This window comes from Tiliqua scincoides, chromosome 1 (genome assembly GCF_035046505.1).
Source record: "Tiliqua scincoides isolate rTilSci1 chromosome 1, rTilSci1.hap2, whole genome shotgun sequence".
Classification (NCBI taxonomy): domain Eukaryota; kingdom Metazoa; phylum Chordata; class Lepidosauria; order Squamata; family Scincidae; genus Tiliqua; species Tiliqua scincoides.
In genome coordinates, this window is record NC_089821.1 from 123,409,708 (window position 1) to 123,698,065 (window position 288,358).

At 42.6% G+C, this 288,358-nt stretch overlaps 2 protein-coding genes and 1 pseudogene across 5 annotated transcripts; 1 reads left to right on the forward strand and 2 right to left on the reverse strand.

The window, feature by feature from the left end:
* Positions 1–12,272: 12,272 nt before the first annotated feature.
* ABI2 (abl interactor 2) lies at positions 12,273–122,064 on the forward strand. 4 transcript variants are annotated; one of them, XM_066622754.1, is made up of 11 exons: positions 12,273–12,389; positions 45,530–45,697; positions 48,614–48,790; positions 66,130–66,227; positions 67,040–67,186; positions 67,944–68,068; positions 71,105–71,284; positions 74,160–74,318; positions 78,010–78,096; positions 79,025–79,198; positions 81,376–83,019. In XM_066622754.1, the coding sequence occupies exons 1-11, from the start codon at positions 12,273–12,275 to the stop codon at positions 81,549–81,551; spliced, it is 1,608 nt and encodes a 535-aa protein (XP_066478851.1). In that variant the 3' UTR covers positions 81,552–83,019. The 4 variants fall into 4 exon arrangements, with proteins under 4 accessions (XP_066478851.1, XP_066478844.1, XP_066478832.1 ...); XM_066622747.1 differs by lacking the exons at positions 71,105–71,284; positions 81,376–83,019 and adding an exon at positions 121,987–122,064; XM_066622735.1 differs by lacking the exon at positions 71,105–71,284.
* On the reverse strand, positions 90,754–189,321 carry RAPH1 (Ras association (RalGDS/AF-6) and pleckstrin homology domains 1). The gene is made up of 14 exons (XM_066622730.1): positions 189,073–189,321; positions 143,133–143,252; positions 139,334–139,439; positions 137,269–137,795; positions 112,673–112,750; positions 111,657–111,816; positions 110,169–110,290; positions 108,813–108,878; positions 107,656–107,799; positions 105,832–105,942; positions 105,244–105,342; positions 101,398–101,518; positions 100,448–100,593; positions 90,754–99,280 (listed from the first exon to the last, which is right to left on the reverse strand). The coding sequence occupies exons 2-14, from the start codon at positions 143,250–143,252 to the stop codon at positions 97,310–97,312; spliced, it is 3,771 nt and encodes a 1,256-aa protein (XP_066478827.1). The 5' UTR covers positions 189,073–189,321; the 3' UTR covers positions 90,754–97,309.
* Positions 130,457–130,576, reverse strand: LOC136637296 (5S ribosomal RNA; annotated as a pseudogene).
* Positions 189,322–288,358: the final 99,037 nt, after the last annotated feature.

Sequence of the window (288,358 nt, forward strand, 5' to 3'; positions counted from 1 at the left end):
TCTTTAGATGATAAAAGCTTGCTCTTTATCTCCCTAGGAGGCATACTCATTGTCAGTGGTGGAACAAGCTTTCCATGACTAACTGATGACTCATCTGGAAACCTAAGGAGGCCACCTCCAGAATCCATTCAGTGAGTAGACTCTTTGTGGAAGGCACTAATACAAAGGAAAAGGTGACAGAGTTTAGGTAATAAAGAAAAATATGTTTCATGCTGAAGAGCACACCAGTAAATTGGATCATGGGAAAAGATCAAAAGGAACCCATTAATCCACAACATTCTCTCTTTGCATGCATATATAGCTACAAAAAGAGAGAGAAAAATAAATCCATATATGGAACATATATGGGCCGAAAAACTCATGTTTTTATCATGAGCTGCCGACAGAGACCTTGTTTTCTAATAAGACCTACTAGGATCATCTTTAGATGATATGTTCAGTCCTTCTGATCTTGCATTTCTGTTAGGAAGAACATGTCCTAATAATAGATAAAAACTCAGCAAGAAGAAAAAAAGAAAAAAAGGTGTTTATTATTATAATAAAGGCTGAGATAATACAATTTTATCCACTTTAGCATATCATTGAATTTGACAGATGGAGACTAATTTGTTGGAATTAGTGAAATTAAATGGAATTCAATTATAGCCTTCTGGATTCAAGCGCTATATTTCATCATTGTGAGTAGTCAGGGAGTTGATTATAGAGGGGACCACTGCCATGACATGTGCGATTTGCAGATTTAAATTCACATCAGGACATCAAGCCTATCCTGCAGAGGAAGAGGCAGCCCTGATGAAGTGCTTGAATCAGCAAGAAAGGATTCTAGTCCCTCACCTGACACACACCTACCTTCATCATATTGAGAAAGCAAGTGAATGGTGGGTCCAGCTTTTGGTTGGCCCTGGGACAAAAACTATCTGAGGGCCCTGACAACAGTTTTCTCCCCCAATTTTGGAAAGTGTAGACATGTTCCAGCAACTCCCCTTCCCCATGAAGCAGACTAATGCAAGTCCTCCAGGCTGCCACCAACAGTGATGGCAGTGATGGAAGAGTCTCAATTACCAGCTGCCTTGTTCCTGTTAGCTTTCCTAGCTGGACACCATCATAGATACCCCGCTGGGAAAGCTAACCAGGCAGTGTACAGACAACAGTTCTCTTTCACTGCCACCTCCATAGTCACATGTGACAATGCAAAGGAGAACTTTCCATGGCTGCTGCCTGTTTCACTGCCTCTTCCTAAGTCTTCCTATTGGGCCCTGGCTGGCCTATCAGCCCTATTGGGTATGAGGTACCACAGCAGTTGGAAAACATCCTCATGGGTCCTGGTTAACTGGGCAGTGGCAGAGAGCAATGGCAACAGCAGACTGTTGCCTCAGAGGTTGGTCAAGCATGTGTGGGCCCTTGTGTGCACATGCCCCACCAGGCTTAACCTATGGAGGCCCCCCTGAAACAAATGAGTCATTTGTCATTTAGGGCACAATCCTAGACAGACTTTCACCAGCACAGTGTGCACTGCACCTGTGCTAGCTGCCACAAAAGTACTGTGAATTGTTCCACCGCTGATCCTACCCCTCTCCCAGACCTGATCCACCCTCCTACCCACCCATTCTGCCCAACCCCTCCCTGTCCACACCTTGCCCCATTTTACGCCCTTCCCGTCTTTCTCCAACTTTCTGCATGAGCCTACCTGCTCCAGCGGGTGTCCATTGGCTCACCAGTGCATGGGAGGCCACTGTAGCCTCCCCCAAGCGGGCCTGCCATAAAGCTGCCTCTGCTAGAGCAATGATAGTTTCACTGGTGCATGAGGGGGATCGGATTGGGCCAATAGTGAGCCCGTATATTGCTGCTCAATCTCTCTCTAGAGTCACTCAAAGGTCCAGCAATACTGTGGTGGCAACAAGGAGACAAACTTCTAATTGGTGGTGAAGAAGAGTACTTGTGTGCAACTCTGTACAAAGAGTGCATACAAAATGTTTAACAAGGACAATTTGCTCTTACCTGGAAGACCACAGGCGCAACAGAAAGTGACACCTCTAAACTTTCATACATAAAGTGCCTTCTTCCCTTGGTGTAACACATGATTAGTGCTATCGTCTCCCACAGTTTTGATCACATCCTGCAGGGATAGGCAGGAAGAGGGTCTTTCAGTCGAGACTCTTTTCCTACCCCTTCCAAAAGTGTTAGATCTGTCAGTACTGACCATCTGTTTATTAGTGCAAGTGGTCCAGGAAACCATTCATACAATTCCTGCTGTTAGATGCAAGGGATACCTTCTTGTCCCTCCCTTCTTTTGTACCAGCTTGTGGAAATCTGTTTCTCTGTGTTTATCCTCCTCTTCCCATAGTATTATCCATTCTGAGCAAACATGTGAACCTAAATGCTATAAAATAGTGTTTCTTAAATTGTGGGTCGGGACACACTAGGTGGGTCACAAACCAATTTCAGGTGGGTCCCCATTCATTTCAATATTTTTAATAAATCAGACTTGATGCTACTGTGGTATGTGACTGCATTTGGGGAAATGTTAGACCTGTACTTTTGACAATGTATATTCTTTAACAATGATAGTAAATGGGACTTACTCCTGGGTAAGTGTGGGTAGGATTGCAGCCTAGGATTGTTAAAAATGTTCTTACCTGATGATGTCACTTCCAGTCTCAACATCACTTTCGGTGGGTCCTGACAGATTCTCTTTCTAAAAAGTGGGTCCCGGTGCTAAATGTGAGAACAACTGCTATAAAAGGTAATGATTCTATAATTGTGTCAAATGAGACCTGAAGTTATGATCTAACTTTTTTCAGTTGTTGGTTTTATTGTATTCATTGTTGATTCTAGATAAGTAGTTTATTGAGGGGTATAAACTTGAGGCTGTACTGATCATTTATCCTGATTCAGAGCCCCATATGAGCTCTTAGGCGTACCCTTTGCTCGTATGTGTGTGGCTGCTCCATCCTTTTGGATCCCTTTAAATAAGTACAACTGCACCCTCCACTAAAGCAAATGGGACAGTTTCTGGCAATGAATTTGCTCCATGTGTTCATTGCATCCTCCCTGAAAATGCAAGAAATTATTGGATCAGGGTGAATATCTGCATTCCTGTTAATGGCAGGGTTAACTGAGTAGCTGTTTCACTCCCATATATTTTTTGTACAAGTTTTTATGCATCACACTAGGGCTTCTTTTCCCTGGAGGTTTGGAGACACTTAAGAATTCGTACAGTTTCCACAATAAAAAGAAATCAACTTTAATACTTTTTTTTAGGGCAAGAAGGGAAACCATAATGGTCCTCTAAAGCAGTGTCATCACAATGACGACCAGTCCTCTGAGGATGCTGTACTGTATCATAAACTCAGCAGTAAAAGTCAAAGAAGGTGCCTCAGATGATGTTTCAGTCACAGATGAATAATGTAAGAGCTACAGCGCTGCTCTTTTGCTCTTTTCACACCTACTCTGCCAGAGTTTCAAAGGCTTGTTCCTCTTAAAGAGTCTATTGTACCTAAAAACTCCTTGATATCCTGAGGACTGGTCTGGAGAGGAAAGTTGTATAATTGTTACTGCAATATGAACAAAATAATCTATGTTCCTAAATATAGGTAAAGTCAGAGAAGAACAGGGAACTGTCTTCTCCACTCATGTCTATGGGCTGACATCAAGACTTTTGAGTCACTTCAAATATTACTCATTTCTGACATGGAAAGTTCTTCCTAAAAAGTATGTAGGTGTTTTGGTTGTTTTTTTAAATGTAGGAAATCCCTGTATTGTCAAAAGATGTGTTTGCACCACACAGTTTGTTACTGGGAGAAGGAAGAAGTTATCTTTCCTTGAACTTCCTCATTCTTCTTCTGCTGTTTAATTGTTCTGCAGTTCAGGCAACCAGAGTTTTCTGACCATTACACATTTTTCTGGGAATAAGTCCCAGAGTACACAACAGAATATACTTCTTAGTTAAAATGAGGGTTGTGCTGAAAGGTATCTAAATAAGGAACCTGGTGGCTGGCCTCCTATGTGAAGTTACGTTGGTTGGAGGACAACTTTGAGCCAACCTGTGGCTTGAAAAGGGCAACCTCTGCTACCTAGCAAATCTGTTGCACCTCTTCATGGGGACCAGATGTAATGTTTCTCATGTCCGTTCAGACATCTGGTTCAGTGTCTCAGTCTGTAAATGAGATGCTACTCAGTGACTCCATCTGGGACGTAGTGCAAAATCTACTGGTTTTTCTGCACTTATTTCTGGATAAAGCTGGTGCAAACACACCTAAATGCCCCTGAGGCTGCAATCTTTAGCACACTTACTTGAGAGTAATCTTCACTGAGCTCAGTGGGGCTTACTTCCAAGAAAATATACTTAGATTGCACTGCATAAGCAGAGGAAAGCTCAAGACAGACAGCTGGAAAGGGTGAGAGTTAAGCACTGATTCCTTTGATTCTTAAAGCTAAGATCATGTGAAGCATTTTGGATAACATTTTAACTAAATGTAAATCTATGTATTCCCAGTAGAATATGCATTATTTAATTGTTTGTAGCTTTGAAGAACAGAGTCGCTTATAAAATATAAATAAGGATTATGGAGTCTTAACAATGAAAAAAAGATAAAAAGTGTTAGTATATAGTTAGCCTGTAGATGCATCCTGTATTATCTTAACATTTTTGATAGTAAAACATTGTCTAAGCATGGAGACCCTTAAGTGCTAAAACATATGGAGAAGAGGAAAAGAAAAAGACTCTTCCAGGAGTTGTCTGCAAACACTTGCTTCTTATTTTTTGTTGAATTTGAAATAGATCGAGGTTAATCTAGTGTCTGGAGGTGCAACCCACAAACTGCTCATTCTTTAAGACTGACATAATTCAAGGATCTCCATAGGAGGCCAAGCATGTCAATGCAGCAGCCCTTCTGTTTTGTGCTGTCACCATGGTTACTTTTAAACATCTTGAAATTGGTCCTGGATTGTCTCAAAACAAGGGATGCTCCAAGCTTTGTTAATGACATGGAAAAGTGGTAAACACACAAGGCAAGATGGTGAGTGAGTCACTGCAATGTTGAGAACATAAGAATTGCTTTGCTGGATAAGATTAAGGCCCTTTTAGTCCAGCATTCTGTTTCCAAGAGGAGGCAGCCAGATGCTTCTGGAAACTCACAAGTAAGGAATGATCTTCTGTTTCTCCCCAGCATCAGCTACTCAGAGTTAAAGTGCTTCGAAATGTGAAAATCCCATTTAGTTATCATGCTTAATTTATAGACCTATCCTTTATGAATTTATCAAGAAATCTATTTGCCTTAAATCAATGAAAGTACTTAAAAAGTGCAAGCAAATGGACTGAGACCTTGCTGCCCTACCTATCATGGCAGGTTGTGTCATTATAGCAGTGATTACCATGGATCTTCTTGTTGCAATGAAAATGTAGTGAATGAAAATTTTTAATGCTTCTGCCCTATTCATTCCTGACCAAAAGAATTAGATGGAATCATTTGAAATTATATACTTCTCTTGCTGTAGGCAAATTGGAAATAATCTTCTGTAAACTCTGACTTAATGAGTCAGAGATATTTAATTAATTAGTTTAGAGGTACTGATGGCTCGCCTGAGATTGCACAGGAAGCTGGTGTCAAGGATCTGGTTCTCAACAAGGTAGTAAAAGTGTTTTGAGCCACATGACCGAATGCTCCTCTGTTAAAAAAAACAAAAAAAGAATGAATTAACAAAAAAACTTCCCTGAAAACCAACTCTTCACATAGAAAGGTTAAAAGAAGAAAAATGCTTCTCTTGACTTTTAGATTTCTTGTGGAACATTTTTTTGTCTAAGAAGTTACAATCAATCTTTTGAGCCCCCGTGTGTTGCTGGAAGTGGTATCATCCGTGCATATTAGCAGGGTCTTCCTCTGTGGGGTGCCAAGCTTCCAAGATTTACCTGGAGTCTCCCAGGAATCAACATCAATCTCCTGGTGACTCCTGAAAGTGACTACAGAAGTGGCACTGCATCTGGCAACATCAGTTAATCCAGTTCAAGGGGGATGGATTTGCAGGTCTGGACATTGAAAGTAATAAATCCCAATTACTGCAACTTCAGTCTCACTTAAACTGGTCACAGTGGTTAGCAGATCCAATATGCTACAGAAAGCCAGCATGCTTCCCTCCAAATGGCTAACCTGGCTACTCTTCTGGAAGTTGAATGCGGTGAATTATATGATAATAGGCTCAATTCTATCCCCCACTAGCCCAGACCATGTAGTGCCACTGATGGAGCATATGGTGCATGCTGTGGGTGAGGGGGAACCAGACAGCCCAGGAGAGGTAAAAAAAAAAAATCTCATTTCACTTACCTCTCCATAGGCTGCCTAGCCTTCAGTGGGTATCCTCAGACCTTTGCCAGGTCTTTAGCTGGTATGTGAAGAAATTCCTGAGGATGGGTCTGAGCTGGAAAGGGGAGGATAGAATTTTGGTGTGCATGGCTGCTGCCAAGACTTGGCCCACTTCCTGCTCCTGCTCCTCCCTTACTTCTGATTTACTGGCAATGATGGGAGAGAGGAGGTTCTCCAGGCTGCTATCCTGTGTGCAGCCTCTGGCCATATGCAGTAGTATTGGGGGGGGGGGGAGGAAATGATAATAACTGCAGGTGCTGCAACATGCCATGTAAGTGCCCCCCACCCACTTGGAGTTGGAACCATTCTGAGCTGTGATGGCAATGCACAGGAGATGCTGTTTGGTTTGGTGAGCGCCTGTGCATTGCTGTCACTGCCTGGAACGGCTCCAAAAGTGGAAGTAGTGAGTGGGAGGGGCTGTTTACACAGTGTTTTTCGGTGTGTTTTGCCCCCTCTAACTATGCTACTGACCATATGCCTTGGCAACCACAGACTGTTAAATGGCAGAGCAGCTGACCCGCCATTGGTCCAGGCCTGATACTGATGGATCATGAGAACTCTTAGCTTAAACTCTGGGTAGATCAGGCTGTTAGTCACTTAATTAAGCAGCCCTTTGATTTACAAAGCAACTTTACGAAGCAACTTCTCTATTTGAGTCAGGTCTCTCAATTGTTTCTTACAAATTTTTTTTATGACAATGATCTTCAACCTTTCTCATGCCACACAGAAATAAAGAAAAAAAGATATATATTGGGGACCACGATTGGACTGGATCCAAGATGTCTCTTGCAAGTTTTGAAAGGTTGCCATGACCCCCCCAATGAGGCTTTGCAACCCCATTGGGGTTGTGATCCATAGGTCGAAGAACACTGTTTTATGTAATTGTGGTTCTACTCTTAGACCTTAAACCAATCGTTGTTCTTGGTATGCTTCTTGAATTTCCAAGCAGTTTTTCAAATATAAATATAGCATATGTATATGTGTGTGTGTGTGTGTGTGTGTGTGTGTGTGTGTGTGTGTGTATATATAGCAAATTTAGCAGTTGCTAAATATGACAGTACCACCACATAAAAGGTACTTCTGCCCAATGAGCAAGGAAAGATAATATATTTGTGCCCAGTTCAACCTGACTCAAAAACTACTTTGCAGTATGCATAGTTTAGTCCTAGATAGCGTTTCTCAAAATGAGCTCCTAGGAGTCCTGGTGCTCCTTGAGACCAGGGACTCCATGAACATAATGTAAGCAGCCACCATCTGCTCAGCACTGCACTACTCTGCACATGCGCCAGCACTCTGGGGCTTCCTGAGACTCTCTCTGCACATGCACTGGCAGGGTTCTCCAGGACTCCATTTAGAAGTATAAAGGGCTCCAGAGACTGAAATGTCTGAGAACCTCTGTGTTACCAAAAAGGGCTGTTATGTTTTAAGGGGAATTATTATATTACCCTTTTGGAAACTTCAGGATCACAGGCTAGATAACAAGACAGCATAATGCGAAGAAATTCCCTTTTAGCTTGAAAAGAGACTGAGAGAAAGATAACTTTCAATAGGATTATATTTTTATTGCAAAAACACACAGGTATACATAATGCACATGGAAGATGGTAAGTATATGTTTCTTGGTTTCTAGTACTTGGATCCTGTGTACCTAGCTTTATGGTGGTTGCATGTGCCGTGTATTTGGTGCATCCGAAGAAATTAGGAAAAAGGAAATTTGTAGGGAAGGATTTTAGGGGTCCCTAATCTGCCTAACCCAGTTGCTAACTAAAATGGGGAGAGAAGGGGAGAAAAAAAAGGGGGGAAGAAGGGAAAAGATTCCAGACGAAAGATATAGTTACCTATCCTGAGGAGCAGTTGGATAGGAGGGAGGAAGAGTCCTATGGAGGACCTCTGCCTTGGAGGGCAGCCAGAGAGAGAGCTAGCATGTGCCAGCCTTCTGTTAAAAGGGTTTTTGCTGACTTGAATGACCCGGATGTGGCCTCCTGGATGTGCATGCTCACTACACACAGTGGGACACATGGAGCATGCAAGAAAAGGATGATCGGAAGTCAGCTATCAGCCATGCTGGCTTCCTATGTGGGGGAACTCGGCCAACCCCTGGAGGCAGTTTGCATAGGGTACTTAAGAGTGATTGAATTACAACAATAGAACAATAGACTTCTTCCTCTGGAGGTGCATGCCGACTTGTTTTGCATACATGGTGAATGGATCAGGAGACACTTTTGCATATAGCTCTTAAAACAATTCAATGCATACATTGACCTACAGGGAAGTGGGGGTTGTGCACTCCATGTGCTTGTGGCTTGACTTGATTGTGGCCTGTATGTTGAGGTTTGGCCTACGTGATATTTTAGTAACCAGATATAAAATCATAACTTAAAAGGAAAAAGGGGATTTTCACGAGCGTCTACGTTTTTTGATAACAGCCACCAGGAAATCTGCTACCAAGTCTGTAGTTACTTTGGAGCTGTCCTCAAGGAGGAAGCCCACACAGCCTTCAGAGGGGCCAACAAAGCTAGATAAAATTGGCTCTAATAGGCATTCACGAAGGTAATCATGAGCGGAGCAGTGGCACAAAATATGGGCGACAGTATCAGGTTCCAGGTGGCAAAATTCTACACCCATGTGGGATATTTTGAAACCTTCCAGAGAGGACAGAGGAAGGGAAAATATTAAATCTTGCAAGCATAAAGACTCGCCTCTTGCTGGGATTCAATCACTTTCTGAAATAGTTAAAGCCATGACCAAAAGAAGGAGTCAGGCCAAAATAACACGGGGAACAGGTGGGATTAAGATTGCGAATAAATATCTTTCTTCCTCCCATAATTTAGTCCTTAAGATCAAATACCCTCGATTAAGGTCAGTCTGCTAGAGATTCCAAGGAAAGGCCCCTATTTTGAATAACTTCAAAAAGTCTATGCCAGGTGGAAATATAAGTGTCCTTTAGAAGGTCAATAGGCAAGTTAGGAGTATTGACTGCATGCACTGTTTGATTTGGATAAATGGAAGTATGATTTGCAAATGGATCCATTAAATGCACATTTTGACAATTTTTGTGTATCAGCTGAGTTTAGAAGAACATTTCTCTCTCTTGTCAAGTACATTTATTTTCAGATATTTGATATCTTGTGTTTGTATAGAAATATCTGGCATTTCAAGAAAGATGAAAACTAATTAGAGGATATGCACATGCTTAGTTTTACACTTGGAATTCAATTTTTAAAATATCTCCAGAGAAAAAGTATTTCTTCTGTAAACACTTGAATGTGCATGTGTAAAAGTGAATGTGATGATTTTAAATACAGTATGTCTCAAAATGTTTGAAAATTATAATACAAAACGGCTAGTGCAATTTGAAATGAGTTCTTTAGAGATCTTTACACACATTTTTAGGGACAGATACCAGTGTCCAAAATGCCAATTTATCTTAGTGACTGCAATAGTAATTTCACAAATTTTCATTTTACCTCTACATAAAGCAGTATTTATTTCAACTCTGGTCCATTTATAATTCATTTTTAAGTCTTTTAAGTCAGTTTAACAAGATTTTTAAACTGGGCAAGATCCAGACAAAGCTAAGCCCTTTAAAGTTATTTTTATTCAATGGTTAGGAGGTAGACTTAACTTTCCCCATCAAAATCACAATATAGGGAAGCATGTGCAGTTTCTTGCTCTGGAGGAACTGTGGAGACTACCCAAAGAGGCCTAAAGGGCACAATCCTAACCAACTTTCAGCACTGAGGTAAGGGCAACACAGCTGAGGTAAGAAAACAAACATTGCCTCACCTTGAGGAGGCCTCCTGACTGCCACCCAACTGCAGGATGCAGCACTGCAAACCCATTGGCACAACTGTGTCAGTGCTGGAAAGTTGGTTAGGATTTGGGCCAAAATTGCCTAACTTTGGCTTGATCATGCTGACTATGAAAGCCAAAAGAATACTATCCAAAAGCAGAAATGAGGTCAAAAGTTTGTACAAGTATCCTTGGGGGAGGGAAATAGTGGGAAACCCTGTTTTTACATAGCTTCAACCCCCATGAAGGCTTCAGTGGGGCTTACTCTCAAGTAGGTGTGCATACAATTGTGGCTTTTAAAATAACTTTTTTTACACATACAGCAGGTGTTGAACGACTTCAGTCTTGTCAGCTTTTATTGTGACCTGCTGCCATGCTTTATCTTTACAAAGCATAAGTGCATATTCAATTAAAGCACAACTAATCTGTGTGCACAACTAATGCACTCTTGCTAAGAACATAAGTGCCTCATGAGATCAGACCAACGTTCACAGAGTCCAACATTCTTTTGCAAGAATCCCAGCAATTTGCAGGCAATAGGTTGTCCTCCACAAATTGGCCCCAAGGTCCCGAGCCTATTGTACAGCCTCTGGCACTCTACTGATCTTTAGACAAATGTTAAGGATAGTAAATGAAACAAGATACTGCAAGAGCCCACAACTACCAAGACAATGGCATCAAGTAATGGCATTCAGAGATCTATTGTAGCATAAGGGTTTGTGGGCTTGAGCCCACTTCCTCAGATGACTCAACTTCAGAGGAAGTGTGGTCTCCAGGTCAAGAAAGCGGATGGCACACAAGCCCACAACACATCTGAGAGTCTTTGCGGTGTGACCAAACCCTTCTGGTTGAAGATGCTGCCAGATTGGTGGTGAGACTTACAGCCCAATCCAAGGCATTGAAGTAAGTCCCATCATAATCAATGGGGCTTACTCCCAGGAAACTGTGGATGGGATTAGGCTGTTGGATAACATGTACAGTTACGCTCACAATGAGAACAGTCTGGCAGCTGACTAAGTGCCCAATCCTATCCAATTTTCCAGTGCTGGTGCAGCCATGCCAGTGAGGTGTGCACTGCTTCCTGTGGTGGGGAGGGAGTCACAGAGGCCTGCTCAAGGTAGGGGAACATTTATTCCCTTACCTAGGGACTGCATTGTGATTGCTCCAGTGCTGGAAAATTGGATAGGATTGAGCCCTAAGGCTACAATCCTATCCACACTTTCCTGGGAGTAAGCCCCCTTGACTCCAATAGGACTGAGTAGACATGCATAGGATTGGGCTCTAAGGCTGCAATCCTATCCACACTTTCCTGGGAGAAAGCCCCATTGACTCTAATGGGACTTTCTTCTGAGTAGGCATGCATAGAATTGGGCTCTGGCAGCCCAATCCTGTGCATGTCTACTTAGAAGCAAGTCCCATTGTGTTCAATGAGACTCAGTCCCAGGAAAGTATGCATAGGATTGTAGTCAGTGGGGCTTCCTCCCAGTAAAGTGTGGACAGGCTTGCAGACTCAGAGCCCCATCCTCTGCATGTCTACTCAGAAGTAAGTCCCATTAGAGTCAATGGGGCTTGCTCCCAGGAAAGTGTGGACAGGCTTGCAGCCTCAGAGCCCCATCCTATGCATGTTTACTCAGAAGTAAGCCCCGTTAGAGCCAATGGGGCTTCCTCCCAGGAAAGTGTGGACAGGGCTGCAGCCGTTGAGTCAGCACGCGGGCTTCTCCTTGGAGCGCTGAGGATGAGGCGACGGGGGGGGGCTTCAGCACTCCTGCGCCGCGTGCAGGCATCGGAAGTGGGAACGGCGCGCGGCAGTGTGAGAAGACCGGGAGAGGAGTCGCAGAAGGTGCTGGCGCCTGCGTAGTGGCGGCAGCTTCTCTTGGTCAGTTGCCGCCGCCGCCGCCGCCGCGCGCGCGCACCCCCTCCCCGAGAGACCGTTGGTTCTCTCTGTAGACCGTTGGAACCGAGCGACCAACGGCCCCGGGGGGAGGAGGAGGAGAAGGAGGAGCGGGGAGGGGGTGGTGGAGGGAGGAGGGGGTGGCGGCTGGCGGCGCAAGGGGGGCCGAGCAGGGAGAGGGGCGGGGCCGAGCGGAGCGGAGCCGAGCGTGCGCGCGCGAGGATGTGAAGATGGCGGAGCTGCAGATGCTGCTGGAGGAGGAGATCCCGGGAGGGCGCCGGGCCCTGTTCGACAGCTACACCAACCTCGAGCGGGTCGCCGAGTACTGCGAGACCAACTACATACAGGTACGGGGGCGGGAGGCGCCTTGGCCGTCCTCTCCGCCTTGGCCAAGGGAAGGCTCCGGGGCGTGGGTGGGTGGTTGGGTGCGTGCCCGTCCTCGCGTGTGCGTGCATGTGCATGCGGGCAGTATCCTCAGGGGCTTCTGATGTGCCCCTCACCGCTTTTCCTCTCTCCCCGGCAGGTCCCAGTGAAGCTGGCATGGGGGGAGGAAGCGCTCTTTTAATGGTGCTGCAAGATGGTCTGCGGGCTCGGAACTGGGAGGGCTCGAGAGATGCTCCAGGTTGCAGGCTCTCCTGCACAACCCCCATGTGTGGGGTGAAATAACACCCCTTCCCCCTCCCCACAAAAAGTGTGGGCACGTGGTCCTTTGATCGCCCAGCCATCACTCGCACTTGCAAGGTCTGAGGCCCCAGAGATGGTGATGGGGAGGCGTAGGAGCTGCTTTGCATTCTGGCTGTGCTTGGGGTGTGTGTGCTTGATTTAAGCTTGCATGGGGGTGGGGGCTACAGTCCTATCCACTCTTACTGGGGAGTAAGCTCCATTGACTATAATGGGACTTACTTCTGAGTAGACACGCAGAGGACTGGGCTCTTAAGTGTGTGTGGGAAGGTGATTCCTATATTTCTAGCCGTATGGTTGCCAGATGTGCCTTAATTGTAAAGAACTGCCACCCCCACCCACTAAGGATATTGCAGTTTGCTGCCAATACAGGGGATATTAGTTTATCCTGTAATTCAGGCGCTAAGCCAATAGACCCCGGGGCATGGGGGGGGGGAGAAGTGGTGGTAAGAAGTTGGACGTATTGTTGAAATCTTGATCCAGCAACTGTTGTTTGGAAGTGATATCAAGCCACGCTTGGCTTCAGAGTGCCTGTTGTGATATGCTGCTGTTGGAGATGACTGTGAATGGGTGGGTGGTTACTGCTCTGATATTTCTGCTACGCCTTGGAATAAAAAAGGAATAAATACTGTAGGTGTTGGGCTGAAATTATACTTCAGTACTAGTATTTGAAGTGAGACAGTGAAGTGCTTTTATGCTAGAGCCTATATTATTTGCAATCTAAGGTTTGCAATGTCCTCACCCCAGCTTTTCTCATAGAAGAATGGTGATGTGGTTAATCTGATGCATTATTCCTTGGTGTACAGTCTTATTCATCTATCACATGGTGCTACATTACCATAGCTTTCTGTATGCTCACTGTTAATTTTATCCTTAACAGATTTCTTTCAATGAAACTGATGTGGGCATTTAGTTACTTGGCTATTGAATACTGAGGCAGTGTTTGAGACCAGACAGTGAGAATTTATGGCAGTTTAAAGATTTGAAGATGGTGGTTATGGTGCCAAAAGAACAAGCAAAGGCTAATGGCATATTGAAAGGATGTGCTATGTTCTGTGTGCAGTAGTAAGTGGCCAATCCTGTGAAACAGATACTGAATCTTGAGTTCAGAGAGGTTTTGTAGTTGGTTTGCCTTGGTGTAGCCATGCTATCTGAGTGCCTTTATACAGGATAACTTTATAGCCAAAAGCTTTATAGGTTAAATTAAGTGGAAGGTTTCCATTGTAGTACAGTAGGGTGAAATCTCTTATGACAGCAGTTTTCAAACTGCTGTAAGTCCTTGTTGGGGTGGGGGAAGGCAGCAGCGCGGTCCCCAGGATCGTGCCGCTCAGGGGGTTGCAGGGGGCTTGGGTGCACTTACCAGAGCCTCCTGCAGCCTCTCCAGGGCTCCCTGATGCGTCAAAAGTGAAAGTGGAGTGATCGCGCTCCACTTCCGGTTTAGCGGAAGCGGAGCACGATCACTCCACTTCCAGTTGTGAAGCTTTTGGGAGCCCTGTGGACGGCCGCGCAGGGCTCCCTGCACTCCCAGAAGGCTGCAGGAGGTTCTAGTAAGTGCACCCAAGTCCCTGCAGCCCCCTGAGTGGCATGATCCTGGAGATTGCACCTCTGCCTCCTCCCTGCCTTCTTGCTGCCCCTGCCCCTTAAGGGGTCAGAGGACAGGGCCCACAGGCTGAGGCGTTGCGACGCCCCAGTTTGAAAAGCCCTGTCTTATGATGTTGCTGTACTTCTTGAGAGCTTGTAGGTTTGAGGGTTTTTTGCTATTAGTCATAAAGATTGAAAATGCATTCTAGTATTTTGACCTGAAGACGATCAAATTTCTGATCAGGCTGTGCTGTAGTAGTGTTGTGAAGTGGCAAGAGAGCTGTTATTGCCAATCGCTGATAATGTAACCTTGGAAAATTTTACTGAGTATTGCAGAAAGTTAAGGACATACTGTTTCTGGATAAACAATGAGGTAAAATACAGACTTCAGCTAGCTATGTAGATTAAGGCCTTTCCTTCACAATTTTTGTGTGTGTATGTTTTTTGGGGAGGGTTTTTTTGCCATACCCTCTGTAACTTGCTGTTATACTGTACTACAAGTTTTAAATTAATAGCTAAGGGGGGGCAGAATAGAAAAGACTAAGATATTGCAAAATGGACAAATGACTGAGAACATGCCAGATTATCTGAATAAAGTGCTAGAAGTCACTTTCTTGGGGAAAACGAACTGGGGACAAGATACTGGTAATTATTAGTTTTTCTCAGTGTTTACTGGAAAATGAGTATTCCTATACTAATTAAAAGTACCAAGACATACATTTTAGTTTTATTACTAGCAACATGGTCCTTTTAAGTTCAAATTGACCTGTATTGTGTTGCTTTGCTTACCTTAAATTGTTGGCAGTACAAGTTAACCAAGCAAACCTGCATTCTCCAGATGCAGAAATTTAAATTTAAATTTAAATTTTTGCTTTAAATTGAGCAAACTCACTCTGCATTGCAGGCTTTCCTGCATTTTGGTCTGGCTGGGGAAAATGTAACTTTAGCCGTGGAATGTGTAGCCCAGTCTTAAGCATGTGGACTTGGATAAATCTCTCATTGTTCAATGTAACTTGCTCCCAAGTAATAATGCATAGGATTGCAGCCTTAGTAAGCACTGAGAATGCAAAAAAGATCTTTATCATGAGCAAAAGTGAAAACACTTTTTCCAGTTAGTGGTCTCCCCCCCTCAGTTATTATCTCTTGGTAAAGTGAATCTGAGTGCTGTTTCTGCATGACTTTTGTGTTCTGGTGTTCCTATTTCTCTAGTAAAATACGCATGCATTGTTTTTCTATTGCAGCGTATGCAAGTGTGAACAGTCTCTTTCTGCTTACCATACATTGCACATTTTCAAGGAAAAGCTGGTGACTTTTACGTGTGGAATTCATATCTGATGTGATGCGACATGTAATTTTACAAAATGTCTCAAAAGCAGCAGTTAGTACAGAATGGTGAAGGAGTAAGTGGGAAGGCAGACTGTATGAGGGAATGTTTGCCAAATGCAGAAGCATGAAGAGATCAGAACTACTGATGACTCTTGCTTATCATATAAATATAAGAATCAGATTCTGAAGGCAACATCATAGATGACCCTGCTCCAAGTACTATTATCATTAGTGATACAGTGGGTGGGTATAAGATATTGTGTGTGTTTTGCTCTCATGATAAATATTTGGAATAGCCTTGTAGAATAAAGGCTTAAGCAGCCCTTACTGCTAAGACTTTTGGTGGGCAGCAAAATACTAGTAGGCTTATTTGGATGTTGCTCCTATTGAAACCTGTTGCTGTTCTTAATTTATTTGCTCCAGTGTTGTATTTAATTTCATTTTAAGCCCATGCTATGGATTTTGTGGTATATATTTTGCTTTGTGATTTGTCATATTTTGTTCTCTACTCACTGAAGGTGCCTGTATGCAGATTCTGGGGGCTTCCATCTCTTACTACAGTCTTCCATGCAGTGTTCCACACTGATCCTGATAGTCCTCCAACTCTCCGGTGGGGCTTTTGGAGAGTGGAGGCTCAGAACTGCAGTAGGGAGTGAGGGAAGATCCCATACATGACTGTAGGTGCACTCATGCTACTGATATTTATGTAAAAGATTTCTGTACTGCTTTTCCTGTACTCAAAGTGGTATACAATATAAGAATTAAGATAATACAATTGATAAAAATATTTAAATAAAACAATTAAAAACAATACATATGCAGATTAAAAGATATGAGAACAGCAGCAACAAAAGCAATGACGTAAAGCCCCCACAGACAATAAAAGGGGTCTCTATAAGAGGCTCCTCCCTCCTCAAATACCAAGAGAAAGAAGTTTTTAAACCCTACTGGAAGCCATATAAAGAGGGGGCTGTCTTCAGATATTATGGTGGTTCCAGAGACATGATGCCACAAGAAAAAAGGCCCTGCATCTTGCCTCCATGCTCTTGGCTTCAGATTGGAGCAGTATCCTAAGCAGGGCCCTATCTGATTATTGTAGGGGGTGTGCAGGATTATACAGGGAAAGGCAGTGCTTGAGGTATCCCGGTCCTTTTCTATATAGGTCTTTAAAGGTCATCTTCAACACCAAGAATTGGGCAGCCAATATAGTTGCCAAAGTAATGGCATAGCTCAACCTGCTGAGCTCTGGTAACCAACCAGGTCACTGCATTATGCACTATTAGTTAGGATACAACCCACTTTTTTTTAGTATAAGTTCTCCCTGAGTGAAACAACTGCATTTATAAACAGACTTCCAATCACAATCTGGTATATGAGCACCAATCCACATGTGCAAACAAGAATGCATACTTGATGATGATCCACAGTGTCCAGTGATGCTAACAAGCTGCTGCTGGCTCTGAGAGTTGTGGATTCAATTTGGCTAGAGACTGGAGTGCAAAGGTGGGGAGGGGGAAGAGAGCAAAAGGTTTGTTGCCTGGAGAAGGACCATATGGAAATCTCCCAAGTAAAAATAGGATGCGAAAATGGGATGAGTTGGAAGGAGCCCCCACTGTAAGTGGGAGCCAGGATTGTGGACAAGCTGCTTCCTTTTCAGCTTGGAAGCTTCACAGTCTCACCTACACAGCTATTCCTTTCTGCCTGTTTGGCAATTACCTGCACTTCTTGTATTTGTCTAGAAAGGCTAGCAACTGGTAATTTAACAAAAGGAAAGATGAGGTTAGCAGGATTACCGTGTAATCTCTGAAAGACTAAGATTGCATTTTTGAAAAGGCATACTCCTAAGCATGTATCACTGAAATCACTGGGTCTGTTTCCTAAGGATTAGCTTGCAGAAAATGTGAGCTGAGAACTTTTAGGCTGTAGCCTGATGCTATTTCAAAGGTAGACTTTGTGCAAGCCTCGTCTCCACCTGTACTTTCTTCTGCCATTCTGTCACCAAAATAAGTATTAGTTGAGTATCTGAGTTGTTGTTATTAGGTGTTAGCTGTGGAGCCTGTCTCAAGCATCTGAGTCTTATTTTTCACTGAACTTGGGATGTAATTAGACAATCTACTATAGATATGACTAATCAGTTTAAACGTATAAACTTTGTTTGCTTTATCAGCAGCTAAAGCTAGGCATGTTGCTTCTTTTTAGTTGCAGTTTGGCCAGAGTTGCCTTAATAAAAACACAGTTTGGGTTACAATTGACTATGACAAAGCCTGTTCCAAAACCTCAGTTCTCTTTTATGCAACACAATATATACTATATTGTATGTGCTTCAGTGGCATTTGCTTCACAAATACACTGGGATTTCTTAGACTTTGAAACTTTGTTTTTGAAAATTCTGTTTGAGAATCTTAATGGGTATAGATTGGAGCTGTGGTTTTAAAAAAATCCTGTGTTGACTGACCATATGCAGATAAGAGTCCTCCTGATAAATTTTGGCCAAGAACAATATTTTAATCCAAGGTTTGACAAATTTAAATCTAGGAGCCAACCCAGAATTTGGGGAACTAGACAAAATGGCTTTCAGGTTTTTATGTTTTAACACCAACTCAAAAATATCATGCGCCAGTAAATGATATAAAGTCGATGTTAAGTATAAACAAGCATTAAAAAACACATATTCAACCCCTTTGCTGGTAGGAAAACTTGGCAAATGTCAACAACAGCAAAAAGGTATAAAGGCTGTGATCCAAAAATAACAAAGTTGCATTGAAGGGTCCTAGGTCTAAAGACATTTTTTAAAGTTAAAATGTATAATACTATGGCTGCAATCCAATACATAGTTATCTAGGAGTGAGATCCATGGAACTTGGCGAACAATTCTCAGCAGACCTGTAAAAGAAACTCTCTCCTTTTACAGCACATGAAACATACCTAGAGGCCCAGTTGGAGGGGAGGTTGTCCAACTGTGAGACTCTTTTCCTTTTGGCCTACAGCTTCTCCTGTGCCTTGCCCAAACTGGCAACTACAGGCGTGCCTCTGTATCCATGGGGGTTCTGTTCTGGACGACCCCCCCCGGTTAAGTGGAACTGCAGATATGGGCGAACGCCTACTCCCCTAGCCTTCAGAGCCTTCCGGATTGTCCTCTGAGCTCAGTCTGTCTGCAGCATTCCGGGCTCAGACTGAGCATAAGAACATAAGAACATAAGAACATAAGAACAGCCCCACTGGATCAGGCCATAGGCCCATCTAGTCCAGCTTCCTGTATCTCACAGCGGCCCACCAAATGCCCCAGGGAGCACACCAGATAACAAGAGACCTCATCCTGGTGCTCTCCCCTACATCTGGCATTCTGACTTAACCCATTCCTAAAATCAGGAGGTTGCGCATACACATCATGGCTTGTACCCCATAATGGATTTTTCCTCCAGAAACTCGCCTAATCCCCTTTTAAAGGCGTCTAGGCTAGACGCCAGCACCACATCCTGTGGCAAGGAGTTCCACAGAACGACCACGCGCTGAGTAAAGAAATATTTTCTTTTGTCTGTCCTAACCCGCCCAACACTCAATTTTAGTGGATGTCCCCTGGTTCTGGTATTATGTGAGAGTGTAAAGAGCATCTCCCTATCCACTCTGTCCATCCCCTGCATAATTTTGTATGTCTCAATCATGTCCCCCCTCAAGCGTCTCTTTTCTAGGCTGAAGAGGCCCAAACGCCGTAGCCTTTCCTCATAAGGAAGGTGCCCCAGCCCCGTAATCATCTTAGTCGCTCTCTTTTGCACCTTTTCCATTTCCACTATGTCTTTTTTGAGATGCGGCGACCAGAACTGGACACAATACTCCAGGTATGGCCTTACCATCGATTTGTACAACGGCATTATAATACTAACCGTTTTGTTCTCAATACCCTTCCTAATGATCCCAAGCATAGAATTGGCCTTCTTCACTGCCGCCGCACATTGGGTCGACACTTTCATCGACCTGTCCACCACCACCCCAAGATCTCTCTCCTGATCTGTCACAGACAGCTCAGAACCCATCAGCCTATATCTAAAGTTTTGATTTTTTGCCCCAATGTGCATGACTTTACACTTACTGACATTGAAGTGCATCTGCCATTTTGCTGCCCATTCTGCCAGTCTGGAGAGATCCTTCTGGAGCTCCTCACAATCACTTTTGGTCTTTACCACTCGGAAAAGTTTGGTGTCATCTGCAAACTTAGCCACTTCACTGCTCAACCCTGTCTCCAGGTCATTTATGAAGAGGTTGAAAAGCACCGGTCCCAGGACAGACCCTTGGGGCACACCGCTTTTCACCTCTCTCCATTGTGAAAATTGCCCATTGACACCCACTCTCTGCTTCCTGGCCTCCAACCAGTTCTCAATCCAGGAGAGGACCTGTCCTCTAATTCCCTGACTGTGGAGTTTTTTCAGTAGCCTTTGGTGAGGGACCGTGTCAAACGCCTTCTGAAAGTCCAGATATATAATGTCCTTATAATGAGCCTTTCTGTTTAAAAAAAAAATTCAACTTATGGTTTCTCTGTGAAACTGGAAGTGACATTTTTAATACCTTATAAGATATTGGGAGTTCCGGGGAAACTCCGGAGGGGGCATGCATGGGGGACATGCATGGGGAGGCCCTGTGGACCTGATCGTTGGATAAGGGGATCCATGAATACAGCCCCCCCATTACTGCTGCTGCCCCTACCTACCCCTCCTGCTTCAGGCCACCCAATACTGATGAGGAACTCCCACAGCTCCCATAACTGAGGCAGTACGTTACAGCAACAGCTATCTTTCAGCCTTGCAACTGCTCCCTATATATTGTGAGGCAATTTTTGGTCACCATGGCAATCTGGCACCCCTGATTTGACAAGCCTTGTCTTAATCAAATCTGGGTCTTTCTGGTGGTGAATATCAAATCTAGCCTGAATGGTGCCAGACAGAGAAAAGTCATCAGTTGACAATACAGGATAAATCCTAGCTGTCCATGAATAGGCTTTGTTGTCTGAATTCCCTAACTGAAAGTTCCAGTTCTAAAATGTTAAGCAAAAATGAGCTGCTGCATGTATGTTAAGGGTAAGAAAGGGAAAAGCCTTCTTTTGCACTGCAAAGGGGAGCCAACACACTGTGATAGATGGAGTATTGCTCTTCATTTCTCAATAGGCCATAGTTTTCACCGTATCTGTTGGCCCTGCCTCTCTTGTGTAGCCACCATATAAAATAAGTGCCTGAATATATACACTGAATACCTGGAGAACCAACATCACTATAAGGTCTCTGTTTTCATTCTAACAAAATTGCCTGAGATGCATGGTGATAGCTTTGTTTGAATCTTGCAAATCTTCCTTGACAAATGCAACTTGGAATGAAATGATTCCAAGTTTTGAAACCTGCCTGGTTGAATTCCCTCCAGTGACCAAGGACACTTAGCAGGACATCATCTAAAGACCTTTGCTAGCTGTTAGATTTTACTGCTAGATTTTGCTAGCTGTAAATTTTACAGTTTTCTAGCAGAAGTATAAGCACTGTATATTGTAAACAAGACATGTCAGTTCATTACTTTAGGAGTAGAACATCAAGGGGCACTTCCAGTTGTCTACTGTACTGTTTATATAACATTTAAATAAAGATGCCAGTTAAATGTTATTCTTATTAACCATACCAGAAAGTCGCCTCCATAATACAATAAAGCTCTAATAATAGGAATATTCCTTTAGTTGATGCATATTTTGATTTCCTGTGGGCTCCTTTTGGTAGCTGTCCCAATCATTTAAGGCAGCAGGTGCCAAACCCTAGCCCATGGGCCATATCCAGTGCTAGAAAGAACCTTTCCTGTTATATGTGGTGCTTAGCTGAAGCTGTTCTGAGGCCCATGGAGGGCATTCGCAGAAAGGCCCCTGAAAGCCTCAGAGGCCACGTCTTTGGAGTCAAGTGCTCCAGTTGCCTCTGGAGGCTCTTCTGAGACCTGTAGAGGTCATGTGCAGCCTCCACGGACCTGAGAAAGGTCTCTGGAGGTCCTAGAAAGGCACTTCCAGTTTTTGAAAGAGCTCCAGTTGCCTCTGGAGGACTCAGGTGGGGCCAAGTCTGGCTCCTCAGGTCCTGGAGAACCATGTTGAGGCAGATTCGTGAATAGAAATTTTGTGAATAAATAGGCTCCCACCTGTATACTGCTTTCCAATAAAGTTCACAAAGTGGTTTACAGCGAAAATAAAACAACTAAATGGTCCCCTGTCTCACAAGATAAAAAGGTGAGAAGAACACCAGCAGCAGCCACTACAAAAGATGCCATGCTGGGTGAAACAGTTACAGTTTTCCTGCTAAATATAAGAGAAGCACCACCACTTGAAAAAGTGTCTTTGTCCAGTCAGCAGGCAAAAGGCTGTGCCATTTGGTTCATGCAGAAGTCTTTGTACAATTATTAGCCATGTTCTTGTGCATTTTCTTCTTGAAGGGCAATACTTTCAGGAGGTGATGCTAGAAATGTTGCATACAACCAGGTTATTTCATGGTGGCTGTAGTATGTGATTTTTTTTAAGCTGACACATGGCCTCCTTTTAGTATACTTAAGTACAATCTCCACTTAAGTACAATCTTTGTATGAACAGAGGAATTGGCCTGACAAGGGGCAGAAAAATTTTTTAGAATAATTTTTGCTATCAAGGCTAGGGTACACTTTGTCAGTGTGCTCTTTCTATAACTCCAGCAAGGTTTTTTAAACCAGTAACATGGTAATTTTGGTCCACCTTCTGAAGAACTTGAATTGTTTTCACTGATCTATTACCATGGAAAAATTATAGGCCAATGTAGGCCTATGTAACTAATAGTTTCTGTGGATGAATAAAACAAATCCAAGGTAGAATATTTGGTCACATTTTGGTTGATTTTAGTAGTTAACTATTATTTGTGATTGCCACCGAAAATGCTTCTTACTAGGTCCACTCTTGTAGATGTAACAAGGTTAAATCTAAAATACTTTAGATTAAAATACTATCCTTGTTTCCACAAGATTACAGTTGCTCTAAATATTCAGTTAAGCAATAAGATGTTTCTTCACTTTTAAGGAAATTTACACTTATCCAAACTACCTTAAAAGCTGCTACTTAGATTGTATAGCATAATACATCAGTTCTAATATTTGCTGTTTTGTGTCTTCTACAGTTTATAGTATTATATCTTACAGTTCATAGTATTCCAGTTTGTCAGTGAAATATTCAACCCACTGCCTCAGCCTTCACTGGCATTTCAGTTTGGCTGTCAAATTTTTGACATTTATTTATTTATTGGTCAGTAATTAGTTAGAGGGAAATGGTTTGTATTATTGGAGGTTTGCATATTGAATGTGGATTTTAATTGTTTTTTATATTGTAGTTGTGAGCTGCCTTGGGATGCCTATGGCAAGGAAGATTGAATATGAATTTAAAAATATAATTTAAGACCCAGTGTTACTGTATGCATGATTTTTTTTCTTTCTACTGCTTTCTCAAGTGGGGGGTGGGTAATATAGTATTAGTGGTGCTGTTTTGGAATAGTGGAATAGTGTTTTGGAATCTCATTCTTTAGATCAGAATGAGACTACTTCCTGTTAAAAACCAACGGTTTAGGAAACTGGAGATCCATCAGTTGGCCTATCTTTATTATAAACAAATTTCAGTTAGCTCCCTAATTGTGAAACTATTTGTAAAAAAACTTTGCAATATCTGAAGGAAAGAGTTTGTTTTCCATTGTACCTGGAATCTTTCCAGATCAAATTTCTAAGTTTATTTGTTTAAAACATTTTATACTACAGATGGTTGAGATTTATTTATTTATTTGATTAAAATATTTTTCAGTCGCTATCTGTTAGCCTCACCTACATCGCAGGGTTGTTGTAAGTACAAAAGGAAGGAAGAAACTGTGTACACCATCCTGAGCTCCTTGGAGAAAGGGTGGTATAAAAACGTGAAAAACAATTTTTATGCTACTTTCCTATAGCTCAAAACAGCTTACAACATTAAACATAGTGTATCTAAGATAAAATACAAAGCAATTTTTAAAAACAATAATATACTTTAAAACCAACTGAAAACAATATTATATGAGCAGATTATTGACAGAATAAGACAGAGTTATGGGGTTTCATCTAAAAATTCATCAAAAAATGAACTGTACTTGGATAGAAGCACCACTCTTAGTTTCCAATAGCTTATTCCTCTCTCCCAGGCAGCATACAAAACAATCTGAACTGAATTTAGCTGCTTGTAGTTTTGGAAGAGGATAGCATTATCCTGAAATAAACAATGTGACTTGCTTCCTGCCATGTGTTATAAATTAACTGTTGGGTAAGTGAAGGCAATTCTCAACACTTTCCACAGCACCATTTTTTCATTTGTTTTGTCTCTTGCAGCGAACCCAAAACATTTGGAAAGGTTACTTTTTCACCAAGTTATAAGTAGTGGATAGGTGGGTAGTTTACTCTTGGAGTGCAATTGCACTCCATTTGGTCTTCAGGAATAGCCCTTACAAAGCAGTGGCTTAGGAAGGCCTATTGGATGAATTAAAAAAAAAATGCTTCTGTTCATTCCATTGTGTGAGATCACGAAATTTCATGTTATCTCTCCATTGGGAGATTATTTAATCTTGGCAGTTTCTTCCAAAAAAGAATGTTTCTGGAATAAAGATTCTTCCCCACAGTGGCAACAGTTTTTTCATCAGCGCTTGCAATGCCGGCCATCTACAGCGATAGCTTTGTCCCACCATTGTGAAAGGAGGATGGTACTAGTGCTGTGGTGTGGCTTGGCTTGGCTGCTTATCTCTGGACCAAATAGTCCCTCCCCCCAAATGCTCTGTGGTGTTTTGTATAGTTTTAATGATTTAACTTATTGTTTGTACATTGTAAATTATATTGTGAACTCTGAAAGCTGCCTTTGCTTCAGCGTGGGAAAGGTGGGATACAATTTTTTTCTAGTAATAATAACGATAATAACCTTTCCAAGGAAGAGTAATCTTGCTGGATAGGACAACCATCTTCTTCTTCTTTAAAGTTTGTATTCAGGTTAAAAAAATCAACTTTAGTTGTCTGTTTCACTACTTGTTAACAATGATCATTTTTGCAGTGATGATGCTTGCTGAGGTGATGAGCTTATAATGATAGTGTCTATATATGTCCAAAGTGAGATGCAATAACTGTAGTGATGAACAGATGGGCAGAACACTTGAGGATATGTCTTTTTAAACTGAAATGTCCTAGGTAGGAAATACTTTTGTGTGTAGGAAATTGCTTGATTCCTACTTTATCATATATAATAAATTTGTAAATACAGGGCATTCCCATTATTTGTTTTCCTGCATTTAAGTCCTCAGCGTTTTGAAGAACTAGATGTAAAACTCCCAGCACTTATGTCTTTACCACCATTCAGTTGCCCTATGTGCTCTTCTTTTTCTCCCACCTCTTAAAGATATCCAGATAGTTAGATTTTGCCAAACCTACACACTTGTCTTCAACTCCCACCCTCTGAGCTTATTATTTATGCAGGGGTCATTAAAATCATTACTGATTTAAAATAGATATATTGGATTGTTTACAGGAAGCCAAAGGTGGTCTGTGCCAAACACTGCCCAAATTCCTCAGTATTGTGGCCCTTTCCTTTCATTACTGTCGCATGAGCCCCTCCCCAACATTTTGCTTTGGTGGGGTCCACTTACTCACCTGTGTCTCCTTGACATCCAGTGCTACTACTCCTTCTAATGTTTGTGGATTGATTGCTGGAGATGGCAGGTCTGGATACTGGGGGAGAGAGGTAAGCCCTGGACCCTTACCTACTTCTCTTAATGACAGTAGACAAGGGGTGGGGAACCTGCGGCCTTGAGGCTGCATGCAGCCTTCTAGGCCAGGGGTGTCCAAACATTTTGGCAGGAGGGCCACATCATCTCTCTGACACTGAGTCGGGGGCCAGGAAAAAAATGAATTAATTTACATTTCAAATTTGAATAAATTTACATAAATGAATTTATTAGAGATGGAACTTATATGAATGAATGAAGGTCTTGCAGTAGCTCAAGGCCTATAAAAGACCTTGCACAAAGCAAGGCTGGCCTTTCCTTCGCTGCCTCTGCTGCATCACAGACATGAAACAGCAAGCAGTGGAGGGAGCCCTTGTCCCACAGCTCAGGTGAGAGGTTGAACAGTCATAATAAAGCTGAGAAAAGTTGCATTGGGCCAGCATGGGCTCCAGCAAGTCTCCGGAGGGCCAGAGGCTCATTGGAAACTGGGAGCTCCCCAAGGGCCGGATTGGGAGCCCCCAAGGGCCGCAAGTGGCCCCCGGGCCGAGGTTTGGGCACCCCTGTTCTAGGCCATTAAATGTGACCTTTTGAGTGAATCCAAATTTTGCAGAACAAATCCTTTTATTTATTATTAGGGTTTTGTTCATCTTTTATTATTTTTATTTTAATCTTAGAATGACTATTTAAAATCGCCTATAAGGTGATCTCACAGATAAGACGAGAGCAGGTTTTCAGTCAAAAATCATGGAAAGTTCCATGACCTTGGGAGAATTTCGGTGGGGGGTAAAACTTAGGGAATAATGCTTGTGAGGAAGAGTTGCAGATTGCCCTGGGGCCTGATTGACAGCGGGGAAAAATCTGCTGCACCACTGTTTTTGAAGACATTAGCAAGTCTGCAGAATGTGTGCCATTCTCCCTCTTCTGTGTGGAATATCCCAGAGAGAAGGGAGGGAGGAGAGAGGAAGTGAGGGGAATTTTTTTCCCATCAGTAGTAGTAGTAGTAGTAGTAGTAGTAGTAGTAGTAGTAGTAGTAGTAGTAGTAGTAGTAGTTTATTTAACAGTCTCAGACCAGCATAAAAGTCGCAATACAGCTTTGCGAACATAACAGTCATAATAACAGTCATAATCATAAACAGTAACATAACAGTCATAATCAATCTCAAAGGCAGTTTAAAAGGAAAAAAATTGATTAGGTATTTCATCGCAATAATACTTTAAAAATAGTTGTACTGTGTTTGTAAATGTCAGGCTTTAAGACCCAGTGGTTGCCTGCCTGCCTGAGTGATATGCTGGCTAGTTGTGAAGCCTGGGAGAGATAGAGAAGAAAGGTCTGGTCAGCCAGAGAAAATGGGTTTTTAAAGTACAGAATTCAAGCAGCCTTGAGTTTCTTCTGGCTGCTGCAAAACCCATGAACTACCCTGACCCTCAGATAGGACAAGGAAATGATCCAGCCTTGATTTTCTGGTAAAAATTTATTGCCTTATAGGTGAATATCTATGGCACATTAACGTCCCTGCCTGACTGGTGCCACTATTGTCCAAGGCTGGTTGGCAAGGGTGGGGGGAAGTTGGGGAGAGTCCATGGGGGGGCTCCAGTCTACTGAGAAGCAGTCACAACAAAGTCATTAAAAGGTTAGTTAACTTTAGAATTAACATTTTTTTTCATTTCTTGAAATTGGTTAGTACATAGTAGGTTGATTTTTATAAAATAATTTACACTTTGAAGTGCAGTGGTGCCTCGCATAATGAATGCCTCGCGCACCGAAAAACTCGCAAAACGAAAGCGTTTTGCGATTTTTGGTGACTCGCAAAACGAATTTTTATGACCCGTGCTTCGCAAGATGAATTTTTTTTTAATGCTTCATGCCAGTTTATGCTCACATTCATCCTAAGGAAGGCGGGGGATCTTCATGCCAGTTTATGCTCACATTCACCCTAAGGAAGGCGGGGGATCTTCATGCCAGTTTATGCTCACATTCACCCTAAGGAAGGTGGGGGATCTTCATGCCAGTTTATGATCACATTCACCCTAAGGAAGGTGGGGGATCTTCATGCTAGTTTATGATCACATTCACCCTAAGGAAGGGGGAGGAAGACAGCGAAGAATGTAATGTCAGTGATTGTGAGCAAATGAGCTTCATAAATTCTGACTCTAGCGATGATGAGTTCTTGGGGTTTCCAGAAAACTAGAGTACTCAATCCTTTAAGTTAATGACCATTTGCAAATGACAGTTCTAATGGTTCTTAATGCCACTGTTGACTGCTGTTCACTTTACAAGGAGCGAAAAATACAGTATGCCTTTAAAGAGCACTTAATAAACACTTTGTAAACCAAATTTGACTTTGTTCTGACTTTTTTTGCCCATAGGAACGCATTAATTAAATTTCAATGCATTCCTATGGGAAAATGCGCTTCGCAAAACGAAAAACTCGCAAGACAAAAGGACTCGCGGAACAAATTAATTTCGTTATGCGTATATCTAATTCAAGTTTCTTAAATGTATCCTTATTAGATTATAACTAATTTAATTCAACCTTCCAACATGAAAAGTTTCCCCACTTCTACGCTAGACTCTTAAGAGAAAATTGTTGCCAGTGTCTCCTGTAATGGCTATGGATGGAATGCCGGTTTCCTAGCAGTTCCTCTGCCAGCCTTGAAAGGAGGAGGCTGCACTGCTGCTGGACGCCAAGGAAGAGAAGCAAGCTGTTCTCATTTTTTTTTTTTTTGGCACCCTACTGTACAAGAAAAAGATGGAAGTGGCAGACTAGAAGAGGTGATGCGTGGGCCTAATTTACTACCTTCCCCAAATTGCTGCCTGATGCAAAATTTTCAACTTGCATGATGGGCAGGCTGCCCTTGCAGAGGGGTTTATTGGTTTATATGTGTTCTCAACTGCATGCCGCTTTCTATAGTTACTATCTCTTTATTATTCCTTATGGGAGAAAATTCCCATCCTTTAAGTCCAGTGTAGGGCATGGGTGTATGTACGGTCCCTTTTAAACCCTATTTACATTATTTCTTACCGGAGGGGGAGGTAAATTCCCTGTTAAGTCATTTCACTATAAATCCAAGCTTTCCTGTCCCTAACACTATCTTATAAAGGGGACCCCATGCATGTTCAATGCATGAAAGCGTTATGGGAAGCTGTGGTTTTTTCCTAACGTTTGGTAAAATATGTAATTATCTCAAATTATTATTTTAAAAATCTATTGCATTTTGTTAAATATAAAAAGAAATTCCCCTTATGCAGAAGTTAGCTCTGTATATCCAGAAGTTATCCACAAGTTAGCTCTGTATAATTATGTGAGTCCTATATGTAATTGACTATATCTCACATGTTAGGTTTGGCATTCACACATTTATACAGAAATGAGTTCCAGGAAACGTAGTGTTGTGCAATTAAACAGTTCCTTGGGCAAAAGGCGCTATCATTAAAGGGATTTAAGGATGCAGAGAAAAATCAGATTGGAATGGGTTTAAGACATGTAAACACTTTAAACATATAATGTTTTAAGTATATACTGGACAGATTTAAAGGTATTAGTAGTTTAAGCAGGATACTTTTAAACTACTGTTTCTGACTTTAAAAAACACACTAATGCTAAAGGGTTGTGTGCAAATAATTAAAATAGTTGTACGCACTGAGTTTAAGGTTATTTGAATTGAAAGTGTGTTTGTCTAAAATGTTCCATTGTGTACAAGTTGGTTGAGACAGAATCCTTTGATTTAGATCAAAGGGCTATCATATACTTTGTTGTGGATCAAACTAATAATACTGTATATATGCAGAGAAGCTTAATCACAACCTTTGTGTTTTGTGACACGAGCTTTTCCTGATTTGGAGTACGTGGTGGACTAGCTTTCATGTTATATGTGGAACTTTTGATTTGTGAACATGTGTGATAAACAAGTCAGGAAAAAATAATTAGTAAATACAGCGAACCCTCAATTTGACAGACTAATGGGGGGAAGGAGTATCAGTTCATGCCGAAAGTCTCTTAAATCTAAATACATGTAAGTCAATTGAGATGTGTATGTGCAAAATGTACATGACTGGTTTTTAATGGAGCAGGAAATGTCCATTGTTTCTGGAGTCTGTTAAATCAAGGGCTCACTTTACCTTGACTTGTTATATGTAACCCATGTTGACCAAAACATCTTTAAATAAACCACAGTTCAGAAGTTCTGTCTTCTGTCTCTTCTACAAGTCCTGATTAATCATATCGGTAAGAATTACCAGGGAATTAAGAGCGAATCTTCTCCCAGCCTTTTGGCGAGGTCTCAAAAAATTCTTGTTTTTTATGGCAGTTGAGTGATGCATTGTCAGCTGATTTCTTATGTCTCTATAATGCTTTGGTCTAAATCAGTGGTTCTCACACATTTAGCACTGGGACCCACTTTTTAGATTGAGAAGCAGGAAAATTTTTTAACAATCCTTGGCTGCAATTCTACCCACACTTATCCAGGAGTAATATACATAGTAGCCTGTTAAAATTACAAGTCTTTAACATTTCCCTGAATGCAGTCGCATACCATGTTGGCATCAAGTCTAATCTATTAAAAATAAAATATGAAATGAATGGGGACCCACCTGAAATTGGCTCCCAACCCACAGTTTGAGAAACACCGTTCTAAATACGTTGGTCGCCCAGAAAGTAATGCACCACATTTTTTTTTCTTAGCCTACAGTAATGGTATGAATGCGAAACTTTAGATATACATTATTTGAATTTTCAGGAGTGCGCACTCAAATTTTTGGTTTCTTCAGACAGATAGCGTAGCTACAGCAGTGTTTTGAAATGGCGTCTGTAAGTGATGTACGTTACAAGCAGCGTGTCGTCATTGAATTTCTCACTGCAGAGAAAGAAACTGTTGGGAACATTCACAAACGTTTGTGTACAGTTTATGGAGAATCTGCAGTCGACAGAAGTATGGTTAGTCGCTGGGCACAGAGGGTGAGGCCTTTAGAAGGCGGTTCGGCAGAGCTCCAAGATTTGCAGCATTCGGGGCGGCCATCCACGGCTGTCACACCTGACAAGACGCAGCTTGCTGATGTGCTCATTCGCGAGGACCGATGCATAACGACTAGGCAGTTGGCGCTGAAGCTGTCAATCAGCAAAGGAAGTGTGGATGCAATCATCCGTGCTCTTGATTACTCAAAAGTGTGTGCACGATGGTTTCCGCGCTGTCTTACGGTGGACCACAAATCTCTCAGAAAAAACATTTCTTCTGAGTTGCTGAAATGTTTTGAAGATGAGGGGGAAGCGTTCTTGTCCAGGATTGTGACAGGTGATGAAACCTGGGTTCACCATTTTGAGCCCGAAACAAAACGACAGTCGATGGAATGGCGTCATCCTCAATCTCCACAGAAGAAAAAATTCAAAGCAACTGCTTCTGCCGGTAAGGTCATGATCACTGTGTTTTGGGACTGTGAGGGCATCATACTCATTGATGTGATGCCAAGAGGCAGCACCATTAATTCTGAAGCTTATGTGAAGACATTAACCAAACTCAAGAAGCGCTTCCAGCGACTTCGGCGCCATAACAACCCAGGTGAATGTTTGATTCAACATGATAACGCTCGGCCTCACACAAGTTTGAGGACTTTGGAACACATCACTAAACAGGGTTGGACTGTGTTACCCCATCCACCCTACAGCCCTGACCTAGCTCCCTCAGACTTCCACTTGTTTGGGCCATTAAAGGATGCCATTCGCGGAAGACATTTTGAGGATGACGAAGAGGTGATTCGCACAGTGCAGAAATGGCTTCGTGACCAGAACAAGGAGTGGTACCGACAGGGCATACATGCCCTTGTGTCTCGCTGGAGGAAGGCCATAGAACTGGACGGAGATTACATGGAAAAATAGGGAGTGTAGAAGAAACATCATTTTTTCTTGTGTGTAAGTTTCATTGTGTTCAATAAATAATTGTTGAAGAAAAAAAATGTGGTGCATTACTTTCTGGGCGACCCTCGTAGTTGCCACCCAATGGTTTTATTGTTCTTATTATGACTTTATTTATTCTTTTACATATTGGACATTTTAGTATGGTGTTTGTAAGCTGCCTTGGGCATTTGCTTCGGCATGGGAAAGGCGAGAGAGAAATCTTCTAAATAAATGAATAATGATGGAAATTCAGTGTTTTTTTTTTTTTTTTAAATGTCCCAGTTTTGCAACCAGTAATCTTAACATTACTGATTACTGGTAATCATGGCAACATGGAGAGGGGGGATTTGCTGCATGGGTAACAGCCTATCTTCCATACCTTCTTTACCCAGGCTCCGCACACTGGAGAGCACACTCCAACTTCACCATATGGCGTCGGCACAACACGGGAAGCAGCAGTTTACCGGTTATAAGTCTTCGCTCGATTGGCATAGAGCGTGACGCCAGGAGTTGCTTCCGACGTTGGGAGAGATCATTGCATGAGACAGACCAGGGACAGACTGCACTTGCTCCCAGTGTGGAACGGATTGTCACTCCCAAATCGGCCTTTTCAGCCACACTAGATGCTGTGCCAGAACTACCATTCAGAGTGCAATACCATAGTCTTTCGAGACTGAAGGTTGCCAACTAATAATCTTATCATTGCTACATGGGTTAAGAAGAGGGCAACCCCATTTCACATCGGTTGGGGAGAGCAGCCATGTGAAATGAGTGCACACATTTCGCTTTAGCAAAGGTCTTAGCACTTGTGGGAGAGTTCACTACCTGAAAGGAACCCTTTGGCCAGGGGAGGACTCTCAAGCGGAGTGTCAGTGGCCCCCAGACAAAGCAGCATGCTGATAGCCTACTGCCCAGAGATGTGGGCTGACAAACAAGACAAGATGGGTTTGAACACAGCCAAGGGGCTTGCCTTAATGAGCATTGAAACATCCATGGCAGGGGCATAAGAAGATGTGGAGGCAGGTCTAGAACCTACACTGACCAGAGTTGCTTGCTTACCACCAAGCCATAGCAGAGGATACTTCATAAAACATCTAGCTTTCCACAGCACAAGAAACAAGCACACTTGGCTGAGAGGCTTTAGCACATAGACCAATCATTAGGCTTGCATGTGACAGAGAGCCCATTGCAGCAGCCTATCTGTTTAACCACACCCATGTACACCCCATGTCCTTAGCATCATTGCTGGCACTAACTGCACAGTGGCCCTGATGTAGCTCCCCTACCCAATTGGATCCCAGGGAGTTAGAGAGTGAAGTAGCAGTTCCAGTTGGGTTTTTGTGTGGAAACTTTTTAGGGCAGAACCCCTGCAGTAAGAGTTCTGAAAAGGCAAATGTTAAAGTGTCTTGCTGTATATGTGAAGGGGCAGCAAGCTGCTTGTGAAAAGCGCTTCCTTTGTGTACCAAGTGCATTGAAAAATGAAATGAGTAGGTAAACATCAGTTTTTGTTGGTCTTTATGTTGCCTTTTAATATAAATGTAGGGATCTCTGAATATTGTCATTGCTGCTTGAAATGAATCATGTCCATTCTCCAGTGGTTCCTTAGTAGCTAAGTCTTTGCATGTGGGAAATGGCTCCTCCTGGTAGCAGGCAGGATCACATGATCCAAAGATCACCAACAGGAAGGATTCCACCTTGTTTTACCCAGACTGACCTTGCCTGAGTAGCAAGCAACAGAGTTTTGCTAGGCTCTTGCTGAGCTGTGCAGTAGGTTATCTTAATTTAATTTAGCTGGCTTTCCTCCCTTTCCCTTTCTTGGTATAAAGAAGTAGTCTTTCATGCCACAATCTCAAAATAAAACCGTATGAGACTGGTGACCAGAACTGAAAGTAAACTGGTATTAAAAAAAATTTGAGAAAGAAAACAAGCACAATTTCTGACACGCGGAACATCAAATACAGTGGGCCTACTGTATCAGTGGGAACCATATTTGTGAATTCAAGCAACTGCAAATAGAAAATGTATTTGGGAAAAAATATGTATACCCTGCAAAAAATTCAACATCTTCTCCAGAGATGGCACAGATCAGTCCCACCATTTCACAGATTTCTCTCCAGCACTTGTGTCTCATTCACCTTGTGCCCACCATTTCACAGATATTTCTTCAGTACTGTCCAATACTACCCAATTTTCTCAATTTAATGCAGTTTTACAGCATTTTATAAGCAGAATGGAGCTGTGACCCCCCCCAAACATTGCACCCTTGGGGGCTCACAACCCATGGGTTGAACAACACTGGTAAAGACACATGAGAGAGGAGCTTTTTCTAGCTTTGTGCATTTCCCCCAAAGCAGTTCTAAGTTGCTCCAGCACCTTTCTCTGTACAGGTCCTGGGAAAGAGCAAAGAGGAGGCATGCAGGGTTTCAGCCCTTCTTTATCTGGTCCTCCTTTCCATCTTAAGCGGGGAAGCTATTGAAGCCATGTGGTATAGCTGAGACTTGAAGGCCTTAAGCTGTTTCACTGCACTTAATTCTTTGGATTGTAAATATTTCTAAATTACATTCCTTTGTGCTTTTAGGATCATTAATCTCTAACTTGTTGCTTTTGGTTTTAAGGCAGGAAATGGCACACCACTATGGTGAATGTTTAGAAACCAACTGCATCTAGAGCTAGGCAATATGCAAATGTTTTTGAACAAGTGTAGGTCATTGTAAGAACCAGGAAACCCAAGGTAAATTAAAAATGTATCTCAACTAATACATGGTAATCGCAATATGTCCACACTGACAGTTCAATTCAAAAGATAACAATATGGTTTAGTGCAGGGGTGACTGAACTTTTGGCAGGAGGGCCACATCATCTCTGACACTGTGTTGGGGTCTGGGGAAATAAAGAATTAATTTACATTTCAAATTTGAATAAATTTACATAATTGAATGTATTAGAGATGGAACTTATATGAATGAATGAAGGTCTTGCAATAGCTCAAGGCCTATAAAAGACCTTGCTCAAAGCAAGGCTGGCCTTTCCTTCGCTGCCACTGCTGCATCACAGACATTAAACAGCAAGCAGTGGAGGGAGCCCTCGTCCCACAGCTCACGCAAGAGGTTGAGAGGTTGCCCTCACATTGCATCGGGCCAGCAAAGGCTCCAGCAAGTCTCTGGAGGACCAGAAGCTCATCGGAGATTTAGGCCTCCCTGGGGGCCGGATTGGGAGTCCTTGAGGGCTGCAAGTGGCCCCGTTCCTGGGTTTGGGCACCCCTGGTTTAGTGGTTAGAAGGTTCATTTAAAACAGGACAGTCCTGGGTTCAAATCCTTACTTACCCATGAAACATAGTGAGTGAACTTGAGCCAACCACTGATTCTCAGCTTAACCTACCTCACAGGATAATGAGGATGAAGTGGGGGAGGGAGAATCTTGTATGCTGCCCTGAGCATCTCAGGAAAGGATAGGATAAGCGTGTAATATGCTTGCCACAGTTTTTTTCATCTCTGCTTGATAAAATTGTAGACAATAAGAGAGTAATTTATCTCTTCATTTGCAGAGAGGGGATAATAAAATTTATGCTGTATACAAGCTGTCAAACAAATGTCCAATGTCTAGGTTGTAACATGAGTCATACGAGTGCTATTACTATCAGTTTAGGGACCAGTCCTCTGCAGGGATGGCTGAATGGGTCCCAACATAATTGTTCCTTCAAGGCACCAAGTTCTCTTTCCAGCCCTGGTGAATGAACTAGTAATTAAATGTAAACTGAATTATGAATGTTAGTTTTCCCTTTGTACATTTGCAAAGAGAGCTTAAAAAACATGTGTTCTCTCCCCCCCCCCCCCAATGTCAGTTCATAATACAGGTTGTTGAGTTGGGTGGTGATTTGTTGGGATGTTGGATAGTGTGTTTGTATGTACCTGTGCAGGTAATTTCATTCATAACCCTAAATGTGAATTCCTTGTTAACACTATTTTCAGTGGAAATATACAGGTGTACTCCTTTATCTGCGGGGTTCCATTCTGGAATCCCCTGTGGTTAGCTGAAACCACAGATATGGGCGAACACTTGTCTCTGCAGTTCCGCGGAGGACCGCCCCTCCGGGCCTCCTAATGCCTTATAAGTTGAGGCAGTCTAAAACTGTTTATTTTTTTGGGGATGTCAGTGTTATCTAAAAATAAAAATTGGTGAAAGCGGTCATATATTTTTATTCCAAATTAACATTTTAATAAATTTTAAAGCATTTTTTCATGTGTAATCACTGTCATGCAGGTGGCATATGTTTTTTTATTTAGTCTTCACCATTTTAGACTGCCTCTACTTTATAAGGCGTTAAAAACGTCACTTCCAGTTTTTCCAGAAACTGGACTGAGTCTCTGAGCTCAGCAAAGGCTGGGGATGGATGTCCGCGGCCTCTGCAGAACTCAGAGGCCCCTCTGGAGTTGACGGGAGCAGAGCTTCCCTCATGTCTGGACGGGGTGTGCACACCAGAGGGACCTGGACCCGACCTGTTGAGAAGTGAATCCGTGGATACAGGATCCACAGTTTTGGGGTCTCCCCTGTATTGCTTATGATGAAGTTATAAACTGACCTGTCCAATCCATGAGTAAATTCTTTCTGCTGAAATGAAGTGGCAACCATATTGACATATCAGGATATGTAGTAAGGGTTGGTTGCTTTAGGTTTTTGTGAGTTTGAGTTTAAAAAAAAATTATTTTTAAAGTTGTACTTCAGTGTTTTGATAGAACATAGCTATGAATCATGTTGCCCCATTATACACTGTGTTGCTCTGGGGTTAGCCTTGTCATGGATGAAGCTCTAAAGGGCAGTTGGTCTTTGAGTAGTGCTACCTGCCAGAATTGATTCCAGACTGGTGCAGAATAAAAATATTCCTGCCATAGTTTGTACAAAAGTGAAAACAGTAAGTACTTTGAATTGTTGAAGGTGTTCTGGACTTCATTATTAAAGAGAATTTTCTAAAAGGACCATAAAGTATTTGTATTGGGTTCTATTTAGTTCATTTCTGTCATAGCTTAATACTGTATTCACTTTTCCCTAATACCGTAGATACCTATAGTACATGAAATTTTTGCCAAGTAATGAAGCTCCAATTCTCACTTCGCCTTATCTCTGGGTCAATCAGAAGGCAGGTCAATCAGAGGGCAGAGCCTTTCAACTCTGAAAAGTTTCCTTTCTCAAGCAGCAGACAGGCGCCATGTTTCTCAAGCAGCAAGCAGGCACAGCTCCTTAGAAGCAATTTGTTAACCTTTTATTCTCCTTCTTTCTGCTGCAGCCTGGTTCTGCTTTGCAAATGCTTGCAAAGCAGGTCTGTTTTTTGAAACACCAGGATGGGAATCCTCCTTTTCGTCTGAAGCAGACTACAATTCAATGCACCCTTACTTAAGAATAACACTCATGGAAAGCAGTGGGTCTACTTCTGAGTAAAAAGGGTTGCAAATATTTGCAGCTGCATCCCTCTGCTGTGAATTGAATTGCACACTCCCAGTTATGTGTTATGGGTTGTATGTTGTACGTAGAGCTTCTGGCTTAACACACCAGACACCTAAAAGGTGGATTTGATTCATGGTTCTCCTGCAGTGGTTCCCAACTTGCATAACCTTTGGCAGCCCATTTCCATGAATTGTACCCTTCATATTAGCAAAGTGTGTGTAATTAATAATACAAGCCCTCATCTCCTCTGTATGAAAGCCCAGAATTCATATATTTATCACAGTGTTTTCTCTTTTTATCTTTTTGAAGAACAGAAGACTCTGCCTTTGCACTGTTTTGCACCAGAAGTGTGCTGAGAAATTCTGGGTGATTGATCACTTTCCATATTATGTTTCAACTTTTTTACTGTGCTGGTTTTCAATCACTGGTTCATAGATGAATTGATGACCAAAAACTAGCTATTGTTGGGGCTTTCACAGCCAACTAGCTACCTCCCTTCCTGCCTTGCTGGTCCTTGCAAGGCATTACTGTCTTGCAAGGCATTCTGGAGCATGATCTGCCTTTTTCTACTGTTATTCCATTCTTTTTCAAGTATCCCTGGGAGTACATGAATACCAGGTTGGGAACCACTGTTTTATTGGTATGTTGTTACAGTGCACTTACTCTGATAGTGCTTACAAAAAGGTGATGAAGACCAGAATTTAAAAAGAATAAAAATGTATCTTATGATCTTTTACTATGTTTTTAATAAATTAGAGACTACAGTTCTTAGGTGACAATTAGTGGTGGGCTAATGGTGGGCTAATGGTTCAGGATGTGGACTCACCTCCCTGCATTACAATCTCTGTGCATGAACTGGAGGTTGTCCATGACTTTGTGTACCTTGTCTCAACGATCTCTGACACTCTTTCTCTCGATACCGAGCTAAACAAATGCATTGGCAAAGCAGCTACCACGTTTTCCAGACTCACAAAGGGAGTCTGGTCCAACAAGAAGCTGAAGGAACATACCAAGGTCCAGGTTTACAGAGCTTGCATCCTGAGTACACTTCTGTACTGCAGCGAGTTGTGGACTCTTTGCTCACAACAGGAGAGGAAACTGAACACTTTCCACATGCGCTGCCTCCGACGCATCCTTGGCATCACCTGGCAGGAAAAAGTTCCAAACAACACAGTCCTGGAACGAGCTGGAATCCCTAGCAAATATGCACTGCTGAAACAGAGACGCCTGCGTTGACTTGGTCATGTTGTGAGAATGGATGATGGTCGGATCCCAAAGGATCTCCTCTATGGAGAACTTTTGCAGGGAAAGCGCCGTACCGGTAGACCACAGCTGCAATACAAGGACATCTGCAAGAGGGATCTGAAGGCCTTAGGAATGGACCTCAACACATGGGAAACCCTGGCCTCTGAGCGGCCCGCTTGGAGGCAGGCTGTGCAGCATGGCATCTTTCAGTTTGAAGAGACACTTAGCCAACAGACTGAGGCAAAGAGGCAAAGAAGGAAGGCCCATAGTCATAGACAGACCAGGGAGAGACTGCACTTTCTCCCAGTGTGGAAGGGATTGTCACTCCTGAATCGGCCTTTTCAGCCGCACTAGATGCTGTTCCAGAACCACCATTCAGAGCGCGATACCATAGTCTTTCGAGACTGAAGTTTGCCAACTGAGTGGTGGGCTATGTTTCAGGATCTGGCCTTGAGTAAAATCAGACAAAACTATTGTCAGACATCCCCCTAAGTTTAACCCCTGACTTCTCTGAGGGTCATAGAAAATTCCATGATTGTTGGCTCAAAACCTGCCCTCGACTTATCTGTGGGATTGACTTATAGTCGAGTGCCTCTGGTATGTTGTGATTAAGACTTGAGCTTACGTAAAAAATCCAACAGAGTATTTCTATTACTTTTGCTATAATATGTATGCAAATAAAGTGATGGGGAAGAATTATTTAGCATTGCTACAATATCAGGCAACAGTGTAAAAATTGAGTTTGCAGATCAGATTTATGGTAGATTGTTAATTTAGCTCCTGGAAACCTCTGAATGTTGATCAGCTGCTACTGAACTGACAGTGAGTGAAGGAATGTAGGCTGAAATTCAAAATCTGCTTAGTTGAGAAAATGAGGTAAAGAGGCTGATCAAGGCTCAGACTAGAGCTATAAAATTTCCGGAAAATTTGAAGCTTGGAAAAAAACCCCGTTTTTTCCGTTTTTTAGGAAAAAAAAACAGAAATTTTTGGAAAAATGGAAAAAATGCTACTGTGTTTCCTGGAAAATAAGGCACTGTCTTATATTTTTTTGGCTCAAAAAATACACGCTAGGTCTTATTTTTGGGGTAGGTCTTATTTTTTTTTAAATGTACAACATTCCACAGTCATTCATGTACAAAATTATACCTTACAAAAATATCCCCAGGCAGGAAGATGCCTGCCTGCCTGCCTACTCAGAAGTCAGTCCCTTTATAGTTAATGGGACTAACTCCCTGGAAGGTGTGGAGAGCCTCAGAGCCCGGTAGGCAGAGTTGTCTCGCTTGCTGCTTCCCACCTCAGCTCCTCCTTAGCATCCTCTGCCCAAGGCAGAACAGCTGGAGCTTCTAGGTGACACGCGGGAGTGCATTGTTTCCAGTCACGTTGTCCACCCGCCCTGCCCGAGGACCCCTCCCGCCTCCCCCTGGTCCTGATCACAACTAGGTCTTATTTTTGGGTTAGGTCTTATATTTTAGCAATTCTCAAAAAACACACTAGGTCTTATTTTTGGAGTACGTCTTATTTTCGGGGAAACATGGTACATTAGCACTTTTTTTTCCTTTTCCAGATTGAAAGTCATTTTAGGAACATTAAATATGACTATGGAAAATTTGATTTGGCATAAAATTATCACAACTAGCATATTAAAAATATAGTGTATCCAAACAATTACTACAAACAGAATTTACTTTTTAAATAATATTGATTTGTAATTGTAACAAATGGAGCAACATTCTCCTGAACTGTTTACTAGTTTATGTGGAACAGACAAGAAAACCTCCACAAAACAATTTTTAAAAATCCAGAAGTAACAATTAGTCATATTTCCTCTTCACAGTATTAAATAAAAAAAAAACCCATTCTCATAAAAAGAATTGAAGAGGTGGGAAGTGTATAGAAGGGGGTGGGACTAAGTTTTAATGAATGGACATGAAATTTAATCAGAATCATTTTCTGAGCTGTAATTACCAGTTTCGGTCTCTGCTTCTGCAGCTCCTCTGCTGTGTTTGTCATTATCACAGTTACTATGGACTTCTAAAAACTGAAGGTTTGCCCAAATTGAAACAAGCTTCTCTACCCTTTCACATGTCAGTTTATTTCTTGATTTAGTGTGAGTGTTTCCAAACTTAGACCAGATTCTTTCACATGCAGCAGAAGATGGAGGAATCTGAAGAAGGTGAGAAGCAAGAAGAGTCAGAGGCTGTGTTGTGCAAAGACCTTGCCACCATGTTGCAGGAGGAATATGTTTGGCAGAATCCCAACTTGCATTCCTGGACCAAATCCCTGAAGATGTTCTAAATTCTGCAACATTTGAAAGTACCTACCCAACCTCAAGTCCTAAGTGTGATGCTTGTTTTGTAATCCAGTCAAATGCAGTAACAGTGCTGTCATCATTTATATTTCTACCTTTGAATCTTGGATCCAGCAGATTTGCAGCAGCATGAATTGGATAGCAACAAAATTCTTCCCTTTTTTAAAATAAAATCTTTCACTTTCTTCTATAGTTGTAAGTGGAGATATACTGAGATTGTCAAGAACAGTTGTTTTTATCTTGGTCATTAAATAAGGAATTTCTGATTCAGATGCAGTGATTGCTGCAGCAATTGGTTTTAGAATCTACAGGGAATTTTGCAACTGAACCCAGAAGGCATCCTGATCAAGAACAGTGTTTCTCACACTCCTGGGTATTTTAAGATCTTCAACTATTACTGTTTCTTGAAGAACTTCTTTGTTTTTTAGTAGACTTTCAAAGGAGATCACCACTCCAGCGCACCGAGTTTGACTACAGAGCTTCAGTTTCACTACTTTATTCTTTGCATTTTTTCTACTTGCTTCTTCTTGAAAACTGCAGCTACAATATGAGTATCTTTTATATGTTTTATAACTTCTTTTGCTCGTCTATAGATCATTTGAAGGGTGTCCAGTTTCATAATATCATTAAGAAGCAAGTTGAGCCCTTGAGATGCACATCCTGTTGCAGTAATATGTTGATACCTCTGCATTATGATCTCCCATGCTGCTTTCATATTGCTGGCATTGTCAGTCAGCAAAGCAAATACTTTACCACTCCCAATTTTCTGTACGACTTCACATATTTTACAGCTGATATACTTTTCAGTATGTCTGTTCTCTCCTGTTTCAGTGCTTTTGTAAAAAACAGGTTGAGGTGTTATAACAAAATTTATAATTCCTTTTCCTCTCGCATTTGTCCATCCATCTGTAAGTAGTGCAAGACACAGTGCTTCATTAATTTTTCCTTGCACAGGTTCCATGACATTCATATTCCAACTCCAAAAGAGGCTTGCTCAAAGAATGCCTGCTGGGCAAATGGTGTGATGGTGTTAGCAATTTCAAAGCTTCCTGCCAATACGTATTTTCAATCTTGAATCAATTTTTTCCTGATCTTCAGGTGTCACCTTGTCTACAAATGAAGTTATTGAATAATTTTTGGATGCAGCTGTCTTCAGTATCAGTTTACTTGAAGATGCCGCTGATGGGACAACACTTTGTGTTGCTGCTGATGTTACAGTTGGAGTAAAAAGAGAACTTCTTGAAAGAGAATGTTGAGAAAAACTGTGTATTTTCATCATTGTGGTCCTCTTCACTTAGATCCATGAAGGATTTTTTAGTATCTACAGGACACTTGTTACATACAAGAATGTGTTTTGTCATCCTGGTAGCATTTGGAAATGAGTATTTCACCTGACAATATTTGCAAATCACATTTTTCTTCTCAGAAGAACTTATAATGTGAAAATACCTCCATATGCTAGATGTTGGTCTCTCCACTTTCTTGAGGAGAGTAGGGAAGAAAAACAATTTAATGGCTAGTTTGCAAGAAGACACTAATCTATGGTTGTGGGTGGGGGAAGTAAAGAACCAGATTAGGGGTAATTAAATCATTATTTACACAAAGGTTATAAAGATAAACTAATGTAGCTAAATGATTCAATTTTCTGGAATCAGATCAATGTAAACTCTTACCTTTTAAATTAAGTATATACTTTCCTTTTTGTTGCTTGTATTTTCTTCCAATGCTTTGAGGCCTTGTGAAGAGGAAAGAACAGAACCAAACATACCCACCCACATGCAAAAACAAAACTGAAAAGCACTCCTAGCCACTGCTACCACCTGGTTCTCCAGGTGTGCCATTTACATTTTTTTGCTGTATGGTTTTCAAGATAGATGTAACTGCCTGAGTGCCAGGCAGGTAAGAGCCATGCCTGGGTAGTATGTATATTCCAAACTCTTTTGGAAAGGGTTTTGTTGTATAAAATAAATTTATCTAAAGTAACTATTTAAAATGTTGGTCCTACCATCTGTATGAGGTACTGCCATCCATCTCAAATGTTGTGGGTTCACATATTCAAAAACTTGCAGGGATTGTACAGCAGTACCTCATAGTGCTGGAGATACTGTCTCAGAATATCAAGTGCTCTGTGAAACACCACTATTGGAAACACTGTTGATCTAATAGGCAGGAAGCAGGCACTGATTGCCTGTCACTTAAAGGACACTGCATTATCAGAGGTGTGACTTTAGTTAGTTATCTTTGTCACAGATGTCTGGCTAAGGGACATAAAGGAAGATGAGCCGTATCACAGTTTCAAAAGATGTTTGAAGGTGATGCCAGAATACTGTTTTGGTTGCATCTGATGAAGTCAGTTCTGTAGGCATAGATGACCAGATGGTCTGCTTTTCCGGTTTTATTAAAGTGGTCTCCGGCTGTTACATATTGAAACAAAAAGTTACTCTTTTGCCAAATCCGATTTCACTGGGTTTTTTTTTTTTTAAAAAGCACATTACAGTACTAGTTTACAATTGAAAGACAACTTTAAAAATGGTGATGCTAAATATGTCAGAGGGATAGTTTATTGCCTGCCTTTGCTTGGCGTTGGCTACAGTAGGATATGTGGATAGGAAGGATGTAACTTTTGTCGTTTTTGAAGATTATATCTTTCTAAGCTGCTACTTCCTCAAATTCAGTTGTGAACAGTTGACCCCTTCATTTCCTTTGTGCTTTTTTTCTGCTACTTGAACCAGAACAAAGCTGGAAATCTGTCATTGGTTAACATGGTTTAAAATGTTGTGGCTTACAGCACAGGTTTGAATTCATTTAAATACTTTTGCTTACTTGCTTGTTTTCTCTAGTTGGCTTGACAGCACTCTGGGTAGCCAAGCAGAATAAATAATATTTCTATTGAAAAGGTATTCCACCGAGTTTAACACCACCAACTATCCTGTGAAGAGGAGGAGGCTGGAATACCAGTAAGGCATTGGTTGATTTTAATAGTGCCATAGAGATAGGGCAGAATCCTATCCTGCGCTGGAACAGGCAAGCCAAGAGGCTTGTGCTGTGTGCAGCGCAGGATTGTGGCCATAAGCGGCTCAGCCAGAGGCAGGGGGAAACTTTTCCCCTTGCCGCTGGTCCCTATGGGTCTCCTTAGACTTGTGCCACCTCTTGAGGTGGCACAAGTCTGAGGAGAGCAGAGTGCCTTGGAGCTGCTCCATTCTTCCTGGGCATGGGGCTTGGGATCTGTCCACCGCCCGACCCCCCTGCCCAGCAACGCCTCCTCCCCACCTCCTCCCCGTCCCCCCCAACTACCTTTTGTCCTTGCGTTGGCCCAGTGTGGCCAACACAAGAGTCAAAGAGGAAGCTGTCATGGAGGCTTTTGTCAGCCTTTGCAGGCCAGCGCTTCTTGGAGCTCCAGCCTGGCTTCCTCTTGAGTGGTGCCTCTGGATTGTGCCCAAAGTAATATTCCCATTACTACTGCATAACTGGTAGGAGAACATCCTCTCTGTGTAAGGTGCAGAGGGATGGCAGTCTTTCTAAAAATGGCAAGGACAGTGGTGCTTGAGGAGTGGCATTCTCCTGTTTTTAAGGTGTTCAGGTTTATGGCTGGTGTAGTGCTTTTTGGGTTTTGTCTTCCATCAAAAGAAAGATAAAGGCTACTACCTTCATGTATGACACTCCAGAGCAGGGGTGTCCAAAGTTTTTGGCAGAAGGGCCACATCGTCTCTGTGATACTGTGTTGGGGGCTGGGGGGGGGGAGAATTAATTTACATTTAAAATTTGAATAAATTTACATAAGTTTACATAAATGAATATATTAAAGATGAACTTATATGAATGAATGAAGGTCTTGCAATAGCTTAAGACCTATAAAATGCCTTGCACAAAGCAAGGCCTGCCTTTCCTTTGCTGCTGCTTCTGCATCACAGATGTGAAACAGCAAGCAGTGGAGGGAGCCCTCATCCCACAGCTCATGCAAGAGGTCAAACAGTCGCCCTCACGCTGAGAGCAGTTGCATCGGGCCAGTGTGGGTTCCAACAAATCTTCGGAGGGCCAGAGTCTCATTGGAGACTGGGGGCTCCCTGAGGGCTGTATTGAGAGGTCTCGAGGGCCACAAGGGGTTTGGGCACCCCTGCTCCAGAGTATGCTAAGGAAGGGACATGTTCTTGTTTTGATTATAACATGTAATCATGCACTAAAATTAATGTCTTCTGGTTGATGACATTTGTCTTGGGGAAACCAGACTTCTCCACAGATCTTTGTGTCTGGGGAATAATTCCTAATGTGTTCTTGTAGATTTGTTGGGTAATAGCAGATTTAATTTCATTTGTGCCCATACTTTCAAAGTTATTTAGGATCAAATACGCTGTGAATTATTGGCTATTCATCCTATGAAAATAAAGTCCAAAATGGAATTGCTGCAGGCGCACTCCAGCCAACATGGACGTTGTCTAGTAGTGTCCTTGAGCACTTATGATAGCACGCCTTCTGTCAAGGATGCATTCACCATGTCTATAACCCAAACAGCCAGGTGCCCCCAGCTGCCAGGGTGAGTAAGGGTCCAGTGGGCATTTGGTAACCTGTCCACATCCTCAACTGAATAAATTGGAGTGTATTTATCAAAATAGGGTAAAGAAGATGCCTTGGAAGCACCAAAGATGATTCCCAGTTGCAGAGAACAATAGAAAGAATTTTCAAATTGTGGAGGAGAGGGCAGAATGAGGCAGCAGTATTGTGAGTGATGAATCTCTCTCATGCTGCATGCCTTCTCCCACCCACCCACTTCTCAACCTCTCCAGTTGCTTATGGGGAGGCAGGTAGGAAAGTCAGTGGCATTAGAGAGTCTCATGGCACCACTACCTCCATGCAGCACTCACCTACTTGAGGGGTGATGGTGGGAGTACTAGTGGTATCTGCTCTGTGGATTTTGAGGGCAGTCCTCCTTAAGGTAGCTTGCAGTAGATTACCACAGCTTTGTACTGAATTATGTAGAGGGCAGCTCAACGAGATGCTGGAATAATATAATTATTATTCTCTCTCACTGAGAGATTAAAGTCTCTCACTGGTGTTGCTGCCCACCACCATAGCTGATGGGCCATCTCCAGATGGAAATGTTGTGAGGATGGAGCTTTTCATGTAGTCCAGATGGAATGCAGCTTCTGCTTTTGGTGGTGGGACAGCTAAGAAATGATGGATGTACAGATTAGTCACTTCCCAGCTCTGTAGTATCTATGCTTCAAAGTAGTTTATGTGTATACATTCTGATTTTTTAAATTTTTTTTCAGTCAACAGATAAACGTCGGGCCCTAGAAGAAACCAAAGCATACACAACTCAGTCTTTAGCGAGTGTAGCCTATTTGATCAACACCTTGGCCAACAATGTTCTACAAATGCTGGATATCCAGGCATCCCAGCTTAGGCGCATGGAATCTTCAATCAACCATATTTCACAAGTGAGAGAGATTTACTTTTGTTCAGTGTGTATCGCACAGCCAGTGTGGTACAGTGGACAGTATTGGATTATCTGGATTCAATTCCCCACTCAGACATGAAGCTCACTGGGTATCCTTTTCATCAATTTGTCCAATCTGCCTAATAGAATGGTTGTGAGGAATAAAATGGAATGGTCTCCATCTATTCGGCTTGAACTTGCTTGGAAAGCGTTGGGCATTTGTTTGATAATTAGCATTTTAAAAATATTTGACTAATCTTTTATAGATCCTGTTGATATTTCTCAAAGATGCAATTAATTTTATGTAATTGGGAATTGTCAGTTTTACCTTTAAAACTAGCTTGTATAATTGACGTGTGTGTGTGTGTGTGTTTTAATACGCTAGAACAGTGATTCGTAAACTGTGAGCCTTGGCTTCCTGGGGAGCCACAGAAAACAGCCAGGAGAGCTGTGAAATCCTCTTTTAAAAAGAAAACCCACCACCCTATAAGATGTGTAGGATTGTACCCCTAATAGGTAGCTGCAGCCAGTGGCTCAGTAGGTCAAAGGAGCTGCCAGTTGAAAAAAAGTTGGGAACCACTGGGCTAGAATTGAGAAATAAACCATTTGCCTAGAGATTTGAAATAATTTGGCTTGATTTGTCTCCTAATCCCCATAGTTCAGAGGATCCCAAACTGGGCCACCATGATGCCCCATTCAGGGAAACCCTGTCTCTGGCCACTTAAGGGGCGGGGTGATGATGAAGGCAATAATGCAGTTGCCAAGATCATGCCATTATCACTGAAAAAAGGGATATTTTTTACTGACATGTGGCAGCGCCGGCCCCCAACAGAGTCCTATGCAGAACTCCCCGCATCTCCAAACTGCTGTAAATAATAGTGTAAAAGGCCACTTCCGGTTTCATGAAGAAAATGGGAAGTGGTCTTTTTCACACTTTGCAGCAATTTAGTGGTGCAGGGAGCCCTGCAGAGGGGTCCGTCAGCTCCCAAGACCTTCTGGAGGGCTGGCACTGCCGCAGGTCAGTAAAAGAAAACCACGCCTCCCTCACAGCAGCTTGATCATGGTCGCTACATTTGCTCCTCCCCTGCAAGCACTTACAGTGGTTCCCAAAGTTTGGGAACCGCTGCCGTAGATTCTCACCACTTTGTTTTTCTCTGAATGCTTATTTTTAAAAGCTTGCTCTTCTGTCTGAAATATGCCATTAGTAATTATTGATTAGTATTGTTAATTCACGTGTAATGTGTGCATTTTGAATCCTTAGCAGGAGAGCAAAGTCTTTGTATCAATAAAACAATTTCTTTTTAAAATATGGCAAGCTCTCTTAAAGTTTTGGTACATTTTAAAATTAATTGTACCATGAACTCTCGTGATCAGTCTATTGACTCCATTCTGAATAGAAGTGGTGTTAGATGGTAATATTCTACTGTTGTACAATACAAAGTCCATAGTTGGAACGGGCTTTGCTGTGACTAGCATTTTACAAGGTCTGTGGTGGAGAAATATGACTTGTATCTTGGACATATTAGGGTTTCCAGTCTGATCCTGTAAGATTCATATAATTTGCATTTAATTTTCCCTTCTAAAGATGTACAAATAAAAATGTATAGAGAGGGTCATACAGTCCATTATTCTACTTCATACGCCATTTGTGAAATTCCTCCTCAAAGGTGTTGAAGACCATTAATGACTGTAGCTTACCCTACCTATGAGGCCGCGTTGAGTCATATCCTAATGTTAAAGATAAACCAAGAGATGGAGAGACAAATACGATAGTGTCCAGGCTTCGAATGTTGTTCAAAACTGCTGTTTCCCTACATTTCTCAACAGATTTATACCAGATTTGGCGGTTGGTGAAGACTGATCTAGTTACTGTGTCAAATATTAGAACAGTTCAATGGAAAGTTTAGATCTTAAGATCGATTAACATATTCAGACCTTATAATGGTAGAATCCTGTTCATTGACATCTCCTCAATAATACTGGCATTCCTGTGCTCATACAATGTACTGCTCTCCATTATAGTGTTTTTATGACCTCCAAAGAAGGTGCTAATAGTGTGGTCAATAGCACAGAATGAGATTCAAAATACGCATTTTCATGAAACATTTTTAGTGTTAAATTAAAAAAAATGAAGCTTAAAAATTTGTTCAAGTGGATGAGCATGCAAATTGGAGTTGGGACCTTCTCAGAGAGTGCATAAGGGTGTAGTACAGGGGTTGGCAACATGGCCCATGGACTGGATGACTTTGGGTGGCAGGCTAGATAGGGACTGCATGCGGGACTCCTCAAGGCTGCGCAGGCAGCTCTGCCACTCCCTGCCTACCTCACAGCAAACCGGGCAGGAGGTCTTCCAAACTGAGCTCCACATAGTTGCATCTGAGAGCTCAGCAACCCAGACGTTTGGCAGTGATGTGATAACATCATCGTCAAACAACCGGCCACCTTTTCCAAAAAAGTTTCCAATTCCTGGTGTAATATATTGAAAGTATCAATTTTGTATTAATATTACTTTTATATTTGGTAACTGTAGCGTTGTCTAGTCTGAGACTACATTTTCTTCACTTTCATAGCAACCTGCTGTTTAAAGTGTTGTAGTATAATTTATCAAGTTCCAAATTTGTACAAAACCAAACCAGTGAGAACCAGTAGCTGGAATGTGTTACAAGATAAATCAGGTTAACTGCAATGTGTATTAGTGTATGTTATTCAAATCACTTGAATCTCTCCAAATCTATTTTATCAATAAAAACACATTTGTTACCTTCAGACATTTCGTATATTTCTCAGATTCACATCATTTAGATAACATGGTAATACTGTGTAAGTGGAATGTTTTGTAGATCAAAGAGAATAAACAGTTGTATTTCCTTCATACTTGCATAATGTAGTAATAATAATAATGTCTATGTTTTTGCAGACAGTTGACATACACAAAGAGAAAGTGGCTAGAAGAGAAATTGGCATCTTGACTACAAACAAAAACACCTCAAGAACTCACAAAATAATTGCACCAGCTAACCTGGAGCGACCAGTTCGCTACATTAGAAAACCAATTGATTATACAATTCTAGATGATATTGGGCATGGGGTGAAGGTAAGTGGTGATTTAGGATAGGTGTGATTTCTTTGTAGTTTTTCAGAATGCAGAGATCTGTATTGGACCTCCTTCTCTTTTTTTTTTCCCCAAATACCAGCATGGCCTTGCTTATTGGATAGTTCTAGCTGATCCCATACTGTCTTATCACCTTTTTTCCCCCTGTTAGTGATACCTGCATTTTGAGAAATTGATTCGAAGGATTTCAGCATGGAAAGCATTTGATACCATTCCTTTACTTTGATTCCTTAAGGTAACATCTCTGGGATGTCGAGCTATATACTTGCTCTCTTCTCCAGTGGTTCCAGGGTGGCTCATTCTTGAGCATCTGGAGAAGCTTCTCCCCTCTTATGCAGACAGAGTGAGATGATCCAAGTTGTTCCAAGGGGAAGGGGCTGTCCCATGTTTCCCAGACTGATCCTATCTTATGTACTGAGAAACCAATCTAACCAGTACCAGGCCACATTGATATGAACTTTCCATATCCTGTGCTGCCTTACTGAACTGGCAGAGTGAAGAACATTTGACATGTGCCAGGAGTGGACTGTAGCAACTCAGTGTCTTCCTCAGGTTCCAAGACAGCTTCCTCAGAAGCTCTGTTGATGCCCAGAGATGCAAGAGCATCTCTAAGCAGCCATTTTCCTCCACCTGCAACTTGGTGGGGACAGTATCCTTTTCTGCTGCTCTGTGCCTTCATGGTCTCAGAGGCACAGGCCAGCTCACAGAAGAATGGGAGGTTTGCAGAGTTATTAACAGTAATAGTTGCTTTCCGACCAAAGCACTGATAGTGTTATGCTGCCCTAGAGTCCATTGGCCTACACAACTCAATTCTACTTTGTAACTCAGGGCCAAAGCAGACCAACTGCTTAAACAAGGACTGGCAAGTGTCCCCCTTTGATTAGGCTTCCCTCTCCTCTCCAGGGGAACTAAAAAGAGAGAGAAATGTAATTCTTCACCTAATGGGATTCAGAAGCAGGGGGTGAGGTACAAGGCCATGGCATCATCGACTTTGGATGTGAGCAACCAGGAGGAACATCGCACCTTGCTTCTAGAACCCCAGGATTTCCCAAATATCCCTGTCACCCAACTGCCCTAGTGGACAGCAGGGGATCAGGGCTCTTACCTGCCTGTGGATGGCTTTCCAGCATGGCTGCAATGTCTAATTGCTAGGGAGGCATATGTTCCCCAGCCTCAGGCATGTCACCATTCATGAGCCCCGATGACCCCGTACCTCACAAGAGCCACAAACCTAGGGGAAGAAACAAGAGTGATTACATTATCTCCAACTAGGCTGCTAATGGATGGTATGTTGATGGGCATGGGAAAAGGCACAAGAGCTTACCCAATACTACCTCTTCTCCCTGTCACCATAGGCCCTCCTGCACAACACACCTTGAGTGCTTTTAGGTTGCAGTAGACTCTGGTGATCAATCCTTCATGGAAGAAGGGAGCTGTCAGAGGAGGAACAACAACAGCAAGGCTTCCACTTGTTCCCTCCAGAATACTTCTGGAAACTCCTGCCCAAAATACTGGAGCTCCCCCAAGGGATAGAGGAGGAAGATACTGCCACCAGCCCAGAAACCAAGGGCTCCAAGATGGCTTTACCACAGGGGCCAGAGTGTCCTGCTGCAATCCCCTCTCCACATTTCTTTGAGAGATTCATGGGCAGGAAATGGGCCTCCCATTCACAGGCCAGCATCTAAGATCTATGTGCTTCCATCAGTTTCCATCTGCCACAACTCGACACAGTAGCTTTGTGACAATCTACTGTACTTGTGGATCTGAGATTGAGGATCCCCACAGATCCAGATTTTCTCTGGCACTAGCCTTGGGGGGGGGGGGGAGAGAACGGGACACACCTGAAGAATGTTGGCAGTCCAGCCATGTGGTTGACAAGACATCCAGGAGCATCAATTTCCTTGAACTCTGGGCCATCTTCCTAGCACTACTGTCCTTCCATCCACAGGTCAATCACCAAGATGCCCTGGTGTACGCAGACAACATTTTATGTCAAGCCCTTCGTAAACAGACAGAGGGCCAGATCACAGTCCCTCCTTTAAAAAGGCTTGTAGTCTCTTCCTCTGGGCAGAGAAACACTTGTTTGTTAGAGCCTAACACAGGGGTCTCCAAACCCTGGCCTGGAGGCCAGATGCAGCCCACAGCAAGCCTCTATCTAGCCCACAGCCAGCTTTGGTCCCCTGAGAGCCTCTGTTCCACTTGACTGAATATGACACAGCTGGTCTCCGGTCACATCTGGAGGGTGTTCTGAGGGCCAGGGAGACTGTGCACAGCTTCCCCTGTCCTCAGAATGCCTTCTGAAAGCCTAAAAACATCACTTCCTCGTTTTCCTTAAAAACCAGAAGTAACTTTTTGTGCCCTCTGAAGACTTTAGAAGGCTTTCTGAGGGTCAGGGAGCCCTCCTCTGCCTTCAGAACACACTCCTGTTGTTCCCTGTGATGTGCTGGTTCTGAAGTATTTACTCCTGTACATTTAAGTAAGCTACTTGTGAGGTGAATGAATGGGAGTTCATCTAAGTGTGTTCTTATTTCTGTGGTGTTTGTTGGTGCTTGGAGAAATCCTGGAAATTTGAGCCCATTCAAGTTACATCTCCAATGTATTCATTTACGTTTTAAAATTAAATTTTTTTTAACCGGCCCTCAACATTGTACCAGCTATTTGATGTGGCCCTCTGGTCAAAGAGTTTAGAGACCCCTGGCACAACACATTATACATAATGACCTGATAAGCCATTTACCAATTGTAATGAACCATGAGGTGTTTTGAGAACTTGGCCAACATTTTGGCCTGCTGGAGACGGAACTGTTTCCATCAGCCTCCAACTAACAAAAGTTGGAGAGGTTCCTCTCCAAGGGTAGGGCACTCACGTTGATGGGCTTAAACATCATTCCCACCCTTCCCACTTATCACCTCCAAAACAAATGGGAGGAGAAGGCAGAGCTGATCTTCACAGTGACCCACTGGCCCAAGTGACAATGGTTCATGGACCTGATGGAGCTGTCATCACAACCAACATGGTGCCTGTGTTAAAGGAAATATCTCCTTGCACAGATACTTGTTCTTCATCTCCAACCAACTCACTGCCTGGAAGTTGAGAGGCACAGTCAGTTTGCCCTAGGCTATTCCAACTAAGTCATGTCCACCCTCCTCTTGAGTGGGAGGTCTTCCACGAGTCTACCACTCGATGAACAGAAACCAAACATAAGGAGTTTGAAGTGTCAGGTCTGAAACTTGCCTCTTTCCTGGGACAGCTGTGGGGAAGAGAGTTATCACACACCCCTGCCCCACATACACAAATTCTTGTGTGGGGAGGTTCTGCTGAACACCTCCTCCATTCTACTGTGTTTCCTTCTGGAACCTTAGTCTAATCCTAAAGACCCTTAAACCCTTTTCGAGCCCATGACCACTTGCCGTCTGAAGGAGCCGATGCTGAAAATGATCTTCCTTGTGGGAATGACATCAGCTGAGGGTATCAGAGTTCAGTGCCCTGCCAGTGAATAAAGAACCCTTCATCTTTCATGAAGATACGGTAGTACTCAGAACCGACCCCATCCTTGCCCTAAAGGTTGTCCCATCCAATTATTCCAACTCCCTTCTTATGCCCACTTTTTGGCTAATTAACACCCCCTCTAGAAACAACAGCTGTGGTGTACAAAGGAATTAACACAGAACACCTTATCTATAGCAGTTAACCAGAATTTATTGCTACAAACACTTATTCCTTGCAAGTTCTCATGTCCAGAGGCTTTCCCTCCCCAAAACTCCACTTAACTCAGTGGGTAAAGGTTCAAAGCCTCCAGTCTAAGTCCAATCCAGTCTCCAAAGCACAGTCTAGTCCAGTCTTCTGCAGTCTAATCCTTCCTGTAGCAGTCCACTGCAGCAGAGTCCCTTCCTCTGTGTCAGAGTCCTCCAGCAGGGACCTGGCAGTCCCCTTCTCCCAGTGTGTTCGTCCTGTAGGTCTGGGGTGTCCTGTAGCTCTGGGTGCCTTCTGAAGCTGCCTTTTATCCTTGGATGTCCCATTATCCAGAATGCAGCTCAGCTGTGAGCTACCTTGTTAGCCCCTTGTTAAGTCCAGATTAGGCTCAGGTGAGCCATCCCTTCAGTCCATGTCCATTCAAAGTCCCATCAAGGTCAAATGAAGCTCAGGTGTCCATCAGAGTCTCTATTGGCCTTGATTGATTACAGCTGTGGAGCCAGCCCTGCCCTTCCCAGAGCTGTCAAGCAGCTATCAAAACATGGGAATTGCTGTCAACACCACATCATTCACCTGATGATCTTCTGATCTTCCATTACAAAGGTCAACTCCACTTTCCATGTATCGGAAGACACTATCTTCCTTTTCTTGTGCTCCAGTGCCACGGAGCGGATGTGCCCTGGACATTTAGTTTCTGCTTTTCTCAAACCAAAGACTTAAAAAAAGCAGAGGGAATATTTGTGTCATTCAAGCAGTCCAGTTTGGGATCCAGGGTTTCTCTCTCTATTGTATCAGGGAATGCATAGTAATGGTCTATAAGGCCTGGGGTAAAGTGGCCCCAGTGGGCATTATGACCCACTCTCTGAGGGGAGCGGCAGCTTCAGCAACCTACAGGCCATATGCAGGGCAGGAACCTAGAGTTCAGTTTGTACCTGTACTAAATACTGCAGAGTTGATGCCTACACTTCGGCTGACACTGCCTCTGGTAGGCAGGTGCTGCAGAAGGTGGCACAGCTGTTACTCCCAACCATCAGATGTCACTGTGTGAATATATCCTTGGTGCTGAAGACTGAGCCACACTGGAACCACTGGAGATAGGGAAAATTTGGGCTTCCTGTGAATTCCTCTTCTCGGTGGTTCCATAGTGGCTCAGTCTACCCATCCTAACTGAGCTAAACTGCCCACACTCAGGGCAAAGGAGAATATGCAGACCCAGCTGGAAACAGGGCAAGAGGGAATATGGCAGGTGTCTTCACATAGTACATAAGTTCTTGTTAACAGCTGGTTGCTGTTCCTCTTACTATTCCTACTGTGCTGCAGTGGGGCTTAGGATGCTTGTTCCTGCCTGGGGAACATGGGAGAGCTCTCCCCCTTGGATCAACTTAGATAATCTAACCCTGCCTTTACAAGTGGGAGGGGGGGGGGAGCTTCCCTAGATGCTGAAAACTGAGCCACCCTGAAACCATTGAGAAGGGTTTCCCCTTTCTGTTTTTTCTGTTCCAAATCTTATTAGGGTGCAATCCTAACCCCTCATGTCAGTGCTTTCCAGCACTGGCATAGTGATGCCAGTGTTACGTGTGTTGCATCCTGCAGTTGGGTGTCACTCACGGAGGCCTCCTCAAAGTAAGGGAATGTTTGTTCCCTGACCTCATAGCTACATTGCCCTTATGTCAGTGCTAGAAAGCACTGACATAACAGGTTAGGATTGCACCCTTAGTGGCCTAGGTGTAATGCCTCTATCAGGATAGTGTTTTGGTTTTTTTGTGTTTGCATCAAACAGCACTAGTCTCCCCAAGACCAAGCTCACGAGTTCCTGACTTGCCTGAGAAACAAAACTAAGGCATGAACCTCTTCTGATAATTTTTAAAAAGGAGAATTAGGGAAAATAGAAAAATGTCCAGGCACCACTATGCATGTAGATCTGTCACTGCTTATAATACAGTCTGATTGCTGAATTACAAATTGAGCTACATATAGAACTTGTCTGCTTGTTTTGTGCAATTACAGGGGGTCCTTGTTATCAGAAAGTAATGGGAACTGAAAAATTGACTTAGGAAGTGATCTGTGGTTAGCAGGGAATTCTTTCCAATAAGACATAATGGAATGGGCTGTAATTGGGACTGGAAAATTTGAAGCACCCCCTTAGAGCTTATTTTGAACACTTAAAAAATATAAATGACTAAGAATTGTAACCACACTTTTAATTCTAAAATGTTTAAGAAATATGTTTTAGTAGACTATGCACTCTCTAGGATACGTTAAACTTCTTCACTAATGGAGATGACATTTAAGCAGAGATAATGTTTCCAAAGGTACACTGGGGGGCACTCTCAACAGGGCTTACCTCGGTCTTGGGTCACAGTGAGGGCAAGCAGGGAAGTGACCCTGAGTGTTCACACAATCTCGCCACCTTCTACACAGGATGCTTCTCTAGCCTAACCAGCTTTCCTTATTGCCCGAGAGAACTGGTTGAAACCCTCAATCTCTTGTCCACCAGCAGCAGCAGTGGTTGGGGTTTTAAAACCCCAGCTGCAATTCATTCAGTTCCTTTAGCTAGTTCCCTTCTTCCCCAACATGAATCATAAGGATATAAGAAAGGCCCTACTGGATTAGGCCAAGGGCCCATCTAGTCCAGCTTCCTGTATCTCACAGATGCCTCTGGGAGTGCACAAGGCAACAAGAAACTTGTGTCCTGTTGTCACTCCCTTGCATCTAGCATTCAGAGGCTACCTCTAAAACCCAGAGGTTGCATATTGTCGTCATGGCTTGTAACCTGTGATGGACTTTTTCTCCATCAAACTGTCCAGTCTCCTTGTAAAGACATCTCAGTCAGTTGCCATCACAACATCCTGTGGCAAGGAGTTCCAAGATTAATTACACACTGGGTAAATATTTCCTTTTGTCTGTCCTAACTCTCCCACTAGTCAGTTTTAATGGATGTCTCCTAGTTCTGGTCTAAAATCTAAAATTTTAATGGATGTCTCCTATGAGAAAGAGAAGAGAATTTCCCTATATCCATTCCATGCATAGTATTGTGTGTCTCAATCATGCCCCTTCTCAGACACCTACTTTTTAGGAAAAAAGAATTCACCGCCTCCATTGCCTTAGCAACAGTGTTGGTGATACAATATTTTATTTTTAACACAGAGCCATTTGGCTTACCCAGGCATCTTCCATTACTGCTGTTTGCCTCAGCAGTGGTGTTGGAGAGCCTGTCCTTCCTGATCTTTGTGATCTTGTGATCTTTCTTCAATAAATTACACTGTTAACTGCAGGAAACAATTAACAGTCATGGATAACAAGGACTCTCTGTACACATTTGCTGTGTGTACAAATTTGTCACATTCTTACATGTCTTTTTCCTAAAGCATTCATGAAACAGGTACATTTTTATTAGGCTAAGATATTGTTGAAATAGGAAAGGTAATGGATGATGTCAATAGGAATGATTTACAAGGCCTTAGCCAGCAAAGTTGTAGTAAGTTAGTGGCACAGTAACAAGCTGTTGTATCTCTATCTGCAGTAATTTGTCAAGCTGGCAGAAAGTTCATTCAGTTAGTCATGTAGCTCTTCCTGAACTACAGCTATTCCATGCCACTTCACAATTTAAAAAAATACTGAATTAATGCACATTTGAACTCTTTGTATAACCTGCTTATCTTATTCTTCACTGGAAACGTTTGCTACTTCAGTTAATACACGGAAGTATACTGAACACACAACAGTTTTTGTGGAAAATAATGTAAAAAAGTTAGTGAAATTTTAGTGCTTACAAAATGCACCATGTACACACAGAGGAGCAATAATCACTTCTCCCTCCATAACCCTGGAGTTTTCTATGTTCCTCATCGAATACTGTTCTGGAGAGTCCCATGACCCTCCAGTGGTTTTTTGGGAGGCACAGAATTCTGTTGGGCTGAGGAGAGGATGAAGAAGTTTGCATACACACCTGCCGTTCTGCATGTGCTCCTTAGATGCTGATAGCATCTGTCAAAGATAGATCATGTAGTACAATTCAAATATCGGCATTTATATGATATTAGGCAGAAGTTACTGTGCCAGTTATTCTCATGCTTGACATTCTAATGTTACAATAGCACGTCTTTGAATTAGAGCAGAGGTCTGCAAACCCCGGTCCGGGGCCCAGATGCCACCCGCAGCAAGCCTCTCTCTGGCCCGCGGCCAATAATTAGTAATAATAATAACTAGGTATTTATATACCGCCTTTCTGGTCATCGAATTACTCCTCTGACTTTATTCAAGGCAGTTTACATAGGCAGGCATTTCTAAATCCCTCAAGGGGATTTTTACAATCATAGAGGTTCTCTCTTTCAAGAACCACACAACCTTTCAGATGGATCTTCCTGGTTTGGTCTCACTTCTGGCCTCCAGTTCTCCTACGCAGGCTGATAAGCAGCTCCATCTCTCACATGGAGGGCAGCCAACATGCTCACAGCAAGAGCAGGTGGATTCACTCAACTGGGCTTGTCAGCTGCTTCAAGGTCTTGCCATTCTCAGCCGTTCAGGGAGCTGCCAATGTCCATGAATTGGCAACCTTCTGGTTATCTTCGGGCTAACGGAGGCTCTACCCTCTAGACCAGACCTCCTGCCAACCTCTTGTCCCCTGAAAGCCTCTGGCCCACTCAACTGAATATGACCAGAAACGTGCTCTGATTGTGTCTATGGGGTGTTCTGAGGGCCAGAGAGGTTGAATGAATGAACTCATTCATTCATTTATTCACTCATCTAAGTTCCATCTCTTATTTATTCATTTAAATTTTATTTTTAAATTTTTTTTTTTGGCCCTCAACACCACGCCAGGTATTTGATGCGGCCCTCTGGCCAAAAAGTTTGGAGACCCCTGTATTAGAGGATTGAATTCTTCAATCTGTGTTCTGCAATATGACCATCAAAGAGACTTATGTTGCAGTCCTATACGTATTGTGGGAGTAAGTTCCATTGAATTTCTTTCTTCTGGGTGTGGAGGCATAGAATTGCACAGTAACAAAGAATAACATGCATGTTCTCTTCACATTTAAAACTGTTTGGAAGAACAGGTAGTGTCAGATTAAGGCTGCAGTCCCATACGCACTTTCCTGGGAGCTTGTCTCATTGAAAACAATGAGACAGGCTTCTAAGTAGACATGTATAGATTGTGGTGACTGTCATATTTTTGACTTTTTTTTTCCAGAGATGGTATAAATTAGTAGTGAATGTCTTAATGTGACCAAGTAAAAACTAACACTCCAAGTGGTATGCATTTGTGTGTACAGAAATCTTTAATTTGTTTAAAAACAAAACTGTGAGGAAAAGCCTTCACAGACTGATTAAGATCTCTTTACGTAGTTCTATTTTGAAAGAATTTTCATACACTTCTAGTTCAGGAAGATGAAACCTAAAACATTGTGTACAGGGAGTCTTACAGAGGTTGTTTTCATTAGATGTACTTTGTAAGCTGGTCCTGTGACTGTTTTGCTTATGAAGTACGTAGGTTGCAAAGTTAATAATATGCTACATTGTAATGTAAGAGATGATGTTTTCAGTCATTGTGTATAGTTGATCAAATGCAGTGTATGCAAGTCCAGGAAAACTTAACAGTAATAGACTAAGCAGTGAAAGACTTGAGAACTAATTTATACTGGGTCAAATTCTGTCATGTTCAGTGTTTTTAGTATTGCATGAGAGTTGTGAAATATACTACATCTGTAGAAACAAAGAGAACCGCCTAGAATTAAAAGGATATAATTTTAGCCACGAATGAAAAACTAATATGAATGTCTTTTGTGTATCAAGCAGTAAGATTTGCTGAAACCTTACCTAAATTTTTTAACTTGGAAACCCGGTGCTTTGATGGTTGCCAGAAGTTAACTTGTTGAAGCATTCCTGGTGGTACTCTGTCTCTCATGAATAGTTCTGGAAACACTGAGTGGTAGCCTGTAATAATTAATGGTATCTTAAATAGTTCAATTAGCCAATAATTTTATTAAGGTTTCATCTTGAAAATCCTTTGTTCATGACCCATTCTGCTTCAATCACTTTTTCTATGATCTACTGATACATTATTTTGTTGATGCTAAATGCTTAACTTTTTTCTGTTTTCCTTCTCTCTTCATATCCTGAAGTTTCAACTAACCTTTCAATGCTTTTCTTCCTTACCTCTTTTATTTGCTTCATTTATGCATTAAGTGGTTGCTTAGATTTAAGGTAAGAAATGGCAGGGCTGGATTTCAGTCTTATTCATAAGAATATTACATATGGGGAGAGGTACCAATTCTGCAGGGGAGGTTGGGTAGGAATAGATATATTCTTATATGCTTTCTTTAAAATATTTCTAAAAGCCTTCTGGTGAAATAGTGACTCGAAGGATCTGTAAATCAGTGGTCTGTGTGAGAAAAATAAGAGGTATATTTAGATTGCTGATTACCTCCTCCTATGTAATAATCTTTTAATCCTGTATATGGTGTGATTTGACTATCTTTATAAACAGTGCTTGAATTTGCAAGCTTATTCTGTTTTGCAAAATCAAAAGTAATGTGAGGCATGTGTTTTTGTTTTTTTTTGTTTTTGAAGTGATATCAGTTAGCAATTTATACCCAGCCTTTAGATCAGCGATTTTCAACCCTTTTCAGCTCACAGCACACTGACAAGACGTTAAAATTGTCAAGGCACACAATCAGTGTTTGGACAATTGACAAGGCACATCGCACTGACAGCAGGGGCACTCATCCCCCAGCGGCCCTACTAACAAATGATCCTCCCTCAAACTCCTGCAGCACACCTGCAGACCATCCACAGCACACCAGTGTGCCACAGCACAGTGGTTGAAAATGGCTGCTTTAGACTGTTGTACCAACTAACAAATGTTTATAGTTATGTTAAGCTGGTGTTATAAGTTAATACACTGGAATAGCTATGCTTGTCAAATTATGACAGATAAAGCATTTAAGATTGTCTTGTATGCATTTATCTGAAAGCACCCCTGTGTGTACAGATAAATAGGACTTAACACTGATTTATTGTATTTTTACTTGTCACGCTTGAACATGTTCATTCATGTTGAGATGTTTGTAGTCAAAAGATACAATATAGTAAAAAGGTGTGTGTACCTAAATCCTACTTAAAAATCCAATCTGACTTAAATACTTAACAGTATTAAATTAGGTGTGTCTGATTATTGGAATTGCATCCAAAGATAGTCATAATTGACAGAGTTGTTTTAAATGTACCCAAAGGCTTGCAGCATCCAGTAGGGCTTCTAACGTTTTTGTTTTGGAACAGCCCTTCCATGCAACCCCTTGACTCTGAGAAGTAGTTAGTCATGCAACGTGAGTGCCTGTCTGCCTGGGAAAGGCGCTTCCTGGATCCCCCTGAGTGCATGGAGCTAATAGCATGGTTCTCAGGATTGTTGTCCATTCTGAAACAAATGGGGAACATATGGAGCATCTAATTCATTGAGCACTATGTTTAATTTATACTGTTAATTGAAATGTGGTTTATCATGATGTTAGTTCATGGAAGTTTGGAAATGTGGGGCAAGTTTTTCATGGTGTTGTATGAGAAACCACAGTGACAAAGAACTAAAGCAAAGCTTGGCTGAGGAAGTCAAATTACTACTTAATTAAGTCTGTAGAGTTTCACTAATTTTAATGGTTTTACATCTTTACTTAGATGAGAGATTCTCTGAGGATGAGAGTAGTTTTTTATATAAAAATTAATCAGCACTCTATACTTGTTCCATCCAAATGTATATTTTAAAAGATTTTTTAATATTTACTGCCTTGCACCATCAGTTGTAGGGTCTGATCTATAGCCTAGTAGTGAGTTGTTAATAACCGCTTTTCAACAACAAAAGTTCACAAAGCTTTTTTTAGAAAAAAAATAACTAAATTGGATGCTCTGCCTCATTTTTATCTGTTGTTGGTTGCTGTAAAAAGTAATTATGGAAACCATTTTTAGAGTAGGCTTCCCTTTTATTTTGCAGAAAGAGAACCCTAATGTGAAATCGGAGGCAAAATCAAATTAAAAGCACACATCTTAAACACCCATGCATTTTAATTTACCAACCCATATCTGGCCAGTTTATGCTCTGCTGTTATTTGTGGGCTTTCAACGTTTTGAAGTAATTTTTTTAAAATTCAACATTGTAACAACCATTAATCCTACTTCTCCTTCCCAGTCTCCGAGATGGTTGCTGGAATAAGTGTTAGTTAAATGTCTTTTCAGGCTTTGGTGACACCCTAAAGGAACTTTGGCGATTTTCAGCTCTGTAAGCCCTCAGAAGGAGACTGAAGCTGTGCTCTAGTTCCCTCTCCCCCAGAAGGGTTTCTGAAGTCCACAGAGGCAGCGTGAATCCATCTGCTGCCTCTGTGAACTTCAGAACGGCTGTTTTGGCCAAAAAACGCCACTTCTGGTTTCCCAAGGAAAACCAGAAGTGACGCTTTTATGCCATTCTAAGTCCTGAGAAAGCTTCCCCTGAGGACCTGGCTTCCCTGGGCCTCAGAATGCATTATATGGCATAAAAACGTCACTTCTAGTTTCCAAAGGGAAACCAGAAACAGCTTTTTATTGGCTAAAACTACAATTTTGAAGCTTGCAGAGGCAGCAGGCGGACTTGCACTGCCATTGTGGGCTTCAGAAAGCCCACCAGAGGTGACTGGAGACAAGCTCTAGTTGCCTCTGGAGGGCTGAGGTAGGGCCAAGTCTGGCTGCATGTGAGTCCATGGGACTCGCGTTGAGCCAGATCCACGAATACAGAATTTGCAGATACAGAGGCTCCACCTGTAATTGAAAATACCTATGGATATTTATGATGTAGCTGTTATTAGGAAGTTAAGCTACAGAGCATCTTGTTGCAGCCCATGAAGCCAGTATGCGAACACACCTTAGATTTTTCAGACTTCTTTGAACTAAAAGTGGTACTGTAGTCTCTGGTGTAACTGCTCTCATAGTGTCGGGTGACTATGCTCTTTATTAGTTAAATGTCGACAACATTGAGTACTGTATGAAAAGGCATTCTCCAGTGGTTCTGGGGTAGTGAAGTCTTTGCATGCGGGAAGCTCCTACTCTTTGTAGCCATGTAGGTCACATGTGTTGAGGATGACCAAAGGGAGAGGCTCCCCAAACTCTGGACTGACCTTGCATGGCTAGCAGGCAGGGTCTTGGTTTGCTTCCTGCTGAGTTTCAGTCTCCAGCAGCAAATCCATTTTTTCTTTCCTTCTTTGTGTTTTGTCCGAAAGGACAGAGAAGGAGGAGTGTTAGATGGCATCCAAAGGACCTGCCAACTGCTAGTGATCAAGAAATGGAACAGGACAGGATTAAAAAAAGTTGTAACTTAATCCGGGCAAGACAAAGGCACTGTTGATCTGTAGGAAAGTGGGTTTGGGGTTGTGTATTTCAGCCTGTGCTGAGTAGAGTTGTAGTCCCCCGGACAATGAGACCTACAGCTTGGGCGTGCTTCTGAGTCTGGAAGTCCAGGTTGCTACTGTGACCAGATAGGGGCTGTCCAAGCTCTTTTGCCATTTGAAACTACAGCTGCCTTGTCCCTCACTCTCACATTTTGCCACCTCCCTGCTTGTGTGTGCACATATATGTGCTCACAAGAGCACCCCATTGTCAGGCACTGCATGCATGTTCAACCCCCTCCAAAATTTGCATCACTAACTTAACTACTGTCTCTTTACTCATAGCTGGGGGAGAGGCTGTGGAAAAATTCATTCAGCATATATTAGTTTCCTTACCAGACCTTTCCTTATGTTTTTGTTAGTGTCAGGGTATTGTAAGTATAAAATACAGTGGGCCCTCCTTATCCACAGGCTTGGCACCTGCGGATTCGACTCTATGCAGGTGCCGAACCCCTGGCTGCAGGGTCTCAAAGACCTCCTGAATGCGACTGGAAGTGCCTTCTAGTCATGCCCGGGAGTCCTTGAGACATGGGAAAGCTGCACGTGACTGTGCCTCAGAAGGTCTCTCGGATGCTTCTGAAAGGCACTTGGTTTTTCAGGCACCCCGCCCCTGCACGGATTCCGTTATCAGTGGAATTTGGATCCCGTGAGGATACCAAGGGCCCACTGTATAATGGAAGAATCATACTTCAGAATATACTTGAAAGAAAAATAAATGAAGGCATGTATGGTTGCATTTATATAGTTATCTTGAAGTTGTGAGTTGAGCGTTTCTGTAGTCATCATGGAGTTGTGACGAGTTGAGCAAGCCATGCTGTGTGGCTTTGGACACTGGTATTGAAAAACCATGTCTGTTTGAAACCATGTTCAAATCTTAAGCCCATTGGAATGTTGTTTAGATTTTGTGGACCCAAGGATCTTCTATGGTCAGTGTGTCTTTTGCATCCTAATACCATGCAGTGCCAATATTGTCATGTGCAGTGCCTCATTGAATAATAATGTCTTTGTGTGTTGTGCAACAGTGCTCTTGATTCAGGGCTATCCTATAAAACTTCTGGATGGTGTGAATTGTTATTGCTACTTTTATGGGAGAGGAAGTAGGCTTAAATAGTTTTCATGAGGTCACACCAGTAAGTTCACCAGTGGCTTACTTGGTTCACCCAATAAGCTTTTTTGTCATGTGGAAGCAAACTATCAGAATTTTCTCACATTTGTGATTTATGTGGAAATAAACCATGATATTTATTTCTTAGCTCAATCCACAGTGATGCTGATGAGCATTTCAATTATTCATAACTTGCATTTATAGCATCTTAAATATAATCTGTCATCAGCACCTCATCTATAAAATGGCTCCCAGCTCCTAAAGACTGGGTGATCTGTGACAGAAATAAGAGGTGGTAATGGTGACGCTGTCATTTATTTATGTATGACATGTCTCCTTAGCTGTGCCTGAACTTTCCTGAATCACTGAACTTTCCTGTGGTTGTTGTAATTATATAAGGTGGTTGAGGTGGTTGTAATTATATAAGCCAATATGCAGTTGATTTCCAAAAGATTTTAATCAGGTTGGAAAGCATTACAATATTTCTGTGTGTGGTATTGGCATGCTAGTTGAATGTGCAAAGCTTGTATATGGGCCCCTTGACAATGTGTTTGCAGCAGCTTTTAAGGGAGCATTGACTATATGGAGGTATGGTTGGGCTGACTGAGTGGTGCAACTCAGCTTTGTTCTTTCAACTGTAGCAGCACAAACCATGGCTTGTATAACTGTAGCGACTCTGAAACCAGAACATGATAAGTGGGACAAGATGGGACAAGGCCCATCTACCCAGCATGCCAGGCAACAACCAATCCCCCCCGCCACCCTTCTACAGGAAATGGCTGATACGCATTTGTGTTGGCCAATTTGGTGCCTGTGAATCTTGTAGAGAGGCAGGAGCAGGAATGATTTCTTACCAATACAACTTAACTACCCTTCCATGACAAGGACCAGGGAAACAATCAGTGCAGTTGCACTGGTACATCTGCTCTATCATCAAGTTCTCTTGCCTTAAAGAGAACCTACTTTCCCTCAGTAGAAGATATTCATTGAAACTTGGTCAATGCATCTTTCCTGAGTTAGGAAGGTACAAGATTCTGATTCTGATACAGTGAATCAGCTTTTCTTACTCTTTGTTTCCTGTTTGTACATGGTGTACAAGAACCCATTCTCTGTTCTAGGCACATCATGTGAAATTCTGCCAAAAGGTTAAGTCAACAAGAACAAAGTGTTTTCTGAAAGATGTATGACTGCTTTAAGTGGTGCTTCATGAATTATCATGTGGCAGATTTGGTACCATGTATGTGTAGCAGGAAGTCGCAGCCAAACCTCCTAGACATATGTTAGCATCCTTCAGTCTTGGAAGACTATGGTATCGCACTCTGAATAGTGGTTCTGGAACAGAGTGTCCTCTCCAGTGCGCGAAACCTGGGTAAAGTAGATATGGAGGATAGACTGTTTCCCATGCAGCAAATCCCCCCTCTCCACGTCGCTGAAATGGTCTAATGGAAAGGCAGAAGTCAATACGGTTGGTTCCAGCAGCATCGCAGGAGTTGCAAGAACGTAATTGTGTTCAGCCATGAACTGCCTCAGGGACTCCAGCTCCGGATTTTGCCTCAAGGTTGACTCCTGAGCCTTTTCCATAACTGAATGTAGCCACAAGGCAGTGGAGGTTTGAGTTCAGAGTTTTCCTTCTCTCAGATGAGCTGCCTTCCCAGGCTGAGGAGTCCCATCTACCCGGTGGCTGTTTAGTCGCCTCTTACGACAGGTACAGCCAAACTGAGGGCCTATTCTTATCCCCCAGCCCCCAGGGATGGCATATGTAGTTATTGGGTAAAGACACCAAGTTGAAGAACCCTCATGCTGTGACGTCCAAGATGACCCCTTAAGGGCCGTGTAATCCTTTTATTGCCTTTAGGGTAATCAAGTGGCCATAAACCCATATAACCACCTAACACCCCTCAGGTCTTTTCCAGTTTCAGTTACCAATTGCTCTTCCTGTAGAGCTTCCAATCCTGGTAGCCAGGCCAAATTTGGGGAACCTTCCCCTGAGCCGTGCTCCAGCCTGAGCCTCCTTGGACTCAGCTTGAACCCAGAAGCAGGCTGCTAGTACTGGGTCTCCAGGTTCTACCCACTCACACTGGATTAACTCCCACAACCAGTCCCCGTTGGTCCACCAGTCCCAATAATCCAGTCAGTTTTGATAGGATTTATTGAATATAGATTTAAAGAATAGTTATACAGACAGCACTGCATCAGTCAAAGATTTCAGAATTTGGGGTAGAGCATATCAATACAATACAATACTCAGCACTAATAAAATAATAAAGAGATTACTCCTAACTAACTATCACTCACTAAAGTCTTAGTTTTCCAAAGTCCAGTCTAACCCATCCTTACTGCAGTCAAGGTGGGTCCCTCTTGTCAAAATGGTCAAAGCTCAGGCCTTCTTAGCCAGAGGCAAAGCTAGAACAATGGAAAGCTCTTTTCCCTTACCTTTATAGGTCTCCTGACCCACCCACCAATCTGAACTGGGTTCCAGCTGAACATTCTAGGGGTGAATGTGCCTCAAGCCTTCTTACTCATGGTGGAATTCCCCCTCCCAACCTGAGAAGTTCACAGCTGTACCTTGTTGTTAATCAAGTTGGCCTTGGAGCCAACTTGGTAGTTTGATATGGTATTTGAGGGCCTTGTGAAGTGGCCTCCTCCACAGTTCTCTCAGACCTGGTATGCACTAATTAGAAGTTGGTTACAAGCTGGGGTCTTGTACTCCGGCCTAGCAGCATGGCTACAAGCAGGAACTTTCCTTGTTCAGATGTTACCTGATCATCAATATTCAGTTTTCTGTCACACATGCCTCTTATGCAGATGTTGCATTTCTTTATTGAGTATGTATAAAATGTAACATTTGAGAAGTGGCTCTTATGTTGAAATGAGTACATACAATATTCTTTGAGGAAAGTGCTCAGGCAAATGCATCTGGAAGAATCGCAAGTCCTTTGAGTGCATCTAATGACTAAGCAGAATAGAAATTCCATATGAAATGCCACTTAGGGCTTTAAAAAAATACAGACTTTCCAGCACCTCTAAAGTTGCAACTTAGTTTTGCAAAGCTGTCTTGTTTTCATTGTATACCTGAAGAGTTTAGCAAAAATTGTTTTTCTTCCCATTGCATCTTATGCAGGTTAGTACACAGAATATGAAAATGGGTGGTCTGCCTCGTACAACACCACCCACCCAGAAACCACCCAGTCCACCAATGTCAGGGAAAGGAACCATTGGGTGAGTACAACTTTGTGTGTTTCAAAAGATGGGGAGTTGGGTTGGGGTGGGGCGGGGCTGGGTGGGGAGGGTGCAAAGGGAAGACACAAAATCTTGGCTCATAAGTGCCTAAAAGTGATCTTGTGGGGTTTGGAAGCATCTTGTCTCTGTGCTTTGCAGGCAGATGTCACACTGTATAGTGAGGAGGTGGTGCAAACCCATTGGCGTTTTCCTTCTTGAGGAGCAGTTTGGGCATTAAGTTTTGTTTAGAGTAGCTCAGTGCTGAGTGATCAGCCTGAATGGCTGTTCTACATGAATAGAGAGAGTTCCTGGGCATAATGGGGCCTGCGACAGGTGCAGTGCCCGCATGTGGAGGATTCCTGTAGGCTCAGTCGAGTCCTGCTCTCTTCCCCCCCCATACATAGGTGTGTTGTAGACAGCACAACAGGCTGTTAACAAGGGGGAGTGAAAGGGCTGTGTACCCTTTGGTATCCCCATCCGGTTCTGCCCTCTACTCAGTGCAAAGCGGATTGTGTTCCCAGAGCACAAGGAACTTTTTTCAAGGTGAAGGGGAATTCTGAAAAGGGGTATGGGAATTGCATGCAGACCTCCCTTTGTATTGCCTGCATTATACCAGCCTTGGGAGTGGGAAATCAGGACTCTGTTGAGCCTGTGAGAATCCTTTGTGGGTGTTGCTCCAACTGTGCACTGGTTCCTGCCCTCTATATTTTCAGATTGAACAGTGAGCAGGAGCTCTACTCAACCTTGCCCAAAGCTCTTTGGTGTATTTCATTGTCTGAAATTGCTTCCATACGTATGTTTTTCTTGTGTAGGCGTCACTCTCCCTATCGCACACTGGAGCCAGTGCGTCCTCCAGTGGTACCAAATGACTATGTACCTAGCCCAACCCGTAATATGGCTCCCTCGCAACAGAGCCCTGTTAGAACAGCTTCTGTGAATCAGAGGAATCGCACTTACAGGTATTCAGTCTGCTCCTGCACAAAATATTAACAGTCATTAAGACAGAGCTTAAAGTGATTTGCTTTTAAATCCCTCTCCCACCCCCCCCACCCCCGTTAACTTAGAACATCATAAATTCATGTGATTTCCTGGGAAATCCATTGGGAGTTAGAGGGAAGCCATGCTGCTTGTATAACACGTTGCACCTTGTGCAATTGTTTGTCTATGAAAAATTTATTCAGCAGCACATGATTTCCTCATTGAATTGTGTTAACAGATCAGATGAGGTCTCTGAACGCTACCATGTCTAACCCATTTATTTATTTTACTGATAACGTTTATTAATTGCCTTTCCACCACAAAGCATCCAAGGCAGTACACAGCTCCTAAACATTTGGTTCCTGCTAACAAGAACATTGGTTCTGAGGTTTTTAGTGGCTTCCCAGTGAGTTTTGGAATTTGAAGTTTTTTGCTGAACCATGCTGAGCCTTTGCCTGTGTAAAATGTTGGTACCTTTGATGAACAGATATATAATATATGGTTTAGTTAACAACAGGAAACCTGGTTGATTTCAATAGTTGTTGTTGGCTTCCAGAAGGTGTATTATAGCTTGAATATTGCCTTTATGGTGCATCCTAATTTAAGCTTAGATGGTGGCAATTTTTTGTTTCTTCCTTTGTCCTCCAAAATGTGAATTTGGCAAGCTTCTGCTGTATGTCTGTTGTGTGTCCAGCATGGAATGAAATTTGGATACGTTGGTTGTTTTGTTGTCTTTAGCAGCAGCGGGAGCAGTGGAGGGAGCCACCCCAGCAGTAGGAGCAGCAGTCGAGAGAACAGTGGAAGTGGAAGTGTGGGGGTCCCTATTGCTGTCCCCACTCCGTCCCCTCCCAATGTGTATCCAGGTAAACAGAATCTTGGTTCTTCCTCATTTCTTTGGTCTCTCCCATTTTGAGTTCTGGGAAGTTCACTTGATTTATAATAGCAATTAAGATTTTTAAAAAAATATATAAATGTGAATTAGTTATCGTCATTTTTCAGCACTGTGTATAGTTGGCACTGTGTTACTTCTGCGTTACTTCTAGAACAGCATTTCTCAGTGTTTGTCCCCTGCCATACCCCTCTGCATGGTTCACCTATTGGAAGTACCACCTGAAGTAACTGGCATTTATGTCATCACCAGTTACTTACAGATTGGGTGGCCAGATATAATGTGAGAAACAATGATAAGAGGCTCAGAGTGGACAGTAGGACTTTTTTGAGCACTCAAAAAGTGCATACTGGAGCTGTGCCTACCAACTGGTCTTGCTTCCAGGTGGCAGGGGTCTGGAGGTCCTGCACATACCACCAGACACAATCTCAAGTACCACTGGTGGTACAAATACCACTGGTTGAGAAGCTCTGTTTTAGAATATTTGTAGTATGAGTAGTATGTCTTCTTTTCGCCATTCTTAGTCAAAATGCATCTTCAGGTGATAGCTGAGATAGACTTTTTAAGCTGGAAGAGACAGAAGCACAATGCCAAGATGCTACCACGGAATCTCTTTTTTTAGTGGGAACTATGGATCTTTATCCACAGATCCTAGGTCACAGGGTGAGACATGGGGCTGTGTGTTAGAGTTTTTGAGCGTTCACCTATTCACTATGCCAACCACCAGTTAAATGATTTTGAACCTTGTGTAATGAGAGTCATGTGTACATGCTAGTTGTTCAGGCTGTGGATTTTACTCTGCACATTAGATTTTAATGTTTACCAGTTGTGTGCAGTTTTTGGATAGGACTGCTGATCTTTTGTTCAACTAGAGAGCATGGAAATAATTTTGAAGATTAATTATTTAACTCTGTAATGGTTAGGAGCAGGGAAGAAATAGCTGTATTAATGAGATAATAAGGGTGGAGTGGGATGCAGAAAACCCCTGTGTACATTGCAAAAGACAGTGTGCTGGCCTTAAACTAAGTGGTTTTAATGTACATTTGTAATATATCACAATAAAGAACAATGAACTGTGAAGGAAGTAGAGTCTTATTTCCCCCAGTAGAAAGAAACGTGGTTTAATTAAAAGGAGAGAAACTGGGCAGTAATTATTTAATGCCCTAGAATCTTTCCATGATAAGTAGGCTTCCTAGTCAGCAAGTTTCAATTTCATTGCTAAATTGAGAATGTGAAGAATATAATTACTGCATAACTGCCTATTGATTTACACATCTGTAAATGCAAAGCTTACTGCAGATAACTGGGGGGGGGGGAGTACCAAAAGCTTTTTCACAATATCTGAAGTCCTGCAAATGCAGTGCTGAAAAACTTTATTTTAGAATATGAGTTATTGAAAACCCCAGATTTGGAAATTGAATAATCCTCCGCAACTGGTATCACTTACAGGAAAGACTATTCAAGGATTGTTTGTATAGTTGGAGAGTATGAAAAATATATATTTATTTGAGTCGTTTAAGCCTCTGTTCATTGATTATACAATGCTTGAGAAAAGCTGATGCTGAGAAAAAATAACAGGATGATCAAACAGGTAAAGAATTAATCTTACTCTTGTTGGGAATTAATGATGAATGCACCCAAGCAGGTTTGCCTCTTCTGTATAGTTTCTACTTTGAGAAACCACCAGATTCTTTGAAGGGTTAAGTCAAAGAAAATTGATTTGACCTGTGTTTTCACGCACTTAAAGGTGATTATTTTGCAACTATAGTACTCATGTTTGCAGAATATCACAATGGCCTTTTTCTGCTAGTTGTTAACTAAAATTTGTATCTCACCCTTCTATTTCTGCAGGTCTTTAGGGTGACCTAAAACATTATATAGTCATATAATAAACAGCAGTAATAAGGATAGAACAAGAAATAGGAAAAAATAAACTACAAGCAAAGAGCAACCAAAAACAAAGCCAAAACTATCAACAGAGACCCAACCAAAATAAGAATGTGTTGACCACTTCAAAAGCTCTAGTGATGAAGCAAGCCAGGCCTCTGTAAGCAGATTGCTGCTGCAAAGACTCTGTCTCTTGTTCCTGCAAACTGTCTCTGGGTGTCAGCACAGAGAGCAGGTCTTCTGATGAAGATGACAGTGTGCAGACAGGCAGTGGAAGTAGGCAATTGTTTAAATATTCAGATTCCCAGTGGTGTAGGGCTTTAAAGGTCTTGAATTGAACATTCAGGCAGTCAACTGGAAATGGTAAAAAAATGGTAAAAAATTGGTGTAATGTAATCAGGGCAGCAGGCCTGTACCAGGAGCTGGGTTGTCACCTTTTTTGTACCAACTAAAGTTTCCAGGACATCTCCAAGTAGAGTGCATTACTGTAGGCAATTAAAGCATGGATCACTGTGGCCAGATCTGCCTTCAGGAAAGGGTACAGCTGGTGCTCCAGCTGAAGCTGGACACATGTGCTTCCCACATTGCTGCCTCCTTATACTCCAAGGTGAAAAGAGGATCCAGGAGCTTTCCTCAACTACAGATTTGTTTCAGAAATATGGCATGCCTCTTAGGTTTCCCAACAGAGAGAGAGTTATGTCTGTCTAATGGCAGAAACAAGACGTAAAAAGCACTTTCCTCCTCTGTGGTAAATCTAATTTTGTTCAATGGATTAAAATGGACCAATGAAAGGGAGATTAGGTAAAAAAGTTTTTTCTTTTGGATTACATGATATAATTATACAGTGATGTTTATTTTGTAAGTGATGTTTTCCTTTGTCAGGTAAAGTGTAGGATACACTCTTGCTCCTGGTTTCCTTTTTTGGCTGCATCCATTAGGGGCAGCTCCTTTCCTAACATAAGCATCATTCCATCCTTCTCATCATTTTTTTGCTAGAATTTTAAACATCTATGGAAAAACTAACATCAAATACTCAAAAAACAAAACAAAACCCAAAACTTTTCTAATCCTTGCTAACCTGAGCTCCTTATTAACTCCTCCTTTTCCTCCTCTTTTCACCTAGCCCCTGCTGGCTCTGCTGGCACTTCTCCCCTTCCTGCTACTTCTGCCCCTGCTCCCATTCCTCTTACTCCTGCTACTGTCCCATCCTCCGCTGCCCCAGATGCTGCTGCTGGGGCTCAGCCCCTTGCTGATGGTTTCACTTCTCCAACTCCCCCTGCTGCCTCTTCCACTCCTTCTGCAGGTGAGTTTCCACTATTCTTTGCGGGCAGCTGAGGCCAGATGTGTTTGCTGTGTAGCTCTCGTTGGATTTTGTTCAGTTCTTTAGATTAATGGAATTTTCCTGGTTTACTTAAAAGCAGAGTGTGAGTGAGTGTGATAGTTTCCCAGCAAGACTGGCTGTATTAAATAGCCAGCACACCATGTCTTCTACCGTCTGGTGGTATGGGTTCTTTGGTTGCAGATTATTGATTGTATACTTGTCAGACACAGAATCTTACCATTTCAAAATCAACACAATGTGTCTTGGACTAGTAGTTTTTGTGTTCTACAAGTTGTTGAAAGAATGAGAGCATTTGTGTTAGATTTGGTACCTAAGCAAATAGAAGGTTAAATAAGCCAATTTTGCAAGTAGCATTTTGCCAAATGAACCTTGTTAAATAGGAAAACAGATTATGTGCTCTAGCCTTAATTTTTATGGTTTACAATCTGCAGTTTTCTTTCTCACATGCTGACAATACAGCTTGTTATATTGTATGGTTTGGGTTGTTGTATTTATGTGTGTGAAGTGTAAAGATCTGTTTAAAAAATGCTCTCTTCCCTTTATGTGCATTAGTGTGTTCCAGTTCTTGTGAGTTATATCAAGGATTTTTATAGCAGCTGTTCATTAATGTTGGGGGTTTATTTGCAACTCACTTCCAAAAAGTCTCAATGTTTTGTAGGTGTGTTACATTTTGTTCTAGTGCATTAATAATTCATGCTGCAGTTTAGAGAGGCTTTGAAGCATGAACTGAATCTTAAGTGACGATAACATCTAAACACTTTAAATATTTAGAGAAAGGAACTGATTAGCCAGTAGCAAAATCATTATTACAGGTTTATTTCATAGACTTTTGGGGTGCTCAAAAAGCTCTAGGCTTTTTTTGGTGGCAGTGCTCTTGGGTGTGTGTGTGGGGTGTGTGTGATGATGGAAAATAAGAAATAAGTAAGCAGAGGAGGTACAGGGTGGTCAGTAACAATATGCAAATAATGCAGCAGTGATTTGATTTGTGAAATGAATTCAACTAGGAGGAACTCAGGGTTGGTTCACACTTGCATATACATCATTTGATTACTTGGCATTTCATGACTGACTGCTGAATTGTGAACTATTTCCACTAAAAATGGTTGGTTTGGATCTAGACTTGCCCGGGTGATCTTTCCCCCTTCTCTTTCCTACTGAAGACTCATGAAACGCCTACCCTGAGGGTCAGGAGTAAGGATGGGATTGGGGGGGGGGACTGCTGAAAAATGAGCAAAGGCATATTCTGTGGGAAGAGCTCTCCTCACAAATTGAGTCTGCACCTGATTTTCACCAGTTCAATCCTTCCTTCCCATCTGGTTTCCAAACATCTCCCAACTCTCAGAAGTTTTGTGTTGGAGACAGAGATGAGGCAGGGAGACAGGGATGGGGAAATCCAGTGAGGCTTGACTTGAACCAAGTCTCCACCCCCCACGACTCAAAAAAGTCATAATGGGGTCACTTTCCAAGCCATCCTTACTTGATTCTAAAGGACTCGAGTCACCCTGTCCCCGTTAAAAAGCCAGCCATGGAAAAAAACGGGCTGTTGCCGGAGAGGGTGTGTGTGTTGGAGTTCTCCTTTAACACTCCCATGCTGTCCCTGCCCATCTGTAAACAGGGCAGGAGGATGGGAGGGACTGCCAGAGAACAAGAACAGAAGTGGCTAGAGGGAAGAGGGTTACAAGCAGCAGCTGCAAGGCTTACCTGGACAATCTGATCGTTTGCAACCCTACTTAGAAGTAGTTCCACTGCAACTGGTCATTCAACAAGGCTCCCTCCCCCCCACTAGCCATGTAATGCAAAGCGTGATCGCTATGAACTCCCTCCTCCCCCTCCCTGGGCTTATCAAGCAAATTGTAAGGCATAAACCTCCCCTTGGCTCCTCCTCCTGCTCCCTCTCAGCCAATGAAAATATCAGAATGCCCATCCAGTTATTGTCCAGTGATTGTACAATGATCATCCATTCCTTCCTTCCTATCAGAGACAGGAAAAGAGAGCCCAGTCCTGCCCCCCCCCATTCATTGCAAACATTAACGCTTGCCTGTCTCATGGGTGGAACCTCTTCTGTTCGCCTGGTTGGAATGCTGCCCCCATCAGATTTTTGTTGCTGTGAAACTATGAAGCAAGCACACCCAGACATAGGCAGACTCAAGTTAGCGCACGTGGAGACGAGTGCCAAGTCAGGGTCTTTTCAGAGTTTTCCACACGCTTGACTCATGAGTTGTTGAGTCAGTGAAACATGCACATTTTCACAACCCAAGTCCAAGTCGCTGACTCGAATTCCCATCCCTGGTTGGAGACAACGTAAAAGTTTGATCTGAGGCTCTTTCTGATCTTCAAATGATGTAAATGTATGTGGAAGCTATTCCTTAGTGTGCTTGTATTCTGGAAAACCAAACACAGTTGGTTAAGTATCTGCTCCATTGATTAGATGCTTTTAGAATATGCTGAATTGGTGTGTTCCCCTCCTCCTTTTCTGTGTGCTGTATCACATACTTAAGGGTCTATAGAACTGCAGCTTCCATTTAAGTACATAGTTCAGTTTCTTAACTCAAGGTCATCCATTCTGACATCTTACACCATGGTTCTTTTTGAATGTTGTCGTTTAAATTTTCCTTTTCTGTCTAGCATGCATACTGTGTCTATTGAGCTCATTTTAACATGCAGAAATGTAAAATTTTTGTATTAATGCTCAACAACTGAATCATCTAAACTGCCTTAAATGCAAATAACGTTAGACATTCTCTTGCACTGAATTGTAAATAATACATGTGATAATTCAGACTTCAGTTATAATTGTATTTTCTCACATTTTGTATATTTTTTCTTCTTCCAAAAGGTCATCCTGTTCAGTTCTACAGTATGAACAGACCTGCAGCTCGGCACACCCCTCCAACAATAGGAGGGTCTTTGCCATATAGGCGTCCTCCCTCCATCACTTCACAGAATAGCCTTCAAAACCAGGTGAATGGAGGGCCATTTTATAGCCAGAACCCAGGTAAGTTGGGTTACTTGATGCAAGTTCTCATTGTGCTCCATCTACAAAGATGCCAATACTGTGATACCTGTACGTGGTATGCAACTGCTGCTGGCCCACATGCCCCAATTCTGTCCTATCTGTGCATAAGAGGAATCAATATGAGGAAGGCAGTATCCTCCTACCAATAGCGAAAGTGCTTAAAAGCTTCTAATGTCCCTTAGTCACATCAATCCAACTGCTGAATCTTGCATAAATAGTTGACTTCAAATTATAGATATTTTACAGTGTTTTGACCCCCTCTGGAGCCTAGTTCTCACAAATGAATGAAGAGGCTGTGTCTAAAGACTCACACAGTTGAATGGTGCTTCACAAAAACTTCATTTAGTGTAGAAAGCTGGATCTCAAGGATACAGGCTTTGGCTCCACCATCTTTCTGACATGCTAGCTTTCTGTAAATGTGAATGTTTAATGGTAGAGTGCTCCATCGTGTGGGTCCTTGGTTGCTGCCTGAAGTGGGACAGTGCAGTTCAGATTTGGGTTTAACACCAGAGTTCTGTTCTGAGGGCTAAACCTTAGAGGATCATTTGAAAGAATGGCTAAAGCATCGTTCAGTGCTCTAAATTGGTACGTTACACTGAGATAGCAACTTGGCAGAGGCCACTAACTGAGCTTCATGGCTAAGCTGGGGTTTGAGTTTGGATTTCTCATACTTGGCATTCATACCTTGTTCACCAGGCCTAAATGTCACATTGCAGAGGCAAATGTGTTTACACCATGGCTATTCAGTTCACCATCAGAAATATGCACATATTTGAGCATACTTGTTGCACATTTATTTTTGCATGCACTGTCCAAAGTGCAGTGTGGGAAGCAAACGCTTCTGCTTCTGAGTGCAATACATTGCTGGTAATGTGGCTTTTTGCAAAATAGCCGTGAAAAACTATAATCAAAAGGAAAAAGCCATAAGGAAGACAGACCACCTGAAATTTCTCCTAAGATCTTTCTTGATATCCAGCCTATGTGTCAAAATCCCTTGTTGTGGTGTGTGGGTCATAGATGGAAAACTGTTTTGTATTTTGGCACAGAAGATGCCAAATTGCCTGTAAATAAGTTATATAATCCTCATTAATTTTTTTGTATCAAAGAAGAGAATGATTTAACATGGTTACTTGCACAAATTATGAATTGCAAAGAAAATAACTTCCCCTTCTGGCAAAGCAGTAAAGGGGATGTTTGTATGTGTAGAATTTAGTTGCTAGAAAGGATGTCAGATTAAAGTAAGGTCCATGAATTTGGACCTTTTCCAGAACAGAAACAAGAGGACTCCATTGTGAGGAGAGGGCTCATGGGGACAACCAGTTTTGTTTTGGGGTAAGAGAAAAAAAAATTGGCAGTAGAGCAGAGTGCGAAATACCTTTTGAGAAACTGCTTATTAATTTTACAGAGAGAGATCAGATGAAACTTTTCTGAGGATATGAGAGTCAGAAAAAGGTAGGGATGTGAGATCTGATAATGGGAGAACTGAGGGCTGATCAATGGCGTCACTGGGGGGGATGCCACCCGCACCAGGTGAGGCACCTGGGGTGGTGTGTGACACCACCAGTAACCAAAATCGCTAAAATCATGATTTGTAGTAATAATGCCATCATGCTATATACCACTTGATGTGTAATTTACAGCAGAATGCAATGAAAAAAACCAGAGTGAAATATCTCCATTCTGTCAAAAGTTATGGCTGAAAAACCAGAAAACAAAAATGCAACTGTCTTATGTAAATAAAAAGTTCAAAGAGTCAATGAGATGATGTTACGACATAGCGTGTAACCAATAAGGTGTTAGTAAGGCGATACCTGGAATGGTGGTGGTGGTGACATCACTAGTAACCAAAATGGCAGTTTGTAGGAATAATACCATCATGTTCTATACCATTTGATGTGTAATTTACAGCAAAATGCAATGAAACAAACCACTTTGAAATATCTCTAGTCTATCAAAAGTCTATCTCTAGTCTATCAAAAGACTATCTAGATAGTCTATCTAGACTATCTCTAGTCTATAACCAAAAAACTAGTGGGGGGGATGATGGTACATCACCATGCCCATCCCCTAGGTTACTGCCCTGCCCACTACTTGGGAGGAGATCCATTGTGGGGGTGATGCACTGGCCTCTTGCACTGGGTGACACAAACCCTAGTAGGGCCTGAAATTTTATTTCCAAAATGGTATACAAATAACAAAAACAAAACAAGGAACTTCAAAATATAAAACACAGCAAGGTGAAAACCATTAATTTCTAATGGAAGAGTGACTGCCAGTATATTTGCTGCTAGCTTTCCAGCAGGTGAACTGATATCCACCTTTGTCATGTTACCATAGACCTGCTTTCTTCCAAACATTTGTCCCATGCCTTTAGCCAACAAGTCTCCCAATGCCACTTAAAGAGAACCAATTAATGGGAACATCCATTACTGGGATGGGGTAGGTTTATACCTGTCTGGCTTCTCCTCACACTCACAGGCCAGCTTGTGGTTCTATTGCTTCTGGGAGGAAGCAGGATCATGCTCAACTTAAACTGTATGTGTGTGGGGGAGAGGGAGAGTGAGATAATGAAAAGCAACATGAGAATCTGCACACATTAATATTGAATTTTTTTTTCTTTGTGCGAGCAACAGTAGCTCATGGCTGGAGGACAATACTTAGGTGGCTTAATTTTTTTGACAGGTTCACATGCTGAAGGTTCCCATGTAGAAAAGGGTGGCATTCTTATACTCCTAAGCGAGAAAGGGAACGAAACTGGCGTCTGTGACGTCGCTGAGATGTGACAAATTTATAGCATGCTCCTGGCCCTCCAGTCATTAGTTACAGTCTGGGACTGGGATCTTGGCTGTACTGTATCTTTAAGGGCAGCTGCTTGTTTTCCATAGGACATCAATGAAAGGTCTCCATTGACCTCTCTGTAAGAGAAAGTAACTTATCATTTCTGTAACAAAAGCTTTGAATTGTTTCAGACTCCATGGCTCTCAGGGCCCTCATTATAGGCTTAATTATGCAAACACTTCTCTAAAACCATATTTAATCATGAGATCATACAGTGCATTAAAGCCTTTGTGTTCATAGCTTTCTACTTAATCCGAGACCTTGAGTAAAGTTGTTCAAACTCCAGCCCTAAACTTTCTCTAATCAAGCTAAGAAAGAGGAGCTGTGCAACTTTTCTCTGTGCTTTCAACTATTAAATTTTGTGAATGAAGATGAAGCTGTAAATATTTGCCCTCAGCTGCACAAATATTGATGATGAAATGAAGCACTGAAAAGTTGACATGGATTTAGACACATTTCCAAAATTCTGATCAAGATACCTTCTTGGTATCTGCAATTTGTATGCAGTAGTTTCAAGAATGCTTTTCTGTGCCCCTTAAACAAATGTGTCACTTAAATGTAAGTTATTTGCAAGTTAAAACATTTCTTTCTCAGTGCTGAAGCAAGTTGAGTATTGACTTCCAAAGAATGGTTTGCAGGATTAATGCTAGTTAAAGCAAGTTTTAGGGCTGCCCTCAGCAGCTAGTTTTGAATAGATCAGCTAGCAGTTTCTCCTCCTCTTAGAGGCATCTTCTCTTGCATTTGGCTGTAAATTATGGTGCTTGGAATGATCTTTCATGTTTCGGTTTGGTATGTTTCTAATCACAGGCTTTTTATTACTTCTCTGCTGCAGTGTCTCTTGCCCCACCTCCTCCCTCCATCCTACAGGTAACTCCTCAGTTACCACTAATGGGATTTGTGGCCAGAGTTCAGGAAAATAGTAAGTGTGCCCTTGTCTTGTCTGTTGATTTAAGTAGAGATAACTTTTCCTTGGAGTGATTTCCTCGTGTTTATGTTGCCACCCTATGCTGATATTGTGTCTGTGTTCCAATGAATATGTCATTGGGAAGATAGCCTTAAACAGGACCCCTACCCTTATAGCTATGCACCTGCATATTTTGCTCAGGCATTCACTGATTCCACAGGAATTTAGGGGCTGAGCTTCCCCCTCCTCCTGCATGCATTCATTGCCTGCATGGTTGATGACGACTTACAGGGTTTCTGCTCACACTTAAGTGGTCGAGGTTTCATGTTGAGTTTTCTTTAGTAAATGCTGCCTAAGTTTCAACTTGTAGTCCAGTCAAGTGGTGGACTTTGCAATGTGTTCTCCTACTAGAACTCAGTCTAGAACTACTAGACTGAGGGGCAAGAAGCATTTTTCATGTGGAGGCAGGTCAAGGCATTGCTCCCTTTTCTCTTACGGTTGTACCACCTGTGGAGGGTACAGGTGATTTTAAATTCTGCTTTAAAAGAGACTTCTAAGAGTCTCTCATAGTTCCTATGCATGCATGTACTAATACGGTAAAAGGTGATCAGTTGACCAGGAATTGTCATTCAGAAATGACCATTTGGGATTACAGGTGGAAGGGCTGAAAACAGGTTCCATGGGGCATAAATTTTCAAAATTGCTGTTAAGGAAGCACTTGGTGTCTTCCCCATTTAGATCCTCTGTGGTGGCAGTAAGATTTGGGCCTTGGAAATTTGGGGGACCAAGAGATAATTGTCACTTCAACCTATGAAATAGAAGTCAGTCATTTTTCTCACAGAATGGAATGGGTGTGTGTGTGAATAAAGCACTTCATGTGCTGTGCACATTATGTAGATGTTTGATTTTAGGAACTCTAATGGAGACTTTTCTGCCTCTTCAGTTTCAGATACTCCTCCTCCCCCACCCCCTGTCGATGAGCCTGTCTTTGATGAGTCCCCACCTCCGCCCCCTCCTCCAGAAGACTATGAAGAGGAGGAAGCAGCAGTGGTGGAATACAGTGACCCCTATGCTGAGGAGGATCCACCATGGGCACCAAGAACTTATTTGGAGAAAGGTAAGCTTGCTGGAAACGACAACATGGAATTGAAAGGAAAGTCAAGGTCTGTTCCATTGAATTCAGCCTACAGGTCCAACCTTGTTATACACAGATTTTTTATACACAAATTTGACTCAACACAAATGGCCAGTGCAGGTGAGAAGGAACGTGCTGATCCCTGGAGAAGGGGAAAAAAATCCATCTCTTTGAAATCATAGTTTAAAAAAACTGCTTTTCCTACTGTTGTAGAGAGATAGTCATGCAATCAATCATTCCATTCTTCAGCTGAGCCAGGCAAAGGCAGGGGGTCCTTTGCACTTCTAATTGCTGACTGCCTCTCTACAGCAGTAAAAAAAAGCTGTTCTTAAACCACAATTTTAAAGAGATGCACTTCTTAATTTTTTAAAACTGCTTTTATTTAGCCCATTTTATGGTATCAGCAGGGAGTCCCAGAATCAAACCCTTGAGGATGTTGAGGCAAGACCTTACTCCTTTAGAAGCAATGGAGGGGCAAGAAACCTAGAAGTGGGTCTTCAAATCTATTTTTCCACTGATTTTTTAAAAACAACAACAACAACAACAACAACTACTAGGTATTTATATACCGCCTTTCTGGTCATTGGATTACTCCTCTGACTTTATTCAAGGCGGTTTACATAGGCAGGCGTTTCTAAATCCCTCAAGGGGATTTTTACAATCATAAACGGTTCTCTCTTTCAAGAACCACACAACATTTCAGATGGATCTTCTGGGTCTGATCCTGCTTCTGGCCTCCAGTACCTCTCACGCAGGCTGACAAGCAGCTCCTTCATCTCTCACACGGAGGGCAGCCAAGACGCTTCTTGCTCACACCAAGAGCAGGTGGAATCACTCAGCTCGGCTTGTCAGCTGCTTCAAGGTCTTGCCATTCTCAGCCGTTCAGGGAGCTGCCGGTGTCCTCGAACCGGCGACCTTCTGATGTTATCTTTGGGCTAATGGAGGCTCTACCCTCTAGACCAGACCTCCTGCCCAGACCTCCTGCCCACAGAGAATGGAACCCTAGTGAATAATGAGGGACAACCTGTAATTTATTAGTGACCACTTATCCCTGAGGTCCTTCTGGTGTTGCAACAATTTGACTCGTGATGGCACGACAGAAAAGAAATCCCACTGCCACTGTATAGCATTCTGAAGCATGGAATCCTTCAGAATGAGGCAAGGAGAAAGTATGGTAGTTGGTCCGTGTGAAGCTGGTGCTACTCAGCATGTACGAGGTCCTGACTGAAAACGTCCTGTGCCCTTCCCCAGATTTCCAAATCACATGAAAGTGGGCTGAAATAGATATGTGGCAATTGTACCATTAATTATGCATGCTTGCATAGTCTGCCTGCTGGTAAGAAGACCCTTACCACATATATCAGGAACAAGTGTATGGTGAAACCTGTTTTCTGTATCTTCCCATTAGCAGCAGCTGCTGCTCTGCATCCTCTAAGAATTGCAGTAAGGTACAGGAACCACATCTTTGAATGCAGTTGCTGGAGAAATACCTATTCTTTGCTGCATTAGATGGGTGCCAGCATGCAAAAGCACAGGGAGTAGCAAGCATTTTCATGGATTTTATTTCTCTCCATGATCATACACAAGCCAATTGTGCTTCAGATTCTGAATCAAAGAGAGACAGAGAAAAACAAAAGAAATTGTGGTTCTAAACCCATGGTTGGGCCTCTGTAGACCTCTGAACCTGCAGTTGGGTCCAGAGGCCTTTAGAGGGCTGAAAACCACAGCTTGCGGGTATTCAAATCTGCAGTACCAAACCTGTGGATACAGAGGGCAGCCTATATATATTGATTGTCTTGTGCCCTGTTTCCTAGAAGCAGCAATCAGTTGATTTTTTTTTTTAAGTTTTGTGGTATATTGCCCCTCTCATGTATCAGTACCTGGAAATCTTAAGTTCTAGCTTTATATTTAGAATTTCAGTACTGTGTTTGAGAGTAAGATGTGTTTAATTAAGGCATAAATATGACCAGTTTTGTGCCTGCCTGTTTATGCAGGTAGGGAAAAATATGCCTTTTAATTTAGCAACTGCTAAAGAGAAATTGTCCCTCTTTTTGGAAGAGAAAAGCTGCCTGATTGAAAGCAATGCCATGTTGAAATTGTCTGAGGAAACTGCTGCTCTCCTGGGATCTCTTCATTCTGTTTTTTCTCTTTGCTCCTAGTTGTGGCGATCTATGACTACACTAAAGACAAGGAGGATGAACTCTCCTTTCAGGAAGGTGCCATCATCTATGTCATAAAGAAAAATGATGATGGGTGGTATGAGGGTGTCATGAATGGAGTAACGGGACTCTTTCCAGGGAACTATGTGGAGTCCATCATGCACTACTCTGAATGAAGACCATCTTGGTGAGGAGCAGAACTGCACCTCGTTCGCCAGTGGATTGTTGGGGCTCCCCAGATCTCCACCAGCACCTGGGGGACCTGGGCAAGTGAACTAAATGAAGGAAGGATCATTGTAACAAACCACTCTCCCCCCTCCCCTGTTTTTGCTTCCTCCCCCTCCATTTTATAAAATAGTAGTTTGAGTTCTTTGAACAAGTGGCTCTTCCATTTACCAGCAGTGGCTGAGTTAGCTGAACAGCATACGTTAATAAGCTGATTGATTCAGGTGTAGGTACAGGAGATGTAATGAACTTTCTAATTGACTGATCCATTGCTCCAATTGTGACCCATTCAATCAGGATGTGTGATTTTTCTCAGGAATACTGTATGTCCTGGTATGGGGATATCCTGGATGCCAGTGCTGGAGGGATTGGCTTTGACAGGTCATTCATCTCCCCTCCCCTCAACTCCCCTATTCTACACCCTCTTATTATTGAAGAGTATTTATTGTTCTGGCCAACATTCTGGGTTCACATACTAATTGGATCTCAGGTTGGTTCCTTGCATCTCTAAACGTTTTTGCAGCTACTCAGCACATGTGGCCTGAACTGGGCACACGTGAAGCTGGTTTCTAAGCACCTGCCTTTTATTTCCCATAACTTTGGAGGATGTAGTATCTGAGATGGCCTCCTGTTCTATAGAGCCATGTAAATCACAAGTAGGCCCTCCCCATGGTTAAATTGTTCAAGAGCCAAAAAGAAACGGCCACGGAGGAGCATAAATCTTAAACCTTAAGGTTGGGTCCATGTTCTGGTCACGTTTGACACAAGCTAAGTGCAGCTAACTGGGGGCAGCTTTTCCTGCCCCTTCCCCCATTCACAGAGTATCCAGGGCAATGGCTTACACCTGGTCTCTTGGTGTGCTGTGTATTGACAAGATTGCTTTTAGGGTGTGTGTGAACCACATTTAGTGGATCTGCACATCAGACTTCAGCCCTGGCTGCTCTTGCCCAGGCTGCCTGTGGTCTTCTGAAATTACCTCATGTTTTTAATAGTTTTTAGGGGATTGGAATGGGGGTGGAAAGTCTCTAGAGAAGGGGAGAATTTACTTGCATGTTTCAGCTAAAAGAGAAGTGTTCATCCAAAATATTATCATGTATACCGGCCAGATGGTATGAATTGGCTCTCAGTTCAGTTTCCATATTTTAGTACATATCACGAAGGGTCTGTCTAGGCAGGCAAACAGGAGTAAGGTTGTGCAGGTTTGTTGGCTGATCTTATTAGGATTTCAAAGGGCTGTCATATGTCTAGTTTTCTGGGAAGGCTAACCAGGAACTGATGAGAGCTTTAGCTGCCTTGTCTCCCATTAATAAAACGATGATTGACTTTTCTATATATGAATGGAAGCCTCCTTGTAACAGTTTCATATGTTTTATTTAGGTTATATCAACTTGTTGAGCTCACAAAGTGTTTTGAAAAGTGTCATGCCTGAGGCAGCAGGCTGTGCTTGTCAGGCTTTTTCTTCTTTTGCATTCTGTAGCTAAAAGTTACAGTTCATGAACTTAGCTAAACTGAGTGTAACGGAAGACAGTGTTCCAGATCAAGCAGACAGTATTGGTTTTAGATTTCATAACCAGGGCTGGGGGCAGTGATGGCTTCCTGTGTTTTTGTTTGGGCAGTTTACAAACTTCAGGTGGTAGCAAGAGTCATCCTAGCACATAGGAAGTTGCTTATGGGTGTGATCAAAGTGTGCCCACAAACACTACAAATCCAAAGCTTAATTTAGGCTGTGCATCTTGACTATATTATACAGAATGAGATCACGCTCAGGTCTGGTCTGTTTTTACGATTGCACATTGAGTTGTAGGCAGGACCCTCCAAGGACTAGTTTGCATGGAGGATCAACGGGCAATGGGGTGCCGAAGTCCCTGGATCAAGCACACTCCACCCCTACAGTATAGAATGTCTCACTTTGTACTTTTGTCTGCCATGAAAAAGTATGAACTTCCAGGTTTGGCCATGACATAAATAAGCATTGGATGTATACATGTAGGCATTAGTTTGCATAATGTTCCATTTTATGTGGGAGTATGTGTGACCTGGGACACACTCCACCTAGTAAAGAACGTACATGGTAGAGCAAGTTTCTACCGACAAGTGCCCCTGGTCCTCAGGCCCCCTGCTGAGTGCAACATACATCCTCTGATTCTGGAGTGTCGGGGAGATGTGCCTCCTATTGCACTAGTTTCCCTGCTCCAAACCACAGTGTAAAAACAAACTCTTCCTGTCTTGTGCTGTCAAGCACTAAGTTATGGAAGGAGGAGGATCAATGGTCACAACAAACGACGACTGAAATTATGGCCAAGACACAATTTGTGGGCTTCCTGTGCTGCTGGCACTTGGAAGAACTGGTTCAAACCTTATTTAAAAATTGGGAAGACAACAGTAAAAGTTGTCGTCTTCTTTTTTTATACCAATAATTGCTATGTTGAAAGAGATTTTATAGTCATGCATAATCTGAGAAAGGGAAACAATGCAAAATGGCAATGCAGCACAAGAAGGCTACTGTTAGAGCATTCTTCCATGTTAACTGCTGCTTTGGGGGAGGCGAGCTCCTTCTTTCTCCTTTTCAGAAACCCAATTTCCTGTCCTTCCCATTATTTATGCACTTTATGTCTGGTACTGGGTCCTGCATCCTATGATAGTTTTTTTTTTTTCAATTGAACCCCCTCTGCACCCCCCACCCAAAACCCCTCACCCAGAGTTGCCTTAGGTTTGAATTCTTCAAATCTGAAGTGAGTTTGGTCTCTTCTGTGCCCTTCTGGGAACAGTCACAGTATCATTCATCCTGGATCATCTGATTGGTGTTCTAGGCTCCAAACATTAATGTCGGTAGTAGTCATAATGTGAGCCCTTGGCCTCTTGCTTTGCAAGGTCTCATCCTTCAAGGGTAGGCAAGAGCAAACAGCAGATCAAGGGTGTCATGATTCCATGGTGCAGTGTAAACTGAATCTAAACAACTTCCTCGCACATGAATATGGAGAGTGGTCTGAGCAGTCAGTAGTTGGAAAAAAAAAGAAAATTCTTTTTCACCAGAGGGTTGGTTTATAAAGAGTTTCTCTGCACTACTTAAAATGGAAATGTTCTCTTGACTTTTGTGGGCGGTGGTGAGAGGGGTCTCTCAAAATTCTGCACACTAGGTGGAGGACACTGCCCTAGAAAGCTTACAGCACTCTGATTCTGCGCTTCCTGCACACAAAACTGACTGGTCATTTTTCATTGTAGCTGCTGCTGAAGATGTGTCCAGATTGCCTGCCTCCTGCTGGTTTTATTATGCTTTCTATTCTGCAGTACTAACGTTGTAAAGAAATTCCTTGGGTTCCATGCACATTTTTTTTATTTTGTATAATTTTGAATTTTGTAGAATGTCTTGGGACGATGCTATTAAGGCCCAAATTAATCAGACTTTGTCTGTTTGTAATGTTACATAGACTGCATGCTATTTCAAGTCAGTGAGGGTGGTATTCCAACTATTGGCTGTTAATTTCTCCGCCCCCAAGTCTCCCTATTAATTTAATGTTTCCTTTTTAAAAACAAAAACTGGGAATGGGGAGGGGACAGGTGGGAGTATTGGAAAGGATTTTTCCTTCTCAGAGTCCTGCTCTTAAAACTGAAACGAACATGTTGATTGTCCCATTATGCTCCCTTATTTCACTATCTTGTGGGGAAAGTGGACAATACCCAGGACCCAATTTATGTCCCATTGTGAAACTCCTTCACACAAGTTCTTCATAAAATGGTGTTAATTCCCTTAGTAATTATTTCCACCAGTGCAATAATCAGCACATAGACTGAAACTGCAGGCCCAGTGCCCCCAGTCTTCCTGGAGAAGAGCTAAATCCAAACTTTTTTTTTTTGTGCTCAAAAAGAGCTGTTAGTCTAAATTAGGAAGGAGAAGCTCTGGTGGCTGCCTTACTTCAGACCTAAGGGTGGTTTGTGATTTCCAGGGAGCATATTTGCTTTTTCTTTCTTAGTTTTTCTTCATGTGTTGGCTTACACATGGAATATTGAAGAGGAGAAGCAGACGAACCATGTATTCCAGCCTGAGCAGAGGCTTAGTTTCAATGTGACATGACATGAAGAGAAAAGATTCTTGATTACTGGTGTGATTGTCTGTTTTTGATTATGTTAGCAGCTTTTGAGGGGAGGGTGGAGAGTGTCATAGGGAAAGAGGTTCACAGAAGGTTAGTATCAGTTTGGGTGCTTCCAAGACTTCATTTTGAAGTGTGCTGATGGTTGCACACCTGCTAATTTGGTTCTGTGATTGTCTGCTCTCTCCCTCTTTGGATCATGTCTTAATCAGGATACTCCATTGTCTCCTTTCTACCTTCCTTATTCTTGCATGCAAATCTTAGGCCTGTGTTTTGTCTGTCAGTCTTGAAGGTGAGCCCTCATTATTGCTTGAAGGCTTTGAGGGGGAAAAAATCTGTCAGCTGCTAGTTTGGGATATAAGCCACATTTCTGTGTTTGAGGATTTTTTTTGCAGGGGAATGGGGAAGAAAATAATCCCCATCTCATTGTGGGGCCCCTGTATTTTTCTTCTAATGTTTCCCAAGCCTTGTGGCTGCTGCTGGATCATAAATCCAAATTAACGTTTCAGTGTTAGCCCACTATGAGCCAAAAGCAAAAATCTAGCTTTTTCCTCATAGGAAAGAGTTAAAAGATAAATGAGTTTCGGGACTTCAAGCATACTCTGCTAGGAAAAAAGCTTCCACTGAGAGGCATGGTTGGGTATTTGTTGCTGTCCCAGTGATCAGAATACATATGAGGGAATGTGGAAGGTCCTAAGTCAGTGACAGTAGCATGTCTTCCAATTGGTAGTTGCAAGGGCAAGACTATCCATAGCAGTGTTTGAAAATCATAAGCTTGAGAAATGATAGCTATGACCCACCTCCTCAGTAAATGTTTCATTAGCCTTTGGAGGTAGCTAACCAAATGCTTAGGTATTGGGAAACAAGGACTTAAACCTGTGTACAGATGAGGAGGAGGATGGTAAGTGGGAAAAGCCTTTAAACAATGGCTTCTTCCAAACAAAAGATTTTTGTCTAACATTGCAGTATTAAACACTGTCACTGGATGATATATCAGGTTGCAGCATTTATGTGCGAGGTGAATGTAGCTGATGTCTAATCTAGCATCTTGTTCTGTTCAAAGAAAAGTTGGATCTTGTCTGATAGATCTGTGGAGGGCTTTAAAGTACTCAACCGGAATTCCTATGATGAGTATTGGATACGCCTTCTGTTGCAGCCAATGATGCTCTGTGCAGTGTCTTTTTCCCCACTGCTGTTTCCCTAAAGGCAGAAATGCTGCACACCTTGATACCAGAGAATTTTACAAGCAGCCAGGGGAATGGAATGGGAATTCATGTGGGTACAGTAGTCACTCTATTGACAGTGCCATCATGTTCTCCCAATACTGACAAATGAGTAAGAGCACTGAATGATTTCGATGAAAACCTTGCTGCAGTGTCTGGGTTTTTTTTTGGGTTTTTTTTTTTTTAAAGAACAGGTGTTTATTTTCATACATAAAACTGTAGCTCATCACTTATAGTGATGGGTTTTGTGAATTGTCTCTGCACCCTCCTCTGTCATGTACTGTTGTTTTAAAGGAACCAGTCACTCTAATCTGGTTTCTGATGAGTAACTCTGCCACAATTGGCATTGTGCACTTGGAGCCCTTGCCATGACCCACTAGATAGTGAGAATTGTGCAGGATTCTGGGGAAGGCTGTGGTTTTGTTTTGTGTGTGCCATTAAACCACCTTCCAATGGGGAGCATAAATTTTTAAAAGTTTTTAAATTGTATTTGAAATTGTTGCTGTGTATTAAACCCTCTTGTTACAAGTCCTAAATAAAAAACAAAGAAAGCACACTCTAACCTCTTTGAAGTGTCTTGAATGTGTTCTGTAGGAGTCTTGCAACTAAAACTAAAGACAGTGGAAACTGCCATGAGTAAATGTTTTTAATTGAATGGTGGCAACAGTTTTGAGAGAAAAGGTACTGTAGACACTTGCCTATAAGTCAAGGGTAAATCATCTCCTTGCCTTATCTGCAAGTCACTTCAAGGGGTCAGGGTTGTTCAGGTAGCCAGGAGAAGCCCAGAAGAGAGCAAGGGGACAATGCAGAGATAATTAAGGGCTGTTAGTCTCCAGGGCAGCCACAGCATTAGTCTCTGCAAGCTGCAGCTAGAGTGAACTCTTTCACTTCCTTCCTCCTGAGAAAAAAGGCAGCTGGTGCTTAACACTTCCATTTAAATTAAGCAAATCTCATTCTCTTTGGCAGGATCACACCCAACCCTTCTGCAGCCTCTTTCCATTTTGCAAATGTTTAGTTTTTAGCAAATGATCTGGTTTTTAAAATACCAGGATGCAATCCTCATCTTCAGCTGAAAGAAAGTTCAAGGCTACAGTTCAGTGCACCATTACTTACGAGAAACACCCATGGAAAGCACTGAGTCTACTTCTGAGTAAATCAGGTTGCAACTGTCTAGCTGTGCTTGCTCATGCTTGTTGCTTGTCTCTCAGCTGTGAATTGAATTGCACACTCCCAGTTATATGTTGTGCCTCTGGCTTAACATGCCAGGCACCTTAAAGGAGAATTTGATTAATGGTTCTACTGGCATGTTGTTTACGATGCACTTACTCTGATATAATGTTTACAAAAAGGCTGTGAAGACCAGAATTAAAAAAGTTACATTTTTATTTCTTATCTTTTACTAAATAATAAATTAGAGACTGCACAGTTTGTAGGTAACAGTTACTGGTAGGTTATTTTTTGGATCTGGCTTCAGGTAAAATCAGACAAAATTAGTCAGATACCCCACCTAAGTTTAAGGATCCTGCAGTATTCTGTACTGAGGAACTTCTCTTGGAGGTAGAGTTCTTTCAAAGCTCTGTATTGTCATTTATTGTTTCTGCTTTTGGATGGGAGTATATACATTTATGATCCAGTCAAACCTCACCCCTTTTTGAATCGCAAATTTTACTAATGGGTTAAACCCTTTCATGAACCTTTATGAAATTTATACCTCTGCCCTGGTGTCCCCATAGGCCTGCTAGGATGGCTTGCCTTATACTAGTATTAGCACATCTTTAAAAACAGAGGCTAAAACAACTAAAACAGCAGTTAAGAACATTACAAAATCAACACCATTATAGGTCAGAAAATCAGCCAAAGTAAGTGGTCTTTACCAGATGCTTAAAAGATCTCATGCTTCATTCAGCTCTGGCTGGGAAACTCTAACTTGAATGCTGCTATCAGAAAATTCTGGCCCTTGTTCACAGTTTGCAGCTCAGATGAGGACAGCTCTCCGGAAGAGGTGGTCTCTTCCAGCACCCAGCACCTAAGCCACATAGGGCTATAAAAGGTTGGAACAGGCGAGGCTGTTGGGCCCATTTCCAACATATGCCCCAGTGTTTTTACTGTTTGTCTCTTAAGAGGGAGAAAGGAGACTAGGAATGGCCCTTTCCATGTTTTGTGCCTGAACCACTGCTGAGGTGCCAATTGCTCAGGAGAGAAGGGAAGGAGTGAAGTTGCTCTGTTGCCCCAGCATGCCTGCTGTGCCTCAAGGGAAGCAAGAGTCATGACATTGCTAGCAACAGTGCTGAGGTAAAAAAAAGGTGGGAAAACAGGACAGGCCTCATGAAAACCCTTCCAAGGTACTTACACTACTTTTTGGAGACACGTGGATGCCAAGGAGCCAGGACAGGAGTGCTGTCCCCACATTGTGCTTGAAGCAATCGTCATCCTGAGGCCTCCTCAGCAACATTCCACATGGTCTGCGGTTTTCAAACTCTCCAGGAGTTTGAAACCTGCAGTAAGTCTTAGCGGGGCTGGGGAGATCGCGTCGCTCGGGGCTGCAGGGACTGGAGTGCACCCTCCAGTCCCTGCAGCAGCTGTCCCTATGTGTGGGGAGCCCTGCGCGAGCGCCTGCAGGGCACCCCAGGTCGGAAAGGGAGAGTGGAGCGATATGCTCTGCCTCCACGAAAGCGGAAGGAGGGTGCACCTCAGTCCCTGCAGCCCCGTCAGAAGGGAAAGCAGCGCGATCGTGCTCTGCTTCCGGTTTTGCGGAGTGGGGCACGATTGCTCCACTTTCACTTTTCCTGAGCTGGGGAGCTCTGCCGAAGGTCGTGTAGAGCTCCCTGCCCCCACGGAAGCTGCAGGAGGTTTGGGCAAGTGCACCCAAGCCCTTGCAGCCCCTGTGAGCTGCCTTCCCCTGCCCCTTAAGGGGGCAGAGGCCAGGACCCACAGGCTGGGACATCGCAACGCCCATTTGAATACCACTGCACATGGTGCATAGTTGAAGGGGTGGGGGAGGAGAGGGAAGAGGCAACAAAAATAACAGAACACATGAAGCCAAGCCAGGGGAGTAGAAGCCCATGCATGTGCATGCATTCTGGAAAAGAAACTGATGTAAAATTTAAAAAGGGATTGCACCAGTTCTGGAACAAGTTGTATCAGACTTCTGTTTGTTTGGCAACTAGGCAGAGTTGGGATGGTTCTTGACTTGGAAAATAAGAAGTAAAGACTACTCCAGCTGGAAACCACTGGAGAAAAAAATATCTTCTTCATTCACTATGGTTCCAACTGGGTCAGATGAGCCACAGGCTGTAAGCTGAGTCAATGGCATTTATTTGTTTCTCTCGTACCTGTGGGTCACAGGACTTGCCCTATTCACAGTTCATTTGGCTTACTTTGAGATGGGTGAAGCTCTCACATTACCCACTTAGCTAGCACAGCACACAAAGGATTTTACCAGAGCAATTTTTTCTTAAGTCTATTTTGTTTTTTTAACTTTCTATGCTTCTTTGTATACCTGGGCTCCTGGACATATCACAGTTGTGTAGAAGAGGGAATTTCAGCAGGTGCAGCTTGTCATCTCACAAATGGCAAGCTGCACCAGCTGAAACTTCCTCTCCTACACAATTGTGATATGTGCAGGAGCTCTAAAGTTGAAAGGTTGGCTACCTCTGATGTTTACTAATTGTACAAAGGAATGCTAGATGAATTTAACAGCTACGTCACAAAAAGGAAAACGGATCTCATTTTTTGTTTGGAAATCTCTCTAAATGGAACAAAACTTAAGGAGTCAGGTGGAGTTTTTCCCCAGTAATTCCAACTGCAATGCAAGTCATATGAATCTAGTTGAGAACAACAGACAAATTTAACTACATCTTTATTGACTTGTGCATATTCCACTGTATAATGATTTCTTTTGGGTACTTAGTCATGAATGCATTTTGTATTTCTTCTCCCATGCTTAAAAAAGTATATTTATACATATTTATAGAATATTTATATAGAACAAAGTCCTTCTCAACCATAAATTATCACTTGTCAAGAGCTTTGCTTTCTGTCGTAAAAGGGAGGGAGGAGGCAGTCCCACTCAAAGAAAAATGCAATGTGCAATTTTTTATGTTAAAGCAGTAAACATATGAATGTATTTACAGCACTTAGCACAAACTGTTGCACAGAAAAACTCATTGGTGTTTTACATGTGCATATTGTTACAAAGGACATCATTGATTGCTACCAATGGCTGCAAAACAAAGCCAATGTTCTTTCCCACAATTTACAATTACAAATTATGTAAAACAGGAAAAAGTAGACAAGTAACCCCATCCCTTTTCTCAGATGGTCGCATACATACTTTAGGCTGCAGCATTATACTACCCAGTAAGAGGCTTGTAGGAGTCAATAAGAGGCTTGCCTTTTTTTTTTTTTTTTTTTGGTGAAATGACACATACCCCACACTAAAACCAAGACAAAACACATTCTGGTCAGAGAGAGTGCTAGATGTTGTATGTTATTTTTGTGTCTATGGCCTGGATCTGCACAGCTGAAGCTGACGGAGGCATTGTGAGAGAACTACAACAAAGTCTCTTGTATTTCTTTGGTAGACAGCAGAGAATCCCAAAAATTTGGGATTTTTTTCTGGTTGCTGAAGGCATGTCTAGCAAAGAGGTTGTCTTAGTGCTCCCAAAAGCCAAGCCCAAAGGGATCAGTTGTGAACTCAATGCAGCAGTCACCAGCTTTTGCTCTATGGTGTTGCCATGTTTACACAAGATCCATACATTCAGTATTTCCCCACAAAGAGGGAAACTATTATCACAGCTGTGTGATGGAAAGTAATGCAAATGACAGATGCTCCAGGTCAAGAAGAAAAATCTATTGTGTGGGGTGGGCAGCTGAGCTCCATGTGGATTGCTTAGCTCACATTTTCCCCTATGCAACTGCACTGCCAGAGTTGCTCTGTATACAGTACTGCAAGTGTATGAGATAGGGCTCATCTACCCTATAGTTTGGGAGAGGAAGGAGCATAGCATCAGGCAACTGAAGAGGAGAATTTCTGTTTGAGATCTAGGTCGCAAATGAACCCTTTGTGAGTATACCTTGTTAGAGTGCATTATATACATTATAGTAAACCCTCAAATTCAGACATCCTTCTATTAGACCTTAAACTCCTACCTCAGAAATCTCCCTCAGTGCTGCTCCACTCTTCACAAAGTGCTCTAGGAATGAGTGCTCTAGAGCAGGGGTGTCAAAGGCCTGTGGGCCGCATCCTGCCTGCAGAACCATTTCAAGCAGCCCCCAGGCTTTGGGGGAGTTCTGGGGCTGCCCCACCCCTGCATGGACCAACCGTGACCAGAGCTCTGCTCCAGTCATGCCTGGAGGTGAATTCTGAGGGCTGGGAATGCCGTGTGCGGCTTCTCCAACCCTTAGAATGACGTTCTGAAGCCCCATAAAACCTCGAAAGGTCACTTCCAGGTTTTTGGAAAAGCCAGAAATGACCATTCAAAGACTTATGAGGCCTCAGAACATCACTCTAAAGGCCGGAGGAGCTACACGCGGCTTCCCTGGCTTCCGGTCCTTCCCCGGGCACAGGCACAGCTTGCCAGAGAAGGCGATTGAGGGCTGGAGAACATGGCTTCCCCAGCCTTCAGAACTCCCTCTAGTTGCATGTAGGTGGGGGCTGGGGGAGCGACCAGTGACGTGGCTGGCGGGTGGGCAGCTGAGCAGGCAGGGGGGAGCTGCGGGTAAGGGGCAGGAGAGCCGACAGAGGCTTCTCGGGGGTGGGTTAGGAGGATGGGGTCAGGGTGGCTGAGGCAGAAAATAGAGGCTGCTTTGGGGGTGTTAAGAGGATGGGGTCTGGGGTGGGGTGAAGGGGAAGACTGAGGGGGAAGCCTCAGCTTTTCAAAAAAACAGGAAGTGATATCACAAGTGATATCACTTCCTGTTTTGAGGTCACTTCTGGGTGCCACACCCCTGTTCTAGACTGTCCTGATGATGAGAGGAGCAGCAATGCCAATGGAGCTCTCTAACTTATTTAACGTAAGTGTTGGGAGGGGACTCAGCAGCAAGCTTACCTACCTCCCAGTACACCTTCAGCACTAGCACTGCCCTTTCCACCCTCTAAACAAGGCACTCAAGGAATGGAGAAGTCCTTACAAACTCACTTCCTGAGGAACTCTCCATTTTTAGAGCACAGGTGTTCAAGGATTAAAAGGAAAGCAACAGTAACACCACTGCCAAGGGGGAGTCCTTGAAAGTAGATCAGCCTGTCCCCAGCACCTTCTGACATTTAACTACCCACAGTACTGACTGTTGAAGGAACTCTGTAAGGTAGGCTTTAGCAGATCTCTGCAGACACTGGACATTGTCCATTATTTCTGAAGTCAATTGAATCAAGGGTACACCTAGTTAGATTGCAGATGACTTAGGACACAATCCTAACCAGGTCTACTCAGAAGTAAATCCTATTTTGTTCAATGGGGCTTACTCTCAGGAAAGTGTGGTTAGGATTGTAGCCTTAGTGCTTTAAAAATACCCAGTTTTCAGCTCAGGTTTGGAGGGGGCCAATTCAGCTTCTTCAAAGTTACAAACCTTTTCAACCTGAGTAGCTATCTACTCTTCAAGCTAAGTGAAGTATTAAGAGGAATGCAGGACATTGCATTCTTCCATGCATGGGGCAAAACAAGTAGCTTTTAGATAAAGTTGGGTAACAGTAATATATAAAAATTACTGGAACAGACTAGTGTTTTAGTGCCTAAACCTAGTAGTGTGGTTTATAACTGTTTTCAAAAATAAACTTGCCGTATAACAAATATAGTGTTTAAGGCCAAATAGTTGGTTCTAACACAAGTGACTTTGGAAAACACTGCTCAGATAACAGATCAGAATATAGGCCAAAGAACTGTAAATAATAAAAATGAAAAAAGTTAGCATTTGCTAAGTGAATTTCAACTAAGTGAAGTTGATGACGCCAGCCAAAGGACCAAAGGACAAAGAAATATACCTGTATTGAGCTCCTGTGACCATAAAATATTTTAACCTCCTGACTATCTCACACCAATCATCTCCTAATAGGCTTTGTCTCTTGAGTCTCAGCCTACAAAGGGAGATTGTAGAGATAATTTTTCCCCAGAGGTAACATGGCATTTAATCTTTAAAAAAAACGTCAAAACTCAATTGAGTAGCAATAATCATAATCCAAGTTGGAGGAGGCTTTATAGGCCATTGTAGTCTAATCCCCCCCCCCAATCCATTGCAAGAAATCAGAACTACAGCCCCTGCTTGAAAACCTTCCTAGTTCTTCGGTAATGGATTCTAAGACAGTAGACAACTCCTTTCACCGGAGACTTTCAAGCATTTACTCCTCAGCTTAATATTTTATGAACTACCTGAAAAGAAATGACAGTTAACAGAAATAAATTTAGATATTGGACTTGCATCTTTGGGGCAAAGGGTAATGGGAGCTGTAACTCACCCATCATGTTCAAGTTTTTATTTTTATTTTTTTAAAGGCAATTATGATTAATCTTTGCTACCCTGTTGTATCTCAGTGCTCCTCAAATGCATTACAGGCGGTTTTTAGCCCTTGATTTAGCTAACGGACAGGAGAGACACTGACAAAAATGGTAAAGCATCACACACTAACAGGGTTAGCCAAAATCAAAATGGGCAGAGAAAGAACTGGAGAAGTATAAATGTGCATGCGTATTTTACACACACATTTTATCAAGGTGTGACTTTACCTGTAAAATGTGGGAAGTGAAGAAAAATCTGAGCAATACCAATACAACAACTTTTCTCCAAAGATACCAATGTTCAGCTAGAAGAATACCTGTTTCCTCCTGCTTACTGGGGCAAATTCAGTAGCTCTGTATCAGAGATTGCTCAGTAACATCTATTGGTGCACAGTTTCATAATCTGTACAAGTTACTAACATACATGTACTTTTGTTGAAAGTTAGGGGAAAAATACAGTTCTCAAAAGACTTCTGTTCCACATTAGCAACAGTATGTAAGGGAAATGAGTGCATTTTATCGGCTTTGGCTAACCAAAAGCAGTCTCACACATTTCTCTCACCCAGCCTGCATACCTTGCTATGAGATTGCTATCAGACATGGAACAAATGAGTCACACTCCTCATGCTACCTGAATGATATGTTCATTCTTAGGGCCAGCAAGTGGTCCAGGCAGCAGCAGGAAGTTAGAGCACCAATGCAGTATAGATAGAATGTAACAATTTTCTTGTTATAAGACATTAGCCAGCTATACGAAGCATGCCAAAATGTAGAAATCCAAATGGTTTTAAGGACACTTTATAAGCACAAAAATAGAAGAAACCAAACTCCAAACACTTTGAAAGATACAAAAAGTGCCTTCCAACAGCAGTGCTTTTAAAATGCACACAATGGTATTTTCTTATTGCTCAAGTAAATTATTCTAAAATAGGAAAACTATATCCAGGACACATTTGGAAAAAGGGAAACTTAGGCAGTTTCAACCATCAGTTGACAGCACCACTCCTCTTATGTTTTGGGCCCTTTTTATCCAAATTGTAAACAGGCAATATGTCTTCACCTCTTTCAAGGGCAAGAACGTTTATAAATAAACGTTTATTATAAAATAATTTTTCTTTAACGGTTAAACATCAGAAGTCAATTTCAGATACCTAATACTAGTTTAAAAGGGACAAGGCTGTGCTCCTTTCTGGCATTTTATAGAAAAGTCAACACCTCTGTTTTGAGAGAACCCCTTCAAACAAATAAGTACATTTCAATCCAGAGCAAATATTGCTGCCCCCCATCACACACACTCCACCCATGATATACAATTTATGATAGCTACAATTGTTACAATAGCCACTATTGAGAAGATTTTACAACTGTGTTGCATACACAATACTTATTTCAGAACTAGGAATTCTTCATCCAATGAAGTTTCTGGTAAAAAATGTGCTGCTGAAGACATTTCAACCAACAAGGCAACCAATCCCGGATGACAGAAACCACCACTGTCAAAAAAGTATACTCTCTCTTAAAGTACTCCTTTTCCAACTGCCCAGAAGTTTTCTTCATTAATTAACACACCATTTCTTTCATACAGGTCACCTGCCATGCCCTCTCGGTGTGAAGAATTTCAGCTAGCTACTAATGAATATTTATGCAATGGATTCCCCTGAAGGATTTGTAGAAATGAGAGAGATATTTCTAAATGCAAATGTACACTTAGGTTAAGTTTTTCACTGCATGTGCCCTTGCCACAAGTTAGCTGGCACATCTGATGGTTTTGGCTGGCACCACCACCACCAAACAAACAACAATTTGGGGGGTCAAACATGACTGTAGCATATCCAGAACATTTCTGATTGGAGCTGGCATTTCTTACTTAAATGCAAAACAGCTCTATAAGTAAAAATGAGTAGTGTATATTGGAACCGTGTATATTTCTTAGTACAGCATGATCTCCCAAGTATGCTCCACTAATTCATAACAAACTTCCTAGTCTGTGCAACTAGGATTGCAGCCTTATAGCCAGATCCTATACATGCTTACTAAAAAGTAAGTCAATGGGGTTTACTTCCAGGTAAGTACGCACAGGACTGAAGCTTTTAGTGTAACGAAGGGCAAGTAATTCTTGATCATTTTGATTCCATAAATCCTTCCCTTCACAGCTCTAGAAGGGAATGCTTTTATCTTGAAGTCAAAATATATGTCATGCCAGCCCCATTGTATAGCAACATTTTCCTTTGCCTATGTATGAGTTTAAATCTCAGTAGTATTATGACCAGAATGTTTTGGTAGGTTATGTCTGTATTTTTGATCAATCGACTATGTACAGATACTGCTGGAATCTGTCAGCACTGTATACCCGTCATCAACTGTCAAAAGAGGTTTTTCTGATTTAAAGTGCCCCCTAATAATCTTCATTTTTAAAAGGTAAAAGACTTTACTGGTTAAGATGCACAATCCAATTTCTGGTAATATATACTTCAGTTGACTGAAACAATAAATACAGATGTACAAAAACATTCTGGTTAGCCTCTAAAATGCAACAAAATATTTCACAATATATTATATACCTACATTTATAATACATGCACCAACATGTCTCACGTTGACAGACAATAGCTGTTTTCCCAGACTGCAGGAAAAAAAGCATTAAAGGTTTTGGTCCAATCCATATGAAGGATTTTAAAATTCAAAATTTTACCCACCCCACCCCTTGCCCCAAGAGACCAAACCGAAACAGCAAACCTTTTGGGACTGATTCTGACAGGGAATGTAGTTATCATCCATAGGTACCATTGAAGCACGTATCTCCCCCCACCCCATCACAGCTATTAGATAAGGAGTCCTAACACAAGTGTATTGGATACATCATTTATAGAGCTTACTGGTAGCCACTGCAAGCAGAGTTCTCTAACCATCACCAGTCTCTAGACAGCTTGGTATTTTGATCCCTTTTTGGAGGTGCTGGTGGTGGGCCCCTCCGTAATGTTGCGTAGCCCGATATATGACTGCCTCCAAAGTTGCTCGCCTTTTGTTTGTCTGTGAGCAGTTCTGGCGGGGGTGGGGGCAAAGCCATATCGTCCATGGTAGCAGTTGGCTCTGCTCTGGACATCCGGGCAGAGGAGAGCGAGCCATGTCGAGTGATGGACTTGCGCTGCAGAGTCCTGTTCAGGTCAGCCAGGAACCCAGGCTGAACACTAAGGCCAGACTTGGGAGAGGTGGGCACTTGCGGATTGACAACAACCTGTGATTCCGCAATTTCTGCCTGTGTAAGTCGAGTGCTGTCATTGCGTTTGGGGCGTGTTGGAGGAGGAGCTTTCTTTCCAGAGGATTTAGACCATGGTTGAGGCTGGGGATTGACAACAGCCACTTTGGGAGAGGTACTGCCTGAAAACACAGCAGGAATCTCTACTGGTGGTAGAGGAAGATCAATTTCAGGTGGAGGCGGGGGGAAGTCTGAATCTGATGGAGGAGAAGGAAATTCTTCTACAGCACCCTGTCCTGATGTTCCAGCAGCAGCTACTTTTGTTGACATTCCTGCTTGCTGAAGTACTATTGGCAGACTGAGCTTTCCAGGCTTTGGGGGAGCAGCAGGGGGAGCTGGAGACTCCTTGGCAGGAGATCCCAAAGGCTCTGGTGGATGTGCAAATTTGCTGACCAGGCTGTCCACCGAAGGTCTCTTAGATTCATGATATTCTGCTGAGCTGTTGGATTTTATGCTGGAGTTGCGCTGAGGGGTAGGGGGTGGTTTTTTCCCTCCAGGACTGGATGTCTTACTACCTTTTTTGACAGGAGAGCCACCTGCCTTCTCTAGGGTAGGTGACACTGCTGAGGGAGCTGGGGAAGGTGGAGGAGGAAATGCTAGGCTACTCTCAGGTGGAGGAGGAGGAAAATCAGGAGAAGGGGCAGAGGTCGGTTGCCATTTTGGTTTGGCTTTCACTGCTGGAGGAGATGGAGGTGGGACACTCAGAGGGGCAGGTTTTAAAGGCAGAGGCTCAGAAACTGGCAGGGGAGGTGGAGGAAACTGACTGGCTATTTGCTTCACACCCAAGGGCACGGGAGATTGTGGAGAAGGAGGAAGTTTGCTCGAGTAGTTCTGTTGTTTGGGTAAAGTGGGTGGAGGAGTAGTGCCTAGTGGAACAGGAGACAGTGGTATTTGTGGAGCAGTAAAACTTGGCTGCTTCTTCATTGCAGAAGGAACAGGAGCAGGTGGTGCAGGTGGTGCAGGTGGTGTGGGATGTGCTACTACAGGCGAGGCAGCCTTTGTGCTGTTTTGGGTAGGCAGAGTCATGGCAGGTTTAGGAGGAGCTTGTGGGGGTGGGGGTGCGGGCATAGTAGGGGGTGGAGGTGGTGCAGAAGCAACATATGGTGGAAGGTTCTGATGAACCTGGTGGATTTTGAGAGGTGGAGGAGGAGGGGATGGGGGTGTGAACTGTGGTACTGATGGGTTGGAGGGCACTGGCTTCATAAGCTGTGCCATGGCTGATCCTGGTGTAGGGGGAGGTGGTGGCGGCGGCGGTGGTGGTACCACACCATTAGGGGGCAGCACAGGGTTCTGAGGCTTTCCCGGGGGTAGAAGTGGTGGTGGTTGCTGTGTCGTAAGTGGAGGTTTGAAGAGAAGCCCACCATGCTGAGAGGCATTCTGCAGTCTTGTTATAGTGCTGTACTTTACAAACATTGTTGCTGAGCTACCTCCAGATGGTACAGATTGGCTAGGTAGAGGGGGAGGAGGGGGTGGTGGTGGAGGGGGTGGCGGTGGGGGAGGTGGGGGAGGGGGTGGAAGGGGAGGCGAAGGCTGTGATGCTGTAAATGGGGCAGCTGTTTTAGTCTGCGGAGACAAAGGTGGTGCAAGGGAAGTAAATGGCCTATTCGTTGGGTCCATTCTCGCCTGAAAGAAAGACGATGAAGGGAAAAAGAAAAGAGTTCAAATTCAGCTATGTACATACGGCAAAAACTCATCATCTTAGAAAGTCTTCTAGAACATAGCTGGAGTGAATTGTGAAAGAATGAACACAAGTTGCAAACAACTGAAAGCTAAAGAGTAACCTGCCAACGGGCTGATGAACATGTGCAGGACCTCCAAAATCTATACACTCCCAATTCCAGAGGAAAAAAAATACATAACTACAAATATCGTAGGGTATCACTGAAAGAACATCAGTGAACAAGCACTGATGATTAATACAACAGGGTACTGATGGGAGGGAATTTTTAAAAGTGCGATCTATCAAGACTTCCAGGTCATTGTGTAGGAAAGGCAGTCAAGGCATGCACTGAATATTATGTGGGGAAACATGCAAGTAGCTGAACAGAAGTACCAATAAGTTCTGGTCAAGATATTACAGTGATTTGTTTCACTCATAGAAGATCAGAGAACATGAATAATTCTAGGTTTTCTGAATGCCCTGCCTTTTTCACTATGCATCATGAAATAGTGGAATCCTGTGCTTTGATAACTGATACCATTCAAAATGGTAAGCACTGTTTTAAATTCTTCATTCTGGAAGCAGAAACCCATGCTAAACCAGAACTATGTCAGATAATTAACACAATGTGGAGGTGGCATGCCACTGTCAAATTAGGGCACTAAAGGACTCAAGCACTGGTGGGCTAATCAATGTGTTTAAAGATTAGAGCTCTTGGGAAAAGTTAGTCTATGATTCTGGTTGCATCATTCACCCAAGTTAATAGTTCAAGCAAGGCCCCTGCTCTTAACTCTACCCCTGCTTAAGTCATCACTGTAGTGGAGCTCTGAGCTGTTCCAGGTTTTGTGTTTGCAACACGAGACTGTGAGGCGACAGGAAAAACAAAACAGCATAAAACACGGGGACCAAGTGGAAAAAGTAGCCAAGGGGGAGACCATGTTGCAAGGCATATGCTCACCAAACACCTGATAATATGCTGTTTCCTATTTAAGCACATAATGGTGTTTTTCATAATAGATCTTATCTGCATAAGAATCATGATTTACAAGCTAAGTTGTTCGACTACAACACAAATATCCTAGCAGTACAACCTAATATTGCCCGTTTGTATATGCCAATACTATACTCACACTAATCTTAACGGACTCTTCCAGCTGAGTGCCTCGTTTCCAGGCCTCCGAGAAGATAGAGCTGACTATACTTTGAGAACGCACATGTCCTGTCTGAGTATCCGAAACTCCGCTATCAGATTGATTGGAATGATTGGACTGAGATTCTATTGAAACAAATATACAAATATTTTTGGAAGGAGGAGATTATTTTTCTTTAGAAGCAAAACATGCTGATATTGGCAGTTTCTTCCTACGCCTTACATGCAGGGCCCATGTGCAGTAAAATCAAGTTAACAGTATTTTAAGACAACACGGTATTTTTAAGACTACAATTTAACACAGTATTTTAAAACTCACTATTTGTGGGGATTTCCAGAACACCTGAGGACACCAAAATCCGTGGATTCTGCAGATTAGGGCCAACCAAACCCTCCGAACACGTTTGGAGGGTGTTCTGAGGGCTGGGAAGGCCAACCGTTGGAAAGTCTGTTTTGGGCAAAAAAAACAACAACAACACTCAACTTCCAGTTTCTCAGGGGAAACCAGAAGTTGTACAGCTCTGGTTGCATTCAGAGGGTTCAGGTGCCCCCCTATGAGTTCAGAACCTGCAGATGATGAAATCTGTGGGTACTGAACCCAAAGGTAATGCAGGCCCAGCTGTATATTTTAGTAACCTGGAACAAATAAGGTGTGCAGAACTGAACAGAAACTTGCCTTGTCTGGATTATTTGTCAATTGGTGGATACAAACTGGCTATACAAACACATTCTCAGTGCAATTTATCCACTTTTGTTCAGTTTCAAAAGCAGTTTATTTGTTTTTGAATTAAACTATATGTACACTGTTCATGCTGTCAAAGAAATATAAAGATGGACATGCACATATTTTCACCCATCACTGAAGCAAATCCTTTTAAACTTTTTATGGTGACAGAACAATATGCATTGTTGAGGCTTGTTAGGACTCACCAGGCAGACTAGACGAGCTGGATCCTGACTTAATACTTGAGCTGGACAGAGAAGTCCAGTCATATGCCGATTCTGTTCTTTTCAGAGCTTCTTGATAGTTCACATACAGTTGTTTCCCATACTAAACAAATGAGATAGGGGAAAAGTTAACACCCCATGGCAGCTGCATGAGTCAAATCCCTAATTTATTTAGTCCAATCCCCACACTCCCAATGTCCTCCATGATATATTTTTTGCTGACAAAGCTTGGCCTGTAGGGCCTTATGGTAAGTTGTTAGTTATAAACCATTTTTTTTAAAGACACTGAATGACAGTTTCCTCCTACATCCACTTCTCATTTTTTAATTGAAAATAAGTCAGAACAATTAAGTAGTAACATCAGACCTCTGAAGTAGGCAGGTAGTAAAATGAGAAAGCCCACCCAAGATCGTTCAGGCATGCAATCTCAGAAATACGGATATGGCTACTGGTCAGCTGACTGACATCACAAACACAATTACAAATTATGAATTTGTACACACTTCAACATGAGAATAAGAAAATGCAAGAGAATGACTTTTCAACCAATTGTATATTAATTTGGACATACCTTGAACAATGTTTTGTACTAGATTAAGAATAAATGCTGTAATGATCAGTATAGGGTGAATAAATGAATGATTTATACAGTTAAAATAAACAGTTGCCAGATTTCACTTTTTTTGTGGTCTTCCTGCCTTTAAAATGAAATTTAAACTATCTCAATGTAATAAAACAATTATATTGTTAAATTATTAAAACTGAATCTACAGTTCTCTAAGATGATTCAAGTCTGTTTTTCTACATAAGAGAACAAAGTAGGAACAAAAATAGTTTACCTGAAGTCAGGCATTATAAATATGACAATAAGTCATGGAATATTATTGTGCAAATGATGAACATTTAGGTTATGTTAACCTATTTTTGTCTGGCACATAGGCGTACACATTTGGTCCCTGTTGCATATATGCAATCCTGGGCAGAACCAGACAGCGTTTTCATATCATCCCCATAACATGGTGAAACAGTGTTCTGCCTAGTAATTATTTGTAGAAAGTTCCACATTCAAGCACATGTTCTTGCTAGTTTCCATAAAAATGCAGACAAAGCCAAAAAGAAAACCTGAATTTCCCAATTGCTTCCTTAAAAACTCTATTCCCATAAGACAAAATACATGAGGTATCTGAACAGATCCTTTAGATGATACACCTGCATAGTATTAAAAGTTATAATTAGTTGCAGACAAGTATTTTTTGTCATAGCAACCTATCATTCTTGTTCATTCAGCAAATAGCTGAATTAGAAGAGTTGGAAATTTGATTAAAAAGAGCAATTTAAATCAGTACTACTTGCACTAATCTTGAACTAGTGCTTTAAGATCAGTGCAAGTAGTACTGATACTATAGTATAGAAACACTCTCATATATTATATTGCCCAATATTATTATTATTATTATTATTAACAGTACTTATATACCGCTTTTCAATTAAAGTTCACAAAGCCTTGAATAAAGACCAAGAAAGGCGGTATATAAATACCTGTTGTTGTTGTTGTTGTTATTGTTGTTGTTATTATTATTATTATTATTATTATTATTAAAGCACTTTACAGAGAAAAAATCAAATAACTAAATGGCTCCCTGTCCCAAAAGGGCTCACAATCTAAAAAGATGCAAATGAATACCAGCAGACAGCCACTAGAACAGACAGTGCTGGGGTGAGGTGGGCCAGTTACTCTCCCCCTGCTAAAAAAAGGAACACCCACTTGAAAAAGTGGCTCTTACCCAATATATCACAATCTTCGTATAAGGGTGCAATCCTAAACCCTTATGTCAGTGCTTTCCAGCACTGGCATAGTGGTGTCAATGGTGTCAGCGGTGTCAATGCAACATGTGTTGCATCCTGCACTTGGGTATCACTCACGGAGGCCTCATCAAAGGAAGGGAATGTTTGTTTCCTTGCCTCAGAGGTGCATTGCCCTTATGTCAGTGCTGGAAAGCACTAACATAAGGGGTTAGGATTGCACCCTAAATTACTCATTGCCAATCTTGGCCGCTCTCTGAGGCCAGAATGACCAGAATAAATCGTGTACATACTTAGTGGAGTAAATGAAGAGCTTACTGGGGTGGTGGCCAAATATAAAAATATGATAATTGAGAGACGTATTTCTATGATGGTCACAAATGGTTGATACGTGTCAGCAAGGCCTGATTGGTCATGGTTGGAGGTGAACTGTTTGATTCATGTATCCCTCCATTCAATCTTTTGTTTTATACTGCTTGGATTTTAAACATGCCAGTAAAGGTTTCTTGTCTCTTGTATCTTGGTGCTTTAAATGAAAGATTTAAATCAAACTCTATCTTGGACTGGATTTTAAAAATCATAAGTCATAATCACACCTGTGCATTAGGTGAAGGGCAAAGTGAGCTACCAAGCATCTCATTCAGCCATACTTAGCCCCCTTCTATGAGGAAATTACTTGTTTTTAAAGAAAATTAGGAATAACCATTATGAACACCAATATGGGTTTAAGGCACTGAAAACAATGTTGTCATGCTTATACAAACCTGTTTCAGCTGATATTTATTATATTTATTTAGCTAAAATATTTCTACCTCACTTTTTCATCAAGGTGCTAAAGGTGGCTTATAATAAATTTGAAACATAAGACCTGTTTAAGCAAATTTATACCCTTCATCCACCCAAGCAATGAAACAGCCACGATTCACCGCTACTTAAGTTCACACCAGTTGACTTTAAACCTGCAGAAAGTTGTCTCCCTGTTCAAGAAAAATCTTGATGTGACTCCTTGGGTGTTTTCTGTCTCAGTTGTTCACATTTTAGAGATTTTGTCACTGCTACTTGATTGCATTAATCAATAACCCTCTCCCAAGTCTCTGATGGGGTAGAATAAAAATGTAATTAAAAGTTGGTTTCAACCAACTGGGCACTTGCTTGTTCATTGTTGCTTATGTTTGCACATATACAGAAAACATAAGAAAGAGCAACTGAATGTACACACCCAGATGTAGCAGCCACAGTGCTCCCAAACACAATAGAGTACTGGAGCTTGCCTTCTCCTAATCTTGGATGAGGGCAGGCATGTTAATATTTTAAAGAATATTAGAATGAACTGCAGTATAAAAACTGAGAATTCTGGGACCAAGAGATTGAAGAGCCCAAGGTCACAGCTAAACAGTACTTTTTTACTGCATTAAAAGATTTTTCCAAAATGTGAATGTAGTTGGTGGATGCAAAGATAAATCGGTTTTAGGCGACTGTTTCTTAATTCTTATTTGTAAGGCTGTCTACCGACAAACATCACCAGAATGGATCCATTCACAGGACTGCTTTAAAACCATGGTTTGTCCACTCATGAACAATTAGAATTGAAGCAACTTCTAACTTTCCCAACCTTACATGCTATCTTGTAACTTGTCCAAACCTGGAACTGTTGTGTATCTGCCATTTATAAAGATGTTTGAACTAGGATGTGAAAGATTTAATTCTAGTTTCACATCCTGCTTTAACTATGTTTTGCCAACCACAGTTCAATAATAGCTCACAATTCAGGTGAGCTGTGGTTTAACAAACCACATTGTGAGTGCTTTATGCTGGAACTCAGGAAGTAGAGGGGGATGGACAGACAAGGAAGTGTAAGGACATGGAAACTTTTAAGATCAAATTCAGCCCATGGTTTGTGCAGTCATCTGAACTAAAGCTCTGTTTATACCCAACAGCTTTTATAGTGAATATTAATACCAGTTGATCTGGTACAGAAGGAAGGCTAAATCATGAAGTCTTGTCAACAGAACAGAGAAGATGTACCTTAGCGATACGGATGCCATTTACCCACTGATGCAGAGTTCTAACATCATCACAGCACAGATACTTAATATACTGAGATTTCTTCTGAATCTGGGGGTGCTGTAAGAGAAATATTTGATGAATGAGCTTAAATAAAGTAAGTGAGCTAAATAAAAACTATTCCTAGAATAATCTTGCTCAAAATTATATTTCACAACTGTACTATGTTTGTAGATTCAAAGCAGTCAACAAGGAAAAAAAGCCACAAAAAGCTCTTCAACTTCATATATCTAAATTAATGCTATTAACAGAAACGCCCTCCCCCAAAGATTAAGAAAAATCTTGACTTTTGCCCCTTATGAGCAAATAAGAAATAGAATCTATATGCTGCCTGATTTTAAGGTGGTGCTAAAAGTTGCTAATCATCAACATTGGATGATACATTCCTCAGGTGTGTATCACTACAAAAAGGTTAAAGGCAGACATGAGCAAAACAAGGCATGTGAAAATCCAGCAGCAAGGCATGTGAAAAGTCACCACCTATTCAATCTGTAACCACTTTTCCTTGACCTTTTAATGCACTTTCCATAAGTACCATTCAGCCATTACCTTTAACACCAGACAATAGTCTGTAGGGGCTTTATACTTGTTCCGATAGTCTTGCCCATAGTAAACATTTACATGATCCAGTTGAAGAAAGCATACAAGATCTCGTGAGACCTGTGAACACGAAACATATTTAGTCATTAAAAAATTCAAGAATCATTTTAACCTTGTAATTATTCCATACCTACCTGCTCTATGCTTTTCAAATTTATGTACAAACAAGTAAGCCACTTTGCTGAAAATTAATGCACTTTGAACCCTAAAGAAGCTTCAAAAGGCAACAAGAACAAAATAAGGCAATATCCATATGCCTAAAACTTAGTGACATCTAAATTAAAAATTATTGCTTTTCAACGCTAGGTGCTTCAAGACAATATTCCCAAAACTTAGATGTTAAACAATCCCCATAGGTTCATGAATGGAACCAAACCATCAACTCAGGAGTGGGGGCTAGGGAAAAGAAGAAAATGACATGACTAATGATTAGGATCTCAGCTTTTGCTGGTGGAAGGTGTGTCTGCCCAGTTTCCAAGGATTTCCCCTCTGCTAGCAACTCCCTGTGGTGTATCCTTATGGGGGGGACGGAAAAGCTGAGGCCAAAAAGTAACAGTGGGGAAGGTCCCTTTGCTGCTGTTCCACTCATTCAGGTTAGTGTCCAACCCATTCTTCCAGATACAGCAGTTGTCACTCATGCCCTCATGGGAAGAATGTTTCTACTGAATTAAATGGGGGAAAAACAGCCCATGCGCATTTATAACAGGGCTGAATAAAAGTGCTTTGGATCCAAATGCCAGCCTAAAAATTTTCAGCATTAGAAAGCACATGCGTTAGTGGTGGTACAAAAACTCAGCCAATGTCAATGTGACAGCAAAGAGATCAAATGTTTTTCAGATAAAAATAATGCATCAAGAATGTTTTTTCCAAGTTAAAATTCATGATTAAGACATTCATGACACACTTAAGTGAGAGCACATCTCACTGAACTCAATTGATTTCCTTCTGAATAGGAATGCTGTAATACAAGTCCCTCCTCTCCTTCTCAATATGGGGAGAGGGGACACAAACACATGCGACTAAAGGATCTATTGGAAGAAGGAAGGGGAGGATGCATGCTCCATGCACACACATCTTAGCCAGAGTGTGAGAAAGAAACTGCATCCAAAACTAAGTCTTCTCTCCCTCTTCCATTTGGTGATCAGCCCCATAGCACTTGCTGCAACTACAGCTGCTTTTTCAATGACAAAATCCAACTATCCCAGAGGCTGAGCAGAGATGCAATGGTTGCCCCTCAACTGGGCCTTGCAGCCACTACCCAGGAACAAATTCTGAGTTGCCATGGCAATCTGAACATCTCAAGCCCTGCTCTATAAAATCTTGGACAAATTGATCAAATGTCTAAATATCAGACCATTAAGATCTTCTATGCCTCTTTTTGTTCTGACCCATCTTTTAAAAATAGACAATGTCTGCAGTGTTTTAAAAAAAATCATTCTTAAAGCAACCAGAGTTGCAATCCTATATACCCCTACGTGAGAATAAGCCACAATGAACAATTTACTTCCAAGTAAACACATACAGGACTGCACGGTAAGTGCAGAGAGTTATACCCAGAAGTGGTTTTTCAATTAATGGAAGAGCCTCTGTTTGCATAAGGGAGCTGGGAAATTTTTTTATTAATCTACCCCTTCTCTCTGCAGGCCCCCCAAATCTGATCCTGAGAGTCTTCCAAGAGATCACACATTAGGATACAATCTCAGACAGTCTCACCCTTTGAAAACACAACAGTGACAAAAAAAGATGCTGCATCTTAAGAAAGAGAAATTTCACCTTTGCTTTTCCTTTTGGAACATAGTAGATTCCAGAAGCTCGCAGAAGAAAGTAGCGCTTCTTCCAAGACTTTTTGCCATCATCCTTTAGCCACAGCACTCCCTCAATTTCTGGAACTGTCACTGAGCTCCCACAAAAACATTCCTGGCATGACAAACATACAGACAGCATTATGTATCTACAGAAAAATTTCTTTAAAACATACCATGTTAGTTAACTTTGACATCAGGCGCCATTAGCATAAACTACTAACAGTCACTTAAGTCCACCACTATTGCAAGAATATTTCACTGGGTGCCGTTATATGTTCTCATTAACACTCCCAAATCATTTTCTCCTAACTTCTTGGTTTGTTCAATTCTATGCTCCTGTTTCATTGAGGTTGTCTACAAAAAGTCTAGAACTGATCATGGCAGAGATACATTGCAATTTGCTTCATGGAAATAAACATGCACATACTGGCTACTCTATTTGTGATTTTACCAAAACTTCTCTCATAGGCATTCTTTCTTCTTTACAGATAGTTTTACTTCCATACAGGAAATAAGAAAACCAAGCAGTCTTGAGCTCATAATCCTTTCATGTCTGTCACTTTGGAAGGGAAAAGCTGAAAGTAACCTCTCTCAGGAAATAATGCAGAAACAGTCCATGTCTGAATCCTTTCCTAATTTGCCCTCCCCCAATGGTTAAGGAGTGGGTTGGAAGGCCTGTACTCCCCTCCCTCCCTTTAGAAGGAGTTGTGGAGGACCTAGGCTGAGTGCTGCAAGTAGCTCAAGGGCAGGGAAGGGAGGTGCACGTTGGTGGGCAGGCTCTAGATCAGGGGTGCCCAAACCCTGGCCTGGGGGCCATTTTCAGCCTTTGGAGACCCCCATCTGGTCTGCAGGGAGCTGCCAGTCTCCAATGAACCTCTGGCCCTCCAATAGTTCCATCGCTAATACAGAAATTTATGTAAATTTATTCAAATTTTTAAATGTATATGAATTCCTTTTTTCCTGGCCCCTGACACAATGTCAGAAAGATAATGATAATAATTGAGTGGAATGGCAGGCAAAATTGTTGTTCCTCTCTGTCTCTCTTTTTGCCAAGTGTGTTTAGTTGAATTTGCATAAGTTATATGTGCATATGATACAGCTCAAGTGTATTCCAGAAAGTCTTACCTCCAGTAGTACCTCCTTGTTCCTGTCTGCCATTTCAGAGGTTTCTCTTTTCCCCAAAAGATAATTCTATGACATAAAAATTGAGATTTTAGATGAAGCATCCAGAATAATTCAGAAATGAAACCAAGTAAACTTAGCCTTGACACCTCCTAATGTTCTGTTTGGGAGTAATAAACAGAAAAAAGAGCTACAAACTAAAGAAATACATCTTGGTGTTTGACAAAAGTGTGCAATCTTTCCTGAGTTTAAAGGGAGAATAACCACCAGACTCTTTATGCAATTGTAGCAGTCTTTGGGAAATGCCTAAACAGTCAGTATCAGTTTACCTAACTGCACATTAACAAAATAACATAAAGAGTCATATTAACACAAGAGTCATATCAACACCATCAATTCTCACATATTTTCTATATAGTTTTAATAGTTTTATTTGCCTAGATGATTTCGGCAGAATTATGCTCATCCATATAAGCAGCGATTGCTTACACTTATTAACAGCTTTATAATATGCGGTTTCTTTTATTCATCATTTCCTATCCCCTTTGTTCCTACGTGGCAGTTTGCAACTGAAAGCCACAAGATCCCTAGATGGGCATGTTTGAGGGCATATGTCAGTGGTTTTCAGACCGGGGCATTGGCTGAAGGCCCTGGTCTCTTTCCCCTTAAGGGGCAGGGGTAGTGGGGAGGCAGGGAAGAGGCAGTGGGGATGGGGAAGGCAGTGACGCGATCCCCAGGATCCGCTCAGGAGGGCTGCAGGGATTGGGATGCACTCACCAGTCCTTGCAGCAGCCTGTCGGGGGTGCGGGGGAGCCCTGCGTGAGCACCTGCAGGGCTCCCCAGCTCGTTAGAAGTGAGAGTGGAGCAAGATGGGGAGCCCTGGGGCGCTTGCGCAGGGCTCCCCAGACCCCCGACAGGCTGCTGCAGGGGCTGGTGAGTGCATCCCAGTCCCTGCAGGCCTCCTGAGCGGTGTGATCCTGGGGATTGCGTCACTGCCTTCCCCGCCCCCACTGCCTCCCCCTGTGCAAGGACTTACAGTGGTGCAAACTCTCCAAGAGAGTTTGAAAACCACTGGCATATGTAAATGCATAATGCACGTGTATCCAGAGCATGGGCATTACAACCTAGAGTTCATGACAGAGGTTAAGATTCAAACTAGGGAATACTTTGATATATGACTAATTATTAATTACACATGGATATTTATATTATTTTTCAGTAGGTCCCCATATTGTGAGATTCAATATAACAATATTTTTGATTGTTTAAAAAGGAAAAAAAAACTTTTTAAATGCTTAACACTAAAAATTGAGTGGTAGAAGAGTCGCTTTAGTGCAAAGGAAAAAGCACCAAACTCACCTGGGGATTTTTGAAAAGTGCATATTTTTCTATACGTTCTACAAACATCAGTTTGTTTTGACTGTCTCTTGTCCAGTTGAGTAAGTTTTCCACCAAATTTTCATGGTCTTCAAAGATTCTTTCTGGATAATTACAGAAAATAATACTCTAAGCGCTAAACACAGCCTCCTAGTGCTTAGGCGCTAATAAGTAGTGTGGTGCGTGTGACAAACATTAATGGAGTAGTATAACAACAACAATAACAACAACAACTTTATTTATACCCCGCCCTTCTACCTAAAGGGACCCAAGGCGGCTATTATATAAGCATGTTTATATTGGACAGAGCAGAGAGACCCACAAATGCAAAAAGTATACTTACAGCTATATTATTTGCATAATACAAAGTAGGTAAGGGATGATCAATGTACTATGGTTGATATTCCACAAAGCCCCATTAATACAGACATGGGTTTGTGGGTGCACAAGCAAGCAGACTTTTGACTGACTTTGGCTGCAATCCTAACCACACTTTCCTGAGAGTAAGCCCCATTGAACAAAACAGGACGTACTTTTGAGTAGATCTGGTTAGGATTGTGCCCTACATGGAATAAGAGCTTATATGCCAAGATGCTTTTATTAGATGGTTTGCTCTCCAATTTTTACAAAAAAGAGACAGACTTGATTTCATATGGATATCAAGCTATCAATTAAAAAAACTGAAAATGTTGATTGAGTTGCGTTACAAACAACTATACATAAAAGTTCAAAAGCGCTGTACAATTTTGAATAGCAACACACTCTGTGGCATATATGACCTTATCAGAATCAACCTCTGCTCAAACCAAACCAGATACAGAATATTATGAATTGCTTTTTATTGATTTACATAAAGATTTTTTGAAGTTGTAAGATATGAAAGTCTTGTTGATACCAATAAAGTGTTTTTTGAAATGAAAAAAAGAACAGTGTGACTATCCCTTATGTATGCATGGTATGGTTGTTAAAATTAAAAAAAGAACAAAAGGATTAATTATTCTGAACAAGACACAGCATTAGAAAAATGCATATAACTATCACATCTTTTAATCCATTCTATTCTGAACTTGTATTTTTAATATTCCACAACAACTCAGGAAATTTTACCTAGGACAACCACAATCTCAGGAGAAAGGTCCCAACAATTTTGTCAATGATTTCTAGTTCACATAACTCTTAACAGAATTTGACAGATGCCAAGCTACTCTTATTTTACAACTGATAGAGAAGATAAATGTTTTTGAAAACTTTTGAAAATCACAATAATAAAAAAGCTGTGAGTGCTGAGCGGGATGTTAAATCCCTAGGAGGCTATCAAATTTATATGGTAAATTTAAAACTCAAAATCCTGGCAGCTAATTTAAAATTTCAGATGAGGAATATTGCCTAAATTAGCACAGCACAGAGGATCGTGTATTAATAATATTTTTCAGCAATTTGGTACCAAAAACAAGAACTTGTATTACTAACCCATTTGTAATTCTGAGATAGTTTCTACCAAAGACCAGTCTAAGCTAAATCCACAGTGAGACTTGTCCATCAAGTTGTCCAGCACTTGTCTTACTGTCTGCCTTTCGTCTACCATCATAGTCTTGGAGCTATCATCAGACATGTGAACCCGTATGACAAGCTGAAAATAGAGAAAAGAGAGAGAAAGTTCAAATCTGGCACAGATGCACAGAATCTGGAAGGAATACATTTTCATTATTAGGCTTTTCTCATTTCCACTTTACTGCTACAGGTTGAGTCTATTTATCTATGGATCAAGCTCAACACTAGTCCCCTGGACTAGTTGAGCCACACTTGGCCCAACCTGAGCCCTCCAAAGGTGACCAGAGCTGTGTTACGGTCACCTCTTGGGAGCTTTCTGAAGCCAGTCTACCTGCAGCCTCTGTGGGCTTCAGAATGCCTCCTAGAGGCAAAACACTTCACTTCTGGTTTTGTCGGTTTTTAATGCCTTATAAGGCATTGGGAGGCTCAGGAAAGCCCTGGAGGGAAATGGCATAATAGTGCAATCCTATGCATATTGACTGAAATGTAAGCCCTACTGCATTCAGTGAAGCTTACTCATAAGTAAACATGCATAAGACCACAGCCTAAGATAGTTTGCCTTCGTTTTTATGCTAGGGACACTATGGTACTGTGTTACAATCATCATGGATACTATATACTACACATACATTACTAGTAGTGTACTGTATGTGCTATAATTTAGAATTTCTAGTCTGCTTAACTATATGGAAAATTACCTAAACATTACACACTTTAATCTCCAACAAGGAACTTTCTTTCCTATACCAGATGTAGCTCAGTGCCTACAACCAGAAGGAATCTGCACCAACTGAGAATCTAACCAAAGAAAAATTAGGTGGTGTGAATACATTCTAAAAGGGGAAATGTTAATCCCATACGTCTTCTTCAAAAGATGACTTATTTCAAACCAGACCTAATTACACTTCAGGACTGAATCTGAAATTGCAGTTTACCTTTTTAACTTGTGCTTCTTTAATCTTCTCTAAAGCAACCCTGATCTTTTCAGCTTTTAGTTTTGCAGCCTGTTCTTCCTGTGGACAGAAGACACCTTGATAAACACAAAGAGATAATCGCTGCAAGGTTTTGAACATGGATTCCCTACAAGCAACAAACACTGGATTAAACGGAACAGTGAGATCCCGTCTTATGTAGCCAACTGAAACTAAAAAATGTGTTATTTCCCTTACTCAACTCAACACTGAAACTCAGTGTTCTCATTACCAGTCGGGGCAGTCCCAGTGACCAAGTTTCTCAGTTCTAATTGAGTCCTGCTTTAACATCTCTAACACTAACACAAAGACTAACATCAATTCATTATTTTTTAAAAATACTATTGTTTAAAAGACAGGAAGTTCAACTGAATTTAAGTTCAGAATTTTATCTAATGCAACACAGGTAGTAGCATTTTTCATTACATTGCACTCATGCTATTATTTTAATTCTCCTCAATAGCTCTTTTCTATGTTGACTTTTTCCTTGTCACATATACATGCATGCCCCAGGATCCATGGGGGTTCCAGAATGTAGTTAAGTAAAACTGTGGATAACCAGGGATACCCCTACCGTCTGTCTGGTGGGTCTCCTGAAGCACACACACGACCACAGAAAACAGAGAAAAGGCGCTACTTCTGATTTTCTATTGAAAACAGGAAGTCATGTTTTAAATGCCTTATAAGGCATTGGGAAGCCCAGAAATTTCTCCCCGTCTCCAGAGGGCGTTCTGCACCCTGCAGAAACTGCACATCCACCCGTGGGCCTCAGAATAACTGTAACAGAGAGAAAGATTACTTCCGGTTTTATTGTAAAACCAGAAGTGATGCTTTTATTGCCTTATAAAGTATTCTGAGGTCTGGGAAAGCGCCCCCCCCATCTGTATCTACAGATTCAGTTATCCACAGGGGGTTCTGGAATGGAACCCCCATAGATATGGGGGCACGCCTGTATGAATTGCTGATTAGGCAAGAAAAGTATTCTCTTATCCACCATGAAAATGGTTTAGTATGCCTTTAAAAGTTACATTAGTAATGTTGTAATACAGGTTTCACAAGCAGCAAAACGTTTTTGAAAAACCAATTTATCTTAACAGGATGTGCATCTTACAAAACATTTTTCTTAACTATTTCTGCCCTGCCCACAGGTGTATACATTTGGCACCTGTTGCGTATATGCAATGTTGGGCAGAAATGGCTTACAGCTCGAACTTGAGTTTCCCATGCACGGGGCTGCCATGGCATCCTAAGTGTGCCAGGCAACCGCTGATGGTTCCTTGGGGGAAGGGGACATTCATTCTCTTCCTCTGGGAAAGGGAAATAGCCCCACAATGGGGCTACCCGATACTGTGGCGGCTCTTCAGCCGTCACAGAATCAAGGACTCCAGTGTTGGGCTGTGCAGCACAACATGGGGCTCCAGATCAGGTGGAGCTCAGCTCCCTCCCATCCTGCTCCCACCCCACCACACCTTCCCCCCATCTGGCCTGCCCCAGAATGCCTTCTCCACACTTCTCCTTATCACCTCTTTGCCACCAGCATTCACATTGAGCGCCAGGTGGCAGACCACAGGCCTAGCACAGGAGCTGACCCACTGCGAGCTCATGCTGGCTAGCTCCGGCATTGGTCCTGCAGTAAGTAGCAAGCCAGCGCACCAGCCAGTAAGCCAGCATGCACAGGTCTGAATTGGCCCTTAATGACTTGGCACCTTTCTTGCTTCAAGTGAATGGTCATTGCCCCAGGTTGGGTCCTAGGTACATTCCCGTATTACTTTTCGCGGATGATGCAGTTCTGATTTCTCGTTTGTGAATTGGCCTTAAACGATTATTGAATAGAAGCCTTGACTAGCTGAGTTTTTGGAGAAAACCAGAAGTAGCTTGTTTTGTTTTTTTTTTGCCTCTAGGAGGCATTCTGAAGGCAGCAGAGGCCATGAGTGGATACATGGGGCCTCTGCAGGCTTCAGAAAGCCCTCTGGAGGAGATGGCTTTCAGTATCTGCGGGAGTGGTGGTGGTGTCTGAGAAGAGTTCCCCTGTGGATAACAACATCCCACATGTACAAATATATATTTGCTGCTTTTGTATTATGTATTTTTAAACATATATTTACCCCACCCTTCTCTACCAACTCAGTAGATGCATTCTGGTAACAGATGTCCAAGTTACTTTGCTATTAGTACCTGTGGCACACATAGTATATTTCTATTAATGCAGGAGGCACTGCTGTTAAGCACCCTGAGCACTTGGAACAAAAGAGCTAAACGTGGAAACAAATGCTGAAAGTTTATGATCTTTTTAATTCAAGTTTGGCAATATTCACAGTAGGGAAAACTTTAAAACATGCTTTAGAAATTTCCAATTTTCAGTTAAAGATAGCCCCATATAACATGTCTCACTTTACAATGTAAATGCAAAGCAGACTGAGAGAAGAATCAAAATATTGTCCAGTTTGCCTGTGAATGAAGTGGCAATATGAAGATCTTAACTTTCCCCAGACGTAACTCTGAATTATAGCTAGAGATCCCATTTTGCCAGTGGGCATCTGGATAAGACTTGTTTTCTACGTTCTTGCATGATCTGCTGGTATCGACTGCATACGTAGGAGCATTCTGTCACCTCTACCTACAGTAGACTAAATTGTTCACCTGACAGCCAGTCACTGCTTTGATAATGACAATTTGGGGAGTCCAGCAGACAAGTAGGAAGTGGCAAAAGAGGTGAGGTCTGTCTGAAGTACTGCCTCCTTACTCATGCAATCTTCAGTACTTAAACAGCTGGAATGAAACAAAATTAATTGATGTAGTTATCTTGAGGGCTGTAACGGGCTGCTCTGAGAGAAGCTATCATAGCAAGTGTCAATGAGCATAGCCCATCACAAAAAGCATCTCATGACTCGAGTTAAAGCAACTAGCAGAACCCAAAGAAGATCTTAGAAAGATATGGATCTTTAGTTTCCATATTGAAAACCAAATAAATATGCTCCACCCCAGACACAGGTGTGGTTGGATTTCCACTGACCCAGAAGTTCGAAGTGAGGCCCTTTTGAAATGGTGTTTGCTGAAATACAATCACCCAGCCGTTATTAGGAACTGGGTGACTGATCTATTCTCTCATTGACAAGGCTACTCAGATACTCGTATTTTGGGGGCAGAGGGAGAAGACACACCAACTGGTGCAATCATATACTTCCTTTTGTGGAACCTAAAACCAGGCATGATCTGTGACCTTTATTTTGAAATCAGCTTTTCCACCATAGTGAAAGTGTGTGTGTCAATGTCAAGTGCAGACCACCACTCAGTCTTTTTTTAATATCAGCACAATTCTGGCTTTTCATACTGCATACTCAGATGATCTTTTGAACAGGTTATACTGTCTATTAGAAATATTTCTGAAAACAATAAATAGCCGTTTTGATTACTCAGCCCGATGGCCTGGACTTATTAATAATAATAATAATAATAATAATAATAATAATAATAATATTATTATTATTATTATTATTATTATAACAGTATTTATATACTGAACTAAAAGTTCACAAAGCGGTTTACAGAGAAAAATCAAATAAGACTTCAGTGCTTAGCCAGATGAAGTGTACTTGGAAGAGGGGAGAAGTCAAAACAAAGAACAAATATCCGTATCCAACGATTACAGTGTTTTGTAGCATATGTGCCTTACACAAAGCTATGAAAAAATCCCCCTTCAGAAAAACGCTAATACCTATTTAATGATTTGAAAGTATGTTAAAATCCCCTTTACTTCCAGGCTATGTATTTCTGAAGCTGCAAAAGTTAAAAGCCTGTTGAATTATTACTAATACATTACTACTACCACCATGCAGGTTTGCAAAAAATTCTCTCTTTCTGGATGCACTGGCAGAGGAAGGTACTTCTGACACAATCTTATCCATGTCTATTTAGAAATAAGCTCCACTGTCTTTAATGGACAATGGACAAATTTCTGGAGGAAAAGTTCATTATGGGTTATAAGTCATAGTAGGTATGTGCAAACTCTTGGTTTTAGCGGCAGGCTGCCTCTGATTGCCAGATGCAGGGGAGGGCACCGGGATGCAGGTTGTGTCTGTTGTCTTGTGTGCTCCCTGGGGCACTGGTGGGCTGCTGTGAGATACAGGAAGCTGGACTAGATGGGCCTTTGGCCTGATCCAGTGGGGCTCTTATGTTCTTAATGGAGCTTACTTCTGAGTAAGTATGTATATATAGGATGACAGCCCAGGCAGAGAGAGTGATTAGGCAGCAACAGCACATTTCCTGTCCATTTTCTCTTAGCTGTCTCTCCCCTCCCACAGGCATGCACTTTCCTCCACCCCTCCCCTTTGCACCAAAAATTCCAACAAGATTCACAGAGAAGACCACAGCAAATTTTTCTTCCCCTGGCAGGAAAGGGGGCTTTCTAACATAACCTTATGCATGCCTACTCAGAAGGCACAGAAAACAAACAGTGCCTGAATCTTGCTGTTACTGTCCACAGGAGGGCAAATCCTGAGGGGAAACCACCCACCCCTTTCAGCTGGCAAGTGCTGCAGGGACACATACAGACGCAGGAAGTCTGCCAAAAAATATGATTGGCAGTGCGAGAGGAGGGATTAGCATTAGCATAGCATGGCATCTGCCATGAAGAAAGCCCCAGTCTGCAGTGATTGTGTAGTTGCAAATCCCATGTAATAGCTGCACACTTGACAAGGGCCTAAGATAGCATATCAGAATCATTTCATGATATGCCCTGGGAACCAGCTGTTTAGAGAAAATGTCAAATTAGTTTAGACTACTAGAAGCTCTTCATCATAAACCTAAGCCACTCTTTGGATCCTAGCAATTAATTCTGATAATTCAAGAAGTCCTTGAGGCTTATTACTGGAAAGATACTAAACAGCCTGTAGGGTTCTATTCTGCTGCTCCCAAAGCCAGCTCCATCATGCTACAACAGTGTTTCTTAAACTGTGGGTCAGGACCCACTAGGAGGGTTGCAAGCCTATTTCAGTTGGGTCCCCAGTCAGTTCAATATTTTATTTTTAATATATTAAACTTGATGATCCCATGGTAATGTGACTGCATTTGGGGAAATATTACACATGTGAACAGGCTACTACGTATATGTTTTTAACAATGATAGTAAATGGGACTTACTCCTAGGTAAGTGTAGGTAGGATTGGAGCCTAGGATTGTTAAAAATTTTCCTGCTTGATGATGTCACTTCTAGTCATAACATCACCTCTGGTGGATCCTGACAGTTTCTTATTCTAAAAAGTGGGTACCAGTGCTAAAAGTTTGAGAACCACTGTGCTACAGGCTGTTTTTTTTTACTGAAACAATGGTATTGTTTTAGATACATGCTGAAAAGTAGCTTCCAAACAGAATCTTAGAATTTAGATCTCCGACATCAACAGGAAAGGCACAATATATAATACGAAAAACATATTTCAGTGATGGTAACTTTATGGGATGGGTTTTTTGTTTGTAATACACAATGTAAATTACAATCTGCACCATAAAGGATGACTTCTTAGCCTACATTAAAACCAAGAAAAAAATATATAGCAAGCTTCCACAGAGAAAAGGCAGTTTTAATTAGTGGTTAAACACTTTAATTGATTTCATTTTTTCCTTTGCAAGCATGCACATGAACATGCATTTAAATATATAACCATTCCCACAAGAAATAAGAAATTAAGAGGATAACTGTTTCAAACCATGACACTATTTCTTAAAATTATAAAAAAATCTAAACAAAGGAGTCTTAAACAAAGTAGATTGTAGAGTAGCAAAAAATGACTTTTGTTCTGGACTCCTACTTCAATGTGCTACAAGGAAATAATGCTGATTATCTTCTCTAATTGTAATAGTATTTAATTCCTGTTTGCAAAAAAGTGTAGTATTTTAAAGGGCAATCAAATATTTCGTCAACTCTGTACATTTAATATGGTATAATGGTACTTTAATAAACATATCTAAATTCCAGGTAGACATGGTATTTTCCTTGGGATGGCTTTCAATGATCCAGGAAAAATTTAATAGTGTCAGTAGAAAGCATGAATGTTTCTGATTTTAAGACAATTTAATCAATATTGATTACAGGTCCAGCCTATTTATACACGGATTTGACTCAACACGAATGGCCCCTGCAAATGAGAAGGAATGTGCTGATCCCTAGAGAAGGGGAAAATGCACCCCTTTAAAATCAGTTTAAAAAACTGAACAGTCCTTTAACAACAGCCTCCTTAATGAGAGAGAGAGGGGGGGGCAGCTGGCTGACAATCTATCAATCCTCTCTCCTGCGGCCCCTCCCTTCCCCCTGAGCACCTTTGCATTGGTGAAGGGAGGGGCTGAGTGAAGCTTTGGAGGAGAACTGATTGATGGATTGTCTTCTTAATGACTCTTATCTTAGAGTCAAAAGGTCAGCAAGGCTGTTTTTCAATCACTGGAGCAAAAAAACTTTGTTTTTTAATTGATTTGCTACAGTGCGTTTTTTTGCCATCCACCAGTGAGTGCTTGGAACCCACGCAAATAATTAGTCTCTATACTGCAAATATATTAACAATGCAACCCTATGTATTTCTACTCAAAATTAAGTGAAATTTAGTTTAATAAGACTTACTACCAGGTAAACAAGTGATGACTGCAGCATTACAGTTTAAATTGCATTTTCAGCTTATGACTGCATAAAGTAGTAGGCTCAGAGTTTAAACCTTTTATTGATGCGTGAACTAGCAGTAAGACTCTAACCAAAGTGCTAGCACAGGTAGCTCAAACATTAGGCAAAAGTTGAATCTCATTGGGACAGATCTGCTGTTGGCAGGGAAATCAGGTTATGTGATGGAATAGATTTAACTATCTGGACAAGCATGTGCAGGGTTTTGGGAGGGCATATTAAAAAGGGTCTTTTTTGTGTTGGGAGGAGTATCCTTGAGAACTCAAATTTACTACTGAAAATGTACGGCCATGGTGAAAGCCAGGAATGCCATTTATCAATTACACTGATACACCAACTAAACCCTATTCTAGAAAGTAGAGACACAACCCATCACCCATGTTTTTGTATCTTAACTGCAATATTCTTTACACTGCAAGATTGTTCAGAAGCTGCAGTTCATATGCAACGGCTACCCTTTACTGTAACGGCAAGATTCTATTCAACCAGAATTGTAACAGTTGCATTGGCTACCAATTTGCTTCTAGGCCCAATGCAAGGTATCAATTTTGATCTTAGAAATAGGTAATGGCATCAGGGCTTGTATACCTCAGAGAGGTGTGTAGTCCAAAGACAACCAGAGACAAGCAAGGCCTTTTCCACAACCACCCTCAGGTTTTGGAATGAACAGCCAACGAAAAAAGGGAAACGCCTCTTTGTTAAAATAGAAGGATCTTTGTACTGTACATCCTATTTATTCAAGCTACCTATTATGGAGCTATTGGAGGAGAATGCATTTTGTTCTGTTAGCTATGGTTTGGGTGGTTATGATGGTTTTAGGTGCCTCAGGCAATTGGGAAAGTTTGAGTAACAATGCTAATAAATCCGCCTGTACTGATTTGATTCATTCAAGTAGTTATAAAATATTCACACACAAATACTGTATGACATGTATAATGAAATATTAAACCACTACTAGGAAATCTCTGCTGTCACTAGAGACCAGTTCTGATACACATACTTGCAGAAGGCACCAATTCTCACTAGTCTCTCTTTTTGGAATATTGTCTCTTCTATTTCTGGGCTTCCCACGAGCTCCCCTCACCATTTTTGATGCCATGTTTAATCTAAACTCTTCTTTTTACACCACATTTTATAATGGGGTGTCAACTAAAGAGTATGTTGAACTCATCACTAGAGGCAGTCTAAAATAGTTTTACTTTTTCGGGGATGTCAGTGTTATCCAAAAATAAAAATTGGTGAAAGCAGTGTCATTTGTTTTTATTCCAAATTAACATTTTAATCAATTTTAAACATTTTCATCAGGTTTAATGGTCATAATAGTGGTATATATGTGCTTTATTCATTTTCACCATTTTAGTCTGCCCCTACTCATTACTTATACTTTTAAAATACATGAATGCTAATAAGGATTAGATTTCTAGTTAAACGTATTTTGAAAGCTCAAGTGCAAAGGTCAAATAATATCTCCATGAATTCTCTCAATGAACAGAATCAGCACAGTTTGCTTTTACCCATGCTGAAAATAATTGTTGACTTGATTCACTACGGCAGGGGTGCCCAAACTCTGGCCTGGGGGTCATTTGCGGCCCTTGATGATTCTGAAACCGGCCAGTGGGGAGCCCTCAGTTTCCAATGAGCCTCTGGCCCTCCAGAGACTTGCTGGAGCCTGTGCTGGCCCGTCACAACTGCTCTGAGCATGAGGGCGACTGTTTGATCTCTTGCGTGAGCTATGGGATGAGGGCTCCCTCCAATGCTTGCTGTTTCATATCTATGATGCAGCAGCAGCTAAGGAAGGTTCAGCCTTGCTTTGCACTAGGCCTTGAGCTACTGCAAGACCTTCATTCATTCATGTAAGTTTCATCTCTAATATATTCATTTATGTAAATTTATTCAAATTTGAAATGTAAATTACTTTTTTTCCCCCGGCCCCCAATACAGTGTGAGAGAAAAGATGTGGCCCTCCCACCAGAAAGTTTGGACACCCCTGCACTACGGTATATCCAAGCAGTTTGACTGCTGGAACTGCACTCTGATAAGATCAATCAAATGTCAGGAAATTATTCAGAACACAGTTGGCTCAAAAAACCAGTGCAAAACTTTCTAGATCTGCAAATATCCATACTTTTCAAAGAGACAACTTTTAAAAACAATTGATTCTTAAATTCATCACAATATCAACTGTCCCTATTCAACCTCCTTGTAGCTGTCACTGGTGTCTCCCATGTAAGATACCTTCTCATTCTTTTTGCTATGGAAGCCACTTTGACTGCAATCTCATTCACACTTACTAGAGAAGAAGCCCCACCCAACAAAGTGGGACTTATTTCTGAGTAAGCATGTATATGATTGTGCTGTTAATGTCTTTGCTGAATGAATATTAATACCCTTACCACCACTTTAGTGCCTTTGCTAACTTTAAACGCTTAATCACTACATTGCAAACTCAGTTTCAGCTTGAGGCTACCAAAACATCACTCCGCTTTTAAAGCAAAGGCATTTTTTTTGTTCTGCTTATGTTAATGTATAAAGGAAGCTTCTCTTGCAAATCCAAGTCTAACCATAATCAAGAATATTCATTATTATATTGTTAATTTGGTTTTCTCCATCCTTCCAGCTAGTATCAGGGAAACCTGGTAAAGTAACAAGGCATCAACCATGCCCTAACCAGGGGCATTTTTCAACTGGCAAAACCACCAACTCAGCTGAGTTCCAGGTACTACTAGCTTCTTAACAGAAGAGCCCAAGGTTTCACCAAAAAGTAAGCAGAAGTTTTCACTTAATTAGTGAGAATGTTCTGTGGTTGCCTTCATCTACTTTCTGCTGTTTAAATGATTTGTACATTGTCCCCATTAACAGATTCCGCCTACTAACTAACAGCAGCACAGAAATTAGTTTTCCATATTGCTCAGTGGTTCTCAAACTCAATGGGAGTTCAAGAACTGACTGCAAGTGTTTGCAGGGGTGGGGACTTGGAGGGGGGATGCGCCCCGGCGGTGCTGCAATGATCGCGACGCTGCAGGCACCCACAGTCTTGCCGTTCTACCTGAGGGGGTCTGCTAGCCTTGGAAAGGGTCTGGGAGGCCCACAGCCACCTCTGCACAGGTTTACCGGTAGTTGTCTCGACCTGCAGATCTGCGCAAAACAAAGCTTGGTGGAGACCCACAGAGGGGGCTCCAAGACTCTGGGTGCCCAGGGCATTGTGATTGCCGTGGTGACATCCATCCCTGGGTCACTCCCCTTAACGGGAAATGACCCATTTTTTGTTCCAATGGTTGGTTGTGACCCACCACTTTGAGCACCATTGATATAGAGTATTCATAACAAAAGAAATATGGAAGTACGTATTACAGTCTCCTATTTATCAATAGGTATCATTCCTTTAAAAATATGTAAATCTAGATTCTAGTTCAATGTTTGCCTTCTGCAATTCTATATGTAAGTTTTGCATTGTATTTGGCATATGGTATTATATGCCAATTCAGGATTACATCAGATTTTGATTTAATAAATGCAAATTTTATTCTGGTTTAACAAAAAAGGAAACCCAACACAGTGGTGGATTTCATTTTCAAAAGGGGAAGGCAGCAAATGATGAGAAGTTATTTTGTTCAGTGCTTGGGGAATGGCTGCAAGGTTACCACTCCTTATTTGTGGAGCTCATTCATGTTCCCCTGCCACTTACGTTTTTTTTACCATACTACCAAACTTTTGCAAACATTCAAATATAGAGGTTAAAAATGTAAATGCAGCAAATATGATTTCCTGAATGGCACTACTTTCAGTAATTTAGCCTGGATATAGGAATGGTATTCATTTTCTTTGGCGGGACAGAAGTACAGATTATGAACATGCCTGCCAATAGCAAGCTTCCAGGAATGCTCTACTCAAGGATATTATAAGAGCAAAAAATCAAAAGTAGCAATTTGAATTTTTATTGTAGCACAAAGCAAGTTTGGTATTTTCCGAGTATTCATGTTACTGATTTCTGGCAAATGGAGAAAGGGTCAGTGATCACCACAACAAGGCCTGCTGTTCTGTGGATACATCTGGGATATCTTATTTTAGGAAAGGACATCTGAACAATTTTCAGACTTCCCCATCCAAGCATATTTTAAGTAAAGCCTGTTTCCCCTCTGGCCAGAGAAAAAGTCATTCTTGCAAATACAAAAGCTAGTGAGAAAAAGTCCAAGTTTACAGACAAATACACAAAAACCAGGAACGCCATTCTATCTACAAGGAAATAGTCACATGCAGGTGGATAGTAGTAGTATCACCTTGGTCAGCAAATGGGAAGGCTTTCCTGCAATGTTTCTCAGAAGGAGGGAGGTTTCCCTGTCCAAATAGGAGTGCTTATGCAGAAAGAAAAAGAAAAGAAAGAAATTAAGTCAAAAGAAAGTCAGTACAGTAATTCTGGATGTATTTTAATCTGAAAATAGGAAAGTGAGTAGTCACGATATTCTGTATTACTTCTTTGTACATCTGGGCAACATTTGATAAAACCAGCGTAAATAAAATTCTTGTTGATTTTGTGAACTATGAGCTGGCAATTCTATAAGTAGTATTAAAGGAGGACAGGTTGCTTACCTGTAACCATTGTTATTAGAGTGGTCATCTGTGCAGACACCTGCAGTGGACACTTGTGCATGCATGCACAGGACCAATTTTGGAAGCTTACAGGACTTAGCCTAGCATTCTGCCCCAGCTCTCAAGTGATGAGCACAGTGTCCCTTAAAGATGGGGAAAATATGTCCAACCCCAGTTCCTTTGAGTATGCCTCATAAGTTGAAATTGTAGCATTTGAGGAGAGATCCAGCAGAGTCAGATCTGCATAGGGAACAGTCAGTGGTCTGCACAGATAACCATCTGCAAAAACTATAGATGCCCTGCTTCGTAGGTGTGAGGAAATGGGAGTTCCACCGACCTACCCTGAATAAGGCCCCTCACCTCCAGAGAGGGATTGCTTGGCTCAGCAACATTCAGCGATTCTGGCAGGCTGACCAGGGCCACAGCTGGGGATAAGAGGTAGCCAGTCAATCTCGCTCATCAGTTGAGCCTAAATGAACTCAGGAAGCCAGGGTAGATAAAGAACTGCAGATGAAGTTGGGAGGGGAGAAGGATGCCCGACAAGGAGAGGACATGGTCTTCCCAGCCCAACCTCTGGTTGGGACCCCACTCCTTGGGCCATGCTGGCTAGGAGCTCTGTGTATCCTGTCTATAGGGAGGTGGTCATTGCTGGGATACACTCAACTGGGGACACAGAGAAAGGCAGTTCATGAATCAAACACTTAGAAGGCAGGGGCAATTGGGTTAGGCCCTGAGGAAGAAGAGCAATGAATATGGACTCCCCATCAAAAGGCAAGGCTTCAATGTACAACTTAGTGCCTGGAACAAGGGAGGAAGGCTACAGTCATGTATGCCTTCCAAGAGCAATGAAACTGGCTGTGCTTTTAGAAGATGAACCCCTTTTCTGAAGAAATTACAGTGCTGATCGGTAGTTTCTCTACCATATTCAAGCAGACACTTCTACACTTAGTAGTCTTATTTGTGCTTCCTGTCCTTTCTTGAATGCCAGCCTAACAATACACTGTTGAAACACTGCTGGGGGATGACTTCAAACTGGAAGGCGTTGATTCTGTGGCCATCCTTCAACAGTTTGTTTCAACAGTGTATTGTTGGGCTAGCATTCAAGAAACGACAGGAAGCACAGGCAAGACTACTAAATATAGAAGCATCTGCTTGCATAAAGTTGGGTACTGGACATCAATACACAGCATTCAATGTTGGCACTTCATGCTGACAATGATGGTTACATTACATAATTTGAGGTCCTCTATAGGACAAATCAACTTCTCATTTTCTGCCTGATGGTGAGGCAGATGCTCTGAAGGTACATTTTCCGCCTCTGGATCTGATTTCCAAAGCTGACTGAGGAAGAAAAAATGAGAGGAGCTGCTGGCACTGATGGGAGAACAAATAATGTCACACAGGGACCACCAATTTCAAAACGGGCAGTGCCAACACCAATGAGCATTATAGGAGGTGGAACAGCAATTGGTACTGCACTCAAAATTGAAAGCTGAGTCAGCATCAAGATGGGTACCATGTGATGTTGAATAGTACTGGTTGTCTCTAAAGGTGGCACAGACAAGGTAGCTGATTGTGGCTCTCTTGCCACATAATATCATACAAGTGTGATGACTGGTGATGCAGCAGCACTGATATCCATATTACACTGGACCAGGCCAGTGAAAATCTATGATGGTGATATAGGCAGGCAGAGTGTAGATACTCTGAATATCTCTAAATCAAATCCCAATGACAGCAATAATGCAAGGCTCTTGGACTTCATTACAACCACTGTTGTGAAGATCTGTAAGTCTGGTGGTAACTGGGTTTCAACTTTAAGACTAGTCATAGTCCCAAGCTTGGGATCCACAATATCTTTGGCCTCTAGAAGAGAATGAACATTGTGATGGTTCAGTAATTGTCCCCTCATAAATAGTGAAGGCCACAACCATGTCTGATCCAGGGGAGAAGCTGAGCAATGACATCTTCAGAGCCCATCTTGGTGGGGAGTGAGATAGTATCATGGCCCAGTCTCTGAACAGAGACAACCTCTGATACTAGAGTCTTCATCAGCATTGACACTTCAGCCACAAAGACAGAAGGTACTGATGTTGTGGGAACCCAGAAGGCTTCCTGAAAACTTCTGAATGATTTCCTTCTTTTTAAGGGGATCCCACTTCTGACAACCCACCTAGAGTCAGACTTATGGTGTTAGCCATGCTCCTTGTGGGCACTGCCTTAGTCAACCACTCTTACAAGGATTTTTATGCTAAACCTATCTGCTTCAATAAAGCCTCTGGTGGTGGTAGAGAAAGAGGCTAAATTACAGAAGGCACTTACAAGGATGTAGCAAAAGTGAGGGCTGACTTCCAGAGCACCTACCTAAGATGTTCATTGTCTGCCAAGAAAATATTTCATAACAGATTCAAGGGTTCACAAATAACTCTACCAAACAGAGGAGACAAGCCTTGTGCAGCACAGAGGAAACAATGTCAATCAGCTGACCCTACCTCATGCTGGTGCGAGGGCACTCCCAAAAAGTTAGGGATGCCCCTTCCTTTGTGATGGAATAGTTTTTTTGTTTTCCTTTTAAGACTAACTACTAACAAGGTACAGAATACAGATAATGAAGATGAAAACTGAGGTACAAGTCTGCTAATGTTTATCTGAAAGACGAAAGACAAAAAGAGAAGCATTCCTCATGATGCTATTTCAGCTGCAGTCAAAAATAAACTGAGAGACTTGCTGTTCTTCCCATCCTCGAGGCACATGATGTGCACAAGGTCTCTCTGCTCAGCAATAGGGGCAGAAGACTCAAAGCAACTCTGGAAGTTTCCAAGGTCAGCTCTGCACATGCACAGAACTTCATTACAAATTACTACAGAGAGACCATGAACTATTGTGTAGGCAGACAATCTATTCTGGGTTCTCCAGCAAATCCAGGGACTTCAATCAACGATATTAATGTAGACCACTGCCCTTATCTCCCATTCAAAGCTTCTTCAAATTAAAAGCAACACATTTCTATGCAGTTTTCAACTATACCAACCAAGCTACATTTTTCAAACATATGATGACTCGCACAAAACATCTCACTAAAAACTTCTGAATTGCCGTTGAGTTTGTCATCAGCAAGGTGCAAGCCAGTAGTACGCATCTGTGCACTGTGGGCTAGAAGCTGCACTGCTAACACCTCTACAAGTATGAAGGTTGACCTTGCTCAGTAACAATCAAGATTCACCTAGAATGCATGAGATGATCCTTCTGTAAAAAAAAAAAAAAGTATAAGGAGAAAGGATGACTTGAGCATGGGCAAACACTTGTTAGGATCATCCTATCAAGTTCCTCTGTCTCTCCCACTACCAAGACATTGCAAGTACAGAGTTAAAAATTGGGAAATGAGAAGTGGAAATTTTAAAAAAGACAACCACCATAAGGTTGGCAGTGTGCAATATATCACACACCCACTCAATTCTACTCCTGCCAAAATCTAGCAAAGAACTTTTCTGTGGAAGGGAATGTTAACATTGTTAGTCCTATCTTCCAAGTCAACATTAATTTTACCTTTCGTGCCCTGTAACCTAATAGATAATTTGTGATATTGGTGGAGTGGAAGTTCATTTAAGAATATTTGTTTTCTTAGCCTGTTTGGTGCCATTATATCTGCTGGTTTTTTCTCTCTTAGCTTTTTCTTAGCTCTCTTTCTCTCTCTCTCTCTCCATCTCCTCAACAAAATCCCATCACTGATGACTCTGCCCAACAACAAAAAAAATCTGTTCCGGTGCTTCAGAAATTAGTTCTAATCTTGGATCTATTTGGGGCACCAATTCAAAAAAATGGCATCAGTTTGGCCATATCAACTTCAGTTCTAGAGATATGGCATACCCACCTTAGGTGCTGCTGTAAAGATGACCAGTTGAATCGGCATATATCCAAGAACAGGTCTAACTTTTAAGACACCAAAATATGTGTTGGGCTGTGCAACCAATTAGATAAAATCACAATAATACACAGCTAATAAGATTTGGCTGTGTGGTGAGACAAATAGCAAGTGACACCATGTAAATGAACAAACCTTTTCAAAAGTAGAACCAAAAATAGGCAAGTTGGTAGTTCTACAGCATTTCTGCAGATTTGTGAAAAACAGCAGCTACTTTTGACTCACCCCTACCCTTGATCTCATTATTCTACATTTAATACATAAGCATTATCAGAGCACAGTTCTGGTCAGGTTCAGTTGAGTGGGCCAGAGGCTTTCAGGGGCCAGAGGCTTTCAGGGGACAAGAGGTTGGCCATGGGCCGGATAGAGGCTTGCTGAGGGTCGCATCTAGCCCCCGGGCCAGGGTTTGGAGACCCCTGTGCTAGCCTTATGCCTCACTCAACCACAACTTCCTTCCTCCCAGTGCAAAGACAGATTTTTGTACAGTTGTTACACCTGCAGTAGCCTCCTCTTCTCTGCAAGTCTCATACTACAGTACTACCCAGGCACACAGAGGGCATCCCACCTCTCCTCTGAGCATCTGTGTTGTATGACAGAATGAAGTACAAAGAGTTGGATCTGATTTTGCCTGACTGCTTCCACCTGGAACAAAAGTAACCAAGTGGGGTTCCCCTCCACTGTGGACATCTACATCCTTGCTCAGCCACAAAGCCATACTTGGGGTTGATGGTAGCCACCATCTGGCTCAGAGACACTGGAATGAATGCAGATGTTAGTGATTCTGATGGCTGAACCTAGTAAGAATTCAAGCAAGAACCCATAAACAAGGAGACATGGAGCCTCCTTACCTTCCAGTACAAAGTAGATCTTCCCCATCAACAAACATATCAAAAGCCAGTTAGTCACAATGCAGAACAACTTTTTGAAGCTTGAAAGTATTCAAGCTCTTTCAGTTCTCTTTAAGTTTAAAAGAAAATTTAAAAATAGCCAACTTGAAACTATAGCATTTAGCAATCTGCTTCCACACACCCATCCTGCCATAGACGACATGCGACTAATTCTGCTACTGGAGCTTCTCTCCACTATCCCCTATCAACCTACGACAGAACAAGCCAAGTGTGAATAGCCTTGTCCACCATGCAGCTATTTATTACATAAATAAATGTTTCTGGTTATTCTTCTGCAGTCTCCCATCCCACACCCTATGCCAAAAATTACCCTCAGTAACAGCTTTTCAGGGGCTCAGGACTTTTGGCAGGCAGCGTTGGGAAAGATGGCTTGAGGGGATATAAGACCCTGTATGTCAGCAAATACAACTAAATAATGTTCTGAACACATATTAAAAGTAAAAAATGAAATTTTTCAAATGTAAAAATCTCTAATACGCAGAATATTTTAGAAATTATGCTTTTATTACTCCTTTCAATGTAACACAGAATGTTATTACCATTCTAGACAGCAGATGGCAATCTTGTACAACAAATAATGAACTGTTCTCACAAAATTGCTTCATTTAATCTGCATCAGAAAACATTCACACACATAGTAGCTTGAGTGATCTAGCTTGAAAAAAGGCTAAGCAGTAAGAACTGCAAGGATTGATAGCTTGTATTATATTTCAGATTGTGACAAACAAGAAGTTGGCTACTGAATATTTGAACAGAGTTGCAGCTCTGTGCCCCTAGACTAGAAAATCAAAGGACCGCAGAAGCTACCCTTCAAATCTTGCTCATTTGCAGGCCAAATGCACTGCATTTCTGAATTACAACATGCAATTTACAAGTCAAAGCCAACTAAGTCCTACTACAGAACTTCTGGAATGTTGCCATAGACATGCCCAAGGATAGATAGTGATAGAATTTTAATTCTTCTCACTCCCTTCACTTAATGGATTTCCAGCCACTGTTGATTCACAGTGTGTGCAACTCTGCCTTAGAAAAACAATATGTGGCACTAAGACTGTACCATGTCAGTTCTCTGAAACATAAATGAACACTCTGAAAGGCAAAGCATTTGTTGCTAAGCAGGATTCTGTTACAATCAGAAGCCACAAACTTTATAAACTTTAACTCCATACTGATTCATTGTAGAAGTACTTGGACCTCCCCAAATTTGGTTACCACAACCCCACTGATTTTTAAAAAGACAACTGGTGATTAACTGGAATTAGAATTAGCTTGACCTAGCTCTAAGGATGGATGGGAAATGCTGCATGCTCTACAATACCACTTTGAAAATTAAGCTTGTAATGACAGTATCAGCACTGCAGACCCCTTTTCCTATGCACCGTGTACGGAGGAGCCACACACACACACACACAACTAACTTACAGGAGCCAATTCAGCCTCTTCTTCAAAAAAGTCAATGTGACGTCTGGCTTGCTTGCTGGAACGTTCCACAGAAATAATATGCTGTGAAAATGTCAGAGGGAAAAAATGGGAAAGGGGAAAGGAAAGAGGTGAAGGGGAAAGGAAAGAGGTGAAGGAACCGTTTATTATCATGCAGGATAGGGGCAGGAAGCGGCATTATGAATCACAAAAATGGTTGGCAACCTTCAGTCTCGAAAGACTATGGTATAAGCCTACAGCACCCGGTATTCCCAGGCGGTCTCCCATCCAAGTACTAACCAGGCCTGACCCTGCTTAGCTTCCTAGATCAGACAAGATCGGGCATGTGCAGGGTAACAGTTGCTGTCGAATCACAAAGTAAATTAAAATAATCAACCACAATGTAGCACCTTTGCAGACACACTGAGCTAACTTCATATCATCTTCAAGAAAAAGCTATTTTCTTCCTTTACCCATTTTTAATAAGCAATTTTGTATTAAAATTCTCTATGAAGATAGAACAGTGAACCAAATCAAGTTTGTGCAGCCTCTTAAGCAACCTTTCACGGAATTTGCTTTCAGTTAAAATGTATACAAGTGCCTGGTATATGAGGGGGTTCCGTTCTGGATCGCCCTGTGGATTCCACGAATACTGGTGACCCCATTTAAAAAGATAGGGAAAGTGAAGAAATAAAGCAGAAATAGTTCTTACTGGTGTGCAGAGAAACTGTACTGAAGGCAGCCTTCCAAGCTGACTGCAGCCTCTTTCTAGTTGCTTTGAAGCTCCTTCCTTCCCCCAATGTCACCCCAGAATGCATCATGCCCATGACCCTATTAACTTTGGGAGAAGAGAGGAGCTTCGGAGTGCCTTACCAGAAATTGTGCGAGCTACAACACTTCAGTTAATTTACAAATATTTTACCTTAAACATACATAATCAGCATAATTTGTACTAACATGGTATATATCTTAATACAGTTGATAGGCATGCAATTTTTGTTTTAAAGAAAAGTTAATTTATTATTATATTCTAGTATTAATCAATATTGACACTCCCGAGGGTGAGCAGTGAAAAAGTATTCTTAATATATGCTGCCAAACTATGGCTTTGTTTGCCAATCAAGCTACAGCTACTGAATTAGCAATTGTGGACATCAATAAATTGCTTCTGGCCCAGTAGCAAAGCAGGGACACCAAGTGCAGCTGCTGTATGCATTGAGATTCCTTGACCATTTTGCCCCCTTACATCCACTGCCTAGGAGTTGCTAAACAAGAGGCAGGGGGAAGGAAATGTTAAACAACTATAAAGTAGTAAAGGTATCTCATGTCTCCTGAAATTTTATCAGGATGCTTGAAACTTGGTACACTGAGGGCTTACACTTTCTGAACAACCGATTGGCATTACTGCCCCAGCAACCTGTTATATAAAATGATTGAAATATGGTGCAACATATACAATCTTTCTAGTATCTTTTACAAGAGACTGGCCTTAACTTCAAATAAGAGTTAACATACTGAATAATATAGTGTTTTAACCCTTACACAAAGGTATATAGTGTTTTAGCCCTCATAGATAGGTATTAAAACAAATGTTTTAGTACCCATCTATAATCTGCACTGTTCTTGACTAAGAACAAACTCCAAAAGTAAGAAAGGAACTAGTGAGCCACATCTGCTAGTAATATCAACTGTTCTTTTGGGAAGGGGATTAATCTCTGATCCAGAATACACATTGCACAATGATGTATGAGCAAAGGCATACGTTTTAAATACATACTGCCTTGTTCTTGGGAATTAAAAAAAAATCATCACAAATTTTCCTCCAAATGAAGAGCTCCACTAGTAATGTTACAGTTATAGCCTATTATGGGACTGGTGTTTTGTACATGATGAGCCTTCATCTGAAAATAAGTCTCCATTATTGCAAGTTGATTAGATACTCTACAGTTCCAGTACAGAGTCTTCACCTACTAAATGTTTATGCCTAATAAAGGTTGACTTGACTTGACTTGATTAGATACTTTGAATAATTTCACTGGAGCTGTTCCAATGGAAGAGTGAGATTTTGCTTTTGTTCCAGAAACAGACACTAGCTGATATTTATGCTGCTAACAAAGCTCCAAGACAAAAGTAGTATTTCAAGATTACACCTCATCAAAATTTCTTTACTAATTTACTTCTAAATTAATAGGCAAGAACACAAACTGAACTACAATTAAAAAGACAGTTGCAGGCACTGCACACATTTTTTTTAAAAATGTAGCTTTTAAATTAAAGATTAAAATACAGAAGACTATCCATACACAAATGTTTTGCCTGAATACCACCTGAATACCAAGAGAAGCACTCAAAGTGTGAGAAATTCCAGAAATGATTCCAGAAATCATTTCTGTGAGAAGGAGAAATGATTCCTTTGGTTTTTAACTCTGTGCCAGGACCTAAACTAGCAGTCACTGACCAAACACCATTCTCACTGAAACAGCTTCGTAGGTTTGCCTTTTTTTGAAATGCACAGACACAAGAGGATGATATCAAATAGGAAACAACCTGACAACTTGGTTTTTGTGACTCTGACAAAAGTAGAATTTGGACTCCTGAGACTGTCAGGGAAGAGGGAAGCAAGCATCAAGCCCCTACGATAGAGTTGACCCTTCAGTCTCCAAATGCATCTGCAAAAAAAGATGGTGCCTCCACCCTTTACAAGACTATTACTCTCTGTCAATGCCCCCTTTCTTACTGATCCATACTATTACTACTACTACTAAATGTCAGAAGTTACCAGTTTTTCACATATTCAATTCTGAATACAACATTCAAACAGAACAAATACTACATACATACAGACAGACTTGCATAGACTGACTAATTTTGAGCATCATATACATGTATTTTTGGCACAGGAGAACTCTGCCAATTAACTTAATAGGGCCTTGTGAAAAAGACTTTGCACGGCAAAGATATAAAACTAAAGCAGCCAAAGTTTATTCTGGGTTTCAATTCTAGTCAAAAAATTAACAAAAGGGAACAAAAGAGCAAAAATGGTCTGTAGTTCAGGGGTTTTTGTTACTTACTAGTGGAGAACACATTTCATTCAGCTAAGATTACAAAGAAATTCAGCTTTGTCTTTTGACTAAGAGCCTAAACCTGAGCTCGCACCACTGGTGCTTCATCAGCAGTGAGCCTTGCAAACATGCTGTAAAGCATGTTCTCAATGTTGGTCCAGTGCCGGTACTAGCTCAGTGCCGGCTGGCGCTAGGCTAGCACCAGCGGATCACTGGACAGCAGAGAAGTGAGTGGAAGCATGGGGGGAGATATGCTGGAGGGAGGGGGAAGGGTGGGAGGCCAGCGGGACTGGTGGAGCACCGGATCCTGAGCTTCCATGCCGGGTCCATTGCCCAACACAGAGGGTTGCTGTAGAATTGTAGTAACCCAAGGGTTGCTGTAGAATTTAGTAGCCCCATTGCGGACCTACTTCCCTTAATATAATATAATAATATACAGTATTTATATACCGCCTTTCTTGGTCTTTATTCAAGACTTTATTCAAGGCGGTTTACACAGGCAGGCTTATTAAATCCACGCAGGGATTTTTACAAATTGAAAGAAGGTTCTCTCTTTCAAGAACCACCACATTCAAGATGTTACACTCCAATCTGGTTTAACATTCTGGCCTCCATCCTCCCACGCTCCGAGCAGATGGAACAGCTCAGCTGCAGCTTGCCGGCTGCTTCAAGGTCGCACGGTGCCGGTGGCCTCGAACTGGCGACCTTGTGGATGTTAATCTTCAGGCAAATGGAGGCTCTACCCTCTAGACCAGACCTCCTGCCCTTACCTGGGAAGGGGACATTTGTCCCCTTCCCCCGAGGAGCTGGCAGCAGCTATCCAGTTGCGCTCAAAATCCCGCAGCAGCCCTATGCTCTGGGCAGCTCAGGATTGGACTGTAAAGCATCTATGTTAGGCTTTCTCCATATAGGACTTTCACTAGAGATTGGATAACATGTACTGAACTCTGGGTAGACAGCAACACCAGTACTAAACTGCAACAATCAGTCATCAATACACTAGATTAGATCTTGCTACTTGAGCAGGAGCCAGCTCTACTTTTTACCCAATGAGGGGGGAAAAAGTCCTCTCCTGATGCATATTGCTTAATCACTTTCAGCAAACTGGGTTAACATAATTCAGAGTAATATAAAAATAGTTAATCATACAGCAGAGACAATGAAGCCATTTTATTTTCCCAAGTTACTACTGAACAACAGGGATCCGACTGTACTTTCAAAGCACATGACTTTGTTGTTTATGTTCTGTTTGGATGAAGAATGTAGTACACAAATAATCACATACAGTAGCATCGTAACACTTTTGTAGTCAGAAGCTCCTTCTATGAAATGTCTTCTATCAGGTAATGTAAATAATCACAGCTAGTCTGTATATCAAACAAAGAAAATGCTGAGGACTAAGTGGAAATCTTTAGAATTGATCATTAAACTCTCCATTGAGAATATTAAAGACTCAATGACTGCTGATCACACATTTATCGCTGATCATCTTTTTATCATGCATTGTGCTTGGACAACTTGGAAGATATGCGTGAATTACACTGTTTTATTCTACTACCTCCTTTCTACGGTTTCCCTTCTTCCTTAAAGTATAGCCTTCTTTCAAAAGCATACATATAAATGAAAGATAACAGGCTGCCAGCCAGCCATGCCTTTTTCTTCCCTTTAATTATCCAATACCAAGGGCTCTCAGATTTTCCTCAGGTTTTGCTTTACCTGGAATACTTAGAGGTAGCATCCCGACAGCAATTCCACTGTTGGGAGCTTCCTCCATGAACAGAAGGGACACTTGAGCATGCAGGACTTCAATTCACAGAGAACATTCCCAATTATGAAAGCACAAGTCAAGATGCTACCCTAAGTTTTCATTTGAATAAAAGACAGATTGAACAAAAGTGTTACATTACCAAAAATCCAAGCTGGTAAAAGTGTAAGTATTCAGGGAACTACAATTTGAAGGTAGTACCAAAAACAATCAGATGGTACCTGAAATTGTGTAATTTGGAGGTGATCTGTTAAATTGAGCAATTTAACCATGATGGGGCAATTCTCCATAATGTTCTCTAAATTTTAAATTCTACCAGTTTAGAAAGCTGGGGAGGGGGGAAACAGCGGGAGGGACACAGCTTATACATAAACAGCACTGCTGCCAACACCTCAAATAAAATCTTTCTGAATAAAAGTGAATCAATGTGATGGATATAACAGTCAGACCTGCATCATGGAAGGATTACTTTAGAAATATTAAGGTTCTGTTTGTATATTGGATATGCAGAGGGCCAGGTGACAACACTGTGCATACCTACTGGAGCACCCACTTGAAGTGGAAAATTTGAAGTGTGTGTGAATTAACGTGACACGAGAATTCCCTCAAAATGGGCTTTCAAAGACTTCTGTCTTGATTTCTTCTTCTTCTGTCTTCTTGTCTTGGCCTTTTCAGCCACACTAGATGCTATTCCAGAACCACCTTTCAGAGCACGATACCATAGTCTTTTGAGACTGAAGGTTGCCAACAAAATGTCTTGATATTCTCCCATATTAAAAAACATGGATGATTAACAGCACAGTCCTAGGCACGCCTACTCAAAAGTCAGCCCTGTTAAATTCCATGGGACCTACTCCCAGGGAAGTGTGCATAGGACTGCAGTCTACTTTTATGAAGGCTATAGCAGTGCCCACGGAACGGACGTAAGTTAAGTTATAGGAAAAAGTAGCTTAGAGGAATCAAGAGCCAGAAGATAGCCTCAATTAACATTTGAGACATTTCCTAAAGACATGCATTGTAACACTGAGGAAGTCTGGAAATTTTCTATACTAGATGCCTGCTGCCCAATAACTGATGGTGAGTTCAAATCAATATGTGAAATGGCCTCCTTCAGATTGTAAGGTCAATAATGTTGAAGTGATGTTAGAAATAATAGCCAACATAACTCTTCTCTTTTGCAATTTTTAAAAGCACATGAGACCCATGCTCCAGGCTTGGCAATCCTTGATCCTCTTCTGTCACTACGATTTTCCTCAGGGGTTTGGCTTTTTCATCTGTCCTTATCCCAGATTTTTACTCTGTCCTTTCCTTCAGCAATCCCTCCTCTGAATTCTCTTCCTGTTCCCCTTATCTTCTAAGGGTTCCTCACAGTCAGTTTCCCAATCCTTCATCTACCCCACACAGCTGCATGAGGCTTTAATCTCAGATAAACAAATGACTGTCCCTTCTCACAGAATCTAGTCCATGAACCCTATATTACTCAGAGAGCAAAGTAGTTGCAATGTCTCTGCCATCACACCAGCTCAGGCTATGTCAAAAGCTTCACTGCACTCCAAATGCAATGCAGTGCACGTATTCTAGAAATTCAAACTTCACAAGTGTGAGCAAGTCTAAAATATGCTTATCTCAAAGAAGTTTCAGAGCACAGAGGAATGGGAGTCCTTATCCAAGTCCTTGCCCATGCAAGCAGATAAGCAGGACTGTTATAAGGTTACACATTAAATGAATAATCCTGCCCAAAGAATTTATATAAAAATTCTGCCACCTATTCACTGTTCTATCCACCTTTGCACATTTAAACAAGTGCTTTAGTACTTCTGAGCATACTGTAAAGAAGTAAACAAGATGTTACAAAAAGAACGTACATTGCCTACATTCTCTAGGCAACGTTCAAGAATGCTGTTTTATCCCATGATTTTGGGAGTTGTATCCAAATGTTAATTTTATACTCACACCATCTAGTGTTTGCATAAGGGGAGGGGAGAATGCTTTTCATCAATTCCCCATTCCTTCAAAAAGCAGATCTTCAGAGCGTGAAGGGGGCTGGAGAAGAGAGAGAAAATAGGCAAAAAACACATGCACACCCTTTGTGCAAGCTAGAAAGAATGAGCAAAGGCACAGTTTGGATACAACTTACTATGTCTATAAAATGTACATTTTACACAAGGTGATGTGGTTGACTTATAAGCTACATTTTAAAGACATGAATTATTATGAAAAATGCACCATACTATACCTCACTTACTGGTGGCCCTTGCTGTGTCAAATCCAATTCCTGAGGTCTTGTCACCTTATCAATATCGAGCGAGTCCATGCTGGAGGCTGCAGATGTGATGCTGGAGCGGGAGGAATTACTGATAGAACGAACTTCAGCATCACTCACAGTACCTGCTGATGCTGTTCTCCTATGCTGGGTAGTAACTATAGGCTTGCTATCTTCAATCATAGGCTGTTGAGCTGCTTCATCCATACTCAGAGAGGCCTTTTCTAATTGTGCAGTAATATCATCCAGAGAAAAGATAGCATGTGAAGGCTTAGTTACTCGGCTAGATGATGAAGAGGACAATCCTTTCATACTACTATGTTTAGCAGCAATTCGGCTACTACCAGGTGGTTTCTGAGCCATTTTTCCCTCTGTGGCAAAGCGTTTCATTGATGTACTATTTGCAGACTGTGAACCAATGCTGCTGAGCTCCTGCTCTATGGAACAAAGATCTGCCATGAGAGCATCAAGATCTACAGTCTCTCCCTGATTCAGGGCTTCTGCAATGAACAACAGGATTATTATCAACAACTGAAATTCTATCATTGTGTTAAACAAGCAACTCTTTGGGCACCTAGGCTGCATTAAATGACAACAATTTGGACATTTTTTACAATTTCAGAATTGATTAGTTGAAGTACCCCTGACTGATGGCCACAAAAATCCTACTCATTGCAGAAAATTCCAGGGCAAGTTCTATAGTGGACATTTGGTTCACTGGCCAGGCCTGCTGGGCCTCACTGACATCAGCCAAGTACTGTATATGCCTAGAACATATGCAACGCTCCACTGTAGCTATGAATTGCAACAGAATATGTATAGCAGTGAATAAGCTGTCATTTCACCAACACCGATTTTCTTATTGAGAAAACCCAGATGTGAGGACTCCTAAAGATCCCCAGAACACAGTTTGTAAACCATAGTCAAAGAATTAAAGGAAACGTATAAATCATTAGATATAGTTATAGACATAATTAATATGTGTAGTTTGAAGTGTTTCTAAGTACCTCAGTTAATTTTTTTGTTCTCTCTCCTATTTCAAAACAATACTTTAACCTGGATAGATCCTGTCTTTAAAAATGTCCACTAGAATGTGTCACTGTGTGCTTCAATTACACAAAATAAAAAATATCTACAGGAAATTTTCTTGTTTAATGAACCACTATCTGATTATGTCATTTTAATGTCAGTTCTTTCTGTTTAGAAGCAAGATCACTGCTGCTTTTAGAATACAATTAATTAAATATCTAGTTTAGGAACTGTTTTCTAGAACATATTCTTATACTAAACAGTGAACTGCTATTTCTTATTACTTATAATTTTATTCTGCCTTTTTTTAAATCTCTGGAACCAATCAATTGACATTTCATGATTCTGAAGTTGTTGTTAAACATTATATGTAACATTATAACATTATAATATTTAACATTATAATATTTAACATTAATATATATATTATGTTAAACATAAATATGTCAGAATGCCAGATGCAAGGGAGGGCACCAGGATGAGGTCTCTTGTTATCTGGTGTGCTCCCTGGGGCATTTGGTGGGCCGCTGTGAGATACAGGAAGCTGGACTAGATGGGCCTATGGCCTGATCCAGTGGGGCTGTTCTTATGTTCTTATTGCATCAGATAGGCAGTCATATGTGTTACTTTTGTCTGTTATTCAAAATTAGAATTTGACTTACAATCTATCCCTTCATCTAATGATCAGTTTGTGTTACATTTTGTCTCATTCACAGTCACCACAAGAAGTATACTACTATTTTTCATGTGTTATAACTTTTGAGACAGGATTCCGACTCCCAAGAAATAGCATTTAGGTCAATCTGCCTTCATTCCAAGTTCAAGATACGAATAATTCAAGAACAAGAGCTTTTCTCTTTGTTTATATCCAAATGGATTTCGTAAATTAAAATTTGCTTTAACTAATAAATTATGTTTATATTACATATTTTCACACTCAACCACCATGAAAAATAAGTGTTTCTGTGTTAGTATTCTATTTTAAACTTGTTTTATTAATCTTTCTTACCATTCAAATTGTACATTGAAAAACGATAGGATAAATTGGCGATATTGGTATCCTGGCGAAGAGGTGACCTCTTTACTGGCTCCATGGGCTTGTCTGTATCCAAACTCTAAATAAAGGTATTGTGGAAAAACAAGCAAGATTATCAAAATTATGGTTTGCTTTCAATATAAATGATAATTTTCAAACACGAGCAAATGTTTGCTTTTGCACTGTTTAAATCTTTAAAAAGTACATATTTCTCTAATGAACAGTTGCTGCCAGTAAAAAATGTGTAATAGTTACTAAGATTCAAAATAGCCTTCTAAACCAAGAAGAGAGGAACAACATAACCCCAGTACCAGGAAGTGGGGTGCTCACCTCAGCCCCCAGCATGTGAAATCTTCTGAAGAAATCCTCTGCAAATTTCATCTTAAGGAAAGGCTAGGTTAGCTACTATAAGAAGCTGGAACTTCAAGGGAATAGTTTCGCTTTTTCCAATCAGAACTAACCTGTGACAGTTTGTTCATTTAACAAATGGACTGTAAACAGATTTTAAAAGAGAAACCAGACCAAATTCAAATGCATACTCCAGATGAGAACAGTCTTCAAAGCAATGTAGAAAGTCCAGGTCTGATGGCCAAAATCTACTACTATTACTCCAACAGGTCTCCTGCTGGCCCAGGTGGGTTAATACAGCTCCCGACCTGTAATGTCTGAATTTAAAAAAATAAGTCATGAAATTCAGAATGCAAGTAAGGGAAGCAACCCACTCCTGCATACATGCATGACATAAGTGTTTTATTGTTCTTTGTTTTAGTTGATTGTTGTACAGTTTTGTTGCTAGCTGTGCAGATCCTATTTTTAATTTGCAAACTGCTGAGTAATTTTATATGTGCAACAGCATAAAAATTATAAATATAAATTAGAATATGTATCCAAATGCAGCTTTCCACTGTATAAAAATTATATTCTTTAAGACTTGATAGTCATCACTATTTTCGAGGACATTTTAAAAAATTGCCCAAAGAACAAAAGCTTACAGACTTACTGTAAATGAGTTTTTATAGACAAACTATAAAACAGAACATTAATAAGTATCATTACATGTATCAGATCAATATACTTAAGACCTCAACTATTACAGTTCCACATATATAAATTTTTATAAGTATAAAAATGTTTACCTATTATAGAGTTTCTGTACAACCTTACTCCTTGTTGCTTCTGAACTTTACAACTCATACGCTGTATGAAAGAGCAATGTTCACCACCAGGCAGTGGTCCCAAAAGCAACTATACATTATATTCTTAAAATAAGCATGTTCATATGCAAGCTGATTTTGGGTTCTATAGAGCTATCATTAGTGTACAGCAGCAGTTCCCAAACTCTCCAGGAGTTTGGAAACCACCATAAGTCCTTGCGGGGGAGGAGGGAATAGAGTGACGCAATCCCCAGGATAACATTGTGACCCACTTCCAGTTTAACAATTAAAAAACCGGAAGTGAGTCACAATAGATATTTTTTGATTTTCTGAGGGTTTGGGAGTCCTGCAGAGGCTTCTGTGAGCTCTTTATGCCCCTCCCGGAAGGGCACTGCCAATACTGGTAAGTAAAATGAAGCCCCTGTCACCCCTGGGGATCGCATTGCTGCATTCCCCCCTCCCCACCCTTAAAGGGACCAAGACAGAGCTTCTCAAGCTGGGGCATCATGACACACCAATTTGAGAACCTTTGTTGTATGGCAACACTAGGCATTCAGATTTTTGATAGAATGCAAGATGTAGAAAAAATTTATTCTTTACCCCAGTGTTTCTCAAACTGTGGGTCAGGACACACCAGGCGGGTCACAAGCCAATTTCAGGTTTGTCCCCAGTCATTTCAATATTTTATTTTTAATATATTAGACTTGATGCTACCGTGGTATGTGACTGCATTTGGGGAAATGTTACAGATCTGTACTTTTCACTGTGATAGTCAGTGGGGCTTACTCCTGGGTACGAGTGAGCAGGATTGCAGCCTAGGATTGTTAAAAATTTTCCTGCTTGATGATGCCACTTCTGGTCACGATATCGGTTCCAGTGGGTCCTGACAGATTCTCATTCTAAAAAGTGGGTTCTGGTGCTAAAGGTTTGAGAATCACTGCTTTACCCACTCAGCAAAACAGTATTTTCCATCCTTAATACAATAATTTAGCAATAGGTATTATCTTGGTTCTCTTTTTACAAGTTTTTCTGTTCATTCATCAGAAGCAATAAACTTGCTGTGATGCAATATTAATACATCATGCAGCTCCAAATTAAATGGAACTCTGAATTGGAATTGCTCCTGGGTGAGCAGTGGGATGCAGTACTTAAGAATATACATGCAATATCTAGAGATCTCAAATTATGCCTAATACAGCAAAAAATACTCTTTAGAATATATTGGACACCACAGAGGCTATTACTTAAAGGACTTAGCAAGGAATCTAGATGTTGGAGATACTCGAGTTTGAATGCTACACTTATACATATGTTGTGGGCATGTCCTGTTATTATAAGCTTTTGGGATGAAATAATTATTATAAAGACAGTGCTACAGCAAACTTTAATTTTTACAGATACATATGTAATTCTTAATTATCTACCCGTTATCTGGAGACTCACACCTGGATAATTGAAATGGACTCTCTGCACCCTCACAGAAGCAAAAAGACTTATATTACTTTATTGGAAGGAGAGATGCCCACCTACATATGCCCAATGGACAAACAATATTTTACATTTGTCAGTATTCAAGCGAATGGCATATCAGCGTCAACTACGTATGGATTTATTTGAGGATATCTGGAGGCCATTCCTTGATATAATAACATAAACCGCATGAAGTGCTGATATGTAGATACTCGGGTCGTATATATGTATAAATATTTTCCCCCTCTTTTTTTAAAGTAACTCATAAGCATGTATCTTTTTTTGTTTTTGCTTTGTTCTGTTTATGTAATACAATAAAATTAAAAACAAATCAATACATCACGCAGCAAAATGTGGTTTTGCAACAAATGTCTAATGCAGGTTTTAATTTTTAATTGCTATTTTATTCATTTTAATGTATGTCTATGCAATTTTTTTAAACGTTTAAGTTACACTGAGTTCCTATACTTTAGTACGTAGAAAGGTGAAAGTACTTTTAATAAATAAAATATGACAACTGAAAGGTCTGCCACCTTTCATTAACATTGTGAGGAATTGCATCACATCACAACCTCTCCAGTGCAAACCTCCCTCCCTGCTGAATAGATTCATTCTGTCAATGGCAAACAAATACACCCTATTGAGTGAGAAACAGGCAATTCCATTTGCTGCAGAATGCACAGAGCCTTATAATGTTCTCTGTGTGGGGTTGCCTTAAAGATAGTTCAAAAACCGCAACTGATAGAAAACACTGATAGAATACTGATTGGTATGCAAAGACTGGATCATATTACTTTAATTCCTGGTTAACTACAGTATGTTGGTTATTCATTTTCAAGTTCAACTTATAGGGCAGGTATTAATTTTTAAATTGCTTAATAGTTTGGGACCAAGTTATCGCAAGGACAACCACTGTGAACCAGCTCAAGTATCAAGACTGCTTCCCAGTAGCCATGCTCTCGGGTCCATTAGCCTCAAAGGTATTGCTCACTGATGAAAGGGACAGGCATACAATGCAGCTTTATGCTGCTTTTATACCGTTTTCTTGATTTTTAAAAGCATGTTTATATTTTATACAACATGCTATATTATAGCATGCTACTTGAAATGTATTTCTGCGTAGAAAAGCAGGATGTAGTGACTTTAACCTGTGTGAGTTTGTCTAGCTCTCCAAGCCAAGCCCCAAACATCTTGTCCAGATCTTGATCTTCTTTGTCACTATCTTCTTCTGCTCCATGATCAAGCTCTTCATCCGATAGCTGCTCCATCTAAAAGAGAAAAAATGAACATTCTAAACTTTAAATCTAAAGACAGTAAATCTAAAGACAATGTGCATGTAAAGGCATGCATGTTTGTAGATTACATTGTTGCTTCAAGAACTTATGTTTGACAAGTTCCTAACATTTCTCTATAAATGAAGACACTTTGTTATGCTTAAGACAGACTGTATGCATTAGAGGGAATGTAGACCACAAACTGGTAAGAAATTTCAGAATTGTTCCTATGAGATGCTGAACAATCTCAAGGCACATGAGCTAATGGTTGTGAGGACATTTTTCCTAGAAACAATTATAGGCTAACTCCCTCTCCTCAATTCTAAATATTAGCAATAGAACCACAATTTAAACATCTATTTTTTTTTTTAATGCAGCATCAAGGATTATAGTAATACAGGTTTTTTTCTACGGCTCTGCTAACAGCCGGGACTGAGCATGAACAAGTGAGTCACCTGTGTGCAAACAGGGCAGGCCGAAAAATAAAATTAGTCATAAAGTGCATGCAGGCACAACTTCTTATTTTCCTCTCTAAAACTGCTTCAGTCATTTAACTGGCATCTCTGCCCACCATGGGTTAACAGAATTTGCTGCTTAAGCAACAGATAGCACAGTTTTTACTGTACAGGTCCAGCGTATTTATACACGGATTTTTTATACACAGATTTGACTCAACACGAATGGCCCCTGCAAATGAGAAGGAATGTGCTGATCCCTGGAGAAGGGGAAAATGCACCCCTTTAAAATCAGTTTAACAACTGAACGGTACTTTAACAATAGCCTCCTTAATGAGAGAGAGAAAGAGTAGCTGCCTGACAATCCATCAATCCTTCTCTCCCCAGTGGACTCCTCCCTTCCCCCTGAGCAAGTGAAAGAAAGGTGATCCCTTTACATTGGTGAAGGGAGGGCCTGATTGTAAGCTCTCAACACTTTGTAAGCTCTTGGAGGAGGACTAATTGAGGGATTGTCTTGTTAATGACTCTTATCTTACATCAAAAAGGTCAGCAAGGCTGTTTTTCAATCACCAGAGCACAGAAACTTTGTTTTTTAAATTGATTTGCTATAGTGCATTTTTTGCCATCCATGTAAGTGCTTGGAAAGGAACCAACTCGAATAATTAGTCTCAACTTTATACATTTTTATACACCTGGAATGAAGAGCTACGATGGCAATTATAACAAGGTTGGCCTTATGCTTCACCATATGATTTCCATACTCCAGTGTGGACCTTGGGCCAAAATTTAAGAGATGAGAAACAATGAATTCCAAAGAAATTTCAATGCTCATGGAATATGACAGTGGGGCTACTGTGGGATGTCCCCAATTACCCCTCCTACTGACTCTCTCGGGTGCTACCATCTTGGATCTCACAAGATTTGGGCATCCCCATCCTGGATCTCAAGAGATCCAAGTTCCTGGTGCCCTTCTGAGCCAGGAAGAGGAGGCTGGAGGAACACCATGATCCTGGTATGTTTGGGAACCAGTGGAATATGACATCACATAGATCAGAACAAATTTAAGCCAATGTGCAAGATACTTCTTGCTGCTGCAAGTCATTACAGGCCCATTCTTTTCATATTCTTTGAGCCCGCTGAACACCACAGCTACACTGGGGTTGTACAGATGTGCCACGTTCTAGAACCTCTGGCAGATAGATGAACCAGCGAATACAAGGGAATGCTCCCCCCCCCAGCCTCCGGAGGTGAGAGGCACTTCACTCCCCTTCCCTCCAGAGCGTCTTCTAAGCGCGGCAGAAGCAGCACGCATCCTCCCGCAGCCTCTGTCAGGCTCAGAATGACACTGAGAGTGAAAAAAGCAACTTTTTTTTGAAAAATTAGACATTTTTAATGCATTACAAGCACTGAGGGGAAGCCCTCAGTAAAGGGCCTTCTAATGCCTTCTAAAGCACTAAAAATGCAACTTGTGGTTTTAAAAAAAACAAACCCTGAAGTCGTGTTTTTCAATCTCAGAGTCAACCCACAGATGCCACAGGTGGAAGCATGTGGCCTCTGTGGAGCTCAGCACACTCTCTGGAGGTGAGGGGAGCATAGCTCCCCTCACATCTGTAGAAGCACACGAACCAAATCTATAGATAAATGAAACTGTGGATACAGGATCAACGGATATGGGTCTCCCTTATATTTTACAGTTGGTGTATGAAATGATTTAAAAGAAGTTGCCTATGGATCCAAAATTTTCTATTTTTATTTAAAAGAACATGTGTACAGGCGGCCTCCACTCATTTGACAGGTTAGGAGCTGTGGTGAAAAGTTAAAGTAGTTGAAAAGCAAAACCCAGTCTTTTTTTAGTTTACAAATGCAACTTCCAATGCTTTTTAGCTAGTAAACTGCAAATGCCTTTATCCTGCAAATTCCTCCTATCATACAAAGATTTCTGTAAATGGACTCTCCTTAACGCCTTTGAGAATGGGAATAGATTGGAGCAAAAGTTGGAGCATGCTCTCTCTCTCTCTCTCTCTCTCTCACACACACACCCCAAAACAGTTTGAATCACCATGTCATATGCAGAACAACTTAGGGGAGAACAATTTTAGCCTTTAGACCAGCAGAGAGAGGTTGAAAGAGCAGAGCATGCATTGAATGAATGACTTCCAGGTATAACTGAAATGTGTTGAAAGAGCACAATGTTGAAAAACAAACTATCAGGAAGTGGAGGACACCTGTATAAAGAAAATGGGACTGTCACCATGATTCTTTTAACGGCTGCCAAAATTCACAATGTGACAAATTGAAACAATCTCTCAGTTCCATCAATCTTAGTCCCATGCTGTTGAATTTGGGACACTGCTGTAGTTTATAAATTATTATTATTTTTAAAAGCTGCGATAGACAACGACAAACAAATTTGTGGAAAGCTGCAATCTTCTTTGTAAGCTGCGCAGTCATGCATCTGGAATTCAAACCTCCTGCAGCTTCTCTCTCGGCACTCCACAATGACACAATCGCCAAGCAGTCCTTGTCAGTCCTTGCACAGCCATTGTATGGCACTGTGTGTTCTCCTTGAAATTTAGAGGAAGTGTTGGAAAGATCCACTTTGTCATGTTTTGGGATAATAAGTTCAGAGATGATAAATCAACAGTATGTCTTTTTCTCTTTGTTGTAAGACAGATGGAACTATACATATGTTCAGCATTTGGGAGTGTGTGAGTTTTAATCTTGTTTCATAATATTTTTATAAAAAACCAATATCCAAAGTCCTTCATTCTCGCCCCCCCCCAACACTTATTGAGGGCTTCTCAGCCATTAGGTCCCAGCAGAGACAAAGGCAAAGCACTTTTTAACCCCCTCGCCTGCTGCGTGAAAGCAATGCTCAGCAAAGCCACCCCTCCTTCTCATGCATCTCCTAAGATCTCACTCTTGTGTTTCAACCCAAGATAAGAAAACAGTAGCAATAATTTAGCCAACTGATTCCCAACCTGTGAGCAGTGGCTCCCTGGGGAGCTATGGAAACCAGCCAGGGGAGTAGCAGAATCGTCACAAAAAAAACCCCCACCCTATACAATGTATAGAATTGTAGCCCTGATGGGGAGCTGTAACGCACTAGGTCAAGGGTCAAGTCAAAAAAGTATAGGAACCACTGGCTTAGCCCTTAAAGGAAGAGTTCTGCTAAAGCCTCTAGAGTGGTTCAAGGCTGCAGGAGAATAGACTCACAAGGCCTTTGTCAAGGTCTCCAATTCTATGGAAGTGGGTCAATGGGCAGAGTTGGTATTGCTGATCGTAGCTCAGTTGAAAATATTTTTAATAATGATCTACTAACCAGTTTAGAACTTTCAAACACAGTTTTGTGGAAGAGAATGGGTTTACCTCATACATACAGAAGCACTTTAGCATCTTGCTTTCCCCTGTACCACCATTTCACACCATTTGTCCTCTGAAGTACTACTTCACATGGTCCACCTATTGGAAGCACCAGCAGAAGTAACTGCTGATGATGTCATCACTAGTTACTTCCAGATTGGGAGGCCAGAAGCAACACCACACAACTGATAAGAGGCTCAGGGCAGACGGGAGGATGTTTTCAAGAGCATGAGGAAAGCGCACACTGGAACTCTGCCTGCTGAGCCAAGCCTCCTACTGCTGTTTACTGTATTGCACTGCTGGTCTCGTGCATATCACCAGACACCACCTCAAGTACCACTGATTGAGAAACACTGCCCTATACGGACAGCATCCCTAAGATACCCTGCCCATAATAAAATACACAAGTGAATTTTACTGAAGATCTGGACATACTGGCCATACTGGCACACTGCAAAGTGTTTTCATATAAATATAATTTTCATAAATCAATTTGTACTAAGAATAAAATTTCTAGAAGCACAATACTAAATACAGCATACTTTAACCCAGGGGTGCTCAAACATTTTGGCAGGAGGGCCACATCATCTCTCTGACACTGTGTCGGGGGCCGGAAAAAAAGAATTAATTTGCATTTCAAATTTGCATAATTTACATAAATGAATATATTAGAGGCGGAACTTATATGAATGAATGAATGAATTCAAACCAGTTCTTAAGGACTTTCACACACAGGAAGGGCGGGCATCCCCCAGCCAGTTCTTAAACACTTTTACACACACCCGCCAGCTTGCCTGCCTCCTCGTCCTTCCTCTTTCCCTCGCTCGGGTGGCATGTGCTGCTCCCTGGCCACTCATACACTCGGCTGCCTGGCAGGTCACCCACCCTCCCTCCTTCGGCTTGTGCTGCAGCCCAGTTGCCCCCTGGCTGCCTGGCCACCCTCCCTCCTGTGGCTTGTGTTGCGGCCGGCTGGCCACCCAGTGGGCTGCCTGCCCATCCAGCCGCCCTCCCCTCCACCCACTCACTCAGGTGGCTTGGGCTGCAGGCACCCGCCCGCCCACCCGGCTGCCTGCCCATCCAGCTGCCCTCCCCCCGTCCGCTTGCTCAGGTGGCTTGTGCTGCAGGCACCTGCCTACTCAATCACTCGCTTGGCTGCCTGCCCACCCAGCTGCCCTCCCCGCCTGCCCACTCGCTCAGGTGACTTGTGCTGCTGCCTGCCCAGCTGGCCAGCTGGTCAGCCAGCTGGCTGGCCCTCCAGCCACCTGCCTGCCTGCCCGCCCTCAACTGGCCAGGCAGCGAATGACAGGCCCAGCGTGCACGCAAGGCTTTGATAGTGGGAAGTAACACAACACTTGCAAGGCTTGAACTAATTCAAGATCTGCAAGTCTCGTGTTACCTTCCCACTTTAAAAGGTCCTGCGTGTGCAGTTGGTTGGTCTTTCCTTCAGTGACAGTGAGGGAAAACCAGAGCCAGAGTTTGTGTGTTGGGCCAGCGCAGGCTGTGGTGAGGGTCGGGTGCCCACTGAAGATGGGAGGACCCCATGGGGGCCGGGTGAGGACCCACTATGGGCCACAAGTGTCCCATGGGCTGGGGTTTGGGCACCCCTGCTTTAACCAAATGTAAGAGCGTGTACTGGCCCATATGGAGAAGACATGCGAGTCACAGAATGTGTTTCAAAGCTTTTCCTTTTAGCACAAAATGTTTGTAAAAATATAAAACGTTCCTTACACAGGAGTTTGAAGCTAGTAGTGAAGAAATAGCTTCCAACAGAGTTCTAAAGATACTGCCCAACAGTCTAGAAATAATAGAATGAATCCTGTCTTCTGGTTCTGGCAGAAGTAGTAATAATTCCGTCTTGAAGAATTAAAAAGTCATGCATCTAAAAATGAAAGTGTTCATGCTGCCTTTCATAATGAGCAGAAGAAGTCAAGATCTACAACAGGCATTCAGCTGACAGCGCTTGTTAGAGACTCTGTTGTGCCAGTAATCGATTTTGTATAGGGAAAGTCCAGGGAATTCAAGGTTACCACAAGTTGTGCAACATCACATAACCAATAGGAAATGCATTCACTCTAAATGGCTGACTACACATCTACTCATATAAATGCTGCTTATATAGGTAAGAGAATGCCAGGAAGACAACCTTGTCAGCTAGTTTAAAACACTGGTTGTTGTTCAGACTTCTGCAGCTATGCTGCACATTCTCTATAAGAAATAAGAAATAGCAGTATTCCCCTCCCTAAAAGCAAACCAAGATTGTTACAACTGAAGATACTTTTACCATCTGCTTTCATTCAAGTTTTATTGACTTGTGGTGACTATCCAACAGGAAGGACAGTTAAGTATTATTATATGGTCCAAGTGGTGCTATCCTTACAGACTAGGAAATGCTTTATTGTTAAATAGTAAGAGCTGAAAGTGTTCCAAGAATTCTTTCATGGACTATTCAACTGAAAAATACATGACTTGGCTTTCAAAAGCCAAAAATACTGAAAAATCTACTGACCTTAAGGTCAGCACAGCTTGAGAAATAAATGCTAGCTTAAATTCCAAAATACAGTTCAGTTCAGTAAGACCTTTATTGGCATAAAATACAGAGAAAGAACACAAAATACAAAATTGTACACTTCCTTGTGTTACACACTTTAATGTTAAAACAAAAGTCAAAGTATATCTTCAGTTATACTATTACCACAGTTCAGTATTTATGTTTTACATATCAAGTGTTCAGAACACTTCACTTTTAGTAATCATTACAACTTTGTAAAGTAGGTCATCACTATTATATGTACATTGCAGATGGAGAGGATGAGACTAACAGCAGCTTGCCTGAGGCTATTAAATGAATATATAACTGATGTGAAATATGAACCAGGGACATTTCTCCAAAAGTCACCTAATTCTGCTCTGCCTAACTGTTTAATGGCTAGAAGACCAAAAATAAAACATCCATAAAACTAGAATAGACCTTCCTACCTTCTGTAAACCCCTATTCTTAGTGTGTGCTATAATCGTTTTTCTTGATTTTGCTGCAACAGACTAAGGGCGCAATCCTACCCTTCGCTGGAACAGGCAAGCCAAGAGGCATGTGCTGTATCCAGTGCAGGATAGGGGACCAAGGCAGCTCAGCCAGAGGCACAGGGAAACTTTTCCCCTCACCTCCAGGTAAGGCGCCCTTACCCCATGGTTCTCCTCAGACTTGCGCCACTCCTGAGGTGGCACAAGTCCAAGGAGAGCGGAGCGGCTTCACACCACTCCAAATTCCCCGGGAATGAGAGTTGGAATCCAGCGTAAGTGCTGGATCCCAGCCCCGCCTCCCGCCCAGGAACACCTCCATTCTGCCTTCTCCCTGTCCATCTCAGAACCCTGGGCTGACCCAAGCCAAGCTGAGGAAGCCAGCAAAGAGGCGTGTCAGCCTCCGCAGGCTGGTGCACCTCTGAACGCCAGACTGGCTTCCTCCTGAGAAGTCGCAAGTGTGACGTAAGGCCCATCCACTTTCCCTGCTGCGGGGAGCCCTGCCAGAAGTCGCGCCGGGCTCCCTGCACCCCGGGGAGTGCTGCAGGAGGCTTGGGTAAGTGCACCGAAGCCCCTGCAGCCCCCTGAGCGATCCCCAGGATCACGCCGCTGCAGCCCCCCACCTCTAGGCTGCCCCCACCCCTTAAGGGGGCAGAAACCAGGGCCCTTAGGCTGAGGTGTCGCAACGCCCCAGTTTGAATAGCACTGCTGTTAGGAATACCCCCTTTCCTCTACCAGGGAACAGAACGTTGAACCTAACAGTCCATGATCTGATGCAGGAAGACTATTTTCAAAGAAAGCCATTTTTTAATTTGCCAAACTTTAAATGGTAGTGTGACAATAGTAAAATTTGGTTAGCACAATAGTTAGGATTTTTTGGGCTAACAATTCGGCAACTCCATGCCACTGAGTGTAGAATCTTCACATCTAGCACACAGGCAGCCTATGAATGCACACCAAATACTAAAATAACTATCAGATTCTAATGCCCCAAATCAGCTGTGAGAATGAAAAATACTACAAAAATTCTGCCTGGAATACTATTATAGTGCCTATTGGAAAGAAATGCCAGCAGTGGGCTAACATAACAGATAGGCAAAGAGTTGAAATTTGGATAATGAGCAATAAGCAGCAAGGAGACAAAGAAGTCCCTGTTTCTAGCCTAACCATCTCCCTAAGAGCTATCTATATGCAAGAAGATTTTTATGCTGGGAACCATTCAAACATACCACCTGAAGTGGTACCTTTTCAAAGGATTTGTGCTGTGCTTTTACTGGAATTACAGAAATATAGCACAAATTATTTGTCCTTTTTATAAGCATTTTAAGAGAAATCAGCTGTTACCAATGTAAGAAATTTTGACTACTCAAACAAAATTGTTTTTTTTTTTTGTTTGAGCAAAATTGTTTTGCTTCTCAGGTATTTAAAGCATATACAAAATCAAAAAAGAGGGGGGACTTCAAAACCAGTTTTAGAATTTAAAGTAAAACATGCTACTTTTGGGTAGGAATCTAAACATTTCGTGCACACACACACTACAAATTGGTTGTCACCTTATGACATGGTATTAATGTATATTAGATTTATCTTTTTACCTTTAGTATACCTTTTCAATTTCACATCATGCTCTAAATGGACCTAACATTGTTAATATTAAGGCATTACAGTATTTTTCCTCCCTCCCTCCCTCCAGTTAGAGTTAAATTTGCCCATTTTCAAGGAAAAGTTGTGACTTAAACAGCTGCCACAACATTCTCCGCCAGCTCCAGTGAGAAAGGTTAGGTGTAACTCCAATACAAACTTCAGGTGATTTGAAGTTTCTGTAGATTATCTTTAGGAGGACAGAGGGAAAAACCACTCAGACTGCTGAAATGTAGGCAGAAAGGTCAGCAAAAAGCACATCTTAAGCATGAGCAATAGAAAATGCACACAGTAAAATCTTTATTCCTGTATCTTCCATTTCTATTTTAGTAGCCTGCCAAACTGATGAAAGGAAAAGCTTCATCATTTGGGTCTTGATTTCCTATACAAGAACATCAGTCAGAGAATCAAACTAGTTGTTAGATCAGCTACAGTTACTCTAATTTTGTGCCTGCAATAAATCAAGACTTGAGCTCTTCCTAGTGTAATTCCAAAGTTACTAGTGGCATTTTTCTGTAAATCGATCTTTAGCCTCTTGCTACCATTGAGCTATTTCTGGGGTATAAAGAGGAAGTTCAGGCAGGATGTGTGTTCTATGAGAATTTTATTCTGTTCAAAGCAGAAGACTGCTGTTACATGGTCAGAAGAATCCGATTGTCATGTAGAAAATATTTCTCAAGCTTATTAGTTTCTCATTAAAGAGTGTTATGATCATAACCCGGACACATTCCAAGTGTAGCTCATGATCAAAGTTAATATTGGCAAATCATATTACAATTGATGGATATTCATCCCCTATGGTTTCCTCAAAGGAAATTTTACTAAACAAAAGTGTACACTCAAAGGTAACCATAAATATAATTCTGGTGATGAGCAGGAAGAGTCTCTTGTATAATCCACTAAAGAAAATACATATTTTTTAAAGCCACTACAACAGAATGTGGCATCAGGCTTGGTTTTGCACTAGGATGCATCATCAGTGTCTTGGGCTGAAGGGGAAATCATAGTTCTTACTTGGTAGAATTGCTGAATAAGCTAAGCTTATGGTTGGGTTCTACTTTTATGTCCAAGAAAGCAGGGTAGAAAAGACACTTGCTGGAATACAAGAAGTACCCATCAACCCCCAAAATGACTAAACAGTGAGTCGGAGAAAGGAATTCTCCAAATCACACAGCAACTATGAAAAAAGGGATTGAGGCCTACAAATTCCCAAGTTCTACTAACAAGTAGCAATCCAGGAGTACAAGTGGAATTGGCTTTCCGCTAACGGTTAACGGTTCAGAGCGCGATACCATAGTCTTTCGAGACTGAAGGTTGCCAACTAACGGTTAACCAAGAAGTTACAGTGCTATGAAGATTAGGACTTGAATAAGAGCTAGGATAGATGTAATGCCCTCCTACTCATGAGTATTTCACCAGTTAAAGAATTTCATTTTCTCTTATGTCTAGAAGAGCATTTCTAGATGGGATGTAATGCCCAAGCGCATTCCATACCCATATACTCCAACAATTACAAAGAGCTTACTAAAGGATGCACAAACAAAAGATACCAAAACAAAACAAAAAAAAATCAAACAAGACAAGACTACTCAGTAAGTGAGTAGCAGCTTTTCTGCCCAAGAAAGATGGTGAAGGCATAAGGGTTTGATATGATCTATCAAGCTACTTAAAGGCATGTCATACATTAGGGCAGAATTTTCATCTAAACTGTGGCAATCCTTCCACAAAAGCTTTAATTTTTACCATTTCTGTATGTCTAATTCCATTTAATAAACTAACATTAAGAGTTCAGTAGGGAAGAGACTTGAGCTGCCAATCACAACTTCCCTGATTTGAAACTTGCTTCTGCCATGAAATCTGTGGACCGCTTTGCCTAAGACAACTTCTTTCAACTACAGGACCTCAGCAGCACAACAGGAATACTATTGACTTTACAGGGATGTTGTTAAGGACAATATATGAGAAGTACTTTGCACATTCTGAAAGTGCTATACAAATGGTGGCATTTTTGTCAATAACCATTTCTCATCCTTCAAACATTTTTAATTGTTTCCATTATATTAATACCCAAGTCTGTACTTTATACTTCCGCTTGGAATCTGCCAGTCTAATTATATCTTGCTTTTGTCTTTCCTCCATCAGTTCTGATTTATTCACTAATATCGCAACGGAAGCCTTCCCAAAACTATCTAAGACTTCTAAAGAAAGACTGACAAGATGTTGTCAGAATGCTTAACACAATATCATCTGCATACATCATAAACTTAGAAACAGAACTTCTGTATGTAACTGATTTGTCCCACAGATATTTGGATTCTCCTTCTCAATAGTGAATAATTGAATACACAAGACAAACAAAAAAATAACAGCTATAATCAACAATCCTGTACAGAGAGGAAGGTGACTGGAGTCCCAGCAACAGAGATGGTTGCTTTCCCTGTATCAAGCAAAGCCAATCCCTAGAGAGTGTTTACAATAAGTGATATGGGAAGTTGGCATTTTCTCAGTAACTTGTGCTTGACTTCCAGCATAAGGTGCTCTTGGGTTCCTGTATAGCCATCAGCATAATGAAGTATATTCATGGTGGTATGTTTATTATTATCTTCACTATTATATACTGCTTTTCAACAAAAAGTTCACAAAGCAGTTTACGGAGAACATCAAATATCTACTATCTCCAACTTCAGTATCTCTTCGTCTCTCAACGCAGCATCAAAGGTCAGAGCATGTTGCTCAATGGGATAAATGACTGCTTAGATGTTCTACAATCTCTTCCACTGAAATAGCATAGGCCATTATAATGTATGATATAGGGGAGGAACCCAACAATAGTGACTCAGGGACATATCCTGATGGCAGGAGAGATCTCTCCTTGGCATTGTCACACGATACCCAAGACCTGCAAATTCAGAGGACATGTTGGTGTTGATGGTGTCACCAATGGAGGCTGCATGTGTCAACATTAGGGTCCAAAATGGTTCTTCTGATGTCTGGCATTTCACCTTTTTTTTGGGGGGGGGGGAGTCTCAACACTGACTACAGAACCCCAGGCAGAACTTCTGGCACTTGCCATGTGCCTTGTGGCCACCCCCTTGGTTTCAACAAGTCTCCAAGATGAATCGTGCACCATTTGTCCCAGATGCTTCGAGGGAGGTGGTGGTGGTGGTGATGAAGGAGTAGACATGATGGCTGGCAATGCTAATACAGCTGTTGCGGGAGAGAGAGCCACAGAACAAAACTATGGTGAAGCTCCTGGTTCTGCCTTATCTGCCTGGAAAACGATCCACAAATTGACTCTCTCTCAGGCAAAGATACTGGGTATCATGCCATCAGTGGAGGAAAGTTTTGTTCCATAGCAGCAGCACTTTTAAAATATGGTCATGGAAGCTGAACTCTGTTTTTAGGGGTGAAGGAAGTAAGCAGATGGCTTCTTCCCTGCTCCTTTGGTGGAATTCAAAAAAGAACTGAGTGATTAGGCATTCAACCTGCACTTAAGCCTTGACATTGAGCACAGGGTCTCTTCATTTGAGCACAGAGGCATAGCTCTGGAAGTTTCCAATTTTGGCACTAGGCATGCACAAAACTCTACCATGCAATTGCACAGAGACTTCAAGGAACCATAGAAAATGACTACATAAACAGCAAGTTATGGCAAAAAAGAGTGGAGGGGGAGCGTTGGCAAACCCTGAAAAACACCTTCAATTAAAAGTAGGTTGAAAATTAATCCTCACATTAAAACTTTGCTGACTTATAGAACACTTATTAACTTTGGTAAACAAAGCAAGGGAACATTTTCTATACCAAATAAATGTCAACTGAAAAAGTATCTTCTAGCAGGAAAGACTCTGTTACTCAATAAACCAACAGGGCATGGAAATTCATTGAATTGTCACGTATTGTAATTGACACTGGAAAAAGTTTCAGGTGTTGCAGCACAAAGTTATGCAACTATACGGAATCCACTGTAAGTATACACACACACACACACAAGCTAAACCGAGAAGATGTGCAGGTGCTGGATGCAGAAAAGCAATTTGTTCACTGTCCCTCAGAAATGTTATTTTCAGATATTTTGACAGAAATGTGGTAGAAGAACTAGTGCTGCTTTGGTTACTGTTTATGCTGCCTTTTGTCATAATGCTTGAAGTCACTCAGTGTGAATGACATGAAAATAATTTAGCCTTATATTAAGAAGCACTTCAGTTCAAAGTATACCTATGTCTGATAAAGTTCAAGAGTTGAAATAAGCTAGTCATGAATCCATTTAACCTATCTCTTGCTCCAACCATCTAACAATTCAGTATCTCTGCATTTTAGTTTTCTTAGCTTTATACTGCTGAACATAAAGTGCAAAGCTACAGTACACAGAATACTTGACATACAAAGCTAGTACATTTCAAGTAACTGTTGTAAAAGTTGTATTATGCATAATTACAATCACATTTGAAGACACTTGCTGCATTAACACAGAAGTTCACACTATAATATACGCTGATGCAGTGACAGGGCTTCTCAAACCAAACATATGGCAACTCTGCTTTAACAGTCCATATTATCAGAGAGAGAGAGAGAGAGAGAGAGAGAGAGAGAGAGAGAGAGAGAGAGAGAGAGAGAGAGAGAGAGAGAGAGAATGTGTGTTTCAGGAATAGTAAGAAGTACATATTATAAAAACTAAGTAAGCAGGACTAAAGGGGTGACAAGAATTTCTCATATCACTGTAGATCAGTGGTTCCCAAACTTTTTAGCACCAGGACCCACTTTTAAAAATGACACTCTATTGGAACCCACCTAGGATTATGAGACTGAAATTTAGAAAGACATATTTACACCTAATAATAACCAGAAAAGAGATGCTCCAACATTTATCTTCCAATACATACACCAAAGCTTGTAAACTGCAGTAGCTCTTTGCAGGGCAGTTAGCAGCTATTTGATTTTTGAAAAGCCTCAGGGCTTTCTGAGCCTTCCATCACCTGTGTTTTCATTGAAGGCTCTGATTGGTTACTATGGGACACATCAGAAATCAAGTCACAACCCACCAGTGGGTCCTGACCCACAGTTTGAGAACCACTGCTGTAGATAATTCCACTTTCTGCTGACAGGAAGGTCCTATGGTTCATGCTAATTCTATAGTTAGTTCTTCATTCCAACTACTTCTGAAATATAAACATATATACACATTATTGCGAAAGCTTGTTGGAATTAGGTTTACAATACCCAATCAGAAAAAATGAGCTGAGTCCACTTGTCTTGGGAGAACAAGAGGGAAGTGATATCAGTACACCCTGTGAAGAAGGAATTGCCACTGTTTAAAAACAATTATTAAAAGCAAGTTTCACTGAAATGGCACACAGTTCAGAGTAGATAAATTTAGCATTAGGAAGGAAGGATGAAGCAGATTTGTATGTATATATGTATTTTTAATATTGAGTGCGCACATAAAATGTGTTGAATCTGATTATGATGTCCTCTATATATTCAAGTAGGAAATTTCACCATTTAATAGCCAATCAACATACAATACTAAGTTCTTTTGTCAGCCTGTTACTATGGCTTTCAACTTACTTTGCTCTTTCCTTAACAAAAAACTTACCAAAGGACAGAGCAGAAATCAAAGCTGATGTTTTAAAACCACATAGAATTTACAGCAGGAGTGAATGTTCACTCATTTCACTTCCTAATATGCTTACATGTCATCTCAATATTGAATTACCATTAAAGAATTTATAGTAAGTGAGATATTTACTATCTACAAGCTTAAAATGACTGACTGTGGCTTAGTTACTTTAGGAAAAAGTTCTCAGTTTTAGAAAATGTAATGTTTATAAATAAATATAGCCTTCATCTATAAAGAGACACCTTATAAAAATTTGGCCTTTCAAAAAGGCATCAAACACAACACCCCTCTCATTCTTGCTAAAAGGATCCTTTATATGAGGCTTTAAGTGGTAATTATGCTAGTGCTCACTTTTTAGATTCCCTGCTATGCAAGACATTGTTAGTTTATACAATGTGGGTACTTATCCAGTAAAACTCCAGAAGAGTTGCCAAATTCCTTTCAACAAGGACCCAGTATCAGCATTTCAACCGTGTTTTGTTTTTACGTTTAAAGATGGATGCAGTCTTCTAGCTGCTATAATAAAAACAGCTTTTCCTCTACTTTCTAAAGGCATTCATATATGATATAATTATATAATTATGGCCTGATACCAACAAACCAAACCCAATGCAATTTGATTCAGGTTTGTGGTTAAGAATTCGCATTATGCTAACTTTCCATTTTTGCTGAGGTAAAGCTACTACATCAGTAGAAAAACAAATATTTTGAAAACTATTTAAAAGAATTGTGTTTTTTTCAGTGTGCATCTATTCATTTAACTGCATTTCTAAACAATCTGAAAAGAACACTTTACCACCAATTATACCCAATCTCATGCCTCTTGGTCAGGTCTCTTTCCTTGGTCCCAACCCAGATACTACTCCCCCAAACACCCACATTTCAAGGATGAAATATTGCACGTATCTGAACATTTTGTCTACCCTCCCCCCACCATTTTGCCTCTTTTGCATCACTTCTTAGAGAGTTTCCAGTGCCTTTGCACTTATTCTAAAATTTTAAACCTCTTAATACAACAGAATGGAATAAAATATTTTGCACCATCTTTTTTCCCTTTGACCACCCAGTCATGCCTTCTCTCTTACAGGATGGTAGCAAGAAAAGCACTGCATTAAGTGCTTTTCCTTTCCTTAACATTCAAACCCCTTCAGTATCAGAACAATATCAAAGTCTTCTTGTTCAGTTCTGCCCTACTGCATTACAGACTTGCACCTCCAGGAAGGTACTGGAAAAGGATGATACAGCAAACCAAAACCCATTTCTTATCTTCCCAACTTATGTTCATTTTGGGAAACACACCAATCCCATAAGAAGCATTATGTATCTCCTTCCCCATTCCCATCCCAGCAAAGTGATAACCAAAATTTTTGGACAATAGCAGGTTCCTCCAAATACTACCCAAATGGTTCCCCCCAAAAATGGCATCTTAGGACGGATGCTGTTGGGGTAAACAAATAGCAACTAAGGTAGTGCAGGAGCGGCTTCAACAGCAAGAATGCAGGAACTGAAGATGCAAGCTCTGGTCTAGGTTTCAGCTCTCTCCCCTACTATAAAGAGTGTGCCTTTAGTTGCAATTACAAATAAAGCCAATATCTTGTTCATTCACAATACTGAATTTAAATGTAAACAATCACAATCTAAAGAAACTGACTGGTGATGCTTGCAAGGTTATATACTATGCCCACATAACAAAGAGACAAAAAATAGGCTAACAAGTCTGAGATTTAGGTTCAGGATTCCCTCCCCATTCTCCCCTAGCACACTATAATTTTCTCCTTGACTTCCTGGTTCATGCAGTCACAGCTCACCATAATGTCTGAATGAACAGAGGTGCACTTGCCCTTAGAACTGAATACAATGGTCGTGAAATTATGCTAATTATGAAATGCCCAAACCAGGTGGTCAGGGAGGGAACACAGCTCAAGGCTTAGACCTGACAAACCAAAATTTGCCCTTCATATCAAAACCAGCCCAATGTATGCAACTTACAAACTAGATCACGTCATGTGGTATCTCCTAGTCAACATACCCAAAATTATGAAAAAAGGACACAAAACGTCAATTCAGAGTTGAACCGAAAATTCAAATACACATTCCTTCAAATAATTTTAATATATCCAAGAATTGTTTATTTTATTAAATGTTTAAAGATTTTTCTTTTTTTTTTCCTTAGGAGACATTTTAAGCCTTTTCCTGACAAGGAAACTTCTGTTTCTCTGCCACTTCCTATAAACTATGAGAAAAAACATTCCCATCATCAGTGCACATCAACTGCCTATATGCTTCTTGAGAAAATGAACAATATTTTCACTTATGCAAATCCAACTAAATTCAGTGGGATTTACTTACAAAGGAATATTACTACAATAATACCTCAATTAAAAACCAGGATGCTGCTGCTGGAAAGTTGAGCATCACCTGAAACAGTTCTATAGGAGATGCCACTGGAGAAAGTGGCAACTGACTAACTCTGTGCTACCCAGAATGTACTGCTCCCATTGACAACAACAGTTATCAACCTTGGATGAAGAATGCTGAATCTGTGGAGGAGAAGGCAGTGTTATGACGGGTATTACAGTAGGTGTACACAGGATTGCAACTTAAGTCAAGTCGTGCTGCATTTTAGAGTTCTTACAAGTAGGGATCTGCAATGGAACCTTGAATTGCAGTCTCAGTACCTAACACAAGTGTTTTTCCTGAGAGTTTCAAAAAAAGATGCAAAAGGAACATTGAACTGCTGTTTAGGATTCACATGGGGGCTGCTGAAACACTCCCCCCCCCTCACCATTGTCCCCTCTAAGGCAGTGGTTCGGAAGTGACATCATCAAGCAGGAAAATTTCCTGTGGTTCGGAAGTGACCAGAAGTGACATCATCAAGCAGGAAAATTTCCTGTGGTTCGGAAGTGACCAGAAGTGACATCATCAAGCAGGAAAATTTTTAACAATCCTTGGCTGCAATCCTACCCACACTTACCCAGGAGTAAGTCCCATTTACAAAAATTGTTAAAAGAATATACATAGTAGCTTGTTAGAAGTACAGGTCTGTAACATTTCCCCAAATGCAGTCACATACTATGGTAGCAACAAATCTAATATATTAAAAATAAAATATTGAAATGAATGGGGACCCACCTGAAATTGGCTCGTGACCCAGCTACTGGGTCCCAACCCACACTTTGAGAAACACTGCTCTAAGGTGTGCAGCCATGAAGCCGCACACCTCCCTGCAGAGCTCAACAATCCCTAGCATGAATATTCCGGGGTACAAAATACAAAAACAAATACGGATACAAAAAACCCAAGTATCTGAACACACATATGAATTCCAACAACAAAATTACAGCACAGCAGATTAAAATCACCTTCAGCTAGCATTTTAAGAGACTGAGGGGGGAGGAGAAAGAAAGCCGTTTGGCACGTGACAATCATGACAGTAGGCACCTCTAGGTTCCAATAAATGGGTTACCACAGCTGTTGCCACCCTCCTAATTTCAAAATACATAGATTCCTGGAGAAAGACCTCTGACAAAACCTTCATGCACAGACAGGTTCATGTATACATAGCACTAAAAGGGTCAGATTCAGGGCTGGATGTCAGTCAAGAATGGAAAGGTTTCTGAAGAGAAAAATGAAGATCTTTTCTTTCTTATGGAAAAAGAGAAGAGGTAGCACCAAAAATGGAAGAAAGTGATAAGTGTCCAGAACAAGGAGGTATTTATTGATACTGTACATATGCCCAATATTTTTTTTGTCTCAGTGAGCACCTATCAGGCACTAAGATAAGTTTCTTAACACTAGTTTCTGCTATTGTGGAATCCTAAAAAAGCATGCAACTCTGGAAAGCAGAGCTTGCACCAATTACACACCCAGGAATTATGCACACTTATCACATCAAGGTAGAAAAGAAAAATATATCATCTGAACCTCCTTACTAACAGAAGAAAAAAGAAACTACCCATATGAGGAGGCTTCAGATGATTTTTGTTCACTGGCCCCTCTCTGTACTTTTATGCAATAAGTGCATGCTTCAGCCTACTTCCGGACCTCTCCTACTATTTAGCTTAATTATATGGGGAGCGGTTCATTTGCACCACCCCTCTATAGGCACCAATAACCAGTGTGCTGGAAAACGGATGGGACACGAATGAAGAAGGGTCACTGGACTATTATCTGAAGTGGCCCACAAACTCTTATATAACAGTATTCTTTCCAATACTGGACAGGGGATGCAGAAAAAGCTTACGTGATTTGTACAGCCTGAGTCTCCTTATTTGTGAGAGTTCTGTTCACAGAACTCACATGGATGGCAAAAACTGCATTAAAGCAAATACATTTAAAGCACAATGTATGTAGCGTGATACATACTTGCCTTCAACTAAAATCAACTAAAAGACCTGAGTTTCCTTTTATGTAACAAAAACAAATGTTTTAGATATAAGTTGTTGGCAACCTTCAGTCTCGAAAGACTATGGTATCGCACTCTGAATGGTGGTTCTGGAACAGCATCTAGTGTGGCTGAAAAGATATAAATATATCTTATAGATATATAAGATAGATATCTATATATCTATAAGATATATAGATATATAGTATGTTTTAGATATATACATACCCATAACTGAAAAACTGCACTGCATCTACTCTCTGCAGACCCAAAATACATGACTGCTCATTTATGGGGCAGAGTTGACAGACAGAAACACCAGGATGTCTGACACCTGTAATTTTGAATTCTCACCAGCAATTGAAACATCTTCCTGAAACATCTTCCTGCATAATTACCTAGGTAATGATTAAATAACATTGCAACTGTTGAACTGCTCCTTGAAACAAAAGAGAATTCTTTTTTTAGTTTAACAAAAAAATGCTAGCCTTAAGGATGCAAAGTCCTCTTATTCTTTGAGCTACAAACAAATGTTAGCTTGCACAGTTACAGCAGACTTCTTTTTAGCAGACCTCTACAGATACAGTACTTACTAAATCAAGTGCAAACAACTTTGCCACTTTAGACAGCCATCACTAGAAACACAATTTGTATTTGTATTATGACTAATAATATCTGCATTCCATTTTCAAACAAAGAAGTCCACAAAGCTACAGACATAGCAAAGACAAAGAGAAAATAGTTGCCTGCCCCACAAGCATCTAAAACCTTGGAGCAGATCTGCACATTTTAACACCAATTCACACTTATAACTTCATTTGCATGAATACAATGGGAAAAAACTGTATTCAGAAACAAAATTTTCCACTAAGCTAGAGTTACTAAGGTCCAATTCAGATGACTACTTTTTTTGGTTTGAGGGCCACAGTGGAACATAGTTAGTTAGAGGCATCCTTCAATCTCAGAAGACTATGGTATTGTGCTCTGAATGGTGGATCTGGAACAGAGTGTCCAATCCAGTGTGCAAAGCCTGGGTAAAGTAGATATGGAGGATAGACTGTTACCCATGTAGCAAATCCTCCCTCTCCACATCGCTGAAATGGTCCAATGGGAAGGCAGAAGACAATACGGTTGATTCCAGTGGCGTCGCAGGAGTTGCCAGAACGTGACTGTGTTCAGCCATGAACTACCTCAGGGACTCTGGCTCCGGATTTTGCCTCGAGGTTGACTCCTGAAGCCTTTTCCATAACTGGATGTAGCCACAAGGCAGTGGAGGTTTGGGATCAGAATTTTCCTTCTTTCAGATGAGCTGCCTTCCCAGGCTATCAAGTCCCATCTACCTGGTGGTTGTTTAGTCACCTCTTATGACAAGTACAGCCAAACTGAGGGCCTATTCTTATCCCCCAGCCCCCAGGGGTGAACAAGCTACTATGTATCTTCTTTTTACAATGAAAGCAAATGGGACTTACTCCTAGGTAAGTGTGAGAAGGATTACAGCCTAGGATTGTTAAAAAATTTCCTGCCTGATGACGTCACTTCTGGTCATGACATCACTTCTGGTGGGTCCTGACAGATTCTCCTTCTAAAAAGTCGGTACCAGTACTAAATGCGTGAGAACCACTGCGCTGAACATATTAATTTATTAAAATAATTACAGGCTGAGCCTAATTATCAGCAGATTTTTCACCTGAGGATTTGGCTCAACGCGGATGGCCGCCCATGTGGAGCTGCTAAAAAAGTCCTTTTAACTGTTTGTCAGCAAGAAATAAGCATATGTGTGGGCTTCCATTACCTCACGTGGTAAGCTGGCGGGCAGTCTCCCTGCGCTCGGGTAAGCTATTTCCAAATCATTTAGCTCCCCCCCTCCACTGTGAAAACTGCCCCAGGGAAGGAGCTGCCGCACCTCTTAGTTCCTGCTGGTCTCTCTCTCTCACTCACACACCCAAGGCTGTGCTTTCCTAAAGCCCCAAAGTCCCCTTCCCCCCTCCTGCTGCTGCTGCTCCTGCTGTCGCCGCTGCCGCTCTGCACACCTCACAGGTCGGACCCCTCCTCATAAGCCAGTCTCTGCTGGAAGGAAACGTTAAAGAGGCATCCCTGGAGCGCTCCTGCAAGCATCCTGCAAGCGACTGGCTCTCCAGTCTCCTCACCTGCCTGCTTTGGGGCTTGCTCCCGTCCCTTAAGAACATTGAGGCGAAGAGGCTTTGCCCAGCTCCGGTTCCTCCTCACTCACAAGATGAAGGCTGGCCAGCCAGCTGCCTGCAAAGCTTCCCTTGACCCCCAGCATGCAAGGAGGCAGAAGCCCAAACTTTTCCCCCTTGCTTCAGTGTTCTTAAGGGACAGGAGCAAGTCCCAAGGTAGGCAGGATTTCACTCTCTGCAGCGAGACTAGGAATGGAACTCCCATGGATGATAAGGTCCCACCTACAGTAGCCATTGTTTATAAACAAATCATGATATGAGACAGAGTGAATTCCAGTTGTGATTAAGCCACAATACTGAACCTAAAATAATACTGATACAGAGAGACCAGAAAGGTCTCTATAAGCAGAATTCTCTTTAAAATGATGCACTGAAAAATGAAAATGTATAAACAAATGTTGACTTATGTAGAAAGTCATCACACTAAGGTCATGACTTTCCAATCTATTTCAATAAGGAATTAGTTGAAATGTTCAGAGTTGGACTGAATTATCCTTGGATTCCTAAGCAGCAGAAAAAAGTAATCCGAACGCAGTATGTATCAATCCCATCTGCACTAAACATATATATCTGCATTACATCATAAGCTCTCAGTACTATGAATTTCTAAAAATTTGTACCATTACTCTTGAAAGAAAATAAAGTGATTTTACATACTTGAATATATAAAAGTGAATATCAGCAAATATACTAGTGAAAGACATGTCTGGAGACTGGAGTGAAAGAGACTGGAGACTTCCCTTAAAAAAACTGGTATACCTGATAAATGGATAAGAAGCACTCTAACTCAGGGGCCCAAAAACTTTCAGGGCCAGGGCCACATTGCTCAGTCTTGCTATTAGTGAACCAAAGCAGAACAATTATAGAAAATAAGTACAAAATGCGTACATATATACACACATATATATACATATACATATATATACGTAAGTATAAATGTATGCAACAGGAGAAAAATATTTCAGGTCTCTCTCTTTCAGTCAGGCTCTCAGTGACAGCCCAGCAGTTACTTCATCCAGCAGAAAGAAGATGAGCAGTGGTGGTCTGGAATGGTGGAGGACCCCACATGGAATTATAATGCTACTAGGCTCAGTTAGCCAGTCAAAACATTTTGGTAGGTCAGTTGTGGTTCATAGACCATAATTTGAGGACCCCTGCTTTAAGTGGTATTTCTTCTATACTCAGCATGGAAACAGCAACTGTCCCTATTCATCTCGGCATAGCGGTTTTCCCCAGGGGTTTTTTACGGATGTCACTCAAATCTCTCTCTCTCTCTCTCTCTCTCTCTGTCTTTGGAACAGGGAGCCATTTTTTTCATTTCTTCTGTTAATTATTTTGTAAATTTTGTTGGAAAGTGACAAACCTTCATTAAAACCACCAACAAAATGGCAAGTGAGACAGAAGGTATCCTACAAGAGTAATCTGTCACAATCATGTTCTATTACAGTACATGTTACCGCCAAAAAAGTTGACTTTCCAATATTTGGAACAGAGCGGCTAAGTTCATAGTTTCTCAGTATGGAATACACATTAACAGGGATTTAATTCCCAACAAAACACCAATTAGGAACAAAAAAGATGCCTGCTCTTTGAGACAAAATAAGCAACAATCAGCTAACCTAAAAGCTAACCTGAACCTAAGTGCTAACCTAAAAGCATCATTTCAATAATGTTCAGAGTCCCAATTCTACAATAATAAACCTTTAAAAGGTCATCCAATGCCACTGTTCCTAATTTTGTATTGAAATATTAGTAACACTGGGAGGTATTCAGAATGTTGGGTTAGTGGTTGAAGTTAGTGGCAACTTCAGTAGGGGGTAGAGAAGGTAAATTACACTGGCATACTATAAGCCAGTGCAAAACCCTGGACGCCTCTGTCAAAATGATGCTTCTGTATCTCACACACTGGGTTGTTTCCAAAACATGCCCTTGCATGAGCAGAACAATTCTTCCACTAATGGCAGCCCTCTCATTTCAGTGTACCTCATCCCTCATTTTATTGCATAATTGTTCTGAGATGGTCCCTCAACCCTCAAGAAAGCATTTTCAGGGGAAGGCACAGGGGCTGCAGTAGAAAAGGCAGTGAAAACCCCATTGTGAGATCAGAAAACTGCTCATGCTCCTTTGGATATAAAGCTTGTTGACCAAATGTTTAAAGATTAAAAATTCCATTTGCTGCCATATTCGAACACCTTTTCTGGTTCAAGGTACACAAGGATTTTCCCAAGTTTCACTTCTAGCTGCAGCCCTTCATGCAAGGTCTGATGCAACTCTAGAAGATCACAAGTCTTTAGGAATGGGAGGAAGAGCTGATGTTCTGAAAAACATCTCAAATGTAAACAGAGAAAGCCAAGGATTTTTCTAATAAACTTAATAGCCCATTATCTTTTCCAATGTACCATTCTGAAATACATTAGAAGTTAAATGTTCACTTCAGTGACAATACTAAACAGAAAATGATATTGCATTTAAGTAACAAAAATCAAAAAGTTGTTTTTTTCACAGTAACTACAGCCCAGTGGTTTCCAAACTGGTGGGTCATGACCTATTTTTGGTAGGTCACCAAAAGGTGATGGAAAGATCAGATAATTGCCTCAAGCCCTGAGGCTATTCAAAAACCAGACACTGTAGCTGCTAATTACCCTATTAAGAGATCAGCTCCTGCAGTTTGCCAGCATGTGTAAATATAGACAGATACATGTTTGAGGGTCTTTTTTCTGGTTATTACTACACATAAATAATATCTTTCTAGAAGTCCTTTTTTAAAAAAAAAGTCTGGTAAACCTAGATGGGTCCTGATAGTGTCTTTTTAAAAAGTGGGTCCTGGTGCTAAAAAGTTTGGGAACCACTGCTATAGACATAATCCTCTTGGGTAACTTGTGCATGGAGCTGAAGGTCTGCCAGCATTTCTTTCACAGTAGTTCATGCTGATAAGATATTCCACTTTTATTAAAACACACAGCAGTGCTCAAAAGGAGAATTACTAATGCAGAAACAGCTATCAAAGTTCTAGCTGCAAGTGTGGTTCTCCACGCACATGTGTGACATAGGTAAATCTGGTAGCATTTTAATTTATCCGACTTCTGTGAAATATCAAGTGTCTACATGAGAAGAAAGAAAATGTCACAGGTGAAAGTATTCTCATGGTTCAGAGAATCTAATAAGATTGTTTCATGAGAAACAGTAACATTATGACCATTTTTATGCAAATCGTAGTTCTACACAGAGTTAAAACAAGTATGAATGGAGAAGGAAGGAAGTTCTTATTTACGCCCTTAGTTAAACAAAAAACCATTACCTCATTTTAACAGCTGTGCAACGAATTGGCATGGTTTAGACAGATTTTTTTTTTCTGAACAACATCCCAAAAGAACAATTATTTTCCCTTCCTCAAAAATATCCTCTTTGGCATGAAGAATTTGTCAGCTGGGAGGTGCATGAGCCAGGGCACAAGACACAGAAATTCATATTGGTTTTAATACTGAAAACAGCCTAATTCAATATCACTGTGTTGGTGCGAGCCATTGTAAAAGCACCAACTAAATGATGACTCATGAGCAAGCAGCGCCAGTGGGACAGCCTGCACCAGCCCACCAATGCTGCATTCAGAGCCTGGGTTGCTGGCACAGGGCCTGGGAGACAGGCCCAGGAGGAAGGGAATGGTGGAAACCTCCTCTGCTGCATCCTAATCCCTGTCCTGGGCCTTCCAGCACTACATCACGCTTCCCAGATGTAGTCCAATAGGGCAGGCTGGAACATTACTCAGGATAAGGGGAAATATATTCCCTTACCCTCAATCAGACCTCCAGACGCCTCCTAACTTGCACTGGATACAACACAGGCCATGCATCCTCACTAGCATAATGCACAGACCCTCTGCTTTTATCAAAGGCTTTTCCTGCTGACTACAATGAGAAACAAAATTTTATGTATTCTCTCTGAATCAGAAGTTTTTTGAAACATAAGTTTTATATGGTGTCTTCTGTCATAGAAATTAAGGCATTATACATAAAGTTTCCAAGGGATCATCAACCAAGTCAATGACCAGACCTAGCCCTGCTCTGCTTTAGCAATATAGCTGAATCATGTGACTTAAGAGCAGGCCATGGCACATGGTATTCATACAAATTCATCCCACTGAAAAATAGTGGATTAGATTAGCCTGCCTACACAAACCACCCTGAATGCTGTTTTAAAAAACAGTATATAAATGTGTGTGTATGTAGAACAGGGGTATCATCTCACAGATGACAAGCTGCACCTGCTGAAATTCACAATTGTTAATTTATACAATTGTTAAAGGCTCTGAAGCCATAAAGTTTAAAGGCTGGCCACCCCTGTTGTAAATACAGACAAGTTGAGCCTATTTATCTGCTGATTTTCCATCTGCAGATCTAGCTCAATGCAGGTCCAGGGGACCTGCAGGTCCATACTTGGTCCAACCTGAGCCCTCCAAAAGGTGACCGAAGCTGCGCTCCAGTCACCTCTGGAGGGCTTTCTGAAGCCGGCAGAGACCACATGCATCCACCTGGCCTCTGCAGGCTTCATAAAACCTCCTAAATGCAAAAAAGCCACTTATGGTTTTGATGAAAACCATCAAATGAATGCCTTTAAAAGGCATTCCAAGAGCCAGGGAAGCAACAGCAAGCAAGCAACAGGGAAGCAAGAGCAAGGGTGCCCAAACCGTGGCCCTGGGGATGCTCGAGGACTCCCAACGTGGCCCTCAGGGAGTCCCCAGTCTCCAATGAGCCTCTGGCCCTCCAGAGACTTGCTGGAGCCCGTGATGGTCTGATGCAACTGCTCACAGCTCTCAGCCAACTGTTCGACATCTCACATGAGCTGTGGGATGAGGGCTTCCTCCACTGCTTGCTGTTTCACGTCTGTGATGCAGAAGCAGCGGCGAAGGAAAGGCCAGCTTTGTGCAAGGCCTTTTATAGGCCTTGAGCTATTGCAAAACATTTATTCATTCATATAAGTTCCATCTCTAATTTATTCAGTTATGTAAATTTATTCAAATTTAAAATGCAAATTAATTTTTTTCCCCTCTGACACATTGTCAGAGAGATGATGTGGCCCTCCTGCCAAAAAGTTTGGACACCCCTGCTCCAGAGGGTTCAGGGCCCAGGGGGAGGTCTGTGTACCCACGCTTTCCGGTATCCACGGGGGATTCCAGAATGGAACCCCCTCAGATACAAAGGCACACCTGTATTTACACTTCTAAATTTTAGAATATCAGTTTTGAGCTATAACTAAAGTGTTAGTCAATTAACAGTACCCAATCAATTTAAGCCTTTAAAATTTTTTTTGTAGAATATACAAGTGTGGTTTAAAGAAGTTCGATTAATATGGGCATTAACCTCTTTCAGATGCATTAATTTGTGGCAACCCTCATTTCCTATATTTAAAACTATTACACTGTGTGTAAAGGTGCCATAATATGATTAAGAACAAATAGTAAAATAGTATATGATGCTGTTCCATCTGACAGGGGCCAGAGTATCAGGTCCATCATGTCACTCTGAATTTCCAAGATGCTCATGTATTCTATGAATACAAAACACATAGCATGCATGACTGCTTGTAAACAGCACACTCTAAAGAGAACCCTTTCTAAAGTAACTTCCTTTTTTACATAAATAACTGGAGACAAGGCCAACCAGAACAGATCCTATGCACAAAAGAATCATAGTGGCCATGTCCTCTGTTCTGCAACTGACTAAGCATTTCTAAACTCAAAGGCACTAACAGAGCCCTGCCCTTTTTAAAAGAAAATAAATAAGCTGCAGCTTTCTTCTGCACCTGAACAGATAGTGAGAACATGATAAATTAAAAATGTCCCATTTATAAACTAGAGGCACAAAAAAGTAGCACCAGCAAGACTAAAACTTTGGTTACTTTGTTACAATATACATTTTTTTGCAGAGTGATTTTTAACTGCACAGCATATTTCAAACTCATCTAATCTAGGATACCTAAGTGAGCATTGTCTAAGTGGCAGAACGCATCCAAGTAGCATTCAAGTGGCAGAATACAACATACACTAAAGGAAAAAGATCTTCATTTAAATCATTTGGGATAGCTCAGGACAGACCAGAGTTATAAGCTGTAACAGATGCTACTTTACAAAGCAAGTAATGTATACATTTATATAATGTATGGCAAGTAATGTATACTCTGCCCTTGGCAACATATTAGACTGTACTCAATAGTCCGGAATGCCAAGATATTTTGGCTCTTGGTACAGTGACTTTCAGGAGCAGCCTTCCATTAGCACAAATCTCTCCAATTTAAAATGGTGTTTTATTGCCACAACCACACATTAACAGACAAACAGGCACCATTGTCTATATCAGTGGTTCTCACATTTAGCACTGGGACCCACTTTTTAAACTGAGAATCTGTTAGGACCCACCGGAAGTGATATCATGACCAGAAGCGACATCATCAAGCAGGAAATCCTAGGTTTCAATCCTACCCACACTTACCCAGCAAGTCCCATTGACTATCAATGTTAAAAGAATATACATAGTAACTTGTTAAAAGTAGAGGTCTGTAACATTTCCCCAAATGCAGTCACATACCATGGTAGCATCAAGTCTAATATATTAAAAGTAAAATATTAAAGTGAATGGGGACCCACCTGAAATTAGCTCATGACCCAGGTGGGTCCCGACCCACAGTTTGAGAAACACTGGTATATATTATTTAGTTACTACTATTACTACTGCTGCTGCTGCTATTATTATTATTATTTATATAAAACAAGGACATTTCAAAAGGTCACAAACAGCATCAATCATATCGGTTTATCCTACTTTCTACCATAGTTTCAGATCTTCTTTCAACCTCAAGATGTGTCAGTGTAATCACAGTACAGAACTTTTGACAAATCCCTTTTCACTGCTGATGAAATATTTGTAGATATGGCTACAATTTCAGATGCTAAATACTCTGATGAACTCACAATTTCTGAACCAAAACCCTCAGCATGCTCCATATGAAGTTCACCATCTGTGCATGCCAAATCGCCACCCATGGTCTGCTCAATTTAGCAGCCACAAATCTTAGGAGACTGAAGTGTTTGATCAGTCTCGCCTTCTTTCATTCAGTTTCAGTTTAGATTTGTACCACCTACTGATGCAGAAGGAACATGTATGCAAGTTGTTCAGCTGTGAGGAAAGTGGCCAGCATTTCCCAGATAATCATTCAGCTATGAGGACGTTGACTGGAAATCTTTCTTTACAAGAACAGAGTACCATTTCATCTCGAGATTTGTTGAGAATACATTAGAACAGCACTTTGTAGTCTGCATTAGCTCACTACAGTCATGCAGATACAAGAGCAGATGATCTTACCTCATGGTAAGAAAAAATAATAGATCATGATGGCCCAGTAAATTTGCCACTCAGAGGGTCATAGCTGACAAAGTAAATTCTTTTCCCACTTGCTCAGCGATTAATTCTGTTTTCTTAAAAACATGGGTCATAATGAAATGAGCAAGGGATACATGGCAAGCAGTAACATATACCCCTACTAACTGCCTTGAGTGGCACACTTGTTGCCAAGGGTAAGGTGGTATAGAAATTGCTAAAATACATTATGACCTGCCTGCACAACCAAATACAGAGACCGAGGACCCTTCAAGCTCTTCTTCCTTGTATGAACAGCAACAGCAGCTTTGGTGCAGCTGACCCCTATAGATAGATACTGGTTACAGATAACCTTCAGACTGGTCATCTGTAGCATTTGTTCTCAAACTTTAGCAGTGGGACCCACTTTTTAGAATGAGAATTTGTCAGGACCCACTGTAAGTGATGTCATCACTGTAAGTGATGTCATGACTGTCATGACTTGACATCATCAAGCAGGATAATTTTCAACAATCCTAGGCTGAAATCCTACCCACACTTACCCAGGAGTAAGTCCCATTTACAATAATTGTTAAAAGAATATACATAGTAGCCTGTTAAAAGTACAGATCTCCAAGCACATGGAGTCACCAATGACTATCATTATTAAAAGAATATACATTGTAGCTTGTTCAAAGTACAGGTCTGTAACATTTCCCCAAATGCAGGCATATACCATGGTAGCATCAAGCCTAATATTAAAATACTGAAATGAATGGGGACCCACCTGAGATTGGTTCACCACCCACCTAGTAGATCCCGACCCACAGTTTGAGAAACACTGATCTGTAGATATCAAGTTGGTCTATAAAGGTCAAAATAAAAACCTATATAGGTCTAAATGGCTTATGCTCAACAGCACCAAGAAATTAGCTTCCTGACAATGTGTCAAAGCAGTCTCCAAGACATACCAAGAAGAATGCCTTACTGACTGACAGCGCCATCTGTGTGCCAACTGTATATAATAAAGAATCATACTGAGCCATTCCCAATAACTGTTCCACATTAAAATCTTCCTTATGATATTTTGAGCCATAAATGATAAACAGGAAAAGCTTCTATTTTTTTTTAAATTACATCCCAAGCTTTCCACCTGGGAAGCACTCAAGGCGATTAATCTAAAAATTCAAAACAATATAACAGAAGTACAGCAGGCATCTGATGTCTGCCTGCTTCCCAATGTTACTTGCTATATTACTTGCCAATGTCATAATATAGGAAAGAGCGACTAACATACGCGACTATACTGTGCGAATGAAGCTACCACTGGCATACTAATATTACATTCAGTCAAAATCTAAGCTAGAGGAGTTCCTTCTTTACGTGGCTGAGAAACTGGACTGTTTCAACAAAGAAATAGATCTTGGCAGACATTTTTCTCTAAGTAAGAGCCAATATATCCATATTGTATTTAAATTAAATACAGCAAGAAGGTTTTATGGAGCAGGAAAAAACTGGCATCTATCCAAGTTGAAAGAGGTTCTGCTGGAAGGGATAACCCTGCCAAAGAGCTTCCCTTGTGAAAAAATTCATCAGCTCACTAGAACTTTATACATTCTCAAAAATGTTGAGAACAACTGTATGAAAGTGGCAAAAAGTAAACTCTCTAAACCCAGTAAATATTTAAGTGCAAATCAGTGTTCTAAAACTATGTAAGGAGAAAAGACCACATTATGTTTAGTCCCTGGAAGGTGGGATTAATGGCTTTCATTGTAATATTTTAAAACATTAAAGGGTTATAAATACATCTTTAGAACTAACTGATGAAAAGGCATCTTGGAAAGTGTTGCTCGACTTATATTTAGCAGACAGCAAACAACTGTCACTATTCATCCAGCACTGCATCTTTTCTCAAGGCTGTCTGCTAGTGTCTCCTTTGTGTACAGGTTGTCCCTCATTATCCACTGGGGTTCCATTCTGGAATCCCTAGTGGATTAAAAAAAATAAATCTGTGGACGAAAAAACAGTGGAAAATAGATTTGAAGACCCACTTCCAGGTTTCTTGACCCTCCATTGCTCCTAATAGAATAAGGTTGGGCCTCAACACCCTCAGGGGGTTGATTCTGGGACTCTCTACTGATACCATAAAATGTGTTAAACAAAAGGAGTTTAAAAAAAATAAAAGTGTATCCCTCTAAAATTGTGGTTTAAGAACAGCTTTTCTTACTGTTGTAGAGTGGCAGTCAGCAATTAGAAATGCAAAGGACCTCCTGCCTTTCCCTGGCTCAGCTGAAGAACGGCATGATCACTTGCATGACTGTCTCTCTACAACAGTAAGAAAAGCAGTTTTTTAAAAACCGATTTTAAAAGGGATGCATTTTTTTTCCCTTCTCCACGGATTATCTCATTCCTTTTCATTTGCAGTGGTCATTCATGTCAAGTCAAATCTGTGTATAAAAAATTTATGTATAACAAGGCTGGGCCTGGTAGGAGGAGCCAACAGTGGATGGACAGACATGTCTGCAGGGGCTCCTGAGAGATAGTCTGTTTTCCCCCAAAAAACTGCAGGTCTGAAGAGGATCTGAAGATCTTTATCAGGAGCGATAAGTTCTTTCCACTGTACAGGTACCAGAGATTTTGAAAGTCCGACCAGGGCGGGGGGGGGGGTCTTTCTTCTCGGAAACCTAATCGTCAGGGATAGTATTGGGGGAGGTGCAGTGTCTGCAATCAAGCTGCTGGCTCCGTGCTAAGATACCATATGGAAGAAAAAGTATGAAGCATAAAGTTTAAGTTGGAAATTTAACGTAAGTATGTATTAATACCATCCCCGGCTTTGATTGACTGATTTGGCTAAAAGCCCTGGATACAGTGAAGGTGTTAATGAGAAACTTTTTAAGGATGTTGAAAGTGCTCTTTACCTTTGTAGTGGAATAAATTGGTCGTGAATTATAATTATAAATATTATTTGGTGTGTGGACTAATATTCAGAATTACTTGTGGACATAATTTTTATTAGACTTGAAAGAGTTTTGTCTCCTTGCGACTGTTTCTTTCGTTCTGTTTTTCTCCATTAATCACACTATTATCTGTAAGAAAAATTCAAAAAATGCCGGAATGAAAAAACATGTGGTTGAAGTAAGGTGACTAATACACTGTGGACATTTTGTGGATTAGAGAGAAATTGCAAGATGGAGCCTGTTCCAGATATTTGGACTCAAATGATCCTCAAAAATTTGGAAAAAATTGCTCACAATGAGAAGACAGCAGTTGAGTTGGTCCTTGCAGATTCAAGCCAGTTTAAAGACTCTCTCTCAACAGATAGATGTGTGCAAGGAGCAATTGGAAGATGTGAAGAAAACAAGATAAACAGGAGGAGAAAGCGGAAAAGATGATGATGAAGGATGAAATCATCATCAGAAGAGTGGATACAGAAATTAGAAGAGTGGAAAATTAACAGGATCTAGAGGGGACGCTGATGGAGATTGAAATAGAGAAGTTGGACAGAGTAATATGGGTGCACAAAATGCAAAATTTGTTGGAACAAGAAGAAAACATATCCCAGTTAATTGGAAGAATGAACATACCTTATACAAGAAAGTGTGGGCTTATGGGCTTATTGGATTCTGTTATGGAGATAAATTATTAAAGATATTACAGGAGAAAAGCAGAAAGAAAGAAAGAAAAAGAAACCTGAGGGTTAAAGAAAATTGGAGGATTTTATTTAGTTAATAACTGGTTTAAATTTACTTTAAAAATATATAAGAAATTGATATATATGAATTAGAATGAATTAGAAAAAACAGCTGGAAATGTTAGCATGTGGATGAATTGTTTTATAGGTGGTTATTATGTTAAAGAAAAAAAATGTAATCAGATTGGAGAAAGGTAAAGAACATATTATAAGAGATAGTTGGTTTTATTATAATTTGAAAAATAGATTATTATTATTTGATATTAACGAGTAATTGAACTAGTTGAGATGATAAAAAGTGAATATTTAGAAAAGATTATAGGGAATTGGGAAAAATCTATTATATTTGATATAAGAAATATATAAATGAGTAGAAGAGTTAGAAGTAGATGGAAGAATTGTTTTATATGTTATACTTTGGTAATTAGATTATTTTGTTTTAATATTAATGAGTAATTGAAGTAAGTTTATGTTTGATAGAAAGTGAAAATTTAGAAAATATAGTATAGGGCATTAGGGAAAATTTAGTATATATTAAAGAAATAAATGGATAAACTAATAATAGGCAGAAGTAGAAGAGTAGTAGATTAGGAGATATAGTATGATTAATGAGTAATGGTATATGCTATTTAGCACTCCTAAATGTATGTTATATGTTTGTATGCCTGTGTGTGTTAATTAAAAATAAATACCGTAGATACTCAGGTATAGTAAGTGAGCTCCAATTCTCACTTCGCCTTATCTCCAGGTAAATCAGAGGGCAGAGCCTTTCAACTCTGAGCAGGTTCTTTCTCCACTAAGCTTAGGCAGGCAGCTGGTTAGTTGCTATAGTTACTTTCCTGGGCCATTTCAGCCAAAGTTAATCTTTTATTCCCCTTTGTTCCCTTTTGCTCCTGCAACCAGATTCCCTTTTGCAAAGACTTTGCATTTGGCAAAGGTCTTTTTTTTTTTTTTTCCAACACCAGGGTGGGATCCCCTTTCCATTTGAAGCAACAATTCCCAGGCTACAATTCAATGCAGCATTACTTAAGAATAACACTCATGGAAAGCAGTGGGTCTACTTCTGAGTAAAAAGGATTGCAAATATATGCAGCTGCATCTCTCTGCTGTGAACTGAATTGCACACTCTCAGTTATGTGTTATGGGTTGTATGTTGTATGTAGAGCTTCTGGCTTAACACACCAGACACCTTAAAGGTGGATTTGATTCATGGTTCTCCTGCAGTGGTTGCCAAACTTTTTCACTTGCATATCCCTTGGCAATAATAAATTGTACCCTTCATATTAGCAAAATGTTTGTAATAATACAAGCCCTCATCTCCTTCATGAAAGCCCAGACTTCATGTATTCATCACAGTGTTTTCTCTTTTTATCTGTTTGAGGAACAGAAGACTCTGCCTTTGCACTGTTTTGCACCAGAAGTGTGCTGAGAAATTCTGGGTGATTGATCACTTTACATATTATGTTTCAGCTTTTTTACTGAATCACTGGTTCATACATGAATTGATGACTAAAAACTAGCTGTTGGTGGGACTTTCAAAGCCAACTAGCTACCTCCCTTCCTGCCTTCCTGGTCCTTGCAAGGCATTCTGGAGCATGACCTGCCTTTTTCTGCCATTATTCCATTCTTTTTCAAGTACCCCTAAAGGTCCTGTTGAGTGTCCCTGGAAGTACATGAATACCAGGTTGGGAACCACTGTTTTACTGGTATGTAGTTTACAGTGCACTTACTCTGATAAAGGACATACAAGGACATCTGCAAGAGGGATCTGAAGGCCTTAGGGATGGACCTCAACAAGTGGGAAACCCTGGCCTCTGAGCGGCCCGGTTGGAGGCAGGCTGTGCAGCATGGCCTTTCCCAGTTTGAAGAGATACTTTGCCAACAGTCTGAGGCAAAGAGGCAAAGAAGGAAGGCCCATAGCCAGGGAGACAGACTAGGGACAGACTGCACTTGCTCCCTGTGTGGAAGGGATTGTCACTCCCGGATTGGCCTTTTCAGCCACACTAGACACTGTGCCAGAACCACCTTTCAGAGCGCGATACCATAGTCTTTCGAGACTGAAGGTTGCCAATACAGTACTCTGATAGTGTTTAGAAAAAGGTGGTGAAGACCAGAATTTAAAAAAGAATAAAAATGTATCTTATGATCTTTTACTATGTTTTTAATAAATTAGAGGCTACAGTTCTTAGGTAACAATTAGTGGTAGGTTATTTTTCAGGATCTGGCCTGGAGTAAAATCAGACAAAACTATAGTCAGACACCCCTCTAAGCTTAACCCCCGACTTATCTGAGGGTCATAGAAAATTCCATGATTGTTGGCTCAAATCCTGCCCTTGACTTCTCTGTGGGGTCAACTTATAGGCGAGTATCTACGGTGAATAAATAAAAAGGTTGGGCCTGTTCTTTTTTTAACTGTAAACCTTTTGAAACAGAAAATGATTTCGTTTCTTTTGCTATGTAAACAGATTTCAAAACATTTTGCTTAAAAAGCACTAAATATTTATAAATTGTTATCTTTTAAAATTAATAGAATTGTCAGTTTTTGTCTTTACCAAGGTATAGAGGACACACACCACCACCACAATAGTACACAGCTAAGTACAGTAATCCCTTTTTAAAGCAAATGTTCCCTTCTCTCTCACCGTCCTTTATGTCATCATAGCAGTTTACTATATAAAACTGCTTTCAGAGCGCGATACCATAGTCTTTCGAGACTGAAGGTTGCCAATACAATAACTATATAAAAATACATTTTAGCTTTCTAAAGTTAATAGCTATTATAGCAGGATACTTCTGGCTAGCATAATATATTTCTGGCATGGTCGTTTCTCCCTGTGCAAACAGCTGAAATTTTTACATGCACTTAATATTAAATGAGTATTTTTTTAGTTACTACGGAAGTATTATGTGTTTAAAAAGGATGCAGTTCTGAAAAAAGATGGGATGTAGTCAAATGCTGTAATTTCCTTAGAACTGCCAAAATCTGATTGCATTAAGAGTGAACTATTTTTTTTACCTTATGAGGTGCTTTTCTGAGAATCTCAAACGCAAGTAGCTACTGGTGCTTTTACAACTAAAATTTGTAAATGGCTCTTGAGAAAGGAAATGTGGGCTCTAAATGCAGATTAAAAACCAAATTTAAATTATCTGCACTTTTATCCTTCCAGAAGACATTACTGATATATTTTGGTATGGCACACCTTCTTGACCTTCACATTTTGTCACAGAGGGGAAGAAGTCTCCTATCTTCCACCAAGAGTTCAAGGTGGATAGCAAATAAAAAAAATACAAGCACAGAACAACTATACAGGGCATTATCTGTGGGGGTTCCATTCCAGGAACCCATTCCAGATTTCAGGGACCTTGTATTCCTCTGGAGGTGATGGGAGCTGTGCTCTCATCACCTCGAGAGGGTGTTCTGAAGGCTAGGGAGGTCTCTGGGAGACCTTAAGGTTACTTCTGGTTTTATGGAAAAAGTGGAGAAGTGATGTTTTAAGGCCTTAAAAGGCCATTGGAGGGCAAAGGACACACCATCTGAACACCTTCCAGAGGCGTAACATGTTGCTCCAACCTCCAGATAATGAAATCCACAGGTCCCAAATCCACGAAACACCGAGCCCACTGTTTTAGCAAAGTGGATAAAAATCAATTTTTTTAAAATTAAACAATTCTTTTTCCTGTTAATTTTTTTTTTACTTTAAAGAAGTTCAACATGAAGATAATTTTAATTGGTTGTATCTCAAAGATCTCATTATGGAACACAGATGATAAATTCTGAATTACAATGCATTCATATCACATTTTTGAAAACATTTTGTAAAGAGAATCCAACAGTTCTTGGATTGGGGGCTCCGTTCCACAGACTTCTGAATGGACTATTCAGGTTAGTCTTTCTATTTCTATCCAAATACTTGTTCTAGATAACATCAAAAAAATTTGAGATTCTCAGACTGGTGTTTCTGTCTTCAGATTTAACATGCTTATCTGTTAAAAACAAAAATGAAGATGAGAAACAGACCTGATCTCTCCTATTTTTCAATTTCTAATTTGAGAAAATTATTCTGGAGATGCTTTCCCCCTCTAACATACCTTCTCCATTGCAATACAGGGATAATACTTTCTTATTTTACAACACTGGCGTTGTATGAACTTCATCACAAATACAGGCATGAAGGTTTTTGGACAATGAGAAAGCACTACACAAATAAGCAATGCTACTGAAAATGTATTAAAGTGAAAAAAAAAAACAGTGATCATGTGTTTTACACTTCACCAACATCCTCACAGTGATTTCACCCAAGACATTTTTCCCTACAAAGATATCCCAATCTTGTTAGGAAAATAAAATGGTATACAGGTGCAGCCTATTTATCCACAGATTTTTTATCTGCAGATTTGTCTCAACGAGAATGGGGTGGAGGAACCAGGGGGAACCAAAAGTCACACACACCTTTGCCCTGAGCTGGTAACTTGGTCCATTTCCAGGCAGCCCAAAACACTGCAGAAAGGCTCTGCCACACCCAGGCAGGGAAATAGCCCTGGAGGAGATTCCCCTTGCAAAGGAACAGTAACACTCCAGGAGCCCCTGAGCCAGCAAAGAGGCTGAAGAGGGGGCCAAAAAACGTGCAGCAAGGTGGAGCTCGCTCTCACTCGCTTGCACTCACTCACTCACACAGGGGCAGGTGTGGTAGCAACAGAGGGGATTGCTTAAAAAAACCCTGGAAGTGTTTGCCAAATTCCACCCCCCATTGAGATGGTGCAGGCAGTCACCAACACAAGCAAACCCCCCCCCCCCATGGTGCAGGCTACCACAGCACCAACACCTTGAATTTTGTTCAGAAATGGACCAGAATATGTGTAACTCTGTCCAGAACACACTGACTGCCACATTTCCAGGCAGAAGAACCATCCACAACCAATACTACTCCTGCACGAGCCTCTAAGAAGTAAATGAATGGCAGTTTCATGATTCTGGCACAGAGGAGTCATAGCCATTTGCCAGTGTTTGTTGCCTTCATCCAGATTAAGAACCCAAATGTGCCATGGTTTAAAACAGTTGAACTTTTTCCCAAAGACAATGTACAGAGAAGATCTGCAAAATCTATAGTTCTTTAGAACTATATTACATATAAATTATTAATTACAAGAAGGCTATGCGCAGCCTGCAGGGGCCTGCTCACAGGGAAAAGGACGACATAAGTTATTTTCCAGGACTTGAGGCTAAAAAAAGAGGATATGTCCCGGAAAAAGAGGATGTCTGGTCACCCTGAGTCTGACATGCATCCCGAAATCCATCTCTAAAGCCTAGAGAGGCTAATAAACACTCTTCCCTCACTCTCCCTTTGCCACAATGTCCAGCCTTCCCATGCCAGACACTTGTTTACTATCCAGCCTGATGTACAGTTTGGGAAACTTGAAAGCTTGCCACTCAGAACATTATCATTTTGGTTGCTCCTAATCAAGATATTACCTGATTGTTGTTTTGGGATTACAGAAAAAAAGGGGCTACTGAGTGAATGGTCCAGCAAGGAATCCAGAGGTTGAACACTCTAGTAGAAAACAATCAGGCTGGAGATGCAAGTCTCAATAGGTAAGAAACAACCTTGGCAAAAAGGAGGTTCAAAATCAAACAGATGAGAGGAAAGAATAAATAAAGTGTATACTTTTAGGCTCTATGAACCTTAACCCTTTACCACAACAATTCTTTTTTGCAAGGAAGAAAAGGAATACAATTAAAGAATGGACAATAGCCAAAGAATAATTTATCTGAAATGTAACCATTTGTATAAAAAAAAATTAAGTCCACAAAAGCTTATTTTGAAAAAACCTTATCTTTAAGGTGCTACAAGATTTTGCTGTTTTTCTGCAACAAACTAACATGGCAAAACCATGAAAATCATTAACTGTATGTTCTCTGCTAGTGCCCATATTTCTCTTTGAATTTGAATTCCAGCTATGTTTTGGTATCAACAATTAACTTTCCCCTTACATGCTTACAGTACCAACAGTACCATGTGATGTACTCAGACTTTCCTAATGCATGAGCTCATATAAAGACACATATTGTTCTACAGTTATTTAGTATGTAACCATCCAGCATTTATCAAGTTATTTAGGAAAGCAAGAATTTATTAATACATTCAGAGAACATCTATTTCTTTATAACATTCAGGTAGCCTCTCAAGTCAAGTTGATCAATAACTTGCAGTTCCACAAGTTTCCCAAAGCTGTTAATAAATCCTAAAGAGACAAATCCAATGCAACACTACAATACAAAGTAGAAGCAAAGAACTTATGTGTAAAGTATGATGTATTCAGTAAGTTAAGTTTCACCTTTTAGATTAGTGATATTCAAAATTTTTTATCCCATGGCACACTGGCAAGGTGCTAAAATGGTCAAGGTACACCATCAGTTTTTTGAGAACTGCTAAGGCATACTGTGCTGCCAATGGGGAGCTTACAACCCCAATGGCCCTACTAATAAATGACCCTTTCCCAAATTCCCACAGCACACCTGGGGACCATTCGTGGCACACCAATGTGCCATGGCACAGTGGTTGAAAATGCCTGTTTTAGATAGTCAATACCAGTGGTAGCCAGGACACGACATACAAAACACTACCACATTTTGACAGGGCCACATTATACAATAATTACATGCAGCCCTTCCCACTCCTCTTCATCCTTCAACCCACCATCATGCACCTTCTTCCTCTGCTGGACTGGGTCATTCTCCCTGAAAGTCCAACTGAGAGACAGCAAACAGAATTAATCATTTTAAACACTTACAGCTGTCAGTGGTTTTCAACATTACCCATTTGACAGGTTTTTTCCCAAACCTAGCACTGCTAGTTTTTATGAAAGTAGGATAGGACTGGTCCCTAAATAGATTCCACACAGGTATAAATTCCACAAACAGCAGTAGTAAAAAAGAAAAGGTATATACAATATCTGTGAACACTGTTAGTGGCCACAGTAGTAATGGCCATGCTGTTTTGGAAGCATTCTTCTGTTACGATTTGCATACCACAGTTGGTAAGAAAACAGTTCTCAATACAAGATCAGTTGTACTTACTGATCAGTTTAGTTACTAGTGCCCTTAGATAAGACAGTTTAGTTACTACTGCCCTTATATCACTACTGCTATTAACTCCTATACAGAAATTATTGGATCCACTGGCAACAATATACCACTGATATTATCTTCAAGGTTTTCCTAGTACTGGATATCAGGTGGAGTTATAATTCATGCAAATTATATCTCTAGAAAATATATATAACCAAAAAAGAAATTATGCCAGTAGTATTGTGTTGTGTATGTGGGCTAACTGCCATAAGATGAAACATATACTAAAAAGTTCATTAAAACCTAGCGGTACATCCAAGGTGAAAAGATGACGTGTTAAAAGCTGAGTGGCACTATAAACACATGGTTCCAACATACCAAACCGGTATGACAGAAAAGGGGGGAAAATGTGGCTTGGAAAGCAAAGAGCCATTTAAGTAAGAACACTTGTGTACTGAGGCAGCAGCACATACAAGCTGGCCTGAGGTTACAAGAAGCTGCTTTAAATCAGTCTTGCTCACTGATATGTCTTCCATAAATTACTATCAGTTACATAGCCTGTTTGCACAAGAATGTTTGTGTGATGATAGAGAATCGTCTGGGGATTAATAAATTAAGGGGCCAAAGAACCGAGGATGGAGTATGCAGGGTCAGCTCCAGAAATGGAACAGCTGGAGAAGTAAAGTGCATGCACACACCCTGAACATGCACAAGAGAATGCTTATCCACAACTGTGATAACGAGAGGCACACTCATCTTCTGCATCCAAACTGGCTCTTAGAAATTTCCCAGTAAATACCATCTTGGCAAGGAAATTAAAATGGAGAAAGGTTGGGACATGAGGCATAAATGGAATAGGGAATGCTGTACAGCCAGACAAAGATGCCTGAAGACTAGACAAAGACTATGTGTCAATCAATTAACAATGTGGAGTGGGAAATTTATCAGGCAATCTAAAATGAAGACAATGAAGACAAAATGAAGACAAAATGAAGACAATGGCCAGAACCCTAATTTATAGCAAAGCATTGTTCTACTATCAGAAGCCCTTTCCATGAATGGGATAAGAATATTATTCTTATATGGGCAGGAGGTCTGGTCTAGAGGGTAGAGCCTCCATTTGCCTGAAGATAACATCCGAAGGTCGCCAGTTCGAGGCCACCGGCACCGTGTGACCTTGAAGCAGCTGACAAGCTGAGCCGAGCTATTCCATCTGCTCTGAGCGTGGGAGGATGGAGGCCAGAATGTGCGGCCAGATCAAGAAAGAAACACCTGAATGTTGTGGTTTCTTGAAAGATAGAAACATTCTTTCAAATTGTAAAAATCCCTACAGGGATTTAAAAAATGCCTGCCTATGTAAACCGCCTTGAATAAAGTCCAAGGAGAAATCTGAGGACCAAGAAAGGCGGTATAGAAATACCTGTATTATTATTATTATTATTATTATTATTATTATTAGCACAAGGTCACCTGTGCGAGTGCAACTCTCCTTCTGTCCATGTAAGAAGCTTCCGATTACAAAGCACAATGCTGTCAAAAGTTAGGATCTAACCTACTGAAACAAACTTTAGAGGAGTATACCAATAGAGATTGCAAAAACCACTCTAGAAGTAATAAGGTTGTAACAAAATAGAACAAAGGTTTAAGGTACAATCTAGAGGAGTGGTTCTCACACATTTAGCACTGGGACCCACTTTTTAGAATGAGAATCTGTCAGGACCCACCAGAAGTGATGTCATGACTGGAAGTGACATCATCAAGAAGGAAAATTTTTAACAATCCTAGTCTACAATCCTACCCACACTTACCCAGGAGTAAGTCTCAATGACTATCATTATTAAAAGAATATATATAGTAGCTTGTTAAAAGTACAGGTCTGTAACATTTCCCCAAATGCAGTCACATACCATGGTAGCATCAAGTCTAATATATTAAAGATAAAATATTGGAATGAAAGGGGACCCACCTGAAATTGGCTCGCAACCCACCTAGTGGGTCCCAACCCATGATATGACACTGATCTAGGGTGTTGCTGTAATATTTCTTGGGTCTCTACAGATGTAGAAAAAGAAAAGATATGATGACAAGAGACTGTAAAGGAATACTTTGAAAACATGATGCAGCTTGCAGAATTTGACATCCACCCTAAATATAGCTTCCAAAGAATGACCCAAATATGCTCTTGCTGTCCAACGACAAAAATATTTGAGAGATTTCTAACAATAATATCCTAAGGACATCTGAAAGAGACAGCAAACCTATGATAGGATCTATTAAGGAAGCACTGGTTAAAAAGATAATAGAACTTAGGCAGAATTCATATAGAGCTGTTGGCGGAAATACAAAAAGAATATTAACAAAGGCATATCAATTCAAGAATATTTTATTTAGTATGAAAAACATGTAAACAAAAAAGGAAGATAATGTATGGGTCAAGTTTAGATCCTATCCCTAGCACCTCTATGGAAAGAGTGCTCCTAAAACTAATGATATGCTGTGCAAAGCTGTTCAGAATGTTAAAAAGGCAACAATGCAAGCATGGACACATCATTCAAGAGCGCATTAAAAAAAGACGTCTTCATATACAGTGAAAACAACATGGGGCAAATGTCAGTCAATGGAAGAAATACTCTGACTTGAGAAAAGAGCAAAGATTTTCATTGGATTATACAAGGTCTAATCAATGGTCAATGGTGGAAATAACAGATACTGTAGCAACTTTCCTATATCAGCTCACTGAGTTATGAAATCAAGAAGACGATTTGCTACCTGACTGATCGATTGACCAACTGTATATAGTTGAAGATTTGTTTGTGTGTTTTATATGCCAATAAAGGATTCTATTCATTCATACAAGGTCTAGTATATGTATGTCATGCAAACGCTCATATGATGATCAAGTGGGAAAAGATTTTCCATATTTATCCCATATTTTTATTTATTTATTTTTCACAGTTTTATACCGCCCTTCCTCCAAGGAGCTCAGGGCGGTGTACACAGCTGCTCCCCCCCTTTTGTACTCACAACAACTCTGTGAGGAAGGTGAGGCTGAGAGTGACTGGCCCAAGGTCACCCAGGAAGCTTCATGGCTGAGATAGGATTCAAACCTGGATCTTCCAGATCTAAGTCCACCTCCCAAACCACAATACCACCCTGGCTCTCTCATACAGGCTTGCCTTGCTCCATGAGACAATTGCCTCAATCTTGTGCATGCATACCAATATTTAAAGATATACTGTATGCCTAAAATGCTCTATTATCTAGCAGTGCTTCTTAAACTGTGGGTCAGGACCCACTAGGTGGGTCACGAGCCAATTTCAGGAGGGTCCCCATTCATTTCAATATTTTATTTTTAATATATTAGACTTGATGCTACCATGGCATGTGACTGCATTTGGGGAAATGTTACAGAACTGTACTTTTAACAAGCTATGTATATTCTTTTAACAATGAAAGTAAATGGGACTTACTCCTTGGTAGGTGTGGGTAGAATTGCAACCTAGGATTGTTAAAACTCTTCCTGCTTGATGACATTACTTCCACTTCCGGTGGGTCCTGACAGATTCTCATTCTAAAAAGTGGGTCCCAATGCAAAAAGTCCAAGAACCACTGACCTACTGTATATTGGTAAAACCAGGACACCTATCATTCCCCACTTTTCTTGTACAAACAGAATTCCTATATTTAAAATGCCCAGCACCATGGTAAATTAATGCACACGTGGAATTTTCTAATGGTTGCAAGTTTATATAAATACTTGACATTCAGAAATATTACTGTATTCACAGCCTGATTCCTAGGCATGCTTACTCAGATGAAGGTACCAGTGTGTTCAGTAAGGGTTTCTCCCAGGGATGTATGTGTAAGAGTGTAGCCTCAGTTTGTCTCAGCAATGTCTACTAACATGCAAATAAGCCAAAAATAGCAACACACCTCTCCACTACTGTTTCCTCAAAGTTGCTTGTTCTTGGAATATCTATTGGGAACCAGTGCCACATACAAAGAAAGGCTACATGTTAACTAGAGTATAGCAAAACAATTAGGTCTATATTCTGCACACATTCCCACTAAAAACTGGCATAATACCAGCCAAAACTGTTAAATTTAGTCACCAGGGGAAAAAAAACCCGAGATTCCAGATTCCAATTTAGTACTTTTGTGCATTCTTAGTTCTTCCCCCCATTGTAACACATCCCCCTCCCCATTTACTAGGGTTTCATCAGCAAGCAAAAGACTGTAGGAAGGACTACACACAAAAGAGCAAAAATGTATGCAGGAGCATTATCTGTATACAAGATTTCTGCATATAAATTTTGGTTTCACTGAACTGAGCCCAGAGGGAAAAAGTAAACTAGACAAAAGTATGATAAACTAATTATTGCCTTGATAATAATATGATAAGATATGAGACTGGTTTTTATTATTTTAGTTTTATCATAAGAAGTGCAAAAAAGAAGATAGAACCTTTATAAAATATTAGCTTTAGAAGAACTTACAAATACATCATATTGTATTACAAAAGGTTTTACTAATATAAATATAGGCTTTTTCTAGGATATATGAGTAGGTTCAGAAGACAATTCTGTAGACCAGGAAACCCAAACAATGGTCCCTGAACCACATCCAGCTCACCAACACCTTTTAGCCAACTGGCTGAGCCAGCCAGTGACATAATTCATTGTGGGTCCTCCCTTCTCCCCACTCACCCATCACCATGAACCTTTTTCCTCCTGCTGGATGAAGTGACTGCTGGGCTGGTTTACTCTCACTAAGACTAACTCAGTAAGCACCTCCAAAGTTGTAACTATTTTTCTTCTATTGTGAAAATTCTTAGAAATATGTACAAAATGCAAGTATTATTTTCTGTAATGGATCCTCTCCAACCCACCAAAGCATCAAGACTGTGGTCATCAAGGTCATAACAGTTGAAAGTTTGGACCCAGGTGTAGACTAAGAAAATGCAAAAATCACATTAAAAAGCAAGTTTGTTCCCTTTTTTCTTTTAAGCATAATAGAAGTAATTAACTGCTCCTGACAAATACTATTTTTGTAACGTAATCATTAATGGACAGGCATCTACAATATAGGTTCTTGAATATAAACACTCTTCCTACAATTCACAACCATTTTCACCATGCCCAAGAAATCTCTTCTTGAATGGAAAACACCAGCTGTGCCTGCAAAATTCTTCACTAACATGCAAGCCCACTGATCTCTAAATAGTTACATGAACACATTCTAAAAGGAAACATTTATTTCACACCAATCATCACTTACTGGCCTTTTACACTCAGTCTTTAAATTCTGACACTTTCATCACATATAATTGCATACATTTGTAGCTGGGGGCTATGTTGGTTCCCCTCCCACAGGGCGGAGTCCCTCTGGAATGGACACTGTGTGAATTCTTCAGGACTGTACCATGGTTCCTCTTGCAGCCTCCAAGTTTATTCCAAACCTCCGCTAAGTGATATTACTTCCCTATTTTTATGTGCAAATCTCTGCATACAGTATTTGACAGCAATCAGGAATGCCACTGGGAGCAGTTTCAGATGGGGGAGGGGAAAACAGCTAACCAGAGTATCAGACCAACCCCTTTACACTGCCAGCACTTAACTGATTTCAGAGGGAATGAGAGATGGGGCGGAGACAGGATCCACCAGCAGTTTAATAGACTGATAAAACGAAAAGGGTATGTAATACTACTGGTTTTTTTGTTGCAAGCCCATCCATTCTGTATTATGCAGACTGGACGAATCATTGCTTCTCAGCAGTCCTTCTATATGTCCATGGGGATGTTTATTCCATATAGATATATTTTTCACCGCTTGTACCCAGCAGCTCTCCCTTCCCCACCCTAAATATAGAACAGATCTTCTATCACCAGCAGCCCCCAACACAGATGCAGCTTTATGCCTACATGGACCCCAGGGGTGGAGTGCAGGTCCCCAGAACATGATTCCTCCTCTCTCCAGATGCCCACCATGTAGCTGGAGGGCATTTATGGGGGGGGGCATAGGTGTTCGTTTAATAATCTCAGCCAGAATCAGGGACATAAAGAGAAGAGCCTCCACCAACTCCACCCCCCAATCTTCCTCTGCAATCCTCTGTTGCAAGTCTATGCACAGACACCTTGTCTAGCAGGAACCGGCAACCACCATTTCATGTCAGCAGAAATTCCTGGGGAGCCTTCCTTGAAGAAAGCAAGGAAGGCTGAAAAAGGGGGCTGGAGGGAAAGGGAAGAAGGCAAGGAGGGAAGACCACCCCACAACCAGCAAGTCGTGTGTGTGTGTGTGTGTGTGTGTGTGTGTGTGTGTGTGTGTGTGTGTGTGTGTGTGAGAGAGAGAGAGAGAGAGAGAGAGAGAGTACTGTGTGTGAGAGTCTACTGTGTATGTGTGAGTGAGAGCTGTGTGTGTATGTGACAGAGTGGTGTATGTGATTGTGAGTGAGGCACAACTGTGTGTGTGTCTGTGAGAGAGAGAGAGAAAGAGGTGTGTTTGTGAGTACTGTGTGTGTGTAAGAGAAAGAGGTGTGCGTGAGAGAGGGAGACAGAGTACTGTGTGTGTTAGTGAGAGGGGTGTGTGTAAGAGAGGTGCGTGTGACAGTGAGTGAGTGAGTGAGCTGTGTGTGAAAGAGAGTAATGTGTGTTGGAGAGAGAGGTGTGTGTGAGTGAGATAGTACTGTGTGAGTGAGGTGTGTGTGAAAGTGAGAGTACTGTGTGAGTGTGAGACTACTCTGTGTGTGTGTGAATGTGTGTGTGTGTGAGAGAGAGAGGTGTATGTGATTGTGAGAGAGAGACACACACAACTGTGTGTGTGTTGTGCCCCCCCCAGTCCAGTCCAGCCCGGCTCCCGCAGTCCCAGCCCCACCCGAGGCTTCTCCGCTCCCGCGAGGAAATGGGAACAGCTGCAACTCCGGGAGCTCCGAAGGGCGGGACTCCGGGAAAATGGTGGGAGAAGGTGTGGTGGTGGTGCTGCCGCCCGCAGCCCTGCTTCTCCTGCGGGGACAAGGAGGGGGCAAGCCGGAGACACTCACTGTGACGGCGGCGACGGCTGCTCGCTCCGCGCCCGGGCTGCCACCGGTGGTCGTGGGCTGCAGCGCTGGCGGCTTCCTTCGCCCGCGGCTGGACGGACTGACTGCTGCAGCTGCGGCGGCTGCCTGCGCCCGGGGAGGCTCCTTCCGCTGCCGCGCCCGCCTCTCTCCCCTTCCTCCGGCTTCCCTCGCGCTCCCCCAGCCGCAGCCACCGCAGACGTCGGCGAGCAGCTCTCGCCGCCCGGGCTGCTCTCCCTGCTCCCCAGTCAGCTCACTTCCGGCGCGCAGGCCTCGCCGCGCCTCCCTCCTTCTCCTCCTCCTGCAGCAGCAGCAGCAGCCGGCTCCCGCCCGGCCCCATTCAAACCAGGCGGCTCCTCGCTCCACACACCCCTTGCCCTAAGGAGGAAGAAGCCCTACCCCCCAGTGGTGGTGGCTGCTCTGCTTGCCTGCCACCCACCTGGGCTCTCAGCTCCTGCGCCCTCCTTCACCCCTGTGAAAACCAAGCAAGGCTCCTGCTGACTTCACCACCTGCCCCTTAAGAGAGCAAGAAGTCACCATCAAAGACCGTGCCTCTAAGCATGTGCAAAGTTTTTTTCCCCCCCAGTCACCCATAAGTGACCACAAGAGCAATTCAGAGACTGAGGGCCCGATCCTATCCAACTTTCCAGCCGCAAGGCATGGGAACAAATGTGCCCATACCTTGAGGAGGCTTCTGAATGCCTCCCCACCACAGGATGCAGTGCACGCCCCACTGGCACAGCTGCACTGGAATACTGGATAGGATTGGGCCCTAAGACTGCAATCCTATCCACACTTTCCTGGGAGCAAGCCCCATTGACTATAATGAGACTTCTCAGTAGACATGCATAGGATTGGGCTCTAAGGGTCCAATCCTATCCAACTTTCCAGTGCCGGTGTAGCTGCAGTGCAGCCCCGAGGCTAAGGAACAAATGTTACCTTATCTTGTGGAGGCCTCCATAACTACTCTCCCACCACAAGATGCAACACACACCCCATTGGCACGACTACACCAGGGCTGGAAAGTTGGATAGGATTTGGCCCTAAGGGTCCAATCCTATCCAACTTTCTAGTACCAATGTAGTCCAGAGGTAAGGGAACAAATGTTCCCTTATCTTGAGGAGGTCTCCATGTCTACCCTACCAACATAGGATGCTGTGCACAGCCCCTTGGCATAGTGCATCAGTGCTGGAAAGTTGGATAGGATTGGGCCCTGAGTGATCTTGAGCCAGTTGCTATCTCTGCCTAAATTACTTTGCAGGGTTGTTGCAGGGAGAAAAGGAGGGGGAGGCACCATATACACTTCCCTTGGAGGAAGGAAGGGTCACATATCCTGTAAACATGAATAATAATAAAGACTTTCTAATCAAAGAGCATGAATAGTTACTGGAGACATTTTGGTGCTTGAGTCAGCAATCTAGATGCTGCCCACACAGTAGTAGTAAAAATTTGCCATCCTTAAATGGTCATTCATAATTACTTGTTGGAAGGATGGGGAAACATCAACCTTTTGTAATCCTGCTTGGTCTCTGATGTTACCACTCTCATCATGGTGACTGTACAATAGGCTCACATATACCTTTTCATTCACCCTGATTCTAGGCTGGGCCCACCTCTACCTTTTTAATAATCCTGATTGTGTGTATAGTAGTAGAAGTCAAAATCTGTTAGAAGATCATAACCCCCATGCACTCAGTGATGAAATTTTGTCAGAATCCCCATATTGTTTTGCTAGTCACTATTCCCATTTATTCGCTATTCTACGCAAGTGTATAAACCTGCAGCCTCAGTGATGAATGCTCAATGAAAAGTTATGGAGTAGCTTTTGGCTTCCTCTATACTGTACTCCGTTATCTGACCATTTCTCTTTTGCTGTGTGCACCATGTAGAGAACTTTTTTTTTGCTGAAATGCAGTTCATAAATTAATGACTTAAAAATAAATGGGCTGCAGAGTCATCAGTATACTGATGACACCCAGCTTTATCTTAGTTTTTCACCTGATCTTGAGGAGGCAGTGGAGATCCTGAACTCAGGGCTCAATTCTATCCAACTTTCCAGCTCTGGTGTAGCCACAATGCAGCCCTGTGGTAAGGGAACACATGCTCCTATATCTTAAGAAGACCCCAATGACTGCCCCTCCACCACAGGATACAGTGCACACCCCACTGGCACAACTGCACCAGCAGTGGAAAACTGGATAGGATTGGGCCCTCAATGTCTGGCAGCTGAAGAGAACAATGGCAGAGGACAAGCAGAAACTGAATCTGGACAAGATGGAAGAATTGTCAGTTGGCTGTTTCACTATTCTGGGAGATGTTCAGCCTTGTCCTTGACAGGATCGCACCTTTCCTTAAAGAATGAGTTGTAATCTGAGTGTGCACCTTGGTCCATGGTTGCTTTGTTCTGGATTAACTAATCTAGGTGGCTACCATCATCTACCTGGATTTTTTTTTTTATTCTGAATCCATAGTGCTTGGAACAACCACTCCACATACAAACCTAAGCTGAATACATGGGGCAGAAATCCATCCATCGAAGGTGCTTAACCACCTTGCTAGTGTGGATACAACAGTCTCAATAATATGACAATTTTGAATTAATCTGAGTATATAGAGGCACTGACCAGCTCAGGTTCAGTCATGAATGAAAGAAAAAGAGAGATTTCCCAAGATAGAGGAAAACTTGGGCAAAAGGAACCCTAATCACCTGCTGTTGTGGCATGGAACGACCAGCATTGGCCTGCTCAAAAAGCAATGTGTCAAGCAGCACCGACTCCAGGGTCACACCCATGCAGAACCACTTGCCTGCTGGCCAAGTGAGGCATGAGAGGGCACACCCATGGAGCAATGCCCAGGCAAGAATAAACATCCTTCAGGGCTTAAAAAAAAAATCCCATAGACCAAGACACACCTAACAGCCGCTGCCTGTCAGCCCAAACCAACTGACATGGAAACGGGCATGCTTACTGTTTTACTCATGCAGATTGTGAAATCCTAAAAATGCTAAACATTTATTTCACAAACATATATTTAAATACTATAATATTTCTATCTGAAGGCTCAAAGATCTTCACATACAGTATCTCAGTAATCCTCACAACAACTCTGGAGTGCATCAAATGTATTTTACAGGTGAGGGGGCTGAGGGTAAGAGAATGGCAGCTTGTCAAACAGCAGTCTGGTGAGTTTGTAGCTGAGATGAAAATTGAACCAGGGACTTCCCAGCTCATGGACTTCATGACTACATGACATGACTACACTACATGGCTCTGTGGCAGACCATATGCACTGCACTCAGGAAGTCCAAAGTTGAGTCCCTAGGTCTGCCTGGTCCCTGGCAGGCAGTTTAATATGGTCAGAACCAGCTTTCAGAAATCAAAATATCAATTGATCTATTTACACATTATTCCTATATAAGGGTTACTTTACTCATCTTGGCTGTTTGAACTCTATGAAGTCATATTTTTTTCACGATCCCTGTATATGTTAACAGCGTAGAACAGTGTTTCGCGTACCACTGGTGGTACTGGAGGTGATGGCCAGTGGTACCTGCGGGACTCCCAGACCTTTGCCATTGGGCAGTGAGACCAGTAATGCAACGTGACAAGCAGCAGTAAAAGGTTTGGCTCAGTGGGCTTAGAAAATGCTCAGAATGCCCTCCTCACTCAGAATGCTCACATGCTCAGAAAGTCCTCCTGTCCACCCTGACCTCCTACAACTGTTTGTTAGTTGTTCTGTCCTCCCAATCCAGAAGCAACTGGTGATGTCATAATTGCCATTTACTTCCAGTGGTACTTCCAGTATTGGTGGACCATGGGAAATGGTACACTGGGGAACAAACGTTGAGAAATGCTGGTATAGAACATTTGGAGAAACCAGTAGCATTTTGGGCATATTATGAAGGAATCGATGTTATCACATCTACAGCAGAAGAACATTTTCATAACTGTTCCATTTGCGGGAATAGGTGGTTTGCTTCACATGAATTTTAAACAGCCACAAAAATATCTGCATTTTCTGAGCTCACACACAAACACACATACAACCACTACAACCACAACCCAACAATAAATAGAAATATAGTCTACTAGCCACAGGAACAAACAGTATGGTAACTGAGACTGGGGGAACAACATGGTGAGAGTCTGTGGCAGTGTCTAGCTGCTGCAATGTGTACTTTCCCTGAATCAAAGGTCCTCTCATCACAAGACTTGAGAAATCCACAGCACTTTATTAGGGAAGGCAAAGCAAACTGGTCAGGATCTGCAGAATGTTCTGCCTAAATCTGTCTGACACAACTTGTATGATTCTCTGTGCCAAGCATAGCCGGTGACAGAGGCGGGACAAAGGGGGCTCTGAGACAAGGAGCTTGTCTTCACTTGCTTGCCGTTGCTGAATCCCTATGATTAATTGAAGGACATGCATTTTTCACATGCTCACCGTTCCTGAAATGCTCTTTGCCACTTCTGTGCCCTCCATCCCCCCACTGTATTTTTTCTGGTGCCACCACTGGAGCCAAGCACAGCCCATCAGTATGTGTTGTGTCATATCTGCCAGGGGCTTAAACAACACCTCTGCTTTTGCAGTCCCAGGCAAGCAGAAGAAAAAGAAGCCTCTAATGCGGCTTGTGTTTGCTGTGCATGAGATGTAGCCACATTCAGATTGCGGACAGCCAGTTGTATGGATTGGGTGACGTGAAGGCTGAGGATTCACACTTGGGTACAACTGTAAATCTTGTCTCAGTTCCAGATATGCCTCCGTGTTTGCTTTCAAGTTTAGGCATGCTACTGAGTAAATCAGTAGTTCTAAAACTTTTTAGCACCAGGACCCACTTTTTTGAATAACAGTCTGTCAGAACCCACCAGAAGTGATGTCATTAACTGGGAAGTGATGTCATGGCCAGAAGTGACATCATCCATTTAAGATTCAAACCTAAACCATGATCAACCAATGGTCCCGGCACGCTTGTGCTGTTATTTTGCATAGCTCGGAATTCAAACATTCCAGCTCAGAAGTCAAGCAGAACACAGACTTGGATTCTTCTCTAATCATACAGCCCTTGCCCCTTTCCAGTGTCCCATCTTCCCAGCTATTCAGGACAAAGCATCATGCCTCTCTCCCACTGGGAGCCCACCCTGCCCAGCAGCTCTGTACCCTGTATTTTCAGCTCTGTATTTTCAAATGCAGCTACACAAACCACCTGAAATTAGCCCACAACCCATCTAGTGAGTCCCAACCCACAGTTTGAGAAACAATGGAGTAAACAATGCCTGTTTGTTCTCTCCATGACAGCTAGTGTGGTGTACTGTGCAAAGAGCTGGATGCAGGGGACACATGGGTTCAGATTTGCATTGGGCCTCATTATTTCTCAGCCTGCCTCCTGAGTACACTTTGTACTGCAGCGAGTCATGGACTCTCCTCTCACAACAGGAGAGGAAACTGAACGCTTTCCACATGCGCTGCCTCCGACGCATTCTTGGCATCACCTGGCAGGACAAAGTTCCAAACAACACAGTCCTGGAATGAGCTGGAATCCCCAGCATGTATGCACTGCTGAAACTGAGACACCTGCGTTGGGCCGGATCCCAAAGGATCTCCTCTATGGAGAACTCGTGCAAGGAAAGCGCCCTACAGGTAGACCACAGCTGCGATACAAGGACATCTGCAAGAGGGATCTGAAGGCCCTAGGAGTGGACCTCAACAAGTGGGAAACCCTGGCCTCTGAGCGGCCCACTTGGAGGCAGGCTGTGCAGCATGGCCTTTCCCAGTTTGAAGAGACACTTGGCCAACAGTCTGAGGCTAAGAGGCAAAGAAGGAAGGCCCATAGCCAGGGAGACAGGCCAGGGACAGACTGCACTTGCTCCCAGTGTGGAAGGGATTGTCACTCCCGAATTGGTCTTTTCAGCCACACTAGACGCTGTTCCAGAACCACCTTTCAGAGCGCGATACCATAGTCTTTTGAGAATGAAGGTTGCCAACATTTCTCAACCTGACAATCCTAACCAGGTCTACTCAGAAGTAAGTCCTATTTTGTTCAATGGGGTTTACTCTTAGGAAAGTGTGGTTAGGATTGCAGCCTTAAGGCCAAATCCTATCCAACTTTCCAACCCTGGTGTACCCATGCTAATGGGGTTTGTGCTGCATCCTGTGGTGGGAGGGTAGTTATGGAGCCCCTCTACAAGGTAAGGGAACATTTGTTCCCCCACCTAGGGGCCGCATTGCAGCTGCGCCAGAGCTGGAAAGTTGGATGGGATTGGGCCCTTATTTCACTGGGTTGTTGTGAGCATAACACTGAAAAGAAATGGGGAGAATAAAATATTGTGTGCAGCCCCTTAGCATCTGTTGCCAATGCTGGCTTCTTCGATCTACTTCAAAATGGCTGATCCTACCAGTCATAGCAGTGACTGCATTCTTGGAGGATATACAGAGTTAAAAGAAAAACCAGACATCGGAGCATTTTAGCCTCAAGCAGAGGATTTATGCCTCCCCTCAACTTTCTCTCAGGAAATGTCCACCACATGTTGAAAAACATAGGAATGGACTATTGCAAATATCTGATGACAGAGGCTGTTGTCTACGCAAACTCAAGCCACAATAAATCAGTTACACTCAAAGATGCCACAGCAGTTTTTTGTTTTAGATTTCAGTGACATTTTAAAAATAAATGCACTCACAATGTTTCCATTATCACTGCATTTTATGCTGGCAGTCCCGACTGGCATTTGTAGTTTTTGTGTGCCAAATGTAATAGTACAACAAACTGATCTTATATCAGCAAAAAGATCAGGAACTGGCAGCCCCTGGGTGAAATGCAATCCCTGAAATGGCATCTGCCCCATCCAATTGACAATACCAGGAGGAAAATCTGATCCCTGAGTCTGGTCAAAAGGCACACAAAGCAGCAATCTGGCTGAAGTTTAACAGGACTGGGTCTGGCCAGTGCCTGGATGAGAGCTTACCAGGGAATCCCATTACACTGCCATGAATTCCAGCATGGAAAAAAAGTGGAATATACATGAAATAAATAAAAAGAAGGGCACCAATGACAAGCATTTGTGGCAATTGGCACTGCAGACAACAAGTTGTGAAGGACCCTGAGGCAAAGCCCTGCACAGGGCCCCCACAGCACATTGGGGTCCCCATCTTCCCAAGTCTACAGGTGGACAATGAGCCGTGAGCAGCAGCTCCTTTGAACTTCCCCACCAAGGAATGGGAGGTCAAACCACCCTTCCCACCAGCCCATGGTGTTTCTTCTGAAGGTCCTTCTATCACTGCAGGGAATGTGAGAGAAAGGTCACTGGCCCATGCAGAGAGAAGGAGTGCCATCCAAGTCTTTTGGCCAAGAGATTTCTATGGCAGCTCCTCTTCCTCTCACCCTCCCCACCAGCCAGTAAGACGATCATTTGGAAGCCCTGTAATGACGCAGAGGCCCCTGAGAAACTCTTCCATTTACAGATGGGGGTCTTGTATGGGACAAAGAGGCTTATACAAAATGTCCAGGTCTCTTGGTAGACTCATGCCATCACTGTCACTGGATGGGATTTGGCATCGGTTTAGCCAGGTGAACTCTCTGATATGTGTGTTCTGCAACTCCGCAACTCCCCCGCCCCCCCGAATGCAATGGTAGCCATTTTGGCACTGCTGCTTTGGCAGGGAGGGAACAATATGATTGGGCTCTCAGGCATTCTCTAATGCTTTGTTGCCTCTGCATGGTGCACCTTAGCATGCAGACAAACAGTGGCATCACTAAGGGGTGCAGGGGGCGGCTCACACTGGGTGACATCCTTGGGGGGGGTGGCACCACTAGTGGCCAAAATTTTGGAAACCTTGGTATTTACAAATAATACCATCATGTTGTATATCATTTGATCATTTAATGCAGAATGCAATGAAACAAACCATGCTGTATTCTATCAAACATTACAGCCAAATAACCAGAAAAGGAAAACACAACAGCCTTATGTAACAAGAAGTGGATTTCTTTAACTCAAAACCGACCAATTGTTTTGAGAGCCAATGAGATGTTATGACACAGCAGGGAGCCAATAAGGTATTAGTATGAGTCAGCTCTTATTTCCATATATCAGAGCTAATACTATATGTCTTATTCAGTTGTGTGAGCAGGGTGACCAAAAGTCCTTTTTCTTAGCCTCATGTCCTGGAAAAGAACTTAAATGTCCTCCTTTTCCCTGTGAGCAGGCAGCACATAGCCTTCCTGTAATTAATAAATTTGATGTAAGAGTTTTAAATTTACTACTACTACTACTACTACTACTACTACTACTACTACTACTACTACTAATAATAATAATAATAATAATAATAATAATAATATAATATGGTGTTTGAATTTACCACATGAAATCAGTATATAAGTGTTTTTAGCTTTTATTTTGTCATGACCTACATTTTTCTTGGATGTCCTACATTTTGGGGTGCCTTGCCTCTTTTGCGGTTATGACATCTGGTCACCCTGTCTATGAGTGTCATCAAAGCGGCCACTGGTTTTTTGTTGGTTACTGATTTATTGGATGACCTGCACTGTTCTATATTAAAATAAAGTTAATGGGGTTACACCAACCCTAGCGACGCCATTGCATGAAGGCTGCGCGTATGATTGTAATTTATTCTATATGGTCTGGTACAGGAGGAGGTTGATCATGAGGGTGATGCAAACACACTGGGTGATGCCTCTGGAGACCAGCAATCACAAAGAAAAGAGACCTTTCCCCCACAATTCACTTTCTGCTGACTTTGCTAGAAGGAAAGTGTTTGTGCAACGGGTGGGTGTTACACTCTTTCTAGCACTGTAAAACTGAAGTTTTGAAAAGTAGAATACTGTGTATTGCATAATGCATTTGCCCTAAACTGCAGCTTCAATGTAAAAAACAAAACAAAAGAAGAGCTACTCTGGAATTTTTTGAACAGTTTAAGGCTGTCGATATTAAAGTTTATAAGCTGAATTAGGTTCCTTTAACACAAAGGCAGCTATGTGGTTAGCTCTCTTCAAAGCAGATTTAAATGTTTTCCAAAGACCTTTATCACCATATTTTTTGAGTTGTTTCACTTTGATTTCTGTTTTATTTCTTTTTCGAATACTGATCCAGTGTCATGGAATTTGATAAATAATGCTAATTTTCAGCCACTAGTGTAAATGTTACTAAAGTTCTCCCACTCCCAACTCCTGCAGCTGCTTTCACTGCTGGCTATCTTCACCAAAACTGAAATATGACATCCAAGATTTCATGTCAAGAGCGTGTGACATAAATCAGACAAATGAGGCCATAAAAACAATGACCTCACTTTACAAACTTTTTTTTTTAACCTAAGTACTCTCATTGTACTTCAGAAACAGTTTGTATTGGAAATGACAAATTTTACCAACTAACAACCACACTCTTCCTAGATCCCTTCCTATCCTTTTTGATATTTGTGTACAGTAGGACTGAGATTTGCTTTAACATGTTAATGTTTGCATTTAAATAATTTGTTTACAGCATTTGAACATCTCAAACTGAGTTTTTGACAAGAAATAACCAGTTGGTCTTTCCTCTCAACTGCAGCGCTAGTGAATAAGGATGTTGGAGGAGTGCAAAGACTGTTCTGCTGTCACATTTTCGCTTGTGCCGAGTCATACCATTTGATCCATACAGTTCTGCTGGGCATCAAATTCATCTCTGTGCTCTGGCATGACTGTACCAGTTATCCTCATTAGAGACAATAAGTACAGTATTGGCACACAAAATCGTTATAGAGATGAGCAGGAAAGGGAAAGCTAGAGACATGATTCACCTTTACGCAGGGCCTAGGAGAGGGGGGGGGTAAAGGGAATAATTTGTACCTGGGCCCAGGGTCAAAAAGGAGGCCCAGGAGCTAAAGGAGGGGGCCCAGAAATTTCCTGGGATCTTACATTTTCCTATCTCCTCAGACTTGTTGACCACAAAGGATGCTAGAGACACTACCACAAGCGCTGCAACGACTGGCAAGCCATATATGCTGGTCCAAGGAATTCATACATCACTTCTTAACACAGTGTCAAATCTGGGAGAAAACTGGCCTGCTACAGTAGCTCTTTGGCTTGTGGATCTCCTTGCCATGAAGGAGCGTATAGGAGCTCCAGGACACAGCTGTGGGGCTTCAGTTGCTGCAGAAACAGGTTTCAGTATGCACAGGAAACTTTGAATTCTTGTGTGAGCCTAAATATGAAGATGCTAATTTTCTGCTTGATTTTCTATATTTAAAAGATTTTAGAGAGAGGAGTGGTTTTCTGTATTTCTGTATCTATTTGCCAATGCCACATGGGTGGGTAGACCAGGGCTCCAAAGACTTTGCCCCCGGTCCCTCCCCTCCACCCTGTTTTGTCCCTCCCTGCCCCATTCTGCTCACCTGTCACTGGTTAGCTGTTCCTCCCCTCCAACTACCCCGCTTTTCACCCCTCCCCCCTTTGCAAAGGGGCCCAAAAGAAATTTTGTACCCCTTGATAAAATTCCTCTCAGGGCCCTGCCTTTACATTAACCTAAAGGCCTACACAGGCTTAGCCCTAAATGCCCATTGTACTGGGTTACTTTGTACACAGCTACAAAGAGATTGCAACTGGCAGCCAGTAGAACAATACAAACTTGGGAACACACTACTGTGCATACTCAATCCTCACCTCATATCTCTATAACACCAAGATGTTCTTACTATCTCTCTTTCAACTAAGGACTTGTATATTTGTATCATCTCCCTCTTCAGAGGCCCTAGGACACTTGATAAGGAACCTCCACTTCACAGGCTTACCAACTACTTTACTCAAGGACCTATACTAGCACATTTAATTCCATCTACCACCCCAGTATCATTTATCTGCAAAGCACATTATGTTGCACTAAAAAAATTAAAAAATTACATTTTTTTTACAGCAGCTGTAAGAGGGGAATACATTTCTGTGGGGCTCCTTATTACTATTTTTTAAAATAAACACTTCAGTTCTATCATACACAGCAAAAAGAAAAATGGACAAAACAGGCTTTGGGAGAACAGCTGCAACGTAAACCAATAATTCATCTTTCCTTAACAAGCACATAAGCTGCGACCATAAACATTAGCAAAAAGTTTATATTTTGGAGAACGAAGTAAATGGAGAACAATGAGACATGACTGCATTAAAAGCCATTCAAACAAATCTAATGACCTTTTCTCTTTGTTTGGACTGCTGAGTTGCTAGATCAGTAAAATAGTGTGGATTAATCCTAACTGACTTTCCAGAGCCAATGCAGCCATGCCAACAGGGTGCTCGCTGCATCCTATAGTGTGTGTGTGTGTGGGGGGGGCAGTCATGGAAGCCTCTTCAAGGTAAGGAAATGTTTGTTCCCTTACTGCAGGACTGTATTGCGGCTGCATTGGCACTGAAAATTTGGTTCATTGTACAGTATTTCAGCAAAGTATGACCAAAAAATGTTGCAATCTTGAGACAGAGGCAGCCTCACAATGGGGCTTAATGATGCGACTGTGTCAAGGGTCAGATTTTGGATGCCATTAAGGGAGGTAGAATCTGAAGCAGACTCTGACACATGGGGCATAATGAACACCATAACCCTATGGTGTTCCTATGCATTTCAGCAGAGCTTGCACAGAATAACTTTTCAGTGCAGTGGCGGACTTACCCCTCCCCAATCCCAGGGGCAAATGTCCACAATGCTACCCTTTCATGATATGCCACACACACACACACACCCCGCACACAAAGCTGCTCCCCCACTTCCAAAGCACGACGGAGCGTCGTACGACTTTCAGAACAACTAGGAAAGCCTTCTGAGGCTTCCCTGAGATCTTAAACTGCACTTTCGGACAACGGGAATTGCAATTTCTGACTGTATCAGGAGCCTAAGTGAGGCTTCCCATGTGGTCCTAGCATTGCACGGGCCTAGTGCCCAGGGTATTTGCCCTGTTTGCTCAGTGCTAGGTCCACTGCTCTTTCAATGGATCATGTTGCCAGGTTAATTAATGACAGTGAGTTCTATTTGAATATCTAAGGGCACAATCCTAACCTTGCATTACGCTGGTTCAAGTCACTTGTGCCAGCCTCAGAGGGTTGCAAATGTGCCATAAAGTATGTTTGCGCCTCCTCGAGAGCAAGCTGCACCAGCGCATGAAGGTGCGCTGGAGTGCAGAGGCTGCATCCAGCCTCCATGGCAGCTTGCAGAGCAAGCCTTGTGTTGGCCGAGCTCGGCCAACACAAGGCTCTGGGGTGGGTGGTGAGGAGGTGGGGAGGAAACAGGAGGGAGGGATTCCAGGGCCAGGGGAGGGTGAGTGGAGGGCAGTCCTGGGGGCAGGTGTGCGGGGAGCGGGAGGCAGGACTGGGACCTGGCAATTGTGCCGGATCCCACCCCGTTTCCAAGCAGTGAAAAGCTATAAGCCGCTCTGCCGTCCTCGGACTTGTGCCACCTCAGGAAGTGGTGCAAGCCTGAGGAGACCAATTGGGGCTGCAGTGGCTTACCTGGGGGCAAGGAGAAGAGTTTCCCTTACCTCAGGCTGAGCCACTTTGGCACCCTATCTTGTGCTGGATACAGCGCAAGCCTCTTGGCCTGCCTGTTCCAGCACAAGCTAGGATTGCACTGCACATATCTTTGGCTTAGAGGACCAACCAAACTATTATGGCAGAGGAGTCCAAACTTTCCAGCTGGAGGGCCACATCATCTCCCTGACACTGCGTTGGGGGCCAGGAAAAAGAATTAATTTACATTGAAAATTTGAATAAATTTACATAAATTTACATAAATTTACACAAATGAATATATTAGAGATGGAACTTTTATGAATGAATGAAGGTCTCGTAATAGCTCAAGACCTATAAAACGCCTTACACAAAGCAAGGCCAGCCTTTCCTTTGCTGCCACTACTGCTTCTTCACAGAAGTGAAACAACAAGCAGTGAAGGGAGCACTTGGCCCTCAGCTCATGCAAGAGGTCAAACAGTAGCACTCATGCTGAGAGTGACAGCGTTGACTTCAGCAAGTCTCCAGAGGGCTAGAGGCTCATTGGAGATTTGGGGCTCCCCGCAGGTCAGACTGGGGGTCCCTGAGGGCTGCAAATGGCCTCTGAGCCAGGGTTTGGGCACTCCTGTATTATGGCATCAACTTTTCCAGACTACGGTCTGTTCTGGTAAATATTCAAGAAACAGACTAACTTGGCTACTTTTCTGGACAACAGAAGAGAGGCTGCAATTAAAACAAAAAAGTCTAGCTTACCTCATCCCAAAGACTCAAGAAAAGTGAACATTTTTTTTTTGTTATGTGAAAAATTAGAGAGGTGATGTTCTAAGATGATGTTACAGGAAAGGAATTTGTCCGAAGAAGAGGCAAAAGATGTGTTCCCATTTCTGAGTGGTGAGAAGTTCCAGGGACAGTGGTGACAGGTTTCATTTCCTTTGAATGACCAATCATGAATGGAATCTGGATATTTAGTGATAAACAAGTCTTGTTCGCTGCACTTAAACCCTGCTATTGAATATCTATAAGCCTTCTTTTGATAATCCGGTAGGTTTTCATCTGCGGTAGGGATCCCAGGAAATCAATTTCAATACCCATCATTGTTATTTTTATTTTTTTAATTAGAAGAGCCCACTAGAGAAGACCTGTCTTCCAAGAGACAGTAAAGCAAACTGTTCTGGTCCCCATTATAGTAGACTCTAAACCAGAACTTAAAGGTTCTCAACCATGCCAACCTGAACTTCTGAACAAGGGTACACAAGCTTGATGGAAATCCATAGTGACTTGTGATGATGTCACAGGCCACTGCTAGCTCCAAGAAAGCTTTGGATCCATTCTGGTATGCAGCTAGGGAAAGCAGAGGATGCAGAGATGGAGGAAGAGAAGGAGGCAGGAGAAGAAAGTAGTGAGAGAAAGCAGGGACAGAAATGGAGAGTGAGAAAAAGAAGTGGAGGAAGAAGAAGAGGAGACAGGAGAAGGAGATAGCTATGTTACGGACAAAAGCAGTGGTTCCCAAACTGTGAGCTGTGGCTCCTCAGGGAGCCATGGAGTTCTTGCAAAAACCTGCTGCCCTTTACAGTGTACGTACAGGACTGTAGCACTAATGGGGAGTCATGGCCCAAGGCCCAGTAGGTCAAGGGAGCTGCCCATCGAAAAAGTTTGAGAACCACTGGGTTAAAGGAACTTTTGTGGGCTAGCCTGGGAAACTAACAACATTGACTGAAAATGTGCTCCAAGTACCAAGCAACTGACTTACAAATGAACTTCTGAAATAGAATCCATGTGTAAGTCGAGTCGAGGATTTCCTACCATAAAAATTCTTCCGAAATCAATGTTGTGGTTTCTATTATTCATTTCTAAAATTTGGCAATATAATTAGGATGCCTTCGGGAGGCATCATCAAATATTATAAACATTTAAAAATGACTGACTGAATGAATGAATGAATGAATGAATGAGACAATTTTGTGGACTAACAAAAATGACTTTGCTTTGAAATAGAGAAAAGAACAAAACCATGATCTTGAAGAAAAACAATAAGCACCTTTGTTGTCAGTTAGGGACTCTGCATCAAAGGAGAAAATGGGCCTAGGGGCCTTGGCTGATCAAAAGAAGATTATGTACCACCGCTACGATACAGAGGGACTGGAGATGTAATTCTTGCACGTTTTAGCTAAAACATTCTCAGTAAGGCTTGGTAAATATTAATATTACCATCCAAGGCACTGTTAGTCTTTTGTGGATTGTTGTATCCAGTTCTCATTTCCCATATTGGAGGCAGAATTCAGGAGGTATTCAGGCTGGGCAAATTGTAAGAGAAATGAAAGTTGTCTCAAAAATGAATATTCCTAATAGGGTGATTGTATTTATTCAGTTCACTAAAAATATAGTTAAAAATGAATATAACTCTTGCTAAGTACATGAGGAGAGTGTGAATGAGGAGAAATGGGAATAGTATTTCTGAAGCATAGGCTGTCAAAGGAAATGATGGATTCAGAACAAAGTTTTCTATTAGTAAATTTTGGTTTGAAGATCAAGTGAAAGTTTCATTCAGAGAGGGACGAAAGAGAATTGCTTGCAAGAGCTAAGGACCATACACTTAACTTTTAAAACTAATACTTATTACATTTTTCAATGAACAAACCCCAAACATCATCAATGTTCAGCTTTCCATTTCAGTGAATAACAGCCCAATTCTATCCTTCTTCCCACCTCCGCTGATGCAGCCGTACCAAGGAGCTGTATCCTGTGGTGGGGATGTGTGTGCCATGATGACAGGAGAGGGAAGCAGGCAAAGTTCTACTTACTCTACTTTTTTGAGCCATAATCTCCAATGGGTCTCCTTGGATCTGTGCCAGCTTCTTTAGCTGATTCAAGTCTGAGGAGACAAAGGGGGCATGCTGGCTGCTACTGGAGAAGACAGTATCTAGTGCAAGTTGCCCATGCTGAGTGCCACCCCTCCCGCCTCCATCATGCCCCAGCCCACCCTCTGTTCAGCCCCATTCCGCCGTCCTCCTGTTCCATTCCACCTCTGATCTACCTGAGTCAGTGGGCTTTTCCCAACCTACTGCTATCATAGGGCCACCCTGGTCTCTCCCCTACCATTCCGGCAGAGCCCAGCTTCACCACTGCTGGAGCTTTTTATATGATGGCCATAAGACAGTATCTACTGCTATGATGCTAGTTCCAGTAGCAGAGAAGCCCAATGCTGCAAGTTTTGCATCATTGAAAACACATATCCAAATGTTTTCTTTGTTGACTTGAAGAGCTGGCAACAAGTGGATATGAAGTGTTAGATACGGCAGATATTGAAGTTGTAAGAGTTCATTCCATTAAGGGAATGGGAGCTTGATAGATGGGTCTTTCTTCAATGCAATGGGTAGAAAAGATGTCAAGGTTTCCCCCAGGATAAGCCAATGGATAAATTTGGATTTACCGTAGATACTCAGGTATAGTACGTGAAATTTTTGTCAAGTAATCAAGCTCCAATTCTCACTTCGCCTGATCTCCGGGTCAATCAGAGGGCAGAGCCTTTCAACTCTGAACAGTTTCCTTTCTCAAGCGGCAGAGAGGCAAGCGTCAAGTTTCTCAAGCAGCAGGCAGGCACCAGGCAGGCAGGGCAGAGATCCTTTCTATAGCAACTGGGAAATTCCAGCCAAAGTTCACCTTTTAATCTCCTTCCTTCTGCTGCAGCCTGGTTCTGGTTCTGCTTGGCAAATGCTTGCAAAGCAGGTCTGTTTTTTGAAACACCAGGATGGGACCCTCCTTCCCAGGCTACAATTCAGTGCACCCTTACTTAAGAATAACACCCATGGAAAGCAGTAGGTCTACTTCTGAGTAAAAAGAGCTGCAAATATTCTCTCTGCTGTGAATTGAATTGCACACTCCCAGTTATGTGTTATGGGTTGTATGTTATATGTAGAGCTTAACACACCAGACACCTTAAAAGTGGATTTGATTCATGGTTCAGTCTTTTTCACTTGCATATCCCTCGGCAGCCCATTTCCATAAATTGTACCCTTCCTATTAGCAAAGTGTTTGTAATTAGTAAGACAAGCCCTCATCTCCTCCATATGAAAGCCCAGACTTCATGTATTCATCACAGGGTTTTTTCTTTTTATCTCTTTGAAGAACAGAAGACTCTGCCTTTGCACTGTTTTGCACCAGGAGTGTGCTGAGAAATTCTGGGTGACTGATCACTTTTCATATTATGTTTCAGCTTTTTTATTGTGCTGGTTTTTAATCACTGGTTCATACATGAATTGATGACCAAAACTAGCTATTGGTGGGGCTTTCACAGGCAACTAGCTACCTCCCTTCCAGGCCGTGCATTCTGGAGCACAGCCTGCCTTTTTCTGCCATTATTCCATTCTTTTTCAAGTACCCCTAAAGGTCCTGTTGAGTGTCCCTGGGAGTACATGAATACCAGGTTGGGAACCACTGTTTTACTGCTATGTTGTTTACAGTGCACTTACTCTGATAGTGTTTACAAAAAGGTGGTGAAGACCAGAATTTAAAAAAGAATAAAAATGTATATTATTATCTTTTACTATGTTTTTAATAAATTAGAGACTATAGTTCTTAGGTAACAATTAGTGGTAGGTTATTTTTCAGGATCTGGCTTGGGGTAAAATCAGACAAAACTATAGTCAGACACCCCTCTAAGTTTAACCGCCGACTTATCCGAGGATCATAGAAAATTCCATGATTGTTGGCTCAAAACTTGCCCTCGACTTATCTGTGGGGTCAACTTATAGGCGGGTGTCTGCAGTAGTTTTCCTAAATCATATACCTTAAAATGTATTTGATTGTAATGAAGGGTATCTGTTTCCTCCCCTTCCCATAAAAGCCCCACCACATCACACAGAAGCACTTGAATATATTTTATAACATATAGATTTACAAATCATTCCAAATTATGTATGCATTAGCTATCTGATTTGTGTCATCACAGTAAAAGAAACTGTAGTGCCACATGTTATATAACAGTATACTGAACATGTTTTTCCTGCACAGAGATAATCTCAGTGATCCTTATACAAGCAAATCTGATAGGAATAAAAAGATACAAGAATCCTCCTTGTCACAGCACTAGGAACTAGTGAAACAATTAGTTTCAGATTCCTTATAATTTTATTTCTATGCTGTGTAAAGAATAATAATTAGAATTAGCTTTCTATAGCACTTTTAAACAATGTTTAAAAGTACTTGCAGAGAGCGTCTATCCAGAATCGCAGTGCGGAGTCCGAGCCAACAGGTCCACCACCGATATGGTATTCTCCCATAGACAGCTGCAGGAGAAATTCAGGGAACAACAACAGCCACTCTTTATAGCCTTCATAGATCTCACAAAGGTTTTCAACCTAGTCAGCAGGGACGGCCACTTCAAGATTCTCTCCAAGATCAGGTGTCCACCCAGGCTCCTCAGCATCATCAGGTCTTTCCATGAGGACATGAAGGGCACTGTAGTCTTTGATGGCTCAACATCAGACCCCTTTGACATCCAAAGCAGAGTTAAGCAGGGCTGTGTTCTCGCACCAACCTTGTTTGGTATTTTCTTCGCTGTCCTGCTGAAGTAGGCCTTTGGAACTGCAACAGAGGGCATCTATCTCTGGACCAGATCAGACAGAAGCTCTTCAACCTCTCCAGACTGAGAGCAAAGTCCAAAGTCCAGCTGAAATGTCTGCGTGACTTCCTCTTTGCCGACGATGCAGCTATCACCGCCCACTCCGCCAAAGATCTCCAGTAGCTCATGAATTGTTTTTGCAAGGCCTGCCAAGACTTTGGACTGACAATCAGCCTGAAGAAAACACAGGTCATGGTTCAGGATGTGGACTCACCTCCCTGCATTACAATCTCTGCGCACGAACTGGAGGTTGTCCATGACTTTGTGTACCTTGGCTCAATGATCTCCAACACTCTTTCTCTCGATACCGAGCTAAACAATCACATCGGTAAAGCAGTTACCATGTTTTCCAGACTCACAAAGAAAGTCTGGTCCAACAAGAAGCTGACAGAACATACCAAGATCCAGGTCTACAGAGCTTGCATCTTGAGTACACTTCTGTACTGCAGCGAGTCATGAACTCTTCGCACACAACAGGAAAAGAAGCTGAACACTTTCCACATGCGCTGCCTCCGATGCATCCTCAGTATCACCTGGCAGGACAAAGTTCCAAACAACACAGTCCTGTAACAAACTGGAATCCCCAGCGTGTATACACTGCTGAAACAGAGACGCCTGCGTTGGCTCGGTCATGTCGTGAGAATGGGTGATGGTCGGATCCCAAAGGATCTCCTCTATGGAGAACTTGTGCTGGGAAAGTGCCCTACGGGTAGACAGCTGCGCTACAAGGATATCTGCAAGAGGGATCTCAAAGCCTTAGGAATGAACCTCAGCAGATAGGAAACCTTGGTCTCTGAGCGTTCTGCTTGGAGGCAGGCTGTGCAGCATGGCCTTTCCCAGTTTGAAGAGACACTTTGCCAACAGACTAAGGCAAAGAGGCAAAGAAGGAAGGCCCATAGCCAGGGAGACAGACCAGGGACAGACTGCACTTGCTCCCAGTGTGGAAGGGATTGACACTCCCGAATCGGCCTTTTCAACCACACTAGACACTGTGCCAGAACCACCATTCAGAGCGCGATACCATAGTCTTTTAAGACTGAAGGTTGCCAACAATCATGTTGTCATTCTTATAACCCTAGAAGGTAGGTATTATTATTCCCAGACTGCAGCAGAGATTCAGAGAAAATGGCTTATTTAAGGCCACCTAGTGAAGTCATGACAGAGGCAAGATTCAAACCGGGAAATTTCTGATGCATTGCTCAGTCCAATGGCCCAATCATATGGGTCATTTATGACCACAGATCTGTCAATCTGCTATTGTAAATGGTCCTGTGATGACACAAACATGGCACTGCCATCACATGTGATACAGCCACTAGTGAAAATGGCTAGCAGCTCCATGTGTGTGCCAGACTCACTCAGATGCTCTGCTGGCCCAGGTAAGGTGGCAGAGAGGGCAGTTTGTGGGCAGTTCAGAGGAGGTTCAGGATAGGGCAATGATGGTGAGGGCAGGGGACAGGGAGCTGGCTAGAGGGGTGGATCTAAGGAACAAAAGCGCATGCCAGATCCTATCACTGGTATTCCAGAGCGTGGGCTGCATTGGGTGATGCGCACAAGAGGGTGACACTCCTACTGGCCATAATGTTTTAAACTGTGGTATTTTGGAATAATACCATCATGTTATACATCATTCAATGTGTAATTTCATGCAGAATGCAATGAAATAAACCACATTTAAATATCTCTATTCTATCAAAAGCTGTAGCAAAAAAATCAGCAGGGGTGGGGTGAAAATGTGTCACTGTCTGGGGCATTGCCCCGCCCACTGCATGGGAGGAGATCCATCATGGGGGTGACACACTGGCCTCCCACACTGGGTGACTCAAACCCTAGTGATGCCACTGCTCAGGAAGGATTATTACTCAAAGGCAATCTAGCCAGAGCTCCCAGGAGAGCCATGCATGCAATCCTAAACATGTTTCCTTGCAAGTAATTTCCACTGACATGGTTCACTCCCTAGTACAGACTGCAGTCATAAGGGCTTGTGTAAGAACACTAGGGCTACTAACATTTCCAAGCTAGGGTGCTGAAGCAGAGAGACATTCTCAACTGACCTCTGAGAAGCACAACAGACGATGTCCCATCTCACGTCACAGAGAAGGTCTGTAAAAAAGAACCCTCCGGAGCTTTAAACGCTGAACTCCTGCCCACCCCCACACCCTGTTACTTGACTGCTCTGGATTTAATAAGGAAGCTTCCCAGATTACCAGAAAGTACATTCCCCTCTCCATTTAGTTTAAGAAGATAATTTTGCAGAAGCAAAGCAGTTGCCATGCTGTAGTACAAGAGCCAGGCCTTATACTGGCTGGCTAGATAGATAGCCAACCAGTCTATCTATTTAACCACGTCCCTATAACTAATGACTAAAGGCTAATTCACACAGGCCCTTTTTAAGGTAGGCATGCAACATTTGTGACCTGTAAAATCATAACATGCACACACACAGCAAATACATTGTAAACCCACTATAGTTCTCCCACAGATACATGAGACATAGGGCGCAATCCTAACCCCTTATGTCAGTGCTTTCCAGCACTGGCATAGCGGTGCCAATGGGGCATGTGCTGCATCCTGCAGTTGGGCGTCACTCACAGAGGCCTCCTCAAAGTAAGGGAATGTTTGTTCCCTTACCTCAGAGCTGCATTGCCCTTATGGCACTGCTGGAAAGCACTGACATAAGGAGTCAGGATTGTGCCCATAGTTAGCTTCAGCTTGGGCTTTTTCCCCATGTGGGCAGGAGGTGTGCATGTCTCTGGTACCCTTTATGTGCAAGGCAGGCAGCTGCAATCATTCATCAGTTAGAAATCAACCCTCATGTCCACTGTTTTGGGCAATGAAAAGCTATTTTGCAAACCTTCACAGACAATCAGCTTACATTCTGTCCTGGTTGTCCCCTGGCATTGTTTTAATCTAAAGCACAGAGCTGAAAATGTTATCTTCAGCCTCCTCGCTATCTAATCCTTCTTTAATTCTACCAAACTAGGTGCCTGCCTGATTATTTGCTAGGGTGGTAGGATTCTGCAAAAAGAAAGCTGCTTGATCATGTCGGTGTTCCTTCTGCAGAATCCCATCACCCAAGAACATACCAAGCACATCAGAACAAAGGTACTTCCTCAGGCAAAGCAACTGCTTGATAGACATTGCTGCTTTGCTTGAGGAAGTACTTTTGTCATGAGATAAAGAAGGCAGGCAGGCCCCGTCCCATGTCACTAACTGCAATATTTATTTTAGCCGCTCTCTGTCAGTAAGTCCCCACAGTCTCTCATATCTTTGGAGGATTCTTGTCACTTCAAAAGCTGAATCATTCCTAATCTCATCCTTTGAATCATGCACAACCTAATCTCTTTCCTCATGCAAGGCTACTCCTCCCTACACGCCCATTGGCTTTCCACCTTTCAATCTCTTCTTTCCAAAGCTAAGTTTCTGGTTAATCTTGAGTTTTAGTCAACAGCTTGCCTCCCTAGCTGTATTACGTAGTCAACAAGGCACGTACAAATGGAACTTTCAGCTGTTGTCATAATCATCATCGTACCACCAAAGCACATAACGCTTTTTAAAGTAGCCTCTGAAAAAGTAGGTTAGATTCTAAGTGTATTGGGCCACTCTAAAGTTAGTTAGTAGAATAGGAAGCAACCAAGGAAGGGAGTGAAGGAGGGATGGGAGAGGCAAAGAGGACAAGATGCCAAAGACAACAAGGAAGCATAGATGAGGTACAGAGGTGTTTTTTTAAGAACAAATGAACAGGAAGATCTTCAGACATACCTGTGGCATAGTGTATTAGTGATGTCAGATTCAAAGGATAAGGCTCCTGCGTTTTAAGTGATTGTGTGGAGCTTTTCTAACCATATTTGATGAGGTGGTAGAAGTAGCTGCACCTGCTGCAGCTATCTTCAGTGAAAAGGCATAGGCACCCTGTTTGGCAATCTAATTTTCTTATTGAATCTTATGGCCTAATCCAGGGGTGTCCAAAGTTTTTGGCAGGAGGGCCACATCATCTCTGTGACACTGTGTCGGGGGCCAGGGAAAAAAAAAAAGAATTAATTTACATTTAAAATTTGAATAAATTTACATAAGTTTACATAAATGAATATATTAAAGATGAACTTGTATGAATGAATGGTCTTGCAATAGTTCAAGGCCTATAAAAGGCCTTGTACAAAGCAAGGCTGGCTTTTCCTCTACTGCCACTACTGCATCACAGACATGCAACAGCAAGCAGTGGAGGGAGCCCTCATCCAACAGCTCACATGAGAGGTCAAACAGTTGCCCTCACACTGAAAGCAGTTGCATCGGGCCAGTGTGGGCTCCAGCAAGTCTCCTGAGGGCCATAGGCTCATTGGAGCCTGGGGGCTCCCTGATGGCCGCATTGGGAGTCCTCAAGGGCCTCAAGTGGCCCCAGGGCCGGGGTTGGAGCACCCCTGGCCTAATCCTATCATTCCCCCCTGCCATTGTTGCGGCTGCAGAGAAAAGGTACCAGTTGTATCTGGGGAGGGGGTGGAGTAGGAAACTTCAGAAGGGAAAGGGGATTAAATTCTCTTTCCCCCCTGTAAGCCTCCTGTCACACAATGGGTTTCCTTGGTCTGGCACCAGTTCATTAGCTGGTGCAAGTCCAAGTAGAAAGGGGGAGGCTGTCCATGGAGGAAACAGGATCTGGTGCTCGCCATCACCACTGGATCCACCCCCACCCACAGCATCCCCACCCCAATCCTTCCCATCCTCCCCAGGTCCTCTCTCCTCACCTTTTTGCACCCTCCTGCCCCCTTTCCACTTCTCCTCCCTTTTCCCACACTGACTTACCTGCTTTGGTGGGTGGCCAGCCCTCTAACAATGGGCACAAGAAGTTTCTGGCTCTCCGACTGGTGCTCTGGCACTTTACAACTGCTTTTTGGCAGCTAGCACTGGCAAAACACTAGTTTCACCAGCAGGGCTGCCCAGTAGGATTGGGACGCCCCTTACTTATCCAATCTGACAAGCTTACTTTCACTACCCTGTGTTGTGTCACCATTCCCATCTTTACTGCTACTGCCTGTCATACTTTCAGCAGATTCTCTGGCCTGGTTCACACATGCATGTTTATCACTGATGGCTTGCATGCGTGAATGTGCTACCACAGTTATAACACACAGACAGAACTTTCACATCACCCCAGTGTTCAGCTGCCAGCAATTAAGGGAGGCAAAATCAAGTATTGTAATGTGTGAAGCTCTCTGTACCACCAGAGAGCTGCAATTGCTCTCCAGACTAAAGTCTTCTCATCCTCAGCCTGCAAGGATGTCAAAATAGTCCTCAGTTGAACCTTCTGTTTGTAGCTGCTCCTCCCTTTTATGTGAAAATATGCTGAAGAATAATGTAAAACCACAGGGAAGAAAATTGCTATAGTTTTATTTGCTTATTATTGCCATCATTTGCAGCACCTTTTGGGAAAAAGGTATTTTTTTCAGTGAAACACAGTGTCGTACATTATTAGCATACATCAGCTTATCAATAATAAAAATCCAAAAAAAAACCATTGTAATTAAAACATTACAAGCAGACTTTTCATTACAAAAACTATAAAAGTTCACTTTTCTATCCATTTATTTTTCAGCTGGTAAATTCCCATCACCGAAAACAGTTGTCTAGTTTCATTATTATCGCAGTATTTCAAATACCATTTATATCAAGATGGAAAGACACCAATGTTTTTTTGTTGTTGTTTTAAATATGGAGATTGGTATAGCATAAGGAGCCTGGGGAATTGGTTTGTAGGACTGTGCATGCCCTGCCCCATTTTCCCATGGGAAAACTCACTTTCTAACAAAGAGGCTATGGCATATGGAGATCCATTCTAAACTCCAAGGACGCCAAGGAAGGAAGCATACAACACTGTGATAACTGCTGGGGGGGGGGGGAGAGGGTTATTCCAAATATAATTCACAGACATTGGCCATAGTCTGTTAAGACCAATGAAAAATAAAGCATATTCATGGCACCTGTTCTCTTCACCCAGCAGGTGCCAGTCACCAGGCAGGTAGTGAATTGTTATCTAGTTATTGCACTTGGCCCTTGCTGGATCAAGGAAGTAGGTTTTTACTTTCAATAAAGCTCTAAACATTTGTTTCTGTCATTAATATTTAACAACAATAAGACTTTATGTACTACCTTTTAAATGCTCAAAGCACTCCATAGATATGATCTGAAGATTCCTTACAGCAACCCAGTAAAGCAGGTTGGTATGACTGTCCCTGGTTTTCCCATCTAGATTATTCCAGATGGGGAAACTGAGGTTGGGAGCTAATGGCTTGCCTAAGGCTACCTAGTGGATTAATGACAAAGGACCCAACCCTATCCAATTTTCCAGTGCCAGTGCAGCTGTGCCAACGGAGTGTGCACTGCATCTTGTGGTAGGGAGGCAGTCACAGAGGCCTCCTCAAGGTATGGCAACATTTGTCCCCTTATCTCGGGGCTGCATTAGAGTTGCAGGGGTGTTGGAAAGTTGTATAGGATTGGGCCCAAAGACATGAAACAGGTACAATATTGATTCACATGTAATTGTGATTCTCTCCTTCTTTGCCAATTCAGCATGGCAGATTTTGTTGTTCACAACTTTTATCAAAGTACTAATGATTTGTTACATGAGATAAAACACATTAGAATGTGAATGAAAAGATTAAAAGATCCTCAGTTGAGACAAGTGTCATTTAGACAGGGTGTTTCCATTTTTATTGCTGTCCATAACCTTCTGGGTCTTGCTTCTATTAGCCCTGCATCAACCAGGCATATTACACAATTTGATCATTTCATTCTCCCGCTTCTTATCAGTGCTTTCTGCTCTTTGTCAGCAATATCGCCTGTTCTCCACTAATCATTTGAAAGCACCTCCCAGTTAGTCACCTTTCACTTTGTTTTAGGCATTTCCTGAACTAATAAAATAAATACTAAGAATTAGAGCCTGATCCAACCCAGAGCAAGTCCTGGTCTCCTGTGCACTTCCTGGGAGACGGCTGTCACAAAAGTGCCATAAAGCACTTTGTGGTGGCCAGAACAATGGGAGTGTCAGTGGGGAGGCCAGCATGGGCAGGTGTTGAGTCTCCATGCTGATTGGAGAAACCCTGGAAGCCTTTTGTGGTACGTTCCCTGCCGGTAGACGTTCTAGAACAGGGGAGGGAGGGGGAATGGGTGAAATTGAACAGAGGGAAGGAAGGCAGTTCAGGCCTTGGAGGATGACAAGCACAGCAGTAGAGACCACTGGCATAAGAACATAAGAACAGCCCCACTGGATCAGGCCATAGGCCCATCTAGTCCAGCTTCCTGTATCTCACAGCGGCCCACCAAATGCCCCAGGGAGCACACCAGATAACAACCAGATAACCTCATCCTGTCTGCCCTCCCTTGCATCTGGCATTCTGACATAGCCCATTTCTAAAATCAGGAGGTTTCACAACCCATAATGAACTTTTAACCCATAATGGATTTTTCCTCCAGAAACTTGTCCAATCCCCTTTTAAAGGCGTCCAGGCCAGACGCCATCACCACATCCTGTGGAAAGGAGTTCCACAGACCAACCACACACTGAGTAAAGAAATATTTTCTTTTGTCTGTTCTAACTCTCCCAACACTCAATTTTAGTGGATGTCCCCTAGTTCTGGTGTTATGTGAGAGTGTAAAGAGCATCTCCCTATCCACTCTGTCCATCCCCTGCATTATTTTGTATGTCTCAATCATGTCCCCCCTCAGGCATCTCATTTCTAGGCTGAAGAGGCCCAAACACTGTAGTCTTTCCTCATAAGGAAAGTGCCCCAGCCCCGTAATCATCTTAGTCGCTCTCTTTTACACTTTTCCATTTCCACTATGTCTTTTTTGAGATGCGGCGACCAGAACTGGACACAATACTCCAGGTGTGGCCTTACCATTGATTTGTACAACGGCATTATAATATTAGCCGTTTTGTTCTCAATACCTTTTCTAATTTTAATATGTTTTTATTTGTTTTTAAAATTATGTTTTTAATCTGTTGTAAGCCGCCTTGAGTCCCTTCGGGGAGAAAGGCGGGGTAAAAATAAAGTTGTTATTATTATTATTATTATTATTATTATTATTATTAATGATCCCAAGCATAGAATTGGCCTTCTTCACTGCCGCCGCGCATTGGGTTGACACTTTCTTCGAGCTGTCCACCACCACCCCAAGATCTCGCTCCTGATCTGTCACAGACAGCTCAGAACCCATCAGCCTATATGTAAAGTTTTGATTTTTTGCCCCAGTGTGCATGACCTTACACTTACTGACATTGAAGTGCATCGGGTGCGCATATCCTAACCACCCTCCTGCGCCTGAGAGCCCTACATGGGTTGACTGAGATCTGTACCAACAGTTGAGGTAGTCCAGATACAAGCATTTTGGTTGCCGGAGATCAACATAAGATTGTTACCTTACCTCAGGGGTGGGCAAACATTTTGGCAGGAGGGCCATATCATCTTTCTGACACTGTGTTGGGGGCCGGGGAAAAAAGAGTTAATTTACATTTCAAATTTGAATAAATTCATATACATTTACATAAATGAATACATTACAGTGCAATCCTGAGTGTTCCGGGGCAGGGGGAGGATAAGTGGTGGGCAGCCCTGGGGGCAGGCGGGTGGGGAGAGGGAGGTGGGGTTGGGATCCAATAGTTATGCTGGATTCCAACCCCCATTCCCAGGGAGTTCGGAGTGGCTTGAAGCTGCTCCGCTCTCCTCAGACTTATGCCACCTCAGGAGCCAGGGCACTTTACCCTGGTAAAGGGAAAAGTTTCCCCTTGCCTCTGGCTGAGTTGATTCTGGACCCTATCCAGTGCTGGATACAGCACAAGTCTCTTGGCTAGCCTGTTCCAGCACAGGATATAGGATTGCATCCTTTGAGACAAAACTTATATGAATGAATAAATTTACTGAGCTTATTTATAATAAACATGAGAACTATAATATAGGCATGTAGAACCACATGATAACTATGAACTGTTTGCCACACACCTCTGGCACAGTGAAAACATACAGATCAAGGCAGATCAAGCCACAAACACATGGAGACATAAGTTGTTCAGAAGTCATGGGGGGATTAAAATAATGCCCAGGGAAAAGCAAAAAACATGCAGAGACTATAAAAAGCCTTGTTCAGACTTGGTCCATAGTTCACATCTGGCAGTCGTGACTGGCCGTCACGGGCCAGTGCAGACTCCAACAGTCTCTGATGAGCCAGAGGTTCATTGGAGATTGGGGGCTCCTTGCGGGTCAGATTGGGGGACCCCAATGGTGGCAAATTGCTTGCGGGCCAGGGTTTGCCCACCCCTGCCTCTGGAAACCTCTGGCTGCCTCTCTGGCCCTATGGGTTACAGCAGTGGTCATTTCGATGCTGCTGTACCACAGTACAGTATGTGGTATAGGCAGCACAGTTAGGATTGGGATGTGCATTTCATTGCATTTAATATCTCTCCTCTCCTCAAGATACAATTTGACCATGATATTTTTGGGATGGAAACTACCAAGTAAAAAAGAACCAAGATAATTTCCCCCATAGCACGGTATAGTACACATGGAGGATATAACATCTGGTGTCTAAACAAAATGGTAATCTTGGGAAGGTTATTTCTGTTGTGCCAGATAATGACTTTAGGAGCAAAGAGATAAAGCCACAGGGCCATTCCAGATTTTTTTCTTCCTTACCATATCCAGTGTCATTTGCATCACATCCTGTTCTCAACTAACAGATATGGAGTATCTTTATTGTAGGAGGGCTAGCCTTGCAGTTTGGATAATTACCATATGCTTGTTTGCCACGTAAGGAAGCTAAACAAACGCCAGGAGAGATGCCTGGTCAGTTACAGAAGCATGACCTTCAGAGACCCAACTAAAACTAGGCACAACTGTGCTGGTGTTCTCTAAAGCATGCAACTGGACACGCCAAACTCTGGCATGCTGCCCCTGATCCTCCACTGCTATCTTTGCCATGGAGAACTAAAAAAAAAAAAATGTTCATCACCATGCTATGTCACCCAGTTTTTGCAAACCAGGAAGTATGGAACTTCTAGTTTTAAAGGGACCACGTGAACAAAGGAGCTCTTTTGTTTTCATAGGCCCTTTGCATAAAATGGACAGCCCCACAATTTCTGATTTGCAAAAAACCTTGCAACACAGCATGGGAAGGCGGTGGATCAATGCAACTCGTTTTTGCAGTGGACTGGAGAAGATGGCAGCAGACTCAGGATGAAGGGAACTCAGAATCCATTATATCTCACCCCCATCATTAGCCACTAAAGCAAGCCACATCAGCCCACTTCATGCCTGGGCTATTCCTGGTCCCACCCATGACTCCAAAAAAGAACACATTGGTTGGTATGTTTTCACTCCCCAAACAAGTTTTTTCCATTGAAATCAGGCTGGTTTTCCAAAATATGAATTGGTCAGTTTGGTTGAAAGATTTACTGACAATGGAAAATAAACTACGTAGAATAAAATTTCACCAGAACAATTTCTTGAACAAAGTAGACACCCATCCACACAAATGAAATAGAATATGTTCCCTTTAAACAAAATTTTTAAGTTTTGTAACCCTATATTAATGGTGCCACCCCCTTCCCCTTGTCCCAAGGAGGCAAATCCATGTCTATGGTCTGAGTGATGTGACTTGGGGTTGCTTCCTACAGTCTCTTTTAACAGAACAAACAAAGGTCACTCCCCACTGGGAGATAAAGACAACAAAGTTACTTCATCAAAACAGTCAGTTCCCCACTCTCTTTCCATCACTTCTTCATCTACCTCCCTTCTTGCCAGCTCTTCTCCACCGCTTCCCCTCTGCCTTCACTCTCTGGTCCTTCTTCCTTTCATCTCCAGTCCTCTCCCCCCTAGTCAGCCCCATGCAGCATTTTTCAATTCTCTCTGTTGCTCATCAGCTGATGGCCCTCCCAGCTCATCCCTGATGGAGAGACTGTCAATCTGAGCCAACTAGGAGGAACTTGGCAGTGATGTATCCACATGCTCACTGTAAGTAAGTTTGGCCACCCCTGTTCTATGTGGAGATAATTTTGTTTGTTTGGTATGAAGGAGCATTCAATCAGGTGAGCTCCCCCATGCAGTCTGAAGTGATACAACCCAGACACAGTGAGCTGTATCCTCAGTGAGAATGAAGTCTATAGTGAAATGATAATTTAAGCTCGATTACCCTTCTGTCCTTCTTGAATTGGATCCCTTTGGCAACTTCAGTTCCTGATGTCTCCTGTTTTTAATATGGTTGCACAATACATAGCCTGTTGCACAACATAGCTGGACTGGGCTTCACTGGAGTGGAGGGGGGGGGAACCACTTGATACATAATGTTGCTTATTTTATTTTGGAATCTCTATGATACATTTATTTTCTCTAATTAGCCTGAGACCATGTGGTAAGAATGATTAATGCCAGATGCAGAAAACATTTCCTGTTTTCAGATGTTTTCAGTAAATGGTTTTAGAATATATCAAATGGGTATTTTTGACATTTGACAGAGAATAATCAAACTTCAGCATAGCAAACTTTGACGCGCTTTTAAAAACCTTTTCTAGCTTTCCAAAGTGTAAATCTTTGTTCCCCTTTTTGGCCAGTGACTGGAAAATTTTATCATGAGTCAGCGGTTAATGGGGTCATTTTTACTGTGTGAGCTTATGTTGGAGCAGATTGGGTAAGAACGCTGATTCTCCCTGTTCCCACCCTGTTGTTCTTGTCGCACTGATTGGTGGGGCTGTCATGCTACTCTACCTGCTATCCCAAACGGAATAAAACCAGAGCATTAGGGTTGCCAGTTTGAAAAAATCCAAAAACATGAGCTTTCAGGGTCTGGTGATGTCACAAGGTGGATAATGTCACAATATGGCTGCTGACCCTTAAAAAATGAGAGGGAATCTGATACTGTGGTGGAAATCAACTCAACCACCTCTAGCAAAAAGATGGGTTAAAAAATGGTATGAAATAGGGAGATGTGGTGTTTGTTTCAGGATTAACATACAGTCATACCTTCCATAATGCTGCTTTCTTTAGTGCTGATTCATTACAGCACTCTTTGTCCAGTGGGACTGATGGCCATTCTAACCAAACAGAGCAGTGCATTCTGGGTCAATCAGCACCCATTTCCTGCCTATTAGATCAATGCTGTCTCCAGTAGCACTAGATGTTACAGCACTTGACTTTTGGGGAACATCTCTCCCATGTTATTCATTGTACGTATTACTGTCTGAGCTGCCTTGTTAACTGAGTGACAATAATGCTTAGGAAAGTGTGGTGAGCACGTTTGCAACCCTCCCGGAGCTCCTATGCCTGCATAACTGCCAGTTAGGACTGCACCTATGAAGACCTAAGTTGTTTAGAGGCAATGGGGGGGGGGGAGGTTAAAATAATGCCCAGGGAAAAGTAGAAAACACATGAATGGATGCACTTGGAACAATTATGGATGTGCTTTCACCTGACATGCAGATCAAGCCAGAAAAGTGAGGGGGAATATAAATAACTCCTGAGCACACACCTCCAACCTGAGCGCACAAGTCCTAAGTACATACCTCCAACATAAAGCACAGACTGAGACAAAACTGAATCATAGGCAAGGAAAAATAAACTTGTTCTGACTCAGCCCACAGCTCACATCTGTCCCAGGCTGCAACAGTCTCCATTGGGCCAGAGGCTCATGGGGGACTGGGGGCTCCCCGAGGGCCAAATTGGTGGTCCCTGAGGGCTGCAAATGGCCCTCAGGCCAGGGTTTGCCTACTCCTCGTCCACAGGATAAAACAAAATGTTGATTACAGTATCTACATCTGCTCAGAATCATGGGGAAGTGCTTTCCACTCATCAACATGCAAACTTTCTGAATCTGTCCAGCATGGGCCCACTGAAAGATGGGATCTGATGTGCTTGTCTTTGTCTCTTTTGAAAGGAGCCTGTGGATACAGGAACCAAAATGCTCCATTTGTTAGAAATTTCCACTTCAAATGTCACCTACAAGATAGCAACACTAAATAAAAAGCATCTGCTTGAGTGTATATTGTAACGCTTCCCGTACTAATCCCACAGAACAGCATGCCAACACGATGCATTGCAATGAGACAAAACTGTCTTTGTCACAAGTGTCCATTTATTAAAAGTATATCCCACTAGTATATCCCATTAGCATTCCTGGGGTCTAACTAGTCATGTCAGCAGCATGCCCCTGAGTGTGGATTATGACAAATAGGCTTGGCTGGAGGAGTGAGGCAGGGGCCGCCCGCCCGCCCATGAAGCAGCTGCTGCAAGAGGCAGGGAACTGACAGGAATGTCTTGCGTGCAACCCATGCCTGCTCACCGCTTCCCCCGGCCACTTGACTGGTCGCTGGCCTGGCCTCAGCTGTGCTATTGGGTGTCCTCCCTCCCTCTTTCCCTTTACTCTCCAGAGCCATAGAAAGCTACATCATACTGAATCAGACGATTGCTCCATCTTGCTCAGATGATTGACACTGATTGGCAGCAGGGTTTCTGACAGGAGTTTTTCTCGGATGTACCGGGAGATGCTTGGAATTGAACCTGATACCCTCTGTGTGCAAAGCAGGTCTTCTGTCACTGAACTAGGTTCAGAGTTCTGCCTTGAACATAGGAAAGGGGTACAGTTGGTCCTCCACATCTGCGCGTTCGGCACCCATGGGTTTGACTCAACATGGGTGCTAAGCCCACATCTGGATAGCCTCAAAGACCACCTAGATGCAGCCAGAAGCACCTTCCAGTTGCTGAAAGTGTTCAGGAGATGTTCTGTGGTGCAGGGATGCCACCCACGGCCTTCCTAGGCCTCAGAAGGCCTCTTGGAGACTCCAGAAGGCACTTCCAATTTTGGCCAATCATGTGGGGTTACCAGCTGTATGAAGGGGCCCTGAATGGTGTGTCCAGCTGAAAAAGATCATGCACATCAATAAATTATTTTGTGCAAGAACTCCTTTGCAACTGAACAGTGCCGACAAACTGAACTATGCAAATCCTTTTCATTCTACAAGAGCCAAATTACAGACTTGTGTAGTTTGCTGTTCTATGCTACCTTCTATGGGAACATGACAGCCCAGGAAAGCAAAGAGATCCTAAAATTAATGAGAACATGGAGCCAGACCAGTGAGGAGAGTTGCAAGAGAAGAGACAAAGAGCATGCCAAATAGAAGGGAATTTGAAAAGATGGCGAGAGGACTGCTGGACAGGAATGGAATAGGCAAGGGGAATGAAATGTACCAATTGGCACTGCTTAATGATGCTTGTGCAAATGGAAAAGCAAACACATAAGATGACATGACATTTCAACCAAAGTCCCTCCCTGTCTTGTAACAAAATGTCACAATTTTGCAACTCTCTCGTTCCATTTTCTCTGACATGCTTCATGAAGAACACCCAGAAGTTTTCCAGAATACTCTCCCCATTACTTGTTCAGCTGCCCAACTTCTATAATAGTGAACCTACATTAATATCTTTTAGGTCAATGATTCTCAAAATTTTTAGAGGCCCTAGAATAGCAATTTTCAACCTTTTTCATCTTACAACACACTGACAAGGCACTAAAATTGTTAAGGCACACCATCAGGTTTTTGACAATTGACAAGGCACAGTGGAGGGCTCACATCCTCCATTGATCCTACTAATAAATGACCTTCTCCCAAATTCCTGTGGCACACCTATGGATCACTCACGACACACCAATGTGCCACGGCACAGTGGTTGAAAATGGCTGCCCTAGAGGCTGCTGCCTGATTTATAAATGCCACAGGTTGTGGCTATAATGGTGATTGAGCAGCAATGCCCCCCCCCCCAATTGCAGCAGCTTGTTTAACGCTTGATGCAGATAGCCTAGTCTGTCCTGTCAATTTTGCAAACCATCAAAAATTGGGTCATGGTCTACTGGTGGGTCCCAGACCCACAGTTTGAGAACCACTGTTTTAGGTAACAAACTCAAATCCATTGTTATTTTGTCCTGCTCTAAGTGGCAAGGGAGAACTAATTAATTCCTATTTTCATTATGGTGAAGCTTAAATGTCAAGCAGCCCAACCCTGAGCTGCCCAGGGCGCCCAGCCTCGGTGGCACCGAGAACAGCTGCCGCCAAATACTGCGCACCTCGAGCTACCACAGGAGGCGCCTTGGGAGAAGGGGACTTTTGTGCCCTTCCCTTCGGTAAGGTAAGTAGCCCTGCAATGGGGCTACTCACTTTACTGCCAAAAAGGCACTCACATAGGGCGCTGAGCCCTCCATGAGCGCCTTGGATCTTGGGGAGCAGTGCTCTGCAGACCCGCCTCTTTCCTCCCCCCGGCACGCCTCCAGCCTGCCCCCCTCCCACGTCATGCCTCCGTGTCACGCCTCCGCCGCCCTCTCTCCACTCCCCGCTGGCTTCCCCCCTCCCCGAAATGCCTCCTCCCCGCCCGGCCCACTGTGCTGCGGCTCGGCTGTCCAGGAGACCGCCAAGCCACGGAGGCTGGGCGACCATCCTGCACTAGGCTAGCACTGGCTGGCGCTAGTCCACCATGGCATGGGGCTGCGGCATGGAGCTCAGGATTGGGTTCTAGATCAGGTGGTCTCTTGTACTGTGTTATTGACTTGTTTTGAATGAGGCTCTGTTGTACTTTTGCTAATTAATACAGTGTTTTCTTCTCAATTACTAGAAAAGAGCTTGTTTATGCAGCGTGTTTTGACTGTTGAGGTTTACCCTCCCTAGGATTTTTGGCATTCTTAGTGAAGGCTCAGCAGGAGTGACTAAGGCTTTGGCAGGCCTGGCAACATGGGGTGGAAGGCACCATCTTGAATTATTCTTAGCACCAAGAATGTCATCACACTCGGAGAATTCAAGACTGCTTGTGATGCCAGGTTCCACAGAACTCTAGTACAACATTAGTCAAATAAGCTGGAGATTTGGAGAAGGTTTTCAGTAGGACCTAGAGACTATCAGCAAACTTCATTCACTCCAACAAATGCCAGCTGCAATGAGGACATTCTGTTCTCACACCAAGGACAGCTGTCTGAATTCCGCCACCTCCCCCCACTCTTTGGGAGGTACGCTTTACATTACATTCTACTGGTGTGTGCTGTATCAGGAAGGCTGCAATCCTATACACACTTTCCTGGGAGTAAGCTCCATTGGGTATAATGGGGCATACTTCTGAGTTGATAAGGATAGCAGTGTGCTGTAAATGGTCTTCAGTGGTTTTCTTAAAAAATTAAATAAAAATTTTTATAGTAAATTGAGGCCCAAATTCTAACCAATTTTCCAGCTCTGACATAGCTGTGCCAATGGGGCATGTGTTGCATGCTGCAGTTGGGTGGAAGTTACAGAAACCGCCTCAAGGTGAGGGAACTTTTGTTCCCTTACTTCGGAGCAGTGTTGCCCTTACCTCAATTCTGGAAATTTGGTTAGGATTGTGCCCTAATTAGGTCTTTTTGATAAATATATATGAACAATGAGATTTTGCTGTCATTACAGGTCCAGCCTATTTATACACTGATTTTTTATACACAGATTTGACTCAACACGAATGGCCACTGCAAATGAGAAGGAATGTGCTGATTCCTGGAGAAGGGGAAAAATGCATCTCTTTAAAATCACAGTTTAAAAAACTGAACAGTCCTTTAACAATAGCCTCATTAATAAAAGAGAGAGAGAGAGAGAGAGAGAGAGAGAGAGAGAGAGAGGGCAGCTGGCTGACAATCCATCAGTCCTTCTCTCTCCATCGGACCCCTCCCTTCCCCTGAGCATGCGAAAGAAAGATGATCACTTTGCAATGCTAAAGAGAGGGTCTGAGTGAAGCCCCTTTCTAAGCGACTGATTGATGGATTGTCTTCTTAATGACTCTTATCTTACATCACAAAGATCAGCAAGGCTGTTTTTAAATTACCGGAGCAAAGAAACTTTGTTTTTTAAATTGATTTGCTATAGTGCATTTTTTGCCATCCATGTGGGTGCTTGGAAAGGAACCCACACGAATAATGAGCCTCAACCAGTATTTCTTTTTGTATTTTCTTTGATATAGAATTATGAAATAGTGTTTCAAGGTGTTGGTTTCTGGTGAATAAGATAGGATTACTGAACACAGAGCCCAATCTTGAGCTCGGCACTCTGGCTTTCCGCAGGCGTGCACTGTTGCAAACGTGCCGTAAGGCACATCTGCGAGGTTTACCGCTGGGCGGCTGGCCGTGCTAGTTCAGCGCTGGACGGCACTGGGCTAGTGCTGGACGGGCACCCGTCATCTGCTGCTCGGCGGTTTCACAGACCGCTGAGTCGCGGCACGGTAAGCGGGGGTGGGGAAGGGGACTGGGAGGAGGCATTCTGGGGAGAGCAGAGGCATGGGGAGGACGGAGAGCGGGCGGGCTGGAAGTGGGGGTGGAGAGAGGGCGGGCGGGAGGCATCCGGGGGGAGGGAGCGGGGAGGCAGGTAGTGGGTCCAGTGTAGCTCCGTTCCACTGGATCCTGTCTGTCTGTGCAGGGCTCAGTGCCGTACATGAACACCTTTACTTTACCGCCAACCTTTTGGTCAGCCCTAAAGTGAGTAGCCCCATTGGGGGCTGCTTCCCTTACCTGAGAGAAGGGGACAAAAGTCCCCTTCTCCTGAGGTGCTGCCTGCAGCAGGCTGAGGTGCGCAGGATACGGCGGCAGCCATTCTCTGCGCCGCTGCAGCCGCGTGCCCCGGGCAGCTCAGGATTGGGCTGACAGTGAGCTAACTTCTGAGTAAAATAAATAACATAGTTTTCAAACAGCTAAATATATTGGTATCATCCCTGTGCAGAATGATTTCCTGTACACAGAAATGAAGCAAGTTGCTATTTAAAGATAAGAGACTATTGTAATGCTTTAATAAGTAAATAAATAGTTACAGTTAGGACTACAGGACAGTGTTTCTCAAAGTGTGCTCCTTGGTGCCGTGGGACTCCCTGAGACCCCTTCAAGGGCTCCATGAGCAAACTATGAGTGGTCACCATCTGTCCCACACTGCACCACTCCACACATATGCTAGTATTCTGGCACTCCCCAAGACTGCACATGCACCGATGGGGCTCCCTCCTTTTAGGAGTTAAAGGCTGCAATTCTATTTGGCATGTTGCCTTGGGTGACCAGAGGTTTTGGCCAACGCTGGTTGTATTTTTATAAATCTCCATAAGGTAGGGGCCAACTGATGTTGATGTTGGCATCCTTCAGTCTCGGAAGACTATGGTGTCACGCTCTGAATGGTGGTTCTGGAACAGAGTGTCCTCTCCAGTGCACAAAGCCTGGGTAGAGTAGATATGGAGGATAGACTGTTACCCATGCAGCAAATCCCCCCTCTCCACGTTGCTGAAATGGTCCAATGGAAAGGCAGAGGCCAATAAGGTTGGTTCCAGCGGCGTCGCAGGAGTTGCCAGAACGTGACTGTGTTCAGCCATGAACTGCCTCAGGGACTCTGGCTCTGGATTTTGCCTCGAGGTTGACTCCTGAAGCCTTTTCCATAACTGGATGTAGCCACAAGGCAGTGGAGGTTTGGGATCAGAGTTTTCCTTCTCTCAGATGAGCTGCCTTCCCAGGCTGATGAGCCCCATCTACCCGGTGGCTGTTTAGTCGCCTCTTACGACAAGTACAGCCAAACTGAGGGCCTATTCTTATCACCAGCCCCCAGGGGCCAACTAGGATTTGAATAAAAGCATAATGTCACTGCTTCTGAATGATTCCCAGGTTCAGGCTTTGGCTAGACTCCCAAGGCTGTGGGACATCCACAGCAAGCATCTATGGACATTTGAGGCAGCATGGCAAATGCTGTCGCCCTTACACAATGATGTGCGCGATCACATCATCTTGTGCTTCCTGGATTTACCCATTTTCTCTTCTGGTCTGCCAATCCTTCTGCTTTCACTGGGAAACTACCGGGTCTGTAAGGGTGACTTTCCTAATTTTTACTGTTCACTTGGATCTTTAGCCATTGCCACAGGGCCAGGCCAAGACTTCCTGACATTAGTGGCAGCATGCCAAATGCTGCGCCTCTTACTCAATGATGTGCCAGCCTCTGCTCCTCCTACCCTCCAATGTTCTGACTCAGCACTCTCCTTCTTTCCACATTTCCTCTTCTTCTTGGTCCTCTTTGTTCTCTTCCAATCCAGGGAGAGAGAGGTCTCCCTGCAAAAGGTGCAAAAGAGAGCAATTAAGGGCGCAATCCTAACCCCTTATGTCAGTACTTTTCAGCACTGGCATAGCGGTGCCAATGAGACGTGTGCTGCATCCTGCAGTTGGGTGTCACTGAAGGAGGCCTCCTCAAAGTAAGATAATGTTTGTTCCCTTACCTCAGAGCTGCATTGCCCTTATGTCAGTGCTGGAAAGCATTGACATAAGGGGTGAGGATTGTGCCCTAAGATGATTACTGGGCTGGGGCACCTTCCTTATGAGGAAAGCCCTCCTCAAAGTAAGAGAATGTTTGTTCCCTTACCTCAGAGCTGCATTGCCCTTAAGTCAGTGCTGGAAAGCACTGACATAAGTGTCGTAAACTTTGTACACTCCCAGGGTTTTGGGGTGCTCAGATTTCTTGGTTCTCGAACCCTAGAGCCCTCAAAGACCCCTATTCGGTAGTACTGCTACCACCCTCTATGTGCCAGTGTCTCAGTCCAGGGACACTGAGACCCTCTAGGCTTAATTCTATCCCTTGCAGGCACTGAGCACTTTCTTTAATTAAAGCCTCAGTCCTCAAGTTACTAGTCCTCAATGAGTATTTGGTAGCTTGCTGAACGGCTAGGCAGGATTCTGAACCTTTGTCCCCAACAGTCAATGAAACAACTTAGTAAAAGGATTTTTACAACTCAATGGAAGGTGTTACATTATCACCTTCCATTGAGTTGTAAATTCCTTGCAGCTAGGAACTGCAAGCCACTTCTTTGTTACTGGTTTAGCTTGGTTCAGGCTTTACATGCTACTAGGCCAAAACTGTACATATTCATGACAATAAGGGGTGAGAATTGTGCCCTAAGATGATTACTGGGCTGAGGCACCTTCCTTATGAGGAAAGGCTAGGCCTCTTCAGCCTAGAAAAAAAGCACCTTAAGGGAGACATGATTGAGACATACAAAATTATGCACAGGAATGATAGAGTGGATAGAGAGATGCTCTTTACCCTCTCACATAACACCAGAACCAGGGGACATCCACTAAAATTGAGTGTTGGGAGAGTTAGGACAGACAAAAGAAAATATTTCTTTACTCAGCGTGTGGTTGGTCTGTGGAATTCCTTGCCACAGGATGTGGTGATGCCATCTGGCTTAGTTGCCTTTAAAGGGGGATTGGACCAATTTCTGGAGGAAAAATCCATTATGGGTTACAAGCCATGAGAAATGGGCTTATGTCAGAATGCCAGATGCAAGGGAGGGCACCAGGATGCAGGACTCTTGTTATCTGGTGTGCTCCCTGGGGCAATTTGTGGGCCGCTGTGAGATAACAGGAAGCTGGACTAGATGGGCCTTGGGCCTGATCCAGTGGGGCTGTTCTTACGTTCTTAAGTAGAGGAGGCACAACAATAAAGACAAGGAGGCAGACAGAGATGGGCTCCCATATCAAGCTGTTGTCTGAGGTGACCAGCAGGCCTCATAGATGCGCTGGCCCTAAACCAAGAGTTTTGGTTCTGCTTTTGAAAGGTACTATGGCAGGCTACAATGAGTGGCAGTTGATATTGCTGGACTTGTTTAGTTCTTTGCTGGCTTTTAATGAGGTTTTAGTGTTGTGATTTATTTTGATCTGTTTTTACAGTATTATTGCTTGCTATTTTGGTTGCAAGCCACCTTGAGTTGCCTCATAGCAAGAAAAGTAGACATAATTTCAATTAAAAAAGGTAGTAAAGATTCAAACTGGCTTGTGGTGGCTAGGGCTAGGGAATGATGAGGGAGAATAATGAGCGTATTGTTTTCTGCCCTGAGTTCTTGGGACTGGGTGGCATAATCAAATAGATAAATAATAAAGACATCTATTGGCAATTGTAGAACACACTTGGGTCATGTATTTCTCCCAACCAGCCAGCATTTCTGCCACCTCAACCTGCTTAAGCACCACATATCATGCACTGGAAGCGATCTGCAGAGAAGGGACGGTAACAGCAGTGGCAGCCATGCTGTCGCAGTGAGGGACAGTTCCTAAAAATGAAGCGGCAGAGATAGGAGCAAGCCAGGTTGGTTCTGAGTACAAAAAAGCTGGGCTTCATTAAAATGAAAGGGAACTTGACGATACTGCTACAATGCTGCAGTCTCCCATTTTGTGTTTCTGCTTTGGGGTATTTGACTGTGTTTTCCGTGCTTTAGTCTTCTCTCTGTTGCTTATCTTGCTTAATCCAGTTAAAAGGCTACTTCATGTGCAGGCTTTTATGGTAATGCCCAGCAATTGTCAAAATCCTCCTCTTCTGATTGAGTTAACCAAAGTAAGGTTACAAAGAGGGCACTCTTTAGCCTATATATCTCTGTTCCCCTGAGAGCTCATGTCTCTTGCAACTGATATAACTGTCAAGATTGTTGAAGTATTTAATGGTGTGTTTTTGTTTTTACCAGGAGTGGGAAATCAGAGGTGGCACGTGTGCTGCCCAGCTTCTCTGTGTGAACTACTGTGTCATCAATGAAAGCAGCATAAGATCACATCCGTACCAGCAAGACAAAGGGGGAGGAAATAATTTGCTACTGAACAAAAAGAAAATGAAAGCAGTTCATAAATGGCACAGCAAATTAGTTTCCAGGCAAAACAATACTTGTTGTCAGGTACGGTTAATGGAAAAAGGTCATGTTGCTGATCTCTTGGAGTGAGAGTCCACTATTGTTCTACCGCTTGGGAAAGCTAGGCAATAAAACATGTTCATCCTGATCCACTAAGAGGAATCTATGTGTGCAAATATATTCTTGTAAGTGGGTCATTCTTTTGGATCTGTGCAAAAAATAAGCAGGTTGCCCAGTTTCAGGGTTTAGTTTAGTTTTAGATTTTTGTCTCCATCTTAGGATCTTCCAGGATGAGGGGCCAGGATCTAGGAAATGGCACTTCCTGCTTGGCTTGAGAACCTTTCTGATTCCTCCACCCCATGCTGATTAGACTCCACCCAGGGCCTCTAAGGCGGGGTGTAAGGAGTGCATCCTACATGGGGCTGGAGTTCAAAAAAGACCTGGAGCCAAAGAGAGTAATAAAAAGGGGCCCAGGAGCCAAATTCACATCTGAAGGGAGAAGGGAAGGGGCCCAAAAGAAACTCTGTACCCCCTGATAAAATGCCTCTCAGTGGCTCTGACTCTACCCCTCAAGGCATCAGGGACAGCCAGACTCTTGTCCCTGACCTGGTGCACTAGTCTACCCTCACCAGGTATGTTACATTAGCCACTCAAAGCATTCTTAGGAAGGACTGATTTGAAGTCATGAAGGGGGTTGACATGCTTAATCAAGGATGTCCAATGACATGTCCAATCAAGGATAGGATTGTGTATCTCTGTGTATGCCAACACAGCCCCTCCCCCATGGTACAGAAGTCTGCCTACCAATGGACACACCACAGATGCTAGTACAATGTCAGAAAAATGCTGCTCCAGCGTAAATCATGTCACTCAGATGCAGGCACAACTCCACCAGTGAGACCAAAATGGGAAGGAGATAGGAGCATGACATGGGAGGAGGGAAGTGGGAGAAACAAGGAGAGTCATCAGATCCTAACCCCATTCATGTAATGTTCATGTAACATGCCCTTGACACTAGAAAAATGGTTTTTCAATGACAGAGCTGGTGTGGTAGGAGGAATCCCTTAAGGGGACAATGTTCCCTTAAGGAACAAAGGGAAGTAAAAACTTAAGGAAGTAAAGAATTGCTCTTTTTACCCCACCTGCCCTGCCCATGACAGAGCATAAGATAAAGACTATATTTGGCAGTCAATCACAGCATACCAGTATATATACCCATATATAAAACCTCCCCAAGAGGCTACAGCTCAGATGATGATGAGTGACATGGCACCATACCTCTCTGTTTTCCCCAAAGGGACTTGTGACAATGGTGCAATATGGTATGTTGAGTAACTGTATTTTGCCTAAGGCTGCTTTGCAGTAGAGTAACAGTTTCCAGGCTACAACTGCAGGTGGCTACAGTGTAACTTAGCCCTTGGATGGTCTCATTTCCCTGGGATGCCAAAGAACTGGACCTTGGTTCTGCTGATTTCACTGAGGTCAGCAAACCAATTATTGTACAATCGATTCAAATAGAGCTGATCAGCTGTTCTGAGCTTCACAGTGGTGGTGGAAAGGGATGGAAAGTATCCCATATGGTAAAATCCCTGTATTCTTTCTCTAACGATCTTATTCCAATTAATGTCAATTGAGTTTGATGCTCTGACAGATCATCTCAGATCTCCTCTGTTATTTATAGCTTTTGAAACGCTTCCTGGCTCGCAACTTCCTCTTCTGTTCTCTAGCAACACAGGCAGAATAGCAGAGGCTGCAAAAACGTAATGCAGTGACAGGGTGATAATACCAAAATGAGAAGTTATATTGTCTCAAGCACTCTACAGTCTATGTTATTAAAGCCGAGTTGTTTAATTCTCTGCAGTGCATGTTATAATCAGAGTGTGAAGCTATGATTTCTCCTCCTGTCTGCAAGTTCTGCTCCCCTCCATCCTCAGAATGACTCGTGAGAGTAAGGAATATCCATTTCACGGAGGCAGACATGACAAGTAGGCAGCGGGGCTGGAAAAGTCCTCCCTCTGCCTAAAATCCCAGAGCACCACCACTGTCAGTCATAGACAATATTGGACTATACAGACCAATGGTGAGATCCAATATAAGGCAGCTTGATATGCATAAATAAAAGTGACAACAAGCCAATACTTGTAGATTTCAGCTTATGATAAATGCCTCAGATCAACACTGTGGATGTACACATGTTCACTGGGCTAAGAGATGAACAGCCCAATCTTGTGCTTCCCAGTGGTGGCTGCAGCGGTGGCACCAAAGTGGCACCGCTCTGTATCCAGCTACTACTGTATCCAGCAGGCATCGGAAAGCACTTGGAGGTTTCCTTGGGGGAAGGGGACATTCATCCCTTTCTCCCAGGGAAAGCCCCAAGCCCTATAATGGGGCTTGTGAAGTCTACACCAGCTATTTTGCCAGCGTAGACTTGAGAGACTCCATGTCAGGCCTTCTGGCGTGACACAGAGTTCAGGACATGGCACAGTAGAGTCTCACCAATCCTGCCCCCCTCCTGCCCTGGTTCCTCCCACCATCCCACCCTCCCTCTGCCACCCACAGGCTGCACTGCTGCCCAGCGGTCACACTTGCCTCTGGCGGTGGTGCGTCCTTCTTCTGCCAGTGCTGGCCCCAGCACCTGAATGGCACAGGCCCAGCACCAGTGCTCCTTGCTCTGAGGATGCCATAAATGTGCTTTATGGAACATTTATGGCACCCAGCACTTGTGCTAGGGCTCAGTGCTGACACTGGGTTACTTTAGGATTGGGCCATAAGGGCTCAAAATGTAAAGCATGGCTCCTCCCTTGACAGAAAGTGACCTGTCCAAGGACACCCCACTGCTAAGCAAGAATTTGAACCTTGGTCTTCCCTATCCCAACACTCTAGCCACCACAATACACAGGCTTTTATATGATAGCCATGCAGATAGGTAGGCAAGTCCCTGCTCAGTATTGAATTTGAAAATGCAACTTGCCTGTCATGTTATTAAAAAGCAACACATCTGGGAATGTTTAAAAGAAAAGAATGTTGATTCTCAACCTTTCAATTTTGTTCTGTTCTTGTGTCTGTGTCCATATGGTGGAAATTGCTTTCAAAATACTTAACAGTTGACACACACAGAGTCTGGTTCATGCCTTCAGTCGCTCAATAGAGAAATGGGGATGGGGTGGAGGGGCACATAATCCTCCTGTCCCACCAAGAGGGATTCTCCAGTACAAACCGAGCTCCCCCCCCTCCCCGGGAGCATCTCATTGTGCAGCAGTCCAGTTTGCAGGATCTGGAAAAGGTAATGCAGAGAAGGCCTCTTGCACAACTGGGAGCTCAGACACAAGGCTTGGATCACACGGAGACTATCTGTGTCAGAAAGAAGCTCAGCTTGCTTCCCCCTGTGCCATTTCACTGCCACTCCAGCGGAATGTATGGCCTGGCTCTTGCTTATTCTAAAGCAGCGGAATTTTAATTCTAACGCCACACTGCACTTGGCATTTTCAAGTGGATGTCTAGGACAAATGTCCTCTTGATTGTCGTGTGAATTGGCCCTCAACGTGAACTAGAGGGTGAAAATGTTTGTGACATTTGCCCCCGTTTCAGCTCAGCACCAACTGCAATACAGAGATGATTCGATTGGAACACCATTTCTGTGAAGAAAGTATGTATCATCTTCTTTTAAAAGGCACAATGGAAAACATGTACTGTATAGAAATGTTCCAGGGTAGAATGATTCCCAAACAGCTAAGCCTGTTGAGGTCAATGAGATTGAAATCAGTGTAAATCCAAATATTTCAATTCAGTTGATAAGTAGTCTACAGACACACAGACGTACACAGTATTATTCTTAGTCTATAGATTCTCTCTGTTCTGCCTCCCAGTCTAGCCTCCACAGGCACCTTCTTCACAGTTATGCTTATATTCCAGATTCTCGACAGCTCTGCTGTGTGAGCTTGCGAAAACCATCAGACTGCTCCGTCTCATTTTCCTTGCATGCGTAATGAGAACGATGCATCTGTCACAAATGACTGCTGCTGAGCTCAACGTATTGTTGTATGGAAAGCTCTTCGCATTCTTCAGATGGAAAAAAAAAACTGCATCACAGCAAAGTGTGTGTGTGTATTTAATTTTTGGAGTTCCTCATTCCTATTAACTTGCACAATCAAGTTGCACCTGGAAGGCACACAAATAGCAGAGAAAATTCATTTTGGTGGACCTGCTGGTATATCATTCTGCATCAGACAGCTTCCAAGCTGGTATGTACACAAGGGTTCCTAACCAAACTTGATTAAAAAGTAAGTCTTTTTTTTTTTGTTCTCTTATGATGACTTGAAAGGTAATTAAATCTACAACCAGAATGAAAGCAGACATAAGCACATAATTTATTTATAAAAATGTCAATACAATCAATTACAATTATGCCCCTTTCTTTCTCTAAAGCAGGGATCTCCAAACTTTTGGCTAGAGGGCCGCATCAAATACCCGGTGTGGTGTTGAGGTCCGGAAAAAAAATTTAAATATGAAATTTTAATAAATAAATTAGAGATGGAACTTAGAAGACTGAATAAATGAATGAGTGGGCTCATTCATTCAACCTCTCTGGCCCTCAGAACACCATGCAGATGCACCCAGAGCACAGTTCTGGTTGCGTTCAGTTGAGTGGGCCAGAGGCTTTCAGGGGATGAGAGGCTGGCCGCGGGCCGGATAGAGGCTTGCTGTGGGCTGCATCTGGCCCCCCAGGCTGGGGTTTGGAGACCTCTGCTCTAAAGCGCTGAGAGTAGTTTATATAGAGCCCTCCACCAATCTCCCAACCAGGCAGTGAAACTAAGTATGCCTTTGGATCATTCTGTAACAGGCCAATTCTATCCTTTTTCCACCCTGCTGGTGCAGCTGCGCCAAGGGGATTAATCCCCTTACACCTCTATAAGACTCCTGCTCCTCAGTGGATCTCCTTGGACCTGTGCCAGCAATTCTGCTGATGCAGGTTCAAGCAGAGAAAGGGGGCGAAAATGCTGCTCATGGAGGGGATAGGATCTGGCATGCACTATCAGTGCCAGAACCACTCTTTCCTGCAGTCCTCCACCCATTCTGCACTCCCCAACCACCTCTCCCCTTCCCTGCTGGCTTACCTTTTCCAGTGGGTGGCCAGTGATCCCCCACTGTGTAGAGGAAGGCTCAGACCTTCCCGCTGGCACTTGGGTTGTACGCTATTCAGTATGCTACTACAGTGTGTTTTACAGAGTGATTTGCAACAGTAGCCACCAGCAGAACATGTGTTCCACTGGCGGCGGGGCCAAATAGGATTGAGCTATAAGTCCCAATTATAGACAGTTGGGCTTACTCCCAGGTAAGCATGGATAGGATTGCAGCCTAACAGGGCAATCCCATTTGTGTCTACTCAGAAATAAGGTCCATTAATTTAAACGACACTTATTCCCGGGTCAGTGTCTAGGATTACAGCTCATCCTAGGTATTCTCTGAAGGAGTCTCTTTTGCACATCCTGACCAGTACAGGTTAACCCTTCATAGCATCTCTGAAATGAATGAGAAGAGGGCTGGATAAGCCCTTTGCTTGTTTGTATGAGTTTAGTACCCTTAGGGAGCCTCAGCATGAGACACCTGCAGAACCACTTAATTTACCGTCTGTATTTCCTGTAGCTGAAAGCAGGTTCAAACAAGTTTCTTCCTCCCCCCGCTTCCTCAAACACCAATAAATCCTTAACTCAATGTCCTTTCCTTTGCTTCTTGAAAGAGTGCCGTGCGTCACAAACACAGAGCTGAAATGACCCAACATACCCTCACTTCAGTGAGCATGCTTCTCCAGTTTCCGGTGATGTTTACCATTCACCAGGTCCATTCCACTGCCATTCTTCCCTGCCCCACTTCCTCAAAAGCAAAGACATAACTTCTAAATCTGTACATTATGTGTAATTCTTTGCTTAATGAAACCATCCAGTGTTATGCACAATCGGTTTCATTCTACTTATTAATGCACTGAGTCACCCCAGTAGCATATTGTCATGTGATTATCCTCTGTCTTTCAGGCGTAGAGTCAATTACAGCAGCAACATGTACAGTTAAGCTTTTATGCAACACTTTGCTTTCCCAGGGATAAATGGGAATAATTACGGCTGAGGAAGGGGGGAGGGCTTGAATACCAGGACAGTTTTTCTTTTTTTAATTCCCCGTTTTTAAGCTGCTACTTTGCTCATGTGAAATGATTCAGCATATATTGGACAAATATAGAACAGTCAGATCTTTCAGAATGCAGAACAAGTGCTCCAAAATAGTGGATCATTTTAAAAGTCTCAGGCCGGCAGGAAACAGTATGGAACTAATTAAAGCTGTGTTTGTAGTTTTCTTTGATCACTGTCATAAGGAATGTGAGTCATATCTGGGTGTAATTTTGACTTTAAAACATGATTTATTTGTTTAGCTTAGCTGAATAGTCCACTCTGTCTCTTAAAGACAGGTGACCCTTTCCTTATCTCACATGACGCAGCACCACTAACTATGACTGGTCAAAGGCTGCTACTCATATATTTTCATAGGGGAGTAAGGATGCTGAGAGGCAGTCACACTTTTTAATGGCCGTTACTCATCCCTGAGCTGGGATTTAAAGTTGGATCTTCTAGGTTCAAAGCTGACACTTTCGACCAAACCTGAATTGGCCTGGTATAGTTGATCTATGAAGTAGTATGGTAAATACTACGGCTGGGACAGAAAAAAGCATACATGGAAGAGAACTGTATGCATGTCTAGTGGTGTGCTTGCTATTTTCACTGCAGTCGTTCACCTGCAGAAGAAACAAACAGTTGTTCAGTTTAAAAATTGGCTTGTCTCTTCTGCAGTGAAAAGAGCAAGTAGAGATTATATGAATGCAGCATTCATATCTTGCTTGTGCCTATCCCTTTGCTGGACATCATGCAGTAAGGGCATTCTCTATCCTCCCAATCTGCTCAATTCTACCTGAATTCTAACTTGTATTCCAGCAGCGCAGCATAATTTGCAGCACAGCAAAATGTGAGATGCTGTTGCGTGCTTCTCGGATGTCAGAGAGGGCAGGGTGTGGATCTCAATGGCAATGGTGTTGATGATATCCTAAGCCCCCTGCCCAGCCTCAATGTGCCTCCTCAGTCCATTGGCTTGTACCAGCTAATGAACTGAGTCAGTATTTGGGAACAGTTATATTGGCAACCTTCAGTCTCGAAAGACTATGGTATCATGCTCTGAAAGGTGGTTCTGGCACAGCGTCTAGTGTGGCTGAAAAGGCCAATCCGGGAGTGACAATCCTTTCCACACCAGGAGCAAGTGCAGTCTGTCCCTGGTCTGTCTCCCTGGCTATGGACCTTCCTTCTTTGCCTCTTTGCCTCAGACTGTTGGCCAAGTGTCTCTTCAAACTGGGAAAGGCCATGCTGCACAGCCTGCCTCCAAGCAGGCCGCTCAGAGGCCAGGGTTTCCCACTTGTTGAGGTCCATTCCTAAGGCCTTCAGATCCCTCTTGCAGATGTCCTTGTATCGTAGTTGTGGTCTACCTGTAGGGTGCTTTCCTTGCACGAGTTCTCCATATAGGAGATCCTTTGGGATCCGGCCATCATCCATTCTCACGACATGACCGAGTCAACGCAGGCGTCTCTGTTTCAGCAGTGCATACATGCTAGGGATTCCAGCACGTTCCAGGACTGTGTTGTTAGGAACTTTGTCCTGACAGGTGATGCTGAGAATGCGTCGGAGGCAGCGCATGTGGAAAGTGTTCAGTTTCCTCTCCTGTTGTGAGCGGAGAGTCCATGACTCGCTGCAGTACAGAAGCGTACTCAGGACGCAAGCTCTGTAGACCTGGATCTTGGTATGTTCCGTCAGCTTCTTGTTGGATCAGACTCTCTTTGTGAGTCTGGAAAAAGTGGTAGCTGCTTTACCGACGCGTTTGTTTAGCTCGGTATCGAGAGAAAGAGTGTCGGAGATCGTTGAGCCAAGGTACACAAAGTCATGGACAACCTCCAGTTCATGCGCAGAGATTGTAATGCTGGAAGGTGAGTCCACATCCTGAACCATGACCTGTGTTTTCTTTAAGCTGATCGTCAGTCCAAAATCTTGGCAGGCCTTGCTAAAATGATCCATGAGCTGCTGGAGATCTTTGGCAGAGTGGGCAGTGACAGCTGCATCGTCGGCAAAGAGGAAGTCACGCAGACATTTCAGCTGGACTTTGGGAACAGTAATAGAATGGATAAAGGTGCCCCCGCCCCAAGAAGCTCAATCAGACAACATAGAGGTACTGTTTAAAGTGAGGACTGATATTCTTTTTTCCAGATCGGATTTGCAGTCTAGGGGTGCTCTAACATTATCCTTGGGTGTCCAAATTGCTTCTGTGGAACACTGATGGGCTTGTTGCACCTCCTTCCAGGCAGAGATCATCTGGTCACTGTTATTCATGCTCTGGTGACATCCAGATGACTACTGAAACATGTTGCATGCTAGTCTTTGAATATTTCTCAGAATCTTCAGTTTAAATATTGCTCAGAAGCTTCAGCACTAAATACAGTTGCTAGGTTACTAACTGAGCCAGCTATAGGGACCTGTCTTATCAGTTCTTAAGGTGGTTGTCTGTTTCTGGGCAGAATTCAAAGCGCTAGTGATCTGGTTGCTTCAGGAACAACCTTCTTCCATCCACATCCATCCATAACCTTACAATAGAATTATCCAAGTCACCTCACTTTCTGAAGTTTGGTAGTTGGTGAGTGGAAAGATGGCTCCCTCAACTGTGGCATTCTCCAAGGGGAACCTCCTTCCCAGTGAGGCCCACGTCTTTCCAGCACTGGGCAAAGACAGTTTGATCTAATAGGCTTTCCAGCACTGCTGAAAATGTTTCTATCGGATGATCTTACTGGCTCTTTGGATACTGTTGCTGTTTTTATTGCCTCTGCAGTTTCAATATTTTAATTTTAAAGTGCACCATACTGTATTTTCTGTACCGTGTTTCATTTTGTTAGCTCCTCTGCAAATTTTTAACTGATTTAAAAGTAAGGCATATAAATTTTCTGACAGATATGAAGGGTGGCATAAAAGTTTTATAATAAATATATAAATACATATATACACTGCTTTTGTTTTGCCTCTTGCTACCTAGAACATCAGTTTTCAACCTTTTTCATCTCACGGCACACTGACAAGGCACTAAAATTGTCAAGGTACACCATCACTTTTGACAATTGACAAGGCACATCACACTGACAGCAAGGGCTTGCATCCCCCAGTGGCCCTACTAACAAATGATTCTCCCCCAACTCCGGCGCCACATCTGCAGACCACCTGCGGCACATCAGGGTGGTATGGCATAGTGGTTGAAAATGGTTGAAAATTTTTCAATGAAAAGAGGTTAGAGGTTAGCGATCAGCCATATTTGTCTAATCATGCATATTGAATAGACTATTCTATTCTAGACTGTCTATTCATGCGCCTGTCTCATTCACATACAATGCCAAGAGAGGGATTAGGGTATGAGTTTGCTTTTAACCTGGGAAAGTCTTCCCTGCCTTACTCTTCAGAATCAATTGCTTTAAGCACAGCATCCCAATCCTGAGATGCTTGGCACACGAGGCTGCCGCAGCGCCAAAATAGTTACCATGGCATCCAGCTGCTGTGGCTTCTCGGGGGAAGGGGACATTCACCCCTTTCCCCTTGGTAAGGGAAGTAGCCCCGCAATGGATGGGAGTTGGGGGAACCCGGCACAGTGGGGCTACTCAATTCTGCAGTGGCTCTTGGGCCACCGCAGAATCAAGGAGTCCCATGTAGGGCAGCATAGCCCAACACAGGATCCAGTGGAGCTGTGCTCCACTGGTCCCACTTCCTCTTTCACCATGCCTCCTCCACACCCTCTCTCCGCCCTCCCCCACCTTGGAAAGCCTCCCCCCCCATGCCCCCACTCACCTCTTCGCCACCTGATGGGTTGGGCAAGGCACTGGATGGTGGAACACAGGCCCAGCACCTTACAGCACATTTGTGACAGTGTGCGCTGGCAGAATGCTGGCGTGCCGGGCTCCAGATTGCATCCTTAGTTTTCCAGTTGAACACAATTTGGCATCTGTTCAGCCTAGGAGAATGTATCTGGGGATGCAGGGCAAAGGAAGATAAGGTGGGTGAGAAGTTCCGTTTTCTGTATACTTTTTTGGGGGGGGGGGGTAAAAATTTTGGTGCAAGTTTTGGTGAAAATTTTATAAATTTTGGTGTAAGTCCATGAACAGGGCAGACATGGGAATGACAAATGGGATTGCCCCATTGCATCTGGCCCTTTCTGAAGGCTTCCTTTGGAAAGACTTTTACTTGATCATCACAATGGCAATGTTTCAACACAGAAATATAGGAAGTTACCTTCTACATCACTGGTTCTCACACTTTTAGCACTGGGACCCACTTTTTAGAATGAGAATTTGTCAGGACCCACCAGAAGTTATGTCGTGACCAGAAGTCACGCAGGAGACATTATCAAGCAGGAAAATTTTTTAACAAACCTAGGCTGTAATCTTGTCCACACTGACCCAGGAGTAAGCCCAATTCATTGTTAAAAACATATACAGAATACCCTGTTAAAAGTACAGGTCTGTAACATTTCCCCAAATGCAGTCACATACCATGGTAGCATCAAGTCTAATACATTAAAAATAAAATATTGAAATGAATGTGGACCCACCTGAAATTGGTTGGCAACCCAACTAGTGGACCCGACCCACAGTTTGAGAAACACTGTTCTATATGATCTGATCATTGGTCCATCGAGCTCAGGATTGTCAATACTGCCTAGAATAGGAATTTGGAGCCTGCTCTCCCATTTTGTTTCATTTTTGAAAAAGCAATCCATCTTTTCCTCTGGCCACTAGAAGGGATTCATGTGCTTCAGACAAGCAGCTACTGGGTAGTTTTCCATTTTTCGCCCTGCTTTCATAGTGACATCATTACAAATGTTTTCTTTGGAGTTATTTCATTAGTGTGGGATAATGAGTACCTTCTTGGTCTGGTTTCCTGCCAGTGTGGAAATTTTTGTCAAGGGAGCTCCCACCCCAAATAGTGAGTAAGTGCATTTTCCACGTAACAGCTTGAACTGTCTGGTGCAATGACTGCGTCTGGGGAAAGGTGAATTTTGCTGACTATTTAAACAACTACTATCAATTCTGGAACAGATATTGTTTTTCAATAAACATAATCAATGTAAATCAGAAAGCCTGAAGCCCAATGACGGGTCCTGTGATACTAAACAGTGTAAAACAGTAATTTTCCAGCTGTTTATTTTTAGACTGCAGTTTGACTGCTGAAGTTTAACTCTATCATTGGATTCCAACACTGCAGAATCCTCAAAAAGACACCTGATGATATGCACATTATCTTTATGTTATCAGTTAATATCCCTACCATCTGTTAATCCCTACCAAATATGATATGGAGAGTTAGGGCCCAATCCAATCCAACTTTTCAGTGCTGATGCAGCCATGCCAACAGGCTGCATCCTGTGGGGGGAATCTGCATCCTGTAGGGGAATTACGCTGCATCCTGGGGGAATCATGGGGACCTGCACAGCTGTATCCTGTGGAGGAATCATGAAGTCCTTCTCAAGGTAAGGGAGTATCTATTCCCTTACCTGAGGGCTGCGCTGCAACTGCACTGGTGCTAGAAAGTTGGATAGGATTGGGTCCTGATTTCACACAATTGATTTATGTAAGATATATTAACTCATTTAATTACAAAGAGTAAAGAAACAAATGTACCTCCAGTATTTCATTACTCCCACAGCCATATTAAATGTTTTCTGCCTCCCAATTAGTCCATGAAATTTCCCAGTGAACATCACTGCTTTTCAGTGGCAATAATGCTCTATTTACAAGTATGGTGTTCGTCTCCCAGTAAGACTTCTTTCCTTCTACACAGAGTTTGGGAAAAGTTTGCCTAGCCTGATATGGGTGGTAATGAAATTATCTGACATGTCTTTGACCGATACTTCATGTGGTCTCTATGGGACTGGAACAAATAAATTCACAAATATGGAATCTACTTTTCAGTTTAAGACAAGGAAGGAAATACTGATCTGTGATTTATGAGCTCTGGGAACTTATAAAAGGCCCTCCTCCTGGAAAAGAAAATAAGTAAATTTTAATATTGCCAGCTTATCTGACAGATGTCTGATACAAAGACAAAGGACCATCCACAAGTATGCGTTGCTACTGAGCCTGCTGCTGCTTCAAATTATGTTCCTTCCTTTCCACCACAACAAAAAAGTCTTCCCCAGCTATTGCTGATCTGGTAAACAGATGAGAGGACAGACTATTGCCACAATGGTTATGTTACTTTGACTGAGGAACCACATGTATCCTTTGAGCATTACAGAAGTGGTCCCTAGGAAATGAGGAAAGAGAAAAGAAGGGAAACAAATAAAGACTACTTTCTCTGCCTCTGTGATCTGCTAGGTCTGAGGAATATTCAAAGGAGGGTAATGAAGGTGGAGACACCAGCAAGTTAAGGGTACCATGGGGATAAAGGGTCATTGGAGAGGGAGGAAAGGAAGGAGCAAACTACATTTTCTCAGGTTTTCCACACCTGCGCAACTCAATAAGCAGTGGTCACTACCTCCCAAACATCATAAGAAGAACCCTGCTGAATCAGGCCAAAGGCCCATCTAGTCCAGCTTCCTGTATCTCACAGTGGCCCATCAAATGCCTCAGGGAGCACACAAGACAACAAGAGACCTGCAAGGCATTCTGGGAATTGTAGTTAAGAACATAAGAACAGCCCCACTGGCTCAGGCATAGGCCCATCTAGTCCAGCTTCCTGTATCTCACAGCGGCCCATCAAATGCCTCAGGGAGCACACAAGACAACAAGAGACCTGCAAGGCATTCTGGGAATTGTAGTTAAGAACATAAGAACAGCCCCACTGGCTCAGGCATAGGCCCATCTAGTCCAGCTTCCTGTATCTCACAGCGGCCCATCAAATGCCTCAGGGAGCACACAAGACAACAAGAGACCTGCAAGGCATTCTGGGAATTGTAGTTAAGAACATAAGAACAGCCCCACTGGCTCAGGCATAGGCCCATCTAGTCCAGCTTCCTGTATCTCACAGTGGCCCATCAAATGCCTCAGGGAGCACACAAGACAACAAGAGACCTGCCTCCTGTTGCCACTCCCTTGAACGTGGCATTCTGAGCTAGCCGACTTTTAAAATCAGGAGGTTGCATATACCTATCATCCCTTTATACTTTGATGGCGTTTGATGGCACCAATGCCAATGTTCTCTTGTAGGTGTCAAATGCAACCAAACCACTTCAGTTTCCAAAGAAGTGACGCATCACCTCATTCCCTGCCTTGTTTTTGGTCAGACAGTCTTCAGAACATGCGGTGTATCTGTCTGTTCTAGCGCCCTGAGGCAACAGATATACATGACCCTGGTTTCAACACATGGGCAAAGCTGTCTTTCAGCATGGTCTTATCTACATGTAAAAACTTGAATATGGGCAAAGCTGCCTTGGGACCACAGCAATCCATTTTCTTTCTGTTTCATTTCCCAGAGCACAACACCCATTGTGCTTGAAACATGTCAAAGTGCCCTTCACTTCTTGAAGCATTTCGAAATGATTAGGGAGAACAAAAAGGATTATTTTCTTCTTTCTTTTTTATGCTCAGAATGCCACTTTAGAGAAAGGAGTAAAACACACACACACACACACACACACACACACACACACACACACACACACACGTGTGAGAATTATACAGTACAGTAATTATATTTTGTTTTTAGACCACTTTTTAAAAAAGCCTCAAAGAGACTTTCTACTGCACTGCCCCTCTGCAGTTCAGCTTTTGGGATTGGGCACTGTGCTTTGTCCCTGAGGTAGAGAGTCTGGATGTATTTACAGTATAAACTTATTAATTTCATACCAGTTTACCTGTCATGGCTTCCCTGCAAGAGTCCTGAGAAATGCCTTATGTCTACACTGCTGAAGAAATGCTGAGTGCTCAAGTTGCATCTGCTGAGGTATTTCAGTTCACAATTTATACCTGGCACCTGCCACATCTGTCTTTCAAGATTTTCTCTCTAGTCACTACTATGTCAGTAAGGAGAACTGAGATTGACAGGTAGTATCCACTTCTCTCTGAGGTTCTGTACAGATGATGGTTCTTCAGCTGCAATCAGACTTCTGCCTAAGCTTTTGTTAGTTCCATACTTGTCTGTTCCCATCCTCCCCCACCCCCACACACTCCACATTGCTAATAACAGAGACAGTTTAGATCAGTATCTGGGGAAAGGGTATATTATATCCTACCATTAAGTACTGTACTTGTATCACCAGGGCAACTAAAAGAGTCAGAATTAAAACCTCCTCTTCTAGTGCCACTTCTTTCATCCTTCCTTGACCTTCAAAGCAGTTGCATGATTAGCTCAACATTGATAATAAAAAAAATTAGTTTAAAAATGTTCTGGGGATCCCAATCATGAATCTCCCTCATTGTGCCTAGTTTGGCCTGAGATGCTGAGCATAAATGCAGGTTGTGCAAAGAGCGGAGTTGTGAATCGACTGTAGTGGCCAGCAGTGCAATTGCGATCCTGGCCCCTGTGAGACCAAGACCACAAAATGCCATCCCCCCAAGCTGCCCCACTCCCACTGGGCATGCCTTTTGAGGATTGGGGGTGTCACCTACAGCCTCACTGGCCCACAGAAGGCCTTCTGAGGCCTCTGGAAGGCCTAAAAATGTCACTTCTGTGGGCAGCCTCCCTGGCCCTTAAAAGGCCTTGGAAAGGCCTGAAAGAATAAAAAACAAAAACGGGCAGTGGGGGGAGTGGGTTGTGGCATCCCCCAGGTGGCACCCAAGGGCATTTGCCCCCCTGGACCATCCATGTATGCCAGTGCAGCAGAGTTCAAACTTCAAAGATGTGCAAGAGGGAGTCATAGTTTTTTGGAAGATCCTGAGCACAATCACACATATCACCCAGCTTTTCCCATAATGGCTATCCCAGCTTCTGTGGACGCACACATAATGTTGGGCTGTAGAGGGTACCATTCAATAAGAACAATAGTTAGAAGTGAGCAATTTCTACCACTCGAATCATTAAAAAAATTCTGTTATCAATGCAGACAAAATGTGTGACCTATGACATCCATGCTTGCGTTTTTGTAGTGAATGCAACCCCAAGTGTTTGAGAAAGTGCTTTGAGAGCAAAGACCAGAAGGATTGCCATCACAGATAAAATAAGTGACAAAAATCCTATTTTAGTGGCTTCTTTCTATAAAGAAAAGAGTAGCAGTATTGTTCAGAAAAGGCAGAAGACAAAGAGAGCGCCAGCCTCCCAGCAATAATAATAGTTATTATAGGGCCAATTCACACCCAAAATATACACATTTCTTGTCTTCGTGATGCTTTTAGGGTTATCTTGCACACACTGAATCTGGTTAGCTGAAATAGTCACATCACGCACAAAATGCTAGAAAAGGCAACAGTGTCATAAGAGTTCCTTAGAACTATGTCATAAGAGTTCCTTAGAACTTATAACTTCCTTAGAAGTTCCACTGAGCCCTCAAATCACTGTTAGGGAATGCACATCCCCAGATGAACCCTTGCCCAAGAAAAAAACTACACATAAGGAAAATTCAAGACCAGAAATACTCACTTGGTGTTCAGATTCAGCCTACATTCTGAGCTGCTATGCAGAATTAGGGTGGCTCAGCCATGCGACCAGTTAAACTCTTTAGCTCAGGTGGTGGGCCGAGGCAGGCAGCAAGCTGGTGGGAGATACTCCGTATCCCACACCTGTGAGCCACTTCCCCTGGCCTGCTACCTGGTTGCCTCATCTCCTTCTTGCAAGCTTGGACAGCATGCAAAAAGAGGATGGGGAGGGTTTCTCGCAGGTGGAAAGAATGAGTGGAGAGGTTCCATTCCCAGGATTCTCCTGGCTGAGGAAAAACTGGCAGCAGAGCAAGAGCAGGAGCAGGAGGAGGAAGGATGAAGATGGGAAGGTACACACTAGTGGGGGTGTGAAGGCACATACTGATAGGAGCAGGGTCACAGAATTTGGGGCTTCCACTGGCCAATCAGCCTGGACCATCCTTGTCCCAAATAATCATGTCATACAAACCTCTACCAAGTCACTTACTGAAAAGCTCTCTGTGAAGAAAACAACCAATCGCCTTCACTAGCACAGCTGAAGCCCTGAAGTACTAGTTTTCTACATGCAAGAAGGTTTTATGTGGTTGAAGCTTTCAAAATGCATCTGGAGTCTGAATGGTATTGCTACATCACATTGTTTAATTTGTGCATTCACTCACTGTGAGTGAACCCACCACATTTCAGGAAGCCTTTAGAGCAGTGCCAATTAGAGCCCGTAGCCTTATATTCACAGTTTCTGCTCTTGTTCACGTCCCCTATGCGAAAAGCTTCCTAGTTGTGTACTCAGCTTGGTTTTGCTCCTGCTGGTGATGTGCTGACAAAGTCCTGGCCCCCCCCCCATCATGCCGACGGTCCGTGTCGTCTGCAGTAACAAACATTGCAAGGTGGCAGACCTGGTGAGGCTCTCTCCCCACATTTGGCCTTTGTCACAGCAGACAAATGCTGATCACCTGCTGTGCTACCAGGAAGGGCTCCGGTGTATGGGAATGCAGCTAATGAACAGGGCCAATGTCTCCTGCTGATTCCATTCTGGATCATTAATCCAAGTTCGTTAATGGCGGAGTGAGAAGAATGTTCCGACATGCTGCACAGCTCTGCATAATGTGACACTGTGTGTACACTGGTATATTACTAGAGGCCTGCAGCTAAAGAGCTGGCTAGTTAGTTCAAATCAATATGTGAAATGAATCCTTTCTGTCCGCTGTTGCTGCCTTAGGCTTGCCAGGGCACAATGCTGCAGCAACAGGAGAAGTCACAACTGGAAGAGTTTCTCTGTTAGGCTGGACTAGATCTACTCCCCCTCCCATGCCTCCTTGGCCCCCTGGCCCACATTCCAGCCCTCAAAACCTCCTCTGCTTGCCTGCCAATAGCGTCCAGCCTATCCTGCCTGTAGGCCCTGTGTGCAGCATTGTTACAGCCTGCAGTGCCACTGTTTTTGTAGCCTGAGGCAGGGTACCAGAATGCTGCTGCTCCCTTCCCTTCCCTTCCCTTTCTCCTTATTAAAATCAACCCCCCTTCCCAGTTCCATGCTGTCAAATCTCTCTCTTCCTCTTTTCTTTTTCTATAAGGAAAGAAAGAAGAAAAGCAGCCTGGTGCCATTTTTCTTCCTTCCTCTGTAGATCATTCCCAGGACAGATGCTTGTGGTTTGCTGTGCTGCACAGTCTCACTCCATGCTGCTTTCTGAGAGGGTCAACGCTGCCAGTCTGGTTTCTTCTATGGCGTTTCCTTTCCCAATTTCATGTCTCCATCACCTCTTGTTTCTTTTGAAGATCTGTTTTTTAGCCCATTGCTTTATGTTCCCTTTCTTCTTTCACCCACCCTGTCTTCTTTCGCAGCCTTCCTGGCACTTTTCTATCTCCAGCAGAGCATGTAGCCCCTTCTGATTTTGTGCTGTGATTTTCTTCCAGAGTCCCCTCTTTGATGAGCCCTTTCCTGCCTCAAGTCCTTATCTCTCTTTCATCTGTCCACTCTTTCTTCATGTCCATTTTTCTCAGCCAATTGCATATTCGGCACACTTTCTTCAACCTTTGTCCTCTGTGTTCCTTGACTCTTAGATTCCTGGAAACTCTTCCCAGGTCCCATCCTGCCCCAAGTGTTTGGCTTTAATCTAGCCAAACTGACTATTTTTCTTCTCTCACAGACACTGAATTGCAAATAGTTTAATTTCTGAGCATTCCAAGTCATCGTGTGTACAGAGGCTTTACTGCCACAAGCGCAATGTACTTACAAGATACTATAGCAACCTAAGTCTACAGTCCTGTGCATATATAGGGTTAAAACAGATGTGTACTTAAATGTGCAAGATGGTCCATATAAATTTCATGCTGAATTTATAATTAGCTTGGGGGGGTGCGGCTCAAAATGTAGTAAAATGCAGCCAAGAGTTGGTGGCTTTAGTGCTTTCGCTCCACCAGTTTTGATCGTGACTGCAGCCCCCAGTGCATTATTTTTAGTTGAAAAAACATTTCAACGGAAGCCAATCTTTCAAGCATGCAGGCACGTCTTGTTTGGCATTACTTAGGACTAAGCCCCTTTTAAGCCAGTGGGACTAACTTCTGTATAAGCATACATAGGATTGGGCTGTATGTCATCTTGATGTGGGCTGAACACAGAATCTGTAAAAGCATCTTTATTTTCAGCTGTAATGGGGTCAAACTATTTGTTGTATGAAAAACATTAATTTTCCTGCATTCATACGTTCAGTAGCAGTTGATGGGGTGGGGAAGGAACCAGTACTGGAACTCTGGCTTTCTAGGCAGAGATGTGTAATCCTTTGTGATGGTTCCAATGCAGTGTTATGAATCCTGGAAGGGAACTTCCCATGGGTATCAATGGAAATGTTCCTCCTGGGCCAAATAGCAGTTTTGTGAGTGAAATTTTTGATGGAATAATGACAGGAAGGGAAAGGGTTAAAGCTTGCTTCTTTGCACACCACAACCCCCATCCAGATAATCTCCCCTGTGTCTGCTATTTAACCGAAAATATGCAAACACACAGGGCCCATGACACATTTCACATCATGGCCCATGATTAATAAAGATACTGGTTTCAATGCTCTAAAGATTATCAGATATTGTACAAATTAGCAGATATACTAACTGTATGATGCTGATGAACAAAATTGCTAACCATCTTAAGACTGTAGTTCTCAAGAAACTAAAATAGCTGCTAGGATCAAGCAAATACATTAAGAACAAAATCCTATTAAAACTTCATTTTCCCACCATAGAAATGCCGATCACGAGCTCTTTGGTAATAGTCTGCAGAGCAAGTCTTATTTACATTCTTCTATAGCTCCCTGTTTCTGCCATAAGGCCAATTAAGCCATGCCTCCCTTTTAAAACAGAGTTTTAAAATTCTGCTAGGTTATTAGATTCTTTCCAGTGTGTGCCATTTAGCATTTCTCCCTTACTTTACTTAGGGAACAATCCTAACCAGGTCTACTAAGTCCTATTTTGTTCAATGGGCTTACTCTCAGGAAAGTGTGGTTAGGATTGCAATCTTAATAACACTACCACTGTTCCTCTTTGTCCTCCTCCCATTGCCAGATAAAGACACAGTGGGGACAAAGGGCTAAAGTCACCTCCTTCTGTGGTTCTGATCCACATCAATCTGCTGTGTGCACTATTCATGTTAAAAATATTGTGATTGGGCTTGAGATAATATTCATGTGCCCCAGAACACATCTATCACTCATGTAGGTGCACACTGCAGGAGACGATTAGTAATGATGAGAAAGCTACCTTAGGGAAGTTTGTCCTTCTTTATGAATCTCCTTGGAGAACCCCTGTTTGACCGTAGAACACAGTCTGAAAGTCACTGCATGAAAAGATCAAACTGTATTGTATTAGTACAATACAGTCCAGGCAGTCACTATTTAAAAAGATGCTCTGCAGCTTTTTAAAAAACGTGTGTTGCTTGTGGGCACAGCAATCTTAAATATCACTGTTCCAATATCTGTCCTTTTTTTTTTTTTTTAGTGCAAGTGATCAGTCTTGCAGCCAGGATCAATTCCATCAACAGCAAAGCAAGGACCCTGCAATGGCTGCAAACAAATAGTAGGAATGCAGATTTTGAGGTAAAAGCCTTAGAGAAACTGAAGAAGAGACAGGGAATAAAACATCTGCAGAATGTAAATTGACATTGACAGCTTCCTTTTTAAGGCAGAAGAATAGTAATTAGATTCACTTAGCTGGTGGAGTGGGATTTACCTGTGTGAATCACTGAGGAAGTGAGAAAGCATTTGTTAATGAATTATTCCAAAGCGAGGCAGAGACTGTCTGAGTTCTCTCTGACACTTGCTCAGACTTTATGAAGCCAGCACAATTCACATCTGCTTATAGGTGGCTTTGCAGAAAACCATGTGATGCAGCTGTTGCTATGATACCTACAGGACTTCTAACTTAAGAGGAGAGGCAACAGAAGCATACAACCTTTAAGATGACACCAGAGATAAAGGCATGCTGTCAAGAGACAACCTATGCAGGGCTTCATGTGTCTGGTTTTTAGCTTAATTAAAAATTAGTTGATATGGTATTAGTAGGATTTCTTCCACCCTGAAAATATGATAAGCACCCAGAGTTTGCTTATTTAAAATATGTATGTGCCGTCTTTCCTCTTAAAACCAAATGATACCCAAGGCAGCTCACAGGAAACAAAAAATACAATAGAGAACAATCCAAACCACAGAAAGTCAGAAATGAGCTGCAGGGTCATTGTCTTCCCCTCTTCCTGATCTTGTTTGCTGAGATATATAAGTTAGCAAACTATTAGCGTTTGCCCTCCAAAACAGTATCTGAAACCATAGTTTGAAGTGAGTTTCTGACTGTGGTTTGGAGGGCAAAATACAGCCACATGAGTATTGCAACATTAGTTTCATAGTTAATATTGTCACCATCACAAGTAGTCACTATCACACACCTTGTCTTTCATCCACTTGAATTGTGCCACTTTGCTCTTTCAGTTGTTTTCAGTTATAACCACATTACAAATTTTGTCCATGTGCTCTCCTCTGTCATCCAATTTTATCCAACCTTCTACAATATAACCCCTGCTAATTGGGTAAGAGGCACTTTTTCAAGTGGGTGCTCCTTTTTTTAGCAGGGGGAGAGTAACTGGCCCACCTCACCCCAGCTCTGTCTGTTCTAGTGGCTGTCTGCTGGTATTCCTTTGCATCTTTTTAGACTGTGAGCCCTTTTGGGACAGGGAGCCATTTAGTTATTTGATTTTTCTCTGTAAACCGCTTTGTGAACTTTTAGTTGAAAAGCGGTATATAAATACTGTTAATAATAATAATACAATATTTCCCAACACTCTTATGCTTTTCTTTTATTTCTTTTTATTTAGGTTTCACATGCATTCTCAATTGTTATATAGTTACTTATGTTTTTCACTGATCAAAATAATAAATTTGCAAGCTAACAGCCCAATCCTATCCCTGGCACTGCCTCCAGGTACAAGACTGCCAAAATGGCTACCACCAAGGCCGCTGGAGGTCTTCTCAGAAAGCCCCAAGCTTTCTGAGCTTCTTAAGCTTCTCAAGTCTGCACTGGCTATTTTGCTGGCGCAGACTTGAGAACCTCCATGTTAGGCTCTGCAGCCTGACACAGAGGATAGGATGCAGAAGAGCAGGGCTCAGCACAAACTAGTGCTGGGCTGGCGCCAGTGCTCCCTACATGGAGGGTGCCATAAATGTGCTTTATGGCATGTTTACGACACCCAGCATCCATGCTGAATCTCAACACTGGTGCTGGTCTATAATAGGATTGGACCCTAAATAAGGCTGTGCTTTGACATTCATCAATTTTTGACTTTCATCCATGCTCTGGTCCCTAACCAGATGAAAGCGCAAGATATTGCTGTACAGTTGTTCTGGATTTGTTAGTGATTCACAGCTTCAGGGGGAAAAAATGGCTGAATCTTGAAAACCTCTTTTACCTTCTAGGAAAGAAACACAGACATGCACCTCCTCCTCTTCTCATAACGTAAAACCTGGGTAGATTTTCCACATCAAGTTGAAGTTTCAAGGAAGTTGCCAACAAATAAAAGATAAGTCTCTAAAGAGATAGTCCTTGGATGAGTAATACAGTGCATCATACCAGAACTATTTCAGTTTTCTTGGCCTGTTTATCCTCAAGAAGACAGGCTTTTCCCAGAAGACTTTGGGGTCTGCAGATAGACCTCTCCCCCCTCACCCAGCTCCTTTTCATTCAGTCAGAAATACTGTAACTGCATTGCTTGCCATATTTCCACAAGCTTTGCTTTTGGGATTCCTGATTGCCAGGAACAATACTACAAAAATGAAAATTTGCCTTGCAACTTGGACCTGGCACATGTTCTTGGTACATGGGAGTGGAGCTGCTGTCAATTGAGGTTTCTGAACCAGGTTTGTGTAGGCAGTTTCTCCAAACCACTGAATAGTATTCTCCTGCCACAGCTCTGTAAACACACGGATGAGAGTAAATTTAGGAACTGCACTCAAGCCAGGAATGTATCAAGGCAGATTTTCCTCATAAACGGAAAATGCATCTGTTACTTTAGCATCTCTGGGGCTGAAGATGCAAATCTTGTTTTCTTGGTCATAGGCAAAGATTCCATTCATAGTTCCTTTTATTCATGTGGACACCAGATGCAACGTTGGTTGCCTTAAGGGCAGGCAGTAGGGTTTTGTCAAAACTGTGTCAGGCAGTGTATGCTGCTGAACTATCAAGCTGCCTTACTCTGATCCTTGGTTCAGTATTATTTGCACTGACTGGCAGAAGCTCTGTCTCACAGGGTCCTTTTCCCAGCACTACCCAGAGGTGCCAAGTATTGAAACTGGGAGCGCCTCAATGCATGCAAGCTGCCTCTGAGCTACAGCACTCAGAGCCACGGAGCCTCTAAAAGTGAACTTGCAGTTGGCATCAACAGCTGTTTGCCTACTTAGGAGGCAGAAGTTTTGCAGAAATTAGTAACAAGCAAGGAACTAAAGGAAGGCCTTCTGCTAGACCAATCTAGCAGAAGCTAGACCAATCTAGCAGAGGAGTTGTTTTTGTGTGTGGATTCCTTTGCAAGATTTTGATGGACACACACAACAGGGTGCTGTGCATGTGGATTCCCTGAACAGATGCTTGTGTGCATGATTCATGATGTTGGACCAGGAACTATGCACATCCTAACCAACATAGGGCGAACCAAGATCAGATACGCATAGGACTGCATCCATTACTAGACGCAAACCTTATCTGCATTTGTATAGCTGGAGAGCACTTTTCCATTTTTCTTGGGTTGAGAACTAGAACACATCCCCCATGCAGGACCAATACACTCATTTTTCATCGTATGTTGCACACAACTATCTCTGAATAGGGGCCAGTACATTTACTGGAACCTGTGCTGGTAGGTGCCTGGATTGGAGAGAGCTTATGCTCCCTTTGTTGTTACCACTGAAGAACAATCAGCATTCTGCTTAGTTACAGGATGTTGGTATGGAGCGAAGGTGATGCTGCTATCAGACTTATGCAGGTACACAAGAATCATAGTTGCAAAAATACAAGATGGTGCCATCTAAGGGCCTAATCCTATCCAATATTCCAGTGCCAGCGCAGCAGTGCCACTGGGGCATGCACTGCTTCCTGTGGTGGGGAGGCAGTCACAGAAGCCTTCTCAAAGTAAGGGAAAGTTTGTTCCATTATCTCAGGGTTGCATAGGTGCTGGAAAGTTGGATAGGATTGGGCCCTAATTCTCCTATTGTTCTTATGCCATTTCCTTATTCCAAGTTGAAGCCTAAACCTGTGCAAGAAATGAAAAAAAATAGCTGGAAAAATATGGTGGTGAAATGTGATCAGTGATCAAAAAGAGCTACACAGAGTATTATGGTTCTCTTTGTAACCTTAGCTAGAAACCAAGTCCTCAGTGAACATTATAAAAACTTTTATAAAGGTCTATCCTTTCTAATACAAATATGAAACTTACAACAAAATATTGATGAAATGAATACTGTATATACATTTTTGCAGGGGGAAGTTATATTTTGAGTACTAGATAGGCAAAAAAGTCTAACCAATAATAGGAGAAAATTTGGAAGCAATCGTTTGCGGCTTAATAGTTGACTTGAGTGACCCAATGATAAAATATGTATGTGTTTAATGTATACTCTGTTATATGTAGGCCTGCTAGCCTATTTTTGCCTGATAGAGCATTAATAATGGATAATTCCTTCTTCCACCACAATCCTAATGCCATGCCGTAGTCTGTCACATAATGCAAGCATTTATTGGTCTTGATTCTGAAGTTCATGCTGACGTGGGAACCATTTTCTTTTGTAATGGAATACTGTCAATTGAATTATTGATCTGAGAAACAATTGTGGGACTATATTCGCAGCAGCCTTTAATATTAAAACTATTTCATAGTTCTTTCAGTGTGGTTCCGGAATATTTTCCATAAGCAGTTTTTTGTTTGTTTGTGTGTTTTTGTTTTAGAAGAATTCAGTTTAAACGGGAACAGAGACTTTAAGTGCCTGAATTCCAGTGGGCAGAAAATGTTGAGAAAAGAGCAAGTTAAGAAGGAAACATATTGTTATGGGAATGTTATTGTGTTGGGTCAAGTGAAAAAACTATCATCTCTCTTGGCCTTTGTACTGTGTGTTTGATTAACATGGCTGCATTCACATCTACCTGCATAGGAGATTGAGATAAATGTTTGGTCTACAGCTGCTAACTCTGTTTATGGAGATTCCCCCCCCCCCCCCAAAAAAAATGATATAATGTTGGAAATTCCTGGAGGCCCTGTTAAGACTTCCAGGCTTGATTTCAGTGGTCACATAGGGGCTGATGCCAATTCTCAGAGACTCCAGGCCAATTCAGGGGCAGTGGGGGTGGTTTGGTAGCCCTAGTTCTCTTTCTCTCTCAGTCTCACTGTATGCTGGGGCGGGGGGGAATGTTAAGTTTTGCAGTTACCGCAATGCGCTGTGCAAGTGGCCCCTCCCCCTCACTTTTGGAGCCATCCCACGTGGTGAGAGCAACACAAAGGTGTCTTCTCTGAGTTGCTCTTACCGCCCAGAATGGCTCCAAAGGCGAGAGGGGGGGTTACTTACATGGCGCAATGAGACCTTTCCAAAACTTACCATTATACACCTCCCCGGAACCTGTGTGTGTGTGTGTGTGTGTGTGTGTGTGTGTGTGTGTGTGTGTGTGTGTGTGTGTGTGTGTGTGTGTGCGTGTGCGTGTGCGTGTGCGAGAGAGAGAGAGACTTGCACCCAAAGCAAGCCTAAAAAGAGTTTGGCAACTGGTTCATAGTATAGCCACCAAAAGATGATGTCTAAGTTTTTTGCAGTTAGCTGATAAGCAGGATAAGAACAACCCCTCTCAAACATTCTGTACATGTGGCGTCCCCATGTTTACAGAATGTTGGGAGCAATCCTGACTAAACCTGCTTGTGCCACAACTCCTAACCGTGACAAAGTCCTCCCTCACTTTCTCTGTGAGAACACTTGCCTGTAGCAACAAATGCTCTCCACGGACCACAGAAAAATTTTCTGTGAGATGAGGGACCCTGGGCATCTACTGTGAAATCCATTAAACACTGGCACTGTCGAGATGGGCCTGAATGCTCTTGTCTATTACAGTGATGCATTTGTAAACAAATAGATACTGCAATTCCAGTAATCTCTCAAGTAAACAGGAAAAAGGTTCTCCCTGGAACTTGCTACTGTTTGGAGATGTTTGCAGCATGACATTTCTTTGGTATTGTATACTCCCATACGCTTGCAAAGAATTATTTCTCCAACAATTAGTTAGACAGGTTTGCCAATCCCTATGAAAAAAGAGCTGAGAGAGCTTGAGTTACTACCTCTGTTACAAATTAACGCCCCAGTGTCAAGTATAAGCCCCAAACCAAGTAATCCAGGGATACATTTTTGTGTTTGACTTGGGGGCTGCTGTATTTTATTTGAAAAATTTCTACACCATCCTTTAACATTGTTTCCAGGGTGGCTGAAAAAAATAAAACATCCTAACATTGTAATAAAATGAAATACAAAACTTAATAAAAACAGCAGACAAAACCATTAAAAAGACCACAAATAACAAGAAAAAGGTTATTAGGGTTTAAAAGATAACAGTGCATGCACTAAGTGGGTTTCCCAGGAGAGATAATACCACAAACAGCAAAACAAAGGTCAACATCTTCTCTCCATTCAGCCCCTGCCTTACCTGTGGGTAGCACTGTGCACAGCGTGACAAGTTGGTGTGTTTACAATGTATGAGTACTGCAAGGAACCTCTGAACTCTGCCCACAGTGTGGATGCTAGGCTTATGGACAGGGAGAATGATTTGATCGTAGGACAAATTGTCCAGAGGAAGCCTAAGAGATGCTTAGGGGAGCATCAAGAGCAGACAGCGAATGAAATTTTATCTAAGCAAGAGGTAGCACCATAAAAAACACACACACAACAACAACAACAACAACAAATAATACTTCCCACCTAAGTTACTGACTTCTGTTGAAGGATGGTACATCAACATAAAATATCCACCTAGGTAGAAAGAGATTGCTTTGATTTTATATTATATTCCTTGGGTTTGCCCATATCACTTAATCTGGGATGAGAACACCTTCTCTTGCCAATAATAAAAAGCAATACTAGTCACTGTCAAGATGACTGAATCTCCCGTTTCAAACAGATTTGATCAGATTGTGGGAGTGCTTTCCAGCACTGGCTTAGCATTGCCAATGGGACGTGTGCTGCATCCTGCAGTTGGGTGTCACTCACGGAGGCCTCCTCAAAGTAAGGGAATGTTTGTTCCCTTACCTCCGAGCTGCATTGCCCTTATGTCAGTGCTGGGAAGCACTGACATAAGGGGTTAGGATTGCGCCCTGACTGTATTTACATTCTGCTTATCTGGGAAGCTCTAGATGGCTTGCGAAGATTTATTTTGATCTTTTTTTGAACTACATGATAAACACTATAGCAATTAGTACAAACTTAAGTAGAATGCAAAGATTACAATAAGACCTATTCCCTTAACACAGCTGAATGTTTTAGCTGTTTGGCAGCTAAAAATATCTACTGCAAACTTATAAAAGATGACTACAAACAGACACAAAGTCAAAACACTTTGTGATGGCCCAATCCTATTTAGCACAGGAGCAAAGGCACTAAACACTCACAACTGCATACTGGGCTGCAATTGAGCAGCCTGGAGGTCTCCTCAGAGTAAGGGGACATTCATCCTAGCCCTGCAGTTCCTAAACTCTCCTGGAGTTGTTGCGGCAGAGTGGGGAATGCAGTGACGCGACCCCCAGGATTGCGCCGCTGCCAGGGGTGCATGGGGCTTTCTTTCACTTACTTGGATGCAGCAGCAGTCTCCCAGGGGTGCAGGGAGCTTTGCAGAAGTTTCTGCAGGGCTCCACAAGCTGCAGAGATTTTCAAAATAACAATAACGACCCACTTCCAGTTTGCAATCGCGAAGCTCCCCGCACCCCAGGAGCCTGCTGCTGCATCCAAGTAAGTGAAAGAAAGCCCCTTGCGCCCCTGGCAGCAGCACCCCTCAATAGGGCTTCTCAAGTCTGTGCCACCTAAATCTCTGATGCAGACCCAAGAAGCCCTGTGTTGGGCTTTTGAGCCCGACATAGGGTATAGGATTCAGCAGAGGAAGTCTCTGCTAGTCCCACCCACCTTCCTGTCCTCCCCCGGTTCCGCCCTCTCTCCACCTTCCCCCCACCCAGGAACACCTCCAACATGCCCTCCCACCACCCTCCCCATTCTCCTGCGCTGCTTGGCGTTTACCTCTGCTCTGCTGGAGCTAGAGGGGCTTCATCTACACGACAGCATTGATGTGGCAGTACAGGCTGCCTTGCCGGTGCTAGGGCAGTATTGGATCAGGCTGCCCATTGCAGAGAGGCATGGCTCAGAGCCAAATTCTATGCATGTCTGCTCAGAAGTAAGTCCCATTAAGTCCAATGGGGCTTATTCCCTGGTAAGTGTGGATAAGATTGCAGCCTCAAACTGGCCTTTCCTGGCAATGAGTTTCACAGGAATGAATGGTAAGATTGCTGTCTTTCAATCCAGCTACCCCTTGTGATGGAGTTCTGGGGGTCAAAGCCAGCCCCAGCCTAGGCAGAAGCCACAGGCAGAACCATCTTGAATATGTCATCCTGCCTGGTCTTTGCACATATGATATATATTCAATGAAGTAAACACATATATAATTGAGAGTGTTCAATGCAACCACTGCTAATTTAGTGGCTGCTGAAATGAAAAAGTGGACATTGAATCTCCCTGATCACTGAGGGAGAAGGATGCACTTTCCTGACCTCTCCTATTCAGGAAGGTGCATCCTTCTCCTTCAGTTATCAGAGAGAGACAAGTAGGAGAAGGGGCAGCAAGAAAGTTTCACTTCCTCCTATGATACCTGTAAGCAGCACACCTCCTACAGATCTCATAGAGGGCAGGTAAAATGTCTCAGGTGTCTGGCCAGTACACTGCCCCCAGAGTCCTGGAAGGGGTGTTGCACTCTAATTCCAACAATGTCATCACTGACTTCTGGAGCCACTGCCATACAGATGAAGGACTCTATGCAGTGGCATGAACTTATATTTCTCATGCCTCCTAAAAGGGAAATTTTAAAACTTTCATGTGGAAGTTACAGGTCCAAGATGGTACAGTCTAGGAAAAGCAATCTATATTAATTCATTATAAAATAAATTTGGGTAAGCAGATGGTTGTCCAGACAGAACTGAAAAAAGACTGTTCTACCATCCTTTCAGTAGGTTCAAAAATGGATAGCACGCAAACACAGACCTACTAATTTAAAGTTCAAGCTTATAACCGATCTCAGCTAACAGATGTTTCTGAGCACAAAATGACATAGCTGCCTGTAAGGCTCACCCACTGTAGCCATATCCAGTCATTATGTTCAAATTACAGAATCTGGGAAAACCAGAATCCATGTAGCATGATGACATCAACCTCTGTAGAATACTGCTGGGAGGCCTGGAGCCATAAAAAGCCACTTTGCCATGTAAGTGCTATATCACATTACCCTTTGTGTGTGTGTGTGTGTGTGTGTGTGTGTGTGTGTGTGTGTGTGTGTGTGTGTGTGTGTGTGTGTGAGAAAGAAAGAAAGAAAGAAAGAAAGAAAGAAAGAAAGAATCAACACAGGATAGAAGCACAAAGTGAGTCACAAAGGATGATGGGAAATATGCGCATCAAATGTTATTGGTCAGTTCTATAGAACTAAAACGGCAATTCCATCCATCCATCCGTTTTCAAATCCAGAATCATGAATCAGTAGGTAATCAAAGGCTAGACAAACTAATAATGTAAATGAACTTATCCTTAGCATGAACTTTATATTTAATTTAAGCAATGTCAGCTCCTGTGAAATCAATGCATTTCTTTTGAAAAAGCATAACAATAACAAATAATTTATTAGGAAGTGAGAAAGGAACAAATCTGAGTAGATTTGGCTATAGAGATGAGGCCAAACAGACTGCAGTTTTGTCTGAAGTCTTCAGAAACAAAACGAGGAGATGGCGAGCTGACAATCATGTGCAGCGCAACCCTAACAATGAGTTTTGTGTGTGTTGGCAACCTTCAGTCTCGAAAGACTATGGTATCGCGCTCTGAATGGTGGTGGTTCTGGAACAGCATCTAGTGTGGCTGAAAAGGCCAATTCGGGAGTGACAATCCCTTCCACACTGGGGGCAAGTGCAGTCTGTCCCTGGTCTGCCTCCCTGGCTCTGGGCCTTCCTTCTTTGCCTCTTTGCCTCAGACTGTTGGCCAAATGGTTGGCAACCTTCAGTCTCGAAAGACTATGGTATAAACCTACAGCACCCGGTATTCCTAGGCGGTCTCCCATCCAAGTACTAACCAGGCCTGACCCTGCTTAGCTTCCGAGATCAGACAAGATTGGGCATGTGCAGGGTAACAGTTGGCCAAGTGTCTCTTCAAACTGGGAAAGGCCATGCTGCACAGCCTGCCTCCAAGCGGGCCGCTCAGAGGCCAGGGTTTCCCACTTGTTGAGGTCCACTCCTAAGGCCTTCAGATCTCTCTTGCAGATGTCCTTGTATCGCAGTTGTGGTCTACCTGTAGGGCGCTTTCCTTGCACGAGTTCTCCATAAAGGAGATCCTTTGGATCGTTTTAGCAAGGCCTGCCAAGATTTTGGACTGACAATCAGCCTGAAGAAAACACAGGTCATGGTTCAGGATGTGGACTCACCTCCCTGCATTACAATCTCTGCGCATGAACTGGAGGTTGTCCATGACTTTGTGTACCTTGGCTCAATGATCTCTGACACTCTTTCTCTTGATACCAAGCTAAACAAATGCATCGGTAAAGCAGCTACCACGTTTTCCAGACTCACAAAGAGAGTCTGGTCCAACAAGAAGCTGACGGAACATACCAAGATCCAGGTCTACAGAGCTTGCATCCTGAGTACACTTCTGTACTGCAGCGAGTCATGGACTCTTCACTCACAACAGGAGAGGAAACTGAATGCTTTCCACATGCGCTGCCTCCGATGCATTCTCGGCATCACCTGGCAGGACAAAGTTCCAAACAACACAGTCCTGGAACGTGCTGGAATCCCTAGCATGTATGCACTGCTGAAACAGAGATGCCTGCGTTGGCTCGGTCATGAGAATGGATGATGGCCAGAACAATGAGTTAGGAAGCTCGTAAACATGCCGTAAAGCACATTTGCACCTCCTTGGGAGCAAGCCACTCCAGTGCATGAAGGTGTGCTAGCACATGGATGCTGAATCCAGCCTCCATGGTGGCTTGTGGAGCAGGTCTTGTGTTGGCTGAGCTCAGCTAATGCAAGGCTCTGGGGTGGGCAGGGAGGAGGCATTCTGGGGTAGGGGGAGAGTGGGTGGTGGGTGGCCCCGGGGGTGGGTGATTGGGGAGCAGGAGGCATGGCTGGATTTCAGCTGTTATGATGGATCCCAACCCCCATTCCGGTGCAGTGTGGAGCAGCTTCAAGCAGCTCCACTCTCCTCAGACTTGTGCCACCTCCTGAGGTAGCGCAAGTCTGAGGAAACCCATAGGGGCTGCAGTGGCTTAACCAGGGATAAGGGGAAGAGTTTTCCCTACCTTCAGCTGAGCCACTTCGCAGCCCTATCTAGTGCTGTTACAGGGCAAGGCTCCTGGTTTGTCTGTTCCAGTGCCAAATAGGATTGAAATCTTAGACAAAGATGAAAGATAGTTTTTGGGAGACAGCCTTTCCCAGAAATCCCTAAAAGAATCCTGTTTTAAATACAAGTGTACCAGAGCCCATTGCACTGGAAGGCGATTTTTTCATAATGTTTTGGACTTTTAATAATTTTGATTCCCTTAGAATAAACTATCTTATCCAGTGACAACTTAAGCTTGCTTTTCATCTAGTGACTTTCAATTACTGATGCTGCAGTTCCTTTTGTTGGTGCTTTAGATGAAGATCAGGTAATTGGTCTTACTGCTCTGAGAAACACAGATGTTCCATGGAGAAACTTCTGCCAAGATGGTGCCACAATGACAGAAAACAATTCTGAATCACGCCCTCAGTCCATGCTTTTAAAGGAGCAGGAACATAATTTGGGGGGATATGACCATCCTGTAATCGTTGTGCATTCCCATATTGTTTTGGGAAATTCCTGTTCTAAACTTGGCCTAGAGAACCTATGCCCACTTCAAGCTAATTAGCCCCCCACCGGGCCAAGCACAGCCAGCTCTAGCAGCATATAAACTTACTGCTGAACCCCAGCACCAGTGGGAAGGTGACTAGTAGGTGGCTTGCCTGTAGGGTCCATTCTCCCAGTTCTCGAAGCAGCAGTTATTCTAGGTACAGCAGCACCATCTCAGCTCTCCACCACTCAGTAGTCTGTTTGGTTAGTCTGTTAGCTAGTCAGTGTGCCAGTTTGTTGTCTGTCCACCACTTCATCAGTTATTGTACCAGTTCATTCATCCGTTAGCCAGTTTGTGAGTTGGTTCATTGGTCAGCAAGCCAGTAAGTAAATTAGCCAGAAAGTCAGTCCAATAAGATAACAAGTCTCCTCTTCCCTTCTCCACTATCAATTCAACTACAACCCACAAATTCTCACTGTCTCAGGAGCTGCTTTTATCCTTGTAACACCTGGCGGCCTCTAGTGTGTGCAGCTGTGCAGCACACCTACTGCTAATTAGAGCCCTGGTTTTAACCCTAGGTTTCCTGGCTGAGCAAGGGACTACTGCTTGCACCATCCTATCTCCTCCAGAATCTTCCACAATTCCAATACACATATGTAGAACCTGTTATTTTTATGTTCATATATGACACTGTGGTAATTTTCTATCTGATTTGATCACAAATCCATATGAATGAATGCTGGCAAGGTAGGAAGACTTCCCAAGACCCGTGGTATGTTTTTTTGTGTATGTAAGCATGTAAGCATGTAATATGTAATATGTAAGCATGATCAAGGGCCAATTTTGACATCAGGCTTCTGAAAGAATAATTTGTGGAAAGACTAATTGTCTAGCTTTTGCAGAACAAGGGTCTAACATAAGATCATGCCATTTTGTGGGACGGGGGAAGGAGAAGAAATATTTGTTAACAGTGTTGGTCAAATCATGGACATGTTACAGAAAATGTCTAAAACTTGGTAAATTTGTATTATTTCTATTTCAGTGCAATCCGTTACATGTTCACATGTGTTCGATGGGTTACTTTACTCCAATATGACCTGTAATGTTTTATTGCTTGGTGCTATCTGAGACTTTAAACACATGCAGTAGTCAGTTATCTTAAAGACTAGTGTTTGCTAAAGGCATGAGAAAGCACAAAAGTGTTACCATAGCAACAGAAAGACATTCTAAAAGAATGAACCCTGATCGCTAAAATGTCTAATCAACATTTGTGGCACAGGGGAAGAAAAAATACTTGGCAGCTTAGTTATCGTGAGAACTTATAATTTCTCAGGGCAATTAAAAAAAAAAACCCATTTCAAAGAACAGAAACAAACAGAAGCATTGGTTTTGGTTTTAAAGGGGGGAAAAAAAACAATTCTGGACCCGCAAAGCAATATTTAAATTTAAGGAAAGGAAGTTCAAGCCATCTTTTGCATAGGAGAAAATTAGTGTGGGAACGTCTGTGGATTCTGTTGGCTTTCTTGACAGAAATGGAGTCCTGTGTCCCTGAACTGTGCAGAGAACATGTTTCCTGCAGAATATTGTTATAACATAGAGCTGTTTTTCCTTTCTGCCCTGTGGTTCCTTGCGGAACTCCAGCCATGTGGCATATGTAATATATTAGTGTAATTTCTCTGACAGTTCAGAAGATCAAGTCAGCCTGTTGCGGGATTCTGAATGGCGAAAGACAATGCAGATTTCATCATTGTTTCAACACAGCCTCTCCCCCCCTTTTCCCTCCAGGATTGAACAACCCTTCTAACACATGGTCAGATGGATGCGTTACACACCAGCAACCAGGCAATTCACAGGGAAAAAGCGGCACGGGATGTTCCTATCAGCACTGGAGAAGACTTTAACAGTGGCTTTTACGTGGCATTCCTCCCTTACCTAGTCTTATTGCGCGTTTTTATTCATCCATTGCTCCGTAAGGCTGTCTTCAATGCTCCTGCAATTACAACAGGAGAAGAACTGCTGCAGTACATGTTGTATTTATACAGCTGGGAGGAATGGCTGGGGGGAGGTAGTGTTGGAGTACAAAGCATCATGCCACTTGCCAGTCCTTTCTGTCTAATGACGGGAGGAGGATGAAAGGACAGGCGTTTACAGAGCGACTCACTTTTTCCTTGTAGGGGAGTATGAAAGAAAAGAAAGCAGCTATTTAGTAAGCCCTGAATGAGCTCACTGAATACCCTGCTATCTGCATACTATGCAAACTGGGGAAGGGGAGGGTGTTCCCCCAAATCATTGGAACAATGATTTTCAACATTTTTCATCTCATGGCACACTGATAAGGTGCTAAGATGGTCAAAGAACATCATCAATTTTTTTTTACAATTGAAAAGGCACACCGTACTGCCTGCACAGCAGCGGGGTAGGGGTCTGCACCCCCCAATGGCCTTACTTACAAATGACCCTCCCCTAAACTCCCATGGCACACCTGTGGACCATTTGCAGCACAGCAATGTGCTGTGGCCCAGTAGTTGGAAATCGCTGCCTTAGAAGAATCAGCAACTTTTTTAGCTGTTCCTCTTAAAGAGGCTGCTTCCCTAAAGGAAAGATGCCATTTCCAGCAGACAGACTGCTGGCTTGTTAATACATCACTACGGACCTGAAATTTATTGGTCCTTTATTTAATTCTGAAAATGTATATTCTGCCTTTCCTTCTCAAGGAAAGCTCAAGATGACTTGCAGGAATTAAAAACAATTCATACAAAAAATGCACAACAAAGTAGTTGAATGGCAACATAGTCTTGGTATTTATGCAAAATCCTCTACCTTGTTTCTGATAAAAAGTTCTGCTATAACAGCAAGAACCAAAATGTTCCATGAGTGGGTGTATGGAGATAAGCAGTTCCAAAGAACACCAGCAGAGAACGGAAACCTCGCACGGCACCATTTTGAGTTCATTTGTAGTGTGTGACGCAAGTTTGTTTATTCCACCCAGAAGCCTCCTATAGCATCATTTGACAGAGTTTGCAGCAGCAGACTGCAAGTTCGGCATTTCTTAAAAATCTGCGCGTACACCAACATGCACAGGTTCAATACAAGATACTGCTCATCGCCTTGCTTGGAAAATAAGGAAGACATTCAGCAAAGCGCTGAGGACCAAATAAAGAGGCACTGAGGCCGACTTCTCACTGAGGTGGTAAACTTGTGCTTAGGGGATCCACTTGCAATCTGACAGCAGCTCTCTTAGAACAAGCCATGACTAAAGGCCCAATCCTACCCAACTTTTGGTGCAGCCGAAATTCAGCCCTGAGGTAAGGGAACAAATATTCCCTTATCTCAAGGAGCATCCATTACTTCCCTGAAGGATGCAGTGCACACCCTATTGACATGGCTGCATCAGCACTGGAAAGTTGGATAGGACTGGGCCCTATTTTATTTGCCAAAAGGTTTAGGTCCATTTCTCTGGATCAGCTCTAGAAGCTTTCAGCATCCGCATGTTTTTCTCAAACAGCTAAGCATTGACTTCTGCTTGGAATGGAAATATATATGGGAGTAGAACAGGAAATGACCCACGAATATTAGCAAGATGTTGGAATGTTTTGGGTTGTTTATATCAGAACTTCACAATAGTTCATTACGTCTAACTGTAGGGGGAGTACATATTTTTATCAATTATCACTACTTTCCCATAGTGCGGAAAAATGAGTAATGCTCAATATAAGCTGAAGTGCAACATCCTTAAAGCATCACAAGAATATTATCTGGAAATGGAAGAACACTGTGAAAATTGCTAACTACATAGGCCTGGTCAAATGTTTATGTTACTTGCTTCTTAATTAACCCCAGAGTGATTAAGACCCATATCCTAACCAACTTTCCAGCACTGGCATAGCTGTGCCAATGGGGCATGTGCTGTATCCTGCAATAAGAAACTGATCAAGATTCAGCCACACTTGAGGGAAGGGACCAAAACAGGTGTGCACTGTGAGCGCACACATTTTTATAGAATGGGGCCACTCAGGTGGGAAGAATATTGTTGGAACCAGTCCTTTGTCTTCACAGCCTCATGCCTCAGTGGCAAGGAGGGGGTAAGATGGACTTAAGCATCTAGTTTAAAGCACCAAATGCAAACAGAGGAAAAACTCCTATGCAGAGAGAATGGGGAAATCTCTCCCCCCCCCCAATGGATAATACAGACAGCCCAATCTGCCAAAAACAGTTATCGATACAACATTTATTTGAATTGCTCCTGCTATCACCTAGCATTCACAAGTGTTGCAGACAAATACTCATGTAGTTGAGCAAACACATTTCCTGCTCCTATATTAATATACATGCCAGCATAAGATTGCAGATGAAATCACTGGGAAAGAGAAAACATAAGGGAAATTCTTGCACCAGGATGAAAGAAAAATTGGAGTGGAAAATGACAAAATTAATATCAATATTTTAATATGTGTAGAGTCAACTAACCAGACTCCCCTGGATTGGGCACATAGCCTGTGCATCTCAAGCAAAAAACTCCTGAGGAAGAGATTATTTGGGTCAGACTGTGCTGGGAGTATCTGCACGGGTTACTGAGAGCCCGATCCTGAGCTGCCTGGGGTGTGGGGCTGCAGCGGCACCGAAAATGGCTGCAACCACATCCTGTGCACTCTGGGAAGCCGGTGGCGGCTCCTCGGGAGAAGGGAACTTTCTTTCCCTACCACCTGGTGAACTGAGTAGATCCCACAATGGGGCTACTTGATTCTCCGCTGACCTTTCAAGAGCCTCTGTGTCAGGTAGTGAGCCCGACACAGAGGCTCTGGATCCAGTGAAGGCTCTGGATCCACTGGTCCCACCTCCCTCCCTCCCCGCTCCCTCCCCCTAGAACATCTCCTCCCCGCCCTGTTCCGCCTTCCTTCCCCCTTCTCGGAACGGTTCCTCCCCACCTCCCCTCATGCCCCACTTACCTCTCTTACCTCTTACCTCACTTGCCTTGCGACACATTTGTGACAGTGTGCGCCGGCAGCAAGCTGGCGCGCACTGTTCAGGATTGGACAGTGCGTTTTTTGTGGCGTTTTACATCCACTTTTTAAAAAAAAAATCCAAACTGTCACAGTCCTTCACTTTAAAGAAGGGCTTGCAAAGCATGTCTGGCCAGAATCTTTTGTGAAAGATCATAATCTAGAATTAAAATTTGGAGGCTCTCCAAAGACCACAGATATTCGCCTATAAGTCGATCTCACAGCTAAGACAAGGGAAGGTTTTCAGCCAAAAGTCATGGAATGTTTCATGACCCTCAGATAAGTCGGGGTAAAACTTGGGGAATGGTACTTGTGAGGAGCAGCTGCAGCTTGCCCTGGAGCCTGATTGAAAGTGGGAAAAGAATCACTGTTTTTGAAGATATTAACAAGGTGCTTATGCAGTATTATGTGCCATTCCCCCCTTAAAGCAACAGAATTGAACATTGCACTGAATTATTAAAACAAATCCAGGTTTGAAACGGCAGAAAAGCATTTGCAGTTTTTAAAACCACCCAGCAGCAAAAAACAAAAACAAATGCAGCACCAATATAAAGCAACATAAGCAACTTAACACAGCACAACACCCTGCTTCCATTACTACCAGGTGCTCTTCTATTAGTGGAAGGCCTGAAAAAGTGGCTAACCTATATAGTACCTTGGCTTGGATCCAAAGAACATGAGCAAAAGAAGAAAATATGTTAGTGTACAAAGTTGTAGCAGAAGACTTCTTGCAATGCATCCCTACAGTGTATTGGGGTTGAATGTATAAGAAAATGGTGAATAAGGAGGCTAAAGCCATGGGAGAGAAAGAATGATTAAAAACAGCTCAGAATGTTACTAAATCCCATTTTTTCCCAAATCTGTAGGAGAGCACAATGCTCGGGATGGATCTCTCCCATTCCCGGATGGACTGGATTTTATAAGAGATGCCTGTGGATTCTATACGTTCCATATGTTTGTGTTAAAATCCATATTTAAATATGTTCTTGGCAATGTATTAACCACCAGCAGCTGTTTGGGTAAGAAATACATGATAATACTGGGGAGCAGGGGGCAGTATTATTTAAATTTCAGTGACAGGGAAAAAAAGATCCAGGGATTTTTAGTGGAAGAAAGTAGAATGGAAAGAGTGCGTGGGTCAGATGGAATGGAGAGATCCACTCATTTCTAAAAACTGCTTGGGCAAAGTCTTGTGCAACAGCTTGTACAAATGAAATAACTTCTTTGGATTTGGGACCTCTTATCCAGGCCAGCCAAGTTGGAAGCAACCCTTCTATGAGCAGGCCTTCCACTAATAAAGGGCACCTTTAAGACCAAAGCTCTTCACAGTAACTTCAGAGAACCAGTTGGGGCTAGATAAAATTGCTTTGGGGTTTAGATTTGTCCACAGGTCACCCATTGGCCATTCCTGCTGTAGAGTTGGGCTTTCATCCATCTTTAGCTCCTGTTGCTCCTGCCAACAGTTTTGCTGTCATCACGGTCTCTGTGTCAGCAACACGTTCTTCAACACGAAGCCCCAACATAGAGTCTCTTGGAGACATCCAAGATCAAAGCACTGGCACCAGCTCGACCTGATCCTCACCAGATGCTCCAGCCTTCCCAGCATCAAGATCACACGCAGTTATCATGGTGCTGCCTGCGACACTGACCACTCCCTGGTGTGCAGCAGAGTGAAACTGCAAACAAAGCGACTGTATCACACGAAAAAGGAAGGAAGACCTCGCATTGATACCAGCAAGACCCGGGATCAGAGAAAAGTGGAGGAATTTGCACAAGCGCTTGAGGAATCTCTTCCAGGCCCGGCCGACGCAAACGCATCCAACAGATGGGAACATTTCAAGAATACCGTTTACAACACCGCCTTGTCCATATTCGGCAAGAAGACCAACAAGGCGGCAGACTGGTTTGAAGCCCACTCTGAGGAGTTGACACCAGTCATTGAGGAAAAGAGGAGAGCTCAAGCAGCATACAAGGCCTGTCCCAGTGAGCGCAACCTGCAGGTCCTCCGAACTGCTCGCAGCAAAGTCCAACAGACTGCCAGGAGATGTGCTAACGACTACTGGCTCCAGCTCTGTTCCGAGATACAGATAGCAGCTGACACGGGCAACATCAAGGGGATGTATGTTGGTATCAAGCAGGCCCTAGGTCCAACACAGAAGAAAATTGCCCCTCTGAAGTCTGCCACAGGCGAGGTCATCCAGGATCGGGCGCAGCAGATGGAACGCTGGGTGCAGCACTACTCTGAGCTATATTCCAGAGAAAATGTAGTCACCGAAGAAGCACTGAACAACATTGAGTGCCTGCCTGTGCTGGAAGAGCTTGACAGTGAACCAACCCTAGAAGAACTTCACGTGGCCCTGGACTCCCTTGCCTTTGGCAAGGCACCTGGAAAAGACAGCATCCCTGCTGAAGTCCTAAAATGCTGCAAAGAGATCATCGTCACTGAGCTGCATGAAATCCTCTGTCTCTGCTGGAGAGAAGGTGGAGTACCTCAAGACATGAGGGATGCAAACATCATCACGTTGTACAAGAACAAAGGTGACAGGGGTGACTGCAACAACTACCGCGGCATCTCTCTCCTTAGCGTTGTAGGAAAGCTGTTTGCCCGAGTTGTACTAAAGAGGCTCCAGGTACTTGCAGAGAGCGTCTATCCAGAATCGCAGTGTGGATTCCGAGCCAACAGGTCCACCACTGATATGGTATTCTCCCTTAGACAACTGCAGGAGAAATGCAGGGAACAACGACAGCCACTCTTTATAGCCTTCATAGATCTCACAAAGGCTTTCGACCTGGTCAGCAGAGACGGCCTCTTCAAGATTCTCCCCAAGATTGGATGTCCACCCAGGCTCCTCAGCATCATCAGATCTTTCCACAAAGACATGAAGGGCACTGTTGTCTTCGATGGCTCCACATCAGACCCTTTTGACATCCGAAGCGGAGTGAAGCAGGGCTGTGTTCTTGCACCAACCTTGTTTGGGATTTTCTTCGCTGTCCTGCTGAAGCAGGCCTTTGGAACTGCAACAGAAGGCATCTATCTCCGGACCAGATCAGACGGAAAGCTCTTCAACCTCTCCAGACTGAGAGCAAAATCCAAAGTCCAGCTGAAATGTCTGCGTGACTTCCTCTTTGCCGACGATGCAGCTGTCACTACCCACTCTGCCAAAGATCTCCAGCAGCTCATGGATCGTTTTAGCAAGGCCTGCCAAGATTTTGGACTGACAATCAGCCTGAAGAAAACACAGGTCATGGTTCAGGATGTGGACTCACCTCCCTGCATTACAATTTCTGAGCATGAACTGGAGGTTGTCCATGACTTTGTGTACCTTGGCTCAACGATCTCCGACACTCTTTCTCTCGATACCGAGCTAAACAAGCGCATCGGTAAAGCAGCTACCACGTTTTCCAGACTCACAAAGAGAGTCTGGTCCAACAAGAAGCTGACGGAACATACCAAGATCCAGGTCTACAGAGCTTGCGTCCTGAGTACACTTCTGTACTGCAGCGAGTCATGGACTCTTCGCTCACAACAGGAGAGGAAACTGAGCGCTTTCCACATGCGCTGCCTCCGACGCATCCTCGGCATCACCTGGCAGGACAAAGTTCCAAACAACACAGTCCTGGAACGTGCTGGAATCCCTAGCATGTATTCACTGCTGAAACAGAGACGCCTGCGTTGGCTTGGTCATGTCGTGAGAATGGATGATGGCCGGATCCCAAAGGATCTCCTCTATGGAGAACTCATGCAAGGAAAGCGCCCTACAGGTAGACCACAGCTGCGATACAAGGACATCTGCAAGAGGGATCTGAAGGCCTTAGGGATGGACCTCAACAAGTGGGAAACCCTGGCCTCTGAGCGGCCCGCTTGGAGGCAGGCTGTGCAGCATGGCCTTTCCCAGTTTGAAGAGACACTTTGCCAACAGTCTGAGGCTAAGAGGCAAAGAAGGAAGGCCCATAGCCAGGGAGACAGACCAGGGACAGACTGCACTTGCTCCCGGTGTGGAAGGGATTGTCACTCCCGGATTGGCCTTTTCAGCCACACTAGACGCTGTGCCAGAACCACCTTTCAGAGCGCGATACCATAGTCTTTCGAGACTGAAGGTTGCCAATACAAGCTCCTGCCAGAAGTATATGTACCAAGACAGCACAAAGACAGTCCTTTCTCCTCGCTGCCCTAGGTAGCCATTTGGGGCCTAAAATGTGTCTCTAACCATGCAAAATGTTGGCGGTAGTTGATTTGTTTTTTAAATACTGGCTTGGGTGTATGTGTGAAAAAGAGAGCAGAACCATATGGTTGGCAACCTTCAGTCTTGAAAGACTATGGTAGAAGCCTACAGCACCCGGTATTCCCAGGCGGTCTCCCATCCAAGTACTAACCAGGGCTGACCCTGCTTAGCTTCCGAGATCGCACGAAGCCTGGGTAAGGTAGATATGGAGGATAGACTGTTACCCATGCAGCAAATCCTCCCTCTCCACGTCGCTGGAATGGTCCAATGGAAAGGCAGAAGCCAATACGGTTGGTTCCAGCGGCGTCGCAGGAGTTGCCAGAACGTGACTGTGTTCAGCCATGAACTGCCTCAGGGACTCCGGCTCCTGATTTTGCCTCGAGGTTGACTCCTGAAGCCTTTTCCACAACTGGATGTAGCCACAAGGCAGTGGAGGTTTGAGGTCAGAGTTTCCTTCTCTTAGATGAGCTGCCTTCCTAGGCTGACGAGTCACAGCAGGAAGATTGGGGGCTTTATTCCAGTTTCCGTTTTTCTCCCAATCACATCGCCCCATGCACTATTTCATAATTTTATTAAACCATTGATTTTCAATGGAAGATTTTGTTCTGCGTACAATAGCATCTGACCAGGCCCTGGTAGTAAGACATATTCATTATCTGAAGAATAGCCTCTGAATGGTCTTCACAGAATATCCTGCGCTTGAACAATATAACCACTTTTTATATTGGAGATGGGGTAAGCTTGTTCCTGAAATGGCATTCTTAAAAGTAGGTTATTGCTTGCCTGATTTCTTTTAGGCTAGCAAATACCGAGACTGAAATGTGGGGATGGTTTGTATTTCTGAAAAGCCTTCATTTCAGATCTTGCCTTCCTAACACATTCATGGTTCCAGCCTTGCCACCTGTGCCTGAAATGGATGGGAACTGCCTTCCCGTTTCCCTGCTTTAATGTTCTTCATTCCATTATTTACAAGTCTGCTAAACAACAGGAAATGCCTTAAGCCTGCGTCTCGTTTCAGCACTAAAAAAAAAAAAAATTCCACTGCAAGTATCCCTTGCAATGACACACAGAAAGAAGGATGACAATTATTCCTGTTTAAAGATGGGGAACTGAAAAGCAGAGAGCTTATTTGACTAGCGCAGAGTGAACAGGAAGCCTGTGGCTGAGCTGGAAATAGACTCCAGACCTCTTGAATCTCAGCCCCAAGTTTAAACCACAACCTCATATTTCTTCCTTTAAATGTTTCAGAGCACAAACACTTCAAAACATGCACTATTAATAGAACTGAGATATACATGTGGCCATCTTTACCACTTTATGAGTAGTCATATATGGGAACTGGATCGGCCTGTGACAGCACCTCGTAGCTCTCAATGCATATACCGCTTGAAATATATTCAGATCATATTGGCCAGAAAGCCAATTTTCCTTCTGAGAATGAGTGAAGAGCGTTTCCTTTGGGATCACAGAAAGGCTCATACGTCTATCATTAGCATAACTGTGATTCTGAATGTATAGCTGGTGACTGGCACTTTCTTTACTTCTATCGATAGAGAAGACTACCAATATGCAAACATTAAAAAAAATTCAAAAGAATGGCGTTTCTGGGTCAATACTCAGTTTTCGTTTTGTATTCAAGTATGCACAATTGTGAACAAAATACACACATAACTTGTCAAGTTTGTAGGGAACAGGAGCATAGAATGACACATGAGTCTCTCTAAAAAAGAAGCCACTACTGCTGAGTTCGTAAGGCGTGTGTGTTCGTGTGTGTGTGGAAAGGATGGGAGGGAAGGGTTTCGGGGCAGGGAAGGGCAGGTGGCAGGCATTCCTGGGGGCGGACGGGCAGGGAGAAGGAGGCGGGACCAGGATCCGGATCCTAGCCACATTCCTGGGCAGCCCAGGACAGCTCTGGGCTGCTTGGATTTGCACCACCAATTTAGGTGGCGCAGAGCCGAGTAGCCCCATTGGGGCTGCTGCGGCTCTCCCAAGGTAAGGAGAAAGGTTTCTCCTTGCCTCGGTTGAGCTTCAGACAGTCCAAAACATGCAGTGGATATAGCGCAAGCCTGCCGGCCTGCCTGTTCCAGCACAAGTTAGGATTGTGCTGTTAGAGTCCAATCCTATGCATGTCTACTCAGAATTGAGTACCATTATAGCCATTATATATAACCATTATAGGGTCAAAAAGGGGGCCCAGGAGCCAAAGGAGGGGGCCCAGAAATTTCCTGGAATCTTACATTTTCCTATCTACTCAGACGTTGCCCACACGAGATGCTGGGGATACTACTATGAGCATGTGGCTGCAGCTACTGGCAAGTCATATATGCTGGACCAAGGAATGCATACGTGACATTCCTTAACACAGTGTCAAATCTGGGAGGAAACTGGACTGCTACAGTAGCTCTTTGGCTTGTGGATCTGCTTACCATGAAGAAGTGCAGAGGAGCTCAGGGACACAGTTACAAGACTACAGCTGCTGAAAAAGCAAGTTTTTGTATGCTCAGGACACTTTCTATTCTAGTGTGAGCCTAAATGTGATGATGCTAATCTTCTGCATGATTTTCTGGATTTAAAATTTTTAGAGGGACTTAGGAGTGTGTTTGGTTTTCCATATTACTGTATCTAGCTGCCAATGCCACTTGGGTGGGTTGACCTGGGCTCCAAAATCTTTTCCAGCTGTCTCGATCCTGCCCCCCCCACCTGTTTTGCCACTCATGATGGCACATAGGGCATATCATAGGGCACATCTGGCCTAGGCACATAGGGCACATATGGCACATAGGGCCTAGGCACATAGGGCACATGTGGCACATAGGGCACATCTGGCACATCATAGGGTAAGCGGGTGCAGCATTTGGCATGCTACCTTGGTCTTCAGGAGGCCTTGGGCCTCCTGAGATAATGGCTCAGCCCTGAGATAATGGCTAAAGATAGCCATTTAGCCATAATGGCATTTAGCCCTGAGATAATGGCTAAAGATTCAACTGAATAGTAAACATGAGGGAAGTCACCTTTACATAATTGGTAGTTTCCCACTCAAAGCAGAATTGGCAGACCAGAAGAGAACATGGGTAAACTGAGAATGTTTTACTAAATTCTTATAATTAAAAAAAAAATCTTCAAAGGATGTGGGAAATCCTCATTCTCACTCAACATTTTAGCCCAGAAGATGTGTGCTCCCGTTGAACAGCTAGTTACATTAAGGCTGTTCTGAACTCTTCTGTTGCCTCTTGGTGGTTAAAGATCATCTGGTAAATACCATCTGTAATATGTACTCTGTTGCTCAAATAACTCTGGCAATATTTTACTGTCAGCTGAAAGCGAGAGAGGGAACAGTATTTTACTGTGGTATGACAATCCCAACAGGAATGTTTTCTCAGCTCTTTTCACCTAGAAAAGTGAAACAATGTGGGATTTTTTGTGATTAACTTATGAAAGAAGGGCTGGAATTGAGGCTGAGGAACATTTAGAACCATGCATGATATAGCCACGCGCACAGCTACATAACGAGCATTAAGCAGAATTCACTGGGGAAAAGGAGAGAAATTGGTTCCTTGGGAGAAGGTGCCCACGCTAAAACAAAAACAAACAAACCACAAGAGAATTGTTGGGATAATTTATTTTTCTAGTGAAATTTGAATGCTTGGGAAAATAGGTAAAATCCACTGCAGTGGCAGGGAGGGTCAAACTAAGAATGGTGGGGGTAGCCCCGTTTATTTATGTGCCTGTCCCTTTCATGTATAAAGTGGGGTGAGCGGGCCTGATTTTTACATCAAAGAGGAAAAGCAGATGAAGGGAATTTTAACAAGTGCGTGCATGGAACAATAACAGCCTGTGGCCAGAACTTTGGATTGTTACCACAGGAGTTACGAAAGAAGTATCCAATACAATGTAGTGGGTAGGATGCTGGAATGTAGGAAACTCAACAGAAAACATAAGGCTAGTTTCGACAATATTTCTGACCCTAAAAGGGCCCCACACATTAACTAATGTGTGTCAACAAGTCCTGGACCCTCCCTTCACTCCCCTCACTTATCTCCCTAATTAGGCATATGTGCTGCTAAACCTACTTTAGGTTCAACCTGTGCATTTAATAATGCCCCCCCCCCCAAGCAATTAGACTGAAGAAGAAAGAAGGATCAGCAAATGGAAGGGTCAGATGTGCATCACTTTCTGGCAGGGTTTGAACTCCCACCTATGTGGCCTGGCCTTGGGGAGGGAGGCACTCCCCTTATGCTGCTGATATTCTAATCTGCCCTTTTATTTGTATCTTTTAAATGGTTTTAATGGTTTTTTATGGTTTGACAACAATTTTATGTTTTTTTAAACATAATTTTATGTTAAAACAATTAAACCATTTTATGGTTTTTTAACAATTGATTTTAATGTTTTATCTTTGTTTTGTCTGTTGTACACCACTTTGGGTTTTTAGAAAAGCGGTATATAAATCTAATAAAATAAATAAATAAATAAATAAATAACATATGCTGTGTGTGTGTGTGCATGCACGCATGGCTGAACCAGCCCACAGTATTTTCAGCGTTAAAGATGATGTAAAGGCATCATTCATGGTGGTATGTAAGTACACTCTGACCAATTTTACCCTCACTCTTGATAAATCTGTTCAAACTGTTTGAGCAGAGGTGAAAACAGGAAAAAAGTGTGCTAACTCACAATGCACAGTAGTCCTGCTGGGAAGAGGAGGTTGACAACACTACTTGTGTGTTTCTGTCTCAAATGTTGCTCTGTTTTGAGGCTGTGCAATAAAGACTTTGACCTGATCACACTTGTGGCCTTTTCATTAGCATTCTCCCAGCCTAGTAGCTTCTTAGCTCAGCTCCTGCAGGAGAGGGGGAAGGGCCTCTCTGCTTTCAGGATCTGCCCTCTCTGACTCCTGGGCTCCAGTAGTGGGGGGAAGTTCCTCAGTGATCCTGCACTCCCCCTTCCCTGCTGCCAAGGCAGAGAGTTCCAGGGCACCAGAGAGGACAGCATACTGAGAGCCATGCTGCCAGGTGCCAACAGTGATGCAAAGGCCATGGGGCAGATGTAGGTGTGGCTAGATAGGCAGGTCACTACACTAGGCATCCTGTGTCACATGCAAGCAGAATGATTGTCCTGTGCAGTGGGACATGGGATCCCGACAGGTTGCTTCTCAACCTGTGTGCCTATTTGCTGTGATGTGGGATGTGAAATGTTCCATAAGGTGCTCTTTTCCCGTTTCCTGCTGTGGCTGAGGAGTTAGAGAGTAAATCTAGGGAGTGGCCAGTGTGAATTCTCAGACTTGCCTCCCACCTTCTTTTGTCTCTGTCGTGGGTGTTTCTGGCCAGTCATGCAAAAATTGAGGGGCTTGCTATCGGTAAGGCAAGCCCCTTGACTGGGGTTGAACCTGTCTCACGGCCTGCATTTTTGGCCATGGGCTACCAGCACCTTGCCTTATGCAAGTCCTGTTACAGCTCCCTTTGTGAATGGTCCCTGATCTTCCTGTGGCAAAAAGAATTCCTTCCAGCTGAACTACTGCACTGAGAGACTTGAATATTTACTTCACTTGGCTCCCTCCTCCAAGGGAGCTATTTTTCTACCCTTGCTCTGCTGCAGTCCAAAAGGTATTTCTTGGACATGTATTTTTTGTGCGAGTGACATAAGGGGGCTTGAACCCTGGTTGCTGGGATTCTTAGCAGTTCTCTGCCTTTGCCGCTTATAGCACAGGAGCTTCGATGCTGGGTTAGAAGGGCAATGAGATCCTTTCGTTTGTGTTCATTGAGGCATCTCCCCACAGCTGGCCCTGGTGACTCTTGCTATGTGATACATTCCTAGGGACTGTTGGGGGACGTGCCTTCCCAGCAGTGGCCACCCATTGGACCTGTGTCTCTCCCACCCTGTGCTTGGTTCATTATGGCTTCTCTGGCCACCAGTACTGGGACTCACGGATGTGGTGGCTGATTCCTTGCACATCAAGCTGCCACTCCATGAATGATGGAATAGATCCATGGATATATGCTGGCATTCCTTGGAGAGCCTCACCTGTGTGGGATTGCCCAAGCTCTTTTATTCCTCCTTCCTCTCTATGCCGGATGGGCTTTAGGCAGAGGTGGGTTTTTTGGTGATAATGAAATAAAAACACCATTTTCTGTATTTCTCATTTTTTGTAATTGAACCAACAAAAAGAAACCCTGAAATATGTGACATCTGAAAAAAACACTATTCTCTAACACCTCTACGTATTCTCTATATCAGTGATTCTCACACATTTAGCACCGGGACCCACTTTTTAGAATAAGAATCTGTCAGGACCCACCAGAAGTGATGTCATAACTGGAAGTGACATCACTGAGCAGAAAATCTGTATCAATTTTAGGCTGCAATCCTACCTACACTTACACAATAGTAAGCCTCATTGTTTCTCATTGTTAAAAGTATAGACATTGTAGCCTGTTCAAAGTGCAGATCTCCCCAAATGCAGTCACATATGCTAGCATCAAGTCTAATTAAAAATAAAATATTGCAATGGATGGGGACCCACCTGACATTGGCCTGTGACCACCTAGTGGGTCCCGACCCACAGTTCGAGAAACTCTGCTCTATATGCATGTGGCTGCATCTGCTGACACTATACCACCTATAACACCTACCAAGCATATTTTTAAAGCAATTATAATTTATAAAAATGCACCCTTGGAATAAAAACATATAATGTAGCTTCCTGCACTTTTGACTTTGGAAAACATCGAAATCTGTAAAAAAGTAAAAGTATTTTCACCCACCTCTAGCTTTAGGATGTGGCAGTTGTCCTCCTGTCCTTGCTGCACTGTGGTGCAGTGTTGGTATAGGATGGTGTTGCATCCACCCCTCCCCACGGGGGAAGGGGGTTGTTGAAAGGATTCCCAGACAACATCTTTTCAGGGCCTAAAAGAGGAAGGGAGGAGAGGCTTACCCAAAGAACCAGAGTCAAAGCTGCAAACACCAACTCTTTTATTCAGGCAAACAGGGTCCAGGTCCACCAACTGCCCCTCTTAGCCAGTCTCTTTGCTTCCCCAGAGTAGGGCACTGACACCTTGGGTCCCTGTTGGGATCCTATCTCCCTGCTGGATCCTTTGGCCAAATCTAGGGTTCTGGGAAAGAAGCAGGGCAACTGATGCCTCTCTACTCCATCGCTGGCAGGTGGGGAACAGGCCAACCTGGCTCAGAAGATGAAGGGGCTGGGGAAAGGCAGGTCGGCGGCCTCACTTGTTCAGCTCGGGTTGGTCTTTCAGGGTAGCACCAACAGGGAGCAGTGGGATGCAGTAGCCAGGAAAGAGGGGTGGTCGTGGTCTGGCCCTACTGTCAGGACTGCTGTGGCTTGTGTCTGTCTCCAGTGGCTAGCTAGCCCAGTTTTCTTCCCCCAGCCTAGTGACTTGCGTGGGCTTGCAGGCTGGGTGTAGAGCCCTGCTCTTCCACCTGTGGGAATGCCCTTTAATACATCTTGGCCCTGCACATGAGTGGGCGGGGCTTCCCCTGTCAGGATGGTTCCCCAGTTAAAGGGCCGGTGCTGGAATCGTGTTTGGGGTGGTCCCGCTGCCCCGAAGGGCCTGGGGCATGACAGATGGGCTGTGCAGCACTACACTGAGCTTCCTAGAGGCAGGGCAGGATAAAAATATTATGAATACAGCAACAACGATAATAATAATAATAATAATAATGAAGAAACTGCAATTTTGTAGAGGGGTACTTTGATCATAAGCATTGTTGAGGATTGGAGGATTTGTCTCTGAATGATAAATGTGGCACTGAAGGCATTATATTTTTGGGCACAGTTTGGTTAATGAAAATGTACAGTCTATGCCCTGTCAACCTGGCTAAAATTACAACTCCGAAGCACTCTGCTTTGGCTCATGTTCATGAGTCTTCCTATCACACATCAGTTAAAAGAGCACCGAGGCCATTTCCTCCCACCTGGTTTTCAAGATGCTGGAACATTAAAAAAAATGTTTTTAATGACTGAGCATGACCATGTAAAAAACTGCTTCTGTGCAGGTCCTTCCCTTCCATGGTAAGTCTTCTTTTTAAGGAAAGGTTGGCTTTTCTCTGAGATGAAGGAGGAATAATCTGTCCTCAAGTTCTCCATTACGTAATTGTGCTCAAGTATGTGGCCCTGCAGAAATGTATTTCCTCCCAACAGTTACTCTGGTTATCTGTACTATGCACTTTTTAGCAGTTTCTAGCACTAGAATAGGAAGGGGGGGGGGGAAATCCACAAAATATGATCACTGGTTAATGGGGATGCTATGGAAAAAATAATTAAAATAATTATTTACTGACAGCTTCCACCACTTAAAAGAAAGCTTTCTTCAAAAACAGAAACAATTCTAAATATGAAAAAGGCAACGGGCCCAATCCTGAAGTCTCTCAGTGCCGGTGCTGAGCCCTAGCGTTGGTGCTGGATGTCACAAACCTGTCGCAAGGAGGGGACCAGGCACCCTTGGCACCAGGAGAGGAGGGGCCGCCGGCACTGGGACAGCGCCAGTCAGCGCTGAGGCGCAGCATTGCATGAGGACTGGCCTGCACTCCAGTAGCACCAGTAGTTTCAGGGTTGGAGAAGCTGTGGAGTGGGCAGAACGGGGGGGCAGGGGGGCAACCTGGGGCAGGAGGTGGGACATGACACAGAGTCTCTATCGCCAGCAAAAAGACTTGAGTAGCCCCCATTATAGGTTTTGGGGCTTCCCCTGAGGAGACCTCCAGCAGCCTCAGTGGTGCCACTGGATTCGGCAGTAGTGGTTTTGGCACCACTGCACCCTGTGGAACCACCAGGGAGAGGATTGGGCTGTCCATACCCTGATGACTCAGACCCACAATTAACCCAGTCCAACATTCTATTTCAAAGAGCAGCCAACTTCTGGGACACTCAACAGAAGAGCACAAACACAAACATGGGTAACTGTCCTTTCTAGTTGTTTGCCTGCACCAGCTGGGACTGCGAACTACAGTGCTTCTGAACATGGAAGTTTTATTTAGCTATCATGGCTAATTGTTGATAGAGAAGAGATACAGCAAATAGAAATGGTGCATGGGCAGCCCAGTGCAGGGTCAGTTCCAGGTCTTGGGGGGCTTTCGGCAATCTGTACCCCTTCCTGCTTGGATGTGCCCTGAGTCACTCTGCCAACACCATGAGTTACGAATGTCACGGGCACAGTGAGTCCTTGTGATAATCAGTAAGACTTTCTGAGGTTCTTCTGAGGTTCTGAGGTTTCTTGGAGCTGGTAGGTCAGTAAAGGAGGCAGCCAAAATGTTAGTTAGCCAGGATGATGCGGTACTGGACCTAGACCTGGAAGCTTCAGTTTAAATCCTTGCACAGCCATGAAGCTTCCAGGGTGACCCTCAGCCAGTCACTGTCTCTCAGTCTCACCTACCACACAGGGTTGTTATGAGGACAAAAGGAGAGAAAGAACTCTGTACATCACCCTGAGCTCCATGGGGGAAGGATGGTATAAAAATGTGAAACATAAAGGATGGTATAAAAATGTGAAACATAAAGAGTTGTCCAGTTCATTGTCCAGTTCAATGTAGCAGAATGTAGAGACTGTAGAATACAGAGCGGCTCAGGTTCCATAATGCCTTGGAGGTGGGGAATAAGTTAAAGAAAAGAGAATCAATTTTTAAAAAGAGATTAACAATAATCACAATAGATTTTTGTAAGTTTATGATAAGTTTATAATAAGTTCATATCTACTGTTCCAAATTATGGGTAAAAGATTTGTGAAAAGTTGCCCACTTCCCACTCTTTCCTTCACACAGGGTACACCTACTGTCAAGTTCTTTTGCACTAGCGCCATGGATGCTTTGCCAGAGCGCTCTTGTATACACCTTATTCATTTCTATGGGGATTACACTGAAGAACTTCCAAGTGGATTATGCCAGTCGGTCTTTTAACATTTTGGTGGAAGAAGTCAGCTAATTATATTTTAAATTTAGATAATGGCAACAAACAATGACATATTTCCATCTTTGCTTGAGAAGGACTAGGCATATTTTAATTGGTTTATTTTTCTGGATTTAGGCAAATGTCTTTGGACCATTTGGTCAATACTTATCTCGCTGTTCCCTGCTCCGTGCAATTAAGATGCAATAATACCTTTAGCAGGCATGTTCTCCATCTCCCAGCATTCCAGGGTGCTGTGGCCTAATCCCATTAGTCTAAATTGCTCCTCTATGTGCAATTTAAATACTAAACATAATTACACAGTGGTGCCGGGTGGCAGAACATGAAAGCTCATGGCGCACATGGACCAGAGCTTGTCAGACCATTACGATCTGAACTGGCTATATAAGAGAATTCCTTTCTTAGATGAGTTGAGCACCAGTTCCTTTTTCCCTCTAGAAAAGGTAGCTATTCTGCACAGGAAATAAATTTCACAAGTGCAATCCTACGCATGTTCACTTGGAAGTAAGGTCTTCCCGTTTCAATGGCATTTACTACAATATAAATTAGCATATGAGGATTGCTGTCTCAGAGTTTGAAATTTTAGCCTCTGGTTACTTTGTGGAAATATTTAAAACGGTTGCTAGTACATTTATATTGTTTTTATATCCCAGCCCAGAAAAATAATTCCACTTTGCTATGACTCAGTATTTTTCCTCACTAAAACACAAAGAAACATTTGTTCCCCCTAGTATTTGGCAAAAATGATCTTGCCAGGTTTGGAAATGAGAGGAAACATGGGTGTCCTTCAAGCAAAAGGTTATTGAACTTGGACCCTAAGCTGGTTTTTTGCCGAGACTATGGAAATCACTGATCATTAGTTATATAGTTTGAAAGTTCTGCATTATATCTTTTGGCATTTCAGTGTTTATTAATAACTACAAATGTGTTTCAACCATTGCTCTGAATGAGGTAATTCTAAAGAATATTGTATTTCAACTTTGAGTGACATCTTTCGTTCTCCTAGGGAGCTTTATACTGTTGGGAGTTTTCTTGTACAAAAGCATTTTATGTGAAGTGATTCATGACAGCTGATCAAATACACGGGCATTATCAACATGCACAGAGGTGTTTGTCTTTCCAATAAATAGTAAATTCAGTTTTTCTGTCAAAGAACTCATGGTTCTTATTCTCTCTGCTCTGGCATGGGAACACTATTATTTTTATTGCGATTGTTTTGTATTATAAGATTGCATTTTTATCTTTGTATAGGTTCTTATGATACTTATGGTTCTTATGGTTCTAAAGATTTTTATCTTTGTATAGGTTCTTATGATACTTATGGTTCTTATGATACTTATGATACTTAGGTTCTTATGATACTATATGGAGACAGTTCGCTATCATTACCTACCATGAATTTCTTTTCATTCAATTGGATTTCTGCAGAATCCCCTCAGTTGCACTGTATTGCATGGCCAGACCTCAGCTTGTCTGGATCCATGCTATGTCCCTTACTGTCCTTATTTAACAGGGGACAGTCCCCATTTTCTGCTACCTGTCCCTGGGAAATCACCATCTCTGTGCATGCTTGGTTCTGACAGAACAACCAGTGACGCTCAGTAAGCCTAGCCAGCACTCTGCACAAACTGAGTCTGTGCTCCAGAACATGATCCAGAATTATCTGCAACATCAAGAAATTCCCAGGACATAAATTTGATGTTTGTTTTTTTAAAAAAAAGAAGTTTCCATGATGGTCATTACTGCTCTAGTGCATGTGTGTGTAACTGTAATGCAAATGGATACAGGATGCCAGTTTGGCACTTCACTTCCTCCCTCCCTGCTTTGCTACAGCTATGTATTCAGATAGAACTATTCAAAAGTGCTCAAGCTGCAGCTATGCTAGATCCACTGTGAGCTGAAGCATTCCATTAAAACTTCTTAAATTTTTTAAAAAGGAAACTGCTATGGTTAGTTTACTAATATGTCTGCTTTAAGAGCCAGTGTGGGACCGGATATTGCAGAGTAAATGAGTATGACATGTAGCATGTGGAGAACCACCTCTGGCAATCTCTAATAGTGTAGTATGTGTGCATGTCCATATAAGGCTTAAGCAGAGTTGATATGAGAACAGGAGTGTTAAATGCATATAAAAGCATTATTGCTTTCATATAGTATCACCACTGATGAGCTAGCACGCGCATCTCTCTCTCTCTCTCTCTCTCTCTCTCTCTCTCAATTCTGCATCCCATCCTGTGCAAGAGAATGCTCAGCATCATTTAAGTCCAAACAGCTCTCCCTGGAGCACTGCCATGATTCTCATGAGAATACTAACCAGAAGCAAAAGCATGCTAATCAAGCTATGAGTTTAATCTATCCACTCAGGGAGCCTGTACTCTGTGATTTGAACTTTCTGTTAAGGAGATCCAAGTGGGCACTTTAGATCCTGCATAATCAGATTGCCGCCAGGAGGATGCATACCAAAAGGATATTCGCGTGCCCCTGCAACGATTCCAAAAATTAATGAAGCACATGAATGAATGTGTTGTCTTCAGATGAAAAGCATTTATCATTGCCGCCATCTGTTGGCTAAAGAAATTAGCAGGTGTTTCCAGAGTTCCCCTGGTAGGACAAAAAGACGGAGGCTGCCCTCTAGTGGGCTGGTAGCCCTGTGCTAAAACTGGTAGCCACAAGAGGCTGCTAACATAATAGAAACAATTCACCTCTGTGTAGAAAAAGAATTGGTATACCACAGACATTGTAATTAGTAGGTAAAATGATAAGTGTGTGAATGAGTTTGCCAGGTTGAAAGTCGCCTGACTTCTTGTTAAGAGAAAGAAAAGGAATTTTCCTCTTGAAAAGGAAAAGGCTATGTGCAACTTCAAGTATGTTTCCACAGATGTCCCAGTGAACTTATTGGGGCTTACATCCCAGTAAGTGTGCTTAGAAGCACAATCTGAATCTCCAGAAAGGTAAGTCATAACTATAAGTGCAAGATATGCATGAACATAATGAGCTCTTCTGCAATATTGTAAATTTCTGGGATAGAATTGCCAAGGAATTGCTACAAGAAACCAATAAGATCAAATATATAGGGCTACATTCTTTTGAGGTATTAATCTATGCAAAAGCTAATGAAAAAATCTCCTGGAAATTAGCTGAATGTTTCCAGGTTTTCCTTTTCAAAATTCTAGTAGTCACATGTTTGACTATGTAATATTCAGGACATTAATGTTCTATAACCATGTTTTCCAAAAACGTGTTGTGGAGGAATTTGGACATTGCTCTAGATCAGGGGTGGCCAATCTTTCAACTTTAGGGCAATTGTGTAGAAGAGGGAATTATTTCAGCAGGTGCAGTTTGTAATTTGTGAGATTATAACTGCACCTGCTGAAATTCCTGGCTCTGCACAATTGTTAAAGGTCCAAAAGGCCTAAATTTGAAAGGTTAGCCACCCCTTGTCTAGACTGGTGGTTCTCAAATGGTGGGTCTGGGACCCACCAGTGGATTGTGACCCAATTTTTGGTGAGTTGCAAAACTGACAGGGCAGATTAGGCTATGTGCATCAAGGATTAAACAAGCTGCTGGGGGGGGGAGCACTTCCACTAGAGGCATACCCCTTGGTATTTATAAATTAAGCAGCAGCTTCTAGGGCCTTTAAAAACTTTGAGAACCTCTGAATACCTTTGAGACTTTTTTTACCTTTGAAAAGTAGTGCTTTATTACAATTCATCACCATGCTTTAGTAATGTTCAGCTGTTTCTAGCATGCACCAAATGGGATCTACATTTGCAATAAAATTGTAGCTTCAACAGAACAACTAGCATTCCTGTCACAGCATCTGACTATCTGGGGAATCTAAACCAGAAAAATCATTTCTCATCTCACGGGCTGATGACACTTGCTTTAAGTAGCATGACCTCTAGAAAATGCACCATTCTAATGCTTTGGTTTCTGACAAGTCAACTTGCATCAAAAATTGTTTCACCAAGTCTTCCCACTAAAGATGGGAAATATTATCTGGCAATAGTAATGCAATGCATGTATGTAGACCTTACAGTGCTGAACTCCCTATAATTCAAGAGAGCTGTTGAAAAGGAGTAAAATAATGGCAGCGTGTCTTATGTTATCAAAAGGTCACCATCATCCACGCTCACGTGCACACGTCAGACCTCATTTTCTAAATAAGAACTTATAAAGCTGCCTTAGAACTCGGAATGCATCATTTAACCTTGAACATCCCCATTATAATTTGGAAATTGTATGTGCAGGGGGCTTTAACACTTTGCCCCTGTCATGGTTCTGAGGTAGATCATATGCTCCCATACACTATCTACAAAATAAAATGGCTAACATGCAAGATCATCAGATGTATTTGAAGTAACATACTTGGGGCACAATCCTATGCTTGTCTACTCAGAAGTCCCTTTCTTTTAAAGTGGGGCTTACTCTCAGGAAAGTGGGTACAGGATTGTAACCTTTGTGCACAGCTGTATGCATGTCTGCTCAGAAGTCAGTGCCATTGTGCCCAATGAGGCTTACTCCCAGGAAAGTGTGGATAGGATAGTAGCCTTTGGGCCCAATCCTATCCAAATTTCCAGCACTGGTGCAACAACAATGCAGCCTCAAGATAATGGAACAAACCTTCCCTTACCTTGAGGAGGCCCCCCCCCCCCCCGTGACCATCTCCCCACCACAGGAAGCAGCACATGCCCCACTGGTACTGCTGCACCGGCACTGGAAAAATGGATAGGACCCTTTGACTCTTACACTGAATCAGACTCTTGGCCCATCTAGTTTATCTTGGCATTGTTTATCCTGTTGGGCAGCTGCTCTCCAGGGTTTCAGAAAGAGGTCTTTCCAGCCCATCTGGAGTTGCTGCTCGAGGTTGAACCTAGGAACTTCTACATGCAAAGCAGGTGCTTTTCTGAGGCTCTCAGCACCCCACTAAATAGTCCAGGCTATCTATTGTTAGAATATTATAGAATTCTCATTAGTCTTTTGGGTGATGAATCTTAAAGCTTCCACTGATGTAACAACAGTAGGAGCATACAGAGTCTACCCAAACCGAGGAGAAAACTACAGTATGTAAATTAGGAAATTTAAGCAAAGATTCTTGGCAGGAGCTAAATAGGGTAGTTAGGTTATTAGAGGAACCAAAACAGAAAAGAGTACAGTGGTACCTCGCATAACGAATGCGAAAAACTCGCAGAACGAAAGCGTTTTGCGAAGTTTGGTAACTCGCACAACGAATTTTTATGACCCCTGCTTTGCAAGACGAATTTTTTTGTTTGTTTGTTTTGGTTTGACTTAAGGGGGGATCTTCATGCCAGTTTATAATCCCATTCACCCTAGTAAGGGGCGGATCTTTATGTAAGTAAGTCCCATTGTGCTTGCTCCCAGGAAAGTTTGCACAGGATTACAGCCTTCAAACTCCCCACTCAGCATCCCCCCCATCAATCATTCACCCTCTCACTGGCCCATTTCCTTCATGTTTCCCCCCCATGATCAAAAGCAAGCAATTGAGTGCAGCTGCTCTGTCCTCCCCAGCTTAGAGCACAATCCTGTGCATGTCTCCTCAGAAGTAAGTCCCATTGGGCTTACTCCCAGGAAAGTGTGCACAGGATTACAGCCTTCAAGCTCCCCACTCAGCATCCCCCCCTTTTTGAAATCCTCTGTACAGTATGTATGCCTTTAAAGAGCACTTAATAAACACTTTGTAAACCAAATTTGACTTTGTTCTGACTTTTTTTGCCCATAGGAACGCATTAATTAAATTTCAATGCATTCCTATGGGAAAACGCGCTTCGCAAAACGAACAACTCGCATAACGAAAGGACTCGTGGAACGGATTAATTTCGTTATGCGAGGCACCACTGTAAGTACTTTGGGCTGAGAGAAGGTGAAAGAAAAGATTCAGCAGTGGAAGAAGAAGTTCACAAAGCCACTTAATAACCATGAGTACTTCCAGGAAACCACCAAATGAAGACAGTGGTGGATCTCTCCAGCCTTGCACCTGGGGCAAAGGTCGCAGCCCCCCACGTGGAAATCCGCACCTCCCAATCACCTGAGGCTCACAGAGCCTCATGTAACCCTAGCCTGCGATGGGGAAGCCTCTGTGAGGTTCCCCGATGCTATAAACTGCGTTTCTGGAAAACCAAAAGCACAGTTTCTGACCCCATCGGGTACCTTAGAGAGACTTCTGCAGGGTCCTAGAGGCTCACGCCTGGGGCATTTTCCCCATTGGACCTACTGGTAGGTCCACAACTGAATGAAGATTCTTGTCAACCCTGGCGTTATGTGCTTCCTACTTTCCCTGATCAGTGAGATACTCCGGTGGCAAAACTGAGACTTCAACTATCTAGCACAGGAGTGGCAGCTCCAAATGGCCACCACTGGATCTTTTGCAAGATCCGAGCCGGCTGGAGGACTCCTTGGGAGAAGGGGACATTTGTCCCCTTACCCCCAGTAAAGCCCCAGTCTGCTCAATGGAGCTTCTCAAGTCTGTGCTAGCAATTTTGCTGGCACAGACTCAAGAAACCCCGTGTAGGGGACAGGATTCAGCAGAACAGTACACTCCATTCATGCTGGGGAAGCCTTTCCTGGTGTGCATTGGTCTACATAGCAAAATAAATGAACAGGTGGTTTCACGTATCAGAGAACTCCCAATGTAAAAAAGGACATGACAAAGACCAGAGTCAACAGCCACTGGAAAAGATGCTAAGCTGGGCAGGAAAGGGACACTAACTCTCCACCTGCTAAATATAAGACAACTGCCACTTAAATGATGCCCAGGTAGCTGGGGCAGATACTCCTCCATGGGTGGAAGCTAATTCCCCCCTCCCCCCAAGTTCAGTATTAGAGGGAATGATAAACAGAGTCTGTTGGCAGGAAGAAGGCATCTCAAAACAGGCAGCAAAGCCCCAGCAAGACAGAGCCACTCCCTCCCCTGCAGCCTACTCGCTCACATCCTGTGGACTAAACAAAACAGGACTTCACAGTAGTCTTTGAAAGCTCCTCCCTTTTTCATCTGGATCCAAAGAGCTGTGGTTGCCCAATTCAGAGTGGGACCATGACATGTGAGGACATGGGTTAAGCCTCCCCCCCCTGTGCCATTTTCTGACCAAAAATGATCCCCCAAAGCTTATATGGCCTTAATCTGCTATGTGCAATAATGACAACTTTGTGTATGTGTGTGTGTGTGTGTGGGGGTGTGTGTGTCATTTTTGGACAGCAAATGACACAGGTGAAAAGTGTTAACTCTTACTCCTTGTGTACTTGGGTCCCAATCTGATGTGGCCACTCCATAGCCACTTTGGGGTTTGAAAGACAAAGGAAGGAGCCTTTAAAGTTTGGCTCAGAATCACCAGATTCAAAGCTGCTACCTGCTTTTCTCCTTTTTCCCCATTGCAGAGTGCTGGTCTCAGACTCCCTGTGAATAAACTGTCCATTCAAGCAAAATCATGGCCTTCCATTGGGGGAATCTGAATCAGTCCTCTTGGGTCATTCACAATCTATCCGCTGCACAAACAACCATCTCCCAGAATTTGAAACACTGTACAAGGCTCATCATGCAGCATCCTTGCTGCTGGGGCTGGTAGCAAGGTTTGCATTGCAGACTGGCTGCAAAGGCATCCTTGGGCCTCTACCAATAAGAGACATGACACCTCCCTGAGGCACCAATGTTGTATTCTGACTGGGTTCCAGTCATGCTCAATCACAGGACTTTCGGATGGCTGGCATTTGTTTCCTGTGAATCTGAGGTTGGAATCAGTTTTGTGATGCTTATGAAGGAGCAGCTATTTGAAATTGCAACCAACAGGGAAACAGACATGTAGAAAACTACAGATGAGATAAAATTGTAAAGTCATCAAAGAGCTCCATTTCCTGTTTGCAGTGCACTGCTTCGACACTTTATATGCTTCTGAGAGGAAAGAGTGAGAAAGAAATTGGCGAGTGAATGAGCAGGTTTCTTGACCCAAAAGGCCGACTCCTTTACCCTGTTGCAGTCTCCTGTTCTGTTTCTATGGGAAGCGGGGGTCAAGGTTTCCGGCCCCTGCTTGCAACATGATTCTGTGGCTCCTTACCACACTGAGTTTCATCCAGTTTGCCAGCCTAACAGGTAAAGCATTTATTTTTCTCTCACGTTGCGGTGTGGGAAATCTCTCAGATGGTTGTTGAATTTAGACTGCATCCTCTACACATGTAGTTAAGTCCTACTGAATTCAGTGGTGCTTACTACCAAGCAAGCATGCTTAGGATTGGGCTGCCTCATATGCAGAATAACATGGGATTTAAATTAAGGGCATTTAATGCTGCAAAGGATGAGATCTTGACTGCTTTCTATCATCGTTCCATATTTTTTAAAGAATGGTCTGAAGGCCTGAATGTACCATTGAAGCTTTAAAAAAAAATGGCTGAAGTTAAGGAGGTCTTTTTTTTCCCCCGGAACCAGCTAGGGACCACAAATAAGCTCTCTGAGATCTTTGGAGGAGGAGTGGGAAGAGATAATGGTAACTCAGATTGATTGTATTTGGTTGTACACTCCACTGGGACTTTCCTCCCTCGGCACATTACAACTTTAGATCACATAGTTGTTGCCTTCTTTTGATAATAATGGAAAGGATATTCTTGCCTCATCTATTGGTGTTCTGTATTTTATATAACTACCCACCGTTAAGATTGCATTACTATATTATATTTGCTCAACTGAGATCTTTGTTTCTGTTGGAAGTTTACTGTTGAAAATAATGTCTGGCTACACTGAGCATCATCAGATATGTAACTGGGTCATGGTACCTGTGATCAGAGGAAAAAAAGAGTCTCGTAGCACCTTAAAGATTAGCCAATTTGTTTCACAGTAAGCTTTCATGCACACAGTTCACTTCATGTGTTGCATGAAGTCAACATCCTCACTGAGCAGAGAGACACAGATAGAGAAAGAAAAAGTTGTAAAACTTGGGGTCAGAAGGCTATGAGATGGAAGAGGTGCAAGTCAGGGATTGCTAATTGTTTAAACCATGGGTCTCCAAACTTTTTGGCCAGAGGGCCACATCAAATATCTGGCCAGTGTGGAGGGCCAGAAAAAAATTTTAAAAAATGAAATTTAAATAAATAAATAAAATAGAGATGGAACTTAGATGAGTGAACAGATGAAAGAATGGGCTAATT

Coding starts and splice junctions, on each gene's coding strand:
- ABI2 (XM_066622754.1), top strand. CDS start 12,273: ATGGCGGAGCTGCAGATGCTGCTGGAGGAGGAGATCCCGGGAGGGCGC. Junction 45,698..48,613: donor CAATCAACCATATTTCACAA/GTGAGAGAGATT, acceptor ATGTTTTTGCAG/ACAGTTGACATACACAAAGA. Junction 78,097..79,024: donor GGCCAGAGTTCAGGAAAATA/GTAAGTGTGCCC, acceptor CTGCCTCTTCAG/TTTCAGATACTCCTCCTCCC.
- RAPH1 (XM_066622730.1), bottom strand. CDS start 143,252: ATGGAGCAGCTATCGGATGAAGAGCTTGATCATGGAGCAGAAGAAGAT. Junction 110,291..111,656: donor TATCTCAGAATTACAAATGG/GTTAGTAATACA, acceptor GTAATTATCCAG/AAAGAATCTTTGAAGACCAT. Junction 105,343..105,831: donor ACTATTGTCTGGTGTTAAAG/GTAATGGCTGAA, acceptor TTTCTCTTACAG/CACCCCCAGATTCAGAAGAA.